The 288,358-nt window shown below is 44.0% G+C and overlaps 1 protein-coding gene and 1 pseudogene across 2 annotated transcripts; both read right to left on the bottom strand.

The window, feature by feature from the left end:
* Window positions 1-82,629: 82,629 nt before the first annotated feature.
* wdr18 (WD repeat domain 18) lies at window positions 82,630-278,105 on the bottom strand. Of its 2 annotated transcripts, XM_078198090.1 has the most exons (10): window positions 277,862-278,105; window positions 269,663-269,773; window positions 266,944-267,077; window positions 251,269-251,410; window positions 195,620-195,763; window positions 156,967-157,031; window positions 151,403-151,527; window positions 114,878-115,044; window positions 85,844-85,912; window positions 82,630-84,125 (listed from the first exon to the last, which is right to left on the bottom strand). In XM_078198090.1, the coding sequence occupies exons 1-10, from the start codon at window positions 278,072-278,074 to the stop codon at window positions 83,997-83,999; spliced, it is 1,299 nt and encodes a 432-aa protein (XP_078054216.1). In that variant the 5' UTR covers window positions 278,075-278,105; the 3' UTR covers window positions 82,630-83,996. The 2 variants fall into 2 exon arrangements, with proteins under 2 accessions (XP_078054216.1, XP_078054217.1); XM_078198091.1 differs by lacking the exons at window positions 82,630-84,125; window positions 85,844-85,912; window positions 114,878-115,044 and adding an exon at window positions 149,520-150,344 and having other exon boundaries at window positions 277,862-278,092.
* Window positions 252,924-253,604, bottom strand: LOC144479368 (succinate dehydrogenase cytochrome b560 subunit, mitochondrial-like; annotated as a pseudogene).
* Window positions 278,106-288,358: the final 10,253 nt, after the last annotated feature.

Below are 288,358 nucleotides of genomic sequence, written 5' to 3'. Positions count from 1 at the left end.
ATACATATACACAGCAAAGGGTACAGGCAAAGAGCTAGCTTCACCTCTCAGTCTTAACATATCTCTGGCCAACATCACATTGACCCTAGCTCTGGGTCACGTGCCTTCTTACATCACAGGGCAGGTTGTATTTACTCAGTCCCACATTAACCCTGTATATACCAGACCCTTACACTTTAATAGGGAGATGAGTCCTTTAGAAAAATAAACAACAAGAAGCTTCTGGAATCTAGCTTAGTTGTCTAAAAAAAGGGCGGCATGGACAAGTTGGGCCGAAGGGCCTGTTTCCATATTGTAAGCCTCAATGTCTCTATCTGCTGGCAATGGAGTTCTTAATCAAAATCCAACAACTGATAGGTCGTGTCCAACTTCACTTTACTTTCCCCTGACCAGAAAAGTGTCTAACCTACTCTGTGCTCTGTTAATGAGCTCTGTGAACTGAACTCCACTGAGTGCTGTGGTGTCACTGTCCAGCCGGGCGAGCTCTCTGGTTACCAGTGCAAAGCGTCTTTCAGGGTTTTTATGGTCACTTGAATCTCCATTGGGAGCAGGCAGTGCTATCCCTGGAGAAGGCTGTGTGATCACTCAGAGTGCTGCTGGATGATGTTATTGTCTCAGGACAGCAGTCAGTGAGTCACACCACTGAGCTGCTTTGGAGTTGCGGCCAGCGGTACCACCCTGTACCTGCTGCTTTTTGCCTCCATTCACTGTCGGACTTTCCTTCCCACCAGTTTGTTTAAGGTGAAAATCAGTTTGGGCAGACTAATCACACCCTTTATCTCACCACAGTGTCTCAGGAGGCTGAGACAGCAGCAACCACTAAGCTGTCAGTGCTATATTGGAGTGTCCTTCTCCTAACTTTAGCGCAAGAGCATGCCCACAAGGCAGAGGATGATTTGTCCAAGGCAACAGGGAAGAAACTGACAAGGGTGCATCTCCACAGCTTCCTGGCACTGTCTATCTGTATATCATTAAGGTTAATATCGGATAGCTCCCCCCTCCCCAGTTCTCCTGCATTCTCTTTCCCCCACTCCCTCTCGCATAGCTCCTCAGGCTCAACAGTGTTGGATCTTCCTGGCATTTGTCAGACTGACGATACGAGGGAGTGGGTGGAAAGAGGAGCTGTGGAACCATGGACGTTTTTATCACTAATCCTGACACTTTACAGCAACGAAGCCATTACCTACCCTGAGTCAGGAAGAGTCATAAGAACATAAGAAATAGGAGGTGGAGTAGGCCATCTGGCCCTTTGAGCCTGCCCCGCCATTCAACAAGATCATGGCTGATCTGAAGCGAATCAGTTCCACTTACCCGCCTGCTCCCCATAACCCCTAATTCCCTTATCGATCAGAAAACTATCTACCCGTGATTTAAACATATTCAATGAGGAAGCCTCCACCACTTCAATGGGCAGAGAATTCCAGAGATTCACTACCCTCTGAGAGAAGAAGTTCCCCCCTCAACTCTGTTCTGAACCGGCCCCCCCTTATTTTGAGGCTGTGCCCTCTAGTTCTGGTTTCCCTTCTAAGTGGAAAGAATCTCTCCACCTCTACCCTATCCAGCCCCTTCATTATCTTATATGTCTCTATAAGATCACCCCCTCATCCTTCTAAACTCCAACGAGTACAGAACCAATCTGTTTAATCTCTCCTCATAAGCTACACCCCTCATCTCCGGTATCAACCTGGTGAACCTTCTCTGCACTCCCTCCAAGGCCAATATATCCTTTCGCAAATAAGGGGACCAAAACTGCACACAGTACTCCAGTTGCGGCCTCACCAGTGCCTTGTACAGTTGCAGCAAGACCTCCCTGCTTTTATATTCTATCCCACTCACGATAAAGGCCAACATTCCATTCGCCTTCTTGATCACCAGCTGCACCTGCAGACTGAGTTTGTGCGATTCGTGCACAAGGACCCCCAGGTCCCTCTGCACAGTCGCACGATGTAATTTTTCTCCATTTAAATAATATTCCAATTTACTATTATTTCTTCCAAAGTGGATAACCTCACATTTGCTAACGTTATATTCCATCTGCCAGATCCTCGCCCACTCGCTCAGCCTATCCAAATCTCTCTGCAGACTTTCGCTTTCCCACTCACCTTCGTGTCATCAGCAAATTTGAATACCCTACATTCAGTCCCCTCCTCCAGATCATCTATGTAAATGGTAAACAATTGAGGCCCCAGCACCGATCCCTGCGGCACGCCACTGGTCACCAACTGCCAACCAGAAAAGCACCCATTTATCCCAACTCTCTGCTTCCTGTTAGATAGCCAATCCCCAATCCACGCCAACACCTTACCCCTAACTCCGTGTACCCCAATCTTCTGCAGCAACCTTTTGTGAGGCACCTTATCGAACGCCTTCTGGAAATCTAAAAACACCACTAGTGACATCTTCATAAAAGTCCAGTAGATTAGTCAAACACGACTTTCCCTTCATGAATCCATGCTGCGTCTGCTTGATCGAACCATTCTTATTCAGGTGCCCTGTTATTTCCTCTTTAATAATGGACTCTAGCATCTTCCCAACTACGGACGTTAAGCTAACCGGCCTGTAGTTTCCCGCCTTTTGTCTACTTCCTTTTTTAAACAGCGGCGTAACAGTAGCTGTTTTCCAGTCAGCCGGCACTACCCCAGAGTCCAGTGAATTTTGATAAATTACTACTAACGCATCTGCTATTACCTCAGCCATTTCTTTCAGTACCCTGGGATGCATTCCATCCGGGCCCGGGGACTTGTCTACCTTCAGTCCCAAGCACCACCTCCTTAGTAACAGTAATTGTATTAAGGACCTCCCCTCCCACCAACTCTCGATCACTAATATTCGGCAAACTATTTGTTCTTCCACCGTGAAGACCGACACAAAGAACTTATTTAAAGTCTCAGCCATTTCCTCGTTTTCCACTATTGAATCCCCCCTCTCATCTTCCAAGAGTCATAGGAACTCTCAACATTGGGAGTCAGACCAGGGGAGTGTGTTAGGGGGAATCAGACCAGAAGAAGTGAGTGGAGGGAATGGACTTCCAGGAGGGGGAGGCGGGGGGTGAGTGGGTGTTTGAATAGTGGGGGAGGGGGTGGACCACGAGGGGAGGCTGGAATCAGACCTGGGGGGGTGGGGGGAGCAATCGGACCCGGAGGAGGTTGGGGTTGGAATTGGACCAGAATCGGACTGGGGGGAGGGCAAGCAAACCTGGAGAAGAGGGGTGAATCAGATGGGGGTGATGGTGGGCTGGGGGTTCGGGGGTGGGGAGGTGTCCCCTGGGGGGGTTTGGGGGTATCAGACGGTTCCTATACAGGACTCAGTCTGGGTGTTTCAAATGGTTACTCTGAAGTTAGATATGCTTTTGTTTCCTTCTAACTCTTTCAGAGTAACCACCAGGGTAAAACTGGCAGAACCATCCGAAGTTAACGGTTTAAAAAGTTAATGTTTATTTATTAGTGTCACAAGTAAGGCTTACATTAACACTACAATGAAGTTACTGTGAAATTCCCCTAGTCGCCACAGCCTGGCACCTGTTCAGGTCAATACACCTAACCAGCACATCATTCAGACTGTGGGAGGAAACCGGAGCACCTGGAGGAAACCCACGCAGACAACGTGCAAACTCCGCACAGACAATGATCCAAGCCGGGAATCGAACCCAGGTCCCTGGTGCTGTGAAGCAGCATTGCTAACCACTGTACTACCTTGCTGCCCTCACTGTAGAATGGTTCCCAGCCCAGTGCAATTGTCCAGGGGCAGTTAGACCTTCAATTGCTGGGTGAGCGCTTACATGGGAACTTCTGAGAGGGATTCCCCAGTGCATCTTTGGAGTACCTTTCAAATGCAGCATTGGGGGGTCAGGAAGCTCTTGACTCTGTTTCTCCCTCCACAGGTGCTGCCAGACCTGCTGAGTTGATTCAGCATTTTCTGCTTTTATTTCATCTCCTGACCTGCTAAACATTTCCAGCATTTTCTTCTGTCTTTACATCAACAAGTTTGTCATTCATTGGTGGATATCAGAAATACATCTATTTATTTAGTAACCCTATTTACAGTGCCCCCTTCAATGTTTCCTCTGCTAACTTGTTCCGCAGCTCGGTTCCCCTTGGGTTAATGAATGTTCCCCGGCTTCTTTTCTGACTCTCATTTTTCACATGAATCCTCCTACTGACTGATTATTACAGTATGTGTGATTGGGCCTCAGACTGACTCTCTGCTGGGTCATTTCTCTGTCTCTCATGAGATCCATCAAACCATCGGCAATTCCCTGCACACAACAGAGACACATCCCACCCCCACACAGTTTCTCCTCGCAAATAGGTTTTTACAAACAGAGTCTGGGCGACCAGCTGCTGGCAAGATGATTTTATATCAGCCCTGTGTTGTTTATCGATGAGATTCACCTTCTCCCTGAAATGAACATGTTTTTCTTTTCAGTTTCTTTTTCTCATCCTTACTGCAAACCCTCTCTCTCCCACTGCAGGAATTGAGTACACAGACTGCAACTAAGCTTCTCCATATATACTTGCACAGTTCGATAATAAAAGGACAAAGAAAATTACAGCACAGGAACAGGCCCTTCGACCCTCCAAGCCTGCACCGACCATGCTGCCCGACTGAACTAAAACCCCCTACCCTTCTGGGGACCATATCCCTCTATTCCCATCCTATTCATATATTTGTCCAGATGCCCCTTAAAAGTCACAATCATATCTGCTTCCACTACCTCCCCCGGCAGCGCGTTCCAGGCATCCACCACCCTCTGTGTAAAAACCTTGCTTCGTACATCTCCTTTAAACCTTGCCCCTCGCACCTTAAATCGATGCCCCCTAGTAATTGACTCTTCCACCCTAGGAAAAAGCTTCTGACTATCCACTCTGTCCATGCCTCTCATAAACATGTAGACTTCTATCAGGTCTCCCCTCAACCTCTGTCGTTCCAGTGAGGCCAAACAAAGGTCCTCCAACCTCTTCTCATAGCTAATGCCCTCCATATCAGGCAAATCAGTCATCTCATGCTTTTCTGCTCACTGTGTAATTGAAACCCTTTTTAAAATATATTGCCAGCGTTTATTTGTGAAATAATGGCTAATGCTTAAAGTATTACTATGAGGAACACAGCTTCTCATGTCGCCTTTCCTGTCTGTGGAATCTCTCCCAGTCCAAAGATGTGCGGGTTAGGTGGATTGGCCATGGTAAATGTGCAAGGTTACAGGGATAGAACAAGGGTGCGGGCCTGGGTAAGATGCCCTTTCGGAGAGTTGGTGCAGACTCAATGGGCCAAATGGCCTCTGTTTGCACTGTAGGGATTCTATGGGTCTAGGTCCTATTGTTCTATGGTTCGTATTATTGAGAGAAGCTCTGCCCTCATTTGCAGCAAGTAGAATTACCAGGTTGTTGGAACATATATTCAAGGTCAAGGAAAGGACATTGACTTCTTGCTTTGCAGCTCGACACAAAGGCTTCCAGCACTGACCAACAATCACTTTCATGAGCTAATCCCATCTGTTCTTGTGAATAAACCTGTCCCTGCACCTCATTATTATCCCAATTAATTTATTGCTAAATCCATATACCTGTAATTGCACAACAAGTCTTGTTTGCAGCACATTCTTCCTACAGTTGTCACATTTACTTCCCGTTACACTTTCCCACTCACATTTTGTTACGAAGACCCTAAAACATTTTCTGACTCGATGTGAGCAATGTTCGGGGAGGTTTGCGAGTTGGTTATTAAATCTTTATTAATGTGGCACTCCTTGTCAATTGGAGCACAGATTACAGGCAAAACAGGCAAAATGAGTTAATAGGACGCTCAAATCAGCTGTGCAGGTTGAGGCTGTGGTTAAGAAGGCGTATGGTGTACTGGCCTTCATCAATTGAGGAATTGAGTTTAGGAGTCATGAGGTAATGTTGCAGCTATATAAGACCCTGGTCAGACCACACTTGGAGTACTGTGCTCAGTTCTGGTCGCCTCATTACAGGAAGGATGTGGAAGCCATAGAAAGGGTACAGAGGAGATTTACAAGGATGTTGCCTGGGTTGGGGGGCATGCCTTATGAGGATAGGTTGAGTGAGCTCGGCCTTTTCTCCTTGGAGGAACGAAGGATGAGGGGTGACCTGATGGAGGTGTATAAGATGTTGAGAGGTATTGATCGAGTGGACAGTCAGAGGCTTTTTCCTAGGGCTGAAATGGTTGCCACAAGAGGACACAGGTTTAAGGTGCTGGGGAGTAGGTACAGAGGAAATGTCAGGGGTAAGTTTTTCACTCAGAGGGTGGTGGGCACGTGGAATGGGCTGCCAGCAACGGTGGTGGAGGCAGATTCGATAGAGTCTTTTAAGAGACTTTTAGATAAGTACATGGAACTTAGTAAGATAGAGGGTTATAGGTAAGCCTAGTAATTGCTAAGGTAGGGACATGTTCGGCACAACTTTGTGGGCTGAAGGGCTGTAATGTGCTGTAGTTTTTCTATGTTTCTAAAACTTTATATCACAACTAAAAAAAGGCATATAAAATAAAGGCTGTCATTTGGAAAGCACATTTCTCCCAACAAATCAAAATATCTCGATTAACAGGAAGAATCAAAATGCCTGTAAGCCTGATTAACCTTATCAAAACAAATTAGTTAAGAGAAAGAAATCCCCCATTATAACCCACTTCCTGACCTTCTCACATGTGTTTACTCAATAGTAATTAGACTTGTCATTTTAACATCACAGCAGAATAATACAAACACATTCCATGGTACATCACTATTCCTTCAAAAACAACACATCGCCCGACTTACTTTTGGCAATTCCGTAACTGACCCAAATATTAAAAAGCTTTGCATCTCTTACGCGCATCCATCAAATTTTGGAAGTTAAATTTAGAAATGTCACGCACAAATGACAAATAATCTTAAAGAAAGTGATTGGTATTCATTGACAGGGAGCTGAAATTTACAAGGAGCTGCAATTAATTTGAATGTCATGGCCCTTGTTGAGCATGCACAGCAGAGATACCAGAGATGAGGGACTTCAGTTGTGTGGAAAGACTCCCAAGGGAGGCAAAACAAAACATCAAGAAATAAAAATGATGGTGATATGGTTGAGGAAGAATTTTACACCATATTTAACCTGATCTGGTTGCGCATGATGCCGATACCTGGCTTGAAATGGAAATGTGTTTCATTGCCAACACATCCCTTACCTTGATGAGCAGGAGTTCCAAGCACTGTGACAGGCTGAATGATTGGTAATGTGTGACATTGCTATAATACAGAACAGCTGTGAACCTCCCACTCACAGACTCTTGGCCGATGGGGGACCATCAGCATTTAACACAACTGTGGTTTGATTCTTGTATTAGCAACAATTTGCATTTTAAAGTAGAGGCAGATTTTCAAGATCACGGAGAATTGTTAAGGAGAAAAATGAGACTTGCGTGATCTTGAAACCCTTATTTGTACTGAAAAGTTGCCTTGGTTGCAATGAGGCTGCCTCATTTATTTGTAATATAAATGATAGACGTAGCACCCATTTCCTGTCCAAAACACTGATCTGTCACACTCCAAGTGTCACATTCTATTCATTGTCTTATATTTCAAAGCAAAATGTAAAGGAACAGAGGAGTCTCAGGGAACAGAAAACACCAGACCCAAAACATCTGAAGCCTTGAAACTGACATCATCACAAACTACTTCACATCAGTTATCTCCTTAATACAAAAATAAAATACCACAGGTTCTGGAAATCTGGAATAAAAACAGATTTTCAAGTTTGATGACTTTTTCACCAGAACTGGGAGAAGTTTGAGAAAAGTTTAAGCAAGACGAGGAAAGGATGAATGGAAAGCGGGAACAAAAGAAAGGCCTGCGATAAGTTGGGAATGATGTGGAGATGCCGGCGTTGGACTGGGGTAAACACAGTAAGAAGTCTCACAACACCAGGTTAAAGTCCAACAGGTTTATTTGGTAGCACAAGCCACTAGCTTTTGGAGTGCTGCCCCTGATGAAGGGGCAGCGCTCTGAAAGCTAGTGGCTTGTGCAACCAAATAAACCTGTTGGACTTTAACCTGGTGTTGTGAGACTTCTTACTGTACTATAAGGTGGAAAAGCAGGAGGGATTTAAAATGACAAAAGGAATGTTAGCACAAGACAAAAGGTGATGTAAATGGAGCGTATAGAGAATTAAAATTTGGGTCTAGAGGGAGTAAAATTGGGAAAAGCAGTATCATTACCAACTGCTGCTGTCCCAAAAAAATAGTAAGAAGTCTCACAACACCAGGTACCTGGTGTTGTGAGACTTCTTACTGTGTTCACCCCAGTCCAAAGCCGGCATCTCCACACCAAAAAAATAGGGCAGAGATTTTGACTGGAGTTTGTTGAACTCATTGTTGAGCCTGTAAATTGGCTCAGAATAAAGAACAGAGAAAATTACAGCACAGGAACAGGCCCTTTGGCCCTCCAAGCCTGCACCGACCAACTGAATTAAAAACCCCTACCTTTCCAGGGACCATATCCCTCTATTCCCATCCTTTTCATGTATTTGTCCAGATGCCCCGTAAAAGTCACTATTGTATCTGCTTCCACCACCTCCCCCGGCGCGGGTTTCAGGCACCCACTACCCTCTGTGTAAAAAACTTGCCTCGTACATCGCCTTTAAATCTTGCCCCTTGCACCTTAAACCTATGCCCCCTAGTAATTGACTCTTCCACCCTGGGAAAAAGCTTCTGACTATCCACTCTGTCCATGCCCCTCTGTGGTGAACCATCGTTGGTTCCCACTAGATAGTACTGAGCCAGGGTCTGGCCAGTACTACAAGTATGTATATATGTTGCTGTTGGGGTTAGGGATGGGTTGTTCTACTTGTTGCTGTTGGGGTTAGGGTTGGCTGTTACACCTGTATTATAGTTATTATGGTACATCCCAGTCGGGCTCCGCCTCCTGGGAGAGGTATAAAGGTCACTGCTCTGTCTGGGACCCCTCAGTCTGGGATCGTGTACTATAGATGGTAGCTTCGTTGTAACAGTAAATAAAAGCCTTTATTTCCTGAGCATCTCAAGCCTCGTGTGTGATAACGCGCATCAATTTTATTTACTGTTAAGTAAACTCTCGTCGTTAAAAAAAAAGAAAACGATACAGAGAGTATGGAGCAGATGTTAAAACCTGAACGTCTTACACTGGATCCACGTGCGGTGGGCGCCTCTAACACCTTCGACCACTGGTTGAAATGTTTTGAGGACTACCTGGCAGCCTCCGCAGCGGTCACCACAGACGATGACAGACTCCGGGTCCTCCACGCGAGGGTAAGCGACACCGTATACCTCGCGATCCGTGCGGCCACCGACTACACAAGGGCCCTCGAGCTTCTTAAGAAGCGTTACATTAAACCGCCAAACGAAATGCATGCTCGATACCTCTTAGCCACTCGACGACGGCAGCCCAGCAAAATGACGGAAGAATACGCGAACGAGCTCCTACAGCTAGCCAGGGGCTGTAACTGCAAAGCAGTGTCGGCAGACCAGAATATGAACGACCTCGCTCGAGATGCGTTTGTGGCGGGAATCGGATCATCTTATATCCGACTCAGACTGCTGGAGCAAGGTAATCTTGACCTCACTAAGTCGATAGAACTAGCAGATACGTTGGAGATGGCCTCCAAAAGCCTAGTATTGTATCCTGAAGACCACATGGAGACAACGTGGCAGGAGCAGTCGCTGATCCCTCCTCGTCCCTCGGGTTCGAAAAACTGCGTGATGGCGTGCCCACACTCGGGCCTGACGACGGCAACAGCTCCGGGCGGCCCGCGGTATTACTTCTGTGGGGGAGCGAAGCATACTCGGCAACGGTGTCCCGCTAAAGCTGTGTTGTGCTCCGCCTGCGGTAAGAAGGGGCACTATTCGAAAGTATGCCGATCTAAACTTACTTCCAGGAACAGCAGTGCAGCCTGCGACTCCCCGGAGCCCAGTTCTTCGTCGTCGGCATCGTCGAGGGTTTTGTCCACGTGCGAGGCCAGGACGACGCCATTACAGTCGATGGAGTCGGAGATGCATGACCACCAGGGGTCGCTGATTTTGGCGCCATCACCCACGTGCGACCTAAGGGAGCGGCCATGTTGGTCGGCACCGACCGCGAACGACCAGCAGGGGTCATCTTCGTCTATCTCAGCTGCCTGCAGTGGCGCTCACGAACCAACGGTGGCGTCGATCATCCTGGACCAGGCCAAGCCTCACAGACTCGACAAGTCAATGATGGACATTCAGGTAAACAACCACTTGATTTATTGTCTGTTTGACAGTGGGAGCACTGAGAGTTTTATTCACCCAGACGCTGTGAAGCGGTGTGGCCTCCAGATCCAACCTGTCAAACAGAAATTTCTATGGCATCAAGGTCCCGGTCTGTCACTGTGCTAGGGAGTTGCGTAGTGAATTTAACGGTGCAAGGCACGGTTTACGAGCGCTTCAAGCTCCTGGTGTTGCCGCACCTTTGCGCGCCAATATTCCTCGGACTAAATTTCATGGTCCACTTGAAGAGTGTAACCCTACAGTATGGTGGGCCACTCCCTCCGCTTTCAGTGGGAGAACAGCAGCTTCCAAATTGCCCAATGTGCCCCGCCTGTAGCCTCTCGACGCTGAAGATTACCACACCCTCCCTGTTCCAGAATCTTGTGCCAGGCTGCAAGCCCATCACGACTAAGAGTAGGCGTTACAGCGCTGAGGATCGGATCTTCATTCGATCTGAAGTTCAGCGGCTCCTCAAGGAAAGGATCATACAATCTAGCGCTAGTACATGGAGAGCGCAGGTCGTGGTGGTCAAGAGTGGGAACAAACCCCGGATGGTCATTGACTATAGTCAGACCATTAATAGATACACGCAGCTGGATGCGTATCCCCTCCCGCGCATATCTGACATGGTCAACCAGATTGCGCAGTACCGGGTGTTCTCCACCATAGACCTCAAGTCTGCCTACCACCAACTCCCCATTCGCCCAGAGGACCGACAATACACGGCTTTTGAGGCGGATGGTCGCTTGTATAACTTTCTCAGGGTTCCTTTTGGTGTCACCAATGGGGTCTCGGTCTTCCAGCGTGCTATGGACCGAATGGTGGACCAGAACGGGCTGCGGGCTACCTTCCCGTACCTGGATAATGTCACCATCTGCGGCCATGACCAGCAGGACCACGACACAAATCTCCTTAAGTTCCTACGCACTGCATCTCGCCTGAATCTGACCTACAACAGGGAGAAGTGTGTATTTTGTACGCGCCGTTTAGCCATCCTCGGATACGTGGTGGAAAACGGGGTCATTGGCCCTGATCCAGATCGTATGCGTCCCCTCTTTGAACTTCCCCTGCCCACTAGTGCAAAAGCACTGAGAAGATGCTTAGGCTTCTTCTCTTACTATGCACACTGGGTTCCCAATTACGCGGACAAAGCCCGTCCGCTCATCAAGTCCACCTCTTTTCCCCTAACACCAGAGGCTCGATTGGCCTTTGATAAACTAAAAGCCGACATCGCGAAAGCCACGATGCACGCTGTTGATGAGTCCATCCCCTTTCAGGTGGAGAGCGATGCATCTGATTTCGCCCTGGCCACCACACTTAACCAGGCGGGCAGGCCCGTCGCCTTTTTTCCCCGCACCCTCCAAGGCCACTCGTCCCTTCGAAAGACTGAGTGTCGACTTTAAGTGCCCCCTTCCGTCAACAGATCGGAATGTGTACTTCCTCAACATCATTGATGAGTACTCGAGATTCCCTTTTGTTATTCCCTGCTCTGATACATCCGCTGCCACGGTTATCAAGGCATTTTGTGATCTTTTCACCCTGTTCGGGTACCCCTGCTACATTCACAGCGATAGGGGCTCGTCGTTCATGAGCGATGACTTGAGGCAATACCTGCTCTCATACGGGATTGCCTCTAGTAGAACCACGAGCTACAACCCTAGGGGTAACAGACAGGTGGAACGTGAGAATGCTACAGTCTGGAAGGCTGTCTTACTGGCGTTGAAGTCAAAAAGCCTTCCAGTCTCCCGTTGGCAAGAGGTGCTCCCTGATGCGCTCCATTCCATACGCTCACTCCTGTGTACGGCAACAAATGCTACTCCCCATGAGAGGATGTTTTCATTCCCTCGGAAGTCTTCCTCTGGGACCTCATTACCGTCTTGGTTGACATACTCAGGACCTGTCCTCCTGCGGCGACATGTAAGGGCCCGCAAGTCCGACCCGTTGGTCGAACAGGTCCATCTCCTCCACGCCAACCCTCAGTATGCCTATGTGGCATACCCTGACGGGCGAGAGGACACGGTCTCGATCCGAGACCTGGCGCCAGCAGGGGACGTAGAAACCCCTGTCGCTCCCAAACCCCCTGTTAGAAACCCCCCAACTATTGTTTCCCCTCCTGACATGGCGCGGGCAGCATCGGGACCATTACTTAACCCGTTTACTCCTGTGTACAGCTTGCCTGAGTCCAGGGGATGGTCGCCACTTCAGGGCGTGTCGGAACTCAACGGATTATCATCACCTCGGGGTCAACCGGCCCGTGAGACTGTGGAGTAACCGTTGGACATCGCCTTGGGGAGAACGCCACCGCGAGTGCCTACTCCGGTGTCATCACCGGTGTTGAGGAGGTCACAACGACGGTGCGGTCCCCCTGACCGTCTGAACTTATAGACTGATGACAAACTATTCTGTTTTTTTTGTACCCCGCCGGCCTTTGTCTTCAAAGGAGGGGTGAATGTGGTGAACCATCGTTGGTTCCCACTAGATAGTACTGAGCCAGGGTCTGGCCAGTACTACAAGTATGTATATATGTTGCTGTTGGGGTTAGGGATGGGTTGTTCTACTTGTTGCTGTTGGGGTTAGGGTTGGGTTGTTACACCTGTATTATAGTTATTATGGTACATCCCAGTCGGGCTCCGCCTCCTGGGAGAGGTATAAAGGTCACTGCTCTGTCTGGGACCCCTCAGTCTGGGATCGTGTACTATAGATGGTAGCTTCGTTGTAACAGTAAATAAAAGCCTTTATTTCCTGAGCATCTCAAGCCTCGTGTGTGATAACGCGCATCACCCTCATAATCTTGTAGACTTCTATCAGGTCGCCCCTCAACCTCCGTCGTTCCAATGAGAACAAACCAAGGGGGCAATTCTCCCAAAAAAGTTCTAAGTGCTCAGTTCGCAGGAAAGCAGGTGTAAATCACGATTGTTTTTTCAGTGGGAGTTCACACTTGAATCTCCCACACTCTGTACAATGCAGAGGTCACAATCGTGAATATCATTAAATGTTTGGGGGGGTGGGGCCTATTCACGCCGGAGTCTGACAGTTCTGGAACTCTGCAAATGCGCAGTGGCCCCAAACTGTCAGCCTCCTGTTTGCTGGCCAGCTCGATCTCTGGTCAGACCGGGACCCTCTCAGTGTTGCCCCTCCACCCCCCATCCCCACGTGGCCTAATCATGGCCTCCACGACCATTCAGAGTGGCATACTGGCACAGGGGGTGGCACGGTGGCGCAGTGGTTAGCACTGCTGCCTCATAGTGCCAGGGGCCCAGGTTCGATTCCCCGGCTTGGGTCTCTGTCTGTGTGGAGTTTGCACATTTTCCCTGTGCCTGTGTGGGTCTCCTCTGGGTGCTCCGGTTTCCTCCCACAGTCCGAAAGACGTGCTGGCTGGGCGTATTGGCCGTGCTAAATTCTCCCTCAGTGTATCCAAACAGGCGCCGGAGTGTGGCGACTAGGGGATTTTCACAGTAACTTCATTGCAGTGTTAATGTAAGCCTACTTGTGGTTAATAAAGAAACTTTAACTTTAACATTCCGTGGCCAACCCTGACCCTTCTCACCCCCAACCCCAATTCTGGAGAGCCCCAATCTCCAGCCCCTCTTCCCAGCAGTGACAATCCACCCCATCCCCCAACCCCGGCAGAACCTCCTCAGGAGGCAGACCCCCCCCGCTCCGGGACTCCCCCCGGCAGACCACCCCTCCCTCCCCAGCCCAGCCCGATCGCTGGCCTCTCTCCAGCCCGATCGATCCGAATGCTGAGTGGCAGGTGGGACCCCCCCCCCACCCCAGCAATCGCCCCACCCCTAAGCCTCTCCCCTTGGCACTGCCCGCTGCCGGTGGGCAGTACCAAGATGCCCCCTGGGCATGGACGCTTTGCCCTTTAGACAGTGCCAGGGGGCACAGGCTGGCATTGCCAAGGTGCCCATGCCCAGGGAGCACAACCCCCTTGCTGCTCGACCCTCTGGGAGGCCCCGATTGCCCCCCCTTCACTCCAGCAGAGTCTCCCACTAGTTCCCCGAAAGTGGGGAGCTAGTCTGAACCCCGCTGGAGTGACTTTGTACTGGTGGGGTGGGAGATGCTCTCGGGTCTGGGGAATTCAGTCCCGGGCCCGATAATGACATTTAAATTACATTAAAATAAGATTAAAATAACTTACCTGCTGGTCCAGCGGAGTCACGACTGCGCCAGATATCCGTCGCTGGGAGATGTGCATGCATCGGGAACGCATGCGCAAATCCCACAAATCAGCACACACGCGATTCTCCCAGCCGGAAGCACCAAAAAAGTAGCACATCGGGATGGGAAAATCTCCCCCCCCCAGATTTCTCCAACCTCTCTTCATAGCTAATGCCCTCCATACCAGGCAACATCCTGGTAAATCTTTTCTGTACCCTCTCCAAAGTCTCCACATCCTTCTGGTAGTGTGGCGACCAGAATTGAACACGATATTCCAAGTGCGGCCTAACTAAGGTTCTATAAAGTTGCAACATGACTTGCCAATCTTTCAACTCAGTGCCCCGGCCGATAAAGGCAAGCATGGCGTATGCCTTCGTGGCTACCTTCTCCACCTGCATTGCCACTTTCAGTGACCTGAGTACCTGTACCCCCAGATCCCTCTGCCTATCAATACTCTTAAAGGTTCTGCCATTTACTGTATAGATTGAAATATGATGTGCACTCCTTCGAGTTGACTTTTGAGTTTCATTGGAACTATTGGGGCGGCACGGTAGCACAGTGGTTAGCACTGCTGCTTCACAGCTCCAGGGACCTGGGTTCGATTCCCGGCTTGGGTCACTGTCTGTGTGGAGTTTGCACATTCTCCCCATGTCTGCGTGGGTTTCCTCCGGGTGCTCCGGTTTCCTCCCACTGTCCAAAGATGTGCGGGTTAGACTGATTGGCCATGCTAAAATTGCCCCTTAGTGTCCTGAGATGCATAGGTTAAAGGGATTAGCGGGTAAATGTGTAGGGATATGGGGGTAGGGCCTGGGTGGGATTGTGGTCGGTGCAGACTCGATGGGCCAAATGGCCTCTTTCTGCACTGTAGGGTTTCTATGATTCTATGATATACAGGAGACTGAGGGCAGGGAGACTGTGACCAAACCAATATTCTCCTTCCGTCCATTTCCTAGCATTCCAAAGGGACCTTTCCATCTGTGGCAGACTGGTCCAGTCTTCAATCTCAATGCCCTTCAATGCAACCTCAAATGCAAACACAGGAGGTGTGACACAAATCCTTTTACCTTTTTCCACTGCCCAGAAGCCCAAACACTCCCTCCAGGTGAAAGAGTGTTCTTTTTGTATTTCCTCCAGTTTAGAATATTGTATTTTTTGCTCATGTCACAGTCTTTTTTACACAGAGGATACTAAATGCAGATTGTTCTGCTCAGTCCACAACCATGACTGTCAGCTTGACTATTCTAATGAAATACGCTGCTGCTCAGGAAGCAGAACCACATTTTTCAATTCCACACTCTACTGTCTTCTGCACTCAGCAATGAGTTGAACAATTCCAGATCATAACCTCCACCCCATTTTAATTTGTGTCTCCAATGAAGCTGCCTGACCTGCAGAATATTTCCAACATTTTGTCTGTTTTTAGTCTCTTAACATTTTCCTAAAGCACAAAGTGATTAACATAAGCAATATTTACAGATCGAGACAACATTTTAAACCTAGATTAAATCATCAAGCTATGAAGTTTAAGTGAAACGCATGCAATTGGTCCGTCTGCTAAATGCAAACATTTGCTTTGCGAGGCCAGCTCCGTGGGTGGCTGTTTGCTTTTCCTAAGTGTACACCCATCTCAGAAATCTGTCCAGCATCCTGAATTCTTGTTGTTCCTAAAGCTCCTACCCCCAGTGTATTCCAGTGTTCGCCCTCAACAAGAATAGCCAGTGCCACAGTAGCGGGTGGCTGTTCACCCATTGTCCATTGCAGCCTGGTTTCTATCGACCAACATCTCCCACTTTACTTGCTCCAGCTCAGCAGGAAATCAGCAAAACCTATAAATATAAATGATATGAAACACCCCCTTGTAAATTGAAGATTGACATATTTCAATATGTGATGTAATCTCTTCATATTGAGTTATTTTCAAGGCCTTGTCTGTTTATTTCTAAAGTGTTAAAATTGCACATTATATATCTTTTTATAAACAGTTTAATTGAATTAATTTCAATTTGTTTATAATCTTTACCTACAATTTACAAGACCAACTTGCATTTATGTTGTGTGAGGCGATGTAATAAAATGACCCAAGGCACTTCTCCAGAACATAATCGGACAGAAATTGACAGAGTCAAAGAAGGAGCCATGAGGATTAAAAGTTCAGTCAAAGAGGTAGGTATTATGGAGGGTCAAAGGAGGAGAGGAGCTGGTGAGATTTAGGAAAGATATTCCACAGATTAAGTCCTACTTGGCTGAAGGCACAAATGTCAAACAGATTGGGGGATGTACAAGAAACAAGAGTTTAATTTTTATTCCAAATTTTTAATCAATGTTCACATAACCCCAAAGAGTAGGAGAATAAAAATAAACATGTTCACTGTCAATCTAGTCTTTGAATTCAGGCCTGACACAATGAAGTGGTGTCACCCTATCATTCAGCCCCTGAGAGGTGCTGTCTCCAACTTTACTGCACATAAATGCTGCATTTTGCATCATCCAATTTATTGTGAACAATACACTGGAAGAGCACTCATTGAGCATAAAATTCTTGCAGAATAGAATACCTACAGTGCAGAAGGAGACCATTTGACTCATTAAGCCTGCACCGACAACAATCACATTCACGCCCTATCCCCATAACCTCAAGTATTTACTCTGCTAATTTCCCCTGACACTAAGGAGCAATTTAGCATGGCCAATCCACCTAATCTGCACATTTTTGGATTGTGGGTGGGAACCGGAGCACCCGGAGGAAACCCCGCAGACACGGGGAGAACATGCAAACTCCACATAGACCGTGACCCAAGGCCGGAATTGAACCCGGGTCCCTGGCGCTGTGAGGCAGCAGTGCTAACCACTGTGTCACCGTGCTGCCCACACATAGCACGTACCTGCCACACCCCAACAAATGGAGGGGTGTTTATGTCACGACTGTTAAACGACCTACAAGTTCTTCTACCACTTGACCCTATTGTCCGTGGGAAGTTTGTGAAGGTGCGAGAAGAATAGACACATGCGAAAAAAGACATAGAGACCTTTAAGAGTTTTGATTTTAAAAAAGGTATCCTCATTTTGATGCATCTCATGCTCCGAGTGCCAAATGCATGATTGAGCGGCCCCGAGCTTTTCCTTGACCGTAACATTTCTTCACAAAAGGGCAGAAGAGTAAAATGTGTAGATCTATTGCAATTCACTGAAACTGTTTGATGGGAAGACTCTGCAGTCAAGATAAAGATGTAGACAGTGCTGTTCCATTGCATTCAGCTGAAGTAATAAAGAATGAAGTTTCAATTCTTTGTCAATTATACTATCATTTTAAACTCAGGTCTGACCGTGTAAAGCGATCTTACCATGTACACCATCTCTACAACATCTTGAACTTTGACAAATAGAAAGCATGCTGTCTCTAGATAAACAATCAAACCTCATACAAGATCTTTAAAATGTTTACTGTTCCTTATGGCCACTCTTTAGAAAGAAACACTCCATAAAAATGCCAGGTGTGAAATTTTCAAATTTTATTTTAGCTGGCAGTTTCAACTTGCATTTAAGAGAATTGAAAAAAAACCAAATTAGATTAAAGGAGGATATAGATGGAGTGGTCAGCTGGGCTGATCAGTGGCAAATGGAATTCAATCTGGATAAGTATGAGGTGATGTGCTTGGGCAGGACAAACAAGGCAAGGGAATACATAATAAATAGCAGGACCCTGGGAAGCACCGAGAACCAGAGGGATCTTGGTGTGGAGGTACATCGGTCCCTTGAGGTAGCAGGACAGGTGAATTAAGTGATTGAGAAGGTATATGATTTACTTGCCTTTATTAGCCAAGGCTTTGGGTGCGATCTTACCTGCCATTCATGCCACCCTCTCGCTGCAGCGAGGTGGGAGAATTTGGCATCCAGCCAAATTTCCATTCACTGCAGTGGGATGGGAAAATCCCACTGGTGTGAATGGCCATAACATTCCAGCCATAGAGTTTAAGAGCAGGGAGGTTATGCAGGAATCATATAAAATGTTGGTTAGGCCACAGCTGGAGTATTGTGTATAGTTCTGGAATCCACATTATAGGAGAGATGTGATAGCGTTGGAAAGGATGCAGGGGAAATTTACCAGGATGTTGCCTGGCTGGAGAGTTTTAGTTATGAAGAGTGATTGGATAGACTGGAGTTATTTTCCTTGGAGCAGAGGATACTGAGGGGGACATGATTGAGATGTACAGGATTATGAGGGGCATGGATAGAGTAGACAAGAAGAAACTTTTCCCCTTGGTGGAGGGATCAATTACCATGGGCACAGATTTAAGATAAAGGGGCAGGAGGTTTAGAGGGGATGTGAGGAAAACTTTTCACCCAGAGGCTGCTGGGAGTCTGGAACTCTCTGCCTGAAAGGGTGGTGGAGGCAGAGACCCTCATAACATTTAAGAAGTATTTAGATGTGCACTTGCGATGCCACTGCAACCAATGGGCCAATTGCTGGAAAATGTGATTACAATAGTGAGGTGGTTTGTCTTTGACCGACGCAGACGCGATGGGCTAAAGGGTCTTTTTCTGTGCTGTATACCCTAATGACTCTGATTCTAAGTAATTTCAGCCGGGCAGCAATTGCAATGTTACAAGTGGCCTGAGATTTGGATGAAGGATCTGAGTCACGATTCCGAAATCTGATGACTAATCCTGCCGAGAGGTGTGTATGTGAGAATTGAAAGGTAAAGATAAGGCCGCCATTGTCTCAGATGACCATAGGCTGGTCTCTCCTTTGAGGGGGAGAGCTGTCTAGTGGCGATTTAACCTGGGGATCACCACACCTCAGGCGAGGAGCAAGGTTGAGAAGGCGGGGGAAGCATAGGCAGCTGGTTAGTGATACAGAGCGACGTCAGCAGTGCGGGTTCAATTCCCGTACCGGCTGAAAGAGAATAAGATTGTAGCAGGGTCAGTACAAAAGTATCAGGCACCTTCAGCCTTGTGTCGCACCCACCCCCTCACAATGAACTTACAGAAATGAATATTGTGCATTCGTGTCATTTATAATGACAGCCATCAAAAAGGAGAGTATTATGATACTGAAGATACATTCTTATTGTTGTACCCTTCTCACAGATTGTGTACAAGAAGGAATGTAAATTATAAGGTGTAGTATGGCCCACACAATGTAATATTTTGTGATCCAGCAACCACTGCCTATGTGATAACCCCCAGAACGTGCATAGAGAATCACTGATTGACCTCCCTGTCGGACTCGTAGAATACGAGCTCCCTGGGGATTGGTAATTACCAGGTGGAGCTCGTATACTGAGCCCTGTATAAAGCAGGCCCCTGAGTGGGTCCAGTGTCCCAGTTGGGACCTGTTCATGTTCACCACAGCCTTGTGGCTTTCCTTTACTTTATTTTGTGCAATAAAACACTGCTCCTTTACAGTTGACTCCTGGAGTTATTGTAGCTAGATGATTTTATGAGCAATTTACACAATCAATACACATTACGATAGAATGGGCTATATTAAATAACATCCTTTGGTATTATTTACTGGGCTGCAGTTTTGGAATAGTCATGTGGATATGCACATTTGTAAAGCTGAAACTGAATGAGGAATGTAATAACACTTTGGGAAAAATTGCAATCTGGAAATCTATGTCTGGATATATCAGTAAACAAACAGGCTTCAGGAGTGGGAAGGTCTAGATTCTGTACCCGCCATTCCCACTGCTGAAACCTGTTTGCTTACTTCTGTAGTTTCATGAATAGTTCATTCGGTTGTTTGTTCCCCCCTGCACCACCACTCTCCCCCAACCTAACCTCCCCCCAAACCCACCACCACCCTCCCCCCAACCCCCGCCACTGCCCTCCCCCCAAATATTGCGACCACCAAATGGCACTGAACTTGCATTGGAAGTCAACTATGGCCCTCCTCTGATAGAACCATCACTGCCTCCGTTGCAGCCTGGTGGCACAGTGGGTTAGCACTGCTGCCCCACAGTGCCAGGGATCCGGGTTCAATTCCCAGCTTGGGTCACTGTCGGTGCGGAGTTTGCATGTTCTCCCCATGTCTGCGTGGGTTTCCTCCGGGCGCTCGGGTTTCCTCCTACAGTCGGAAAGACGTGCTAGTTAGGAGCACTGGCCATGCTAAATTCTCCCTCAGTGTACCCTAACAGGGCCGGAGTGTGGTGACTGGGGGATTTTCACAGCAACTTCATTGCAGTGTTAATGTAAGCCTAAATGTGACTAATAAATAAACTTTAAACTTTAAAAATGAGGGCCTGCCAGTTTAGTGAAGCAGCAAGAGATTGTCAATGTCTATGAAACCTGCATCCCAGCTAAAATTGGGGAAAGATCCTATTGAAAGCAGGGCCTAGGGGATAGGGGATACACACAGTACAAAATACCAGGGTCCTTGGGCTAGGAGGGCTTGTTGTTGAGTTCATTCAGCTCGAACAACCAGAGGCAGAGCTGCTGACCTGAAAGACTGGCTTTAAAAAAACGAGAACCGTCTACTCGACAATTCCAATATTTTTTTAAAGCCAGTCTTTCAGAGCCGTTTCACGGAGGTGCTGTGCTGCTGCTTCCCACCTTTGGACAGGTTTGTGGTTTTGAGTTTTTTTTTAAGCCAGTCAACCACAAAGCTGCCCAAAGGTTGAATTGACAACAGCACATTATTAGAGAAGGAGCAGGAGCAGAAAGACAGAACTGTTCCTCCAGAGACAGACTCTGCTTCCCCCACTCGTGCACTGGCCTCCAAAACCCTTCCAATAACTTTCAGTGAATATAGGCCTGCAACTACCTGGCTCCCCAGCTTGGATTTGGGTGGTACCCCAAACATACGCTGGGAAATCAGTCTCCAAGAGTCCCAGGTAAGGGTTTATGTGGAGATTGTCCAGAAGTAGTGATTCCCCCTGGACAATCGCTCTGCGCTGGGAACCATCTGACAAAGTGATTTAAATCACCAACCTGAGACATCCCCCCAGGCTGATCTGACCCCCAGACCCACTTCAACCCCAAACATAATGCAACACAACCCAACCCACAAGACAAGACGTGACGCCCTCAAATCAACCCCCCAGACCAGGCCCCCCCCCCCGACCTGACCATCACCTGATGTTTGACCCTCCCATCGTCCCCCATGTCTAACCCCTCCCACTCCAAACCTATGTCTGACCTCCTCACATGTTCAACCCCTCCATGTTTGGCATCTCAGGCGGGATTTTACAGCCTCGTTTGACCCAAATCCAAAAATTCCCACCTTCCCATTGTCTGCCCCTCACCTGCTCCAACTCCCGAGGTAGGCGGGGCAGGAAAATTCCAGCATCCATGTCAGACCCTGCCCAAATCTCATCTGGATCTGTCCTGACCCCCACACAACCTCACCCTCTCCTGACCTCACCCCCTCCCGATCTCACCTCCCCTTCCTGACCTCACCCTCTCCTGACCTCAGCCCTTCCAATCTCACCTCCCCTTCCCGACCTCACCCCTTCCCGATCTCATCTCCCCTTCCCGACCTCACCCTCTCCTGACCGCACCCCTTCCCGATCTCACCTCCCCTTCCCGACCTCACCCTCTCCTGACCTCACCCCTTCCCGATCTCACCTCCCCTTCCCGACCTCACCCTCTCCTGACCTCACCCCTTCCCGATCTCACCTCCCCTTCCCAATCTCACCCTCTCCTGATTTCACTCGACCTGATCCATGCCTCAACCCCCACAAACCCCACCCCATTCAATATGACACACCCGACCTGTCCTGAGCCAAACGCCCCACCTAGTCCCTCACCTGACCTGACCCTGACCCCCTCCAACCTAGACTGACTCAAAGTGACCCCCAATCAGCTGACTCTCTGACCTGACCCGAACCCACCCCCCCAGCTTGACTTGACTTCCCCAACCCGTACTGACCCTTCCATATCTCATCAAGCTGGACCCACCCTGACCCAACCCAGCACCCCTTCCATATTCAACCCCTCCCACTCCCCCACAACCAAATCCCATCCACTTCCCTTAAGCACTTATCTTCTCCCTGGCCTATTATTTTCCATGGGACTTTTACACTCATCTGCTTTATGGCAGCTAGCGCAGTAAAAAGGAGGCCTTTCCTCTTTAGCTCGGCACCGGAGCCAGGGACTTTGTTTTATTCATTCATAGGATATGGGTGTCACTGGCTGGCCAGCATTTATTGCCCATCCCTAGTTGCCCTTAGTGAGAATCAACCACATTGCTGTGGCTCTGGCGACACAAGTAGGCCAGACCAGGTAAAGACGGCAGATTTCCTTCCTTAAAGGACATTAGTGAACCAGATGGATTTTTCTGAAAATCAACAATGGTTTCATGGCCATCGGTAGATTCGTAATTCCAGATATTTTTTATTGAGTTCCAATTCCACCATCTGCCATGGCAGAATTCGAACTCGAGTCCCCAGAACATTAGCTGAGTTTCTGGATTAATAGTCTAGCCATAACACCACTCAGCCATCACCTCCCCTCACTGCGCTGCCTGAATACCAACCAAACTGAGTCAGGAATGTCGGGCGAGACAGACACTGAAGAAACTTAGTGCCGGTAAGCGGATACAGAGAAGCAATCCAACACTGATTGTCACTCTGAGGCAGTTACAGCCCATTGGTGTTACAACTGCAGCTGATGTTAATGCTGTGCAAGCTAAGTCTCCGACTGAAATCTCTCTTCGCTGATCATAAACAGGACGGGAAGCTACTGAACACAAAAGCACAGGATTCCAGTAATAACTTCTAAAAACTTGAAGAATTAAAATGCTTATTAAAAGAAACTCAAACACACAAGATAAAATATACACAATTAGAGGTAAATTGTACAAAACAGCCCCATAAATGCTTTATTAAAGGTACACAGTAAAACTGTCTTTTTTGACAATAGTGCTTTTAGATTCTTATCCCTCTAGGAAATATTACCCAAATCAAGAAATTGCTTTCACTTTAAACAGAAGTACAATCCAGGACTTCTCAGAATGAATCCATGCTGATGTGGTTTCCAAAGGGAGATTAAAAATAAACTTTTTTCTCAGGACAAATATTCTCCTGGCCTAACATTGAGTTGCTTTCTTCAATTAAAAGGCTTTCAGCACACTCCAAAATACAGGAGTTCACTTTCAATGGAGCTTCTCTCCGTGGCTACAAACTACAGCTGAAAACTCATTTTCATAAATACCCTTTTCACCCCTTTCATCCGAGTTGTCCATTGTCTTTAAACATCCCTTTGAAAACTCAGGTTCCCAAATATCAAAACCTTTCATGTTCCTATTTTTCCTCTATTTTGGGGTCAATAACATTTAAAATGCCTACCCCCGTATACTCAACTAATCTCCTGTAAAATGCAAATGTTTTTTGTTACCTTTGAAATTCAACAGCCAGAAATCAATCCTAAAACTTATCCCCAAATGCAAATTTCAGATCTACTATGTTTCCTTATAAATTAAGACTAGTCATAAGGCCTCATTACAAAATGCAAGAAGGTTCCACCATTAGTCCCTCATGCCTTAGATTTTACAGACAATCTGACTCCAACAATCTCACCTTTAGTTAATCCTGAACACACAACCACAGCTTTACCCTCACCTATGCAGAATAAATAAATAAAAATATAAAATATACACATTTCATGGCAGTAAACTTTTTTCAACATCATTTACGCCAGGATCTATGCACTCAATTCATGGAAACAAAGGAATGAAGGATGAACTGAGAAGAGGATATGCATTTAGCGATGGTAAGGCTAGGAGAGAGGTAGAGGTGGAAGGGGATGGGTGTGGAGAGAGAGTGAGGGTGAGAGAGAGAGAGGATTGGAAATAAAGCCTCCTTTGCCTATAATCACATCAGCCATGGTGAACTAGAGTTGGATGAAGGTTAGTATGGAAATGTGTGCAGGGAAAAAAGGCAACGATTACTTGGGCTCTCAGATTGTGCAGATATCCTTCAGGGGAAGGGTAGTTAAAACATTTGGAATTGAGATTAGCTTGTTTAAGGTTTCAGTGGAACAGGAAATCAGATAAATAATTGAGTTTTTAAACTTAAAAATTCATTAAAGTAAAAGACTTATGGGAGCAGCGTCAGGGGAAATCCGCAGTTGGGTATTTCTTTGGCATAAGCTATTGCTTGTACACCTATTACAAATCTTTAATGTTTTCAATAGCATCAAATTTGCTGACCTGAAAGGTTAAGAGTTGGTACTTTGCTCTTTTTATGAAGAAAACTAGTATGGCAGGGGGGTGGGGATCAAACTATTAGGTCTATAAGTGTGGTGGCTGGGGACGAGCTTGGGGCTGGGACAAGGCTGGCAAAGAAGAAGAGCACTCTGGGGGAGGACGACCTCACTGAGCCTGGGGGTCTGGAGTGCTTATACTTCAATGCAAGGAGCGTAGCAGGTAAAACAGACGAACTTGGGGCCTTAATGCGCACGAGGAATTTGGATGTGGTTGCGGTGACAGAGACTTGGTTGAAAGAGGGACAGGACTGGCAGCTGAATATTCCAGGGTACAAGTGTTTTAGGCGAGACAGAGGAGGGGCCAAAAGAGGTGGGGGAGTAGCGGTATTGGTTGGAGAGCATATTACAGCGGTGCAGAGGGAGGACAATTCGGAGGAGTCGTGTAGCGAGTCACTCTGGGTGGAGCTTAGAAACAGGAAAGGCGCAGTCACTATGTTGGGGGTGTACTACAGGCCCCCCAACAGCCCAAGGGAAGTGGAAGAATGGATATGTCAGGAGATACTGGATAGGTGCAGGAAATATAGGGTTGTTGTAGTGGGAGACTTCAATTTCCCTGGTATAGACTGGAAATCGCTGAGGGCAGGGACTCTGGATGGGGAGGAATTTGTAAAATGTGTACAGGAGGAACAATATGTGGACAGCCCAACTAGAGAGGGGGCTATACTGGACCTGGTACTGGGGAATGAGCCCGGTCAGGTCTTCAAAGTTTTGGTTGGGGAACATGTGGCAAATAGTGACCACAATTCTGTTAGCTTTAGGATAGTGATGGAAAAGGATGAGTGGTGTCCCAAGGGTAAGGTGTTGGATTGGGGGAAGGCTAACTTTATTGGGATCAGGCAGAAATTGGCAGCTCTTGATTGGGAGAGGCTGTTTGAGGGTAAATCCACATCTGGTATGTGGCAGTCTTTTAAGGAACGGTTGTTAGGGCTACAGGACAAGCATGTGCCTGTAAAAAAGAAGGATAGGAAGGGTAGGATTAGAGAACCGTGGATAACCAGGGAAATTGAGGGACTGGTCAAAAGGAAAAGAGAGGCATATGTTAGGTCCAAGCAGCTAAAAACGGAGGGAACTCTGGAGGAGTACAATGAAAGTAGGAAAGTACTCAAACGGGGAATTAGAAGAGCAAAAAGGGGTCACGAAATGTTCTTGGCAGACAGGATTAAGGAGAATCCCAAGGCATTTTATTCATACGTTAGGAACAAAAGGGTTGTTAGGGAAAAAATCGGACCTCTCAGGGACAAAAGTGGGGACTTATGCTTGGAGCCCAAAGAAGTAGGGGAGATCCTAAATGAATACTTTGCGTCGGTATTCACAAAGGAGAGGGATGTGTTGACTGGGAGTGTCTCTGAGGGGAGTGTTGAACCGTTGGAGAAAATCTCCATTACAAAGGAGGAAGTGTTAGGTTTGTTAGAGAATATAAAGACTGACAAATCCCCAGGGCCTGATGGAATCTATCCAAGGCTGCTCAGGGAGACGAGAGGTGAAATCGTTGGGCCTCTGACGCAAATCTTTGTCTCGTCACTGGACACAGGTGAGGTCCCAGAGGATTGGAGGATAGCCAATGTGGTCCCGTTATTTAAGAAGGGTAGGAAGGATAACCCGGGTAATTATAGGCCGGTGAGCTTGACGTCCGTGGTGGGGAAGTTGTTGGAGAAGATTCTTAGAGATAGGATGTATGCGCATTTAGAAAGGAATAAACTCATTAACGATAGTCAACATGGTTTTGTGAGAGGGAGGTCATGCCTCACTAACCTGGTGGTGTTTTTTGAAGAAGTGACCAAAATGGTTGACGAAGGAAGGGCCGTGGATGTTGTCTATATGGACTTTAGTAAAGCGTTTGACAAAGTCCCTCATGGTAGGCTAGTGAAAAAGGTTGGATCCCATGGGATAAAGGGGGAGGTGGCTAGATGGGTGGAGAACTGGCTTGGTCATAGAAGACAGAGGGTGGTAGTGGAAGGGTCTTTTTCCGGCTGGAGGCCTGTGACTAGTGGTGTTCCGCAGGGCTCTGTATTGGGACCTCTGCTGTTTGTGATTTATATAAATGATCTGGAAGAAGGAGTAACTGGGGTGATCAGTAAGTTTGCCGACGACACAAAACTGGCAGGACTTGCAGATAGTGAGGAACATTGTCAGAGGCTACAGAAGGATATAGATAGGCTGGAAATTTGGGCAAGGAAATGGCAGATGGAGTTCAATCCTGATAAATGCGAAGTGATGCATTTTGGTGGGAATAATGTAGGGAGGAGCTACACGATAAATGGAAGAACGATAAAGGGTGTAGATACGCAGAGGGACCTGGGTGTGCAAGTCCACAGATCTTTGAAGGTGACGTCACAGGTGGAGAAGGTGGTGAAGAAGGCATATGGCATGCTTGCCTTTATAGGACGGGGCATAGAGTATAAGAGTTGGGGTCTGATGTTGCAGATGTATAGAACGTTGGTTCGGCCGCATTTGGAATACTGCGTCCAGTTCTGGTCGCCACACTACCAGAAGGACGTGGAGGCTTTGGAGAGAGTACAGAGGAGGTTTACCAGGATGTTGCCTGGTATGGAGGGGCTTGGTTATGAGGAGAGATTGGGGAAACTGGGGTTGTTCTCCTTGGAAAGACGGAGGATGAGGGGAGACTTAATAGAGGTGTATAAAATTATGAAAGGCATAGATAGGGTGAACGGTGGGAAGCTTTTCCCCGGGTCGGTGGTGACGTTCACGAGGGGTCATAGGTTCAAGGTGAAGGGGGGGAGGTTTAACACAGATATCAGAAGGACATATTTCACACAGAGGGTCGTGGGGGCCTGGAATGTGTTGCCGGGCAAGGTGGTGGAGGCGGACACACTGGGAACGTTTAAGACTTATCTAGACAGCTATATGAACGGAGTGGGAATGGAGGGATACAAAAGAGTGGTCTAGTTTGGACCAGGGAGCGGCGCGGGCTAATTGTTCCTTGTTTCTCGTTTCAAGGCTTCATTCTATGATCATCTTGCTGGTGCCAGTACAGAGCGAGACTGCGGATAGTTGGGAACCTGTCTCGGGGGCAGGGAATTCATATGGTGTTCGTGGAAGTGGAAATGACTAGGGTTGGGAAGCATTTTCCGATCAGGGCCATTGTGATCTCCTGGACTCGTTTCGATCGCCTCAGGGAGTCGGAGAGGAATTTCCCAGATTTTTTTTCCCCATATTGGCCCTGGGGTTTTCACTCTGGGTTTTCGCCTCTCCCTGGAGATCACATGGTCTGGAATGGGGGGGTGGGGGTGAGTTAATAGGTTGTGATGAACAAAGCATCGTAGCTGTGAGGGACAGCTCGGTGGATAGGATATTGGTATGTAGATAGGCTGGAAAATTGGGCGGGGATCCTGGATTCAGGATTCAATCCTGGACCGGGGAGCGGCGCGGGCTTGGAGGGCCGAAGGGCCTGTTCCTGTGCTGTATTGTTCTTTGTTCTTTGTTTGTTCTTTGTTTATGTAACAAAACAAAAACATTCTTCATCTGTACACAATAGATACATTTAATAACTGTTTGCCATTCCCAATAGCCTCTTTTTTTAAGTTGTGAAATTTTAACCTGGAATTCTTTCCCAGCTCCTAACATTTACCAAAGCCTCTGCTCTACAATGTTAGAATGATCATTTATTCGGGGAAGTAATGCGCACTGCAGCAGCAAAAGGAATATTGTTGCATTAATAATGATATTCGTTAGAAAGGACCAATGCTTTTAATTGGTGTATTTTTAATCCTTTTGGTTTTTCTGACAAGCTATTGCGAACATTATTGAATGGGAGATAGAGTTGTTTCATAGAACTTTGTGTCAACAAAAAATCCACGCAGACTGACGTAAAAACAGAAAGTGTTGGAAAAACTGAGGAGGACAGGTAGAATCCGTGGACAGCTAATAGGCAGAATTCTCTATTTCATATACCCCAAGTGTGGTGGCGGGCTGTTCAGTTTGCACCGTTCCTGCTGGCCGGAATGATGTGAACTCACATCCGTGCTTGGAGCCTCATTAATTATGCAGGAGTGAGTATCTATCTGAATCACCTGGAGTTGATTTGTCTACCCACCATCAGCTGCGGGTTCATAGGTCCTGGCACCATATTTAAACGCCAATCCAACACAGTCATATCACTCTCTCCAGCACACTGTGGGGCGGCACGGTGGCGCAGTGGTTAGCACTGCTGCCTCACAGCGCCAGGGACCCGGGTTCGACTCTCGGCTTGGGACACTGTCTGTGCGGAGTCTGCACATTCTCCCCGTGTCTGCGTGGGTTTCCTCTGGGTGCTCTGGTTTCCTCCCACAGTCCAAAAGACATACTGGTTAGGTGCATTGGCAAAGATAAATTCTCCCTCCATGTACCCGAACAGGCGCTGGAGTGTGGTGTCTCAGGGATTTTCACACTAACTTCATTGCTGTGTTAATGTAAGCTTACTTGTGACACTAATAAATAAACCAAACTAAACCTGTCGCCAAGAGACTGTTCAAGATGGCATCCAGCCAGAAGCAAAAGGCTACCTCCCTCAAGAAGAAGACAGCTTCCCGCTTCAGCCACCAGGCCCTGGATTGGAGGAGTCTGGGTGCAGAAGCATACCCACGGGATGGCTCCAGTAAACACCTGAACATCACCTCCCTGACTTGAGAGGCCATCATCCAGGAGGTCAGCAAGGCTGGCAACTACACCAGAAGCTTAACACAGTGCAGGAAGGGACAAATGATCATCCACTCTGCCAGTTTAAATCATCCTTCAACCCCCTCCAATATCAAACTCTCATCATGGCATCGTGCACTCAAATGGCTAATCTCTTCATGGATCTTACGCATCCATTAGCGGGGAACACCCATACTCCCACTGATACTTTCCCATCACCACTATCCCATTTGTCATGTTGTTCACACTCCATCCTGTGGCCCTTCAGCGGAGAGCTCCCCACACACACAGGAGACATCCATTCCAACCAACCTCGGGCATGTCAACACTTTGAGCAAATTCAAGGAGGCTGCAATCAGGCTTGCTGGGAACAGGGATCCCTCCTGTGGGGAAGGGGAGATTGGGCTCTGGGTAAGATGCACTTTTGGAGATTCGGTGCAGACTCGATGGGCCAAATGGCCTCCTACTGCACTGTAGGGATTCTATGGTTGGCAGATTGAGCGTTTTAGCTGGTCACTGGTGAGCAAAGCTCAGATCAAATCCTAGTGAGTCATGAGGTCAGAAGGCACAAATGTGGATTCAGGAATTGTTCTTTCAGCGATGGTTCAGCTATCCCCTGGGATGACAGGAATTGGCTTGGAGAGTTACAGGAGATATTTCCAAATGACCTCACTTAACTCCTTCTGGAACCTGACAGCAATTAAAGTATCACTGGCATGTCCCCCACATCGCCCTCTTTCATGGCAGCAGCACACGTACTCTCCCTCATCAGGCCCTGGGCTTCCTGCACCTCCTCACCTTCAACTTCCAATGAGCCTTCATCCTCCTACAGTTCCCCCTCTGGCTGGGCCTCACTTCTCTGCAAACTAAGAACATGCAGGGGGAAGCCCTATCTGCTGTGTATTCCAGAGAGCCACCTGAGCACTCCAGGCATCTGTACTGCACCTTCAGAAGCCCTATGGTCTGCTGTATAGGGAGCGCGTGGAGCTGTGGGCAGCATTTCACCTCTCCTTGGCTCGAGGTTGAGGGCAACGCACCAATGTCATCAGCCAGTGTTAACCCCCCCAGAAACCACCCCTGCAGATGTTCTGACCCCATGGAACCTCAGGCACCTGGGAGCGACTGAAGATGTATGCGTCATGTCAACCCCCAGGATAATATGCACACATGTGCAGGATGTGCTTGGGATGGTCACACATGATTTGCACGTTGATGGAATGGGAGCCCTTGTGGTTTATAAATATTAGGAGCTTCTACCAAGCAGCCAGTTTAGCCATAACTACACCCTGCACTCTTGGGAAGTCTGAGATGATGGAAAAGCTAGTAAATCGTTAAGCATGGCTATCTTCATCCAGAACAAATCTGACGCAATTAAGGGCATCAGTCACTTCTTTTATGCTGTGATGTTTTGTGGACTGAGAGATGCCACACTGGTTTCCTGCTGATCCTTGGAAAGACTCAGAGGCAAGGAAATTGAGCACTGCCATCTTCATGGGGAAAGCCTCCAACCCCACGTGGCATCAGGTCTTTCATGAAGAATGTGGTGTAAGTGATGCATGAGGTCTCTGACCAATCGCAGGCTTGTCCAGCACTGCCTCTCCCTCATTCATAAATAGGAGAATTTCTGACGATAAGCTGTGGCTGTGGCCAGTCGTTTCCACTGTTTGGGTCTCTCTTCCTCACCCTCCTGTTGATGCTCAGGTTCCCCTCAGCCATGTCCCCGGGTAGTGCCTCCTGCTGGAGCCTGCACGCGCTGACGTCTCTCCTACCTTCCCCTCCTTTGCCTCCTCCATTGAATGAGGACTCTCGCATTGAGTCCAGGATTTATTGCCATTTTGCCTTCTCTCGGAAAGTAAACAACGAAGATAACAATGGTTAAAGGGGCAGAAAGGAAAGCTGTGATTGAGAGACCTCTGGGAGATGTGCGGCTCCACAGTTTTGGGAGCCTTGATTGCATTGTGACTGATGCCACCTTACCCCTGAGACACTAGCTCACACATAGAGGTGAGCAACATTTCATTTCAGAGATGTGACAGCTGGAGTGCTCTGGGGAGGTGATAAGATGTGAATGAAATGAATTCTTGCCCTGGATCCTTCTTGGAAGTGTTGAGTTTCCTTTTCCAAACCGAGTCTCTGGGGTGAACATGACTGACGTGGAAAGTGGCCTGTATAGGTGATAAGATGTGAATGAAATGATACAGGCAAAGTCGCTCTGCACACCATCCTTTGAAGTGGCATATCAATGACCTTTCAGTTGTTCATGGCCAATAAGTGGTCAGTGATGAATGGGATTAATTGTCAACCTGTCCCTGCCCTTCATTGAGGGATGGGCGAAACGATCCAGCTGTGTCCCTTCACTTTCCAAGGCTGCATTCTGACCACATATTCGGCCGATGTTGAGACTTTGATGTGAGACTCCCTTACATTTGTTTTTGCACAATGCCATTGGTCTGGGACTTCAAGATGGTGCTGCTACCGAGTTCCACCCGTTGTCCATCACCGTCCCTCGCTTTGTGCCTCTGATTTACCTGCAACCTCATAATGCACAGGGAGTACAATCTCTCCATTATTCTCCAGCCTCCCGCAATAACACTGGATCCCAACATTATGTTGGTGACATTCTGGCTCTCCTCCACTAACCCATCACTTGTGAAACACCAATGTCCCAAATGGACCTCTGCCCACCCTATCTGGAGGCCAGATGTATGGGTAACATACAGAGGTGAATACCACCCCCCCCCCCCCCCCTCACCATTCCCTTGTATTATATCTTCCCTATCTACAGGCTGCATGTACCCCCTGTGACCTTCACTATTCCCTCTGCAGCCCAGTACAGAGCCCGTCAAGTCCAGGGTCATCGGCTGTAGCACAGCCCTGCACACCAAGCTGTACATTATGAAGCATATAACTCTTGCAGCTGGTGCTCACTGTGCTCTCAATGATTGCTCCCACTGCCTGGCCACTGCCCTTCAGCATTGTCTCCTTTCTCAGACTTTAGACTGGATATAGCCCCCGGATTGCCTGTAATCTCTTCCCATTTCACTGGAAGAATCTCTGAACCCTGTGACTCCTCTCTGCAAGCCCTACAACTAAAATGGGAACCTTGACATAGTTTCCCTTTCCAAAATGGGCCAAGGACAACGGTGACCCTCCCAAACCACAGAACCCCAGCTTCTGAATGCTGTTGTGAACCATCCCTAATGTGCCATGCGAATGAGCACCCCCTCCTCCCAGTGCCTCCCCCCCGCCCCACCGACATTCTGCAGTCCACCCTTCTAGTAAATGATGTGGGATCCCTTTGACCCCCCCAGTGTTTTGTGTATCTTTGTCGGGGTCCAGCTTCTCTCTCCCGATCTTCCCTCTGCCACTCCATTGTTCACCATCCTCCTCCACCTCCCTGTCCCTATGCCTTCCATCGCGCCCCCTTTCCCTCTCCCCTGCCCTTGCACAGCCCACTTCCCCATTGCCCCTTTGTGCTTGTCAACCCCACCCTCACCTCACACAAACTTCGGTCAGTTGAAGTGGAGAGTGCATGAGCCCCGCTGCACAGTGCTGTCCCTGCAGTCACAAAGCAGCAAACCCCTGCAGCCCATAACCCAGGACACAGCACCGGCCACAGTCGGTGCAAGAGTCCCACAGCACAGATCATAAAGGTAAGCTCGGCAAGGAACTGGAGGGCAGCAATAGGGCCTGGGTGGGATTGTGGATGGTGCAGATTCAATGAAAACAACCCGGGATCCTGATCTCGGAGCTTAGAGAGGAGCAACAGCCAGGGCAGCATGGTGGCACAGTGGTTAGCAGGGACCCAGGTTCGATTCCTGCCTTGGATCACTGTGTGGAGTTTGTACGTTCTCCCCCTATCTACGTGGGCTTCCTCCAGATGCTCCAGTTTCCTCTGACAGTCCAAAGATGTGCTGGTTAGGTGCGTTGGCCATGCTAAATTGCCCCTTAGTGTCAGGGGGACTAGCTAGGGTAAATGTATGGGGATGCAGCCTGGGTGGGATTGTAGTCGGTGCAGACTCGATGGGCCGAATGGCCTCCTTCTGCACTGTAGGGATTCTATGATTCTATGAGAAGAAGCACCCAGAGCTCGGAGCTCAGAAAGGAAGATGATATCCGTATTGAGTGACTGAAACCTGGCCAGCTCCCTCACCAGTGCGGGTAATACCTAGGTTTCAGTAGTGAGTCTGAACATCTCTGTACTGTATTCTCAGAAATCGTTATTAAGTTAACTCTTCTGAAGCAAGTCAAGTTGTACTAAATTTCGGTGTCTTTATTGTGTCTACGTGAGCCGATCAGGCTGGGTCTTGGTCAACACCGCATCGGGAGAATTGCAACGTGATTTTATTCCAGTGAGTTTCTGACTTTTTAGCTTCCGCTAGATTCTCTGTTCCTGTTCGCCGGGTGGGATTGGAGAATTCTACTCAATGTTTCAAGTTCAGTATGACTCTTCCTTGGAACTGCAGAATTCTGAAGAAGAGTGATATTGGACTCAAAATGTTAACTGTTTCTCTCCACGGATGCTGGTAGCTGAGCTTTTCCAGCACTTTCTGATTTTATTTCCTCCCTGCTGCTTACTGGTCTTCCCTCGACTGCTGAAAGGCGGAAGATGCTTATTTTGATTGAGGGGTGTTTTAATCACCAGTTTAATAAGCTCTGTGTGTGTGAACAGGTTATGATGCATGAACAGATCTGCAGGCGTGAGCGTATTGCTGAGGGATTTCTAACAAAGCTCTCATATTATCTTCCCTTGAACTTGTGAAGACCTGTTGTACACAATCTGTTGAGGGAAAATGATGAGATAATGAAACTGTGCATTCAATGCTCATGTTAATTATTGCTCCAACCTCCTCCAAGACGAGGGCTGAGATTTTCCAGAGGTGTCACAGCGGGACCCACCCCAGGGGGTGTGGTGGGTCAGCCAGATGCCCATTGAGTTTTAGCATGACCATATAAGCCTGGCAGTGCTCAGGGACAGAAAATCCCAGCCCAGGTTAACGCTCTCCCAATCTTGCCGCTTCTCCAGAGGCAGAGGGTGGGATTTTCCAGCCGCGCTTGCCCCAAGACCAAAGCCAGCCTCCCATCCATTGACTCTGTCTACGCTTCCCGCTGCCTCGGCAAAGTAGCCAGCATAATTAAGGACCCCACGCACACCGGACATTCTCTCTTCCACCTTCTTCCATCAGGAAAAAGATACAAAAGTCTGAGGTCATGTACCAACTGACTCAAGGACAGCTTCTTCCCTGCTGCCATCTCCCCAGACTTTTGAATGGACTTACCTTGCATTAAGTTGACCTTTCTCTACACCCTAGCTGTGACTGTCACACTACACTCTGCACCCTCTCCTTTCCTTCTCTATGTTTTGTCCGTACAGCGTGCAAGAAACAATACTTTTCACTCTATGTTTCTACATGTGACAATAATAAATCAAATCAAATCAAATTAAAGACCAGAAAATCCTGCCCAAAACAGACATTTACACGGTCCTGTCCCGCCCGCTACGATTCCCGTGGCAACCGGGATGGGAAAATTCCACCCTGAAGCTATGATTGGAGGAGCAGCAAGGGTGGGGGAGGGGGGAACCTGTGACTGGAGGAGCAATTATTCTGGCCATTCCCATTGTTTACCCTGCGGGAGGTCTTTCAGGGAGACTGATTGTGACAATATCCATGGATAAGCGGCAGAAACTAAAAGAACAGGAGGGCATTTCCACTGGCAACGAGGCCGGAGCAGGCCCAAGGAGACTGTCACTCAACCTCGAGCCAGGCCGGACCCAACTATCATCCACATCCGCAAACTCAGCCACTGCCAGGACACTGGAAATTCGCCTATAGCGATACTGAGCTATGTTGAGCGAGGTGAGTGAGTGCTGTGTTTCTGTGAATGGGCAGGAAGAAGGGAGCTGAGGCAGTAGAAAATAAATGGGACCGTCATCCCTTCTCTTCCCCTCTCTCTTTCCCTTCGATTTCTGCAGCGTGGGGATGGTCTTTCCATTCTATACAAAACAACTCGCTGAAATATGGACAACAAAACAAAAACAGAAAATGCTGGAAAATCTGTGGAGAGACGACAGAGCCATTTTATTTCAGCTTCCAGCATCCACAGTATTTAGCCTTTATCCACAAAAAACAAAACCTGAAAGGTTTTCCTGCATTCTGTATTGCAAGTGGATTGCACTGCGTTGGCTTCTTGACAGAATGTGGAGATGCCGGCGTTGGACTGGGGTAAACACAATAAGAAGTTTAACAACACCAGGTTAAAGTCCAACAGGTTTATTTGGTAGCAAAAGCCACACAAGCTTTCGGAGCTCTAAGCCCCTTCTTCAGGTGAGTGGGAATTCTGTTCACAAACAGAGCATATAAAGACACAGACTTAATTTACATGAATAATGGTTGGAATGCAAATACTTACAACTAATCAAGTCTTTAAGAAACAAAACAATGTGAGTGGAGAGAGCATCAAGACAGGCTAAAAAGATGTGTATTGTCTCCAGACAAGACAGCCAGTGAAACTCTGTGGGGGTTACAAATAGTGTGCCATGAACCCAATATCCCGGTTGAGGCCGTCCTTGTGTGTGCGGAACTTGGCTATCAGTTTCTGCTCAGCGACTCTGCGCCGTCGTGTGTCGCGAAGGCCGCCTTGGAGAACGCTTACCCAAATATCAGAGGCCGAATGCCCGTGACCGCTGAAGTGCTCCCCAACAGGAAGAGAACAGTCTTGCCTGGTGATTGTTGAGCGGTGTTCATTCATCCGTTGTCGCAGCGTCTGCATAGTTTCCCCAATGTACCATGCCTCGGGACATCCTTTCCTGCAGCGTATCAGGTAGACAACGTTGGCCGAGTTGCAAGAGTATGTACCGTGTACCTGGTGAATGGTGTTCTCACGTGAGATGATGGCATCTGTGTTGATAATCCGGCACGTCTTGCAGAGGTTGCTGTGGCAGGGTTGTGTGGTGTCATGGTCACTGTTCTCCTGAAGGCTGGGTAGTTTGCTGCGGACAATGGTCTGTTTGAGGTTGTGCGGTTGTTTGAAGGCAAGAAGTGGGGGTGTGGGGATGGCCTTGGCGAGATGTTCGTCTTCATCAATGACATGTTGAAGGCTCCTGAGGAGATTCTTGACAGAAGCCAGAGGGTGGTTGTAGAGAGTTGTGTTTCAAACTGGAGGCCTGTGACCAGTGGTGTGCCTCAGGGATCAGTGCTGGGTCCACTGTTATTTGGCATTTATATCAATGATTTGGATGAGAATATAGGAGGCGTGGTTAGTAAGTTTGCAGATGACACTAAGATTGGTGGCATAGTGGACAGTGAAGAAAGTTATCTCCAATTGCAACGGGATCTTGATCAATTGGGCCAGTGGGCTGACGAACGGCAGATGGAGTTTAATTTAGACAAATGCGAGGTGATGGATTTTGGTAGATCGAACCAGGGCAGGACTTACTCAGTTCATGGTAGGGCATTGGGGAGAGTTACAGAACAAAGAGATCTAGGGGTACATGTTCATAGCTCCTTGAAAGTGGAGTCACAGGTAGACAGAGTGGTGAAGAAGGCATTCGGCACGCTTGGTTTCATCGGTCAGAACATTGAATACAGGAGTTGGAATGTCTTGTTAAAGTTGTACAAAACATTGGTAAGGCCACACTTGGAATACTGTGTGCAATTCTGGTCACCCTATTATAGAAAGGATATTATTAAACTAGAAAGAGTGCAGAAAAGATTTACAAGGATGCTACTGGGACTTGATGGATTGAGTTATAAGGAAAGGCTGGATAGACCGGGACTTTTTTCTCTGGAGCATAGGAGACTGAGGGTGAACTTATAGAGGTCTATAAAATAATGAGGGGCACAGGTCAGCTAGATAGTCAATATCTTTTCCCAAAGGTAGGGGAGTCTAAAACTAGAGGGCATAGGTTTAAGGTGAGAGGGGAGAGATACAAAAGTGTCCAGAGGGGCAATTTTTTCACACAGAGGGTGGTGAGTGTCTGGAACAAGCTGCCAGAGGTAGTAGTAGAGGCGGGTACAATTCTGTCTTTTAAAAAGCATTTAGATAGTTACATGGGTACGATGAGTATAGAAGGATATGGGCCAAAGGTGGGCAATTGGGATTAGCTTAGGGGTTTCAAAAAAAAGGGCGGCATGGACAAGTTGGGCCAAAGGGTCTGTTTCCATGCTGTAAACCATGCTGACTCTATGACTCTAAGTATTGAATCTTTCCCCCAAATATGAATTTACTCTCACTGTGTACATAAGGTGCAATGTGCAGAACTCATAGAATCCCTACAGTGCAGAAGAGGTCATTCAGCCCATCGAGTCTGCACCAGTTCACTGATAGAGTCTCTTGCACAGTGGTTAGCACTGCTGCCTTACAGCGCCAGGGACCCAGGTTCAATTCCCACCTTGGGTCACTGTGTGCGGAGACTGCACGCCCTCCCAGTGTCTGTGTGGGTTTCCTCCATGTGTTCCGGTTTTCTCCCACAGTCCAAAAGATGTGCTGGTTAGATGCAGAGGCCATGCTAAATTCTCCCTCAGTGTGCTTGAACAGGCACCGGAGTGTGAAAACTAGCGGATTTTCACTGTAACTTAATTGCAATGTTAATGTAAGCCTACTTGTGATACTAATAAATAAACTTACCTAGGCCCTCTCCCCTATCCCTGTAATCCCACATTTTTTACCATGTCTAATCTACCTAACCTACCCATCAACGGACACTAAGGGGCAATTTAGCACGGCCAATCCACCTAACCTACATATCTTTGGACTGTGGGAGGAAAGCAGAGCACCTGGAGGAAACCCACGCAGACATGGGGAGAACGTGCAAACTCCGCACAGTCACCCAAGGCTGGAATCAAATCCGGGTCCCTGTCGCTGTGAGGCAGCAGTGCTAACCATTGTGCCACCGTGATGCCATGTCAACAAAGCAGTCATCTGCATCATGTTATAAATAAATAATGGAATATTTTTCTGTCAAATTAACAATTTTGCCGGATGCTCTGAAATTAAGACTTGTACCCTCTGATTTATTTAATAGTCACGTTGGAATCACCAGCAGGACACACGCAAACAGACACTGCATTATATCATTGCTGCTGCTAATATAAATGACCCATTGCTGCATATATAGATGATAATATTTCTAACCAGATGTCAACAATAGAAGTTATTATTTCACAGTCCTTTCTGTGATTTTATTCAGGTGAATCTTGAAATATCAAGCACAATTGAAAATGAGGGTTAAGGGGCAAGGAGGGGGTTAAGGAACCCAGAAACAGGATTCATGTCATCCTTGCTTGACTGAAAGAAGTGTTTGCAAAGCACTGCTGAGGGTTTTTTTGGCTTTTATGTGCACCTGACTACCAGAAGTATTGATTGAAATATTTTCTCTCACTATATTCTTCTTCTGGTGACAGAGATTAAGCAGAAACTGTGGAAAGTACTAACTGGCTGGACTTTACAAAGTTTGCTGTTGTGGCTGGGGAGATTTGAGGAGTTTTGTCAGCGTGAGAACAGCTTGGGAAATGATCTGCACTGCTGCTTAACATCACCAGCCTTACGTGGGAACAACAAGAAGTTTGGCACCAAGCAAATAAAAGCCGTCAGTTCTCAGGAGGCAACCATCCTGAGTGGCATTTGAGCATGTTGACACCTTGCAAGCCCAACTCATGTTGTGTCATGTGAGCTACATGAAGGAAGATGATGGACCTCCTGATGAAAGGAGGTGGACCTTCTAGGAGCTCCTGCATTATTAGTCCCATGACAACACCAAGCAATTGCTTCCCCTTCTGCAAAGGCATAAAAAGGAAGAGAGAGTAGCTGGAGTAAATGTTTGTCCTTTAGATGCAGAGACAGGAGAAATAAATTTAAAGTTTATTTATTAGTGACACAAGTAGGCTTACATTAACATTGCAATGAAGTTACTGTGAAAATCCTCTAGTTGCCACACTCCGGCATCTGTACGGGTACACTGAGGGAGAATTTAACATGGCCAATTCACCTAACCAACATGTCTTTCAGACTGTGGGAGGAAACTGGAGCACCCGGGGAAAACCCACGCAGACACGGGGAAAATGTGCAGACTCCGCACAGACAGTGACCCAAGCCGGGAATTGAGCCCGGGTCCCTGGCACTGTAAGGCAACAATGTGCCACCGTGAATTAGCATGGGGAATGAAGAAATGGCAGGGGCATTGAACAAATATTTTGTGCCTGTCTTCACAGTGGAATACAGGAATGGCGTACTAGAAATAGAGGACAAACAAGGGGCTAAAAAGATTGAGAAAATTAACATCAGCAGAGACAAAGTTCTGGAGTGTTTAGAACACAACTCCTCCACCTTTGTTAAAATGCCAGAGGTACGTGAAGCTTAAAGATACTCTCTCAGTAACAACCCTGAAATTAGCCAATCAGACATAACGGTCCCATATTGCATTAAAAAATCTGTTTCTTTAATAATGAGTCAAGCGAATAATGAGTCCTCAACCACTCAAGAGACTATTACAAATCACATCACCAATATAACATAATACGATTGCAATTTGTATGATAGAAAAGTAAAACGATGTGATCCATTTGCATTTCTTGACAAACGGAGAGTAGCAAATATTGGTGTAAGTTCCTACAATCATTTATATAGCACCTTTCATGATCGTAGGACATCCCAAAGCAGCTGATGACCTATTCTTGAAGTGTAGTCACGTTCGGTGAAACTGACAGTTCTGATTTTTTTTTAAAGCCAGTCAACCATCGGGCTGTCCGAAGGTCTCTCCCACTCTCACCTCCGTCGGGTTATTTTTGAAAGAAAAAAACCATGACCTGTCATTTAAACAGACAGCTGCTGAGAGTGGGAACTGACAGCAGAGCAGTGATTGGAGGAGCAGTCGGCATGGAAAAGGCACAGCTGCTCCTCCAATCACAGGGTCTGTCTCTCCCACATTGGACACGCGAACGCTCTTCCTTTTGTTCTGTTATTTCTTGTCATTTGCTTGTCAGGCTGGTTTGCCAGTGCCTCTGCGAGCTGCTGTCTATTCTTGTTTCCTGCGTGTAGATTGATGTGTAAAGGTTGTCTAACAATGCCCTTCATTTCATAAAAGAGAAAGAAATGAACAGGTTATAATGTGTGAGCAGATCTGTCGGTATGAACGTACTAATGAGGGCTTTCTCTTGAAGTGTTAATGTTATCTTCCCTTTCGATTGGTCAGGCCCTTTGAATGTAATCTATTGAGAAAGCCAATGAGACAAGACAAGAATGTACATTGAAGGGTGGCACGGTGGCACAGTTGTTAGCACTGCTGCCTCACAGCGCCAGGGACCCGGGTTCGATTCTGGCCTTGGGTCATTGTCTGTGCGGAGTCTGCACATTCTCCCCGTGTCTGCGTGAGTTTCCTCCGGTTTCCTCCCACAGTCTAAAGATGTGCAGGTTAGGTTGATTGGCCATGCTAAATTGCCCCTTGGTGTCAGGGGGTTAGTAGGGTAAATAAGTAGGGTTATGGGGATAGGGTTTGGGTGCGATTGTGGTCGGTGCAGACTCGATGGCCTCCTTCTGCACTGTTGGGATTCTATGATTGAGTGCTCAAGTTAGTCATTGCCCGAGCTCCACCAATCACAGGTTCCCTCCCCTCTGCTCTCACCGCTCCTCCAGAACGGAATCTGTGATTGGAGGAGCAACAAGGGTGGGATAGAGGGAACCTGTGATTGGAGGAGCTGGAGCAGTTAGTCAGGCCATTCCCCCTAGCTACCCTGCAGGAATCTTTCAGCTGCACTGAACGATTTGTGATGACACCTTCCGGGAGGCCAAGGAGCAGAAACAGAAACAGGAGGGTGTCTCCCGTGGTAGCAAGGCCAGAGCAGTTCTTTTGATTTGATTTATTATTGTCACACGTATTGGGATACAGTGAAAAGTATTGTTTCTTGCATGCTATATAGACAAAACATACCATTCATAGAGTACATAGGGGAGAGGAAAGGAGAGGGTGCAGAATGTGGTGTTACAGTCACAGTGAAATAGAGTATTGTTAGGGAGGTTATAAGAGTTAGAGTTTTAAAAGCACAGAATGAGAGTAAAAGGTAGAATTAGAGGGCACGCTGGGGACAGCACACAAGAGGTTGCCTCATTCCAGCGCCATCTTGAACTAGGCCTGGGGGAGCTGTCACTCAGTCTCACACCAGGCTGGACCCGACTGTTCCTGCAGCATGAGCCACTCCCAGAGAAATGGAACTTTCTGGTGATAGTGGGATGTGAGTAGGGAGATTAGGCAGCAGTAAATGAAAGAGACTGTGCCTTCTCTTCCACTCCTCCCTCCCTCACTCACTTTTCCCCTTCTGGAACTTTCCAGTGACGAAATGATGCAAGCTGCAGCATGGAGACTGTCTTTCTTTCCTATACAGGACAGTTAGCTGAATATATATAAAACACAAGCTACAAGGTTTTCTTACAATCTGTGTTGCAAGTACTGAATCCTTCCCCCAATATGGGCGGCGTGGTGGCACAGTGGTTAGCACTGCTGCCTCACAGCTTCGATTCCCAGCTTGGGTCATTGTCTGTGTGGAGTTTGTAGGTTCTCCTCGCGTCTGCATGGGTTTCCTCCGGGTGCTCCGGTTTCCTCCCACAGTCCAAAGATGTGCGGGTTAGGTGCATTGGCCGTGCTAAATTGACCCTTAGTGTCCCGGGATGCGTAGGTTAGAGGGATTAGCGGGGTGAATAGATGGGGTTACGGAAATAGGGCCTGGGTGGGATTGTTGTCGGTGTGGACTCAACGGGCCGAATGGCCTCCTTCTGCACTGTAGGGATTCTATGTTTTCTAATATGAATTGACTGTCATGGTGTCCACGTGGTACACTGTGCTAAACATGTTGATAAAGGCTGAGGCAATCACTGAAATCAGTGTTATGGTCTACACAGCGTTAGAAATAACTAATGGGAGATACTTTCCTGTCAAGTTAATGATTTTGCACACTGCCGTTAAAATAAAATTTGTACTCTCTGGCTTATTTAATAGTCGCAGTGGGATCACCTATAGGGCGCACACAAACCACACTGCATTATATTGTTGCTGCTCTTAACATTAATGACCCATGCTGCTTATATATTGGACAGTGTTTGCAAGCAGATGCCAACCATGGGTGTTATCATTTTCTCCTGATTGTTCCGTGAATTGATAGATGAATCTTGAAAGGTGAAAGAAATGAGATGCATGATTGAGGGAGATGGTTAAAGGAGTGGGAGTAAAGGGCCTGGAAACAGGAGAAGAAGCATCTGGGGAATGATTTATTTTCCTGTCCTTGTTGGTTGCCACTGAAACTCCCCCGCCCCCAATCCCCTGCCCTTGCCTCTGACTGCCTTTCCCCTCCGCGACCCCCATCCTATCTGACTTATCTGTGCCCAGGGATCCAGCACTGATCCTCAGGCTGAGACTTTAAGCCTTACTGGCAGCAGCCACCGCTCCGGGTGGTGTTAGTGGCAATGGAGAAGTGACGGCCTCTTAATAGCCAATAGCTTTTAGGAAGGCTTTATTGTGTGGCAGCCCCTACGTTGGCCAGTTAAATCTCCGTGAGCACTTACATAGCGTTTGGCCTCCCCCACAGATGCGACCCAATGTTCCCACCAGCTCTCCAATCGATGGGCAGTATCCCTGTAACTAGCATTAAATCCTGGCCTATGTCTTTGTAATGGCGGTTAGATGTAAACCACTTATTTTGATTTGTATCACTAGTTCATCTAGTTTGCACATTTAAATAATTTAAATATATTCTTTGCATGAACCTTACTTACTGAAGCACTATTTACAATAGACACTCTGACATTTCCTGCCCCACTTTGCATATCTTTACCCAAATCACTACATTGCTCTATTTTTTTGTATTCATTCATGGGACTTGGGCATCGCTGAGCAACTATTGCCCATCCCCAGTTGCCCTTGTTCAGAGGACAGTTGAGAGTCAACCACATTGTGTCAACTTCTCCCTTCAGATTTCTAAATCTCCCTCATCCGACCCCACTCTCACCCTCTTTTAGCTCAATGCCTCATCCACAGCCCTAGTTACGTCATTTGCCAGGACACTGATCCCAGGCCAGTTATAATGGAGCAGATCCCACGCTACAACTCCCCTTTTACCGAAAACTGGTCTACTCATGACTTGAAACCCCTTCTTCCAACAACGCTTGTTGAACTGTGCATTCAATTTCCAATATTTCGAGTCAGGACGTTGGAGGGGAGCTTGGGAGGTCCTTCTAGGTGCTACAAGGCTGTGGGTTTGGGAAGTACTGTTAAAGCAGCCCTGTAAATTGCTTTGTCACATTTGTAGATAGTAAACACTGCAGGCACATTACATCAGAGGTGTAGAGAATGAATGTTTAAGGTGATGAATGGTATGTTGAAAATATTCCAAATATATTTTAAAAATCAGTAGAACATATTTGATAAAAGCAAAATATCGCAGATGCTGGAATCTGAAACAAAAACAGAAAATGCTGGAAAATCTCAGCGGGTCTGACAGCATCTGTGGAGAGAGAATAGAGCCAACGTTTCGAGTCTGGATGGCCCTTCATTAGAGGACGAAGGGTTATCCAGACTCGAAACGTTGGCTCTATTCTCTCTCCACAGAACATATTTGATGTTTGATAAAAAAAAGTATTCAATGAATTTGTGGATTGGTCAGGTCATGAGCAAGAAAAGGTAATGTTAATGTTTTAATTGTGACCCTTGGCCAGGGCTAGACGTGTCACATTCTGGGCAGTTCAAGGTTTGGGTTGTTTGTGTCATAAGTTTCATTGCTTTAAAATGCCCTGCAGCTGTCTAAGACACCACCCAGAATCTGGATGGCAGTGAGGGATTTCTGAGGATTAATTCTAGTATTTGGATGTTTCAGGACAGTAAGGGTTAATGTGGGACTGGAGAAATAGTACCGTCCACATTATGATGCAGAGTGTCACATGAGAGTGTAGTGGTGAGCCTGGTAGGAGTTGGCATGAAGGTGGCATCGAGTAAGGACTGTATCCTGTATATATTTATTTGTTATTAATAACCAATTATTTATCAACCCTTCAAACCTCTAGACTGCTTCATGAGATAACACATGCAGCACAGTGGCACAGTGATGAGCACTGCTGCTTCACAGCGCCAGGGACCTAGGTTCAATTCCAGCCTTGCGTGACTGTACGAAGTTTGCATGTTCTCCCCGTGTGTGCGTTAGTTTCCCCCGGGTGTTCAGTTTTCCTCCCACAGTCCAAAGATGTGTATGTCAGGTGGATTGGCCATGCTAAATTGCCCCTTAGTGTCCCAAGAACTGTAGGGTAGCGGGATTAACGGAATAAATGCGTGGGGTTATGGGTACAAGGAAGGGGTGGGCTTCGGTAAGATGGAGATTCAATGTAGCCCTGATGGGCTGAATGGCCTCCTTCTATGGTATTCTATGATTCTATGAATATACAACCTTACAACATTATCCTGCAGCTTTCATTCATTCTCATTATTTCAAAAACAGTAAGAAGTCTCACAACACCAAGTTAAAGTCCAATAGGTTTATTTGGAATCACGAGCTTTTGGAGCGCTGCTCCTTCATCAGGTGAGTTGGGAGGTGGATTCACAAACACGGCAAAGACACAATTGCAAGATAATTACAGATTGGAATGTGAAGAATGGTTGGAATGTGAGTTTTTACAGGTACAAACAGTGTGAGTGGAGAGAGGGATAATCACAGGTTAAAGAGGTGTGACTTGTCTCAAGCCAGGACAGTTAGTAGGATTTTGCAAACCCAGGCAGTATGGTGGGGGTTAAATGTAGTGCCATGAACCCAAGATCCCGGTTGAGGCCGTCCTCATGCGTGCGGAACTTGGCTATCAGTTTCTGCTCGGCGATTCTGTGTTGTCATGCGTCTTGAAGGCCGCCTTGGAGAACGCTTACCCGAAGATCGGAGGCTGAATGCACCTTGACTGCTGAAGTGTTCCCCGGCAGGAAAAGAACACTTTTGCCTGGCAATTGTTGTGCAGTGTCCATTCATCTGTTGCCACAGCATTTGCATGGTCTCGCCAATGTACCACGCCTCGGGACATCCTTTCCTGCAGCGTATCAGGTAGACAACGTTAGCTGAGTTGCATGAGTATGTATCGTGTACCTGGTGGATGGTGTTCTCACGTGTGATGGTGGTATCCATGTCGATGATCCGGCATGTCTTGCAGAGGTTGCCGTGACAGGGTTGTATGGTGTCATGGTCGCTGTTCTCCTGAAGGCTGAGTAGTTTGCTGCGAACAATGGTCTGTTTGAGATTGTGCGGTTGTTTGAAGGCAAGAAGTGGGGGCGTGGGGATGGCTTTGGCGAGATGTTCGTCTTCATCGATGACATGTTGAGGCTCCGAAGAAGATGTCATAGTTTCTCCGCTCCGGGGAAGTACTGGGCGACAAAGGGTACTCTGTCGGTCGTGTCCATGTTTGTCTTCTGAGGAGGTCGGTGCGGTTTTTCGCTGTGGCGCGTCAGAACTATCGATCAATGAGTTGAGCACCATATCCTGTTCTTACGAGGGCGTCTTTCAGCATCTGTAGGTGTCTGTTGCATTCCTCCTCATCACCCAGTCCAACACTGGCATCTCCACATCATTTCAAATTCTGTGAAACACTCAGCAAGTCAGGAAGCATCTGTGGAGAGAAGCAAATTGCATTTGTAGAGCAATTTGAACAGAAGTAAACATCCCAATGCACTTCACAATAAAGAGCAAAATAAACTCCACTGATATGCTTTATTAAGGCATTCATAGTGATGCTGAAAAGATATTGCTTCTGTAATTGGTATTAAATGTTTAATTTGATTAACATCAATTATTGATCACAACAGCATTTTCATTTAAAGTATTTTTTGTTTGTAAGCGGAATGCTTCCACTCTTTCTCCATATTCCCTGGTGAAATTAAGTACACTCAGCCTCCTTCTGCACTGTAGGATTTCTATGATTGTCAATTTAACTTACGTAATGCCTTTCAAAAGAGCAAAATGTCCCAAAGTATTCACTGTGACAGACCAGCAACTTATATTTATATAGTGCCTTTAACATTATAAACTGTCCCAAGGCTCTTTGTTATAAAACAAAATATGACATTGAGCCAAGTAAGGAGATGGTAGGTCAGATCCGAGAGTCTGGATGTATTTTAACTGAACGCTGATGGATATCACAAAATACTGGTGGAAATAAAAGAACAGAATTTTTTCTGAATTGAATGTATTTTTGAGTTAAGTGGATATTCAATGCATTTCTGATAGTCAATAAAAGTTCAGATGAAAACTGTAAAGTCTCAGGATGCAGTGATGAGATGGAACATCATGAATAGCAGCTTATCAGTGGAATTAGGTGGGTCTCTCCTCCTGATCTGTCCAGCGGTGGAGACTCAGCTTCTTTTCACCAGGAACCAGAAAATTGGAAGAGTTGCCAAATGTGTGTGTGTGTGTGTGTGAGTGTGTGTGTGCGATTATGTGTGTGTGCGATTATGTATGTGTGTGTGATTAAGTATGTGTGTGTGATTAAGTATGTGTGTGTGCGTGTGTATGTGATTATGTATATGTGTGTGATTATGTATGTGTGTGTGATTATGTGTGTGCGTATGTATCTGTATATGTGTATGTGTGTGTATAAATATATATGTGTGTGTAAGTATATGTGCATGATTATGTATGTGTATGTATCTGTATGTTTGTGTCTGTGTATGTATCTGTATGTTTATGGCTGTGTATGTATCTGTATGTTTGTGTCTGTGTATGTATGTGTATTTATATGTGTGTGTCTGTCTCTGTGTGTCTGTATGTGTGTGATTATGTATGTATTTGTGTGTATGCATATGTGTGTATATATATATATATATATATATCTATATATGTGTGTGTGTGTGTGAGAGTGAGTGTGAGAGTGTGTGTGTGAGAGTGTGTGTGTGAATGTGAGTGTGAGTGTGAGCTCATGGCTGGGGGCTAGTACCTGTCAGGCACACATTGTGCTCCTCTCAAAGCAGTTTGTCTGCATTGCACCCCAGCTGACACTCAGCACTCACCTGAGGCTCCAGGTGGCTATTTGCACGCAACAGTGGCCACACCTGGGAAAACCGCCTCAGGGTAGCCAAAGCCTTCGGTGAGACAGGGCTTGTCCACCTGAGAGTGTGAAATCTGTTCCTGGTGGACTGTGCTGAGGAAAATATTAGCAGGTTCAACGGGCCAGATGCAGAATCAGCAACATGTTGTGGAACACGAAGAGCAGGACAAGGCACTGACAATACCCTGGGCATCCACTGTGCCCTGTTCTATCTCCAGCCGTCTAGACTCTCTGTCCTGGTCATCCACTACACCCTGTTCTACCTTCAGTCACCTAAATTCTCTGTCCTGGTCATCCACCTATGCCTTGTTCTACCTCCAGCCATCTAGACTCCGTCCTGGTCATCCATTGTGCCCTGTTCTATCCCCAGATGTCTAGATTCTGTCCTGGTCATCCATTGTGTCCTGCTCTACCTCCAGACACAAGCCCCTAAAATACTTGCAGCCGGTCCCCACAACACAGGGAGTGGAGTGAAAATGGTCATGTGTTACTGATCTCATTGCGGATTGACCATATCCATGTTTCAAGATGGCGCTGGACTGTGGTGACTCTTTGCGAGCTATGTATGGAATGATTTGTATGGATAACACCCAAAACAATACTTTTCACTGTATCTCGGTATATGTGACAATGATAAACCAAATCAAACCAAATTAAAATGCTGTCTGGACTCTGTCCTGCCACTGGATACAGGTGGACATGTTGAGAGTGAGGCTGACAGTGCACAACTCTCCCTCACTTACATCTCATTCATGCCCAAGTCATCTTCATAAACTTGTCATCCAAAACACAAGTCCTGTGGCGGTGGATGAGTGACGGAGCAGCCGGTGTGATTCACTGGGTGCCGTGGTCACAGACTATAGGGTGGTCTTTCACTGAACCGAAACAGCGGTGAAGCCCGACAGCCGCATGAGTGACTGAGCAGTTCTTGTCAGGACCACACTGCTCACCTCCATTGTCTGAAGGGGGGACTGGAAAAGGTGCCCCAAACGTTGCCTGCTTCACCAAAACCTGACCAGCTCCCCGTGGCTGGCAGGCACGACATTAGTGGTAGTTATATCAAGAAGAGAATGAAAGCAAATGTGACACATCTCATCTTTGGTGGGTGGAATGTGCTCACTCTCATGGACAAAGCCCAAACTGATAGACCAGAACAGAGAACTGCTCAGTGGGCAGTGAGTTAGCCGAATACAGACATTGCCGCAGTCGGCAAAATAAGCCTGGCAGAGAAAGGTCAGTTCAGGGAAAAAGGGGCAGGATACACTTTCTTCTGGAGTGGTTGAGCCAAACAGGACCGGTACGAGGCTTCATAGTCAGAAATGAACTGGTGAACAAGCTGGCCAACCTTCCAAAGGGTCTAAACGACTGCCTCATGTCACCCAAGATCCCACTGGCAGGCAAGAAGCAAGTTATCATCATAACGCCACACGCACCCGCAAAGTGACCAATCCTGAAATCATCTCGGAGAAATTCGATGAAGATTTCCGCTCACTGTCTGTGGTGACATCAAAGTCAAACAAGTTGATCATACTTGATGACTTTAACGCCAAAGTCGGCACAGATTACCAAACCTGGAGAGGTGTTGTCAGCAAAAACAGATTGGGAAAGGCAACAGCAATGGTCATCTGCTCCTGCAATGTTGTGCTGACCATGAGCTTCTTCTCGCAGCTCCCAAACCAAAATAAGACGTCCTGGAAGTACCCTCACTCTGAGCACTGGCACCTCATCGACTACCTCATTGTCGGCGAATGACAGACAGGATGTAAGGGTGACTAAGGTGTTGCATTGGCTGCCGGGATGACCACAGACTTATCTGAAATGTCTCTGAATGTTGAGCCAAAGCGACACCCTCCAGGGAAGGAGATCCCCAAGTTCCTGAAAATCTCAAGGCTGAAGATCGACTACATCCAGCAGCAGCTCAGTGATGATCTGGAGAAGAGGCTAAATGACCTTCTGACCCTCTGAGACAGCATTGAGGGAATGTGGACTTTCCTATGGGATACTGTGTACACCACAGCTTTGAGATACTCAGTCCCATCGAGCGCAAACACCAGGACTGGTTTGATGACAATGATGCTGAGATTGAGCACCTCCTTGAAGAAAAATACAAATTACACAGAGGGCACCTAAATGACAGCCAAAAAAAACTGTTTATAACAACGTCCTCAGCACTGCCCAACACAGACTCCACGAGTTGCTGGACAAGCGACTGAGTCAAGATGTGGATGAAATACAAGCCGATGCTGACAAAACTGACATGACGCATTTCTACAAATCTGTTAGGATGGTCTATGGTCCTCAAGCAACCAACTCCTCTCAGCTACTCAGTGCTGCTGGGACCAAGCTGCTCACGGAAAGACCTCAGATCCTGGAGAGATGAGCCGAGAATTTCAATAAAATCCTCAACAGTTCATCCCACATCAGTAACAAAGCTGCAAATAGGCTGCCCCATGTCAACACCAACCCTGCCCCATGTCAACACCAACCCTGCCCCATGTCAACACCAACCCTGCCCCAAGTCAACACCAACCCTGCTCCATGTCAACACCAACCCTGCTCCATGACAACACCAACCCTGCCCCATGTCAACACCAACCCTGCCCCAAGTCAACACCAACCCTGCTCCATGTCAACACCAACCCTGCTCCATGTCAACACCAACCCTGCCCCATGTCAACACCAACCCTGCTCCATGTCAACACCAACCCTGCCCCAAGTCAACACCAACCCTGCTCCATGTCAACACCAGTCCTGGCCCAAGTCAACACCAACCCTGCCCCAAGTCAACACCAACCCTGCCCCAAGTCAACACCAACCCTGCCCAAGGTCAGCACCAACCCTGCCCCATGTCAACACCAACCCTGCCCCAGGTCAACACCAACCCTGCCCCATGTCAACACCAACCCGGCCCCATGTCAACACCACCCTGCCCCATGTCCACACCAACCCTGCCCCAGGTCAACATCAACCCTGCCCCAGGTCAACACCAACCCTGCCCCAGGTCAACACCAACCCTGCCCCATGTCCACATCAACCCTGCCCCAGGTCAACATCAACCCTGCCCCATGTCAACACCAACCCTGCCCCAGGTCAGCACCAGCCCCACCACATGTCCACACCAACCCTGCCCCATGTCAACACCAACCCTGCCCCATGTCCACACCAACCCTGCCCCAGGTCAACACCAAAACTGCCCCATGTCCACACCAACCCTGCCCCAGGTCAACACCAACGCTGCCCCATGTCCACACCAACCCTGCCCCAGGTCAACACCAACCCTGCCCCAGGTCAACACCAACCTTGCCCCATGTCCACACCATCCCTGCCCCATGTCAACACCAACCCTGCCCCAGGTTAACACCAATGCTGCCCCAGGTCAACACCAACGCTGCCCCAGGTCAACACTAACCTTGCCCCATGTCAGAACCAGTCCTGCCCCATTCCACACCAACCCTGCCCCATGTCCACAACAACCCTGCCCCAGGTCAACACCAACCCTGCCCCATGTCAACACCAACCCTGCCCCATGTCCACACAATCGCTGCCCCATGTCCACACCAACCCTGCCCCATGTCCACACCAACCCTGCCCCATGTCAACACCAATGCTGCCCCAGGTCAACACCAACGCTGCCCCAGGTCAACACCAACCCTGCCCCATGTCAACACCAACTCTGCGACATGTCCACACCAACCCTGCCCCATTCCCACACCAACCGTGTCCCATGTCCACAACACCCCTGCCCCATGTCAACACCAACCCTGCCCCATGTCAACACCAACCCTGCCCCAAGTCAACACTAACCCTGCCCCAAGTCAACACCAACCCTGCCCCAAGTCAACACCAACCCTGCCCAAGGTCGACACCAACCCTGCCCCAGGTCAGCACCAGCCCCACCACATGTCCACACCAACTCTGCCCCATGTCAACACCAACCCTGCCCCATGTCCACACCAACCCTGCCCCAGGTCAACACCAAAACTGCCCCATGTCCACACCAACCCTGCCCCAGGTCAACACCAACCCTGCCCCAGGTCAGCACCATCCCTGCCCCATGTCAACACCAACCCTGCCCCAGGTTAACACCAATGCTGCCCCAGGTCAACACCAACGCTGCCCCAGGTCAACACCAACCCTGCCCCATGTCAGAACCAGTCCTGCCCCATTCCACACCAACCCTGCCCCATGTCCACAACAACCCTGCCCCAGGTCAACACCAACCCTGCCCCATGTCCACACAATCGCTGCCCCATGTCCACACCAACCCTGCCCCATGTCCACACCAACCCTGCCCCATGTCAACATCAACACTGCCCCAGGTCAACACCAACCCTGCCCCATGTCCACACCAACCCTGCCCCATGTCCACACCAACCCTGCCCCATGTCAACACCAACCCTGCCCCGTGTCAACACCAACCCTGCCCCATGTCAACACCAACCTTGCCCCATGTCAACACCAACCCTGCCCCATGTCACACCAACTCTGCCCCATGTCAACACCAACCTTGCCCCATGTCAACACCAACCCTGCCCCATGTCAACACCAACCCTGCCCCATGTCACACCAACCCTGCCCCATGTCAACACCGACCCTGCCCCATGTCAACATCAACCTTGCCCCATGTCAACACCAACCCTGCCCCATGTCAACACCAACTCTGACCCATGTCCACACTAACCCTGCCCCATGTTCACACGAACCCTGCCCCATGTCAAAACCAGTCCTGCCCCATTCCACACCAACTCTGCCCTATGTCCACACCAACCCTGCCGCAGGTCAACACCAACCCTGCCCCATGTCAACACCAACCCTGCCCCATGTCAACACCAACCCTGCCCCATGTCAAAACCAGTCCTGCGCCAGGTCAACACCAACCCTGCCCCATGTCACACCAACCCTGCCCCAGGTCAACACCAACCCTGCCCCATGTCAACACCAACCCTGCCCCATGTCAACACCAACCCTGCCCCATGTCAAAACCAGTGCTGCGCCAGGTCAACACCAACCCTGCCCCATGTCACACCAACCCAGCCCCATGTCAACACCAACACAGTCCCATGTCCACACCAACCCTGCCCCATGTCAACACCAACCCTGCCCCATATCCACACAAACATTGCCCAATGTCCACACCAACCCTGCCCCATGTCCACACCAACCCTGCCCCAGGTCAACACCAGCCCTGCCCCATGTCCACACCAACCTTGCCCCAGGTCAACGCCAGCCCTGCTCCATGTCCACACCAGCCCTGCCCCATGTCCACACCAACCCTGCCCCATATCAATACCAGTCTTGCCTCAGGTCAACACAAACCCTGCCCAATGTCCACACCAACCCTGCCCCATGTCCACACCAACCCTGTCCCATGTCAACACCAACCCTGCCCCATGACAACACCAATCCTGCCCCATGTCAACACCAACACTGCCCCATGTCAACACCAACCTTGCCCCATGTCAACACCAACCCTGCCCCATGTCAACACCAACCCTGCCCCATGTTAACACCAACCCTGCCCCAGGTCAACACCAACCCTGCCCCATGATCACACGAACCCTGCCCCATGTCAAAACCAGTCCTGCCCCATTCCACACCAACTCTGCCCCATGTCCACACCAACCCTGCCCGAGGTCAACACAAACCCTGCCCCATGTCAACACCAACCCCGTCCCATGTCAACACCAACCCTGCCCCATGTCAACACCAACCCTGCCCCATGTCAAAACCAGTCCTGCGCCAGGTCAACACCAACCCTGCCCCATGTCACACCAACCCTGCCCCATGTCCACACCAACCTTGCCCAATGTCCACACCAACCCTGCCCCATGTCCACACCAACCCTGCCCCAGGTAAACACCAGCCCTGCCCCATGTCCACACCAGCCCTGCCCCATGTCCACACCAACCCTGCCCCAGGTCAACGCCAGCCCTGCTCCATGTCCACACCAGCCCTACCCCATGTCCACACCTACCCTGCCCCATGTCCACACCAACCCTGTCCCATGTCAACACCAACCCTGCCCCATGTCAACACCAACCTTGCCCCATGTCAACACCAACCTTGCCCCATGTCAACACCAACCCTGCCCCATGTCAGCACCAACTCTGCCCCATGTCCACACCAACCATGCCCCATGTCAATACCAACCCTGCCCCATGTCCACACCAACCTTGCGCAATGTCCACACCAACCCTGCCCCATGTCCACACCAACCCTGCCCCAGGTCAACGCTAGCCCTGCTCAATGTCCACACCAGCCCTGCCCCATGTCCACACCAACCCTGCCCCATATCAATACCAGTCTTGCCTCAGGTCAACACAAACCCTGCCCAATGTCAACACCAATCCTGCCCCATGTCAACACCAACCCTACCCCATGTCAACACCAACCTTGCCCCATGTCAACACCAACACTGCACCATGTCAACACCAACCCTGCCTCATGTTAACAACAACTCTGCCCCATGTCCACACTAACGCTGCCCCAGGTCAACACCAACCCTGCCCCATGTTCACACGAATCCTGACCCATGTCAAAACCAGTCCTGCCCCATTCCACACCAACTCTGCCCCATGTCCACACCAACCCTGCCCCATGTCAAAACCAGTCCTGCGCCAGGTCAACACCAACCCTGCCCCATGTCACACCAACCCTGCCCCATGTCCACACCAACCTTGCCCAATGTCCACACCAACCCTGCCCCATGTCCACACCAACCCTGCCCCAGGTAAACACCAGCCCTGCCCCATGTCCACACCAGCCCTGCCGCATGTCCACACCAACCCTGCCCCAGGTCAACGCCAGCCCTGCTCCATGTCCACACCAGCCCTACCCCATGTCCACACCAACCCTGCCCCAAGTCCACACCAACCCTGTCCCATGTCAACACCAACCCTGCCCCATGTCAACACCAATCCTGCCCCATGTCAACACCAACCCTGCCCCATGTCAACACCAACCTTGCCCCATGTCAACACCAACCTTGCCCCATGTCAACACCAACACTGCCCCATGTCAACACCAACTCTGCCCCATGTCCACACAAACCATGCCCCATGTCAATACCAACCCTGCCCCATGTCCACACCAACCTTGTCCAATGTCCACACCAACCCTGCCCCATGTCCACACCAACCCTGCCCCAGGTCAACGCCAGCCCTGCTCAATGTCCACACCAGCCCTGCCCCATGTCCACACCAACCCTGCCCCATATCAATACCAGTCTTGCCTCAGGTCAACACAAACCCTACCCCATGTCAACACCAACCTTGCCCCATGTCAACACCAACCCTGCCCCATGTCAACACCAACCCTGCCTCATGTTAACACCAACTCTGCCCCATGTCCACACTAACGCTGCCCCAGGTCAACACCAACCCTGCCCCATGTCAACACCAACCCTGCCCCATTCCACACCAACCTTGCCCCATGTCAACACCAACCCTGCCCCATGTCAACACCAACCCTGCCTCATGTTAACACCAACTCTGCCCCATGTCCACACTAACGCTGCCCCAGGTCAACACCAACTCTGCCCCATGTCCACACCAACCCTGCCCCATGTCCACACCAACCTTGCCCCAGGTCAACGCCAGCCCTGCTCCATGTCCACACCAGCCCTGCCCCATGTCCACACCAACCCTGCCCCATATCAATACCAGTCTTGCCTCAGGTCAACACAAACCCTGCCCAATGTCCACACCAACCCTGTCCCATGTCAACACCAACCCTGCCCCATGTCAACACCAATCCTGCCCCATGTCAACACCAACACTGCCCCATGTCAACACCAACCTTGCCCCATGTCCACACCAACCCTGCCCCATATCAATACCAACCTTGCCCCATGTCAACACCAACCCTGCCCCATGTCAACACCAACCCTGCCCCATGTTAACACCAACCCTGCCCCAGGTCAACACCAACCCTGCCCCATGATCACACGAACCCTGCCCCATGTCAAAACCAGTCCTGCCCCATTCCACACCAACTCTGCCCCATGTCCACACCAACCCTGCCCTAGGTCAACACCAACCCTGCCCCATGTCAACACCAACCCCGTCCCATGTCAACACCAACCCTGCCCCATGTCAACACCAACCCTGCCCCATGTCAAAACCAGTCCTGCGCCAGGTCAACACCAACCCTGCCCCATGTCACACCAACCCAGCCCCATGTCAACACCAACACAGTCCCATGTCCACACCAACCCTGCCCCATGTCAACACCAACCCTGCCCCATATCCACACCAACATTGCCCAATGTCCACACCAACCCTGCCCCATGTCCACACCAACCCTGCCCCAGGTCAACACCAGCCCTGCCCCATGTCCACACCAACCTTGCCCCAGGTCAACGCCAGCCCTGCTCCATGTCCACACCAGCCCTGCCCCATGTCCACACCAACCGTGCCCCATATCAATACCAGTGTTGCCTCAGGTCAACACAAACCCTGCCCAATGTCCACACCAACCCTGCCCCATGTCCACACCAACCCTGTCCCATGTCAACACCAACCCTGCCCCATGTCAACACCAATCCTGCCCCATGTCAACACCAACACTGCCCCATGTCAACACCAACCTTGCCCCATGTCAACACCAACCCTGCCCCATGTCAACACCAACCCTGCCCCATGTTAACACCAACCCTGCCCCAGGTCAACACCAACCCTGCCCCATGATCACACGAACCCTGCCCCATGTCAAAATCAGTCCTGCCCCATTCCACACCAACTCTGCCCCATGTCCACACCAACCCTGCCCTAGGTCAACACAAACCCTGCCCCATGTCAACACCAACCCCGTCCCATGTCAACACCAACCCTGCCCCATGTCAACACCAACCCTGCCCCATGTCAAAACCAGTCCTGCGCCAGGTCAACACCAACCCTGCCCCATGTCCACACCAACCTTGCCCAATGTCCACACCAACCCTGCCCCATGTCCACACCAACCCTGCCCCAGGTAAACACCAGCCCTGCCCCATGTCCACACCAGCCCTGCCCCATGTCCACACCAACCCTGCCCCAGGTCAATGCCAGCCCTGCTCCATGTCCACACCAGCCCTACCCCATGTCCACACCAACCCTGTCCCACGTCAACACCAACCCTGCCCCATGTCAACACCAATCCTGCCCCATGTCAACACCAACCCTGCCCCATGTCAACACCAACCTTGCCCCATGTCAACACCAACCTTGCCCCATGTCAACACCAACCCTGCCCCATGTCAACACCAACTCTGCCCCATGTCCACACCAACCATGCCCCATGTCAATACCAACCCTGCCCCATGTCCACACCAACCTTGCCCAATGTCCACACCAACCCTGCCCCATGTCCACACCAACCCTGCCCCAGGTCAACGCCAGCCCTGCTCAATGTCCACACCAGCCCTGCCCCATGTCCACACCAACCCTGCCCCATATCAATACCAGTCTTGCCTCAGGTCAACACAAACCCTGCCCAATGTCCACACCAACCCTGCCCCATGTCCACACCAACCCTGTCCCATGTCAACACCAATCCTGCCCCATGTCAACACCAACCCTACCCCATGTCAACACCAACCTTGCCCCATGTCAACACCAACACTGCCCCATGTCAACACCAACCCTGCCTCATGTTAACACCAACTCTGCCCCATGTCCACACTAACGCTGCCCCAGGTCAACACCAACCCTGCCCCATGTTCACACGAATCCTGACCCATGTCAAAACCAGTCCTGCCCCATTCCACACCAACTCTGCCCCATGTCCACACCAACCCTGCCCCATGTCAACACCAACCCTGCCCCATGTCAAAACCAGTCCTGCGCCAGGTCAACACCAACCCTGCCCCATGTCACACCAACCCTGCCCCATGTCCACACCAACCTTGCCCAATGTCCACACCAACCCTGCCCCATGTCCACACCAACCCTGCCCCAGGTAAACACCAGCCCTGCCCCATGTCCACACCAGCCCTGCCCCATGTCCACACCAACCCTGCCCCAGGTCAACGCCAGCCCTGCTCCATGTCCACACCAGCCCTACCCCAGGTCCACACCAACCCTGTCCCAAGTCCACACCAACCCTGTCCCATGTCAACACCAACCCTGCCCCATGTCAACACCAATCCTGCCCCATGTCAACACCAACCCTGCCCCATGTCAACACCAACCGTGCCCCATGTCAACACCAACCTTGCCCCATGTCAACACCAACCCTGCCCCATGTCAACACCAACTCTGCCCCATGTCCACACCAACCATGCCCCATGTCAATACCAACCCTGCCCCATGTCCACACCAACCTTGTCCAATGTCCACACCAACCCTGCCCCATGTCCACACCAACCCTGCCCCAGGTCAACGCCAGCCCTGCTCAATGTCCACACCAGCCCTGCCCCATGTCCACACCAACCCTGCCCCATATCAATACCAACCTTGCCCCATGTCAACACCAACCCTGCCCCATGTCAACACCAACCCTGCCCCATGTTAACACCAACCCTGCCCCAGGTCAACACCAACCCTGCCCCATGATCACACGAACCCTGCCCCATGTCAAAACCAGTCCTGCCCCATTCCACACCAACTCTGCCCCATGTCCACACCAACCCTGCCCTAGGTCAACACCAACCCTGCCCCATGTCAACACCAACCCCGTCCCATGTCAACACCAACCCTGCCCCATGTCAACACCAACCCTGCCCCATGTCAAAACCAGTCCTGCGCCAGGTCAACACCAACCCTGCCCCATGTCACACCAACCCAGCCCCATGTCAACACCAACACAGTCCCATGTCCACACCAACCCTGCCCCATGTCAACACCAACCCTGCCCCATATCCACACCAACATTGCCCAATGTCCACACCAACCCTGCCCCATGTCCACACCAACCCTGCCCCAGGTCAACACCAGCCCTGCCCCATGTCCACACCAACCTTGCCCCAGGTCAACGCCAGCCCTGCTCCATGTCCACACCAGCCCTGCCCCATGTCCACACCAACCGTGCCCCATATCAATACCAGTGTTGCCTCAGGTCAACACAAACCCTGCCCAATGTCCACACCAACCCTGCCCCATGTCCACACCAACCCTGTCCCATGTCAACACCAACCCTGCCCCATGTCAACACCAATCCTGCCCCATGTCAACACCAACACTGCCCCATGTCAACACCAACCTTGCCCCATGTCAACACCAACCCTGCCCCATGTCAACACCAACCCTGCCCCATGTTAACACCAACCCTGCCCCAGGTCAACACCAACCCTGCCCCATGATCACACGAACCCTGCCCCATGTCAAAATCAGTCCTGCCCCATTCCACACCAACTCTGCCCCATGTCCACACCAACCCTGCCCTAGGTCAACACAAACCCTGCCCCATGTCAACACCAACCCCGTCCCATGTCAACACCAACCCTGCCCCATGTCAACACCAACCCTGCCCCATGTCAAAACCAGTCCTGCGCCAGGTCAACACCAACCCTGCCCCATGTCACACCAACCCTGCCCCATGTCCACACCAACCTTGCCCAATGTCCACACCAACCCTGCCCCATGTCCACACCAACCCTGCCCCAGGTAAACACCAGCCCTGCCCCATGTCCACACCAGCCCTGCCCCATGTCCACACCAACCCTGCCCCAGGTCAATGCCAGCCCTGCTCCATGTCCACACCAGCCCTACCCCATGTCCACACCAACCCTGTCCCACGTCAACACCAACCCTGCCCCATGTCAACACCAATCCTGCCCCATGTCAACACCAACCCTGCCCCATGTCAACACCAACCTTGCCCCATGTCAACACCAACCTTGCCCCATGTCAACACCAACCCTGCCCCATGTCAACACCAACTCTGCCCCATGTCCACACCAACCATGCCCCATGTCAATACCAACCCTGCCCCATGTCCACACCAACCTTGCCCAATGTCCACACCAACCCTGCCCCATGTCCACACCAACCCTGCCCCAGGTCAACGCCAGCCCTGCTCAATGTCCACACCAGCCCTGCCCCATGTCCACACCAACCCTGCCCCATATCAATACCAGTCTTGCCTCAGGTCAACACAAACCCTGCCCAATGTCCACACCAACCCTGCCCCATGTCCACACCAACCCTGTCCCATGTCAACACCAATCCTGCCCCATGTCAACACCAACCCTACCCCATGTCAACACCAACCTTGCCCCATGTCAACACCAACACTGCCCCATGTCAACACCAACCCTGCCTCATGTTAACACCAACTCTGCCCCATGTCCACACTAACGCTGCCCCAGGTCAACACCAACCCTGCCCCATGTTCACACGAATCCTGACCCATGTCAAAACCAGTCCTGCCCCATTCCACACCAACTCTGCCCCATGTCCACACCAACCCTGCCCCATGTCAACACCAACCCTGCCCCATGTCAAAGCCAGTCCTGCGCCAGGTCAACACCAACCCTGCCCCATGTCACACCAACCCTGCCCCATGTCCACACCAACCTTGCCCAATGTCCACACCAACCCTGCCCCATGTCCACACCAACCCTGCCCCAGGTAAACACCAGCCCTGCCCCATGTCCACACCAGCCCTGCCCCATGTCCACACCAACCCTGCCCCAGGTCAACGCCAGCCCTGCTCCATGTCCACACCAGCCCTACCCCATGTCCACACCAACCCTGCCCCAAGTCCACACCAACCCTGTCCCATGTCAACACCAACCCTGCCCCATGTCAACACCAATCCTGCCCCATGTCAACACCAACCCTGCCCCATGTCAACACCAACCGTGCCCCATGTCAACACCAACCTTGCCCCATGTCAACACCAACCCTGCCCCATGTCAACACCAACTCTGCCCCATGTCCACACCAACCATGCCCCATGTCAATACCAACCCTGCCCCATGTCCACACCAACCTTGTCCAATGTCCACACCAACCCTGCCCCATGTCCACACCAACCCTGCCCCAGGTCAACGCCAGCCCTGCTCAATGTCCACACCAGCCCTGCCCCATGTCCACACCAACCCTGCCCCATATCAATACCAGTCTTGCCTCAGGTCAACACAAACCCTACCCCATGTCAACACCAACCTTGCCCCATGTCAACACCAACCCTGCCCCATGTCAACACCAACCCTGCCTCATGTTAACACCAACTCTGCCCCATGTCCACACTAACGCTGCCCCAGGTCAACACCAACCCTGCCCCATGTCAACACCAACTCTGCCCCATTCCACACCAACCTTGCCCCATGTCAACACCAACCCTGCCCCATGTCAACACCAACCCTGCCTCATGTTAACACCAACTCTGCCCCATGTCCACACTAATGCTGCCCCAGGTCAACACCAACCCTGCCCCATGTCCACACCAACCCTGCCCCATGTCCACACCAACCCTGCCCCATATCAATACCAGTCTTGCCTCAGGTCAACACAAACCCTGCCCAATGTCCACACCAACCCTGCCCCATGTCCACACCAACCCTGTCCCATGTCCACAACAACCCTGCCCCATGTCAACACCAACCCTGCCCCATGTTAACACCAACCCTGCCCCATGTCAACACCAACTCTGCTCCATGTCCACACTAATGCTGCCCCAGGTCAACACTAACCCTGCCCCATGTTCACACGAACCCTGCCCCATGTCAAAACCAGTCCTGCCCCATTCCACACCAACCCTGCCCTAGGTCAACACCAACCCTGCCCCATGTCAACACCAACCCCGTCCCATGTCAACACCAGCCCTGCCCCATGTCAAAACCAGTCCTGCGCCAGGTCAACACCAACCGTGCCCCATGTCCACACCAACCCTGCCCCAGGTCAACACCAACCCTGCCCCATTTCCACACCAACCCTGCAACAGGTCAACTCCAACCTTGCCCCATTTCCACACCAACCCTGCCCCATGTCAACACCAACCCTGTCCCGTTTCCACACCAACTCTACCCCAGGTCAACACCAACCCTTCCCCATGTCCACACCAACCCTGCCCAGGTCAACCCAGCCCTGCCCCATGTCCATGCCAACCTTGCCTCAGGTGAACACCAACCCTGCCCCATGTCCATGCTAACCCTTCCCCATGTCAACACCAGCCCTGCTCCAGACACTCCGCCCACACTCCCAGAAACAAGTGGCAAAACCCCTGGAGCCAATCAAATTCCAATGGAGATCTATAAATCCAGTGGATCCCAGCTGCTCAGGTAGCTCAGCCAGCTCTTCCAGTACACATAGGAGCAAGGGGTCCTTCCACAAGACATTAAGGATGCATTCATTGTTCACATCTGCAATGTAAAGGCAACCACCAGTCCTGTGACAATCACTGAGGAATATCTCTCCTGTCTATTGCTGGAAAGATCCTCGACAGAATCGTTCTAAAGTGGCTCACGTTAAATCTTGAGCAGGGTCTACTCCCGGAGAGTCAGTGTGGTTTCAGAAAAGGAGAGGAACCATTGACATAAGTTTGCTGCTCAGTAACTGCAGGAGAAACGCCAAGAACAAAATGCTGAACAATACATCATCTTTGTCGACCTAAGCAAAGCCTTTGATCAGCCGTGAAGGGCTCTGGAAGATTATGAGCAAGTTTGGGTGTGCAGACAAATTTATTCAGATGGTTTGACAGTTCCACAAAGGCATGCAGGCCCGCGTCCTTATTGACAATGAGATTTAGCCCACTTCCCTGTCACCAATGGAGTGAACACAGTAAGAAGTTTAACAACACCAGGTTAAAGTCCAACAGGTTTATTTGGTAGCAAAAGCCACACAAGCTTTCGGAGCTCTAAGCCCCTTCTTCAGGTGAGTGGGAAGAAGGGGCTTAGAGCTCCGAAAGCTTGTGTGGCTTTTGCTACCAAATAAGCCTGTTGGACTTTAACCTGGTGTTGTTAAACTTCTTACTGTGCTTACCCCAGTCCAACGCCGGCATCTCCACATCATGACTACCAATGGAGTGAAACAGGTTGCATACCAGCACCAGCCCTCTTCAGTATCCTGTTCCTAGCTATGCTTACTGATGCCTTCCAGGATGATGATCCGGGCATAGACATCAGTTACTGAATAGACAGCGAGCTTTGCAATCTGTGACACCTCCAGGCCAACACCAAGGTCCTCATTGATAAACTGCACGACTTTCTATTTGCTGATAACAATGGACTAAATGCTGGAAGTGAGGGAGGCACACAGCACGTTATGGGCCTATTCTCCACATCCTCTGATAACTTCAGCCTCACCATCAGCACAAAGAAGGCAAACGTCATGTTCCAACCTGCCCCAGGAAAGCTCTATCAACAGCTGACAGTGAGGGTAACCAACCAGAAGCTGACTGCTGTGGACAAGTTCACCGACCTCGGCAGCACCATCTCACCCAGTCTTCATATTGATGATGTGACCAGTGCCAGAATTGCCAAGCCAGTGCGTCCTTCAGAAGACTTCACTGTTCAGTTTGGGAACATAGACTGGTGAGCCTCGAACCAATCTCACGGTCTACCGAGCAGTCAACCTCTCCATTCTTCTCTGCGTGACTGAGGCCTGGGTGGTCGACCAGTCATGATGTGGAGATGCCGGCGTTGGACTGGGGTAAACACAGTAAGAAGTCTCACAACACCAGGTTAAAGTCCAACAGGTTTATTTGGTAGCACGAGCCACTAGCTTTCAGAGCACTGCTCCTTCATCAGGTAAGTGGGAGTTCTGTTCATAAACAGGGCATATAAAGACACAAACTCAATTTACAAAATAATGCTTGGAATGCAAGTCTTTACAGGTAATCAAGTCTTAAAGGTACAGACAATGTGAGTGGAGAGAGCATTAAGCACAGGTTAAAGAGATGTGTATTGTCTCAAGCCAGGACAGTTAGTGAGATTTTGCAAGCCCAGGCAAGTCGTGGGGGTTACAGATAGTGTGACATGAACCCAAGATCTCGGTTGAGGCCGTCCTCATGTGTGCGGAACTTGGCTATCAGTCTCTGCTCAGTGACTCTGCGCTGTCGTGTGTTGTGAAGGCCGCCTTGGAGAACGCTTACCCGAAGATCAGAGGCCGAATGCCCGTGACCGCTGAAGTGTTCCCCAACAGGAAGAGAACACTCTTGCCTGGTGATTGTCAAGCGGTGTTCATTCATCCATTGTCGTAGCGTCTGCATGGTCTCCCGCAGGCTCGAACAAGACCTCTTCACCGCACAGGACCTTCAACCGATGCTATACACTAGATACATCGATGACATTTTCTTCCTTTGGACTCAAGGTGAACAATCACTGAAACAACTATATGATGACATCAACAAGTTCCATCCCACCACCAGACTCACCATAGACTACTCTCCGGAATCGGTTGCATTCTTGGACACACGCATCTCCATTAAGGACGGTCACCTCAGCACTTTATTATACCGCAAGCCCACGGATAACCTCACGATGCTCCACTTCTCCAGCTTCCACCCTAAACACGTTAAAGAAGCCATCCCCTACGGACAAGCCCTCCGTATACACAGGATCTGCTCAGATGAGGAGGATCGTAACAGACACCTCCAGACGCTGAAAGATGCCCTCATAAGAACAGGATATAGTGCTCAACACATCGGTCGACAGTTAGGGCGGCACGGTAGCACAGTGGTTAGCACTGCTGCTTCACAGCTCCAGGGTCCCGGGTTCGATTCCCGGCTCGGGTCACTGTCTGTGTGGAGTTTGCACATTCTCCTCGTGTCTGCGTGGGTTTCCTCCGGGCGCTCCGGTTTCCTCCCACAGTCCAAAGATGTGCGGGTTAGGTTGATTGGCCAGGTTAAAAAAAAAATTGCCCCTTAGGGTCCTGGGATGCGTAGGTTAGAGGGATTAGCGGGTAAATATGTGGGGGTAGGGCCTGGGTGGGATTGTGGTCGGTGCAGACTCGATGGGCCGAATGGCCTCCTTCTGCACTGTAGGGTTTCTATGGTTCTATAGTTCCGACATGCCACATCGAAAAACCGCACCAACCTCCTCAGAAAACAAACATGGGACACGACAGAGTACCCTTCGTTGTCCAATACTTCCCTGGAGCGGAGAAGCTACGACATCTTCTCTGAAGCCTTCAACATGTCATTGGTGAAGACGAACATCTCGCCAAGGCCATCCCCACACCCCCACTTCTTGCCTTCAAACAACCGCACAACCTCAAACAGACCATTGTCCACAGCAAACTACCCAGCCTTCAGGAGAACAGTGACCATGACACCACACAACCCTGCCACAGCAACCTCTGCCGGATCATCGACACGGATGCCATCATCTCATGTGAGAACACCATCCACCAGGTACACGGTACATACTCTTGCAACAGGGCCAACGTTGTCAACCTGATACGCTGCAGGGAAGGATGTCCCGAGGCATGGTACATTGGGGAGACCATGCAGACGCTACGACAACGGATGAATGAACACCACTCGACAATCATCAGGCAAAGTGTTCTCTTCCTGTTGGGGAACACTTCAGCGGTCACGGGCATTCGGCCTCTGATCTTCGGGTAAGCATTCTCCAAGGCGGCCTTCACGACACATGACAACGCAGAGTCGCTGAGCAGAGACTGATAGCCAAGTTCCGCACACATGAGGACGGCCTCAACCGAGATCTTGGGTTCATGTCACACTATCTGTAACCCCCACGACTTGCCTGGACTTGCAAAATCTCACTAACTGTCCTGGCTGGAGACAATACACATCTCTTTAACCTGTGCTTAACGCTCTCTCCACTCACATTGTCTGTACCTTTAAGACTTGATTACCTGTAAAGACTCGCATTCCAAGCATTATTTTGTAAATTGAGTTTGTGTCTTTATATGCCCTGTTTGTGAACAGATCTCCCACTCACCTGACGAAGGAGCAGCGCTCCGAAGGCTCGTGGCTTTTGCTATCAAATAAACCTGTTGGACTTTAACCTGGTGTTGTGAGACTTCTTACTGTGGTTGACCAGTGACAGGCAAAGAAAGTCAATCGCTTCCACTGCTGATGCCTCTGCAAGCTCTTCAACATCAAGTGGCAAGACAAAGTCCCAGACACAGAGGTCCCCGGGAGAAACCGCAACACCTTCACAACGTTACAACGAAAACTGCCTTGATGGGCTGGACATATCATCAAACTGTCTGACAACCAGCTCCCTAAACCAATTTTGGACGGTGAACCACAGAATGGACCACGCTCCCGTGACAGCCAGAAGAAACGCTTCAAGGATACCCTGAAAGCCCCCCTCAAGGACTTTAAAATTGATGCTGCATCATGGGAGACCGTTGCCCAGCATTGCTCAGCCTGAAGGAGTGAGATTGCCAAAGGCACGTCAGCAAATGGAGGACAACAGAGAGTATCAGCTCAAAACAAGCATAAGACACATAAAAACCATGAGAACAGTACCTCCAACTACCCACCAGTCTCATTGCCCTGTCCTCACTGCACTAGAACCTTTTGTGCTCAGATGGGACTCATCAGTCACCTTCACACCCACACAGCCCAACACCTGGATAACAAATGAAGATGGGCTTCTTCAATATTGAATGATGACCAACTATGTGTGTATGTGTGTGTGTGTGTGTGTGTGTATGTATATGTATGTGTGTGTGCATCCACATGCACACACGCATATGTGGCAGTCAGATGAACTTTAGATGTGATGCCCTTCATGATTGAATAACACTCACCATCTATAGAATCCCTACAGGGCAGAAGGAGGCCAATCGGCCCATCAAGTCTGCAACAACAACAATCCCCACCCAGGCCCTATCCCCATAACCTTACGTATTTACCCTGTTAATATCCCTGACACTAAGGGTCAATTTATCATGGCCAATCCACCTAACCCGCACATTTTTGGACTGTGGGAGGAAACCGGAGGACCCGGAGGAAACCCACGCAGACACGGGGAGAACGTGCAGACTCTGCACTGACAGTGACCCAAGCTGGGAATTAAACCTGAGTCCCTGGCGCTGTGAAGCAGCAGTGCTAACCACTGTGTCACCGTGCTGCCCCTTGATCCATGAAGAACAATCGCTTGGTAGCTGTTGCCTGTATAGAAACACATCCCAAGGGTCAGCACCTTCAGGAGGGAAAGAGAGAAAATACTTTATAAACTCACAGCTTTACATGGTGTTCAGGTACAAGGGCATCCCTTTCAAGATAAATCACAGTCATTAAACTACTTCAAATCACCCCTGCCACTTGAGAATTCAGTTTAAGGTTGGCTGTGTTTATATATTCAAAGTACATCAGGATTGCAAAAGCTGACATTGATATTTCACGGGCTTACTGGGAATCATTATACAATTGTAAACTCAATGACTTTATAAACAATAATTACTGACTATCCTTTGCATGACAAATAGCAACGTGCAGCCTCCAGAATCTTATTGTTCAGACATGGATGGTCCCAGAAGAATTTCAACAAAACACTTCCAATGCATGATGCATTACCTATTAAAAAGACAAAAGGGTTTTAATATTTTATTCACAATTCCAATAGTTGCTAATGTTGCTAGGCTGCTTTGGGAAGCTGTGTTAAATCCACTGGGCTCTAAATATTTAATCAAACTAAACTAATTTTTAATTTAAAAAGACTAATGATTGCAGATTTGCCCTATTAGCCTTTAGAATAAGTGATATTTCAGGAATTTCCTTAAAGGTGTTTCTGTTACAATGTCGCCATTGAATCTTGTGTGAGGTGTAATCCCCACTTAAGCACACTGTGAGGGGACCAAGAATGTATTTTTATTATCATCATAGAAGTCAAAGAAACCTGACAGTGCAGAAGGAGGCCATTCGGCCCATCGAGTCTGCACCAACAACAATCCTACCCAAGGCCTATTCCCGTAACCCCACACATTTACCCTGCTAATCCCCCTGACACTAGGGTCAATTTAGTGTGGCCAATCCACCTAACCTACACATCTTTGGACTGTGGGAGGAAACAGGAACACCAGGAGGAAACATACGCAGGCACGGGGAGAACGTGCAAACTCCACACAGACAGTGACCCAAACCTGGATCCCTGATGCTGTGAGGCAGCAGTGCTAACCACTGTGCCACCATGCTGCCCCATATGCTCATTGCTATCTCTAAAATATTTGAAACTGGAGGAAGACCTTAAAATGTTTGAATGCGTGTGTGTGTCTGTGTCCCACGATCAAAAGGAACTGCCTGACATTATCGGAGAAACTCACACCTCGTTATCTGTGAAGAGCCACTAACGACACATTACGGGCTGCACTGACCAAATTCAAAGAGAGCTATACAAAGGCCATCTGCAGTCCATTACCCAGGTTAGCCAACCAGAGTTTATTCATCTGCTAGGACAAAGGGCACAGCAACCTTTCTCACAATGCTTACCGGTTACGACATTTAGCAATCTCAAGGACTCAGACGGGGTTACACATCCCTTGTCAAAGCCAAAGCAGAGAGATGGGAGTCATGTGACACGGACTCCAGCTTGTGGAAGCAGTAATCCTGCCCTGCTGTATTGCAAAGTCAATCTGTGATTTTACCATCTAACTAGCAACAGCACGGGCAAAGAGCTGTGGCTGAGGTTGAACACCTGGCCCCATTTACATTGGAAACTCTGTACCATCACCTGATTTATCACTGCATGCCTATCTCAATTTGTGAAGTCAACACCATTGGAACAGTGAATTATCCAGCATTGGTTTTTAGCCCATCCACCTCCAGGAAGGAATACCTCATTGAACTTTGATTCTGGAACCCACTTGAAAAAATACTTATTTTCTTAGTGGTTCCCACACTGTAAACCATAGAATCCTACACTGCAGAAGGTGGCCATTCAGCCCATTGAGTCTGCACCGACCACAATCCCACCCAAGCCCTAACCCCATAACCCCATACAGTTATCCTAGCTAGTCTCCCTAACATTAAGAGGCAACTTTGTAAGGCCAATCCCCCGAAACTGCACATTTTTGGACTGTGGGAGGAAACCGGAGCACCCAGAGGAAACCCATGCAGAGACAGGGAGAACGTGCAAACTCAACACAGACAGTGACCCAACCTGGGAATTGAACCTGGGCCCTTGGGTCTGTGAGACAGCAATGCTAACCACTGTGCCGCCCCTATCTTTCTTATCCCTAGTCCTCTTTTACCGTATGAATGCAAAGGAAGCAACATTGTGACTCCCTTCTGCTTTTTGCGTGGGTGCAAATAAATTTCCAGCTCATCCTATCTTGATTTTGGCATGGAGACATTAATAGAACATTGGATTGCACCAAAACTGAGGGGTTGAGAAAGACGCCACTGCTAATAAAGGGGGAAGCAAATCAAAAAAACACCCTTCTGTTTACAGATGAGTGGTGAGAGGAGAAATTAGGTGTTGTTTAAATTAACCCCCCCTCCTCCTTTTGTCTGTAACAGCATATGTCCTGATGCACATCTTGCAAGTTATCATAGTAGAAATGGAAGCAATCCTGAGAAAATTAGTGCAAGGCTTTACATATATTGTAAATCTATCCGATTTCTTTGTCATTTTGGACTTGCACTGCTGTTCCTGATGGGACCAAAGTTGAACTCCATAAGACTCAGTATTACTCAATAGGCATATGTTGAAAGAACCCATATAGTATAAGAGTCCAGGTGAACCTTTAATAATGTTAACTCCCAATGCATCTTGAGGTGGCACAGTGGTTAGCACTGCGGCCTCACAGCGCCAGGGACCCAGGTTCAATTCTGGCCTTGGGCCACTGTCTGTGTGGAGTCTGCACATTCTCCCTGTGTCTGCGTGTGTTTCCTCCGGGTGCTCCGGTTTCCTCCCACACTCCAAAGATATGCGGGTTAGGTTGATTGGCCATGCTAAATTGTTCCTTAGTGTCAGGGGGATTAGCAGGGTAAATATGTGGGGTTATAGAGATAGGGTCTGGGTGGGATTGTGGTCGGTGCAGACTCGATGGGCCAAATGGCCTCATTCTGCACGGTAGGGATTCTATGATTCTAAACGTTGGATCAAGTCCATCACAATTTTGCTATAAAAATCATTTTGAATTATAATGCTTCCAAAGTGGATCAGCACTCAGTCACATTTCTGGTTCCTTCGCAATAACTCCTTGTTCGAGTCTCTGCAAAGTCATTACTCAGCCACGGTGCTGAGCAAAGCCTACAGCTGCCTGCTATCCAGCTATACCCAATGCTGGGCTCTAAATCACACAGTGTCCAACACACTGCCTGAAAATAGAAAGCTAAGCAAACTCTTAACACTCTCCTAACCAACCTCTGCCCAAGACTTCAATATTGCTCTACTATGGATGGGATCTTCGCCCTTGGGGTTGGTAGAGGAAATCAGGAAAATTATCGCTCAGCTCAAATACCTTGGGAGAAAATGCCTGGAAAGGCAGGACTTGCATTGTGGGCAGGGGGTGGTTTGGGGAGAGCGCGGATGCAGTCTGCAGTCAGGCTAACCGACCCTGCAAAGAGTTTGAGGGCAGCCACAGGGGTTGCCTGGTGCTGAGGTGGGCTGTTTAAGAGGCCCACTTGGCTACTATGGGACTTCATGTAGTTATAATGAAGAAAGGCCCTCTAGCGCTCACCCCTCCCTAACTCCATACACTTGACATGCCCCATCGTGACACCTCATGTCCCCCACCCACCCTCTTAGTGGGTGGATATGGGGGTAGGGCCTGGGTGGGATTGTGGTCGGTGCAGACTCGATGGGCCGAATGGCCTCTTTCTGTACTGTAGGGTTTCTATGATTGATTCTATGATTCTCTATATGTCTCTCATTCCCCCGATGCCAAGCTACGGCACTTCCGTGCTCATTCATTCACTATAGAACCAATGAACCCGAGTGACAATTGGATGTGTAAAGAAGATTTAAAAAGGCATTCATTGCTAACTTCCTACTTAGAATTAATTTTTACTACAGGCCAATAAAGGTGTCAATCATCCAGACCCTTTAAAGTAGCAATAGCCTGGGGCTCAACTGTTTCAGGACTCTAATAGATTTCTGGGCTCTCAGCGAAGTATAGCTTGATTGACAGCTTGGCTATCTGATCTCTTCTGTCTCTTCTCTTATCCTCCAAGGCACCAACATTCACTTTAGATACTCTCTTCCCTTTTATATACTTACTATCCTTTTTATATTTTGTGCTAGTTTTCATAATTTCTTTTGCTCTTTTTATTGGCCTGTAATAAAAAAGTTACTTTAATAAAGTGTAAAATTATCAATGAATAACTGCTTTTTAAAAATGCTTTATTTACACATCTTATTGTCACTATAGGATTCATTGGTTCCATAGCGTGTAGAGTTGGTGAATGGGTATGGAGATGCCGTAGCTCTGCAAGGGGGCATGTGGAGCACCTTTTGAACTTATCTTTCAATGGTTCCCTCATGCAGACTATGATTCATAATATCGGAGGTGTACCACTCTGTAAAAGTTGCTGAGGATGACCTCTCTAGTTTATCAATGCTTCTCTTAGTTTTTCTTCTCTTGATCCTTCTGTGGACTAATTAATGATCTAGATACAGCACCTGAAATTCAATGAGTGTCTCACGCTGTTTCAGAGAGAGGAGATGTGCAATAAGCAGTGTTAGGGGAGATAATTGAAGCATGGTCAAACAGAGAGGCTTAGAACCTTCCAACCCATGAGATGAGAGCATTATCCGTCAAACAAAGCTGACACTTGGAAAAACATATTAACTCGAGTACTTCAACTTTCTAAAGAACACGAATGTGTCACATAAACACTGGGTAAGGAGAAAGAATAGAAATTACAACTTCACTATTGACACCTCCAGAGCAATTCTTTTTTCTAAATTGTGTTTGAAACAAACAGTTTGGGGTGTAGTGTGCAGGAGAGGGATAAATAGATCATACAGATGTGCACAGTTTCATTTCTGAGATGTCCTGGTGACTCATTTGTTAAGTTGTCAAGTCGTTTTTTTACCATTGAACCAAACAGAGACTCAGAGCCCCAGATTCTACCCCTGGATTCTGGGGGAAGAAGGGGTTTGGTGGGGCCACTCCACTTAGCCTCCTCTCTTACATTAATGTGAGGAGCCACAGCCATGGCCCGTACTCTTGACCAGGGTCCAGTGATTCCTGCTAGAAATCAAAGTGTCTTTATTATAAAAACAGAAAATGCTGGAAAGTCTCCGAGGTCTGGCAGCATTGGTGGAGAGAAGCAGAGTTAATGTTGAGTCCATGCAAATTTTCTTCCCAGCTGAAGATGGGTGGAAAGTTGATGGATTGTAACGTTGGAGAGAGGAGTGGAGTAGATGAAGCAGAGTAGAAGGTCAGGGATAGGTGAGAGCTAAGGAGAGATTGACAAAGATGCTATGGACACAAGGTAAATGGAGTCTTAATGATAGTGTTAAAAACAAAAGAAGGTGCTATCAATGGCATAAATGTAAGCTAGCAGAATGTGTTAATAGTAGAACAAGGTTTAGCACCCTGTAAAAGCAAAGCACATTACAGATAGACATGTGGGTGAGCGGCTTGGGAAAAAATATATACATCAAAATGGAGGAGGGAGTTCATGATGTGAAGTTGTTGAACTCAATGTCTGCAAAGTGCCTAATTGGAAGACGAGGTATTGTTCCTTCAGTTTACATTGGGCTGCATTAGAATGTTGCAGCAGGCCAAGGATGGAGGTATTGGACATGGCCGCAAGATGGATATGCAGACCGAGAAAAGGTGTTCCATAAAGCGGTCAATCGGCCTGCATTTCGTCTCCCCAATGTCGAGGAGAGCGCAATGTGAGCAGTGAATACAATGGATTAAATTGAAGGAGGTACAAGTGAAACCCTACTTCACCTGAAAGGAGCATTTGGGGCATTCGAGAGTGAGGATGGAGGGGGTAAAAGGGCAGGTGTTGCACCTTCTGCGATATGTGGGAAAGTGCTATGGGAAGGGGATACTGTATTGGGGATGATGGAGGGGAGAACAGTTTTTGGTGGTGGCTTCATACTGGATTTGGTGGAAATGGCGGAGGATGGCTCTTTGAATGTGGAGTGGGGTGGGGTGAAAAGTGAAGAATAGGGCAACCTTCCCCTGCCATGGTTCTGCAAAGGAGGGGACGTGGTGAGGGCAGAGGTGCGGGGGATAGATCAAAGTCAGTTAGGGGCTCTGTCAACCCAAAATAGGGGTGGGGTGCGGGAGTGGGGGGCGGGGGACCTCAGTTAAGGAAAAGGTAAGACATGTCAGAAGCAGGGAAATTTCAAAGTAACTTCATTGCAGTGTTAATGTAAGCCTACTTGTGACACTAATAAATAAATAAGTCACATGGGAAATCCAACGGTGAGGATTCAGACGCTATTTACTGACATCCAGCATGTACCTCGCATCACACTGTTAGCCACATGACTGACAACTGACGCATTGAAAAACATTACCCTCTCTGCTGGCTCACTAGAATGGACTGTACCAGAGGATGACCAGCTCTGAATAAAACTGGAGGCTGGGATTCAAAAGTTGCTTCATTGTTTGAGAAGTGAACATTTCGATTAGATTCCCACATTCAGCCACTCAACATTATGCTGATTCACATTAGTAATAAACTGTATCTATAATGTATGAGGCATTTTACGTAAGTGATTACCTGTGATTATCACACTTTAACACATGTGCAACAGGTGGAAGATTGCCTCTTGAAATGACTGAACAGAATGTCCTGACAATGTGTTTCACTTTATATCGAGGAGAATTGCCATTACTGTCCATTGTCAGTGTGCATTACCAAGGTTAGCTGAGATGGAGTCCTTGACAGTCCTGAACAGAATACTGATCTCGGTGTCAAATAAACTGCTTTTCCTTTACTCAGTAGCCCAAGGGATATTAGCGATTCGCTATTTATATGAAATTGCTTTATATTCATGACTAATTCCAAAAGTACTGCAGTTCTCATAATTTATTGAATGCCTTGTTTACTCCAGCCTTTGTGGAGCACATGAATAATGCATTTTAGTGATTTTTTCTCTACCTTCCATCTTCCAAAGATGCTGACTTTTGATCAGCAACAGTTGCACAGTCACTGCTGCTGTCTAATTCCTCAACAGATGACCGTTCTTCATTCACCAGCTTTCATAATGAGCACCAACAGGCTGTTCTTCCACGAGCACATCGCCCAATCTTATCCTCACCCGGCAACAAGGATACCTCGACTACAGCTCCTCACACCCCACTTCCAGTAAGGACTCCATCCCATTCTCCCAGTTCCTCCGCCTCTGTCACATCTGTTTCAAAGATGTTCCCTTCCACAAAGTAAAAAGTTTATTTATTAGTCACAAGTAAGGCTCACATTAACACTGCAATGAAGTTACTGTGAAAATCCCCTAGTCGCCACATTCTGGCACCTGTTTGGGTACACCGAGGGAGGATTTAGCATGGCCAATGCACCTAATCAACACATCGTTCAGACTGTGGGAGGAAATCAGAGTACCTGGAGGAAACCCAAGCAGACATGGGGAGAACGTGCAAGCTCCACACAGACAGTGACCCAACCCGGGTCCCTGGCGCTGTGAAGCAGCGATGCTAACCACTGTGCCACCAACTTGCCAGGTGATGTGTATGTGTGTGCACGTGCGCATGTGAAAACCAGAAAGTAGCAAGAGACTTGCAGCTTCTGAAACGACCGGAATGTTTTGGAAACTTACACAAAAGCTAAAATGTGTTTGTGAGAGGAGATGCTCTAACAATGCCTCAGGCTCCTGGTGTCCTTGAAGTGAATGTTGCAGAAAAGGCGAGGAGGTTTGAGCAAGCCTGGAAACGTTATTCCTTCGCAATGAAGCTTGATCAAGAGCCACAACAAGTGCAATGGTGGAAGGAAGTGTGTGAAGTCCACTCCATGTCGATGGGTTAGGTCCACATGGAGACAGAGATAAGATAGAACCAAATTTCTACAGTACTGCCAACCTTGTAAGAACATTCCTTTCTGAGAGATATGAATTTAACAAGAGGAAGCAGGATGCTGGTGAAACGTATGACCATTATTGTCCAGCGCCGTGAAAATACGCTGAATGTTACAAATTCTATAACATCAGAAGAGATACTCAACACCTGATGTGTGTTTGGAATGGCAGATCCAAGGATGCAAGCAAGACTATTTTGAGACTAATCTAACCTTGTCGAAGGATTATAAAAATTTGTCACACGGCGATGATGCAACCCAAAATCATCAGGGATTTGAAGGGACAAAATGTGACTTCTGATACTAAGAAACCCCAAGGCATGACACGACGCAAGCTTTGATTCAACACTGAACAATTCCCAAAGGCTTGTGAATGTAGGGAGAGGCACGAGTTCCACAAGACAGCTTTGTTTGAACTTAGGAATGGTATGGAACAAGAGAGGAAATATAACCATTATGCAGCAAAATGCCATTAAAAAGAAGATTGTCTGCACACAAACAGAGTTAGAGCAATAGGCAGGAAACCAAAATAAATCTTGGTCATCAATTAGGTTTGTCCTATTGGTTTGGATGATTTGGAACGTATCACACATAAGCTGGAGTCAGACATGAGATTTCAAATGGACATGATTGTACAATGTAAAATAAATGAGCTGCAGGTGTACCAAAAGGCAACAAGAGGTTTTAACAAAGAAATCATAGAAACCCTACAGCACAGAAAGAGGCCATTCGGCCCATCGAGTCTGCACCGACCACAATCCCACCCAGGCCCTACCCCCATATCCCTACATATTTACCCACTAATCCCTCTAACCTACGCATCTCAGGATACTAAGGGCAATTTTGAGCATGGCCAATCAACCTAACCCGCACATCTTTGGACTGTGGGAGGAAACCGGAGCACCCGGAGGAAACCCACGCAGACACGAGGAGAATGTGCAAACTCCACACAGACAGTGACCCAAGCCGGGAATCAAACTTAGGTCCATGGAGCTGTGAAGCAGCAGTGCTAACCACTGTGCTACCGTGCCGCCCAAAGATGGAAACCATGGTGGGACTCAGAGAATAAAGACAAATTCTGATCCAACATGGTGGCTAGAAATGTAAGGGGAACTGTAAACTCGTTGATAGTATAACTATATGTCCCTTGCTGCATAGAAAGGCCTGACTTAGAGACAAACGTTCTTGTACTTAATATTAATGACAGAGTCATTAGAACACCATCCACTGGACTAATGACATACATGATTATTGACTACAAGCCACTAGCCAAGAAGTGTCCAATACTGGAATAACCTCTGGTGTTCACATAATATGTTAATGATTTGGAAGAGGGAACTGAATATATTATCTCCAAATTTGCAGATGATACAAAGTTGGGTGGGAGGGTGAGCTGTGAGGAGGATGCAGAGATGCTTCAGTGTGATTTGGATAGGCTGAGTGTATGGTCATACGCAAGGCAGATGCAGTATAATGTGGATAAATGTGAGGTTATCCACTTTGGTAGCAATAATAGGAAGACAGATTATTACTTGAATGGGTGCAAATTGAGAAAGGTGGCTACTCAGCGAGACATTGGTGCCCTCGTGCATTAGTCACTGAAAGTAAGCATGCAGGTACAGCAGGCTGTAAAGAAGGCAAATGGTATATTGGCCTTCATAGCGAGAGGGTTTGAGTATAGGAATAGAGATGTTTTGCTGCAATTGTATACGGTGTTAGTGAGGCCACACCTGGAGTACTATGTGCAGTTTTGGTGTCCTTATCTGAGGAAGGATGTTCTTGCTATCGAGGGAGTACAGTGAAGGTTTACCGGGCTGATTCCTGGGATGGTAGGGCTGTCATATGAGGAGAGACTAAGTCGATTAGGATTGTATTCACTGGAGTTTAGAAGAGTGAGAGGGGATCTCATAGAAACTTACAAAATTCTAACAGGATTAGACAGGGTAGATTCAGAAAGAATATTCCCGATGGTGGGGGGCATCCAGAATTAGGGGACATAGTTTGAGGATAAGGGGTAAACCTTTTAGAACTGAGGTGAGGAGAAAGTCCTTCACCCAGAGGGTGGTGAATGTGTGGAATTCACTACCACAGAAAGTAGTTGAGGCCAAAATGTGTGATTTCAAGAAGGAATTAGGTATAGTTCTTGGGGCTAAAGGGATCAAGGGATATGGGGGGGGGGGGGGGGGGGGGGGGAGGGATCAGGATATTGAATTTGATGATCAGCCATGATCAAAATGAATAGCGGAACAGGCTCGAAGGGCCAAATGGTCTACTCCTGCTTCTAGCTTCTATGTTTCTCTGCAAGTGTGACAAGGTGAGGAAGAACCAAATCACTCGAAAACTGAGTTGATCCAGTCCAATATGTTCAGTGTCATATACCACCAGCTTTAGGGGATGAGCTGAAGGAAAGCCTGCGTGGTCTGATGATCGCTCCCGTAACGACATTGAACCTAATGAATCAGTTCAATTCTACTTCTACCCAAGAAGAATGGCAAGAAAACATCTGTTTAGATTTTAAAGATTTAAACAAGTTGTCAAACGATATTATCCATTACCAGTGATTGAAGATGAAGCCAATATGGTGCTGAAGTCCTAGTATCTAGAATGGAGACAACAGTCATAGCCTGCAGCATTCCACAAACTCGCTTCGACAATACCTACCAAACACCTGGCCTCTACTACCTGGAAGAACAAGGGCTGAAGACACATGTGAAACTACCACCTGCAACTTACTCTCCAAATCATGCACTGTCTTGGAAATATATCAGCATTTGTTCACCATCCCAGGGTCAAAATCCTGAATCTCTCCCTAGCAGCACTGTGGGTGTACTTACACCACATGGACTGCAGCGGTTCAAGAAGGTGTCTCACCACCAGCTTTCTCAAGAGCAATTAGACACAAACGCTGGTATTTCCAGTAACACCCACATAAAAGAACAAAACACCCTTTAGAACAATACCACTGCTAGTGTATGCTATTTACACCATGCTTGTTGAAACCATGTGATTCAAACTGGAGTAATATAACTATTTATAGAACATGTTGGTAAAGATAACATGTGTAAGATGGGTATGGAGGGATATGGGTCAAACACGGGCAATTGGGACTCGCTTAGTAGTTAAAAAATAGGTGTCATGGACAAGTTGGGCCGAAGGGCCTGTTTCTATGTTGTAAACCTCTATGACTTTATGAACTGATACAAAATATATCCTACTATAAGATGAAGTCACTCCAAGATACCTTAATAGGCAAAACCGTTTCCGGAGTAGATCCAAGCCTTATAAGACTGGGAAAGTCCCCAATTTGGGTCTTGGCTTTGTTTTGAGCTTGCCGATCTTAATCATAACAGCAAAAGGGATGCTAAAAGGTAACTGCCCATTATTTTATACAAATAGTCCCAAGTATGTTCAGGTCTTGCCCCCACAACACTTGCAAATGCAATCTTCATTGTTGCATTGGTCCCAGTAACTCCAGTACCTGGAGCTGGAAGAAGAGTTAACAAGGTACCCGGCCACTGAAACACTGTCGTTTCACTTATCCTCACCCAAGACTTTGATGTAGTTTCCAGCAGAGGTCACTGGAGAGTGATATGAACCCTCGAACCTGCTCCAGCAATAAGATTTTGATTTGATTTTTGATTTATTATTGTCACCTGTATTAACATAGTGAAAAATATTGTTTCTTGCGCGCTATACAAAGCATACCGTTCATAGAGAAGGAAATGAGAGAGTGCAGAATGTAGTGTTACAGTTATAGCTAGAGTGTAGAGAAAGATCAACTTAATGCAAGGTAGGTCCATTCAAAAGTCTGACAGCAGCAGGGAAGAAGCTGTCTTGAGTCGGTTGGTACGTCACCTCAGACTTTTGTATCTTTTTCCCGACATGAGGTGGAAGAGAGAATGTCCGGGGTGCGTGGGGTCCTTAATTATGCTGGCTGCTTTGCCAAGATAAAGGAGAGTGTAGACAGAGTCAATGGTTGGGAGGCTGGTTTGCATAATGGATTGGGCTACATTCATGACCTTTTGTAGTTCCTTGCGGTCTTCGGCAGAGCAGGAGCCATCCCAAGCTGTGATACAACCAGAAAGAATGCTTTCAATGGTACATCTGTAAAAGTTAGTTATCTTAGATTTGATTACCTCAGATTTGAGATTACTGTCAGGTCATGGCTGATCTGATAATAACCTCAAATCTGCATCCTGCCGACCGGATAACCTATCACCCGCTTGCTTACCAATAATCTATCCACCCGTGCCTTAAAAATATTCAACAAATCTGCTTCCATTGCCTTTTTAGGAAGAGTTCTAAACACTCACGATCCTCTGAGTGAAAACGTTTCACCACATCTCCATTTTAAATGGGTAAACCCTTATTTTTAAATAGTGACCCCTAGTTCGAGAATCTCCCGCAAGAGGAAATATCCTTTCCACATCCACCCTGTCAAGATTCCTCAGGATCTTATGTTTCAAATTAAGAGTTGGTTTCTGCTTCTCAACTGTGAGGTGCTGATGGCAATTGCCGTGCTTCATGTGCATCCCTGATTTTAATTGCTCTACCAAAAGCAACTGTACCATCAGTACCACCTGCCTAGGCCCAAAGCTCTGGCTTCCTCCCTAAACCTCAACACTGGACGGCACAATGGTTAGCACTGCTGCCTCAGAGCTCCAGAGACCTGGGTTGAATTCCGGCCTTGAATGACTATCTGTGTGGAGTTTGCATGTTCTCCCAATGTCTGCTTGGGTTTCCTCGGGGTGCTCCAGTTTCCTCCCACAGTCCAAAGGTGTGCAGGCTAAGTGGATTGGCCGTGCTAAATTGCCCCTTAGTGTCCCAAGATGTATAGGGATTAGCAGGGTAGATATGTGGAGTTAGGGGGATAGGGCCTGGGTAAGATGCTCTTTTGGAGGATCAATGGGTCAAATGGCCTCTTCTGCGCTGTAGGGATTCTATGATGATTTCACCTCAATGCCCTCTAAAATGCTTAAACCTATGTCTTTTTGTCATCAGTCCTTGTATATCCTTATGTAGCTTAGTATCAAATTCTGTTTGATAATTACACCTGTGAAGCATCTTTGAACATTTTACCACATTAACGGTACTACATAAATGCGGGTTGTTGTTGCTACCCAAACTATTGACTGCCTGAGACACAGACAGGGGTGGAATCATCTGTTCACAGCGTCACTGCAAAGATTGGAGGAATTTATTTTGTCTCAGCTGCCACGATAGTTGTGCTGCCTTTTCTCCCTTCCGCATCCTCCCCTCTATACACTTTAATACATTTACCCATTACATATGCCAGTTAAGGTTTCTTTAACAGAACAAATTCCTTCTAGGACAGGATAGAGAATGAGACTTTGATGTGTTTCTTGATAAATTGAACATGCATTCACCTCTCATTCAATCATTTTGACTGCTTGCTTCCAGACCTAATTTAACAAAGAAGATGGTTTTCTTTGATTAACTGTTAGCTTTTCCCTTGCCTTTGGAAGGATCGAGAATTACTACCTGCGCTGATGCTGCCTCTCCATATTGCAGCAATGCATAGTCTCTCTATCAGGACATGTGTCTGTTAAATCAGGAGTGAAGAGCCAGCCAAGGCAGGTAACCCCGGATTATATTTGACAGGCAGAGACAGGAAACAAAGTTTCAATGTGAACTGAATTCCATCCATTACGACAAATGCATTTGTATAAAAGTCAATTCAGTGTCAAAACAGAAAAGGCTAGAAAGTATACAACAATAGATAATTCTGAAAATGGGCTTCAAGTGTTAGCCTTCCTCCCCTGGTGAGAAAATGCAGCCCCTGTATTAGATAAGGCTCTGATCAGAAGGAAAGTGGAACACACTTTTTAAGCCATTTATTTTCTTCCTTGGAAGCAGAGGTATGATTTGTTTATTAATCACAAGTAAGCTTACATTAACATTGCAATGAAGTTACTGTGAAAATCCCTTAGTCACCACACTCCGGCGTCTGTTCGGGTACATTGAGGAGAATTTTGCACCCTAACCAGCACGTCTTCGAATTGTGGGAGGAAACCGGAGCACCCAGAGGAAACCCACAGACACAGGGAGAACGTGCAACTTCACACAGTCAGTGACCCCAAGCCAGGAATCGAACCCGGGTCCCTACCACTGTGATGCAGCAGTGCTGACCACTGTGCTGCCCCATCTGAAGACATTCCTCCTAAAATCATTAACAATTTATCATCTGTGAATTTTCTAAGGCGCCTAAAGAGACACAAAGCACAGCCAGAAAAAGAAATAGGGTGTTGTGAGAAATTTCCATTAAATCAGTCACTGCATTCTGAAAGGTTACAGTTAACACTGGATGTTTGAAATCACCTGTCAGTGTGTTCAGCTCCACACCTAAATATTATCCTTCAAGCTTCTTTACCTTTGCTCTGCCTCACAATTCCAATAGAAATTAATCTGGGGGCTGCTTTACACAAACTGAAAAACATACTTTGGATGTCATTTGTCCTTTTCTCCCTCTGGAGATCCCGGCCTATTTATAACTGCAGCCACCACAGCTGACACACACACACACACAGATCTGCTTCACAGGTATGTTAAAAGTAGAATTGCTACGGTGGTAAATTGAATCCGACTGGGCCATTGGTCATGGGAGATGGCTCGGAGAAAATACTTTCCTCTTTCAGTAGGAAGGTATAAATTATCATTTATATTACAAAAAGTGAGACACCCACTCGAAACAAATTCTTGCAACGACTCCAGCGCACTGTATCTGTGCCTCCGATTGACAATTATTCAATTAATACCCAAATGGCCCACAGCATGGGGTTATCTAGAAGATTGCGTTTTGATGAACAGTCAAAATAAAAATTCAATCAGTAAGTTCAGTTCAGTCTTCATGGGTTTATAATCAATTATATAATCTGTATTATAAAGAGCTACTTATCAATCACCCAGAGAAATTCTGGAGGTTGATTTAAAAACATTAGATGATTTGCTATGCTCATGAAGATTGAGAAATAGGACAGGTGCTTTTTTTTTGTGCCCATTATTGGCATCATGTCCTCCCAGGTTAGACATAGTAGCACAAACCGGATGCAGGTTAGAACTCAAGAGTAGAGCAAGTGGGAGAATGGTTATCATTTCCCTTTTTTGCATACTCTAGGTGCCAATTGGTTCCACATTACAAATGTTTCTTTGCAGTGGACTTGTGTCCATTAGTAACTGCATTCACCACCAGTGAGGCTCGTATGAGGAGCGGTTATTTTTTCCCTGGTATTGTCTGCATCAAATTGCAAGCCTTGAGGTACCATTCTCACTCCCAAAAACCCGCAGGTTTTTTCTATTAGTGTCTGCTCTCATTTCTGATGAAAAGTTATCGACCTGAAACGTAAATTGCTTCTCTCTACAAATGCTGCCAGATCGGCAGGGCATTTCCAGCAGTTTCAATTTTTAATTTCCGTTCTCATTTACTTTGCTGCTGCAATTCTGTTCCCCGCTGATGGTATCAATGTTGGCTTTCTGTGGAGCAGTTACCACCTTATGTTGGATATACATAGCAGATGGATTAAAAGTTTGTATTCTGGATGTAATCCCACAGTATTTCATTTAGAGCGTCGAATGGTTCCCATTTCCTGTCACTCTGAAGATGCTGCCTTGTTGCTGAGGTTCTGTTTCCCAGGTACCAGAAGAAAGAGATCTTCCCCACTGTGATCGCAGACTGTTATTAGTAGGCCCTTCAATTGTGGAGAATTACTGTCCTCCAGAAACATCCCAGAGCCTTATTTGCTGCATCAATAATTGTTCAAACAATTTAATCCTTGAGAACTGTGATTGCTCCCCAATTACTTTCTGTTCAGGGTCTGTCGACTACATTGTTCATATCATTTATACTTTTTGTTATCTATACCTACAAGCATTAGCTTGTCTATCTAGATTTAAATACATCCGAGCCAAATAGTTGGCCCAAGTTTCTGCAAGGGTAATCAGTCTTCCTTTCTGCTTGTTACACGTCCACAAATCAGCAAATCTAATGCCATCGCTGTCCATCTCAAATCACTAATTTGTAACTATCTTGGGAGCCATAACACATCCCCGTAAAGTGCCACTGATTACTTTCCCTCAGCCAAAGTATTTCCCACTTACCCCTAACTCTGCCTTTAGTTGCTGAATCACTTTTTAATCTTTTCAGTAAATTTGTTAACTATTCTTCTATTTGCCTTATAAGAAAGGCTTTGTTAAATGTTATTTGAAATTTGGTTAACTGCGCTTGTTCTTGACTTATTTACCTTTGTAGTTAGAGAATTTTTAAACAAAGGTTTCCCCTCATAATATTGAACTTATAAACTTTGTGTAGGTTCAGCTGCTACTCTACAATAGGAAGAATGAAACAAATCCCAGCAGTAAAACATCACTTGAAGATTGTAGTCAGCATTAGCGCAAGATTAATCTGATGCTGAATTATATTTAAAATAACTGCATAGTTGAACGTCCGCAGCATTTGTGGCTCATTTTCAAAAAGTTTATTTAAAAATGTCAGATATTCCAGATATGTACAAGATTCTCAAGAAACAAAATGACTGAACTCAAATACGAGGCACAGAGTAGATTGCAAACATTGTGATGGGAGCAGAGATTCTAAATGCTTCTGTCAATCAAACCACACAGTCAGATTAGCATAAATAGCAACAAAAGCACTAGCCATTCCAAGTGTGCGAACTGTGTTACATGATCGGTTACTCCAGTAACTGCAGAGATACAGCAATTCCAATTTTGTCTTAGTTGATGATCACATTCTGGAATGCCCCAAATGGAATGTGGGTCCGTGCCTGTGATTTTTCCGACACAGAGCTCCTGACTTCAATGCAACACTGTGGAAAGTTGTCAAGTAACAGGCAACATCCCCACAGGAAGAGGGGAGCCAGGATTCCTTGTAAACTCTTAAATTCTATATGAATTTCAGGATAACTACACTTGCTTAACAGTATTATTGTTTGGTCAGAGATCAGAGGGTTGACCTGCAGTTGTGGTGATATTCCACACCTGGGTACCACCACCCTAGGTGACAAAATGAGTGCATGAAAAAGACAGCAAATGTGAGTTGTGCTTCAAATACAAAGCTTAGGCTTTCAGGTTCAATCAGAACTTCACAATCTGCACAGAATTGGAAACTATTACGTTTGTATTTGAACGTCCCAGCCTTCTGTCTATGAGGCCTCGTGTATGTACCACAGAGCTTAAGGCCAGAGGTGAGGTTTAAAGCCATGTTTCCTTTAGTTTGCCTACACAAGATACTCACACAACAGATCTTAACCCCAATGTGGTGACAGGAGAACAATCTTTTCCATATCTTATAGTTCACAAAGTTCAAACAGGACAAACTGATGAAGAGGATTTAGAAGCATAAAAGGATTCAAGGGGCCACATGTGGAATAAACATGTAGGGCAGTAATGCACTTACAAACAGATTCGCAAAATACAAACCATACAAAAGGTAAAAGGAATATTGTCCCCCAATCCCAAAATTGAGTGAATTGGGAAAATTTATACTGGGACCGTGACTAGTGTAGAGGATAGAATGAACATAGTTAACAGGCCAACAAGGGCAGTATAAAAGGAGATCGAGAATCATCTGACTTAAGTGGTCCTGACTCTGCGAGTGGGAAGACACCCAGGGCACAAACACCCCCGACCTCTGAATTCAGCCAAATACTTCAAATTAAACAGACTCCTAAATGGGGCCACAACTGGAAGTACTCAAGGGTACCAGTTCATTTTACCAAGTCTATGGATGTCTGTATTGATACCAATAAAAACCTGACGCTGGATGCTGCATAATTTGCAGCATTTTCTCGCCCCATCTCTGCTACTTATGTCTGTTTGGTCAGAACTTGCACTGAAAAATCATACAAGTCTCTATTGATCTTTTTCAGAGTTTTCACTTCATCTTCCAGCTCAGCCACTCTCATTTTTGTGTTCTCTCCATCTCCCAGCATATGCTGCAAAGGAAAAGAAAAATGTATCTGAACAATGCATTACAAACTTTGCCATATTTTTATATTAATGGTAAATGTTTAAATGGGTCATTTGAAAATATAATATTGACTAAAATCACAAAGATGGAAATCAAATCAAATTGAATCAGGCAAGTGTCAAAACCAGGCTGATCTTTTGCATTTACCTTGCAGACTTTGCACCCAAAACAATCTCACAACATTTAAGAAGCATTTAGATGAGCACTTGAAACGCCATAGCATATAAGGTTATGGACCAAGTGCTGGAAAATAGGATTAGAATAGATAGATATTTGATGGCCAGCACAGACACGATGGGCTGAAGGGCCTCTTTTTATGCTGTAAAATTCTATTACATTAATCTAGTATTTCTCCTTAAAGATGCTGACAGACTTGCTGTTAATTTCCAGAATGCTGCTTTTGTTGCATGAGAAACTATTCTTCAGTCAGTAGAAAAATATTGGAAAAAAATTGGTCTCCATGTGGGATATAATGGCTGTCGAGAGAGCTTTTGACTCAATGGACTCTGCCAAGCAACTTATATTCAGAAACCTATGGGAAGGATATCAGCAGTGTTTTACAAGCTTGGTGGAGAAGGGAAGGCCAAGGAATAGGAGGTGTTCCACAGTTGAAATCCTAGATGTCAGTTAGATGAAGCTTGATCTCAACGCATCAAACAAAGGTGAAAGGAATAACGTCCCCCGATTCCAAAATTGAGTGATTCTGGAAAATTTATACTGGGACTGTCACTAGTATGAGGTTAGAATGAGCATAGTTAACAGGTCAACATAGTGTGGATATAGGAAGGATGACTATTGTGTGGGACACATTATTTAGAGCTAAAAAAGCAATAATATAATTAAAAATTTTCAATGCTTTCGCTAAGATGGAGAGACAAAAAACACAGATGGGAAGAGCAATGTTGGTGGAGAAAAGTATCAAATTACCAGAGAAACAGTTAATGTTTCAAGTCCAATATTACTCCCAAAGAGTCACATTGGACTCAAAATGTTAACTCTGTTTCCCTCTTCACAGATGCTACCAGACATACTGAGGTTTTCCAGCACTTTATTCTTCTAGTGACAGAGGGATGCTGGAAAAGTCATCAAAGTGTAGAGTTTTGCATGCATGATGTGCCTTCACTGAAAGGTTCCACCCCCCCCCCCCCCACAAGTTATTCTTGTATTGTTCAACTGATGACACACTTTCTTGCTCATCCAATAATTCACTAATCAGATATTTTGGTTCAAGAAATATATTTTCATATGGTAAGTTTGATATTCCTCACGGTGAGAGGAAATGCAATGCCTTCTTATTTCAGAGACCCATGATCAGCAACAAGCTCTCCCAGGTTACGTGTGGCACCTTCCACATTACCCATCAAGCACATCATAGGTTCGTTGAAACTCCCAGATGAAGAATGGAGCTCCCTTTCCGCTCCAGTAATAAACCTTAGGCTTAACCTCAGAATGGTGCCGACTGCAACACATGATATTTTTCCATTGCCATGTAAACCATTGTGTGTTTATCAGTGAGATTGTCCGTCAATGCTGAATTAGAGCCTGTGGGCCAACGTCTAGTACGAAGCGGATTGAAACTGAAAAAACTCATTTCAAAAATAATCTTTGGAATCAACAGAGGAAAAATCTGGCAGAGAGTTTAAACTGCACGTGACAAAGAACCTATTATAAAACTAAACCAACCTTATCTGCAGCAGTGCACATAACAGAATACAACTCCTCAGCTTTTTCCAGGTAACTTTCCTGAGCCTCCTGTTGAAAAAGAGAGGAAAAGAAAATCAACATTGAATTTTAAGTGATTTACACTCTAATTGTGAGGAGAATTACTCCAAGGAGCTGTTGCAAGATGCATTATACTCAGCAGAAAATGCCCAGATCACTGAACAGGCTATAAATTACAGTCAGACATGGACATCTTGCTGAACAATGTTTGGATGCTGGTGACGTGATTGTTTGCTGCTTGGAAACAATCTTTAACACCTTAAGATGCATCTTGAAGCTGATGGGGTGAGAGATGAGCTCCTTCAAGTGGTTTCACAAATTTCTGCTCAAGTTGAATCTCACTGTGATCACTCTGGTTATGTTGTTACTCCAGCAAGAATCGGCACCCCAGTCAGTACTGTACCCCTGCAAAAGTGTGCACAGTAAGCTATACTGGAAGCTCCAGAGTTTTGAACGCTTTTTGGGAAAGAATAAATAAATTACAATTAGAGATGACACAATGAATTTTGATTTCAACACAAGAGGAGGAAAGAGACAGCGACATTTGGAGTTAAAGAGGAACAAGAGGAGAAAGCTGAGAGAAGCAATGGCCACAGTAATATTGATTGAACAGAAAAAAAGGGAAGTTTGTGACAGGTTGGAACAGAGAGAAAAGTATGAGCCTCCGTAGAGACCAGTAATCTTTAAAGATTTCTGAACTTTCAGCTATTAGCTGAAAGAATGACCTGGCATTTTAAAGCTTTTATTGTAACAAATGACTAAAAAAAACTATTGGCTGAACACTATTCTTTTTGTAAGCAATTATGCCATAGCTACAGAAAGTGTTCCCCAAGTATATTTATCACCTATGGCAGACACTGCAGAATTACAGTCCTTTTAGCAAACAGTCCACATCTGCTCCCAGCTTCCTGCATCCTTGCAAGTAACCACCTTCAGGCACATTCCTTAGTTTTCGGAGAGTTTGTTAAATCCTCCACCAGCAGTAATCCTGATCCAATGATTCTTCTTCCCCATGTCAAAATAAATCTCCCAGAATCATCTGAAGGCTGCAGGACCTGTGTTTTCAACTAGAGACTTGGCTTTGTCTTGCATCCGGCTGTGATAGCTCGCAAAATTAAGTGGCCCTTTTTCCTGCTGACTCCACAGAACTATGCTGTCTGTCGGTGAAGTTCTCTGATCTCAAAAACGGCTTCCTCTGCCCTCTTTCCCAAGGCAACAGAAATGTGTTGTATCTAGGTGGAAATGCTAATTAGTTATTCTTGACTTCAACTGCCTTTTATTTTAGTAAATAGATTGTCTAAGCACCACTGTTAACAGCCCAATACCAACACCTTTGTGGGACTTTGGGAGACTCGGGGTCTAATCTTGGTAAACCCAGAGCATGGTGTCATTGCCTCCAAGCACAAATACCTTGCCCCCCTCCCAGCAAGACAATCTAAGTGTTCCTTTGATTTCAAATAATCAAACTTATATCAAGCCTTATAATAATAAGACTTACTGTTGGGGAAGACTGTAAAACATGTCACATGTTCACCCTATGTTTAAACCTACAGTCCCAAAATATAATAACCTAAATAAACCTCATCAGGTTTCTGACCAGACTGTCATGCAGGGTACCTATAATGCAAAGAGAGAAATGGGGACAGGGAAGCAATCCGATTAGAGTGGGAATGTATAAACGTGAATTTGAGTTCATTAATCTCATAGGAATGCAATTTTATGAAACTGCATTGAACGTTAATAAACTTCAGCATTGATTGCTTTTAATTTTGAAACAACCTCCTGAGGGCTTTGGATCCATTCAATATTCACAGTAAACGTTAACTCTCTCTCAGTAAGCAATCCTTTAATGTTTTTCCCCAATTTACTCCCCTCTCCTGAAGGGACTGGGGTGTGCGGGGAAGCTTGGCTATTTTTTGTAGATAGCTATGGGGCATGTTTCAATCGAGTCTCATCTTGTCTGAAATACATTTTCTAGCAAGGTGTCACTAGATAACAATCATGGAACATCCTGACTGCTATTTTAACTCCTAGCCCAGTGGCCTTGTAGTTCGGTGAACTTGGATCCTACTGCTCAGATGGTTTAGTGCCACATTTAGCAATGTATTGACTCAAGAGGCAACCCTTTAGTAATAGCAATCAGCCCTATGGTTTTTCCATAAACTGTCTCCGACGCTTAAATTTCTTGGTGAGAACTGAACACAGTGCTCAAGATGTAATCTGACCACAACACTGCAAAGTTTAATTATAACTTTTTTGGCTTTCACCCTATTATTGCGCCTGTACATAACTCAGCATTCTGCTTTAATGATGGTTACACTGTGGTGATTGGATGTTTTGACTTAAAGGCACCATATCCCTAAGAGCACGAGAAAGAGCAAGACTGAGAGCAGAGCCAGGAGGGTAAAAGAGCGCGAGGAACAGGGAGATTGAGAGTGGAACTGGGAGATAAAGGAGTGGGGGGTGGCGGCAGCACTGTTGTCAGTATTCAGTGGACAACAGGATTTGGAGAAAATCAAGTGTGACATCATATGGAACTAGATAAGTGTTTGGCTGGTGAGTATCTTACTTGTTTAGCTTATTTTCTGTGTGGAGTTGTGTGTGTGGAGTTTGCACATTCTCCTAGTGTCTGCGTGGGTTTCCTCCGGGTGCTCCGGTTTCCTTCCACAGTCCAGAGATGTGTGGGTTAGGTTGATTGGCCATGCTAAAAATTGCCCTTAGCGTCCTGAGATGGGTAGGTTAGAGGGATTAGTGGGTAAATATGTAGGAATATGGGGGTAGGGCCTGGGTGGGATTGTGGTCGGTGCAGACTCGATGGGCCGAATGGCCTCTTTCTGTACTGTAGGGTTTCTATTTCATTTCTATTTATCTTTTAATACTGTACAACTTATTGGTAACTGTAAGGATGTTTTCATAATAAGATTGATTTAAATTAACTAGTGTTTAAACTATAAGAAATAAAATAAGATCCCGAGAATATATTTAATATCCTTTAATCTAGAGGAAGTAAAGGGAGTAGTGCAAGTCATGGCAGGGCAACTCGGCCATGTTGGAAGCTCCTCTTGGGAGATGTGGAAAGTCAGGGACACTTCCATTGTTCATGGCAACCATGTGTGCAGGAAGTGCCTCCCGCTGCAGGAAGTGCCTCCCGCTGCAGGAAGTGCCTCCCGCTGCAGGAAGTGCCTCCCGCTGCAGATACTCCAATTCCGTGTTTCAGAGCTGGAGTTGTGGCTGGGGTCACTGTGGAACATCCACAAGGCTGAGCACCTTGTGGATAGCACATAAAGTGAGGTAGTCACACCACAGCTAAAGCATCTGCAGATAAAGAGTGCACAGACAGAAAGGGAATGGGTGACTGCCACTCAGAGCAAAAGCACTAGACAGGGTTTGCAAGATCCCCATGGGTCTATCACCTTCTCCAACAGATTATCCATTTTGGATACTGTTGGGGGAAGATGCTTTCTCAGGGGAATGCAGCAAAAGCCAAATCCATGACACCCTTAGAGGCTTAGCCGCACAGGGGGAGGGGGAGTGGTAGGGGATCTATCATATGGGGAACAGATAGATGTTTCTGTGGATGCAGACTTGACAACTAGATTGTATGTTGCTTCCTTGGTGCCAGGGTCAAGGATGTCTCTGAGCAGCTGCAGGACATTCTGAAGCGGGAAGGTGAACAGCCAGAGGTCGTGGTCCATATCAGTACCGATGACATTGGTAAAAAGAGATGAGGTCCTGCAATATAGGGTGCTAGGAAATAAATCCAAAAGCAGAACTTCTAAGGCAGCAATCTCAGAATTATTTCCAATGCCACATATTAGCAAGATCAGGAATAGGAGAATAGCTTAGATGAATGCAAGGCTGGAGAGATGGTGTAGGAAGGAGAGATTTAGATTCCTGAAGCACCGGGACGGATTCTGGGTAGGATGGAATCTGTACAAGCTGGACAGTTTGTATCCCAGCAGGACCTGGCCCAATATCTTCACAGGGATATTCACTAGTACAGTGGGGGAAGGTTTAAACTAGAGTGGCAGGGGGATGGGAACCTGAGTGGGTAGACACAAGAGAGGGAAACAAAGAAAGGGAGGATAGAAAAGCAGAAAGCAAAAATGGATGGCAAAGGAAACAAGGGCTAGCTGCGAATAGTGCAATAGTACAAAAAATGTGTAAAAATGTTAAAAAGACAAATCTAAAGGCACTGTATCTGAATGCGTGGAGAATTCACAATAAGGTAGATGAATTAACAGCAAAAATAGGTGTAAATGAATATGAATGCAATTACAAAAACATAGCTGCAGGGTGACCAAGGCTGGAGACTGAATATCCAAGGGTATTCGATGCTTAGGAAGGACAGGTGAAAAGGAAAAAGGAGGCGAGGTGGTGTTAAGGTCGAAATTAATGCAACAGTGAGAGAGGATATTGGCTCAAAAAATCTAGATGTAAATCAGTCTAGGTGGAGCTAAGAAGCAACAAGGGATGGAAAACATGGGTGGGAGTTGTCTCGAGGCCTCCAAATTGTAGTGATAATGTAAGGGAAGGCATTAAACAGGAAATTAGAGCTGCATGTAACAAGGGTTTTACAGTAATCCTGGGAGATTTTAATCTGCATATAAAATTGGCAAACCGAATTAGCAATAATAGTGTGGCGGATGAATTCCTGGAGTGAGCACCACATTTTCTTTTTAGACCAGTACGTTGAGGAACCGACTAGAGAGCAGGCTATCCTACATTTAACATTGTGCAATGATAAGGGGTTCATTAATAATCTTGTTGAGGGGGTCCCTTAGGGAAGAGTGACCATGATATGGTCAGGAGGTTCTGTGGAACAAAGAGCTTGGCGTGTTAATCCATAGGTCTCTGAAGTGGAAGGGCATGTTAGTAAGGTGGTGAAAAAGGCATATGGGACATACATTACAAAAGGCATATGAGGCATACATTACAAAGTAAGAAGTCTCACAACACCAGGTTAAAGTCCAACAGGTTTATTTGGTAGCAAATACCATAAGCTTTCGGAGCACTGCTCCTTCGTCAGATGGAGTGGAAATCTTTTTCCACTGCATCTGACGAAGGAGCAGTGCTCCGAATAAACCTGTTGGACTTTAACCTGGTGTTGTGAGACTTCTTACTGTGCTTACCCCAGTCCAACGCCGGCATCTCCACATCATACATTACAAAAGCAGGGAAGTCATGCTGGAGTTGTATAGTACTTTGGTGAGGCCACTGCTAGAGTACCCTGGCTAATCCACCTAATTTACCCATTGTTTGACACTAATAGGCAATTTAGCATGACCAAATCACCTAACCTGCACATCTTTGGACAGGAGGAAACTGGAGCACCCAGAGAAAACCCATGCAGACATGAGAATGTGCAAACTCCACACAGTCACCAAGACTGGAATCAAACCCGGGTACCTGGCATTGTGAGGCCACAGTGCAAACCACTGTGGCACCCTGAAGAGAAAGAGGATTTGAGTACTAAGCGAGGATGTCTTACAGCAGCTGTACAGGGCCTTGGTGAGACCACACCCGGAGTATTGCGTGACGTTTTGGTCTCCTTGCCTAATGATTGCTGTATGAGGAGCACCTGGGTCAACTAGGCCTGTATTCACTGCAGTTTAGAGGAATAAGAGGGGATCTCATTGAAACATAAAAATTTGACAGGGTTGGACAGGCTGGATGCAGGGATAATGTTTCCGCTGGCTGGGGGTGGATTCTTGAATAAGGGGTCACAGTCTGAGGACACGGGGGCAGGCCATGAAAAACTGAGATTAGGAGGAATTTATTCAGAGGATGGAGAACCTGTGGAACTCTCTACCAGAGAGGGCTGTATCATTGAATCTATTTACGAAAGAAATAGATAAATTTCTAGAATTAAAGACAACAAGATCAGCAGGATGAGTATGGCGTTGAGATAGAGGATCAGCCATGGTCATATTGAATGGTGGAGCAGGCTCGAAGGGCCAAATGGCCTGCTCCTGATCCTATTTTCTACATTTCTATGTCATTTAAATTCATGCACTTTTTTCCTCCTACATGAAGCACTTTGTCTGTGATGAATTTCGCTTCCAATACATTTTGTAGTCCCTAAACTGCAATAAGTTTCTGAATCCAAGTGATTTAGGTAAACTAGAAATAGTAGGAATTCCCTCTTCACATTGTCCCAGATATAACTCGTCTGAAACCAGCTATTTTCTAACATTCAACCAATATGTTATCCATTCCTAAATGTATACAGTGAGTCCCACTATTTTGAGCGTAACTAAAATTCCCTTTTTGTGAACTTTTCTCAGAATTGTAGCCACATCCCTGCAAGGAGTTAAGCATTTCACTTGAAATGCAATTTGCTCAAAACATATTAATGAGATTGGTCAGGCCAGATTTTCCCTTTCTGAACTCATGCTCAAGCTTTTTGTTAGGTTATTACTGTAGTTAATAATTACATTATTTTAGACTTGAAAGAAGATTAATGGATCTGGACTTCATTGCATCTACTTCATCATTAGTCTGTTTCTAATCAACTGGAACTTCTCCAGTGACTCCATAGAACAATTGTTAGGGCCTCACAGATCTCTCCCCTCATCTCTCTCAAGAGTCTCGATGATAAATACCCATCATTCCTGGGGATTTATGTAAATATATTAAAATTGCACTGAACCTTAAAAGGGAAACATATGGATAAAAGCAGAAACAGGATTAAAGATACCATGATGGGAAAAAGAGCAGTGGGTAGGTGAAAAGATTAGGAGTCTACAAAGGAAATTCAAAGTAGGTTGATGGATGAAAAAAAAAGAACCAGTAAAAACTTTTATAAGCTAATAAAAATATAAAAGGACATTTAAAGGGTGGCACCACTCAGGGATGTAAAATAAATTTAGTCATGCGGATGAACTAACGGATGTGGCACAGATCTATTAAACAAACATTTTAGGGGAGAATTTACATGAGGTTTCACCACAGTAATTTTGGTGGAATCGTGGAAAACCTGAAGGAACACCTGATTTCAGCCATTTACAGGCATTCCTCCAACAAAGAACCCCTTCACAACCCCCAGGTCACTGTTTATAATCGATGGTGGATGAGAGAATGTAACTGCATGAAAGAAAGATATGGAACAATTGTCAGCTGCAGACAAACAAAAGTCTATAATCTGTGATAAAATTATGAGTTAGTTTGTATGAGTTTGTTAATGGCCAGTTGTGCTTGGCAAATTTAATAGTTGTTTTTCAAGCAACCAACCAAGTGGACAAAAGAGAATGCAATAAATGCAGTGTATATCAAGCGCCAGATGTTCCATAATGTGCCTTACAGAAAGCTTTCTTAAAAAGGTTCAAGTGTCTGGTAAGAGAAAAGGGTGGAGCATGGATAGATAGTTAATGGACAGGAAATAATGGATGAAGTTAATCAGTGTTGCCTGGAATGCGGAATGCTGCCAAAGCAACCTCAGAGACCGATGTTAGACTCACTTCCATATCTGGTATATACAAATGAGTTAAGAACGCAAGAACAAGAAACGAGAAATCCCCTACTTTACGTCATCAGCAAATTTCATGATGTGCCAAAATCCAAAAAAGGGATATTCTGAGTTGACAGGGTAGATGCTGAAAGGTTACTTCCTCTGGCTGAAGAGTCTGTAACTAGGGGTCATAGTCTCAGGATAAAGAGTTGGCCATTTAGGACAGAGATGTGGAGAAATTTCTTCACTGGAGGGTTGGAATTCTCATTCCCAAACAATAGAAGTAGGCCATTCAAACTCTCGAGCATCCTCTTCCATTCAACAAGCTCATGGCTGATGTTCTACTTCAATTCCAAATTCCCACCATATTCACTTTTCCACTGATTTCGTAGTGTTGAAAAATATATCAACCTCAAGTTAAAAGATATTCAATGACCACTGATTCCATATTGTCCAAAAATATGTGAATTTGAGTTAAAATATACTCAATGACATAGCCTTCTGGAGGTAGAGAGTTCCAAAGAATCACAACACTCTACTAAGACATTTCTCATCCGTCCTAAATAGCCAACCCTTTATCCTTAGACTGTGAACCTGGGGCCGCAACTTCCGGGCTCCCCAACTTTGGATTTAGAGCTACTCAAAAGATGCACTGGTGAATCCCTCTTAGAACTTCCCAGATAAGCATTTGCATGGCAACTGTCCAGAAGTACTAACTTCCCCTGGACAGCTGTGCTGCACTGCTCTGGGAAACATCTGACAAAGCGATTTAAATCACTAACTTCCGCCTGGATTACACTAATAGTTACTCAGAAAAAGTTAGAAAAAATAAAACCTCTTCTAGCTTCTGCATAACTATTTTAAATACCCAGATCCCTGCACACCCCCTCTCCCAAACATCCCCATTGACCCTCCCTCCCCCACATCCCCAGTTGGGCTTACCTCACCCTTCTCTGGTACTTCCCACCTTTGACCCACTGTCCCACCTCTGATCCGCCCCAACTTCCGCTCCGCCTCCGACCGACCCACCCCCAAACGACCCACCCCCGACCCTCTCAACCACCCAATTCCCATACACTTAACTCCCAAAGAAACTGTCAATTTCACTGGGTCCTTTAAAATGATCCGCTTTATGGCAGCTAGTTCAGTAAAAAAAAAGGCGAGGCTGTTTTGGATCTAACATAGCTGGACTACACTGGCCCTGCAGAGACATTTTCAATGCAGGCCCCAAGCAGCTCCGGAGGTTTCAGCACAGCTTTACTTGTTTTGGATTTTGGCACATCAGCAAATTTGCTGACAACACAAAAGGTAGGTGGTTTGGCACATAGTAGCAAATCTCAGGAGAACACAGGAAGAAAAATGGTGATTCAAAGATCATCGGAATATAACTTTTAGTTGAGGGGTTGAAGTTTTTAAAAATAAGATAATGGACGCACCAGGTTTTGGAAGTTGGTAAACAGATTTGAAGTGAATGCAATTCAAAGGGTGGCAATGTATTTATTCAATAAGGTCAGAGCTGCAAGTAAGAATGGGTGACCTGAATTTGAAGTTTTTAATGGAGCAAATAACCCTGCTAAGATTCCATTTGTCTTAAATTATATGTTATTCATATGGGTTCCCAGATCAAAGGACAGGTTTATAGCTGGAGGTACCTATTTGAAATTTCTATCTGGGACATCCCAGGGATGCCACATAGCCATGGGATAGACTGCAGGGAAGCAGCATTTGTGTGTTTGGTTTATCTGTATTTTCTTACAGAAACTGCCAGACCCAGGCAGTTATGGTCTGGAAATATCTTTGAGAAGTAGAGAGAAAACCTGCTCACAACTGTAGACCAAACAAAAAGTACATTCAGAAATCAGGGGTATTTCTGAGTTGGAACCACTAAGCATGAGTGCGGTGACGCCAGGGGTGAGCTGGAGTATCCACAATCGTGAGGTGCTTAAGGAGTTAGAGGGTTGCTCAGCTGGATGTTATTGGGAAGTCCCAAGAAACCTCATACTTCTGAGAGTAGCAGGACACTCAAAGGTAGGGTTCTGAAGACTGTGGAGGAACAGAGATCTTGGGGTCCATATCCACAGATCTCTAAAGGTTGCCACTCAAGTGGATAGAGCTGTGAAGAAGTGTGTTAGCTTTTATTAACAGGGGGTTGGAGTTTAAGAGCCGTGGGGTTAAGCTGCAACTGTACAGGACCTTGGTGAGACCACATTTGGAATATTGTGTGCAGTTCTGGTCACCTCACTATAAGAAGGATGGAAAGAGTGCAGAGGAGATTTACCAGGATGCTGCCTGGTTTGGAGGGTAGGTCTTATGAGGAAAGGTTGAGGGAGCTAGGGCTGTTCTCTCTGGAGCGGAGGAGGCTGAGGGGAGACTTAATAGAGGTTTATAAAATGATGAAGGGGATAGATAGAGTGAACGTTCAAAGACTATTTCCTTGGGTGGATGGGGCTATAACAAGGGGGCATAACTATAGGGTTCGTGGTGGGAGATATAGGAAGGATATCAGAGGTAGGTTCTTTACGCAGAGAGTGGTTGGGGTGTGGAATGGACTGCCTGCAGTGATAGTGGAGTCAGACACTTTAGGAACATTTAAGCGGTTATTGGATAGGCACATGGAGCACACCAAGATGATAGGGAGTGGGATAGCTTGATCTTGGTTTCAGATAAAGCTCGGCACAACATTGTGGGCCGAAGGGCCTGTTCTGTGCTGTACTGTTCTATGTTCTATGACACAGAGGAGAACTATGGCACACCTTAGCTTGGTTCCATGAGAAGTAAAAGATCCTTCAAGATTCTGTAATGTATAGGGAAAATAAAATAGAACCGGGATTGCCCTGGTGAAACTTTTGGGCTTAAAGGACAAGGGTTTATGAAATACAGCATTGTTAGTTGCGCTTGCTTTGCTTAATTCTTATACACCAAATTCTTTTGTTTGAACTATGAATTTTTGTTGCATAATTTGTTCAGTTGATAACTGAGTGTTTGAATTTATTTTTAAAAGTTAATGGTCTCTCTCAAGATCATAACAATATAACTCCTTGAAGGGAGATAGTGATTTTTAAAAAGGCAAACAGCATTTTGAAATTCACATGTATAAGAATACAGTATAACTGCAACAATATTCCCTTATTCTACAAGACGACGGCTAGACAAAAATTACAGTATTGTATAAATTTTTTTGGTATCCAATTAAAGAAAGAAAATTACAGCCAGTGAATGTACAGCGTAAATGCAGCAGAATGATGCTAAGAATGGGAAACTATAATTCTGAGGAGAGACTGGGGCAATTTCCAATAGAGCAGAGAAGGCCAAGAGAAGGTATAATGAGTATCCTCAATCTCACGAAAGCTTGAGAGAGTGAATAGGGAATAGACCATTTCCTCTTGTTGGAAAGCAACTGACAAAGGGAATCAATTTGAAATTGTCACGGGGAATGATGTTAGCAGAAATGTCTTTACTTAAGATTGTTGGAGCATGGAATGCTTTGTAACAAAGGGTGGTTGAGGCAGAGGTATTGCGCCATTTTAAGAGAAACTGGATAAACGTTTGAAGGGAAAAGGAAATATAAGGTTTTGGGAAAAAGGAAAGCAATGGGAATTAGTTGTGGATTTCTCGAACACATAACTGACACAAACATGATGGACTGAACTGTCTCCTGCTGCACTGTAAAGCTTGAAGAATTTATTTATTTTGAGCATTCCATCTAATTTATACTGAAGTTGTTCGTTAAACAAAGGTTATAGATGTCTTCCCTAGTGGACGTTTGGAGGAATTAATCATTCGTTCTATTTCATGTCTATCCTTAGTTTCAGCTTCATCTGAATTTTGTTTTGTGGTTCTCTCCTCTTTAACTGCTCCTTCAGTGCAGTAACAGTAAGGGAGAATGTCTTCTCTTACCTGGTCCACTGACCACCCTTTTAACTTGTTTCTAAACCTTCCTGCATCCCCAATGATCCTCCAAACCTTTGTCCAACAGGGTTTTATAGAGTTTGTTTTTTCCTACTTTGCCTCTGATTAATTTGTTACATATGTTGACACCTTTAAAGATGTTCCATTTGTCCTCTTACTGGACAAGAGGACATGCTGAACACATTCCCAATTAATTTATCCAAGATGTTCCCTACTTTCTTTGATGTTATTCTTTTTAAATTATCTATCTGGTTCCTGGACATTGGTATTTGAATCACGGGTCATGTTAAAATTGATCATCTGTCACTGTTAGCCTCCAAAGATGCTAAGACTTACAATTCTTTTATTTTTTCTGGGTCATCACTTTCATCAAGTCAAGATTTGCACTGCCTCATTTAGCTTCCCAGACAAGTTGGGCCATGAAGCAGTCCAGTTTGGGCTCGGGCCTACCCGGGCAACTCCAATTTATATTTGACTGCCTGAAGGCTCCACTGAAATAGCCTTTCACTCAATTGAAAATAATACCCTAATGTTATTTGTATTTTTTCTACTCAGTCACCAGTTTATTGCCAGTAGTCAAGAGGGAGTCATATTCAAATTCAAGAACTATTTACATTTCGCACTTCTGGCTTGGGGGAGAAATAGAAAGCTATCGCACTGCTGCATGGTTGGAACTGACGCATATTTTGGGGTAGAATACTGGGGGCTTTACAGTACAATGACTGAACTAATAGTGAGATTGAATCATGCGATCAGGTGCTTCATTCCGCTGCATTACCATTCCTCATCTTAATGGGTAACTTACGTTTAATTCATTGAACTTCCCTGGCCAGAGGGGAAGAAAGCACATATTGACCAATCTGTTACAAATATATAGCCCTAACTGACCAACATACACTCTTACAGTGCAGCTATGAGCTGGAAGCATGTTATTGTTGAATTTGATTTTACACTTTAGCTTTGCAGTCATTCTCACTTGCAAGTCAGATCTGCAGCTCAGCATGTAATCTAGGCTGACACATTAGTACAGCAATGATGCAGGTGTTATCTTTTGGATGAAAAATTAAACCCATCTGCGTGTTCAGATGAACAATAAAGAAACGTCGTACAATTCGAAGAGGAGCAGAGAGTTCTCCTAATGTCTTGGACAACGTAAACCCTTCAACTAACATCACCAAAGAAAGTAATTTATCTCAAAGGCTGTTTATGGGACCTTGCTGGGTCAAATAGTTTGTTGACGGAATAGTGCTTCAAAAGTAATTAATTGGCTGTAAAGTAGTTAGGGGTGTCAGATAAAGTATGAATTCAAAATAGCAGGGAGCCCCATCAAAACAGGACCTGGATCAGCTGCTGACTGAACGGAGGCAGGCAGCCAATTATCACATTTCAGAGAAAGTATTAACTCCTCTCAAGCAGAAACCCAAGATAACAGAGGGGAACAAAACACAAGGTCGATCTCCTGCTCCTGAGCCCTGTTGGAAAATGCCTATGCACTGTGCTTGGGTAAGAAATAGACCAGGTTTGACTTGATGCCATCCAGAAATGCATTGCCTGTTGATGTTCACTTTCTTGCTCACAGAGCCCAACATGGAAGGAGGACCAGTGCCCGTGGGTTAAATGATTCAGTGCAGCAAAAGTAAAATTTAGTTATTAGTCACAAGTAAGGCTTACATTAACGCTGCAATGAAGTTATTGTGAAATTCCCCTAGTCGCCACAGTCCAACACCTGTTCAGGTCAATGCACCTACCCAGCACGTCTTTCAGACTATGGAAGGAAACCAGAGCACCCGGAGGAAACCCACACAGACACGGGGAGAACGTGCAAGCTCCACACAGACAGTGACCCAAGCTGGGAATCAAACCCTGGTCCCTGGCACTGTGAAGCAGCAGTGCTAACCACTGTGCCACCGTGGACAAAATTAAAAGGAGACTGTATTTTTCAAGCATAGGATGAGACATGGGATTGGTTTGGGGTGGGAGGGGGAAGAGTTGCAAATGTCATCACAAGCTTAACAAATGATGAAAAATAGGTTCAAAACAGGTTGCAGCCCAAATCCTCCTGCACCCAGAAAAGTACATCCAGCTCAAAATTGGAGCAGTAAAGGGCTCTGGGCAATAAGAGCAGTGTTTGTTTGTTTATTGGCCATCCTCCTGATTTACATAAAATGGTTGGGATCTTAGAAGAATCTTAGAAACCCTACAGCACAGAAAGAGGCCATTCGGCCCATCGAGTCTGCACCGACCACAATCCCACCCAGGCCCTACCCCCATATCCCTACATATTTACCCACTAATCCCTCTAACCAATGCATCTCAGGACACTAAGGGGTCATTTTTAGCATGGCCAATCAACCTAACCTGCACATCTTTGGACTGTGGGAGGAAACCAGAGCACCTGGAGGAAACCCACGCAGACACGAGGAGAATGTGCAAACTCCACACAGACAGTGATCCAAGCCGGGAATCGAACCCAGGTCCCTGGAGCTGTGAAGCAGCAGTGCTAACCACTGTGCTACCGTGCCGCCCTTAATTACTATAACTCTCCCTGCCCTCCAAATATGTACAGATTGTGGTGAAGCTGAAAGACAATTGACTTACTTACCCTACTGATCACTAACTACCATGTAGCAGTGTTTTTATGTTACCTGTCTGATGAGTGCTAGTTTACAACCTATGATGTAGAACTGTTCTGATAGTGGATGTCTAATGAATTAGATGTCCCTAGAGCCATTAATTAAATGGTGAAACGCTGCAGGGCAAACACAATGAAATGCTTTTCAAATCAATGTTGCAAGATGTACCAGTGCAGGATGTTAATCTTTTAAACCCTGCTCAGATTAACTGCCTGGTCAGCGTGTGCTTTTCTTTCACATTCTTCCTAGTGATTGGATCAGGTTTTATAGTTGTAGTGATGGTGAAAACTGTCAGTATTTGCACTCATTACCCTGAGAAAATGACAGCAACTTCTCACGTCCACACAAGCACAGTTAAACATGGCAAACCAGTAGGTGCAGTGAGTGATTCTCCATTCTAAAGGGGCATGCTCTTGGAAGAAAGTTATGGACAATGATCTCAGAAATAGCCTACATTTCCACTTTTTACACTATAGTCTGGATGTGGAAGTCTCTGAAAATGTTGAGCATTGTTGAATGAGATGTTACTGGGCATTTAATGGTGTCCTAATTAATAGTAGCAGCAAAACAATCTCTCTGGCCTTGAAAACCAAGCTGCATATTTGTGGAATGTCAAATTTCTCTGTTATGATTATATAACATTTCATGCGTTTTAAAATATGTCCATATCAGCTTCTGCCTTGTGATAACCTGAGGCAGATTTGCGTTTGTTTGCAACAAACCAGCTCCTGCCTCAAGTTATCACACCCACATTATACACCCCAATCATTAATTTGCTTTCTGTACAATTTATAAAGAGTGATAAAATCTGTTCAATGCTTCCTGTTTCGCTGTCTGCGGGAATTCTTCAATACGACTTGCTGCTTAGTCTGTTTGATGGCACCATTGTTACTGGACACTTGGAAATCTTGTGTAATTAGCAACAGAATTAAATTAACGCCAGGAAAGGTAAAACCCAGACATGGGCAGCTTTCTTCAAGGTCAGCATTGAGTACAATCACTTGACAGTGGAGTGTAAAATCTGGGCCATTTGATTCTAGGTCCCCTGCCATCAGGATCTCATACTAGTGGTCACTTTCATGTGTGAGTCCATTCATTGTTGGCAAAAATATATGATTGTAGATGACATTGGACAGAATCCCATTACTGCTTTCACTCAATGCCTGCATGCATGCCTTTCCCAGCTGATCACTAATGATAAGGAACTGGACTTCTGGCTGCTTTTCCCACTCCATTGTCTGGATGCTGAGGCCATTTGTAACATTGCTATTGTTTCCCCAGTTGAAACTGAGAGAGAATGGAAGCTGTGATTTTGCTGGTTTATATTCTAAATTTTTCCAGATCCCACTAAGGCACTTTGGAGTCAAGAGCAACATTTTCTTTGCCAAATATGGTCAATGCCAATGCAATGCTGCTGTGTTCCAAGGACAAGATGACAGCTTACTAAAACAATCTATCAGTATGTGATGCCGTAGTTATTTACATAGTACCCTTAACAACATTAGGGTATCCCCGAGCAATTCATAGTCAATTAGATAGTTCTGAGGTGTAGGGAAATGTAAAGTCAGCATGCTGATGAACTGTGCCAGTTAAATATTTAAATTGACAACAAAAAAAGTGGGTGAATATTAAATTAATCCCAATATTATCAAAATGTCTGCTGTGAAGAGGAGTCAGATAGTTAGAAATAGAATTAATGTCAGAAAACAACACTATTCCAAGTCCCTTTTTTCACAGGATCACAACAGTGGAACTCTTTAACTTCACCATTCTTCCTTTCCTCCTAAATTTGGAAGCTTTAAAAAAATGTTGATGACAAGGAACTACAACTCCCCGATTTACCTCACCCACTCTTTCTCAGCTATGGTGATGTTCTGCACTATGGACATCAGTCATTTAACTAAGATTATTAATAACAAACTTACATACATATCAAACCAAACCATTCCAAGCCACTTCACAGGAACAATTATCAAACAGAATTTGACACCTAGCTACATAAAGAAATAGGGCAGTTGAGCAAAGTGTTAGTCAAGAGGTAGGCTTTTAAATGCAACTTTCTCTATTAGTAGAGAAATGGTGCTGGGAAAATTGATGGCATTGAAGGTGGATAAATCCCCAGGGTCTGATAATCTACATCCCAGAGTACTTAAGGAAAGGGCTGTAGAAATAGTGGATGCATTGATGGTCATCTTCCAGGATTCTGTAGACTCTGGAACAATCCCTGCAGATTGGCGGGCAGCTAATGTCACTCCAATTTTCAAAAAGGGAGGTAGAGAGAAAAAAGGGAATTATAGATCAGTAAGCTTAACATTGGTAGTGGGGAAAATTCTCAAATCTATTATCAAGGATTTTACAGCAGGGCATTTAGAAACCAGTAGTGGGATCAGACAGTCAGCATGGATTTATGAAGGGGAAATCATGATTGACAAATCTGTTGGAATTCTTTGAAGTTGCAACTAGTAGAGTTGACAAGGGGGAGCCAGTCGATGTGATATATTTGGACTTTCAGAAAGCATTTGACAAAGTCCCGCATAAGAGATTATCATGCAAGATTAAAGCGCATGGGATTGGGGTAGGTGTATAGAGACGGACAGAAAACTAGTTGGCAGAGAGAAGCAAAGAAATTGGCAGGCAGTAACTAGTGGGGTGCCACAGGGATTGGTGCTGGAACCCCAGCTATTCACAATATATATTAACGATTTGGATGAGGGAACAAAATGTAACATCTCGAAGTTTGCAGATGATACCAAGTTGGGTGGGAGGGTGAACTATGACAAGGATGCAGAGATCCTTCAGAATGATCTGGACAGATTAAGTGAGTGGGCAAATCAATGGCAGATGCAGTATAATTTGGACAAATGTGAGGTTATTCACTTTGGAAACAAAAACAAGGCGGCGGATTACTACCTGAATGGCTGCAAATTGGGACAGGGGAGTGTGCAGCAGGACCTGGGTGTCCTTGTGCACCAGTCACTGAAGGTAAGCATGCAGGTGCAGCAGGCGGTAAAGAAGGCAAATGGCATGTTGGCCTTCGTTGCGAGATGTTGAGTACAGGAGCAGGGATGTGTTGCTGCAATTATACAGGGCCTTGGTGAGGCCACACCTAGAGTATTGTGTGCAGTTTTGGTCTCCCTTTTCTGAGGAAGGGTGTTCTTGCTCTCGAGGGAGTGCAGCAAAGGTTTACCAGGCTGATTCCGGGGATGGCAGGACTGAAGTATAAGGAGAGATTAATGGGTTCGGATTATTTTCGTTGGTGTTCAGATGAACAAGGGAGGATCTCCAGAGACTTATAAAATTCTAACAGGACTAGGCAGGGTAGATGCAAGGAGGATGTTCCTGATGGTGGGGGAGTCCAGAACCACAGGTCACAGTCTGAGGATTCAGAGTAGACCATTAAGGATGGAGTTGAGAAGACATTTCTTCACCGAAGAGTGGTGAGCGTGTGGAATTCATTACCACAGGAAGTAGTTGATGCCAAAACATTGAATTTATTCAAGAGGTGGCTAGATATAGCACTTGGGGCGAATGGGATCAAAGCTTATGGGGAAAAAGCAGGATGAGGCTATTGAGTTGGACGATCAGCCATGATCGTGATGAATGGCAGAGCAGGCTCAAAGGGCCAAATGGCCTCCTCCTGCTCCTATCTTCTATGTTTCTGTTTCTATGTTTTAAGGGAGAGGAAAAGTAGAGAGGTGGAAAGGTTTAGGGGGGGAATTCCAGAGCTTAGGGCAGTGACAGGTGAAGGCAGATCGCCAACAATAGCATAATGAAAATGTAGAAAATAACAATGGGCCAGAATTAAAGGGGTGCAAAGATCTTGGATGTCTGTAAGGTTGTTGGGGGATGCAGAGATGGGGACAGACAAGGCCATGAAGCATTTGAACACAAGGACAAGAATTTTAAAATCAAGTTATTGCTTAACCACAAGCCACTATAGACCAGGGATGTGGGGTGGAGAGATCTTGGTACAGCAAGGATACAGACAGCAAAGTTTTGCATGAATTCAATTTTATAGAGCGTTAAAGATGGAAAGTCAGCTAGGAGAATGCTGGAATTGTTAAGTTTAGAAATAAGGAGGCATGGTTGATGATTTCAGCAGTGGATGAGCTCAGACAGTGACAGAGATGGGCAATATATGGAAGTAGGTGATCTTGGAGATGGCAAGGATGTGAAATTAGAAGGAATATATTGATTTGAGATCTGTAAATAATAATAAGGCACAAATGGCCACTTACAGACCATACTTAAGCTTCACTTTCCTTCAGAAACAAAACGAGCTACATAAACAGAACCTGAGTCAGCGAGAAAAAACTGAATTAAATTTAAGTCTAAATCCAAGCTTTTACTTTCATTAATCAAGGATATTCTTTTCTTTTGTTTAAGATCCAATTTTTTTCATGTAGCCATAATAAATGTCACAGAGAAAGTAAATCAGCAAACTTCAGTTAACCCGATTAAGCAGAAATACGTTCTGGAAGCCTATCATTGTATGAACAAGTTGACAAAAAAATTCAAACAGGATTCTAATGGTAAACATTCAAAAATGCAAGTCATTGCAGCATTTCCATCAACAGCTATTGTGGCTCTAAGAGGACAAAATATAACTAATGTTCCAACTGTGTTATTCTGGGAATTGGCAAGACTGACACCAGTGATTGTTGGAGAATTAATGCAGTATCAGCATCTCGAGGTGGTGCCTGGCACATTTAGCGACATTCTGAAAACCTGCGTGTATTAGAGACATGGACAAGAAAATTGTGAAATGGTTGAAGCCTTCAGTAGTATAAAACTTGTAAGCAGTAGGATTGCACCCACCCCGCTTTCAACTTGAAACCTTGAGGGATTTATCACCCCGCAGGAGGTGGCCCACCACTGGGCAGCGACCGAATCTCTGGTCCTGCTGTTAGTGATGGGGCTTCTCATTAAATGCACCCTTTACTACCCTGAAACATGGAGTGGGAGTGCACTCAGTGGGACTGGTCATTCCACCAGCGCGAACGGCCAAAAAATTCCAGCCCGTGTGTATTTTAATATATTTTTTAAAGTTCTGTTCACTTGTGTTTGGAGCATGGTTTGTTGGCACATCCAGTGCCAATGATTGAGGAAGGGAATTTTAAATCCAAATGCCAGGGGCTAGTGCGCCAATACAGGTCATCGAGGGCAAGGATGAAGGGGAAGTGGGACATGATGTTGGCTGTGGAGGTTTGAATTATTTGGCAAAGAGGGCACTGGGGAAATTAAGTCTGCAGGTGGCAATGCTACAAATGGATTTTGGGGAGAGTGGGACTTTGGTAAGGCACAAAGGATCAACACTGTGAAAGTGGAGGAAGTGGTTTTGATGAAGAATAGAAATTTGGATAGGACTTTAAGGATGTGCAACGTGGTTCAGTTTAAGCAAGCAGTCTGGAAAACAGGGAAGGTGCTGGCGCTGCAGGTGTGGGGAAAAATCAGTAGTGTTTGAAGACCATCGCTAAGCACCGCAATGCTCAGTTGGTGGTGGTTCTGGCTCATCAACAAATTACAGTAAGAAGTCTCACACCAACAGGTTTATTTGGTAGCTTTCGGAGCGCTGCTCCTTCGTCAGGTAAGTGGGAGTTCTGTTCACAAACAGGGCATATAAAGACAGGGCCTGATTTTACCAAAACTCGGCGCCCGTTTTTACCGCAAAATCGCGGTAAAGTTGGGCGTCGGGCCTATACCGCAATCTGCACCCGATTCAGAGCAGATCGCGGCTTTACTGACACCTGATTCGGGCGCAGGTCCGGCGCTTTTAACGACCTGGTAAATAAAAGTCTGAAGTCGTCGCTGCAGCTGCCGAAGAGCGGGCTCAGAGCCTGCAATGGCTCTCTGACACAGGTCAGCCTCTGGTCGGGGGGGGGGGGGGGGGGGGGGGGAGAGATCCGCTGCCAGTCTGCGGCCGATCGGTGGGGAGGGAGGGGGAAGGGGGTTCCGCCGCCACTCTGCAGGTGATCCCTCCTCCCCACCGGAGGAATGAATCCCTCCTGCCAGAGTGGATGTGCGGCCATGCCATCCCACAAAACCTTCAGGATGAAGCGATTCCTCGCTAAGAAGATGAAGCAGAACCGGCCAATTCCACAGTGGATCCACATGAAAACCGGCTACAAGATCAGTACAAGTCCAAGAGGAGACACTGGAGAAGGACCAAGCTGGGCCTGTAAAGTGATACACCATCACTGGTACACTACCAGCCACAGCCATCTCTCCCGCTCTCTTGCCCCTGCAGGGAAGAGTAATCTGTGGCTGGTAGTGTGGCTGGGGAGGAGGGATCGCCTGCAGAGTGGTGGCGGACCCCCCTGCCCCCTCCCTCCCTCCCCACCGATCGGCTGCAGACTGGCAGCGGAACACCCCCCGACCAGAGGATGATCTGGGTCCCGCCCCCTTCCTCCTCCCCCTCCCCAACCCGACCAGAGGATGATCGTCAGAGAGCCGTTCTCTCCGCTTTCTGCTATTTTTCTCTTTCGCGCCTGGGCGCACTCTGTCAGATTTATTTCAAACTGCGCATGCACTGTTCAGAGCTGCGATCGGTCCGCCAGCGCTAAGCCCCACCCACAGCGTGAATCGGACCGGAGCCTGCAAAATGCGTACGGGCGCGCTGGAAAGAGGATTCCAGGCTCGGATCTATTTGACGCCCAGATTCGGCACTTAAGACTCAAAATGGTAAAATCAGGCCCACAAACTCAATTTACAAAATAATGGTTGGAATGCGAGTCTTTACAGGTAATCAAGTCTTAAAGGTACAGACAATGTGAGTGGAGAGAGGGTTAAACACAGGTTAAAGAGATGTGTATTGTCTCCAGACAACACAGTTAGTGAGATTTTGCAAGCCAATATGCCAACATCTTCATGCACAGGTTTGAACGAGACCTCTTCACCACACAGGACCTTCAACCGATGCTATACGCTAGATACATCGATGACATTTTCTTCCTCTGGACTCATGGTGAACAATCACTGAAACAACTATATGATGACATCAACAAGTTCCATCCCACCATCTGACTCACCATGGATTACTCTCCGGAATCGGTTGCATTCTTGGACACACTCATCTCCATCAAGGACGGTCACCTCAGCACTTCACTGTACCGCAAGCCCACGGATAACCTCACGGTGCTTCACTTCTCCAGCTTCCACCCTAAACACGTTAAAGAAGCCATCCCCTATGGACAAGCTCTCCGTATACACAGGATCTGCTCAGATGAGGAGAATCGCAACAGACACCTCCAGACGCTGAAAGATGCCCTCATGAGAACAGGATATGGCGCTCAACTCATCAATCAACAGTTCCAACGCGCCACAGTGAAAAACCGCACCGACCTCCTCAGAAGACAAATACGGGACACGGCGGACAGAGTACCCTTCGTCGTCCAGTATTTCCCCAGAGCGGAGAAGCTACGACATCTTCTCCAGAGCCTTCAACATGTCATTGATGAAGACGAACATCTCGCCAAGGCCATCCCCACACCTCCACTTCTTGCCTTCAAACAACCGCACAACCTCATACAGACTATTGTCCACAGCAAACTACCCAGCCTTCAGGAGAACAGTGACCACGACACCACACAACCCTGCCACAGCAACCTCTGCAAGACGTGCCAGATCATCGACACGGATGCCATTATCTCACTTGAGAACACCATCCAGCATGTACACGGTACATACTCTTGCAACTCGGCCAACGTTGTCTACCTGATACGCTGCAGGAAAGGATGTCCCGAGGCATGGTACATTGGGGAGACCATGCAGATGCTACGACAATGGATGAATGAACACCGCTCGACAATCACCAGGCAAGAGTCTTCTCTTCCTGTTGGGGAACACTTCAGCGGTCACGGGCATTCGGCCTCTGATCTTCGAGTAAGCGTTCTCCAAGGTGGCCTTCACGACACACGACAACGCAGAGTTGCTGAGCAGAAACTGATAGCCAAATTCCGCACATGAGGACGGCCTCAACCGGGATCTTGGGTTCATGTCACACTCTCTGTAACCCCCACGACTTGCCTGGGCTTGCAAAATCTCACTAACTGTCCTGTCTGGAGACAATACACATCTCTTTAACCTGTGCTTAACGCTCTCTCCACTCACATTGTCTGTACCTTCAAGACTTGATTACCTGTAAAGACTCGCATTCCAACCATTATTTTGTAAATTGAGTTTGTATCTTTATGTGCCCGGTTTGTGAACAGAACTCCCACTTACCTGACGGAGGAGCAGCGCTCCGAAAGCTAGTGGCTTTTGCTACCAAATAAACCTGTTGGACTTTAACCTGGTGTTCTTACTGTGTTTACCCCAGTCCAACACCAGCATCTCCACATCATCGACAAATTGACAGCAATTAAAAAGCCTGATACCAGAGATTGTTGAGGGAAATGGTACAGGGATACAGCTGTGCATCGCCAGCATATTCCCTCTGCATTGTAACCACTCTCTGATTCAATACAAATGGCAGCTGACCGTACTCCAATAGATGATGGAAAAAGCAGCTGGTGCGTGATACATCCTTGAGGAATTCCACAAGTGAGAGTGTTGGGGTGCGAGAAGTTATTGCTGTATGTGCACTGAGAATTCACTAGCAGCTCCATGGAACTATTGTGGCACAGGTGGCAGAAGCGAACATGGTGTGATCACCCATGTTGAGAGCCATTGTAATGTTGAGGAGGGCAAGGAGGATTAAGTTTATCATGCCGCAGGCAAATTGGGAGCAAGTGGACCTGAAGCGTGCCAACAGCTCGAGATAATTAATAATAAGAGTTGAACCTGAATTACCACAACATTATTGAGTTCTACTTTCATGTGATTTTTTAAAAATTCTGTAAAAGTTTAGCAGCTCAAATATCCTTGTGGTTATTCAAAATACTTTTCGTATGACATGGGGTCACCATAATACAGGTTGATGACCCTTCATATCAAATATCATTGTTTTTTGGATATGGTGGGTGGTTTTACAGCCAAATGGATATCTTTCCTGTTGCTAACCCTCCCTATTTATCCAGGCTGGAGGCCACGCCCATACAGGCTGGCTTGCCTGCACCAGCGTTTGGATTTTCATACTACTTTTCTCTTTTTATAATACATATACTCATGGGGTAGCTACTTTGAATATATAATACATATAAGTTTATAAGTTTGAGCATTGTGTGTCTCAGGAGTCCTGTGCTCAGTTGAAGATATTCCACCAAGGCCACAGTACAAATTGTTAGATTAGATTCGAAAATGCTGCAGCAGATCTATCCAGTTTCAGGTGACTTCCTCGTAGAAAAGCAAAACAATTTAAAAAGAAAAGCGCAATGCCTGGGTTGAAATGCAACAGTCAGTAAATATCATACCGTATCCCTCAGGAGTGTCTGAAACAACATCAACAAGGTATATTGATATCGAGCTTTTAACCGAGTAAAATGTCCCTAAAAGGCTTCACAGGAGATTATCCAAACAAAATTTGACACACCAGGAGGTATTAGGACAGATCACCAAAAGATTTGGCAGAGAAAGACTTTAAGGAGCATCTAAAGAGAGGAAGGAGAGGTGGAGAACTTTACAGAGGGGGTTTCAGAACTTAAGCTAAAGGCATCAAGCGTGGAATGATTAAAATCGGGGTGCCCTTGAGGAACGCTGATATTAACAATGCAATGAAGTTACTGTGAAAATCCCCTAGTCGCCACACTCCAGCGCCTGATCAGGTACACCGAGGGAGAATTTAGCACAGCCAATGCATCTAACCAGCAAGCCTTTCAGACTGTGGGAGGAAACTGGAGCACCCGGAGGAAACCTACGCAGACACGGGGGAGAAAGTGCAAACTCCACACAGTCACCCAAGCTGGGAATCGAACCCGGGTCTCTGGCGCTGTGAGGCAGCAGTGCTAACCACTGTGCCACCCTGCCGCAGTGTTAATGTAACCCTACTTGTGACACTAATAAATAAACTTGGGTGCAAAGTATGATGTAGATCACAGAATTTTGGATGACATCAAGTTCATGGAGGATGGAAGATAGGTGGCTGGCCATAGGTGCATGGGGATAATCAAGTCTAGAAGCATCAACGGTATGCATGGGGTTTCAGCAGCAGATGAGCTGAGACTGGGACAGAATTGGACTCTGCTATGGCTGTGGAAGTAGGCAGTCTTAGTAATGTTTTGGAAATGTGTTTGAAAGCTCATCTCAAGGTTCAATACATTATCAAAGTTGTGAGCAATCCCAGACTGTTGCTAGGGTTGGGAAAGACTATCATGGTTTTCAGTTTCCCTATTATTTAAATGGAGGAAATATCTGGAAGTTAGACAAGCAACCAGAGAATTTAGACACAGTGGAGCGGTCGAAAGTGGTGGTGAGAGGTGCTGGCAGTGTTCATGTGGAACCAGATGCTGTCCAGAAGCAGAATGTAGGGAGTGACGCCATCACAGGCGACTGCAGTTCCACCCAGCTAGACAATGGATAACAGATATTGGAAGACTTGAGTTTTTAAAAAAAAATTGTTCATAGGATGCGGGTGTCACTGGCTGGGCCAGCATTTGTCTATCCCTAAGGGTGGCCATCCAGGGTGGCAATCTCTGGGCTGCTCCCAATGCCTCATGCCAGTGAGGCTAAGAATAGGGAGTTAGTACAATTGAATGCTTGGCTAAAGGACTGGTCCAGGAGGGAGGGCTTCATTTTCCTAGATCAATGGGAAGTTTTCAGGAGAGGATGGCACCTGTACAAGAAGGACGGGTCACAACTAAGTTGGAAGGGCACGAATATCCTGGCTGGGAGCTTTGCTAGTGCAGTTCGGGGGGGTTTAAACTAGTATGGCAGGGGGGTGGGGATCAAAATATTAGGTCTACAAGTGTAGAGGCTGGGGACGAGCTTGGGGCTGGGACAAGGCTGGCAAAGAAGAAGAGCACTCTGGGGGAGGATGACCTCACTGGGCCTGGAGGTCTGGAGTGCTTATACTTCAATGCAAGGAGCGTAGCAGGTAAGACAGATGAACTTAGGGCCTTAATGCTCACGAGGAATTTGGATGTGGTTGCGGTGACAGAGACTTGGTTGAAAGAGGGACAGGACTGGCAGCTGAATATTCCCGGGTACAAGTGTTTTAGGCGAGACAGAGGAGGGGCCAAAAGAGGTGGGGGAGTAGCAGTATTAGTTGGAGAGCATATTACAGCGGTGCAGAGGGAGGACAATTCAGAGGGGTCATGTAACGAGTCACTCTGGGTGGAGCTTAAAAACAGGAAGGGCGCAGTCACTATGTTGGGGGTGTACTACAGGCCCCCCAACAGCCCAAGTGAAGTGGAAGAACGGATATGTCAGGAGATACTGGATAGGTGCAGGAAAAATAGGGTTGTTGTAGTGGGAGACTTCAATTTCCCTGGTATAGACTGGAAATCGCTGAGAGCAGGGACTCTGAATGGGGAGGAATTTGTAAAATGCGTACAGGAGGGTTCTTTGGAACAATATGTAGATAGCCCGACTAGAGAGGGGGCTATACTGGACCTCGTACTGGGGAATGAGCCCGGTCAGGTCTTCAAAGTTTCAGTAGGGGAACATGTGGCAAATAGTGACCACAATTCTGTTAGCTTTAGGATAGTGATGGAAAAGGATGAGTGGTGTCCCACGGGTAAGGTGTTGGATTGGGGGAAGGCTAACTTTAGTGGGATTAGGCAGAAATTGGCAGCTCTTGATTGGGAGAGGCTGTTTGAGGGTAAATCCACATCTGGCATGTGGGAGTCTTTTAAGGAACAGTTGTTAGGGCTACAGGACAGGCATATGCCTGTTAATAAGGATAGGAAGGGTAGGATTCGAGAACCGTGGATAACCAGGGAAATTGAGGGACTGGTCAAAAAGAAAAGAGAGGCGTATGGTAGGTCCAGGCAGCTAAAAACGGAGAGAGCTCTGGAGGAGTACAAAGAAAGTAGGAAAGAACTCAAACGGGGAATTAGAAGAGCAAAAAGGGGTCACGAAATGTTCTTGGCAGACAGGATTAAGGAGAATCCCAAGGCATCTTATTCATACGTTAGGAACAAAAAGGTTGTCAGGGAAAAAAATCGGACCTCTCAGGGACAAAAGTGGGGAATTATGCTTGGAGCCCAAAGTAGGGGAGATCCTAAATGAATACTTTGCGTCGGTATTCACAAAGGAGAGGGGTGTGTTGACTGGGAGTGTCTCGGAGGGGAGTGTTGAACCGTTGGAGAAAATCTCCATTACAAAGGAGGAAGTGTTCGGCTTGTTAGAAAATTTAAAGACTGACAAATCCCCAGGGCCTGATGGAATCTATCCAAGGCTGCTCAGGGAGACGAGAGATGAAATCGCTGGGCCTCTGACGCAAATCTTTGTCTCATCACTGGACGCAGGTGAGGTCCCAGAGGATTGGAGGATAGCTAATGTGGTCCCGTTATTTAAGAAGGGTAGGAAGGATAACCCGGGTAATTATAGGCTGGTGAGCTTGACGTCCGTGGTGGGGAAGTTGTTGGAGAAGATTCTCAGAGATAGGGTGTATGCGCATTTAGAAAGGAATAAACTCATTAACGATAGTCAGCATGGTTTTGTGAGAGGGAGGTCATGCCTCACTAACCTGGTGGAGGTTTTTGAAGAAGTGACCAAAATGGTTGACGAGGGAAGTGCCGTGGATGTCGTCTATATGGACTTTAGTAAAGCGTTTGACAAAGTCCCTCATGGTAGGCTGGTGAAAAAGGTTGGATCTCATGGGATAAAGGGGGAGGTGGCTAGATGGGTGGAGAACTGGCTTGGTCACAGAAGACAGAGGATGGTAGTGGAAGGGTCTTTTTCCGGCTGGAGGCCTGTGACTCGTGGTGTTCCGCAGGGCTCTGTATTGGGACCTCTGCTGTTTGTGATTTATATAAACGATCTGGAAGAAGGTGTAACTGGGGTGATCAGTAAGTTTGCGGACGACACAAAACTGGCAGGACTTGCAGATAGTGAGGAGCATTGTCAGAAGCTACAGAAGGATATAGATAGGCTGGAAATTTGGGCAAAGAAATGGCAGATGGAGTTCAATCCTGATAAATGCGAAGTGATGCATTTTGGTAGAAATAATGTAGGGAGGAGCTATATGATAAATGGCAGAACCATAAAGGGTGTAGATATGCAGAGGGACCTGGGTGTGCAAGTCCACAGATCCTTGAAAGTGACGTCACAGGTGGAGAAGGTGGTGAAGAAGGCATATGGCATGCTTGCCTTTATAGGACGGGGCATAGAGTATAAAAGTTGGGGTCTGATGTTGCAGATGTATAGAACGTTGGTTCGGCCGCATCTGGAATACTGCGTCCAGTTCTGGTCGCCACACTACCAGAAGGACGTGGAGGCTTTGGAGAGAGTACAGTTTACCAGGATGTTACCTGGTATGGAGGGGCTTAGTTATGAGGAGAGATTGGGTAAACTGGAGTTGTTCTCCCTGGAAAGACGGAGGATGAGGGGAGACTTAATAGAGGTGTATAAAATTATGAAAGGCATAGATAGGGTGAACGGTGGGAAGCTTTTCCCCAGGTCGGTGGTGATGTTCACGAGGGGTCATAGGTTCAAGGTGAAGGGGAGGAGGTTTAACACAGATATCAGACGGACATATTTTACACAGAGGGTGGTGGGGGCCTGGAATGCGCTGCCAGGCAAGGTGGTGGAGGCGGACACACTGGGAAAGTTTAAGACTCATCTAGACAGCCATATGAACGGTGTGGGAATGGAGGGATACAAACGAATGGTCTAGTTTGGACCAGGGAGCGGCGCAGGCTTGGAGGGCCGAAGGGCCTGTTCCTGTGCTGTATTGTTCTTTGTTCTAATTGCACTTGAATTTGCTGGGCAATTTGAGAAGGCATTTAAGAGTTAACCACATTGCTATGGGTCCGGACCAAGCAAATTCCCTTCCCCAAGGGGGATCAGATTTTACGACAATCGACAATGGTTTCATTTCAAGATCAAACTTTTAATTCCAGATTATTGCATTCTGATCTCGCACCACCACTTTCGACCGCTCCACTGTGTCTAAATTCTCTGGTTGCTTGTCTAAGTTCCAGATATTTCCTCCAATTAAATAATAGAGAAACTGAAAACCATGATCGTCTTTCCCATCTGCCGTGGTGGGATTCGAACAAGGATACCCAGAGCATTACCTGGGGTCGATGGATTACTAGTCCAGTGCCAATACCACTACTCCGCAACCTTTCGGCCAACAAATGGCAAGTAACATTCACTCCACACAAGTGCCAGGCAAAGACCATCATCAATAAGAGAGAATCTAATCGTTGCTCCTTGGCATAATTATCATTGAATCCCCGACTATCAACATCCCGGGGGTTGATAAGAAACTTAACTGGACGAGTCATATAAAATGTGGCTACAAGAGCAGATCAGGGGCTAAGAATCTTGTGTCGAACAACTCAACTCTGGACTCCCCAAAACTTGTTCACAATCTACAAGGCATAAGTCAGGAGTGTAACAGAATACCCTCCACTTACCTGGATAAGCGCAACTCCAACAACATTCAAGAGGCTTGACAGCATCCAGGATAAAGCAGTCCACTTGATTGGCACCCCATCCACAAACATTCACTCCCTCCACCATCAGAGTACAGTGTCAGCAGTGTGTACCATCTGCAAGATGCACTGCAGGAATTCACCAAACTTCCTTAAACAGCACCTGCCAAACCTACAACCACTACCATCTAGGAAGGAAGATTGCAGCAGAAATATGCGAGCATCACAACCTGGAAGTTCCACTCCAAGTCATTCACCATTGACTTGGAAATGTACCGCGTTGTTTCACTGTCGCTGGGTCAAAATCCTGGAACACTCTCCCTAACAGCACTGTAAGTGTACCTCTCTATTGCCTTCTCAAAGGCAATTAGAGATGGGCAATAAATGCTGGTCTTGCCAGCGATGCCCACATTCCTTTAATGAATAACAAAAAGAGGAGGATGGTGTGGTCATCAGAAAGGTTCAGAAAGACCTTTGTGGTAATTGATGAGACTTCAAAAGGCATTATGGAGTAAAATCCTACCTTCTTGTTGTGCTGAAGACGTAGAGTGATAACACCTCCCTCTTCGTTCTCAGTGATTTCAGAGGTCTGTACATGTCTGCTAAACTTTGGGAGACTTACACTGGGCCTGCTGTCAGGGTTGAACATGTTGGTCGATGCAACCGTCAGAAAGGCATTTGTCACTGGCCCTAGGGATAAATATGGGAGCATTATTAACGTGGACAGTACTTAACATGAAAACCTATTAATTATTTAACACGGCTTTAATTCAAACCAGTAGCTATAGTCAAGCATCATTAATATTTCGCAAAAAATGTCCATTCTTACAAAATACGGTCAGAAGACACCTAAATTCTCTAACTTTTGCCTTCTTATTGCAGGATATAAATTTAATTTTGCGTTCTTTTAAAAGCAGAATCGTATTAATGCTGAAGAATGGAACAATGAGGGATAGTAAATGGAAAATGGATATTGATACTGGGAAATAAAACACTTTCCCATTACAGGTGCCCAGTGCCCAGGTCAGTTTCAATCGAGGAAGGGAGAGAGAGCACAACAGACATACAGAAACACAAACACCAAGACATTTTTTTTTAAGTTAACAAAGATGGAAATGTCCCTGATTGCAGCTCCCTTACTGTGGTCTCCAATATTGACAATGTGTTACCAAACTGATGGTGGTTCAATGCATTAAACTATAATCTGACTTTCCTTCCCTTCAACTCAATTTGGGGAATTGCCACCTGTGGTTGCGGCTTTCTGTTACCTCACCTATGTAAGAAGTTTAACAACACCAGGTTAAAGTCCAACAGGTTTATTTGGTAGCAAAAGCCACACAAGCTTTCGGAGCTCTAAGCCCCTTCTTCAGGTGAAGAAGGGGCTTAGAGCTCCGAAAGCTTGTGTGGCTTTTGCTACCAAATAAACCTGTTGGACTTTAACCTGGTGTTGTTAAACTTCTTACTGTGTTTACCCCAGTCCAACGCCGGCATCTCCACATCATGACCTCACCTATGGTCAGTCATCAATTATAAACTCATACAATATATATCTGCAGGTTACCTGACATTGGGGCATTATTGGCCCAGTCCTATCCTCACCTGTCATCCAGCCACACTGTACTTCCAGCTGTGACCTCACTTGGGAGACAGGTATGGAGAAAAAAAAAATCAGAACCCCGGATTCCCGGGCGGCACGGTAGTACAGTGGTTAGCACTGCTGCTTCACAGCTCCAGGGACCTGGGTTCGATTCCCGGCTTGGGTCACTGTCTGTGTGGAGTTTGCACATTCTCCTCGTGTCTGCGTGGGTTTCCTCCGGGTGCTCTGGTTTCCTCCCACAGTCCAAAGATGTGCGGGTTAGGTTGATTGGCCATGCTAAAATTGCCCTTAGCGTCCTGAGATGGGTAGGTTAGAGGGATTAGCAGGTAAAATATGGAGGGATATGGGGGTAGGGCCTGGGTGGGATTGTGGTCGGTGCAGACTCGATGGGCCGAATGGCCTCTTTCTGTACTGTAGGGTTTCTATGATTTCTATGATTATTTTTCAACTGCTCAGCCAAGTTTTGGGGTCAATGCTGCCTTCCTACTGCTCTCCAATTCAGCATAGATTGGGCAATAAAACTGGAAACTTTTAATCCATTATGCCATGGGAACTGCTATTTAATATGATTTTGAAAAGGACTACAGATATTTTCACCAGAGTTCTTTGGATCTTCTCAGCGAAGGCAAAGATCATCAGAGTGCTGCTGTGGTTGAAAATTCCCTCGAGTTGATGCTGTTTTACACATTCCTACCTGGATCTTTCAGGCCCTGCTTCCATAGAAATGTGCAGTGCAGCATCCAAGGAGGAACTCTGTCAAAGCGCAGTAGAATCAGGGGAAGAAAGGGCACACCCCTTTTACAGCACTAGCTGCCGGGTGGTAAGTTTAAAGATTCAGTTTGAATGTCAGTGAACAAATGCTAGTGGTAGATAAATGAGTAGGTGGGCGAGGCAGCCAGGCACCGGGAAGGGGGGGGGGGGGGCGGTGAGGTGACAGGCAGGTGAAGGGTTAGTCAGTTCTGGGAAGAGTCAGTGGTTGAGGCAGTCAGGTCAAGTTGGGTTGAGTGGGTAGTTGGGTCAGGTCCGAGGGGTAGTCAGTAAGGCAAAGGGTCAGGGGATTAGTTGGGGGTTAGTCGGGTAGGGTCAGGGGTGATGGGGGGAGGTCATAGGGATGATTGAGAGGGGTCAGTTATGGAATTACCCAGATGTGAGACTAGGTTTTAATCTGTCTCAAATGTCCTAGGCAACTATCCAGGTAAGTACAATGGGACTGTCTGAAGTCCCCGGCTCTAACTCAGAGTTGGAGACATTTGCAGAATGCTCTGGGGAGCAGGGAAGCTTCCCATCAAAAGTTGACATCTCCTGGGTAATTCCCACAGAAGTTGGCACGTCAGGCCATAGGGTTCCAATCTTTAGTCATATGTCCAGCAGTTGTACATCCAGTCTCTGACAATTCGAAGTCCAGTAGATTTGGACCTTAATATTTCATCAAAGTATCACTTACCAGTTCAAAATAAATTCACACCTTTGTAGGACATTACTTTCTTTAAACTCTTTCTGTTCCGTTTATTACCCAGTCTTAAACATAATCTTTCTATGGCAAACAGAGAAATAACCTGAGTTTTAGAAAAACTACAAATATACATCAGTCGGTATCGGAAAGAGATATTGGCTTTATGTCCTTGGTGGAAATTGTCTCTTCCCATTTCTGCTGCTTAAGTTTTCTGTGTTAATTATGAAAGGACCAAAATGCTTGGTCAAATTCAATTATTGATGAAAGTCAGGTGTAACACTTTCAGTTTTATACATAAAATGCAGTCTCTAAAGCTCAGTGTTAAATAAATGAGTTTGCAGCCTTAACACTTTAATTTTTAATGACCTGGAAAATGCATTGCCATCTGTAGCTTCATTTCCACTTCTGTTAGTTTTCTCTTTTCCTCTGAACGTGCTGACACTTTCTGGGGTATAGTTCCAATGGCTTTCCTTTGCTAGCTCATCCTTGTGACCACGAATCTAGGATAGTAACCCCCAACTGATAACCATGTGGGACATTCCTCCAATGCCCGATCCTGCCTTCAGCAGACATACACAAACACATGCTTTCCCAGAGGATGTCACTGGGCACCAATCCAGAACAAATTTCCTGACTAGTTTTGAAACATCCTTAACCCAGAGGCAGCAAGGCATCACCACTGCAGCTGAGATGCTGACTAACAGCATAGGCCTCGGGCATCAAGTCCACATTTCCCATGACTTAATTTAATAACCTGTTATACAGATGCACTCATTCAACTTTAGTATTAATCTAACATGATGGCCCGTTAGCAAGAAACGGGTCAAAATGACACAGGGTAACTATAAATTCAGAGTCCTCCTCCAAAGCATAAGGAACCTATATGTGAAGCTGGTGTCAGAGATACTAATATGACATGGATCTACCGATTCTATCAGAAGCAATACACACAGAATCAGTCCAATGGCTACCTGTGTTTAATTACCCAATTAAAAATAAACTCAAGGCAATTAAAACTAGAGAGTCAATAAAGGATGCTTAAACATACAAGTTTTCTACTCTCGAATTGCATTGGCGTATTAGATGTTAACGTTATTTAAGTGGAAATCACCAATGAGTGCCACTGAGGTCCGGAGTGGGTGGGGGGGGGGGGGGGGCGCCAGGCCACCAAGGTCTGGGAGGGGGCTGGGTGGCAGGCCACTGAGGCTGGGGGGTTGGGGGGGAGGGGGAGGGGGAGGGGGGGGTGAGGTGCAGGCCACCAAGGTGGTGGTGGGGGGGCCGAGGCCCGGGGGTTAGGCCATCGAGGTCCTGGAGGGTGGAGTTGGGGTCAGGACACTGAGGTCCGGGGAGGTGGGGAGGAGCAGCCCGCCCACCAAGGTCCGAAAGGTGGGGCCACCGAGGTCCGGGGGGTGGGGGGGGAGGGCGCAGGCCACCGAGGTCCAGGGAAGGGGCAGTCTCCAGAGGTTTTCATTCTTCTAAACTTTTTTCTGGGTAACAGCACATGGAACTATCTGGGGTTTGCAATTTAAAAGCACTGCAGGATCTCTCCAAGGCTCCTTATATAATATCTTTCTAACCCACAACTGCTATCATCTTGAAGTGGAGATGCCGGCGTTGGACTGGGGTAAACACAGTAAGAAGTTTAACAACACCAGGTTAAAGTCCAACAGGTTTATTTGGTAGCAAATGCCACACAAGCTTTCGAGGCTCTGAGCCCCTTCTTCAGGTGAGTGGGAATTCTGTTCACAAACAGAACTTATAAAGACACAGACTCAATTTACATGAATAATGGTTGGAATGCGAATACTTACAACTAATCCAGTCTTTAAGAAACAAAACAATGGGAGTGGAGAGAGCATCAAGACAGGCTAAAAAGATGTGTATTGTCTCCAGACAAGACAGCCAGTGAAACTCTGCAGGTCCACGCAACTGTGGGAGTTACAAATAGTGTGACATAAACCCAATATCCCGGTTGAGGCCGTCCTTGTGTGTGCGGAACTTGGCTATCAGTTTCTGCTCAGCGACTCTGCGCTGTCGTGTGTCGCGAAGGCGGCCTTCGCGACACACGACAGCGCAGAGTCGCTGAGCAGAAACTGATAGCCAAGTTCCGCACACACAAGGACGGCCTCAACCGGGATATTGGGTTTATGTCACACTATTTGTAACTCCCACAGTTGCGTGGACCTGCAGAGTTTCACTGGCTGTCTTGTCTGGAGACAATACACATCTTTTTAGCCTGTCTTGATGCTCTCTCCACTCCCATTGTTTTGTTTCTTAAAGACTGGATTAGTTGTAAGTATTCGCATTCCAACCATTATTCATGTAAATTGAGTCTGTGTCTTTATAAGTTCTGTTTGTGAACAGAATTCCCACTCACCTGAAGAAGGGGCTCAGAGCCTCGAAAGCTTGTGTGGCTTTTGCTACCAAATAAACCTGTTGGACTTTAACCTGGTGTTGTTAAACTTCTTATCATCTTGAAGGACAGGGGCAGCAGACACATGGGAACACCACTACCTGATGTTCCACTCCAAACCACTCACCAACCTGCCTTGGAAATGTATCACCGTTCCATCAATGTCACTGGGTCAAAATCCTTGAACCACCTACCCAACAATAAGAAGTCTCACAACACCAGGTTGAAGTCCAATAGGTTTATTTAGAATAATGAGTTTTCAGAGCGCTGCTCCATCATCAGGTGAGTGGAAAGGTAGGTTTCATAAACATGGCATATATAGACAAAGATACAATTAATGATTGGATAATGGTTGGAATGCGAGTCTACATAACAGCCCTGTGGATGCACCTACAACACATGGACTGCAGCAGTTCAAGAAAGCACCATCTTCTCCAGTGCAATTAGAGATGGGCAATAAATGAATTTTTGAAAAGTGATTATACTTGGTGCTTAAAATCCAATCTTTAAATGTAGATCTTATCTGAATGCTGTCAGTGGAAAACTGGCCAAAATAACCCAACGCATGTTTGATACCTCATGGGAACATCAAAAGGATTTGTAAATGATTCTATGGTTGTGCCTATCCACTGCATGCTGTGTCAGTGAAAAGCTCCAATTTGCAACAAAACTTGTGAAAATAAACCCAAACATTTACTTATATTAATATTAAATTCAAATCTCAAGAAATTTACTGGAAGACGATAAATGTTTGGAGTCATCTGTCATGAGATCAGTGGAAACAAGACCAATTTGATCCTACAATAGGGGAGTTAGGATGTTAAAAGCTAGGCTTCAATGGGACAGTTAGGGTATTAAAGATGGGCTTTGGTGAAGAAGGGGTGGAGCAGGCAAAGAGAAATAGGGTACCAAACAGATGAAATTCAGTGGTGATTTTTTTTGTTCGTTACTTTTCTCATGTTCAGAGGGGCCACAAACTGCAGCAGAATCAACAGTAAAAATAAAGTAAGAAAAGTCAAAGGAGAAAAAATTAGTTGGAGGTAAGAGAATGATTGACTTGACAGTGAATACTAAAGGTCATCGATTACTTGCTCAAAGACTTGCTCAAAGACACTCGGGACCAATCCTGTCTTCACCCAGCATAAGAACTAGGAGCAGGAGTAGGCCATCTGGCCCCTTGAGCCTGCTCTGCCATTCAATAAGATCATGACTGATCTTTTCGTGGGCTCAGCTCCACTTACCCGCCCGCTCACCATAACCCTTAATTCCTTCAAAGAGCGGGGCTAAATAGGTGTTTTTCTGGTTGGCGATCAGTGACTAGTGGTGTGCCGCAGGGATCAGTGTTGGGACTGCAATTGTTTATGATTTACATAGATGATTTGGAGTTGGGGACCAAGTGTAGTGTGTCAAATTCGCGGATGAGTGGCAGAGCAAAGTGTGCAGAGGATGCTGAAAGTCTGCAAAGGGATATAGAGTGTCTAAGTGAGTGGGCAAGGATCTGGTAGATGGAGTACAATGTTGGTAAATGTGAGGTCATCCATTTTGGTAGGAATAACAGCAAAATGGGCTATAAATTAAATGGTAAAAAATTGCAGCATGCTGCTGTGCAGAGGGACCTGGGTGTCCTTGTGCATGAATCACAAAGTTGGTTTGCAGGTGCAGCAAGTAATTAAGACGACAAATGGAACTTTGTCCTTCATTGCTAGAGGGATGGAGTTTAAAAACAGCTAGGTTATGTTGCAGCTGTATAAGGTGCTGGTGAGGCCACACCTGGAGAACTGTGTACAGTTTTGGTCTCCTCACTTGAAAAAGGATATACTGGCACAGGAGGGGGTACAGAGGAGATTCACTAGGTTGATTCCAGAGTTGAGAAGTTTGGCTTATGAGGAAAGACTGAGTAGATTGGGGCTATACTCATTGAAATTCAGAAGAATGAGGGGAGATCTTATAGAAACATATATTATGAAGGGAATAGATGAGATACATCTATGATGTGCTGCCAGTAGGTGCTGGTGGTTAATGGTCAGGAGTGGAAATCATGGATAATGAAGTTCCCAAGGGTTCTGGGCCAACCATTTGGTGTAAAATTCCACCCCTGCTGAAATCTCAGCATAGACCATGGATGGATCTGTAGGGATCAGGTACTCATTGCTTTACCAGATGAACCAAGGCTATATCCTTGCTTTTTAGTCTGATAAAGGTATCAGCCAATTCATGATTTTGTCTCTCACTTTCTGCATCACACATCTGGTACATTCCAAGTGCACGAGTGGCTAACTCCACAACATATGGAGCTCTCCAGCCAAACAGTGCGACGTTTAGGGTTTTTTTTGTCAATTCTAATAATGCTGCTTTGATTTCTTCAAGCACTCTCTTTATGGAGCATGAAATATCAAATCTTCAGGCTGCTCCTTCTAAAACAGAAGAATCTGAATCGATTAGCTGATCTTAGCAGGGGCTGTGGTCGGGATGTTAAGATTGGTCTTCACATACTGGGCAAAGATTATGGTAACCACAACTTCTGATCCTGATTGGAAACTGCAGTATATGTTGATGCCAAGTTAAAACAGGTTTGGCTTCAGTCGTGATGACTCTTTCCCAGAGAGAATGATGGATATTCACTTGGAAGAGGATGTGCTCATGGAGCCAATATAGTGAAGAAAATGGGGGGAAAAAACTGGCAAAATAAAATTCTCTTTCCTGTTACTGGATAAGATAAAAAATTCATTTTGAGAGGTGTATACTAACGTATTCCTAAAAATGTTTGTGGAAAGGTGCTAACATCACCAGTTCATATTCGGGGGTGTTAACCATTAAACTGCAGAAGATGGAGCTCAAAGAGTTAAGGTCTCTTTTCCAGCTGGGAATGGAGGGTGTGGGTGTGAGGAGAAATTACATTGAATATACAGCTCAGCAACAGATCATTTGACCCAATCAGACCATGCAAGCATTTATGCTCCACAAGAGCTTCCCATCCTTTCTTGTCCAATGATCAGTGTAAACCTCTGCTCCCCATATTCCAACTGCCCTCCACCCCACAACACAATTTGGTGTCACCCGCAAACTTAAAATTGTGCTTTTGTTTCCAAAATTTGAATAATTTATTCAAACCAAACCAGACTGACCATGAAATATGACTTTGCCTTCTGATAATTAATTCTCCCTTGCGAGCCATCCAAGCCTCATTGTGTTGGGTCAGCCCTATTCACCTGGAAAACAAGAGTTACTTGCCAAGGACCTTCACCAGACTGACATCTCCAGACAAGGATGGCGTTGGCGTCAAGCCCACAATTTCTTGTTGAGAGGCGCAATAACAGAGCTGGGAACATTTCCTGGGTACGTTTTACTGAGAGAAGGTGAGGGTAAGGCCAGTTTACCTTAAGAGAGATGATCAAACACCAAGTAAGCCGTGGTCTGATTCAGTAAAGATTCAAAGGAAGTGGCAAATAGCCCTCAAAGTAACAGCAAGGCATGCACTGACATTGATTTATTGTAAGGAACTGAAGTTAAAAGGTTATTTTTGTTACAACTGCTCCTCTGTAGTTTAACTAACTAATGGCTGAAACAACATTTTTGATTCACATCTGACTGCAATGTAAACAATGTTGTCTAAGGTGTATAGATAGATACATGGTGTGGAGAAGTGTAAATTTATAGCAATGTGGGACTGTCATTGTGCCAAGTCATGTTACCCTGTAATGGGATACTGGATAGTACAGATGAACTCCTGATTAGACTTGCTTTTGGAGCTAAATTATTTAATATATTCAAAGCTTAGACAGACAGCTTTTTGAACTACAGAGGATTTGATTTAATTTATTGTTGTCACGAATATTAGTAAACAGTGAAAAGTATTGTTTCTTGCGTGCTATACAGACAAAGCATACCATTTATAAAGATGGAAATGAGAGAGTGCAGAATGTAGTGTTACAGTCATAGCTAGGGTGTAGAGAAAGATCAACTTAGTGCAAGGGAGATCCATTCAAAAGTCTGATGGCAGCAGGGAAGAAGCTGTTCATTGTTAGAGAGTATAAAAGAGTTAGAATTAAGTTTTAGAAGCATAGAATGAGAGTAAAAGATAGAATTAGACGGTATGCTGAGCACTGCTGGCAAGAAGTCGCCTCGCTCCAGCGTCATCGTGAGAAGAAAAAAATAGTCAAGGGATTGGGGGAAAAGGCAGGAAAGTGGAATTGACAACATCATCAGATTAGCTATGATCTTACTGAACGGTAAGGATGGAGGGGAAGTATGGCCTATGCCTGCTCCTTGTTCTTATGTCTTTATGAAAGGTCTGCCTATAGGAAAGACTATCAAATATTTTTAAAACCCTGAAATTTGTTACACCAACACCAACTCCTGTGCTAATCACAGGATCCCTACAGTGCAGAAGGAGGCCATTCAGCCTATCAGCCTGCACCAACAACTAGCCCACTCAGGTCTTATCTCTGTAACCCCCATGTATTTATTCCAGTATTCCCCCTGACACTTATGGACAATTTAGCATGGCCAATCCACCTAACCTGCACATCTTTGGGATGTGGGAGGAAACCAGGGCACCCGGAGGAAACCCACGCAGACACGGGGAGAATGTGCAAACTCCACCCAGGCAGTCACCCGAGGCTGGAATTGAACCCAGGCCCTTGGCACTGTGAGACAGCAGTGCTGTGCCTTCAAAGATATTTAGAAATATTAATTGCATTGAAACATCTCACCGCAATAATTACATTCAGCAAGGTCAGTGAGAAACGTATTGGAATTTCTGCCGATTATTTTCTCAGTGCTCCCAAATTTCATACCTCTCCAAAAGGCATTTCCTCCCTCACGATACCACTGCCTTGCTGTAGACTGCTGACTTTGATTAATGGATTGTTATTCATAAATGAGTTTGGACAATAAGCTATTCATTGAGCGCCAACATTCACTCGATCAACCAATCGGGGGCTGCAGTGTACCATTCAGTAGCAACAGCTCCAAGAGATTTGCCCTTTCCTAATCCAAAGGACGGATGGTGAGCAGAGGTATCCAATACAGACCAGGAACTAAATCAAACGTCTTACTGGATCCTATGTTTCAGAGGCAGAGTCAGTAGGATGACAGATTGGCATTTTTGTCAGGATTTCTTTACTGTTCTAAATAAGACTGCTAATTGAGCCATCATTTTAGGGATGACATGTCCTGTGCCCAAGCAAAATGAAACTGTAATGAGGAGTTTAACCAGCCACAGTCCTTATTTAACTTTCAATGAAAGCATCAAATGCATTTAGGATTCTGTCTTTTTAAAGTTAATGGCCTGGAGACACTATCAAAAGTTGGCAGCAGGCAGGTAAGGATTGGCGATGCAAGATGCAGTCTGCAAATTTAGAAGACTATTCTCATCTCTTTCAACCCTCAAAAGTATAGGATTCAAACAGATGAGAAAACATTCTGCTTCAAGGGAAGCAAACTCAAGTGGATGAAGCTAATCCCATAAGCATACAGTTCTCCTTTTAACTGTTCCCAGCTATCATTGGGCGCCCTTATCTTCACAGTTAAAGAACATTCAGTTTTTGGACAGCAGTGCATGTAGATTGCTTTCTTGCTTGTTTATCTTTAAAGCAGGGAGCTGATCTCCAACAACATGAAGCCTAATCGGACAACAAAGGAATAAAAGAACAAAATACTGTGGATGCTGGAAATCTGGAGTGAAGACAAAAATGCTGGAAATACTAAGCAGGTTTAGCAGCATTTGTGGAAAGAGAAACAAAGTTAACATTTAAAGTTGAAGACCTTTCATCACAAGTGGGAGAATTTAGAAATGTAATAGGTTTTAAAACAGGTGAAATGGGAAAAAGAACACAAGGTAATAGCTGTGATAAGAATGGGGACAGGTCTCTAATCTGTGCAGGGCCAAAGGGGATGATAATGGGACAAGAAAGGAAACAATAAAGGATGTGTCCAGAGAAGGTGTGAATTGCAGGAATATAAACAGCTGCCATCCAAAGGCATAAACAACGGCAAGACCGAAATGTACAAAGGAAACAAAATGGGGACAGAAATTACTGGCTGAAATTGTTGAACTCAATGTTCAGAAGGCATCTAATCGAAAGGAGGTGCTGTTTCTCGAGCTTACGTTAAGCTTCAGCCTTCAATCTATTCAATGATCCATCCTCGATTGCTCTCAGTAAACTAGCAATCCTCTGACAAAAATAAATTCTGGGGCACTGGGTTTAAATTCCAGCACCGCAGCTGGTAAAATTTGAATTCAGTAAAAATCTGGAATAATTTTGACAATTGAAGATGATTTTTTGGTCGTTGATTTTATGGAACACTGGAGGTCGGGGACATACAAGTCACCATAAGGGCAAGGTGGAGAATTGAAATGACAGGTGATGCGCTACTCAAACACGAGGCCTGAAGCTCAGTAAATGAAAGGCTTTTATTTACTGTAATGAAGCTGCCAGAACTTATATACACTATCCCAGACTGAAGGGGTCCCGGCCAGAGCAGGGACTCTTATACCTCTCCCAGGAGGCGGAGCCCGACTGGGATGTGCCACAACACTACAGTACAAAGGTGTAACAACCCCACCCTAACCCCAACAGCAACAATAGCACAACCCAACAGTAACATACGTACATCCTTGTAGTACTGGCCAGCCCCTGGCTCAGTACTATCCAGTGGGAACCAACGATGGTTCACCACAACAGGCGACTTGCAGCATGGAGTCAATCCATAGACATAACAGAGATTATGCAAGGCAGTCACACTCTGCGTTTAGAGTTTGGGGCCTTGGACAGTGAGAAGAGGGAGAGAGAAAGGCAGGTGTTGCATCTCTTGGACATGCAAGGAAAGGTGTTGTGGGAAGGGCAAGTTCAAGACTCCTCCCAAGTGAAACTGCAATTTACATATACTTTTAATTTAGTACACTGTACTCACCGTTTAAAATGTGATCTGCTCTACACTAGGGACAACACGACATTTAGCAATTTCAGTCCATTATCTGTGTCCCCATTTTCTTTGTAATTTTCAGTCTTAGCCGCGCCTTTCCTCTCACTTTTGCTTCAGGACTGCAATTATTCACACAAACTCTACACACGTCTTGCATTTCTTTTCTTGCTCCATTACCATTCCTTTTGGCCTTGCAGTATGAAACTTTTTGTCGTTTAATCCTTCCGGTCTTCCACCCTATGACAGACCTTCCCTTTTCTTCTGTTTCTCATGTTTCCCACCTTCCCTCATTTCACCTGCTTAAAATCTATCACATTTCTAACTTCTCACAGTTCTGATCAATGATCATTGACCTGAAACGTTAACTCTGTTTCTCTCTCCACAGGCGCTGCCAAACATGCTGAGTAGTCCCAGTCTTTATAGCAAAGGAATAAAACCAGCTGAGTTATCAAGATGAAAGAGCTGTAGACTCATATTTTCCTGATCCTTTCTTGAATATACAAGTGTGGACACTGGGCTAACGCAGATTGTATCTGATCCAATGGTCAAACACTCTGCTGCCAACCGCTTTAGATAAAATAGCAGAAATTTGGGCATGGCACCAGAAGGTTTGTGGTAGAACCCATATCATGTATGAGAGTCAGAACATTCAGAAAAGGATTTAATTAAAGAACAGAATTTGACTTATTCATTTGCTGTGAATCATTGGTCCTGTTTTCATATTGAAGGAGGACCTTGTTCTTTTTTTCTTTCCCCTCCTTAGATCTTATCGTTTTGTTCCATGTTTTTCTTGCCATCCTTTACTGTTGCTGGAATCAGAATGAATAAGGGCTTTTAAGAGTGAAATTTGGATCACTGTTGAAAGTTCCCTTTCATTACCTATGATGCAGCAGAATATTATGCAGGTTTTGGTTTTTCATTTAATTCGTCAAGAATATTCTCCCCAGCTTAATTTTTTAATTTTTCTGCTCCAAAACATTTACTTCCAAGTGATTCATACATTGAACATGCTAAGTATGAATCGTATCTGTACTGCCAGTTTAAGGAGCCTTCCAAACCTAATGACACTTTAAGGATCAGGCACAGCCTCTTGCGGGACACCACCTGGTACGCAGCAGAACGCCTTAAGCTTCAATCCCCAAAGTCATTGTCTCCTGGTCTAATTCTTATCCTCTGCTGGGGTTTAAAGATAATTTTTTCTCAGATTCCTCCTCACTAATTTGCCATATCTTTTTTGTCAGCCTCTCTGTGGAGAATGTGTGGCTGCTGGCAGGTAGCAACTGTCTAATCATGATGCTTCAGGCATGACAATGGTGGGGACTGGATGGTTTTTTGCTGTCATATTCATATGATCATTTTAAGTTAGCCCATCATCAATATTCTAGACACAAACCTTTGCTGGACTAAAAGCTAACTCCCAAACCACCCCCGCCACTGCCCACCACCATCACTTCCTATTAGCTCTGCTGAACAAAGTGATGAATTGGGACCTATGACAGTCCTGACGTGACATAACCCCATATTCACTGTAACTAATTTGGTGACTTGCAGTGTAGAGAGGTGCATGCAAGAAACTCCAGTCCTTTTCACCCAGTCAGACTTTACATTTTGCAGTTGAACCTTAATGATCAGTCAATAGAAACAGCTTCCTTGTGGTGACACATTAGCCATTTGAAAACTTAACAAGATGCTTGCTACCCTTCCTTTTTTTGTCTGATGCTGACTCTCACTGAGGAGCAGACTATTCTCTGGTGCCTCGTCAAATGGCATTCTTCATGTATGAGCCTAGACGCAGTGTTGGCAGGATATTCCATTGTAGGAATATCAAGTTGGGTATAGAATCCCTACAGTGCAGAAGGAGGCCATTTGTGCAGCGACCCCAATCCCACCCAGGCCCTATTCCCGTAACGCCACATATTTACCCTGCTAATCCCCTTACACTAGGGTCAATTTAGCATAATCAATCAACATAACCCGCACATCTTTGGACTGTAGGAGGAAACCGGAGCACCCGGAGGGAACCCATCCTGACACAGGGAGAATGTGCAAACTCCACACAGACAGTGACCTGAGGTTGGAATTGAATCCGGGTCCCTGGCGCTGTGAGGTAGCACTGCTAACCACTGTGCCACCCTTTCCTGGAACTTCTTTCCCAGCAATGCTATGGTGTACCTGCGGCAGATGGAGTGCAGCGATTCAAGAAGGGTACATTTTGGTCCACTCAAACTCAGCACCACTGAGGTCAACAGTGGTGTCCCAACTGCTTTTCTGGTTGTAATCACCCAACTCAATATAGTCCAGGAATTGCATTTATACTGTGCCCTTAACACAGACATAATCAGACAAAAATGAGTGCACAGTCCAAGGAGGAGATTGTAAGGAGAGTGATCAAAAGCTTTATTAAAGAGATGGGTTTTTAAAAAAATTCTAAAGCAGGAAAGGGATGTTGAGATGCATTGAGATTTAGGCAGGGAAATCCACACAGGAGGCCTTGAAGACTGAAGGCACAGGGAATGGGTTCCACAAGACGCTGGGCTCACAGGGTTGCAGGACTGGAGGGGGTTACAACGTTAGGGAGGGGCAAGGCATAAAAGGAGTCAGATCTTCTTAAATTGGTAGATTTGAGAGATTGGGAGCCAATGTAGGTCAGCAGTGACAGGAATCACGGGTGAGTAAGATTTGACCTAGGATAGGATATAGGCAACAGACCTAAAAACACATGGAGTACAAGAGGCCGGCCAGTAGAGCACTGGAATAGCTGAATCTGGTGGTTACAAAGGCAAGGATGAGTGTTTCAACAGCACATGGACTGAGGTTTGAATGGAGGAAGTTGATGTCGGAGAGATGGAAGTAAACTGTCTTTGTGAGGGAGAGGTTTTGGGTTAGAAGCTCAGTTCAGGTTTGAATGGAGACTCAGGTTGCGAACAATTTGACTCAATCCCAGACCAGTCAAGGAAGGAAATGGAATTACCAACAAGGTACAATGTTTGTGGGTGGGGCTTAATGTGGCATCTTCAATCTAAAGGAACTTGCAGCTCATCCAAGACTGAATATTGAACACAGAGACTGATAGCACTGAAAAAGTGGAAGAATCAACAGGACTATTTTTGTACAAGTAAACTTGGAAAAATCAGTACAAGTTTCATATAACATGGAAAATAGAGTGAACACAAAGCAGTCCACTTGATAAACTTAAGCATTCACTTCCTCCATCACTGACACAGTGACTCGGTGAGTTACTATATACAAAATGCACTGCAGAAACTCACCAAGGCTCCTTCAGAACCTTCTAAACCCAGAACATTTAGCATCTAAAAGAGCAAGGGCAGCAATGCATGGGAACACCACCACCTGTATGTTCCCCTCCAGACTACACGCCATCCTGACTTGAAACTATATCATTCCTTCCCTGTCATGGGATTACAATCCTGGAACTTCTTTCCCAGCAGTGCTATGGTGTACCTACGGCAGATGGAGTGCAGTGAATCAAGAAGACAGTACACCACCATCTTCTCCAGGACAATTAAGGATGGACAACAAATTCTGGCCATGCCAGGGATGCCCACACCCCATGAAAGATTAAAATTACTTATGTCGTACAAGCTACACAAATAACAGAGTGGAAATGCGAATTTCTCTACAGTATTTCATTAATAAGATAACTTGGGGAGATGAGGTGTCAGTTCTGTTTTACTGCTATGTGCTGGGAAACTGCTTGAAATCTGGAATCAAAATCAGTAGCAACTGGCTGATTACAAATGATGATTTGGCCCCAGGAGGTGTTTAGGTCACTTATCAACTTTTCTCGTTTTGTTTCAAATGTCAAGTGCCACTCGGGATTCTATCAACTGTAAATTGAGCTTAAATAGCTGTGAAACTTGCATAAAGCTGGTACAAGGGCAAATCTAAGACTTTCCAGAACTATAAAGAGGATGAAACCGACTAAATTAATGCACAATGACATTTCCCCAAAATAACTTTCTGAAGGGAATCTAGCTCCTTGTGGTCATCAGTTCAATGCTGCTTATCTCTTTCCAATACTCCTAAAGACACTGATCCTTGTTAGGGTTCGGGTCCTGCAGAACCTCGTTGCCCTCAAAAAAAAATTTTCTCATGTCGCACTTCGGTTAATCAGTTTCATAAACAATTCTTTAAATTTTGAACTTTTTCCAGCTTATTTAAGTGGGCACTTGTCAAGTGTGAGATTGGGTGCCAATGGGTGTCAAAGGCTTAATAATTTTGCTGTTACTTGATTTAGCAGGAATAAACATTAGAATGCCCCAGTTCTAATTCTCTGGATGTGTGCGCGGAAGCCATGTGGCAAGTGGTTGAAATGAGCAGCATGTTAAAGTCAGGGCTCATTTTCAACAGAGTAAAATAATTGAGGACTCAAGGCCCCCTCCAGAATTTAGAGCAGATAGTCGAGGATGATACTTTAGTACTGTGGAGGAAGAAGATGTACTGTTTAGGCCATTGTCTTTCAGATGATCTTGTCTACCTGATCAGCTGAATGATCCAGGCTCCATTCAAAGACTATGGGAGTTTGCCTGGTATTCTGGCCAACATTTATTCCTCACAGAACACCATCAGAACTGCTCATCTGGTGACTTAAAGCACTGTTGCTTGTGCTTTGCTGTGTGCAAATTACCTACAATTGTACGCAGTCCCAAAGTAATTAATGGACTGCAAATGCTTTGGGATGACCCGAGGAACTAAAGTATACATTAATGCAAGTTTTTTTTTACTGTAATAGCAAACTACATTGAAACAGAAAAAAATATATACAGAGAGTAATGCATTATATTTGGAATGAATTTGGTGCATATTAAACCAGTCGCCCGAACTCAATCCTGACTGCTCTGGAATCATAGATTGTGAAGTCAATATAGAAGTTCCTGCACAAACAGAATGCTGTTTGCACTCTTCAAATAGACTGTGCCATTCTGTGAATTTGCTGTCACATTCTATTCTGTTACAATGATACGCAACAGCTCAGTGTGGTGAGCTTAGTAGCATCTCTCAGCACCTTGTCAGAACGATGGAATGCCTGACACCAAATGCATTACTAGAAAATGTAATCTCTCGTGTCAGAATAAATAATCCCTCTACATAATATACCACAACCGACAGGCTATTTATATTCCTTGCTCCTAAGGGTGAAAGGATGAGGAGCTTGAGAATCCAGGCATTTCTCATAAGGGACAAATCCTCAGAATTGGAACCAGTACATTCTAAATGTCTACTGGTAAGCCTGAGTTCCGATGCAGAAGTCTGGTGAGCTAGTACTGCAGATGCATTTTTTACTCATGCAATGTCAAGAACCAAAACTAAGTTTTGCTCTTGTAATCCTCCACAGTGATTTGATTTGATTTATTATTGTCACGTATTAACATAGTGAAAAGTATTGTTTCTTGCGTGCCATACAAAGCATACCGTTCATAGAGAAGGAAACGAGAGAATGCAGCATGTGTTACAGTCATAGCTAGGGTGTAGCGAAAGATCAACTTAATGCAGGTAAGTCCAGTCAAAAGTCTGACAGCAGAGGGAAGAAGCTGTTCTTGAGTCGGTTGGTACGTGACCTCAGATTTTTATATTTTTTTCCCGAAGGAAGAAGGTGGAAGAATGTCCAGGGTGCGTGGGGTCCTTAACTATGCTGGCTGCAATGCCGAGGCAGCAGGAAGTGTAGACAGAGTCAATGGATGGGAGGCTGGTTTGCGTGATGGACTGGGCTACATTCACAACCTTTTGTAGCAGGACAAGTTGTTGGTGATCTGGATACCTAAAAATGTGAAGCTCTCGACCCTTTCTACTTCATCCCCGTTGATGTAGACAGGGGCATGTTTTCCTTTACTCTTCCTGAAGTCGATGACAATCTCCATCGTTTTGTTGACACTGAGGGAGAGATTATTTTTGCCACACCAGTTCACCAGATTCTCTATCTCATTCCTGTACTCTGTCTCGCATTGTTTGAGATCCGACCCACTACGGTGGTGTCGTCAGCAAACTTGAAAATCGAATTGGAGGGGAATTTGGCCACACAGTCATAAGTGTATAAGGAGTATAGTAGGGGGCTGAGAGCACAGCCTTGAGGGGCACCAGTGTTGAGGGTGATTGTGGAGGTGTTGTTGTTGCCTATCCTTACTGATTGTGGTCTGTGAGTTAGGAAGTTCAAGATCCAAGTTGTAAAGAGAGGTGCTGAGGCCCAGGTCACGGAGTTTAGAGATGAGTTTTGTGGGAATAAGGGTGTTGAAGGCTGAGCTATAGTCAATAAATAGGAGTATGACATAGGGTGTCCTTGTTATCTAGGTGTTCCAGGGTTGAGTGCAGGGCCAGGGAGATGGCATCTGCTGTGGACCTGTTGCAGCAATAGGCAATCTGTAGTGGATCCAGGTAGTCCGGGAGGCTGGAATTGATTTGTGCCATGACTAGCCTTTTGAAGCACTTCATAATGATGGATGTCAGAGCCACCGGCTGATAGTCATTAAGGCACGCTGCTTGGTCTTTCTTAGGTACCGGGGTGATGGTCATCTTCCTGAAGCAGATAAGACCTCAGATTATAGACCTCAGTAAACCTCAGCAGGCCTCAGTAAATTCCTGAATTTAGCTTAGGTGCTCAAATGATAGAAGGGTAAAGAAGAACTGGGGTGCAAATTGGAGGCATACTTCAAATTGTTATCCTGCTAAAAATGTAAAGTTTTAATTCTCAGGACCTTAGATGAGGGCAAAATGAACCACTGTGGGAGGCCAGACTGAGGGGATAACCTAGGAATTTATGGTAATTGTGTTAGGGAAATTAGAAAATATACATTTTAAAAGTAGCTTTATTGACATGTATACTCAGCAGCAATAGGACCATGCTAAATATTACTTTTAACTGAGATCTATTAGGCAGTACAGACATATCACTACAAACCCAACAGTGACTGACTGGCAGAATGGCACGTCTTTCATGGCATCTCTGGAATTTGGAGCACAATGGCGATATTTAGCTCCTAAATGGCTCACTCCTACAATCCTTTCTTTAGGTAGGTAAATATAGGTAATTATAGTTACTTATAAACTACATCTCTGAACATAATGGCTCAGGTTTTACAATGAACAGCAAATGAATGGCGCTCACCATAGAAAGTATCCTTTCTGGTTGTATCACAGCTTGGTATGGCTCCTGCTCTGCCCAAGACCGCAAGAAACTACAAAGGGTCATGAACGAAGCCCAATCCATCACTCAAACCAGCCTCCCACACCCATTGACACTGTGTACTCTTTCTGCTGCCTCAGAATGGCAGCCAGCATAATCAAGGACCCCACGCACCCCGACATACTCTCTTCCACCTTCTCCGATTGGGAAAAAGATACAAAGTCTGAGGACACGTACCAACCGACTCGAGGGCAGTTTCTTCCCTGCTGCCATCAGACTTTTGATGAGGCCTCGCATTAAGTTTATCTTTCGCTACACCCTAGCTATGACTGTAACACTACATTCTTCACTCTTTCCTTTTCTTCTCTATGTACGGTATGCTTTGTCTGTATAGCACGCAAGGAACAATACTTTTCACTGTATACCAATACATGTGACAAGGATAAATCAAATCAAGGGTGTTAAGCTAATTAGCCTGTAGTTTCCTGCTTTCTGTCTTCTTGAATAGAGGAGTTACATTTGCTATTTTCCAAGGCTCTGTTGAGCCTTTCCAGAATCTATAGAATTTTGGAACAATGCATTCAATGCATCTATCATTTCCACAGTCACTTCTTTTATGATGAGGTTCATCAGGATTTGTCACTCTTTAGTTCTAATAATTTTATCAGTACCCCTTTCCCTGGTAGTTGTTCCATCCTCCATTTTATGATTTATAAGTATTTCTGGGGTGTTATTTGTGTCTTCTACAGTGAAGACAGACACAAAATATCTGTTCACACTCCTGCCATTTCCTTATTTCCCATTATTAATTCCCCTGGCTTACTCTCTAGAGAACTCATGCTCACTTTAGTTATTCTTTTCCTTTTTAAATACTTGCTGAAACTCTTACCCTTTGTTTTTATATTTTTAGTTAGTTCTCCCTCGTACTATAATCGGTCCCTCACTACTTTCCTTTTTAAGTCATTCTTTAAATTCTAACCAATCTTTTGATCTACCCTACAAATAATCTTTGCAGAATTGCACACTTTTTCTTTCAATTTGATGCTATCATGAACTTCTTTAGTTAACCACGGATGGTGCATCCTTCTCCCAGAGTCCTTCTTTCTCACTGGAATTCATCTTTCCCAAGTATTATATCTCCTTAAATGTCTGCCACTGTATCTTTGTTGTCCCACCCTTAAACCTAATTTTCCAGTTCACTTTAGCCAGCTGTGTCTTCATATCCTTGTAATTGCTTTTAGCACCATTCCTACCTTCATCATCACCATTTATATTCTCTTTGTCTTTTTGTTTATTCCATTCCTATCTATTACAGCACCCCCACCACCCTACCCTCACAATATCAATCTTGTCCAATTTTCCTTGTCTTCAGCTTTGATGGAGGGTCATCCAGACTTGAAACGTTGGCTCTATTCTCTCTCCACAGACGCTGCCAGACTTGCTGAGATTTTCCAGCATTTTCTGTTATTGCGACCTTTTCCGAGCTTCCTGTCCTTCTGAAATGTTAAATAAAGAACAAGAACAAAGAACAGTACAGCACAGGAAACAGGCCCTTCGGCCCTCCAAGCCTGTGCCGCTCCTTGGTCCAACTAGACCAATACTCTTGAATATCCAGGTCCCAGCATTGGACATCTTGCCGCCATGTTTCTGTTAGCACCATCAGGTCATGCACATTTTGAGCTGACAATTCATCTGTTTTTGTTACAAATGCTGCAGAACCTTCAGTTCTAACTCTGATCCATGGGAAACTCCACTATACACCTTCCTCCAGTCCAAAGGAAACACTTACGCTATTTTTTGTTTCCTGTGACTCAGTCAATTTAGTACCTAATTTGCTACTGTCCTTTTTGTTCGTAAGCTCTAATTTTGTTCACAAGTCTGTTGTGTGGCACTTTATCAAGTACCTTTTGGAACCTAAGAAATTATTCTTGCTTCTGGTTTAAAAATTCGAGCAGGAAAAAGCATGACTACAAACAGAACACATCACGAGAAATGTAACTTCTCAGGAATGGTTTAAGTGCACAAAAACTTTACTGGAACTGCTAACTTACTCAAAAAAAAATTACAGTAAACGTAGACCAAATGCTAAGATTCTACATATTGGTATGGTTGCCTTTGATGGATGAGGTAGAGACTGAAGACAGAAACTGGTCAAACTGTAATTGGGTAAAACTGGATAAACAGTGGGAGGTCATAATTTTTTAAAAAGGTTTAATACAGAGCTAGTATATACCCTAAGGGACAATCATATCCCTTGCAAAATAAAACCAGATTTAATTTACTTGCCATCTCATAACTGAGCATAATCTTGATATATAAAATATAATTCATAGATTTAACCAAGTACTTCCTCTGCCTGCAGAAATGGCAAAAATACCCAAACATTATAGCAAATTTTTCAACATATTTGCAAGCTTCTTGAACACGAGTACTAGAAAAGCACTATGTTTAAATGTTTTTTATCAAATTTCCCTGCTGTGCAGCAGATATAAACTCTCACCCATGTAGGAAAGAAAGGAACAGAGGTGCAATAGCTTACATATTTGCCTCTAATTCATTTCAAAAGAGAAAGTGGGTCCTGAGCAGCTGTGGGAAGACATCGGGAACAGGGAGGAGGTGAATGCATTTCAATTAAATGACCAGATTCTTTACGGTCGGAAGTGAGGAAGTGGATAGGTTTTAAAGTATAGGGCTAAAATTGCTGAAAGATTTACCATAGGCATTGGAATTTGGAGGCAAGGAGGGGGTACGGGCTTGACAGAATGGGTAAGAGGCCAGCAACAAGTGTTTCTGAAGAGTGTGGCTTTGGACATAATGCTGGAAGCCACTCATAGCATTACAGAAATTTACAGCACAGGAGGCCATTTGGTTTATCATGCGCATGTCAGCCCACAAGTAGCCATCCTACCTCATCCCACTTTCCAGTACTTTGTCAGTTGCCTTGTAGATTACACCATTTCAAGTGTCTATCCAAGCATTTTTCTGTATGTTAATAGGGTTTCAGCCCCTACAACCCTTTCAGGTAGTGAGTTCCACATCCCCACCACATTATAGGTGAAAAAAATTCCCATCAACTCCCCTCTAAACCTCCATTCTGAAATCTATGCTTCTGGTTATGGATTCCTCAACCAAGAGGAATATTAGTTGGGGCCGAGATGAGATCAGCCATGATCGTATTGAATGATGGAACAGGCTCAAGGGGATAAATTGCCTACTCCTGCTCCTAGTTCTTATACTTTTTATGTGACCTTACTAGTGTTTTAGGAAGGTAAACCTCCCAACTCAGCTAATAAAGGCAAGTATCCTGTATGCCTTTCATGTCCACCTTATCTATCTGTCCAGCACCATCAGAAATCTGTGGCTATGCACACCAAAGTCTCTCTGCTCTTCTACATTATACAGTAAATGGTAGGTTGCTGACAAGTTTCTTGTCTTGTCAGCTTTCCCCAAGTGTATTACCTCACAATCCTCCAGATTAAACTCAATTTGTCACTGATCCTTCCTTTTAACCAGACCATTGATATATTTATGCAGTCTATAGCTTTCTTCATTTTTAAGCAGTAGGAGAATTTTTGTATCGGCTGCAAATTTCTTGATCATACCACTGACATTCAAATATAAATCATTGATATATATATCACAAAAAGCAAGGGACTGAGTACTAAGCCCTTTGGAATCCCAGTGGAAACAACCTTCCAGTCACAAAAATACCCATTGATCAAATTCCTTTTTCTTCCTGCCTCTGAGCCAATTTTGGATTCATCTTGTCACTTTGCCCAAGATCTCACAAGCTTTTATAAGAACATAAGAACTTAAGAAATAGGAGCAGGAGTAGGCCATCTAGCCCCTCGAGCCTGCCCCGCCATTCAATAAGATCATGGCTGATCTGAAGTGGATCAGTTCCACTTACCCACCTGATCCCCATAACCCCTAATTCCCTTACCGATCAGGAATCCATCTATCCGTGATTTAAACATATTCAATGAGGTAGCCTCCACCACTTCAGTGGGCAGAGAATTCCAGAGATTCACCACCCTGAGAGAAGAAGTTCCTCCTCAACTCTGTCCTAAACTGACCCCCCCTTTATTTTGAGGCTGTGCCCTCTAGTCCTAGCTTCCTTTCTAAGTGGAAAGAATCTCTCCACCTCTACCCTTTCCAGCCCCTTCATTATCTTATAGGTCTCTATAAGATCCCCCCTCAGCCTTCTAAATTCCAACGAATACAAACCCAATCTGCTCAGTCTCTCCTCATAGTCAACACCCCTCATCTCTGGTATCAACCTGGTGAACCTTCTCTGCACTCCCTCCAAGGCCAATATATCCTTCCGCAAATAAGGGGACCAATACTGCACACAGTATTCCAGCTGCGGCCTCACCAATGCCCTGTACAGATGCAGCAAGACATCTCTGCTTTTACATTCTATCCCCCTTGCGATATAGACCAACATCCCATTTGTCTTCTTGATCACCTGTTGCACCTGCAGACTGGGTTTTTGCATCTCATGCACAAGGACCCCCAGGTCCCTCTGCATAGCAGAGTTCCTTTCATAACCAGTCTGCAATGTGAGACTGACTTTAACAAAAGTCTTATCAAAGTCCATATAGACTTTATCATATATAGTACCCTCATCATTGATATTAGTTAGAGATAACCCTCCCTTAACAAATCCTTTCCGTCTTTAATAACAAAGATATAGCCTGTCCCTCAGAATATTTTCCAATAATTTTCCCACCACCCAAGTTCCGCTGACTGGCCTGTAATTATTCAGTAATTACTTTCCTTTTTTGCCTTTTTAAACCATGGTATAACATTTGCTATTCTCTAGTCCTCTGGCATCACACTATCATCAGACAGGATTAGAAAAAAAATGGCTGAAGCCATCACTATTTCTTTTCTTGCTTACCATAACCGTATCTAGGGGTTTATCCACTTTCAAAATGTTAAACCCCTTAATACTCCCTCTGTGAGATAAGTTCATTTAATATTTGCACTCCTTCTGATGGCAATGTCTGTAATGTCTCTCCCCTTTGTGAAAATGGATGCAAAGTATTCTTTAAAAGCCATACCAATGCCCTCCGCCTAAACACACAGGTTTCTCTCAATTGCCCTACTCTTTGGTTATCCTCTTGTTCTTTATGCATTTATAAAATGTCCTTGATTGCAGAGATAAGATGAACTGATGTCATGAAGGAATTTATAGATAGGAATGAGGCCGAGAAATCCAATATACCGGGGTATAAGGAGCCCCTGAAGGGTCCTAAGGCCTAGTGTGGGATAGAATATAGCCAGTAGAGTTTGGATGGGTTATAGTTTGTGGAAGCTGGAGCTCAAAAGAACCACATGGAAAGCTTCAGGAAAATCTTGTCTAGAAGTCCAGCAACGATAGAAGTTTTGCTTCTGTGGGCCTAAGAAGGGTAAAGATTGCCATTGCTGTACAGCTGGAAGCACGTGGTCTTACTGATGGATCTGATAATCACATATATATGCGTGGCACACACACAGGCCCCTACTTTAAGGGGCCGAGCTCGGCTTGTCTTTACATTAAGCTACTGCCTCTGGCTCCTGACCCTTGGCCTTATGCTGGCAGTAACATTGAAGATAAACTTGTTGGATTCTCTGGGGCTGAGACCCCTAACGGCTTTAGTGCAAAACAAAATCAGCTTAACTGTCCCTTGGTTTAGGTGATGACCTTTACTTCCGTACTTGGAGGCTGATTAGGAGCTGATAAGGAGAATGCAACTTTAATTCTAAAGTTTAAATATCTTAAAAGTAGAGTTCTGGTACCCCATCAATTTGCTGAACCATTATATATTTCCTCGGAGTCTGAAATGGTAAACTTTGTGTTTTCAGTCTCTTCCCAATTTCTTGGGGGAATGTAGATGATGTTCTTCCCTTTCAACTCTTACACTTTTGGTTTCAACATTTTAGTAAGTGAGAAATGTCTTATGCTGGTACTTAGGCCCAGCAAGTGAGGTTCCTGTGAAATCACAACATTGCCTGTCCTTCAGTTTTATTTGTATTAATGTAATGTAGAAAGAGATAATACAACATGCATAGGCCCCACAGCATAAAGTTAATCATAATTTTGCATTAATTGCAATCTCACTTACATCACAGGATGGCTGGTGTGGGAAGTGAAGAAAATAGTACACTGGCTCAGTAGGGATGTTTGTCCAGGGTTAGTCTCAGGCAGGTTGCAAAGGTAATATAGAATGAGCTTTATCATGTATCGGGCCTATGATGAACATGAAATGAGTGTTTTTGGTGGGACATTGGGAAGGGAGCTTTACTACAACCAAATTGCACCTGTCCTGTGAGGTTCAATGAATATATAGGATGCTTGAAATGGGGAAATGTTTTATTCCCAGTACTCACATCCCTCATTTTGATGAATAGGACGTTAACAAAAAATGAACATTGCATAACTGTCACAAATAATTTATACTTAAGCTGCTACAATTAATGTGAAAATTAGAATGAGGAACCCCAAAGGTTATTTCAATGAATTACACCAACGCAAGTTTCTCCTTGGATGATTCATTCTGTTCAATAGCTTGCCAACAATCACTGCACAAGCTCACATATGAAGAGCTGTCTCGTGGATAATGTATCAGCAACTGACTGGGGCCCCAGGAACTGCACCCTGGTGGGAAACTGAACCTACTGGAAAGGTGGAGAGAAAACTGGGAAGGAAGGAAATTAAGGTTCAAATGAAGGAAATTAACTGTGAGTATGCACAGCAAACGTGGCTAAACCCTCTGTCATAAGTGTCACAAGGAAAACTGCTGCTAATGCCATCGGGTAAGCTTGGCAGGTTCATTAAGGACAGTGGTGTGAGTGTGATACAAGGACAAATGAGTGAATAGAGTAAAAATGTTGCAACTTTTCCAAGAATCAGCAAGGAAACACATTTTCTTTAATCCTTTCAAAGCTACGGTCACAAAATGAATATTGTTCCCCAAATAGAACAACAGTTCCAACGTGCTCATTCTAATCTAAATCTAATATAATAAATCAAACTAATGTGTTTAAAATGCAGTGTCTAAGCACCCTATTTGGTTCTGACAGACTAAGTACTGAATCAGAATGTATTTTTTTCCCACTTTGGATAGATAATTGTTCCAAGTCACAAGCAGCATATCTCCCGGTTGGTACTGAAGGTGCAACAGCAAAGGCAGAAGATGCAGGTATGAAAAATTATAGAAATGGTACATCTGTAGAATACAAGCAGAGATAGATGAACATGATAAATGCCAGACGTATGAAATAGTCATTCTCATTGTTACTGTTCTCTTAGAAGAAATTCTATTGAAATACATAAACCTTTAAGAGCAGCTAGTTGACTATCAGAAGCCATTTTAGGGTTGCGTTTTTCAATCTTCATGATGGGACTAATCAATCACATCTGGAGACAGATCTGCCTTTTATGAACAACAAGGATCACATTAAAATGAACGCCATACTTCAAAGTGAATACAGAAGTAGGCCAGTGGAGCCACCCATCCAGGCTTAAGGCCTCCAAGGTCAGTAAAGATTGACACGGAACATTGAAAGAACAAAAGATTCCGACATTGATGGATGAACTGCGGCGTCAGAACAGAAACAACATAAAAGTGTTGAATGAATTTTAATTAAAACATTAGACCACCACTGGAACAGTCAACATTTTCAATTTGGGTCTCTCTCGGTTTTTAGTGGCATTTGGTGAAGACCCTGAAGATTGATTTGCAAGACATTCCAGATCTGCAGCTACCATTCTGGCAAATTTTCTTTTGATCTCTTTTTTCCTTTCGTTTACACCATTGCAAAGTTATTGAATAATTACTCTTTATATTCTTGCAGAGTTTAGAAACCAGATTAATTTAAGTTATTCCATGGCATCAGTTATTAATGTAATTCTGTGACTTCAGGCACCTAATACGATAGACTTTACATATCAAGAATTGTTACCACAGGAGAAGATACCTGTTTTATCTCACCTCACCCATTAATTAGACAAAAGAAAAACTCACACACTCGTTACGACCACTGATCAGTGTGTGGATTATATAGAAAAGGAAGGAAGCAAAGCGGGCAAGTCCTGCATTTTATACAATTCCTTTTCATATCCTGATGGCATCCCAAATGTTCAGAAGTCAATTAGAATTTTTTTTGTGTAGTCACACTTGTTTTGAAGGCAAATGTGGCAACCAGTTTGCAAGGCCCTCCAATTACAATGAGATAAATGCCAAGTTATTCTGATTTTTTGTATTGTTCATAGAATCCTACAGTGCAGAAGTAGGCCATTCAGCCCATTGAGCCGGCACCGACAACAATCCCACCCAGGCCCTATCCCCACAACCCCATGTATTTCCCTTGCTAGTTCCCCTGACACTAAGGGGCAATTTAGCATGGCCAATCAATCTAACCTGCATATCTTTGGACTGTGGGAGGAAGCCGGAGCACCCAGAGGAAACCCAGCAGGCACTCCACACAGAGCTGGGTCCCTGACGCTGTGAGGCAGCAGTGCTAGCCACTGTGCCGCCCATTCATTGTTTAAGGATAAATAAAAGATAAACAGAAAAACTCCCATTACCTTCAACAAATAGTGCCATGGGATCTTTCAAGTGAAAGGATGGCACAACTTGGATTTAACATCTCACCCAAAAGACCGCACTTCCAATAACGCAGCACTCCCACAGTGTCACATTGATGTGTTAGTCTCGATTATCTGATCCAGTTCCTGGAGCGTCTTCAGGTCAATTATTTTGCTAATAGGTTCATCAATCCTACATTTAGTATGGAAATTGGATTTGCATGGTAATTCATTGAAGACCATGTATTTTATAAAAACTGAACTTAACCCATGTATGATAAACACAGCGCCACACTGCCGCGATAGCTCTCTCCAACAACAAAGCAGAATTATATTTCTGCTGAAATGACTGATCTCAGTTGGAGCAATAGCTGCAATCAACTTCAGTACCTTTGGACAAGAGTGACAGGGAAAAGATGAGCAAGCCAGAGTAGCTACTCGCCATCCAAAAACTCCTGCTGTGAAATAGGTGTTTTGAAATTGCCAATCCTCACTGTCTAGACATGGACAATGAGTAGCTGCTGCTTGTGGCAGGTAGCGCAGAATATCTGGTGTCTGGAAATTAGACCACAAAAAAGGAAAGAAAAATATACCGTATGCCATCCCACCTAAATAAGAATACGACTGGAACATTTCTTTTGTTTAATTGCATAATTCAAGCAACAGATAAAACAGTTTTACTTCAAGAATCAGTTTGAATAGGAAAATAAAAAAATCCTAGTCTTAACCAAAATATGTTACGAATAAGTTCATATTCTGCAGGGCATCAGTTACTCGAGAATACTACAATGAAAATAATTACTCTCCAAACACTGGATCTTTGGAGTTTGTTTTATATGAAGATAATAAGCCATAAATTAAATGCAGTGTTAAGATTTTACAATTGTAATTCATGCTTTGACGACATCAAAGCAGTTTAGCCTCAGTTTATTTGCAACTACAATAATAATGCTTCTTGAAGCCATTGTTATATAACCAGGTCATAAATGGAGAGATTAATGGAGCACATTACAAGGTCACCTTATATGACTGGGGTGCACTGCAGTTGCTGACATGAACTAGTTTATGATCAGAGATTTTTTTCCTGTTAATGCAGAGTGAAGGGTAATGGAAATTAATGGCGGGATCAATGCATGGATCAGACCTGTTCTGTGGCAGAACTTCAGAACTTTCTGCAATTACCAGAATGTCACCATAACATTTCCACACAGCAACATTGGTTTATTTGGCTTCAATTAAATGGAAACTGTAGTTTGGGTGACCCTCTGAGAAGATCCTGCTAATGTTTACCGATTTGCCAGGGCAATCTTGTCTGTAGCCAGTACGATTCAATAAACGTCGTCACAAAACGCAAAAGAATTGTTAATCCCAGACTTTAGAATGGAAGACAGGCTGTGCTGTGAGAAAGCAGAGGTTATGTGAGTTCAGAGGCAATATCTATCTAGATTTGGTGAGTAGAGGTTAACTGAGATTTTATGTAACCCCTCTGGCATTTCTAAACTAAATATTTTAACCAGCATTTACTAATAGTGCGATCTTCGCAACACAGAGTACACAAGTAACATACAGATAGTCACATAAGTTTCTAATCTAGTCTGGAATATATATAGTTACATTTCATAACTTCAAGGTTGGGCTGTTTGTCCAGGCATAGGTGAATAGTCTACGTGCAGAAACAAAACTATTTTGCTGTCCCAATTACCTGATGGCCCCGCATGTTAACTTTCTGTGATTCATGTACAAGGTCACTCGCGTTCCACTAAATGTCAACATTTCCTGGTGTCTCACCACTTCAGAAATATTCTGCTTTTTCGTTTTTCCGACCAAAATGTATAATTACACACTTCGCGTGATTAGACACAATCAGCCATGTTCTATCCTCTTCATCCAACTGTACCCCTCTGCACGCTCTTTGTGCCATTCTCACTGTTTACCTTGTCACCTAATTTTGTATCATCTGCAACTGGATACATTACGCTCAGTCTCCTCGTGTAAGTCTTTAGCACTGACAGGAGACAACTGAAGCCTAAGTACTGATCCTTGTGAACTCACTAGCTAAAATCCGAGAACCCAAAAATGTCCCACATTTCTATTCTGTTAATCGGTAAAATAACAAATCCTCAATCCATACAAATATATTACCCCAATCCCGTGAGTCTTAGTTTTGAGTAATAACCTCGTATGGCATTTTCACAAGTGCTTTTGAAAATCTATAAGAAATAGAAAGAGTAGGCTATTCAGCCCTGGAGCCTGCTTCTCCATTCAATAAAATCATGGCTGATCTGATTTTGGCTTAACACCTCTTTCCTGCCTCCTCCCTATAACCAACCCTTGCTTTCTTGGTCAATCAAAAATATGTCTATAAAAATCCAATAACTTTTACTACACCTGTGCTTTAATGTCGCTTGGGGTTGCTTCTGAGGTAGAACAGTAGCTTTCTGTTCAAATCAGGCTTTCACACACTGCTTGCTGGGAGTATAACAGCGATTTCTGTTGTTGACTGATAGCTTATTAAAAAGTTCTCCTGCGCAGGTTTCAGTATCTCCTTAAATATGTTTTTCCCATTTGATCTCTCCCTTATCTGAACTACTTTCTTTAGAATTGCACTCTCCCAGACTTAAATATCTTCATCCCTCTATTTTAGTTTTGAGTTTAAAGTAAACTCCCTTCATCCACCTTCCCTGTGACACCTCTCCTTGCAGCTCTTCCTTTGAATTCTTGACAACCTATTTATGTTCTGTACCCATTACTAAATTGCTTTAAGTAAATATCTGTTTACAGTGTTGTGAGGCTCATTAACATATGACACTAACACTAGCTAATACTGGTTAGATTTACAGTCACTCTGTTCTTGCCTTAATTACCTTATTTACATATTCCCACAGTTTAAATCTGTATGACCAGAACATAACCAGAAAGTATACCAACTTCTTGGATTTCCCTGATAGTTTCATGACAATGTTCATAACAGAACAAGAGTCAGTACTCTTTGAAAGCAAATAATAAGGACAAGTTACAGGCTTGGGGGGTTGGGAAGCATTGGGGGGGGGGGGGCGGTTGGGAAAATAGTACATCAAAATAGAAGACAGAGTTCATGATCTGAAGTTAAATCAAGTTCAGAGGCTGTAAAGTGCCTAATCAGAAGATGAAATGCTATTCCTACAGTTTGCTTTGGGCTTCACTGGAATGTTGTAGCAGCTCAAGGACAGAAAAGTGGGCATGAGAGCAAGATGGTAAATTGAAATAGCAAGCGACAGGAAGGTTGGGGTCAGGCTTGTGGACTGAGCGAAGGTGTTCTATCGTTAGCACTCCTTTTTTCTCATGTCCATAACATCTTTAATAAATCTCTCCTGAGCTCCCACCTATCCCTGACTTTGTATTTTGCTCGACCTGCCCCACTCACTCTTCAACAGTATCAAACCCATCACATTGCAACCTCTCTTCAACTCTGTAGAGCCAGATGGACTCAAAGCATTAACACTGTTTTTCTCTTCACAGATGTTGCCAAATGTGCTGAGCTTTTTGCAGCATTTTCCTGTTATTATTTTCAAGATTTTGCTTTTTCATTTGGGCCCTAACTTCTCAAAATTTCTCAGCAAGGCATCATTTCCAGATCTACCTATATTGTTGGTTTCTACATGGACCAGGACAACTGAATCCTCCCCTTTCCAGTCCCAAGTGCTTTAAAGCCACAAAGAGATGCCTTTGACCCAGACAACACAATCATTGCAACTCCCAATCATAGCCACAGAAAACAGTATCGATTCCCTTGACGGTAATGTCCTCTATCACAACAACATTCCTTTTCACACCCCCTACTTGAATGGCCTCCTGCAGCATGGAGTATAGTCAGTTTTCCCATCTACCTTGCAATGCGCGATCTCATCTGTGCAGGTAGCAAATACTTCAGACCTGCTGGTCAAAGTCAAGAAAAGATATTTCCTGGATTTCTATACCTGCCTGACTCTGGCCACTGAACAACATAACCTAAGGGGTGTGACTGCTGCCTGGAACGAAGTGTCCAGGTATCTCCCTTCCTGCCTAATGCATTGAAACATCTGGAGCTTGGCTTCCAGCTCAACAGCTGAGCTAAAGTTCTTCTAGTTGCAGACACTTGTATGGTTATCTGGGACAGCAATGCACTTCACAAACTCTCATGCTGCAGTTTAAACATATTATCTGTCCTGCATTGTTATCTAACAATATGTACTTGTTTCTTAAATCAATGCTTTTATTGAATCAATTATTTTTATTTTATTAATTAGTATGGTTTATCTAGTTTAAGCTATTAATTTAGTAAAGTAATAACAAGCCATGTTTTCCCAGCTAAAAGAAAAAAGACAAATATTCAAAAACAGAGGAGGTGGGAGGAATTAGAAAGTGACATGCCGTTTCCCCCTCTGCACCAAATTGCCGATTTTAGCAATGTTAAAGAAGCAATCTGTTAGGACCACCACACCTATTGAAAACGCCCGTAAAATCTTTAACGGGATGTACTGAGGTAACTCGAGGGTTGATACACACGCACGCACCATTCCCCCATAAAATCTGCCTTAAATATGCAGAACGGCACTTCCCCACAGCTCCCTGTGGCAAGGAGTTCCAAAGACTCTCAACCGTCAGAAGAAATTCCTGTCTTAAATTGGCGTCACTTTATTCTGAGACTATGACCTCTGGTCCTAGACTCTCCCATGAGGGGAAACATCTTCTCAGCATTTACCCTGTCAAGCCCCTTAAGAATCCTATTTGTGTCAATGAGATCACCTCTCATTCTTCTAAATTCCAATGAGTGGAGTCCCAGCCTGTTACAATCCCTCCATAACCTCAACTCAAATATAATAGGATTGCCTTTTTGAAAGCGAGGCAGTAGACCAAAATGTTCCTGAGCCTAATATTTTCTTCTATATAATGTGACAGTGTGTTGAACAGAAAGTACTCTCCTTTGTATTGCTTCCCCTGTTGGACACAACTAGTTTTATTCAACTCTATCTGAATTCAGAGTCAATCTGGGCATAGGTGATCATGGGATGGGGAGATTGTGAGCATGCAAGGTGGGGTTTACATGGTTATACAGTTGAGACAGGAGGAAAATGCTTGTTCCACCTGGCCCACAAGCAGTTTTGTGAGGAGACTCACCTGGCGGATCCAGCCCTCCTTACCTCCTCTTGCCTCCTGGATTTCCCAGACAACATGAACTTACGAATTGAAATGCTCTTAAGACAAAGGCATGCAGCCTCCTTAAAAGGTTCCAATAACTGACCCACCTCTTCACCTGTAATGGTCACCTGCCTCTTGTCCTGCCTCTGTTTGAGTGGGTGGGTTTGAGGTGGATTGGGATCTTGCTTTAGATTTTTTTTCCATTTTAACCTCCTAAATGAACCAAAGACACCCATTTTTGGAGGGTAAAATTACCCCCCATATCTTTCTCCAATAGGTGTTCTATGCAGCCCTGAATACAAGGCAGTGTTCAGTGACAGTCAGCTCTGCAGGATTTTGCAGCATCCCTCTGGGCTCCTCGCAATTGCTTCCCAGCTTAGTAATGTTTTAGTCCATTTGCAAACTTTATTGATCCAAAGCAGATTTTCCTTATTAAAAATATATGTTGAAGCCACAGTGTATTATAGCAACTTTGCATTGCTCCATAAATTTATTGGTGATGGTGAGGAGCTTACATAACATTACCAATAAAGTCAATTCATTTCAAAAGTCCAAAAATGAGAAAACAGATCAAATACTTTATTTCCCAAAAGACTGCAACATTTGATTGTTAAAATCTGCAGAGATAGAACTGTACACTCTGGAAAGGGACTCCATGCTGTATTCTCCCTTTCCCTTGTTGAATTTCTGATTCTGAATGGGATTTATTTCATGGATATTTATCAGGTACTGATTCCTTACCCAAGTGACTAGACAGAGAATATTTAGGTTATTCAACTATGCACAGCATTGAAGTCTAGCATGAACCAGCTCTCAGGTACTGCTCACACACAGTCACTTTCAACAGAGGTCACATTATAGTGACCAGAAACAAAAATGTTACTGAATCCCTCCGCCCTCCCCAGCAGTTCATTAAACTAGGGATGCCTAGGCAACTAAAGCACCATCATCACTACCTCAATGAGCTAAATGAGCAGTGACCTTGGATGGAACCTGGGACTTTCCTGATCTGACTGATACAATTCCATGCCAAGCTCATTTACACTTCAAATTATCACAACAGAATTTGTTTCCATGAAGTATTTGAAGCAAGCACCCACGGAGCTGTGAGAGCGCTCCAGATTATCAGGGAAAACAAAATAGAAATGAAATCTCAGGTGAATAATGGTAGTCGAACATCAGAGTTAAGGAAGACAGGATCAGTAAAGACGACTTGAGAGAATTTAGAAAATGGTTAAGCCAACATGTGCGGAGCTGCTCTCTCTTCCCAATAAGAAATAATAAAAAGTACACTACTTATCCATCCTTCAAACTTTCAAAAGTCTCAACCTTTCGTTTCGCCTCCCCTGCCAGAGTCTGTCTCTTGCTTAACAAGTTCAACCTCCTCAGGATGACTTGTTACTCAGTGGCATGCCCCTGCCAGTAACTGGGTCTCCTCTACAATAATATCCAATTGGGAACAGGAAGGCCAGTGATGCAACGCAGCCTTTCCGGGCTGTTGGTGTCACATCTACCACTTTTAGCTGTTTTGCATTCTCCACGTAACCTGGGTTATTATTCCTGCACACTTAAATCGTCTTGCACAATGCATTCAGGTATAGGGTGCACAATGCATCAAAAACAGACCAACCAGACAAAACAAATCAGATGCATTGCTTTCGATACCCAAAAAAGTTTTTAAAAATTTACATTCCTGATGTATTCCCAATGTATACGTGAACAAACTTAACTGACAGCATGAAAATTTGAATTAGGATAAAAATATCAATTTAGTAATTAGCACTATATGATTATAGCTCCTTAAGGTTGCTTTGTAAAAAGTCAAATCCTAGGAAGAGCAATCAGCTGTAAAATACAATCTCATAAGCTTTGTTAAATATCAAATAATTGAACAAAATCATCCCTGGAAAACAAGAGTCCCTTGAAGGGGCATATTTAATCATTCAGCCATCAGAAATACTGATTAATTTAATACATTCCACAAATTACATTGCTCCAGACCTTCCCACTGCTATCGCTGAAATTACATTTCCCCATTTTATCAGTTAAGAAGCCAATAAAGCTATTGGTGATAAGGAAAGAACTGTCACCTGGAAGCTAATCATTTTGTCAAAATTTAATTTTATATCACATCTTTTAAGACACAAATAATCTACATAAAACAATACCCTTGGGAACAAAAGGGGAGTTAGAAAAAGTACAAGCAGGTCTGTTTTACAGCTGGTCAGTTTTTCTCTCTCATGAGGGTGCTGACTCTGACAGGCAATGGGTTGTGTGTGCTTCAGCCGCCTTCTTCAAGTACCATTCTTCCCCCAAAAGCCAAGAAAGTAACTGGCAGCTATTAACTGTAAACAACTAGCCAAGTCCAGCCCGACCCTCATTCAACGTTTATATGGAGACACATTTCAGCAAGAGGCCACTTGATTCTAGTCAGGAACAGTAACTGTCTGGTTATTCTCTCATTAGTTCTCAAGTGAATGCCAGATCTCCCTAATGGAGATCAACTAAATTAGCTGAGACCATGCACTGCATCTCTCTGACTTATGCCTACACAGCTTGTCAAAACTAGCTGTCAAACTATAGCATTCTCCATTTGTGTCCTTCGATGTCAAAATTGTACTTCACTCATGGGTCGATTTGTCTTTCTCAATTTCACAAATGATAGTCTGGAAAATGCCATTATCCCACTGGTGTAAAAGGGATACCACATTGAGGGTACTTTTTGTGATCCTGTGTCAAAGTAAAAATAATCCAGTGGAGGTGTAAGGAGTGAGAAATAACAGGTCATCACCAAGCAGCAGAGACAAGAGCTAAAAACAAGAATCCAACATAAAGAGGAGCAGGCTTTATGACAATAAATGCTTTTGGACATTCCTGGCTTTCATTTGTAAAACCATTGGAGGGAAGTAACAATGATGCGTCACATCAGAGAATAGCATCTCCATTTAGGGTTAGTGGCACCAGTTAAAGGAGCGCTAAGAGTTGCCTCTGTGCTAACTGTTTGAAATTAATGGTACAGAATTATGCCACACCACATAATGAAGCAGCGCATTAAAGAACGCTCAGTAGAATCATAGAATCCCACAGTGCAGAAGGAGGCCATTTGGCCCATCGAGTCCGCACCGACCACAATCCCACCCAGGCCCCATCCCCATAACCCAATGGAGTGAGAAGGTTTTCACGCAAAGAGTGGTGGGTTGAAGTTACCAAAAGAACACAATTTTAATCATGAACGCACCTTTGTGCAGCAATCACCGCATGATGATCAGGATTAAGAACCATGACTGATATTATTTCCTTCCCTTCAAAACTTTGGTCGTGGAAGCCTGTGCTCCCCTGGTGTTCAACTAGTTTACTAAGACATTTAGCCAATTCCATTTCCAGAGAGTACACACAAAAATGCAACAACTCAGCATGATCCAAACCATTAGACATTTATTCTGCAGCTGAATGGCAGTTAAAAACGCAGGACATGTCATCTGGGATTATGTAGCAATTGGTTCACCCATAAATGATTAGTGCTGCCCTGTTTATCCGAAATAAGACATGAGATTTGGTGAAATGAACTGAACATTGAAAGCAGGAATAAATGGGAGCATTTCATACTTGGCCCAGATTTATTTGTTTGGCAACAGTTAAGATTCTACTCAACAGAAGTGAGGACAATGGAATTACACAAATAGAGTGTTGGAACAAGCTCCCCTGCAAAAATAATACCACTCAATAAGTGTATCTGAAGCTCTCAAATGTCCCCAAGCACCTCTGTGTAACAGACATTCTAGCCTTACCTTTATGATTAATTGTTCGCAGGCACTGCTTGCTTTGAACATCCCACAGTCTCACTGTCTCATCATGTGATCCTGAAATGAGCAAAGTGCCATCCATGGAGACCGACAAACAAGTCACCTGATTTCTAAAAAAAAAACAAAGTTCCCAGTTTAAGTTCAACAGCGAGTAACTACAGGATTCAAATAATTCCCCCCCCCCCCCATCACTATTTTCCCTCCTCTCCTGCCCTTGACACATAAGAGGGCATGTAGGGAGGGGGGGGGGGGGCAGTAGAGGAGACAGAAGGCAAGAAATAAACATGGAAGTAAATTTGTAACCCACTATCCCGATGTAGAAGTGGTGCTACATTTTGACCACCAAATACAGAAACCACATGAACTGATTTGAATGGGAAGGAAAAATGAACAAAGCCAGTTTCCCATGCAAGTGGCAAACTGAAAGCCTGTTCCTGAGTTAGAATCATAGAATCACTGCAGCGCACAAGGAGACCATTCGGCCCACTGAGTCTGCACCAACAAAGCATCTTACCCAGGCCTAATTCCCATAACCCCTCATATTTACCCCACTGATCCCCCTAACCTATACATCTTAGGACACTAAAGAGCAATTTAGCATGGCCTACCCACGTAATCTGCACATCGTTGGATATAGAAGGAAACCAGAACACCTGGAAGAAACCCACACAGACATGGGGAGAATGTGCAAACTCCACATCCAGAATCGAACCTGGGTCCCTGGAGCTGTGAAGTAATGGTGCTAACCAATGAAAGAGGGGACAGAGAGAAGAGAAGGGGGAAGAGAGAAGTGCAGCACAGGAACAGGCCCTTTGGCCTTCCAAGCCTGTGCTGATTGTGATGCACTAACTAAACTAAAAAAAAACCATCTGCCCTTACTCGGTCCATATCCCTCTATTCCCCCCTATTCATGTACCCATCCAGGTGCCTCTTAAATGTTACTAATGTGCCTGTTTCCACAACCTCCTCTGGCAGTGCGTTCCAGGCACCCACCACTCTTTGCGTGAAACATTTCCCCTGTATATCCCCCTTAAACTTTCCCCTCTCACCTTGAACCTGTGCCCCCTTGTAATTGACACTTCCACCATTGGAAAAAGCTGCTGACTATCCACCCTGTCTAATAATTTTGTCGACCTCTATCAGGCTCCCATCAGCCTCTGCCTTTCCAGTGAAAATAGTCCTAGTTTATTCAAACTCCCCTCATAGTCAACACCCTCGAGACAAGGCAACATCCTGGTAAACCTTCTTTGCAATCTCTCCAAAGCTTCCACGTCCTTCTGATAGTGTGGCGACCAGAACTGCACGCAATACTCCAAACGCAGCCTAACCAAGATTTTATATAGCTGCAAAACGATTTCCCAACTCTTGTACTCAATGCCCCAGCTGATGAAGGCAAGCATGCCTTACGCTTTCACCTGTGTTGCCACTTTTAGGGAGCTGTGGACCTGCACACCCAGATCCCTCTGTCTGTTAATGTTACGAAGGGTTCTGCCATTTACAGTATAATTCACACCTAAATTTGATCCTCCAAAAATGCATCACCTCGCATTTGTCCGGATTAAGATTCTATCATCTAAGCGGCGGGCGGGCAGCGCTCGGTGGCGGGGGGGGGGGGGAGCAAGGTCAAAGAGGAAGGGACAGAGAAAGTGCCATAGAGTGAGATTTTTAAGTGAGTTGGAGGCCCTGGTTACTGGAGGAGATGTAGAAATTTGGATCCTATTTCAACTGCTGCATCTTTAGAAAGTCAATTTTACCTGGTTCAAAGTTAGCATGTTCAACCATAAGATCACAAGATATAGGAGTAGAATTATCCCATTTGGCATATCGAGTCTGCTCCACCATTCAATCATTGCTGATAAGTCTCTCAATCCCACTCTTCTGCCTTTCCCCCATAACTTTTGATGCCCTTATTAATCAAGAACCTATCTGTCTTAAACACACTTAATGACCTGGCCCCCACAGCCTTCTGTGGCAATGAATTCCATTCCCTGCAGCTGAAAGAAATTGCTCCTCATCCCAATGCTCAATGCCCTTTTGAAAAAATAATTTTACACCAAAACAGGCTAGAATATATATTAGCATTTCACTTGGCAAGCCTGTAGCATTTTAGCAGTGACAGTTAATGGGAAGAACTACAAGACTGATGTGTTATGTATGATATTCCTGCACAGTGGTGTAGATAATGAGCAAGTAACATGAAATTGCACCTGAAGTCCTATTTAAATGTCAGAGTCATAACTTGGGACAGTGCATTTGGGTCAGTTACCAGAGGGCTGATTAAAGATGCTGGCCTCCTGAATGCAGTGAAGCTATTGCACTTTACGAAAAAAGGTTAACAAGCTGATCTCAATTAAATAAGTTTAGAAGATTGAGAGGTGATCTGATTGAAACTTGTCAGAGTCCGAGAGCTTGACAGGGTAGATGCCGAGAGGGTGTTTCCCCTCATGGGGAAATCTCGAACTAGAACATAGAACAGTTTAGCACAGAACAGGCCCTTCGGCCCACGATGTTGTGCCGAGCTTTATCTGAAACCAAGATCAAGCTATCCCACTCCCTATCATCCTGGTGTGCTCCATGTGCCTATCCAATAACCGCTTAAATGTTCCTAAAGTGTCTGACTCCACTATCACTGCAGGCAGTCCATTCCACACCCCAACCACTCTCTGCGTAAAGAACCTACCTCTGATATCCTTCCTATATCTCCCACCATGAACCCTATAGTTATGCCTCCTTGTAATAGCTCCATCCACCCGAGGAAATAGTCTTTGAACGTTCACTCTATCTATCCCCTTCATCATTTTATAAACCTCTATTAAGTCTCCCCTCAGCCTCCTCCGCTCCAGAGAGAACAGCCCTAGCTCCCTCAACCTTTCCTCATAAGACCTACCCTCCAAACCAGGCAGCATCCTGGTAAATCTCCTCTGCACTCTTTCCAGCGCTTCCACATCCTTCTTATAGTGAGGTGACCAGAGGTGACTAGGGTACAAAAGTTTCAAAAGAACAGGTCTCCCATTCAAGATGGAGACGAGGGTGAATTTCTTCTCAGTTGTCAGTCTTTGAATTCTCATCCGCAAAGAGCATGGAGGCGAGACCACTGAATGTATTCAAGGCTGAGTTATACAGATTTTTGAGTGGCAAGGGAGTCAAGGTTTTGGGGGGTTTGGCAGGCAGGAAAATGAAGTTAAGGACAATCAGATTAACTGTGATTTTATTGAATGGAAGAACAAGCTCAAGAGGCCAAATGGTTTACTCTTGCTCTTATATTTGTATTTTTACATCAACATTACAAGTGCCAGTCTGGCTCAGTAGTTTGCACCAACCCTGAATCAGGAAGTTTTGGGTTAGAGCCCCATTTCAGAACTTGAGCATAATTTCGGGTGATACGCTCGTGTAGCAATGCCAGAGATTCTGTCCACCACGAGATATTAAACCAAGGCCTGTCTGCCTTCTCTGATGTTCCTGGTGGATGTTACATGGCAACAATTCAATAGTACTAACAAGTTCACTCAATGTTATAGTCAACAATCCTCCTCAATTAACATCAAAAACACATTACCGTCAATCATCTATTACTGTGTGCAAAAAGCATGGTGTTTCCCTAATGGAATATTTTGTAGCACTTCAAAGTAATTCAATAAATCTGAGGGGATGTGATCAGATGGCATGCAAATTCAAACTTTAGCTCTTGCGCCATAAGACCAGCACTGAGAAAAGGTCCCTTTTCTCTGGGTCTCCCTAGTTGCCACTGGTGTTAATAGGCAGTAAACACACTACTGCATCATCACGCACAATGTGATTACTGTTGTACTCAATGCTTTATGCACAACTCAAAACAGGACAGCAGCCTATGCCTGAACTTCTCTTTTTTCACTGCTTTGATTCACCATTTAAAAGCAAATTTGGGAGTACTGCACCACGCATGAAGAAAAATGGTACAAGACCCATTTGGGTCGGACCCTGGCACCTATGAACTGCACAAAAGAGAGGATCAGTGTATTCAGTTAGAGACAGAATTGGGTGATGGGGCAGGAAACAAAAGAATAACAAAACTATGCAAGCTAATGCTGCTTCATATCAAATGCTGTTCTGTACTCCAGAGGAACTTGTTAAATGTAGAATGTATTCTCACTATAGTGAAGATTCATGATCAGCACCAGCAATATAATAAAGCAAGGCGTCAGAGGGCAACTAGAGGGGTAGAGACAGGAGACTAGACAATTAGTCACACCTCCTAACAACGATTAAAGTAGATACATTTTCAGAGTTTTGTATCACTTCCCAGCTGGAGAGGGGGTTGGGCAACAATTTGTCGGAGGTGCAGTTTAATTCCAGATGTGAAAACGCTTTATAAAGGCTACTTTCCAGAACATTCTGTAGGTTGTAAGGCAGCAAATGTATTCTCTTAGTACCTCGGCAGTTTGCAAACTCGAGTTGAAAATAAAAATGTCAACTTGTCAAAGGGTACTTTTGCTGCAGGCTATCCCGTGAGAAAATGTAGAAAAATGGACAACACCCATGCTGTGATTCCAATTCCCACACTTCAAAATGCAACAATGGGTAAACAACAATTTATAATTTTTACACCAGGCTTTGTTCTTTTAAAAACATTAGTGGAGTCTGGTTATCAGGACATGTCGGAATTCAAGTAGAATTTTCAATCCAATAATGGATGAACTAACTTTTTCCCTCCCTACATTTCCATTTGCTGTCCTATTGAAATAAATAATCTGTACCATTCATGTTTTAGTACTGGACAGCAGGTCAGTGAAATCACACTCTGTCAAGAGAAATATAGTTGAAGTGCATAGGAATTTTCAGTTTTGTTTTTGCTCAGTCCTACATATCACTGCAACACATTCCTAACTATTTATGTATCTCTGATGACAGTGGAGAGCGGTTATCAGTATTCTGAAGTGTTTTTATTTTCCCCAAATTTCATAGCATTTTTCTCCCAAGACTGAAGAGGAAAGGAAATGACCTGGAGCCTGATGCATTGCGATTGAAGAGGGATGAATAGTTTTTATATAAAAAAGGTTTGACAGAAAAAAGGGACCTTCTTCCGCTTTTAGCAATAACTGTAATAAATTCAATGTTGCAATGCCCAGATGGAGGAGAAAAATTATTAGGCCAATGTAGCCCAGTCCATCACGCAAACCAGCCTCCCATCCATTGACTCTGTCTACACTTCCCGCTGCCTCGGAAAAGCAGTAAGCATAATCAAAGACCCTGTGCACGTCAGACATACTCTCTTCCACCGGGAAAAAGACACAAAAGTCTGAGATTGCGTACCATGCGACTCAAGAACAGCTACAATCAGACTTTTGACGGGACCTACCTTTTATATTAAGTTGATCTTTCTCTACACCCTACCTGTGACTGTAACACTACATTCTGCACCCTCTCCTTTCCTTCTCCCCTATGTACTCTATGAACAGCTTTGTCTGTATAGTGTGCAAGAAACAATACTTTTCGTTGTATACCAATACATGCGGCAATAATAAATCAAATACTGGTATCTGATGATAAACAATTAATAAACATCGTTTTACCGATGTCCCTTGAAAATCTGACCGCCACCTTTGTCCGTCTGAAAGCTCTTCTCTCTTTGATCAGGCTGAAAATGAGCACAATTCATTGTTAGTGTATCAGTCCAGGCATTAGCCAAACATTTAAGTTATGAACTTACATGTAACAGAAATTAAACTAATGCTGCTTTAAAAAGGCATTCACAACTGCTGTGATGACCATCAATCTAAATACAGGGGAATGCAAATAATCCCAAACAGTCTTACACACTCGTTCACCCCCACCACACCCTACCCCTACACCCCCAAGACCATTAAGAGGAGTACCAGTGAGGTCTGAAACCACCCTGTTTTCCCTGTTGTGGTAAGAAGAGAAGGGGAAAGCTGCATGCCCACAATTAGGAGAGCACACCTTTTACACCAGAATCTAAAGATTAGGGATAACTGAAGCAAGGATGCATTGTGCTGACTGCAATGTTCAATCAGTTATTCTGGAATGTGTAGGTCAGAGGGATTAGCATGGTAAATGTGTGGGGTTGTGGGGATAGGATGGGATTGTTGTCGGTGCAGACTCGATGGACCAAATGGCCTCCTTCGGCACTGTAGGGTTTCTATGATTCGAGTTCCTCCTCATCTCAGTTTTAAATCTACCACCTCTCAACCTATACCTGTGACCTGTTATTCGAGTTTGCCCCATAAGGGGACATTTGATTTACATTTACTCTATCAATCCCTTTTAGAATTTTATATACCTTGATCAGATCCCTTCTCATCCTTCTAAACTCCAGCAAGTATAAGCTCAAACTGCTTAATCTCTCCTCATACGCCAAGCCTTTCATCCCCGGAATCAATCTAGCGAACCCTCCTCTGAACGGCCTCCAGTGCCACCACATCCTTCCTTAAATAAGGAGGCCAAAACTGGACACAATACTTCAGATGTGGTCTCACCAACACCTTACACAATTGCAACAACACTTCTCTACTTTTATACCCCCATTTGCCTTTTTTATTACATGCTGCATCTGGATACCGACTTTCTGTGATTCATGAACAAAGACACCTAGATCCCTCTGCCTAGATGCATTTTGAATCTGCTTTTCATTTAGATAATAATTTGCCTATTTTTTTGACCAAAATCGATAACCTCTCACTTATCCACATTAAACTCCATCTGCCAAATTTTGGCCCATTCTCCCAGCCTACCAATATCCATCGGTAGAATCTTTATATCCTCATCACAGCCTGCTTTCCCCAGTCTCCATTTCCAGGTTTTTTCTCCTCGCCCCACTATTTCAAAGGCTGATCAACACATTGCACTTGCAGGATCTGTTTGCTTTTGTGTCCCCATAGGCTGTGTCCATCTATTAATTCTGGGGAACTGCTAGTTCCAGTCACACCATATCAGCGCTGTCACCAAGATTATTGTACTCCAAGGAAAAATCACTAAAACCAAAAACAGCTTAATGATCCAAGATACTTTAATTCATTCCATATTGTTCGAAAATAGCACTGCCATCATTGGTAACAGATCTGTACCCTCCAGGAGTTCAGCTCCAGCTTTAAATCTTCCTTTCACACAGAGCTCAAATTTGAAAGGCAGAATCTTCAATTGAATTTTCACAGTTCAAACAAGATCTAGTACAAAAATTTCACACATTTGTAATTACAACTTATTGAAATATTTGTGACAGCAATGAAGATTGGCACCGACAGCACTAATCCCCTAGCATTTCACTATTAGTTCTACAGTTGGTGTGGGCACCTACTAGTTTTGGGGGAGTAAATGACAGAGCTAAATAGCTGCAGAGATCAAAAATTAATCATCGCAAAGCACAATCCCTACACTCTGGCAACAATGAATGGTTAAACTTTCTGACTTCAAAGTTATAGCCAAAATACAACACTGATCAGAATGGGAGCCAGCTCAGTGCTGAGCACAGCAGCCCCTGTCTGAGCAAAATATAAAACAATCAGTCTGCTTTGTTTTAATCTTCTTTAATCCGTCTTGCACCACTCCATCTTTACTTCAGCATTTCAATGTATCCAACTTTGATCTCTTGATCAATTTGATCATCTGTCATCCTATGCATTTAACAGGCCCCATTCATCTGACTATCATGTATTTGCCTTCTCAGCTCTTTGGTTAATCCTTCAACGGTGGTTGTCTTAGAATAGAGAATAGAATAAGGGAATAGTTGTAATTCATCATCAAGGTAGTTATGTCACATTAACACTTCAGCAATTACCACCCCAGACCCGCGCTCTCCCGGCAGGTACACCACCCCCAAACCCGCGCTCTCCTGGCACACCACCCCAGACCCGCGCTCGCCCGGCACGCCACACCAGACCCTCGCTCGCCCGGCACGCCACCCCAGACCCGCACGCTCGCCCGGCACACCACCCCAGACCCGCGCTCGCCCGGCACACCACCCCAGACCCACGCTCGCCTGGCACACCACCCCCAAACCCATACTATCCCAGCACACTCAGAGCCCGATTATCCATCCATAAACTCTCAAGCAGAAAATTGTCCATGGTCTGCATCCAGAGTGAAATTGAGAGGAAATCAAATTTAATTATATTTGAGGTGATTGGCAAAGTACCAAAAAATAGTCCCAAGGAAAATCTTTGTTATGCAACAAATCGTTGGGAGCTGGAAGAGGATGATGGAGGCAGATTCAATCAAAAGGGAATTACATTAACACCTGAAGAGAATAGAAATTGCAAAGCAGAGAAGAAAAGGGCTGGGGAATGGGACTGGTTTCTTGTAGAGAGTTGACATGGTTGAATGACTGTCTTCTGCAGTGTATCTCTTCTATGATTCTTTTGTGTTTCTTGTAACTTTCCTCGTCTCTGAACTATAAACAGTCTGTCACCACATCGCCTCCTCCCTGCATTCTCATAACATTGAAATCAACATTACTATATCATTCGGTGCTCTAACCAATTCTTTCCTCGGGCTCAAAAATATAAAACTTACCATCTCCTCCAGTCTACTCTTCCTCCTACAATTGAAAGTTTTTCAAAACAGCAAGATAAGAGACAACTAAATGATTTACTACTAAATGATGCACCAGTTACCTTGACCCTCGACCCTCGGTTTTAAAAATGGGCTCTTGGGCTGCCATTTATAATTATGGACTGCTATATATACTTATCTCAGCTCAATATTTAAGCATTAAACCTTTGTCATTGAATTGCCATTTTTCCTTTGCTATTCCACTGATGCCGGACGTTGAATAGTATAGGTTTATCGAGCATGACATCAATATTTCTCTGCAAGGCACTGCAGTCACACTTCAGGAGGGAAACCACCAGCAAGCTTGAAGTATGTGGATTAGAGTCTTAAATGGGCCTACTCCATCAGGGTCAAAGCTCCAAATTACCCTCCTGTTCTATTTGAATTTACACTCAATTAATTTCAATAACCCCATAATTTCTGATTAATTCCACCCGGTGCTATTCCTTTAATCCATACCCAATATGGAAAGCTGCCAAAAAGCCCTGGTTGAATTACCTACCAGATACTGCATTCCTGTGAACGAATGCAATTAGAATCATAGAATCCCTACAGTGCAGGAGACGGCCATTCGGCCCATCGAGTCTGCACTGACAACAATCCCACCCAGGCCCTATCCCCGCAACTCTATGTATTTACCTTGCTGATTCCCCCTGACACTAAGGTGCAATTTAGCATGGCCAATCAACCTAACCTTCCCTCTTTGGACTGTAGAAGGAAGCCGGATAAAAGAAACCTAGAAACCGAATTTTCTAGGGTAAATAGGTTAATCATTCAAGCATCCCATCAAATCTTACATTCATAATATTTAAGAGGAACTGTCTTTAAACTTTAAGCTCCTGCTTTACTGGTCACAGGAGGAAGCTGTAGTGTGGCCTTTCTTCCTATGGTATAATATTTTTTGCTTATCCTTTTCCATCACCATTATGTACAAACATCCCTTAGCCTAATTATTTTTCTTTTCAAATAGAAATGTTCCAAGATCAAATTAGCTCATTTCAGTAGGGGTGGGGGAATTATTCGCAGTGTTCCCAAGCTAAGATAGGGCAAATAAAAGCAGCAATCATCATCCAATGATTCTAGCCACAAATTATTGTATTGGTGTTGGGCAAGGACAAAAAGAGAGCAACGTGATGCTTCTATGTATCCTACTATTATTCATTACTTAAGCTTATACATAAAACAATGACTACTCGTAACTTGGAGTGGGAAGCAAAGAATAAAACTGCACCCAGGCAATAACAGGTAACTTCAGAAGAAGGGGAGGGGATACTGGGGAATAAAGTTATCAGAGTTTCTAACACTGGAACGATACAACATTGACTTATTAATATTTTGGATCTTAAAGCAATCCTTAAACTAAACAGATATAAATAACAATGACGTATTATCTCCTATAGTCTGAGAATCCTACTTGAAGGAACAATCTTCAAATGTTCACATGACCTTTGCAGCGGCAGTTTTGGCTCCTGTGTCTTACCATACTCATCACTTAAGCCAATTTCACAATGTTTGGATCTCTGCTACATCAACTCTATTGCTCCTAGCAGGGTGGTCCATAAACAGCAGTTTAGATTGCATTAAATAACTGCTTTCAGCTCAGCAATGATCGTCAAGTATATGCAGTAAAATGCTGCGAAAACCTTACAACCAGTGTACTCTGTAATTTTCATTTCCTTCTATTTTAACAAAAGCCCTGAAATCAAATTTGTACAAAGCTTCAAAATCTTTTAATTTAATATGGCCTTCAAATATTTTTAATAATGGGTGTGATAGGATGGAACTTATACACAGGATTCCTAAGGCAATTAAGTTGATCAACTGTTTATTAAGAATATTAAAATTAAAATACGATTGTTAAACAATTTTTAAAAAATTCATTCACAGGATGTGGGTGTCGCCGGCTGGGTCAGCATTTATTGCCCATCACTAATTGCCCTTGCAGGCCATTTCAGAGGGCATTTAAGAGTCAACCACATTGTTGTGGATCTGGAGATCATATGTAGGCCAGATCAGGTAAGGATGACAGATTTATTTCCCTAAAGGACATTAACGAACCAGATAGGTTTTTTCGACAATCGACAGTGGTTTCATAAGTCATCACTAAGACTTTTAATTCCAGATTTTTATTTCACCATCTTCTGTGGTGGGACTTCAACCTGGGTCCCCAGAGTGTTACCCAGGTCTCTGGATTACTAGTCTAGGGACAATAGAATCATAGAATCCCTACAGTACAAAAGGCGACCATTCGGCCCACTGAGCCTGCACCAACAACAATCCCACCCAGGCCCTATCCCCGTAACCCCATGTATTTACCCTGCTAATCTCCCTGACATGAAGGGACAATTTAGCATGGCAATCAACCTAACCCTTTGGAGTGTGGGAGGAAACTGGAGCATCTGGAGGAAACCCACGCAGGCACAGGGAGAACATGCAAACTCTACACACAGTCACCAAAGACTGGAACTGAACCCTGGGTCCTTGGTGCTGTGATGCAGCAGTGCTAACCACTGTGTCACCCTAATATATTGGCATGGATTGAGAATTGGTTAGCAGACAGGAAATTAAGAATCATAGAATCACAGAATCACTACAGAACTACACCACCCTCAAAGGAATGAACTGTGGAATGCAGCTTGCTCCTATTATGCATAAATACTGTTACGGCATTTTGCCTTGAAAAGGAAGGACCACTCAAGCAAGACACTGGTTTTTACAAGGGACTACTTCACAAGTTTTAATTTTCTCAGTCACTTGAGAAACTATATATTTAGATGAAACATCAAACTCTGCCCAATTATAAAGTGTATCATAATCAGATGCAGCGAGTGCCTCTGCGTAATTTTGTGACTGACATCACAATATTCAGATGTATCTAGGTGTGACAGAAGATCACGAAGGCTGAATATCTATGCTCAGAAAGCCTAAAAACAGAAAGAATGTTGAATAATGCAATCTAGAGATGACAGAAAGCAGCACACATATACTGCCCATTAGTGCTCTTGCCTTCACTCCTCACCAACATTGGACAATTCTAATTTAGAATAAAGAATGCGTGAAAAAAAAAGCAATAAATAATAAACATTGCTCAGATGAGTACACAGCTGAAATCTACAGAAACTAGCTTACAGAGCAATCCGTCGTGTCAAAATTATGCAAAATGTAAACAGTTTCTTTGTAACTTTCCCCAGTAAAGTTGGGTTTCGATGGTGAGCCACAATAAATGGTACCTGTGCTTGGTGGTGGCCGGGAGGAGAGTAGGAGGGAAAAGAAAGTAAAGTGGGAACAGAAGCAAAAGACTGGTGAAATATTTTATGCAGTCTTCCAACTTGCTATTTGTTTTCCTGAATGCAATGATAATATCAAATGCAAGAATGACACAACATACTAGATGTTTTTAAATGACATTTAGGACTAGATTTAAATGTAATTGAGGTCTACTAGCTTCAATGCAGCACTGAGAAAAAGGCAACCATAATAATGTCACATATGGTGCTGCATAAGATAGTTCGGAGGCTACCCTCTTTTATGATGGGTCCGTCATACCATCTAAAACCCAATACGTTATTCATAGAATCATAGAAACCCTACAGTACAGAAAGAGGACATTCGGCCCATCGAGTCTGCACCGACCACAATCCCACCCAGGCCCTACCCCCATATCCCTACATATTTACCCGCTAATCCCTCTAATCTACGCATCCCAGGACACTAAGGGGCAATTTTAGCATGGCCAATCAACCTAGCCCACACATCTTTGGACTGTGGGAGGAAACCGGAGCACCCGGAGGAAACCCACGCAGACACGAGGAGAACGTGCAAAGTCCACACAGACAGTGACCCAAGCAGAAGAAGAATCATCTTCTTTCATCTTCTTCTACGAAGAAAGAGCAATGTTTAAACTTGTCAGTCCCTTTAAAGCCACAATGCCTTATTGCTGAATAAAACAAAAGCCCACTGTCAACTATCGTTTCAACTATATGGAGAAGGGAAATCTTCTGATTGGAAGTGGCTTGTAAATCTTTGACTGCAGGTTAGAAGAAACTAATCCGAAATAACTCTCACCTACATTTTGGCAGAAACCTATAAATTTCTCAAGAATGATATGAAAAAGAAAGGCAGTTTTGAAATTCTTCTGACAATGTGAAGGGTAGTGTCTCAAGTGAGACACAAAACATAAATATATACTGGGCAATTGTTGTGGCATTGCACATCAGGAGTCATCTAAGTCTCATCTTCAGGTAGCCTAGGGGTTTAGGTTAGGTAATCAATGGGCCAGTTCTTACAGACAGAAATAATGCATTCTCTCTGTATTTTTGTATTTCCGTAACAAATTCCTATGTCCATATTTAAAACAAGGTGCTTAAGTAAAATTGTCATACCACATTTATATCCAACTGCATGTGTCCTGTTGCAGAGAGCCACAAACGTCAGGGAGATTGCAATTTAATATGCTGAGTAATCCGACTTTAGCCATGGTGGCTGGCCATAGAGAAGCTGCAATTAGACTTGGATTTTTAATTTTATATTTCTTCCCATTTACAGCCCCACTATTATATGGTGCACCTTCTTCAAGCTCCCCCTTGGCCACCTTAGTTAGATCACTAGAGGTGTGGCTTTACAGAAAGAAAGAAAAATTCAACTGTTGACAACTCAGACATCAGGGTACCACTGTAGGGTTCATCCCACTTTAACGTCCAAGCATTTTAAGTAGATCAAAGGGCAAGCACTTCAATTGTGTAGTTCTAACTTTACCCCAGAAACTATTCATTGTCCCTCTGCTTAATACATACAGAATATCAGATAAGAAACAGGTTATAACTGGCAAGGTATACAAATGTAATACAATGCTCATAAAACACAAAAAGCCCAACAACTCCTGACTGTCAAACTATGGTTCAAGCTACTATTAAATACATTGCTCCTCAGCCCAAGGGACCTTAGACCAATTGCAGGATCTCTACAACTGACCCGGGTTTGTGTGTGACAATTCTGAAAACCAATTACCCTTTGAAAGATTCTCCTAAACAGTCCTTAAAGAACTCTAAATGCACACACACAGTGTGCACATCTTTTCATTGGGGGACTCAGGCAAAGGTCAGTGTTAGGAACCAGGTCAGAAACACCAAGGTATATTATGAAGTTAGCCTAGACACTGACATTTTTGAGTTTGGCATTTGGGTGAGCGCAAGGTGTTTCACTCCAGGTATGATTCAATTGACCCACCAGAAAGCTTTTATTAAAACCAGCTTTATTTAAGAACACAGTTAGAATACAACAAAAAGAATTAACATAACTTTTACCAATTAAAATAGTTACATGACAAAGTATAATTCTTAACAACTATCCATCTCTGTAGTTCCAATGTAAGCAGTATCCTCATGGACCCCTCTTCAGAATCAGCACAAAACAGATATGCTCACATGAATGCTTTCTAACTTTTTAACCAGTCTGGACAGATACAGAAAAAGCACCTGGCCTCTGACTCTCATACAGCAACCTCCAGAGGAAGATCCACCCCCAAACAGCAGCGTCTCTGAAAGAGATTCATTTCCTGGCAGATCCCAGTCTCAAAATCCAGAGGGAAAAAGAGGCAGAGAAAGTGACCTCATTCTAAAGATCCCAAGCAGCAAGTTGAGCTCGATTTCTGTTCGAGTCTAGTTCCATCCAGTCATATGACCTTACTTGTCAATCAATCTAATCAAACCCTAATCTGAAAAACCCCAGGAGAAAACACTAAAATAACAACCCTACATTCGTCCAGATTAAAACAAATATTGGAGCAAGTAAGTCAATTATGCTGCTGCAGTAACAACAGACTTTGTGTATACAGACAAAACAGCACTGATAATAAAACAAACTGATAAAACAGATCCTTCACAAGAAACATGACCCAAATACATTTCTTAAAAGCAGTGTCATCACAGTCAGCAGGGGAAAGGCTTAGGGATTTGTAATGTATACGGGGCACTGCTGCAGTTTAACCAGTTGATCAGAAAAATAGAATGAAAGAAATACATAGGTAAAAGGAGGCCAACATAAGGCAGCGACAGTAGTTAGCACTGCTGCCTCACAGCACCAGGGACTCAGGTTCAATTCCGGCCTTTGTTGACTGCGTGGAGTTTGTACATTCTTCCCATGTCTGTATGGGTTTCCTTCCACAGTCCAAAGATGTGCAGGTTAGGTGGATTAGCCATGCTAAATTGCCCCTTAGTGTCCCAAGTTGTGTAAGTTAGGTGGATTAGCCATTGTAAATATGAGGGGGTTATGGGGATAGGATGGAGGGGAGGGCCTGGGTGGGATGCTCTTTTGGAGAGTCAGTGCAAACTCAATGGGCCGGACGGCCGCTTTCTGCACTGTAGGGATTCTATAAATGCAGGCATGCTTCTTAAGGATAATATCCTAATCGGCTGCATCTGATGCCACACCTGCAGAGGGCATACTCCCCTTGCACATGCAGTTAGAGTGCCTGTGATGTCAATGTTTGCATCAGAGATGAAGCAGATCAAGCAAAGGAAGAAAACATACAAGACTATTCTCGCCCTGTTCTGCCGCTTTCCACTCTCTTTGCCCCTACTATTATCTGCTTCCAATGTTGTCCAGTTCCCTTCACTGTTCTCTCCCACTTTCCACTTCTTCCTCCTGCCCCACTTGTCTGCCTTTCTATGCCACTTTCTCCTGTTTTCTGCCTCTCTCTTCATTGCAGTCTCCCGCTTGCCTTCCGTCTCCATTGTCTGTTTCCCTTTGCTGCTCGCTCCCACGTCCCACTCTCTTCCTCCCACCTTCTGTTGTCCATGTCCCTTCACTGCTCCCTCCCACTTTTCCCTGATCCTTTTGCACTTCTCCCCACTCTTTTCCATGTTCCTTCCCCTCTCCTGCTTCCTACATCCCCCCTTCTCTTTGCTGCTTCTACCCATCCTGGCCTCCACCTCCCTACATGAGACGCGGCAGAACAGAGGGTAGTAAGCAGGCGGGCATTACAAAGAGGTTTTGGGAAGCTGGCGTGCCATAGTATCAGCAGCAGTAGAAACCTCACGTGCCGGTGAACAGAGTGGGAGCCAGGTCTCTATTCTCCTAATTACAATCAATCAAGAACTGCAGCAAGCTGATGGAAGCCATTGAAAAAATATAAATTAGAAACTATTTTTCTTATGAAGTTAATAGTTTGGTCATGGGATAATAATTTGATTTAAAACACAAAAACGATTGACACACACATCACAAACTTTCTGATTCCACTATAACTAACTATGGTTCAAATGTTCAAGAAAAATAGATTGAAATTTTTATTATGCATTATATCGCATTACAACTAGTAACAAAACTATCTGAAGAGCAGGCAATGTCCAGCAACACAAGATATACTAAGGCAGGATTTTGAATTACACATACATAAATGTTATTTCAAGTTCCACAGGGAATGCATGGTACAACAAGAACACAGAAATTACAAGATTTTAAACTGAAAATTGCCAACAAGGCAGAAGAGGCATTTTTTTTTCATCCCTTCCTCCACCCCGCCACCCAACCCCAACAGTTTGTTTTCCTTTCATAAAATTACAAACTGGTTTGGTACAATGATTTCATTCCAAAAACCATGTTGAGATTTAAAATCCCAAAATGGAGTAGTAATCGCATTTTTTCGTCAGTGAATATAAATACAAGAGGACCATGCAGCTTGAGGGTTCTCAAAGTGCACAACCTGAACATATACTTTAAGAAACAAGAAACTCTCATTACAGCAACAAATAGTATTGACCAAATTCTCCTTTTTTACTCACAACAGCAATCTCCGAGGCACCAGGGAGTGCTTAATAGCAGTGTAGAGGGAGTTTTATTCTGTATCTAGCCTGTGCTTATCATGACCCAGGAGTGCTAGGTAAATGGACGTAGATGGAGCTTTATTCCATATCTGATCTATTGACATAACACATTAATTTTTCCCAAAGGTTTAAATCATGCTGCACTTTATTTCTATTTGAGGTTATAATAAAACTTTGGGGTTTCAAATTCTCAGAGACTATTCCGCTTAGTGGACTAAAGTTACTTCAATGAATAATGAATTTCAAACTAGTCAATGTCAACGAAGGAAGTGCCACCCTCTGTGACAGATTTCTGCAGACTGTGTTACAATTTGACAGGAAGCTGACAACGACCTCAGATTCTCATTCAACTCTCCTGAGGATGTTGACTCATCAAGCTATTATTTCAAACTGCAGCCACCAACTAGGTGTGGGGTCCAGCAGCTAACTCTGCTCACTCGGCTCACATGAATGACTGGTGTGTGAATCTTTACTGGAATGTTTACTGGGTTTTGTTAATCAATCTTTGTCATCTCAAGCTGATACGAATTCAGGAAACACCATTTCCTCCTGTTTCAACTGGATCTAATTCACATTCCCCACTGCTGGGTCCATTCTGTGCATTTCATGTGCTAAGTTTACTGCACAGAACAACACTGATATAAATCAATGCTAAACTCTCCATGACCAAATAGTAAAAACAAATCAAAATCTGACAACAATCTTTATTCAACTATTTTAAACCAACTTGGATCCAAAAGAGTTTGGTTGGTGTGGCAGTATTAAGCTGGGTGATCACTTCATACCAAATATCATAAGAGTATATGATGGGTCAGCTCACCAAGAGGAAGGTGAATGCGCATATCTGGGAAGGGAAAGGGTTCCAACTCCATTCAGGAATACAGTCTGGTTAAATGAGGGAAAGTTGCATATCATCAGCCTCACACTCTCAGTCCAGTGGCAAGACAAGATACAGAAACTTCACCTGGGCATTAAAGCTTGCCGTCAAGATAGAGACTTGACACAAAATACTTCAGATATGCTGTTTCTTTCTTGCCACTTATATATTTTTCAATAAGTTCCCTTTATCTGCTTCTTCATAGCTGGGTAGAGTACAGTTTTGAAATTAAGACAATTAAGTTGGGATTGGGAACAGGGGTTGGGAACTACTGGATTAAGTCTGGCCCAGTGCAGCAACAACTTGCATTCATGTAGCATCTTTAACATTGCAAAATGTCCTGAGACATTAATCTGGGATGTTATCAAATAAAATTAGACAACAAGCAATGTATGCAAACATTTGGACAGATGACCAAAACTTTGATCAAAGAGGTAGGATTTAAGGAGCAGTGAGGTTCAGAGGAAAGGTTTGGGAAGAGTTGCCAGAATTAAGAGCCTAGACAGCTAAAAGCAGAGATCTTAGAGGATTATAAGGTTGGAGAAAGTCGAGATGAGAAAGGGCCAATATAATGTAGAAAGTGGGTCGTGGTAAATAAGGGGTTAGTTACTTTGCATTCTTTAAAAATCAATAACAAAATGGTCACTCAGGGCTAGAGGAGGGAAGAGTACAGGTCACTATGTCCATCACCTGCCTGCCTTCCCATCTATTACGTATTTCTTTTATCCTCTCCTAACCATTCATCTAACACCAGGAACTGAGTTGGGAATTCAAGTAAGAGCAACTTGGATTGGCTTAGAAGTTGCGAAAAAGTTAATCACATTTGCCCTAAGAATGCGAATGTTGGAGAATGTCAAAATCAAATTTAAAAGACAAGCTATGTATACTTCATAATATATAGTTTATAAGAAACTAGTTTGTATGAAATGGTGCTGATATTGTATAAATAATCCTTATATGAAATTCCATTGAGTATTGGTGTACAAAATTCATTTGTTTGAACTTGTACTGCATCACAATATAAATCCTATGGTACAAATTATACAGTGGAACATTACCGCACAAACATGTGAAATTACAGCCCATTTTAACTGAAGCAAAATCTCAATTAAATAGGGGTTCACATCTATTAATATAACAAATCATTTCACACAGTTTCTATTGTGTTATTTCCAGTTGAAAGCTGAAACTTCAAGGTCCAGATTAGGACAATACTAAAGTTGCAAAGAAAAGATGAGGTAAATCAGTCCTGAGGAGGTGACATCAAGCTTTTGTTTTGAAAACTGACTGCAATGCTTCCCAAACTATTTTGCAATGTGACCTTAACACTTGAAAATGAATGTAACCCTACACACCAGCAAAACAGCAATAAAACAGTATAGCAGCATTCAGTATATAATTTTTAAAGTTTGCATAAATATGAAAATCTGTGTTTTTAAAGTACTTTGTAAAAATATCATTTTATGCACTCATGTAGGTTTTAGCCAAGCTTGCCATATTTCCCAGTGACAGAAATCCTAGAAGTTCCTCTCGCTACCGGACACACCTTTTCTCAACCACCACATACATACCTGTTCCTCATCCCAACCCCCTCCACACTGAAACACACAAATCCTGCTTCACAACCCCTTCCATCCTACCCATACACACTGTCCATCCTTTCCCCTCTCTGGGTATCGTTGCTGGTGAAGCAGAGTTGCTAGTCTGGGGTAAGGGTCCTTTACAAGCAGACAGGAGCAGAAAGATAGCAACGTTTGAAGTTGCCACTCACCTTCCCGGCTCAGCAATGTAACGGGTCCAGTTTTTCCTGTACCCAGTCGGTTTCTAACTGCACCAAGTCAGCGCACAAACATCCCAGACTCACTAGAACTTGACACTAACAGTGTTTTCTGAAGTTAATCGGCACTTTCAGTTCAGCATCTGCCCCGTGCTGTTTGACAGAATTGATTCATTGGGTCCAGGGCTGTCCCATCAGTGCCTCCAGATTAAGTGGTCTCCTTTCCACAGCCACCGTTGCTTCTCAGAAGAGGGAGTGCTCGCAACCCTATCAGGGATCATGACCCACAGTTTGTGAACCACTAGCTACAGTGAGAAGGAAGATGGGAATGAGAGGGTTGGAGTTCATGATGTTACACCATTTTAAGTTTTGAATAAAGCCCGAGTCAGGCCAGGAGATGGTGATTTGGTTCATCAAGTTTACCCTTCACTGTAAATGCTATGTAAGGAATTCTCCTGAACCGCCACATTGTATGCAGGGAAAAATGATGACTGTTCCATTTCTATCTTTCTGCATTTTCAAAAGTGTCCTTTCATAATGGGTCTCATGTGAGTGAATATTATGGGCTTTTTAGGGATCAACATACTTTGACTTAATTAGTTTTACTGTCATGCATAATTGAAAGAAGATTAGCAGCTGATGAATTCCTTGCAAGACTGTCTTCTTGTTGCTGGCAGAACGTAACTGAATGAAGTACATCAGTAACTCACATCAAGAACCTTATTTGTTTTCTGTTGCCAACCTTACAGCTCCAAGATCACAACAACCCATAAAAATGACATGGATACAATATCTGAGTGGTTACGATACTGGACGCAAAGTTTGCGAATCAAATCCCACCATTGCAAATTGTGAAATCTAATTTAATAATCTGATAGTTTGTAAACCAGTGCCAGAAAGAAGGACCAAATTGATGATCACTATAAAAACACAAATGTCCTTCAGGGAAGAGTATCTGCCACATTTACCCAGTCCATTTAATAGCCTCAGAACAACTAAGAACAGGCAATAAATGTTGCATTGCTAATGTTTCCCACATCCTGTGAACAAACTTTGCTTGTACTGCATCTATTACAAATTTCCTTTTTATTTTAATGTTCGTGTTCATTTAAATAAAACAAAGGTGAATGCATTTGAATTGATTTATGCCTCCAGAATAATGAGCCAAATGACATATTTGTGTGTGTATAATTCTACCAGGTGAGACATTGCCTTCAAACCACCTTATTCATTAGGACTCCCTTCATCCTCCACCACTTCAGGTGACTGAGCAGGTTACTTGTCACCAGAACTTGCCTAAAGCTGGTCACAAATTACTGTACATGAACAATCGGATTTTTCTACTCCTGCTCCAGCTCAATCTTAGATTGTGAGATAAATTGAAATGAAGATCATTGAACACACCTTACTTTGTCCATTAAGGAAGCCCTTACCGTTCTTTAATCAATCATTATACCCAACTATTTCTTAAATGGGTCCGTGGCTTTTATCTCCACCATCTAAGGAAGTCCAAGAAGCACTTCTATATTTCATTCTTAAGGCTAACCATTTGCCCTTGATCCTACAGTCACTGTTGATTTACCTCCAGCATCAGAAAATCTGCACCTATCTTTATCAAGGTTAATGCTCTGCCCACCATTCATAATAAGTACAGTCCTTTCACTACAATATGGATTAGCCTGATGCAACCTGTAAACAGTTCATAATACAATTACCATACGACTTCCATAATGCCTGAAGCAATAGCCTTTTGTAATTCCATTTAGTCGAATTTGGAGCAAAAAATTCAACTTTTATGTTGCCGCTTGGTCATGTTGATTTTTCATGTCATTGAATACAACTCCCATGAGTGCAATTTACTTACCTATTGGTGTAAGCTCAAATATATCTGTTAAAACTCACACCTCAGCAGGCCTGTGCAAAATTTTCTGATTTGTGGACTTTAAACTATTTTAGGTGGGAGACTCCACACAGTCCTGAGTGATCTCTCTGGGTATTGACACACACTCTGGGAGACCCACTGCAAAAACAGATAGATTCCTGGAGATGCACATCGTAATTTCTAAACAATTCCGGCGAGCCAAAATAGAATAATAACTGTAGAAAATATTTAATAGCACACAGCAATCAAAATACTCTGGTATTCAACAAATACAGAATTACACAGAACTATGATTTGGGACCCATTATAGTCAGATAAAGAATTGTACTGCACTTTCCAGGCATCATGCAAAATCCAATTTCAATGCAGTGCAGGCAAACAACCTTTTGTATTGTCAATGCACACTGGTGTCAGGGCAGGAAGCTTCCTGCAGCAGTGAATCCCAAACCAGCAGACAACAATTATCAGAACATCCAATAAACTGAAGGCAAAACCAAACTTATTTTTCAAGTATCAAAGGAACAGGGTCATCCATCAGGGAACAAACACAAAGATAGAGGCCCACTGGCACCATTTAAACTGTGACTGCACTGCTATCAATGCCAGTTCACTTCCCACCAACGGAGGAAGTTGCTGATAGGGCCGCATAGACTGGATGCATGGATGATGTTCCCTGGCTGGGCAGTCTGGAACAAGTAATCACAGTATCAGGATATGGGATAGGCCATTCAGAACTGAGATGAGGAGAAATGTCTTCACTCAGGGAGGTGGTGAAACTGTGAAATACTCTACCACAAAAGGCTATGGAGACTAATCACTGAATACATTTGAGAAAGTAGGTAAATTTCTAGAATTAAAGACAAAAAGGGTATGGGGACATCATGAGAACGTAGCATTGAGATAGAGGATCAGCTATGCTCATACTGAATGATGGAACAGACTTAAGAGGCTGAATGGCCTACTCCTGCCTCTGTTTTCTATGTTTACACCAATGGATTTTCATTTAAAGTTGATTAATTAGTGTCACAAGTAGGTTTACATTAACACTGCAATGAAGTTACTGTGAAAATCCCCATGCCGCCACATTCTGGCGTCTGTTCGAGTACACTAAGGGAGAATTTAGCATGGCCAATGCACCTAACTAGCATGTCTTTCGGACTGTGGGAGGAAACCGGAGCACCCAGAGGAAACCCACACAGGCATGGGGAGAATGTGCAGACTCCACACAGACAGTAACCCAGCCAGGAATTGAACCCAGGTCCCTGGCGCTGTGAGGCAGCAGTTGTAACCACTGTGCTACCGTGCCACTCATATTGTGCTCTTTAATATTTCTTTGGTTCCTAAATCACTGAGGATGGAGATGTTTATGAAGCCTTTTCCTCCAGTTAATTGTCCATTACCATTCACAGCTGGATGTGGCAGGAAGGCAGAGCTTTGATCTGATCCATTGGTTATGAAATTGTTTTGCTCTGTTTAACACATGCTGTTTTTGCTCTTAGCCTGCACTGTAGATGCAACTTCACCAGGTGGGCATCTCATTTCTAGGTATGCCTGGAGCTGCTCTCGACATACTCTTTTGCACTCACGAACCAGGGTTAATATTCTGACTTGACAGTAATGGAGGTAACAGTGAGGGATATGCCAGGCCACGGAGTTAGATTATGGTTATGTACAATTCTGTTGCTGCTGATAGCCCACAGCGCCTCATGGATGTCCAGTTTTGAGCCACTAGATTTGTTCTGAATCCATCCCATTTAGTATGATAGTAGTGTCACACAGTTGGAGAGTATCTTCAGTGTGAAGATGGGACTTCGTCTCCACAAGGACTAGAGGGTGATTATTCCTACCAAGACAGTCAAAGATTAAGCATCGGTGACAGATGGATTGACAAAGACGGGATCAAGCAGGTTTTCCCCTCTTTGGTTCTCTTAGCACCTGCTGCAGACCCAGTCTGGAAGATAATTCTTCAGGCCTTGAACAGTTTAGATGGTGATGGATGTTGAAGTCCCCCACCCAGTGTACATTTTGTACCCTTGATAATCTCAATGCCTCTGGTGTTTAACATGGAGGACTGATATATCAGCTGAAGGAGTACGGTAAGTAGTAATCTGCAGGAGGTTTCCTAGCCAATGTTTGACCTGATGCCATGCGACGATATGGGGTCTACAGTCAATGTCTGTCCTGCCGGTGGGACAGCACATATCCAGGAGTGCAGATAATGAAAGATGCTGGTACATTGGCTTTAAGGTGCAATTTGGTCAGTATAACGGTGTCCAGCGTTTGCTTGAGTTGTTACTGGTATAGCTCTTCCAATTTTGGTACAAGACTTCAGATGTCAATGAAAACCTTCCAAGGTCAACTGGACAAGGTATGCCTTTGTCGTTTCCGCTGCCTCGGTCAATGTAAAGTTTTATTCTTATTCTTCTTTCCTGAAGAGGTTCAATACAACTGAGTGGATTGTTAGACCATTTCAGAGAGCAATTAAGAGTCAACCAGGTTGCTGTTGGTCAGGAGTCTCACGTGAGACAGACTGGTAAGGACAGATTTCCTTCCCAAAAGAACATTAATTAACCAGATGAATTTTTTGACCATTAGTTTCATTGCAAAATTACTGAGACTAACTTGCATTTAAGTTTTATTAATTAATTGAATTTAAATTCTACCAGCTGCCATGCTCTCCAGAGCATTAGTCCTTTGAATTGCATATCCAGCAAAACTACCACTCCGTTACTATTCATAGAGTGGAGGTGAAGACACACTGGGAAAGAATGAGGTGAAATAAGAAATGTGCGATCAGTCCCTATTTCAACAATGAGAATTCCACAGTGATTATTTTGAAAGATGTCCAATTTACTTTGCCGGCTATGTAAAAAGAAATCTTTGTTAATCGTGTGTCACACAACCTCAGATAAAGGGTCTTGTTTGCAAATGATTTGTTATTTATTCTTCAGATACTAATACAGAAGTTAAATTGGTAGGGTGTCAAGCCAATGAGCTAATGATGGATGCTTAGCAAGTTAATCAGACTGGTTTAGCCCTCCTATCTGGCTTAGATTATGGTTTAAATGAAGAACCTATAAAAGGTGATAAATCAAACACACGGGAGCTCACGACTCATTTTAGTTCAGCTGGCAGCATATATAAACTAATTAACTGCATAAATAATTATCAATGCCATTATGATTTTAATTTTCTCCTAATTAACATATTTCCAATATTGTTTCTGTGATGCCTCTAAAAAAAGTAAACTTAGTTGCGAGCTTCAGACAAGAGGTGGGATTTTCCGGCCGCGCTTGCCCTGAAACTGGAAAATCCCGCCCGAGGTCAACGGACCTTTCCGTGGTCCGCCCCTCACCTGCTCCAATTCCCGTGGCAGGGGGAATGGGAAAGTTCGCCCCAAGAATTTTAAATTCTCAGTTTTAGAATGATGGGTGAAGGGTGAAGGGTGAACAGGTAGGGGGCGGAGACACAACTTGCAAACTATTTAAGTAAATTCAATGGGGGGGGGGGGGGGGGGTGATCATCAACAACAATATTTACATTTATGTGGTGTCTAATGAAGTAAAATCTCCCAAGGCACATTATTAAAGTTTGGCACAAAGCCACATAAAACGAGGGCAAGCGACCAGAAGCTTTGTCAAAGAGATGATTTTAAGAAGAGATTAAAGAAGGGAGGGAGAGAGGAAGACGGAGGCTGAAGGAGGGAAATCTGGAGCTTAACGTTGGAGGGCCGAAGGGCCTGTTTCCTGTGCTGTACTGTCCAGATAACTGAAGGCATGGTCGCCAAAAGTGAAACGATGAATAATAAATAAGGAACCAAATTGGAAGAGTATAGACAGTTTGGAGGGTTGCGGAACCAGGAGAGGTTACAGAGATGCAAGAGGCACGATGTTGCTCAACTGGGAGCCAATGTGGCCCCACAATCAAGAACAAAAATGATTGTTATTCCTTTTTCCCCTTTCAAACCCAATCAATACTGAGATCCCACTTAATGCACTTCAAAAATTACTTCTGACCCAACAAATGCCTTTAAAAAGAACAGATTTGGGAATTGCTTCAATTGTATACAGCAACAATGTGTCTTTATATAATGGCTTTAACACAGAGAAATAGCCCCAAGACATTTTACAGAATTACAGTGACACAAAAATGGAAACTGGAGCAAACAAGAACATATCTCGGAGGGTTAGTAAAGTTTCCAGACCATGTACTGGAACAGAGAGTATAGAAGGTGGCAGGAATCTAACCTCAGGCAGAGCAAAAAAGATGACAAGTATGAGAAGGGTGATGGTCAATGCAGGACTGAGGGTGCTGTACCTAAATGAGCGCAGTATACGGAACAAGGTGAATGAGCTTGTTGCGCACATTGAAATTGGCCGGTACGATGTTGTAGGCATCACAGAGATGTGGCTGCAAGGGGGTCAGGGCTGGGATCTAAATATCCAAGGATGTGTATCCTAGCAAAAAGACAGATGGACAAGGGGGGGGCGGGGTTGAATTGTTAGTAAGGAATGAAGTTAAATCGATAGCAAGTGATATAGGATCATCTCTGTGGATAGAGTTGAGGAATCACAAAAGGTAAAAAGACCCTGATGGGAGTTATGTACAGGCCCCCTAGCAGCAGTCAGGATGCAGGGCAGAAAATAAATCAGAGATAGAAAAGGCATATATAAAAAAGCCAATATTATAATAATCATGGGGGACTTCAATACGCAGGTGGGCTGGGAAAACAGGTAAGTAGTGGATCCCAAGAAAAGGAACTTGTGAAATGTCTAAGAGATGTTTTTTTGGAGCAACTTGTGAAAGGGCCTACTAGGGAACAGGTAATTCTGGATTTGGTGATGTGTAATGACTTGATTAGGGAACTCAAGGTGAAGGAACCCTTAGGGAGCAGTGACCACAGTATGATAGAATTTACCCTGCAGTTTGAGAGGAAGAAGCTGGAATCAGATGTAATGGTATATCAATTAAATAAAGGTAACTACAAAGACATGAGGGAGGAGCTGGCCAGAGTTGATTGGAAAGGGAACCTAGCAAGGAAGACAGTGGAAGAGCAATGGCAGGAGAATTTGAGAGTTGTTCGGGAGGCACAACAGAAATTCATCCCAAGGAGGAAGAAACATGCTAAGGGGAGGACGAGGCTGATGAGGGAAGTCAAGGACAGCATAACAGCAAAAGAAAAAGCATACAAAGTGACAAGGATTAGTGGGAAGCCAGAAGATTGGGAAGCCTTTAAAAGCAAGCAGAGGACAACTAAAAAAGCAATAAGGGGGTGGGAGAAGATGAAACACGAGTGTAAGCTAGCTAGTAATATAAAAGAAGATAAGAGTTTTTTTCAATATATAAAAGGTAAGAGGCAAAAACAGACATTGGACCCACTGGAAAATGAGGTTGAAGAAGCAATATTAGGAAACAAAGCAATGGCAGAGGAACTGAATAGTTACTTTGCATCAGTCTTCACGGTGGAAGACACCAGTGGGATGCCAGAGCTCCAGGAGAGTCCGGGGACACAGGTGAGTGTGGTGGCCATCACTAAGGAGAAGGTTGTGGGGAAACTGAAAGGTCTGAAGGTGGATAAATCACCTGGACTGGATGGAAATACCCCAGGGTTCTAGAAGAGGTAGCTGAGGAAATTGTGGAGGCATTGGTGGTGATTTTCAGGAATCACTGGAGGCAGGGAGGGTACCAGAGGACTGGAAAGTAGTGCATGTAACACCACTGTTTAAGAAGGGAGGGAGGCAGCAGACGGGAAATTGTAGGCCGGTTAGCCTGACTTCGGTCATTGGCAAGATTTTAGAGTCCATCATTAAAGATGAGTTCGCAGAGTACTTGGAAGTGCATGATAAAGTAGGACTGAGTCAGCACGGCTTTGTCAAGGGGAGGTCATGTCTGACAAATCTGTTAGAGTTCTTTGAGGTAACAAGGACGTTAGATAAAGGAGAACCAGTGGACGTGATTTATTTAGATTTCCAGAAGGCCCTTGACAAAGTGCCGCATTAGAGACTGTTAAATAAGTTGTGCCAATGGTGTTAAGGGCAAGATCCTGGTATGGATAGAGGATTGGCTGATTGGCAGAAAGCAGAGTGTGGTGATAAAGGAGTCTTTTTCAGGATGGCAGCCGGTGACTAGTGGTGTGCCTCGGGTCAGTGCTGGGACCACAACTTTTCACAATATACATTAATGATTTGGAGCAAGGAACTGAAAGCACTGTTGCTAAGTTTGCAGATGATACAAAGATACGTAGAGGGACAGGTAGTACTGAGGAAGCAGGAGGGCTGGAGAAGGACTTGGACAGGTTAGGAAAATAGGCAAAGAAGTGACAGATGGAATACAATATGGAAAAGTGAGAGGTTATGCACTTTGGAAGGAGGAATGGAAGCATACACTATTTTATAAATGAGAAAATGCTTAGGAAATCAGAAACACAAAGGGACTTGGAGGTCATTGTTCAAGATTCTCTTAAGCTTAACGTGCAGGTTCAGTCGACAGTTAGTAAGGCAAATGCAATGTTAGCATTCATGTCGAGAGAGCTAGAATACAAGAGCAGGGATGTACTTCTGAGGCTGTATAAGGCTCTGGTCAGACCCCATTTGGAATATTGCGAGCAGTTTTGGGCCCCGTGTCTAAGGAAGGATGTGCTGGCCTTGGAAAGGGTCCAGAGGAGGTTCACATGAATGATCCCTGGAATGAAGAGCTTGTCGTATGAGGAACGATTGAGGATTCTGGGTCTGTACTCGTTGGGAGTTTAGAAGGATGAGGGGGGATCTTATTGAAACTTACAGGATATTGCAAGGCCTGGATAGAGTGGACGTGGAGAGGATGTTTCCACTAGTAGGAAAAACTGGAACCAGAGGGCAGAACCTCAGGCTAAAGGAGCGATCCTTTAAAACAGAGATGAGGAGGAATTTCTTCAGCCAGAGAGTGGTGAATCTGTGGAACTCTTTGCCGCAGAAGGCTATGCAGGCCAGGTCATTGAGTGTCTTTAAGACAGAAATAGATAGATTCTTGATTAATAAGGGGGTCAGAGGTTATGGGGAAAAGGCAGGAGAATGATGATGAGAAAAATATCAGCTATGATTGAATGGCGGAGCAGACTTGATGGGCCGAGTGGCCTAATTCTGCTCCTATGTCTTATGATTAATAAAAGTTTGATAGGAGATGTGTTTTGAGGAGAGGGAAGTAGAGAGACAGAGAGGGGAAGGGGAAAAAAATCCAGAACACAGACCCAGGTTACAAAGGGCAAGCTGAGTTGAGATAGAAATTTGAAATAATTGAGGATAAGGAGTCATTTCAGTGCAGAGGATGAGGGAAGAAAGTAAGTAAATTATCTCTGGGTCTGTAAAGGGACAGTAAGATTGAGAATATTAAAGTTGCTGAGAGTGGTGGAACAAGGTTAAAGTTTATTTATTAGTCACAAGTAAGGCTTACATTAACACTGCAATGAAGTTACAGTGAAATTCCCCAGTCGCCACACTCCGGCAACTGTTCGGGTCAATGCATCTAACCAGCACGTCTTTCAGAATGTGGGAGGAAACGCGAGCACCCGGGAGGAAACCCACGCAGACATGGAGAGAACGTGCAAACTCCACACAGACAATGACCCAAGCCGGGAATCGAACCCAGGTCCCCGGCGCTGTGAGGCAGCAGTGCTAACCACTGTACTATCCAGGTGCTTGTAAGAGAATGGACCAGTAGAATGGAAACTAAGGTGCAATTAGTGATGGGGTCCTAAATGATCATATGAAAATATGATAGAATGTACAGCAGGAGGTGAAGGTTCAATAAGGGACAAAATGTCACCATCTATAAAGGGAAAAATACACGAGAAGAGTGTAAGAGGAAACCATGGGAAGCAGAAAAAAAGACATGGAAGTAGGGCGGCACGGTAGCACAGTGGTTAGCACTGCTGCTTCACAGCTCCAGGGTCCCGGGTTCGATTCCCGGCTCGGGTCACTGTCTGTGTGGAGTTTGCACATTCTCCTCGTGTTTGCGTGGGTTTCCTCCGGGTGCTCCGGTTTCCTCCCACAGTCCAAAGATGTGCGGGTTAGGTTGATTGGCCAGGTTAAAAATTGCCCCTTAGAGTCCTGAGATGCGTAGGTTAGAGGGATTAGCGGGTAAATATGTGGGGGTAGGACCTGGGTGGGATTGTGGTCGGTGCAGACTCGATGGGCCGAATGGCCTCCTTCTGCACTGTAGGGTTTCTATGATAATGGAGTAGTGTCTGGAACAGAGGGTAAAATGGGATCATGAATGGGCAGAGGTCATTCAGACTACAAAGGCTTGGCAAAGATTGGAGAGATATGTCAGTGTTTAATATCAAAAAGTGTCCAAAGGTAAATTCAACAGTATGCAACATTGAAGTCATAGCAATAGAAGAACATTTTGTACATACAAAGTCTATTAGGTTTAACAACCTAATTCTTTTCAATTCAAAAACAAAGTATTGAAGTTGCTGGAAGTCTGAAATAGAGCGAGAAAATGCTAGAAATACTCAGCAAGTCATGCAGCATCTTTAGCGAGCAATGGAATTGACATTTCAGGTCAATGATCTTTCACTGGGATCTGACTATAATCCTCAATGCTACTCTTCCCAAAACATATTGAGTTGCCTCTTAATCTTATTTATATTGTCTGCTTCAATGTCCTTTGCTGGTAACCAATTACACAAGTCAATTATCCATTGCTTTAAGAAAGACTTCTGTCTGCTCTCTGACTTCATTTCTTACTCCTAATCTTATCTATAATCTACACCCCCAGACTTCAAGTTCATATCACTCTCCTGCTCTTATTTATTTAACTAAAGGTCGACTGTACTCAAGTCTGGCATTTGCATCAGAAGATAAAGTTAAATGAGGAGAAAACCTGAAGGATGATAGTTCTCCAGTGTTTCAGTGGTAAAGTTACTGTGATATTGACCAGAAGATATTGACTTTCAATTCCTGGTCTCTGTTGAATTGGCTTTTGTAAGAATTCTTGCTCCTTACCATGCCATCAGCTGAAAGTCTGGGGCCTTGTTTGGAAAAACACGAGTTTTCAACTTTTAAGGGAGATGACTGGGAGGGAGCTTATTCAGGTTAAATAAGATATTAAAATAGTATTGAAAAGAAGTATCCAATAACTTACATTAACAAAACTGTGACCAAAACAAGCTGCATTTCATAGCATCACAGTGTCCCAAGGAACGTGATCAAATAACCAGCAGGCAAATTAAAGACAGAGATCAGGTTATTCACACCAAGAATGCATGTAATGAATTCCAGAGGTAAAATAAATCTGGAATCATTTGAGAAACAGCTGGATGCACTAATGGAGGAACTGGAGAGTCTTTCGGAATAAATAAAATTAGGTTGTCAAATAGCCTTTCTCAGCTTGTGATATCAGTAATACAAAATAAGAACATAGCATTAGTCTATCAAATCTAAACCAGACCAGAGAGCTTTGCTCCAGCAAGTTTCAAAACAAACAAGCAAACAAGTTAACAAGTTAACAAGTCATTTAAATCTTACCAGGCTTCAGAATCTGTAGGAAGTCTGACTCTTGCTTTCCCCTGACAATTTTTCCTGATTTTGCTATGTTATTATGACCAGAATGGGAGGAGTGCGCAAATTATCTAGCCCCACTACTAAACAGGTCGTACCTTTAGTTTAAAAGTTTAATTTATTCACCAAAATTATATGCCAATTGTTTGCCTTCACTACTGGTACCCAGAACAAAAGATAATTTAACAAAGCTTCTTTCAATAAATTCAGAATGACTGATTTATTAGAAAACAAAACTTTTTAACAATTTGCAAGAACTGGTTAATAATTGTAATTTGGAAGTTTAATTATCTACCTCTTGATTTGATTTATTATTGATTTATTATTGTCGCATGTTTTAACACAGTGAAAAGTATTGTTTCTTGCGCGTTATAGAGACAAAGCGTACCGTTCATAGACGAAGAAACGAGACAGTGCAGATTGTAGTGTTACAGACATAGCTGGGGTGTAGAGAACTTAATGCAAGGTAAGTCCATTCAAAGTCTGACAGCAGCAGGGAAGAAGCTGTTTTTGAGTCGGTTGATACGTGACCTCAGACTTTTGTACCTTTTTCCCGATGGAAGAAAGTGGGAGAGAGAATGTCGGGGTGCGTGGGGTCCTTAATTATGCTGGCTGCTTTGCCGAGGCAGTGGGAAGTGTAGACAGAGTCAATGGATGGGAGGCTGGTTTGCATGATGTATTGGGTTACATTCACAATCTTTTGTAGTTCCTTGCGGTCTTGAGCAGAGCAGGAGCCATACCAAGCTGTGATACAACCAGAAAGAATGCTTTCTATGGTGCATCTGTAAAAGCTGGAGGGAGTCATAGCTAACATGCCAAATTTCCTTAGTCTTCTGAGAAAGTAGAGACATTGGTGGGTTTTCTTAACTATAGTGTCAGCATGGGGGGGGACCAAGACAGGTTGTTGGCGATCTGGACACCTAAAACCTTGAAGCTCTCGACCTTTTCTACTTCGTCCCCGTTGATGTAGACAGGGGCATGTTCTCCTTTACGCTTCCTGAAGTCGATGACAATCTCCTTCAGTTTGTTGTCATTGAGGGAGAGATTATTGTTGCCGCACCAGTTCACCAGATTCTCCATCACACACAGACTCAGACAAACAAAGGGCACAAAAGTAGTCTCCGCAGAGTTCGGCAGTTTGGATAGATACTTCACAAGGATAAAGTTTACAGAAATTCGACGTTGTCGATCTGGAGCTCCCTCGTATGAAGACCCAGCCCCAGTAAAGGTCTGGAGATTCTTGCCAATAGAACTTTGGCATAGAGGATAATATAGAGCTGTATGGAATTCTTCACGTCTCAGCTTTTCAGGTTTCCAAATGCAGACGAGTTACACAGACAAGGGTTCTCTGGCTACAGGTTAATTACCACACACACAACCTCAGGCAAGGCAAGGAGAAAGAGAGTCAATTAACCTTTCTTCTTAGCTTATTCCTCAGAGACTGAGTTCAAAAGCAACAGGTTCAAAACTTAAAGCTTGTCTCTGTCATGTGATTTCCACTAAGTCACTAACTATCCTTTGCCTCTTTTCAATTTTTCTCTCCCCCCCCCCCCCCCAAAGAGATTACACTTCAAGACAACTAAACAGCCTTTCCGTGCTGGTCAGGTGATTTCTTTGAAACGGCATTGTTGTTCCCAGTCCAAAAGGAGAACATATGACCTTCTAGTTAAAAAAAAACATGTGCCCAAACAATGCAATGTCCTTCTTAATTTTAAAAGAAAAATCCATTTTTTGAAGATATGGTTTTCTTAATATCGTTAATGCACAAATTCATATGTCCTTTCAAATTACAAAACATACGAAAAAGTGAAATATTTGAGATGAGGTAAGTTATGCTTAAAAGTTTAATCAGCAACCTTACTTAGTTGCTTCTGCTCTATTTCTCAAGCAGCAAAGTTTTGGTCTTGAAATTGTTTTCTGAAACTTGGACTTTGCACTCCCATTAGCACACTTCAGAAGAAAATCAAAGTGGACAGCAAGGGCTGTACTTTACAATTCATACTTTACTAATGAGTAATTCAGCAATCACAAATTCAAATCCTACTACAGAATATAACAGTTTGAGAATTTGAGTTTAATTCTTTAAAAATCTATAAATAAGCAGTAAAAAGTGACCATGAAGCTGTCTGTTGGTTGCATTCAACTGGTTCATCATATCCACCTGAGAAGGTACATTAAGTCTAATATTTCAATCCCACACCTCATCCAAAGGCAACACTTCCAACAGACCTGATCCCACAACCTTCAGAGATAAGAGTACTGTTACTGAGCTCCTGATTTTGTACAGCCAAGGTGGCTCCTTAACAATATGGCCCCAAGTGTGCTGCCTTCCCCACCATTCCATTCTTGCCTTGGCTTTAGAGAAAGTCAATTTCCCTTGGGTCCCAACCAGCAAGCAGCATCATGTATCTGATTGGTAACTGTAGTTCTCATATGAACATATGTGCATACAAACATATGAATTAGGAGCAGAAGTAGGCCAATCAGCTCCGCCATTCAATAAGATCACGGTTTATATGACTACAACCTTTGTGGCTTCAACTCCACTTTCCTGCCTACATCGGATAGTCTTTGACTGACTCCCTTGTTAATCAAGAATCCATCTACACCTACCTTAAGAATATTCAATGACCCTGCTTCCACCACTCTCTGGGGAAGACAGTTCCACAAGACTTACCACTCTCAGAGAAAGAAATTCTCCTCATTTCCGCTTTAAATGGGAGACCCCTTATTTTTTTTAAAGGCGTTCCCCAATTCTAGTCTTCCCCACAAGGGAAATCCTTTTAGCATCCACCCTGTTAAGCCCCCACAGAATCTTATATTTTTCTGCAAGATTGTCTCTCATCTTCTAAACTTCAATGGACACAGGCCCAGCTTGTCCAAATTTTCCTCGCAAGATAAGCCCCCATCTTATGAATCAGCCGAGTGAAATTAGATTGGAGACCGACAGTTAAAGCTAGCCTCAGGATGATATCTTCAAACACACATTTCAGCCCCATCGTCCATTCATGTGTGTTTTCAGTGTTTCAAAATTTTCCCTGATCAATGCAAACTTTTATGTTTAATTTGGGATTAGCTGCATCTCAGATTTCTTCATTTAAATTTGTGTTCATTTTTTGCAAAGACTTTTTGAAAATATTTCAACAAATCTGTTTTTGTTCTTAATTTCAATGACATGTTAATGTGTGATAGGTTAAACTTAGAAGCTTTAATTTCTGGTTTTACTGAAAAGCATTTTTTTTTTTTAATGGTCTTACTTTTGTGCAGTGGACTTGTACTGCGGGAACTAGATAAGGCTGTCTAATATTCATTTCACTTTGGACCACATAGCCTGCAGAGAAGTGCTTTAAGCCACCAGTCTGGGCTACACTCCAATGGTGGCTCCAGAAGTGAAAGAACAGCGCTGAAAGCCACACCATTGTTGATAAACAACTCCAAAATCCAACTTAGTTAAACAATGGGGAGTTCCCCAATTCTTGGCCAGCAAACTCATGAAAATGTGCCAGTAAAAGACAATTGGTGAGTTATAGTTGTTCTGTGCACATGTCCACCTACTTTAAATTAAGTAGCTTGTTTCCATCGGCAGCATTTGAAATAATGCAAAGCTGGCTTTGCAAAGAGTTCTAATGCAGAGTGAAAATATGTCAGTTTTACATTGATTGTAACCTAAGCACATAACTATCTCATGCACTTACTGCCTCACTATGATTTAATGTGAAAGTAAATCGAGGAAAACATCAGACTGCATTGCAGATTATTTCCTGAACCCAACAGGGATACTGACAGATTTTTAAAAACCAGAAGCAAATCTAGCAAAGAATCTGCTTCAGGGAAATGAGCAGAACAAAATAGTGAATCTGCATCCAAGCAACAGCCTAATGAAGGCACGGATGTGAATTAAATTCCGAAAGCAACTGGTATGAAATTTGACAAGAGCACCTCAAATTGAAATTCCTCAGGCAGCCAGAGATGAAAACTTGTAGATTTGATGCCTGATCAAAGTTAGCTCAGGGTGACTGTGCAAAGGTCTCAAAAGGGGGCTCAACATCCTTGAAGCCCCTCGACCTACTCCACTATTTAATGATCATGGCTGATCTCTCATCCTCAACTCCACTTATCTGCCTGTTCACCAGAGCCCTTCAAACCCTTATAACTCAGTCTGTGTTGGTACTAACGAGCCACTCTTGGTAATGGACAATGAAGCCCCCTACCCAGAATACATTCTGCGCCTTTGCCACCCTCAGTACTCCCTCCAAGTAGTGTTCAACATGGAGGAGTACTGATTCATTAACTGAGGGGGAACTGTACGTGGTAATCAGCAGGAGGTTTCCTTGTCCATGTTTGACCTGGTGCCATGAGACTTCATGGGGTCCAGAGTCAAGGTTGTGGACTCCCAGGGCAACTCTCTCCTGACTGGATACCACTGTGCCAGGGTAGCGATCACCCTGTTTTTATTTTGCATATTGAAAAGTGTGTTTGTGCTTTTGGAAACTCAATGGCTTAACAGATAAACAGATGTGCTAGTTAGCCTTAATACGGTCTCTACCTTCCTTTGAGACCTTTCTCATTTGGATCTTCTAGGTCTACTGCAAAAAGTCTTCAATGAGTCAATGTGGTTAACTCTTAAATGCCCTCTGAAATAGCTTAGCAAACCACTCAGCTGTATTTAACTACTACAAAGAAAACAAAGGGACGAAACTGGATCTACCACTTGGCATTGACCTAGGCACTGGAAATTACAAAGGCAAACCCAGCCCTTACTACCATCTGGGGGGCTTGTGCAAAAATTTAGAGAGCTGTCTCAGACTAGACAAGCAACAGCCCAACACAGAGATACTCACGCAATCATACCTCAAAGATAATGTCCAAGACACCACCATCACTATTCCAGAGTATGTCCTGTCTCACCAACAGGACAGGCCCAGCAGAGATGGTGGTACAGTGGTATCCAGTCAGGAGAGAGTTGCCCTGGGAGTCCACAACCTTGACTCTGGACCCCATGAAGTCTCATGGCACCAGGTCAAACTTGGACAAGGAAACCTCCTGCTGATTACCACGTACAGTTCCCCCTCAGTTGATGAATCAGTACTCCTCCATGTTGAACACTACTTGGAGGGAGTACTGAGGGTGGCAAAGGCGCAGAACGTATTCTGGGTAGGGGGCTTCATTGTCCATTACCAAGAGTGGCTTGTTAGTACCAACACAGACCGAGTTATAAGGGTTTGAAGGGCTATGGTGAACAGGCAGATAAGTGGAGTTGAGGATGAGAGATCAGCCATGATCATATTAAATAGCAGAGTAGGTTCGAGGGGCTAAATTAAGAACGCCTGCTCCTAGTCCTCATGATTCTTATGATTCTACAGAAAATCGAGAGCATGAAAAGTGTAGGGGTGAAATGAAAAAGGAAATTAGGAAAGCAAACAGAGGGCATGAAAGAAATATTGGCAAGTAAAAATCAGGACAAACCCAAAGATATATTTTATAAATATGTATAGAACAACAGGATAACTAATGAAAGAGTGAGTCTTATTACGGACCATAAGGGTAAACAGTGTGTGGAGGTGGAGGACGTTATATGGTTCTTAATGGATACTTTCCATCTTGATTTACAAAACAGAGGGACAATAAAGACATTGCAATCAGGGTGAAAAGTGAGAATTATTTGGAATTAGCATAGTGAGACAGGAAGTATCAAGGGGTTTAACATCTTTGAAATTGGATAATTCATCAAGTCTGGCTGTTATGAGAAACAAGAGAAGAAAGAGAGACTCTGACCATCATTTTCCAACCCTCAGGTATAGTGTCAGAGGACTGGAGAACATCTAATGCTGTTCCATTGTTTAAAAAGGGATAGACAGAGTAAATATGGGTCAGTCAGCCTAAGTTCGATGCTGAAAAACTATCGGTAAAAATTCTATGGGCCAGGATAAATCATTATTTAGAAATACACCGTTCAAAGATAGTCAGCACTGATTTGTTAAGCAAAGGTCATGACTGACTGATTAAAGTTTTTGAGAAGGCAACAAGCAGGGTTAATGAGGGTAATGCATTTGATGTAGTCTATGTGGAATTTGATAAGGCTTTTGATAAGGTCCCACAGTGCAAGATGAGGTAATACATGCCAAAATATACAATTCTAAAGGGAGATTAGGAACAGAGACCTGGGGATACATGTGCACAAGTTGTTAAAGGTGACAAGGCAGGTTCAGAAAATGGTTAAGACATTTGGGATCTTGGGCTTTATAACAGCACAAAACATAAAAGCAAGGACGTTACAAACAAGATTTGTAACACTTTGTTTCAGCCTCACCTGGAATAGCATTCTAGACACTACACTTTAGGAAGGATGTGAGGATGTTGAAAAGGTGCAGAACAAAATGACAACAATGGTTCCAGGGATGAGGGACCGCAGTTACACGAATAGATCAGAGATGCTGAAGGGGCGGACACGGTAGAACAGTGGTTAGCACGGCTACCTCACACGCCAGGGACCCGGGTTCAATTCCAGCCTCAAGTCACTGTCTGTGTGGAGTTTGCACATTCTCCCCGTGTCTGCATGGGTTTCCCCCAGGTGCTCCGATTTCCTCCCACAGTCCAAAGATATGTGGGTTAGGTTGATTGGCCATGCTAAAGTGACCCTAGTGTCAGGGGGATTGGCAGGGTGAATATGTGGGGTTACAGGAAGTGGGCCTGGGTGGGATTGTGGTCGGTGCAGACTCGATGGGCTGAATGGCCTCCTTCTGCTCTGCAGGGATTCTATGAAGGTAGGACTGTTTTCCTTAGAGAAGATTGAGGGGAGATATGATAAAGATGTTCAAAATCATGAGATCTAGATCGAGTATAAACTGTTGACATTGGTGGAAGGTTTGAGAACCCAGATTTAAAATCACTGTCAAAAGAATCTAAGGTGACAACGGAAATAAATTTGCTGGGCTCCATGGGAGTGCAGCCAGATAAATTGTTCTTGTACAGAGGTGGCACAGCTTGACAGGTCAAATAGCCTCCTTCTGTAACCATTCTGTGATTCTATAAAATGTTTCAAACCGTTATTTTCCTACCAGATTCAATATAGTGCAGACTTTTCACTGCTAGAAGAACTCTCTACATAAGAAACACGATACGAAAACATGCAATCTTAACATTTATGCAGCATGATTAAAATATATTAATTAATCAAAGTGCTTATATTTTCATTGAAAGGTGCAATTAAAAAGATTGTATGAGCACTCTATCAGCATTTCTGACCCACTTCAGTACTTGAGCACTTAATCTGCACAGGCAGTCTAGCGGAGAATGGAGGAATGTTCCGATCTTCGGTGGTCACTCACTAAAGAGCATGGTTCTCTACCTAAGAAACTCTGTCACTGGTCATGGGTTCTGTGGGTCCTTAGATGGCTGAGGGGCCCAATCCTACAGCCATATCTCTGACCACATACTTGGTAGGTGTTTCCAGGAGGTGGAATTGGTCCTTGGACTCTAGATCGCTGGCTTTCTCAGGCTGTGTGTCGAGACCTACTCTTGCTGTTGGGTGTTCTTGAAGAGCTGTGTCCCTTCAATCAGGAGATTCCTCCAGGTATGTTTCTTCTGAGCAAAGGTCTCCCATGCATTGACATCTATGTATAATTTCTGGAAGTAAGTTTTTAGCTTGTCTTTGAAGCACTTCCTTTTTCATCCTCTTGTTCAAGTGCCTTCCTTGAGCTAGGTGAAGATGATTTGCTTTGACAGTTGGGAATCTGGCATCCTAATTATTTACCCAGCCTAGGGAAGTTGGTTTTGGATGATCATGGCCTCGATGCTGGTGCTCTTGGCTTTTTCAAGGATGCTGATGTTAGTACGTCTGTCCTCCCAGCTGATGCTGAGAATCTGTCTCAGACAGCGTCGATGATACCTCTCCAGGGTCTTGAGATGGCATTTGTATATAGTCCAGGTTTCTGAGCCATATAGAAGAGTTCGGAGGACAACGGTCTTGTATATGAGGAACTTAGTATCAGCACAGGTGTTGCGGTCATTGAAGACTCGTATCGTTAGGCTGAAGGCTGAATTAGCGGATTGGATACGATGTTGGATCTCCATGTCAATGTCAGCCTTGATGACAGGTGGCTCCCTGGGTAGGTGAATTGTCCCACATTTGGGAGGGTTACCATAAGACATAGGTTTAGAATTAGGCCACTCGACCCATTGAGTCTGCTCTGCCATTCAATCATGGCTGATATTTTTCTCATCCCCATTCTCCTGCCTTTTCCCCATAACCCCTGATCCCCTTATTAATCAAGAACCCATCTGTCTCTGCCTTAAAGACACTCAAGGATCTGGCCTCCACAGCCTTCTGCGGCAAAGAGTTCCACAGATCCACCACTCTCTGGCTGAAGAAATTCCTCCTCATCTCTGTTTTAAAGGATTGTCCCATGAGGTTGTGCCCTCTGGTTCTAGTTTTTCCTACTGGTGGAAACATTCTCTCCACATCCACTCTATCCAGGCCTCGCAGTATCCTGGAAGTTTCAATAAGATCCCTCCTCATCCTTCCAAACTCCAACGAATACAGACCCAGAGTCCTCAACCGTTCCTCATATGATAAGCTCTTCATTCCAGGGATCATTCTTGTGAAGCTCCTCTGGAGCTCCATTGATCTTGATGGAGGGAGAAATTGGATCTTGCCTGGGGGGGGTTGGTAAAGGACTTGAGTCTTCTTGAGGTCGAGACCGGTTCTACGATATGCTTCCGCGAAGGTGGCAAGCACGGCCTGGGGATTCTCTTCTGAGAGAGTGGAGATGGTGTTGTTATCTGCATACTGAAGTTCCACAAGTGACGTCAGGAATGCTGCCTTGCTGTGGTGTGAGCATTGCGTTGATCCCAAGAGTGATGCTGTCGGGAGGTCACCTGGCAAGGTCACTTCTGACGGTAAAGTCAGAGGGGAGGAACCAGGCAAAGCACAATCCAAAACAAGTCCTCAACAGCAGATCAGGCGGAAGGTACCCGTATAATGTCAATGTTCCAATGTCAGAGGTGCGATCCTTCAGATGGGACACAGAACTGCTGATGTGGACAGGAAAGGTGCTGTCAATATTTAAGGAGCAGGAAGTTCTGTGTTCAATACTACTGAAAACAGATCAACTGGTAATTTTGTTTCAGTTGCTGCATGTTGAGTATTGTTGGCACAGAATTGCTGCAGTTTGCTTTCATGCCAACAGACACTGTACCAAAGTAATTCATTGTGTGAAGTGTTTTGAAATATTAACACAGCATGATCAGCAGATACAGAAGAGTGTTTTCTCCCCCCATGTACCTTTCTTCACTTCTCGCGCAGAATAAATTTCAGACCATTCTGTTTCTTTTTCTCTTAATCACATCAATGTACAGTTGATTGCTTTTCAAAAGGCAATATTTGCATGTTCCAACAAATAGAAATAGTAACTCTAATGCCTGCCTAAAGCCATGTCACAGTATTGAGGCTTCCAGTTAGAAGCTCTTTATACACCTGAAGAAATTTCTTTTCATGTGTATCTGAAATTGAAACACATCCTGAAGAGATTTGTTGATCAAAATTACCTGCCAGGTTGGATTATACTAATTTGCACTTGATCTACCAATTTATCTTCACAATTTTGATCTCTTGTACATTAGTAAACGAACTTGGGCTATCAACAAAGGGGTATCTTTTACAATCTGCATGCTTCTCTGCTCTGTTTCGCTCTGATGCCATGTGTACAGTTTGACAGGTAACCACACTGAGAAGAGAAATAGATCATTCATCCAAACATTTAAAGCAGCAGTTGCAGTGGGTGGCTGGCAGTGAGCGGCTGGCAGTGAGCAAGGTTAAAAGTGGCAGATTTATCAAGTCTTAAATCTTGAGCCTCGATGGATGACAATGTTCCTGGTTCTGCAAGACCTTCCCCATTTACAACAGAAAATAGACTGAACTTAACAGTCGCATTTGAATTTCTTCTTTAAGAAATGCCCTAATTCAAATTTACAAAGTAATGCTGGACAACTGTCCATAGCTTAGAAATCAAGGACCAGCACAAAATATATAATCTGACATTAAGCATACAAGTCTTCTTGTATCTTGTCAAGGGTGTGCAACTGCAATCAAGTGTCCTTTCTACCCCATCTTCTTTAGGTTAAACATATGTACAAGCTTTTCCTGCCATCTCCTACACAAGAAACAAGCATTTTATTACGCACAAAATATCAATTTGATCACAAATGATTAAGTTGCAATGGGAAGAGTATGGAGCACAGCTGTCCAGAAGTCTGAATATACAATAAACTGATGCTCCACAAAATGATTTTACTTATCTTCAAGACTTGTGTAATTGCAGTGACAATCAATGGATTCAATTACTCAACTCCTTGGTGACTCAATGAATAATTGCACTGCCCATAATAGAACTTACTCAAACAGGCCAGAACGAACCAGAGTAATTCCCAATTTGTGCAGTTAGGTGATCCCAGTCGAGGAGCACAGCCATTCCAATTGCCCTCACTCCACCCAAGTTTGGGAAATGATTTGGAGAGAATAAAATCTGGAGTTCTTGCTCTTAATCAGCATCCAGCAATTATTGAAATTTACATATCATTCAGTTTATGCCAGTGTCCATGCTCCACACAAGCACATCCCCCCCATCCTACTTCACCTAACCCAATCAGTATATCTGCTATTCCTTTCTGCCTTAGTGTTTATCTAGATTCCCCTTTAATGCCACCTCAACTGCTCCTAGTGCAGCAAATTCCTCATTATAACCGTTCCCTGAGTAAAGCAGCTTCTCTTGCATTCCTTTTTGATTGGCTAATGACAACATTATATTTATGGCCCTGGTTTTAGACTCCTCGCAAGTGGAAACATCTTGGCTTTTAGAGTCAGAGTTTTACAGCACAGAAAGAGACCCTTCAGCCCATCATGTCTGCATTGACCATCAACTGCCAATCTATCCTAATCCCATTTTCCAGCACTTGATCTATTGCACTGTATGCTATGGTGCTTCATGTGCTCATCTAAATGCTTCTTAAATGTTGCGAGGGTTCCAGCTATTACCTCCCTTTCAGGCAGCGAGTTTCAGATTCCCACCACCCACTGGGTGAAAAATTCTTCTTCAAATCCCCTCTAAATCTCCTGTCCCTTACCTTAAATCTATGCCTCCTGGTTACCGACCCCTCTACTATGGGGAAAAGTTTCTTCCTATCTACCTTATCTATGTCCCTCATAATTTTGTACAGCTTGGTCTCCCCAAACGGAAAAAAGGTTTGGGGTGGGGGCCTATGATCCACATACCCTATAAAAAGCTGGTGTTGTCCAAGTTCACACACAAAGGATGGCCACTTGGGTGAGATATTCATGTCCCTTGCAAACCTATGGTACAGCTACAGTGGTGAAAAAAATCTGACCAAAACTATCATAGACCTCTAAACTGCAATTCTCACACATTTAAGATCTTTGTATTGATGGCAAAATATGACAAAATATCTGCTGTAGTCACTAATGGTCACCTCAGACATCTGGACAAATAAGAGACTTTATAAGATAATTATGTTTTAAATGTCTCTAAATTTAGAATAAGGCATAATGTCCTGGAAAGGGGAATGATAGTCATGCTGAAATCTTGCCAGAGACATGCCTATGTGACGTGGTTGACACGGGGACAGAGGCTCAGGTTAAAAGAGAATGAAAGTAAGGTGCAAGTTTTAACAGTTGGAGACAAAGGGGGAGGCAGCTGGTTTTGCTGTGCACAGATCTCAAGATCTGTTGGGGAAGATGTCTAGCCAAGGAAAAGGACTGTTTTTGTGTAAACCACAAGAGTAATGGTGAAACAGATTTTGTTTGAAGAATTTGTTAGAGATCATAGAATCATACAGTGAAGAAGCCCTTCGGCCCATCGAGTCTGCACCAACACGGGAGAAACAACTGACCTCCCACCTAATCCCACTTGCCAGCACATGGCCCATAGCCTAGAATGTTATGATGTGCCATGTGCTCATCTAGGTATTTTTTAAAGGATGTGAGGCAACCCACCTCTACCAACCTCCCAGGTAGTGCATTCCAGACCGTCACCACCCTCTGGGTAAAAAGGTTTTCCTCACATCCCCTCTAAACCTCCTGTCCCTCGTATTGAATTTGTGTCCCCTTGTGACTGACCCTTCAACTAAGGGGAACAGCTGCTCCTTATCCACTCTGTCCATGTCCCTCATAATCTTGTACACTTTGATCAGGTTGCCCCTCAGTTTTCTCTGCTCCAATGAAAACAACCCAAGCCTACCCAACCGCTCATAACTTAAATGTTTCATCCCAGGCAGCATCCTGGTGAATCTCCTCTGCACCCCCTCCAGTGCAATCACATCTTTCCGATAATGTGGCGACCAGAACTGCACACAGTACACCAGCTGTGGCCTCACCAAAGTTCTATACAACTCCAACATGAATTCCCTGCTTTTGTAATCTATGCCTCGATTGATAAAGGCAAGTGTCCCATATGCCTTTTTCACCACCCTACTAAGATGCCCTTCTGCCTTCAGAGATCTGTGGATAAACACGCCAAGGTCCCTTTGTTCCACAGAACTTCATATTGTCCTACTGTTCATTGGGTAATTCCTTGTCAAATTGCTTCTTCCAAAGTGCATCACCTCATACTTTCCAGGGTAAAATTCTATCTGCCAATTATCTGCCCATTTGACCATTCTGTCTATATCTTCTTGTAGCCCAAGACACTCCGTCTCACTGTTAACCATTCGGTCGATCTTTGTGTCATCTGCAAACTTACTAATTCTAACCCCCACATAGTCATCAATGTAGTTTATGTAAATGAGAATTAATAGAGGACTCAGCACAGATTCCTGTGGTACGCCAGTGGACACTGGTTTCCAGTCACTAAAGCAGCCTTCTGTCATCACCCTCTGTCTCCTACAACTGAGCCAATTTTGAATCCATTTATTTATTTGTGCTACAAATTCAACACAAAAATAAAAACTGCCTTTAAATTTTCATTCTGCACAAATTCTCCTTTATGGTTTGTTCCAGTCCTGAACATCAAGCTGTGCAACCAGCAAGTTCACCCAGCGGTCACATGTTAAATCCGTGTCATTGCTCAGTTCTGAGTTAACTGATTCCAGTCAGGACATTGATTGGAATGTTCCAAAACTTAGTCTAAGACAACAACCAGACAGAGTCTGCAATCCAGATTGCTGTCCAGTGGCCTCTGCTGGAGTGTGTGTGTGTGTGTGCATATGTTTGTGTACATGCACATGTGCATACATATGCAAATAAGGATTCAAGCGGCATTGTATGGAGGGGGATTTTCTGGCCTTCCGTTAGCATGTTTTTCGCAGCAGATGGCACGCACCATTTGCCAGTTGCATGATCTTCAGGTCCCGCTGCGTCAATGGGATTTTCTATTGACTGCGCCCCATACTGCCAGGAAACACACAGCTGGGATGCACCATCAACAGGACCAGAAGATCCCGCCGGCATGAACAACCAGAAAATTCCGGCCTATATGTCAATTGTAGAGACGAGGCTTTCAGAGATAAAGACTAAGGAGTCACCAGATAAGACCCTGCTATTTGAAGTCCAGTCCATTATGCTTAGAAGATTATGTGAAAGAATTTTCCTTAAAGGACACTGGAAGATTTACCCTGAAGGTGCAAGGAGAAGACATTCTGTTGATGCTGGGAGGAACTTGGAACTTTATATACAACACTACACTTCTGCTATGAAAGTTGTTAAAGACTTTTGGGTTCCAGCATGTAACAAGTAAATAGGTCCCACTCACCTCAATAAACAGGTTAACCTGAAATATGGATCCATCGTTTCCTCCACAGAACAGATAATATTCACAAGGATCGAGGGTCACAGACATGATTCCAACATCAAACAACACAGACATCAGGAGTTCCCCGCAGGATAGTTCCCAAAGCTTCGTCGGTCAGTGAGGAGGTGGAGGAAGAGAAACAAAGACAAGATTAATGGAATAATTTGGTATCAATGTTTCCAATGATCCGAGAATAAGGGAAATAGAAAAGATGGAGAGGGGAAGATCTAATCCTCAACCAAAGAACTAGATTACTGGATTGTTACAATAAACAGCTGGAAATCAGCTAGAATTTCTCAAAACAACTAAAGCAGAAATATCATATTGCATTCATATTCTGGAATGATCTTCAGATTTGATCCTGCAGCATTACTTCAGAGCTTGGCTGTTTTTTATAATGCACTAAATTCAACAGCAGTATATTCATGCTTGCAAACTCTCACTCTTAATCGCTTCTGGCCTAAAAGTGACGTCACAGGTGGATAGGGTCGTAAAGAGTGCCTTTGGTACATTGGCCTTTATAAATCGAAGTATCGAGTATAAAAGTTGGAGTGTTATGGTAAGGTTATAATAAGGCATTGGTGAGGCCGAATTTGGAGTATTGTGTACAGTTTTGGTCACCTAGTTACAGGGAGGATGTAAATAAGGTTGAAAGAGTGCAGAGAAGGTTCACAAGGATGTTGCCGGGACTTGAGAAGCTGAGTTACAGAGAGAGATTGAATAGGTTGGGACTTTATTCCCTGGAGTGTAGAAGATTGAGGGGAGATTTGATAGAGGTGTATAAGATTTTGATGGGTATAGATAGAGTGAATGCAAGCAGGCTTTTTCCACTGAGGCTAGGGGAGAAAAAAGCAGAGGGCATGGGTTGAGGGTGAAAGGAGAAAAGTTTAAAGGGAATATTAGGGGGGGCTTCTTCACGCAGAGAGTGGTGGGAGTGTGGAATGAGCTGCCGGATAAAGTGATAAATGCGGGGTCACTTTTAACATTTAAGAAAAACTTGGACGGGTTCATGGATGAGAGGGGTGTGGAGGGATATGGTCCAAGTGCAGGTCAGTGGGACTAGGCAAAAAAATGGTTCGGCACAGACAAGAAGGGCCAAAAGGCCTGTTTCTGAGCTGTAATTTTCTATGGTTCTATGCATTTTTCAGTAGTTGGGATATCCCATGTAGACTGGGGAACACGCAATTGTTTTTTTGCCCTGTACAAGTTGAAGCAAAAGTCAGAAAATATAGCTGCTTCCAAAAACATTTGTACCTCAAGGTAATAGCACTCCTTCTGTTGGGCCTTGGGCCCACTGGAGGTAGGTGCTACTCATTTACGACGCTGCATGACTGTTATTAGAAATGTATTTTCAGTAAAAACAACATTGCTTAAAACTATCGGCAGGGAAGCCTACACCTGTAGGAACAGGGTGAGACCATTCAGCCCACCAGTCTGTTCCCCCATTCAAGCAGAACATGGCTGGTCTATGTTTTAATTACATGTACCCTACTTTGCTCTGTTACCCCTACCGAACAACATTTTGTTGATCTCAGCCTTGAAAATTTCAATTAACCCAGCATCCTCAGACCTTCAGGAAGGAAGTGTTTCAGTTTCGCCACCATGTGTAAGTATATGCAAACCAAGTATCAGCAAAGCGTCCTCACAATTTATGTGCATCTTCATTGTACTCCTTGCATGGTCAATACTCCTTTTCTGCAGTGCAGTGTCCAAAATCAAATCAAGTACTCCAGATGAGGTCTGACCAATGTTCTGTGCAACTCTGTACTCTAGCCCCTCGGGATAAAGGTCAATTATTCTTTTTGATAACTTTACTTCTTCTGTAGTAGCTTTCAGTAATTTGAGTGCATGGATACCTAAATCTCTCTGCAACTTTACCACTCTGAGAATTTCACCACTTAGAATATATTCCGATTTGTCATTCTTGAATCCAAAGTGAAATACTTCACAATTCCCCATTTGAACTTCATCTGTCAAAGTTTTGCCTATTTAATTTGCTGATATCCCTTTGCAATATCCTGTTCCCATCTGCACAATTTATTGTGCTAACTGTCATCTAGAAACCTGGAAATATAATCCGCCATTCCTTCAACCAAGTCATCAATATGAGGCTCCAGGTCAGATCCATGGGGAGCAGCATAAGTCACACTGTGCTAAGAGTACATTTCCTTTGTCTCTACTCTGTCTGCTATCTTCCAAACCTTGCTAACTCTCTTTGATCAGTATGACCAAGTGCCCAATCATACTTTCCCTGATACTGGTAACCTCCTCAGACTGATGCTAATCTGACAGGTCTCTAGCTTCCTGGTTCCTTCCTCCCAGTCTGAAAACTCCTCCCTACCCAGTCCTCCTCTCTCCTTGTATTCCTCTTATTCCCCGATACACCTCTCTTCTCATTCTCCCCTTCTATTCTTCTACCTTGATGTTTTCCCACTCTTCCCTTTTCCTTTTCCTCGTATCATTCCCCTTACTATCTGCACCTGGTTATCCTCACCCTTAAACCCTACTGGATCTAAATATCGTGCATGGTCTAGACTGTCTTATACGTTACAACAGGAGATTAACTATAGTAATTTTTAAAAGCAAAGTGGATAAAATATTTGAAAGAGTTTAAAAAGCATATGGGAAATAGAATTGGTAGTAAGTCGATGTCACTTTCAGAGAGCTAGGTGAAATGTAATGGTCTGAATGGCCTCCATCTCGGAGGTAAAATTTTATATTTGTATTGAGTTTTCCTTGCGTTACTGTCCACTGGAATCCTTTAGAAATGAAAATTATCTTCTCAAATAATCTTTCATTTATCTAATTCAACATTTCAGTTTTGGTAATACAATAATTAATGACAAACAGCATAAAAATGATTATATATCGACACCAATGATCCCAGCTTATAGTGTAAATGCCAATTTCCATAACATTTTTAATAGACAAATACCAAAATATTAATTTGGTGATTGACAGAACACATCAAGTGTCTAAGCTCTCTGTGGGACGGACAAAATTAATAGCAACATCCCATGGCCAAATGATTGCTTTACCAAAGTGCTTTTATATTCTATGAGTTACAGTGATAGCTTCCAAGATCAGGAAAGTTCTGCTTCAGTTCCACTCCCCAAAAGCTGAAGCACTAAATCACTTGCCAGTGGCAGGATTTGGACATTCCTCCTCTCCTGTAAAACCAGCAGCCTCAATCTATTATCTTGTATCTTTAGATGACAGGGTTTTTTGCCATTGGCAAGAACACCGCGGACAATGATTTGATATGCCTTTAGCCAGAATGGCAAAATTCCTCTTTTGCTCCTTCTAAGTCTCACTAGCGTCAAAGTTAAACAGGGCAAATCAACAGCATCAGGGATGTCATGTGGACATGGGCAGGTGGACATCTCCATCACCCTGCACAGCCAGCATTGTACTTTGACCAAGTGTAGTTACATTATACGGGCAGTGTCTCAAAACCAGCAAATTCAGGACTGAGGCCTTGTCGGATTTCAGACTTTGCCAGATTGGGTTGTGGGCAGTTTGAGTCAAGCCTGGTTGGGTGTGGTCAAGGGCGACTTGGAACACAGGAACGGACTGGGACTCGAGCAGAAGAGGGTAACCAGTTAGGTTCCACACCATGCCAATGCAGCGTCCAGCTGAAATGTCCAGACAAGTTTTTTTAAATTTTACTATACATTTTAAAATGTCCGATTTTCAGCCAACACCTTTATTTGGACAACCACATTTCAGAAACTACTGCATTTACATCTGCTATTTTGGAGTACCCATTCTTATCTGAAACTGTTGCAATCCACTGCATTAATGAACACATTCCGCAACACAAATTGGAGCAATATGGCACAAATGGGTGTACCTCAACAATATTGAAAGGGATATTTGGTGCTTTTTCGTTTGGATTCCTTACGGAACATTTGAGAAAAAAGATCCACAAAAATGACACAGGACAGCTCAGTAGAGAAAAGGTAAGCCTGCAGTAAATTAAAATAGCTGAAAAAGGGGCTTAGGAGAGCTAGGAGGGGACATGTAAAGTCCTTGGCGGGTCAGATCAAGGAAAACCCCAAGGCTTTTTACTCTTATGTGAGGAATAAAAGAATGACCAGGGTGAGGTTAGGGCCGGTCAAGGACAGTAGTGGGAACTTGTGTATGGAGTCAGTAGAGATAGGAGAGGTGATGAATGAATACTTTTCTTCAGTGTTCACCAAGGAGAGGGGCCATGTTTTTGAGGAAGAGAAGGTGTTACAGGCTAATAGGCTGGAGGAAATAGATGTTCGGAGGGAGGATGTCCTGGCAGTTTTGAATAAACTGAAGGTCGATAAGTCCCCTGGGCCTGATGAAATATATACTAGGATTCTTTGGGAGGCAAGGGATGAATTGCAGAGCCTTTGGCTTTGATCTTTGGGTCCTCGCTGTCCACGGGGATGGTGCCAGAGGACTGGAGAATGGCAAATGTTGTTCCTCTGTTTAAGAAAGGGAATAGAAATGACTCTGGTAATTATAGACCGGTTAGTCTTACTTCGGTGGTTGGTAAATTGATGGAAAAGGTCCTTAGAGATGGGATTTACGACCATTTAGAAAGATGCGGATTAATCCAGGATAGTCAGCACGGATTCGTGAAGGGCAAGCCGTGCCTCACAAATTTGATAGAATTTTTTAAGGAGGTAACTAAGTGTGTTGATGAAGGTAGGGCAGTTGATGTCATATACATGGATTTTAGTAAGGCGTTTGATAAGGTCCCCCATGGTCGGCTTATGATGAAAGCGAGGAGGTGTGGGATAGAGAGAAAGTTGGCCGATTGGATAGGTAACTGGCTGTCTGATCGAAGACAGAGGGTGGTGGTGGATGGAAAATTTTCGGATTGGAGGCAGGTTGCTAGCGGAGTGCCACAGGGATCAGTGCTGGGTCCTCTGCTCTTTGTGATTTTTATTAATGACTTAGAGGAGGGGGCTGAAGGGTGGATCAGTAAATTTGCTGATGACACCAAGATTGGTGGAGTAGTGGATGAGGTGGAGGGCTGTTGTAGGCTGCAAAGAGACATAGATAGAATGCAAAGCTGGGCTGAAAAATGGCAAATGGAGTTTAACCCTGACAAATGTGAGGTGATTCATTTTGGTAGGACTAATTTAAATGTGGATTACAGGGTCAAAGGTAGGGTTCTGAAGACTGTGGAGGAACAGAGAGATCTTGAGGTCCATATCCACAGACCTCTAAAGGTTGCCACTCAAGTGGATAGAGCTGTGAAGAAGGCCTATAGTGTGTTAGCTTTTATGAACAGGGGGTTGGAGTTTAAGAGCTGTGGGGTTATGCTGCAACTGTACAGGACCTTGGTGAGACCACATTTGGAATATTGTGTGCAGTTCTGGTCACCTCACTATAAGAAGGATGTGGAAGCGCTGGAAAGAGTGCAGAGGAGATTTAACAGGATGCTGCCTGGTTTGGAGGGTAGGTCTTATGAGGAAAGGTTGAGGGAGCTAGGGCTGTTCTCTCTGGAGCGGAGGAGGCTGAGGGGAGACTTAATAGAGGTTTATAAAATGATGAAGGGGATAGATAGAGTGAACGTTCAAAGACTATTTCCTCGGGTGGATGGAGCTATTACAAGGGGGCATAACTATAGGGTTCGTGGTGGGAGATATAGGAAGGATATCAGAGGTAGGTTCTTTACGCAGAGAGTGGTTGGGGTGTGGAATGGACTGCCTGCAGTGATAGTGGAGTCAGACACTTTAGGAACATTTAAGCGGTTATTGGATAGGCACATGGAGCACACCAGGATGATAAGGAGTGGGATAGCTTGATCTTGGTTTCAGATAAAGCTCGGCACAACATCGTGGGCCGAAGGACCTGTTCTATGCTGTACTGTGTTCTATGTCTATGTTCAGTAAATTAAGTTTGGAGCCAGGATCCGGGTTAAATGTAAATTTTAGAATAGGCCACCAAATTCAGATTGATATAAATTTCACTAATAGTAATCTAAACTTGCAGCTTTGCATCAAACTGCAACACAGCTTATGAAACGTCGCGTTGCAGAAGATAAAGAAACTGACAATCGGCCACAAGCTACATGGTGTTCTTAAATTAAGTCCCCTGTGATTTTGCACATCGTGTCTCTTATCAATAGCATGTCAAAGATTTATTTTAATTTTTCCTGTATTATCTATAATATTATCAAGAATTAATCTGAAGTGTGATGAAACAACTCACCATTTTTTAATTATACATTTTTTTGCCAAGATTATAACAATGATTTGTCCACCCCACAAGCAGGTTGCAGCAATTTGAAACAGCAACAGTAATTAGTCTCACCTCTATCCCATGATACTCTGTTTAGATTATTTCCTGCAGGAAGCCCTTGAGCATTAGTTTTAAAAGGGTAGGCCTGGTAATCAGCTAAAGGTCACAACCACGTTTCAATCCCCAGACTACCACCTAAAGAAAAGTATGGGAGTGCATTTTTTTTTTAAAAAAACTTTTCTTCTCTTTCCCAGTCTCTCTGGGCATGCAGCACCTTATGGGAAGGTGATTATTCCGGACTAGAGCTTGTGACCAGATAATTTCTCCACCACTGATTCAGTATTACACTGTGAAAAATAGATTAAGGAATTAAAAATGACCAATGCAGATCACGTAGGGAGAAAGAGCAAAGGGTTGACTGGAATGAATACAGGAGCACGCACAAACAAGTTAAACAGATAATTAGAGGACACAAAAAACACTAGCCACTATTTCCTTTCATCTTTTTCTCCCCTTTTTAACGCGCTGTGGCACATTTCCTTCATTAAAGATGGAAGTCTCTGTTGAAAATAGAAGTCTGTATTGAACCATTAACCAAACACAAATATTAAATCAGCTTCATATTTAATGGGGAAGAGGAGGAAAAAAACATGAGGAGAAAGTTGAGAAAGAAAAAGAAAAAGTGGAGAGGCTAAAGGAAGACATTGCATTCACACTGTGGCTTGCATGATTTCAGAACAAAGCACTTTACTGCCAATTAAGTATTCTGAAATGTAATCACTGGTGTAATGTGGGTAATGTGCAGCCAATTTACACACAATAAGATCCTGCATTGAAAATAATGACCAGATAATCTGTTTTAGTAATTTTGATTGAAAGTTAAATATTGACTAGGATACCAGGATGAACTCCCATGTTCTTCTTAAAAATGCCATGGGATCATTTATATTCACACATGAGGGAAGAAGGAGCTTTGGTTTAATGCGTCATCTGAAATATAACATCCTTGGCAGTGCAGCACACACAGAGTACAGCACTGGGATGTCTGCACTCAAGTCTCTGAAGCAGTTTCCTCTCCACTGGACTATGAGTCAGATGCGGGACTGAAATGCCACCTACAGCCACATGTCACTCAGTGATACCCCCACACTTTTCAACAGACTGGCAATACTCAGTATATCGCACACGAACATAAAAATGTATAAGAATAATGTTATACCATGTAAAGCAATGCATTATTTTTCTCATTAAAGTTACAAAATCTAACTGCTGTTTCGTGACCCTCAGTTGAGATCACACCAGGTCAATTAAGAGGTTGCAGACATTCTAGCTAAAATATTTTATATTCCCAGGAAGGTTTTTGTTTCTGGAAGGAGGGCATGACAAGTTTACAGAAGCAGTGTAGCATTAAGCACTATATTATTAAAGGATCACAAAAACAATCATAATTTTAAATGGAAACTAAATTACATTTTCACATCCTGGACCCAATTATCCTCATGACCTCTAACCCCACCTTATTTAAAGATAATTCTTGGTCTTGATGCCCCACATTTAATGCCACAGGGGACTGACTAATGTACACTAATTCAGGGACAGGATAAATCATTTATCAGAATGTAAGTGCAGGGTACCTAAAATACACTTTCAAAGAAAAGTCTCAAGATGGGCTGTGAACAAGAGGCCGAAAAGACACACGAAGACATACACATCTTAAGGAAATGAGTGAGCTATTATGAAGACCAGTAGTCTTACCATGGTCCCAAAAGTATAGAATATAAAATATTGGCAGAACTAAAAGTTAATTATAATGGCAGAACAGGAAATTGTTTATTAACATGCTAAGAAATCCCTGTGGAAAATAATCATGCAAATTATTATTTTCATTGTTCAAAATAAAATCTTGCAATGCCAGAGTCATCAATTATTGAGATACAATTCTAGAATCAAAAACAGAAAAACACTACAAATTATTTTTGAGATCTAAGTTTGCATAGGACAAAGCATGTATAAAATTGTGCAAGTGCTGTGATTGGAGACATTTGAATTGCATGCTGCCATATTTATTTGAAACAGTTCCCAAAATATCAACTTGGTTCAGTTTCCAGACTCTGTCTCTGAGCTTGAAGTCTGAGAGAGTCCACTTCTGTGTTTGAACACGTGACCCAAGGTCACATTCCAGTGCATCTTTGAGAAGATCACCAGAGAAAACATTACGTTGGTTAAGTTCATGTGTTAATGAGACAATTCGAATCAGGAGGTTCTCCCAGTTTCCTGAACATCCCTCCCTGAACCAACATCAAGATCATACATCGCACTGTTGTAGGTGGGAATTTGGAAGTGCAACATGTCTGCTATATTTTCACATATTACATGAATGCTATGAGACATTTTGACAAGTCATACAAGATAAGCCAATGGTCAGTTAAAATACCTGTACGAGTTAGTGCCAAATTGGCATTGCAGCTGGAATACAGTATAGCCAGTTTAGATTTGAGACACCAAAATTTCTAACCTGCTGGCTTCATAGTCAAATTAATAACTACAGGATACTGAACAAACACTTCAGTCGTTATTTTTAAGGCAGAGCTAGATAGATTCTTAAGCAAGGGGGTGAAAAATTAGTGGAGTTAAGTGAGAATATGGAATTGAGGTTATAACAACATCAGCCATGATCTTATTGAATGGTGGAACAGGCTCAGGGTGCCAAATAGCCTGCTCCTGCTCCATGAACATAATGGAATTTTTGAAGGTTTGTGGCTTTTTGAATCTTTTTAGAGTTCTAAAATAATCCTTTCGCCCTATTCAACCTACACTAAAATCAGAATAACTTGCATTCCTAAAGACTAATTAATCAAAGAAATTACATCAACAAATTTGGCTGCTAATGTACTGTTAGCTGCCTCAAGTATGAAAGGTTATCTGTTCAGGGAATCACTGTTTAATTTATGCCACCGAGCGAAATTATTAATTCTATTCCTCACTGTAGGGTACAAGTGTTAGAAAGCAACTTGGCATTAATACAAAAGACTGCCATTTTTAGTCAGCCCTCAGAATTCCCTCCAGTGTTGCTGGGGAAAAGAACTTCTGTCTAAAACCTTGGGATCATTCAGCTAAAAGGGATTTCAGGGTCACAGTGCACATCAGGTTTGACGCACACATTCTCAAATACAAGATCGAAAAGCCACAGAGCAGCCACACTGCAATGAAGATTAGACAGAACTGGTATTTCTTGTGTAAGGCTGTCAATCATGGAGCTACTTGCGGCATGCATTGATAATGTTCTCTTTCTCCAAAAGAGATAAAATCGCATTGTACGCTAAAAGTGGTAAACTTCCACAGGATGTGGAGATGCCGGCGTTGGACTGGGGTAAACACAGTAAGAAGTCTAACAACACCAGGTTAAAGTCCAACAGGTTTATTTGGTCGCAAAATCCACTAGCTTTCGGAACAGGCAGTTCCTTCGTCAGAACTCCCACCCACCTGACGAAAGAACAGCCTGTTCCGAAAGCTAGTGGATTTTGCGACCAAATAAACCTGTTGGACTTTACCCTGGTGTTGTTAGACTTCTTACTGAACTTCCACAGGGGCAGGGAGCAATTCAAAGTGTTTAGATGTTTGTTCACTTTCAATGAACTTCAAATTCAATATAATTTTTCAAAACTATAAAACAAATTACGCATTCTGAACATTTTAGTTTGAGTGAAATAAAATTATGCACACTAAGAATCAATTATGTTTTCTTATTTACATAAATAATATACTTTCAATAGCAGCAAGATTGTGGAACTCGCTTCCATAGACAGTGGCTGAAGAGAATGGAATAAAGTTTTTTGAAGTTTATTTATTAGTGTCACAAGTAGGCTTACATTAACATGAAAATGAGGTTACTGTGAAAATCCCCTCGTCGCCACACTCCGGCGTCTGTTCGGGTACACCGAGGGAGAACTTAGCATGGCCAATGCATCTAACCAGCACGTCTTTTGAACTGTGGGAGGAAACCCACGCAGACACGGGGAAAACATGCAGATTCTACACAGACAATGACCCAAGCCAGGAATAGAACCCTGGTCCCTGGCACTGAGACATCATTGCTAACCACCATGCCACCCCTAGAGTGGAATAGATGCATTTAAGTGGAAGTCAGACGAGCATTTCAGGGAGATGGTTATGATGATAAATAAGGAAAATTGGGAGGGGCTCACATGGAGCATAAACACTGGCATGGACCAGTTGATATTCATCTACAGCATGCTTGTACAACATGCAGGTCATTACCCAGCCCACTGCCAATCTGGGGGTGGGATAGTGAGATAGTAACCTATAAAATTCTAACAGGACAAGGCAGGATAGATGTAGGAAGGATGTTCCCAATGGTGGGGGAGTCCAGAACCAGGGGTCATAGTCAAAGAATACGGGGTAAACCTTTTAAGACTGAGATGAGGAGAAATTGCTCCACTCAGAGAGTGGTGAGCCTGAGGAATTTGCTACCACAAAAAGCAGTCAAGGCCAAAATATTGCATGCTTTTGAGGAGTTAGATATAGCTCTTGGTCAAAGGGAATCAAAGGATATGGGGCGGGGGGGGAGGCAGGATCAGCTTTTGAACTGGATGATCAGCGATGATCATAATGAATAGTAGAGCAGGCCCGAGGAGCCGAATGGCCTACTCCTATTTTCTATGTTTCACTCAAATAGTTATCTTAATTAATTACTCGTTACTTTTAAATATTAATTTATTGCTGACATTGCTTTATTTTTGATCAGAAAGTTGTTTCCTTTCTTCACATCTCAATATTTTATTGAAGTTCATGTTTAATGTTGTGCCAAACTGTGTTTCAAAATTTGCTCAACAGCCCCTTGTGTGGAAAAAATTTGAAATGTGGCCCTTCGCACGAAAAGGTTAGACAACAAGCCTGATTTACAACCTCTTCCCAAGTACTCATATTTTTACATGTAAACATGAAACAGTGGGTCTAGCAGAAGTAACGAATCACAGTGGCATCTGATTTTGCCCTCTCCTACTATTCATTGTTGCTTTTTCAACAAGGGTCAAGTTATAGCTGGAAAGAATTCTGATGAAAGGCCACAAGACCTGAAACATCAACTCTGTTTCTGTTTCTCTCTCCACCGACGCTGCTAGACCTGCTAAGTATTTCCAGCAATTTTTGTTACCATGTCACTGAATTGAGTCCTTTCCGGCAGTCTATGCTGACTGGGAAGAGAACTGTCTGGAATACTTAATAGGTAGAGTCAACATGGTTCTATGAAAGGGAAATTGTGTTTGACAAAGTTCTTTGAGGCTGAAACAAGCAGAGTGGATGAGGGGGGATCCTGTAGATGCCGTGTATTTGGATTTCCAAGATGCATTCAATAAGGGTCTCACATAAAAGGACACTCATTACATGAGATAAAAGTTTATGATGTTGGGAGTGATATATTAGCGAGGACAGTAGATTAGCTAACAAATAGGAAACAGAGTCGGGATAAATAGGTCATTTTTAACTTGGCAAACTGTAACTAGGAGTATCACAGGGCTTAGTGCAGGTGACTCAACCATTTAAGATCTATATTAATGACTTGGAGAGACTGACTATATTCTAGTCAAATTTTCTGCGGATACAAAAATAGGTAGGACAGCAATTTGTGAGGAGGATACAAGGAGACTGCAGAATAATATAGATAGGTTAAATAGTCGGGCAAAAATTTGTCAGATGTCAAATATAATGTTGGAGGTTGTACACTTCAACAGGAACAATAGACGAGCAGAATATTGTTTTAACAGGGTGAACTGTCCACAAAAAGCAGGACAAAACCCACCCAATTACTGCCCCATCAGTCTACTCTTGATCACCAGCAAAGTGATCAAAGGGATCTTCAACAGAGCTATCAAGCGGCACTTATGCAGTAATAATCTGTTCACTGACACTCAATTTGGCTTCCATCAGGGCCACTAATGCCTGATCACATTAGAGTCCTGGTCCAAACATGAAACAAAAAACTGAGGTGATGCGAGAGTGACTGCCCTTGACATCAAGGCGCATATGACCATGTAGCATCAAGGAGCTCAAGCAAAACTGAAGTCAATGTGAATCAAGGGGAAACTCTCCACTGATGGGAGTCATACTCAGCACAAAGGAAGACGTTTGCAAGTGTTGGAAATCAATCATCTCAGTCCCAGGACATCACTGCAGGAACGCCTCAGGGTGGTGTCCTAGGCCCAGACATCTTCAACTGCTTAAGCAATGACCTTCCCTCCATCATAAGGTCAGAAGTGGGGATGTTCGCTGATGATTGCACCACGTTCGGTACTATTCACAACTCCTCAGATACTGAAGCATTCTGTGCTCTTATGCAGAAAAACCTGCATAATAGTCAGGCTTGAGAAGAAGGGACAAATATCATCGATGCCACACAAGTACCAGGCAATGACTATGTCAAACAGGAGAGAATCTATTAGTCTCACCAAAAATTCAATGGCATTATTATCACTAAATCCTCTGCTATCAACATTCTAGGTGTTACCATTGCTCGGAAACTGAGCTGGATCATATAAATCTTGTGGCTACATGAGGTCAGAACCTGGGAATTCTGCGGTGAGTAACTCACCTCCTGACTCCCAAAAGCCTGTTTACCATCTACAAATCACAAGTCAGGAGTGGAATCACACTTGACTGGCACCCCATCCACCATCTTAAATATTCACTCCCGCTATTATTGATGCTGTGGCAAAAGCATGTACCATCTACAAGACTGTCTGCTTTGACAGCTCCTTCCAAACTTGCAACCTCTACAAATAGAAGAAGAACAAGGGCAGATGCCCAAGGACGCTACCACCTGCAAGTTCCCCTCAAGCCTCACGATATCCTGACTTGGAGCTATATCACTTTCACTGTTGCAGAGTTAAAATCCTAGAATCCCCCTTCCAAGCAGCATGGTGGGTGCGCCTACACCACATAGACTGCAGTGGTTCAAGGTGGCAGCTTACCAACACCTTTGCATGGGCAATTAGGAATGGGTAATAAATGGTGGCCTAGTCAGCAATGCCCACGAAAGAATAAATTTTGAAAAGGTTTGTGGAATGCTACGGGAGGGTGTCTTTGTATATGCATCACAAAAGTTGCCATGCAGAAACAGCAAGTAATTAGGAAGGCAAATGGAGTGCTGCCTTTACTTGCAAGGAGTATAAGAATAGGGAAGTCTTACAACAACTGTTCAGCGCATTGGTGAGACCACACCTAGAGTATTGTGTGCAATATCAGTCGCCTTACCTAAGTAAGTACATATTTGAATTGAAAGTGGTTTAGAGAAGGTTCACTAGGTTAATTCCTGGGATGAAGAGGTTGTCTTATAAGAAATGTGAAACAGGTTTGACCTTTAATCATTGGAGTATGTGCTGCCTGAGAGTGTGGCGGAGGCAGGTTAAATCAAGGCATTCAAAGGGGAATTAGGTGGTTATCGGAAAAAGAAGAATGTTTAGGGTTACAGAGAAAAGATTGAGAAATGGCACTGGATGAATTGCTCATTTGGAGAGTTGGTGGCGACACGGTGTGTCGAATGGCCTCCTTCTGTGATTCTATGAATTTAGAAAAATTAGAGGTGATATTACTGAAAAATATAAGATTGTGAGGGGGTTTAACAGGGTGAACGCTAAGGGGGTTTAAGAGTGTGGACGCTGAGTACGTTTCCCTCCTATGGGAATCTAGAACCCTGGGGCATAGCTAAAAATAAAAGGATCTCTAATTTAAGACTGAGCTGAGGAGAAATTTCTTCTGAGGGTTGTTGGTCTTTGGAACTCTCTTTCACAGAGCAGTGGAGGCTGGGCCATTGAATATATTCAAGGCTGAGTTAGACAGATTTTTGCTCAATAGGGAGTCAAGGGCTTGTGGAAGGGGGGCAGGCAGGAAAGTGGAGTCAGTCACAATCAGATCTGTCATGATCTTATTCAATGATGCAGCAGGTTCAAGGAACTAAGTGGCCTATTCCTGCTCCTATTTTCTTTTGTGGTGCTAGTTGCCCATTGTAAACTCATACCGAACATAAATTTAGCTTCAATAATTTGTTTTTCTAAATAATTCTAAATAATTCTGCGTATAACTCAGAAGTGCTGTGAATTCATGAAATGAAAAAAAAAAATCACATTCTAAGTTGAACTAGCTGACAAATATTTTGCAATGGAAACATTTAAATAGAAACACTGGTGTTTATATATGTAAGAAGTCCAACAGGTTTATTTGGTAGCAAATACCATAAGCTTTCGGAGCGCTGCCCCTTTGTCAGATGGAGTGGAAATGTGCTCGATTGTCCATCACACTGCACTGCAATGTGACTCGCTGTATGACTGCGGTCATGTAGGCAAAGGCGGGAAGTTTGGGGGTCAGGCAAGAAGATGGAGTTTGGCCACAATCACATCAGCCAAAATTTTGCTGAAAGGCAGAGGAGATCAAGGGACCAAATGATTTATTACTCCTCCAGTATCAGCCATTTTACAAAAGAACAAAATTCAGCAACCAGCTGTGAGCTGTTGATCTTTTCTAGTGGTGTTAGTTGAGGGAAGACGGTTGATCAAGACTGGGGCAGAACTCCTCACTCCTTTTTGGAATGTGCAATCAATTCTTTAACATCTACCTGATAAAGCAGATGAGCCTTCAGTTTAATATCTCATTCAAAATTACATGTATGGACAGTGTCAAATGGACTCCCGGGTGATATTTGATAAGGTTCAGTACAAGGACTTGCAGGTTATGAACAGAACTGGTTGGGAGGCAGGAGAAAAGGAATATATTTTGGTGATGGGATGAAATGGTCTGAACTTTTAACCAGGAGGTAATCAGGATAACCAGGATAGCCACTCCGAATATTTAGCTACTGTAATAGAGAAGGATAACGTAATTGGTGGTAGAGCTACTTTCCAAATTAGTCTGGGTTATCCTAGTTTTTCCTGACCCCAGGTGCATGGAACAGATTGTATTCAAGGATGTGTGCTTTGTGCACATACTTAATAATCTTAAAGTATTCCGAGCCTCTATTCATCTGAAAAATTTTCTTCCCCTATTTATCTATGAAAGATATTTCTTTAAGTTGTTATGCCCATGAAGTTTGACAATTTGTTTCTATACTTCATGGCACGATGTCAGCAGCTGGAAAAAGGGGAAGGTAGAGATGCCTCAAATCTGAGCTAGTAAATTCTTGCATGTAAATGAGGTTTAAATTGCTGAATTGGACTGCATTCTAGGATTGACACCACCTGGGAAAGAGTTTCCCGGGTAGAGAAACCAATAAATTAATCCTTGCTACTAGCATTCGGGCGATCTTTAAATCAGCACAGATTGCTGAGATGCAACAGTTCTATGCATAAACACCAATGTCTTTTGGGCTACTGCTCCCATCATAGTCAGGACTCATACCACTACTACATACTTTCAGTGTGGACAGTGCTTGCTCTTAAGATTGAGTTTAGGAGAAATTTCTTCTCTGAGCGTCATTAGCCTTTGGAATTCTCTTTCACAGATCGATGGAAGTTTCAGTGTTTGCTCTTAACAGTGACTTAACTACAGACCATAAGGACTGTTTCATTTCCTCTTAGTAAGAAGTCTAACAACACCAAGTTAAAGTCTAACCGGTTTATTTGGTAGCAAACGCCACTAGCTTTCCGGGTGCTGCTCTTTTGTCAGGTGAGTGGGAGATCTGCTCTCAAACAGCAAACAGGGCATTGGACTTTAACCTGTTGTTAGACTCCTTACTGTGTTTACCCCAGTCCAACGCCAGCATCTCCCCATCATTTCCTCTCAGACAGCAGGTGCTGGTGATGTAGGATGGATGAACCAGAACTACTGGGAATATGGAAGATGAAAATTGGAGCTTGGAGTGATGATCCTCTTATCAGTTCACAATCAGTGGAGCGGTTTTCACCCCTGATCTCTATCTTCTACCACATTCGTGGACTGTGGAACCTTCATAACTTTGCCAAATATTCAGTGTTTTCCTCACTATCTGCTGTAACCATTTACCTATCTAATCATCTCATGTCCTCCACCAGATTCTTCTTGTGTCTGCTGTTCCCCTCCACCAGTTCAGAGACTTCTCCTTGTGTCTGCTATTCCAGCTTTTAAGTTGTTTCCCATAATACCTTCCAGTTCTTACAAAACATGAAGCACGAGCCCTGTTACGCATTCTACACATGCTGCTTCTTTCCAGTGTTTTTCTCTCTGTGCGATTTTGGAACCATCCAAAAGGATACCTCACCTCATAATCTTATATGAATGTGCGTGAGGTGGCAGGAAGCTACTGGTTTCGGTAAATTAAAGCAGGATCTGACACACACTATGAACAATTAACAGGTCTTCATTTTAAAACTGGTGAGAATCTTATTAAAACAGTTAACAAACTGAATAAAATCTCCAATAGAATGCTGTTCGAATATTACAAGACTCATTCAGGAATAATTAAATAAATCCTTATAGAATATAGTCACTCCCAAATAATACATGAGGCACCTGTTGGAAGTATGAACTTTCTTCTGATGCTTCCTCCTGGAACACTTTGAGCTGGTCTCTCTTTTTCTCTTTAGATGGTGATTTTCTGAAGACATGTATGTTAAACTGCAGGATTCTATACGAGAGCCTCGCCTCTCCCTCCTTCCGACTAAAAAGGTGGTAAGCTTACTCTCTCAGTTATTCCCCCCCTTGTCCGGGTTCATCTCCTGGAATTACCTCACAGTACTCCTGCAATCTGAGTGGCTTGAGGCTGTCAAACTTCACATTTGAATTTCATTGACCCGGTGTCCCAGCGTGCTTGCTTTAAACGTATTGGTTCAAATCAAAAGCCTGTTTTGCCATGTTGGAACACTGGCTGTTGCAAACCTGCTGCTGTGCTTTAAAAAATCCACAGAACTTTGATGCTTTTTAAAGAGACAATGCTATATGATTTCTTCTTTTGGTTTCAGTATTTCTTTTCAATATTTACATTTGTCAAACACCACATTTTTAACCTTATATATGCAACTTCATAACAGCAGCATTTTTGATTTAGGTTTCTAGCATCTGCGGTATTTTACAATACTCCATCATTCAATAGGCATGAGTTTTATAATAGTGAAATGTTTGTATACAGCTTCATCAAAGAATAGCTACATTTCTCAATATAATTGTCAGCCCTAAGATGCTGAACACTTGTAACTAAAATCTGGCAAGTGGGCGATGGCACGTTGGCACAGTGGTTGTGCTGTCTCACAGCGCCAGGGACCCGGGTTCAATTCCCGGCTTGGGTCACTGCCTGCGTGGGGTCTGCACGTTCTCCCAGTCTGCTTGCGTTTCCTCCGGGTGCTCCAGTTTCCTCCCACAGTCTGAAAGACATGCTGGTTTCTCCCTCAGTGTATCCAAACAGGCGCCGGAATGCAGCAACTAGGGGTTTTCACAGCAACTTAATTGCAGTGTTAATGTAAACCTACTTGTGACACTAGTAAATAAACTTAAACTTAGCTGAGTTCTATACCATCAATTCAGTTAAGTTCATGCCCAATTGTTATTACTAATATAGAGAATATTATTGTAAAATATTAATAAAGTTTTTTAAACAAATAATAGAGTCATAGAGGTTTACAGCATGGAAACAGGCCCTTCGACCCAACTTGTCCATGCTGCCCTTAATTTTTTTTAAAACCCCTAAACTAGCCCCAGTTGCCTGCATTTGGCCCAAATCCCTCCATACCCATCATACCCATGTAACTTTCTAAATGCTTTTTAAGAGATAAAATTGTACCCGCCTCTACTACTACCTCTGGCAGTTTGTTCCAGATACTCACCACCCTCTGTGTGAAAAAATTGCCCCTCTAGACACTTTTGTATCTCTCCCCTCTCACCTTAAACCTATGCCCTCTAGTTTTAGACTCCCCTATTTTTGGGAAAAGATATTGACTATCTAGCTGATCTGTGCCCCTCATTATTTTATAGACCTCTATAAGGTCACCCCTCAGCCTCCTATGCTCCAGAGAAAAAAGTCCCAGTCTATTCAGCCTCTCCTTATAACTCAATCCATCAAGTCCCGGTAGCATCCCAGTAAATCTTTTCTGCGCTCTTTCTAGTTTAATAATATCCTTTCTATAATAGGGTGACCAGAATTGCACACAGTATTCCAAGTGTGGCCTTACCAATGTCTTGTACAACTTCAACAAGACGTCCCAACTCCTGTATTCAATATTCTGACCGATGAAACCAAGCATGCCGAATGCCTTCTTCACCACTCTGTCCACCTGTCACTCCACTTTCAAGGAGCTATGAACATGTACCCCTAGATCTCTTTGTTCTGTAATTCTCCCCAACGCCCTACCATGAACTGAGTAAGTCCTGCCCTGGTTCAATCTACCAAAATGCATTACCTCGCATTTGTCTAAATTAAACTCCATCTGCCATTCGTCAGCCTACTGGCCCAATTGATCAAGATCCTGCTGCAATTGGAGATAACCGTCTTCACTGTCCACCATGCCACCAATCTTGGTGTCATCTGCAAACTTACTAACCATGCCCCCTATATTCTTATCCAAATCATTAATATAAATGACAAATAACAGTGGGCCCAGTACTGATCCCCGAGGCACACTGCTGTTCACAGGCCTCCAGTTTGAAAAACAACTCTCTACAGCCACCCTCTGGCTTCTGTCAAGAAGCTAATTTTGTATCCATTTAGATACCTCACCCTGGATCCCGTGAGATTTAACTTTATGCAACAACCTACCATGCGGTACCTTGTCAAAGGCCTTGCTAAAGTCCATGTAGACAACATCAACTGCACTGCCCTCATCTACCTTCTTGGTTACCCCTTCAAAAAACTCAATCAAATTTGTGAGACATGATTTTCCACTCACAAAGCCGTGCTGATTGTCCCTAATCAGTCCTTGCATCTCTAAATGCCTGTAGATCCTGTCTCTCAAAATACCTTCCAACAATTTACCCACCACAGATGTGAGGCTCACTGGCCTGTAGTTCCCAGGCTTTTCCCTGCAGCCCTTTTTAAACAAAGGCACAACATTTGCCACTCTGCAATCTTCTGACACCTCACCCATACACAAGAGGAAGGGTAAATGTTTGAGCATGGCAAGATCAGCAACAATTAATTTGGTCAAATCTGCACAACATTTGAAAAATGGATGCACTGCACACCAATTAGACTGGGTGGCTACAATTATGAATTCATCTCTTAAACTGGTCTGGCAGTTAAAAGCTGAAATTGAGTTGATGATTCAATTTAATTAAAAGATTGTGTTGAAAGCTTATTCCAAAGGGTTTTTTTATTACATAATGGTGCAAAATGATTAATCAGCCAAGAAGCTTTCTGTAGACCAGTTGCTAACTCTGAACCACTAAAATAAAGTAAGCACACATGGGAACAACTGGCTGAGATTGTGATAGAAGACTGCACTGAGAAAGTGAGATAGTGTGCTCAAGAGGATCTGCAAATGCAACAAACTAGTTTGATGTAATTAATAAAAGGTCTTTTTTTTAAAACAAAGCAAGTTGCTGAATTAGATAATCTCAGTCAAATTCACACTTGGGGCCCTACATGTGCTCAGGCAAGCCTCTCTTACCTCCACACTTGACTGCCCCAGTGAACATCTGACCAGCCTGCCACAAAACTAAGCTCATGTAAAACTCTGCTGCCCATATTCTAATTTGCACCAAATCCTGCTCACCTTCCATCCCTGTGCTCGCTGGCTCCATCAGCTCTCATCAATGCCCCAAAATTGAAATTCTTATCATGTTCAAATCCCTCAATTGTCTTGATTCTCTTTATTTAAGTAAGCTCCTCCAGCCCTACAACTTTCCAAAAACTGAAGTCTTCCTCCAACTCTGACCTTGTACATTCCTCACTCCCTTTGACTCAACAGTGGCTCCACTATTGCGGTTTGAACCGCTGAAATTCCCTCATGGAACAGGTTCATTTCTATCCCTTTAGCGCCTTTCAGATGTTCCTTAAAGCATATCTTCTTACCTATCCTATTGTCTACTTCTTTGGTTTCATGTCAACTTTAACTGATCATGCCCTTGTGAAGCACCTTTCCGTGTTTCACTACAATAAAGGCACCATATAAATGTAAGTTGCTATTGTTGGTGGTGGTCTGAGGTAAAAGGAGAGTGGGAATAGAGACTGTAATTCTGTTGGTATCGAATTGCACTCTCTGGAACTATACATATGGATTGAGGGTTGAGGTAATTTTATAGATTGATTTTAGGGAAAGCGAGAAAATACATGAGAGATAGAAGCAGAAGTGGCGACATGGTGGCACAGTGGTTAGCACTGTTACCTCACAGCGCCAGGGACCCGGGTTCAATTCCTGGCTTGGGTCACTGTCTGTGTGGAGTTTGTACGTTCTCCGTGTCTGCGTGGGTTTCCTCAGGTGCTCTGGTTTCCACCCACAGTCCAAAAGACGTGCTGGTTAGGATGCATTGACCATGCTAAGTTCTCCCACAGTGTACCCGAACAGGCGCTGGAGTGTGGCGACGAGGGGATTTTCACAGTAACCTCATTGCAGTATTAATGTAAGCCTACTTGTGATTAATAAATAAACTTTAAAAGTATATGGTGAAAGGATTAGTTGAACTCATATGGAAGAAGTCTTGTTTGGAACATAGACCTGTTGGATCAACAGGCCTGCCTCTGCACTGTAAATCTCTATGGAATTAGAGTCATAGAGGTTTACAGCATGGAAACAGGCCCTTCAGCCCAACTTGTCCATGCTGCCTTTTTTTTAAAAAAAACCCTATGCTAGTCACAATTGCCTGCATTTGGCCCATATCCCTCTATACCCATCATACCCATGTAGCTGTCTAAATGCTTCTTAAAAGACAAAATTGCATCCGCCTCTACTACTACCTCTGGCAGCTTGTTCCAGACACTCACCACTCTGTGAATAAATTGCCCCTCTGGACACTTTTGTATCTCTCCCCTCTCACCTTAAACCTATGCCCTTTAGTTTTAGACTCCCCTACCTTTGCGGAGTTCTGTGCAGACAAACTATCAGTGGACACAGTGCATAAATTTAAACAAGTAAATGGCAAATTCAGGAACTAGCTCAGGGGAAATATCCCTCATATAAACAGTGACTAACATATAAAATCAACTTTGTGGTAATGCATTGGGGACAATTCTCTTATCAGTTCACAGACCATCAGATGGTGTGTTGGGGGGGCTGGAGGGTCTTTCTGGATGCACAAGAGAAGATGGGTAAAATGGTCTTCCCTAGTCTTACCTTTCTTGGGATGATTAGGTAGAATAGCAAACCTTAGTTAATTCATCCTCACCTCCTCCTCTCAACAAAACACATTCTTTTTCAGCACTCCCGAGCCATTAGCAAAGCATGAGAAGCAATGCAGAAATTTCTCCATTCTTTGAATATATAATCGGATGCTGAATTCCCTTTTCAGAATAACACCCAGGATGAATATCAGTTGAATGGTAATGTTGCAAAATTTCAAAAGGTAGCAATTAAATTATTTCCTTTTTGTGAGGAAAAGTTTCCATTTTGAACCACAGCCATTCTGACATCGATAAATATTACATACGGAGTAAACAACATGACGAAAACTGGCACCTTAACAGGAATTCAAAATTAAGCAGGAAGAAACTTGTAAATAGTCTTGAGAATCTTCCAGATTAATCACCTGCATTCATTTTCATTCCAAATTCTGCAGTTGGTATGTATACACACACCCCCTCCCAAATATCACAAAAGTGTTACACAGTGCAGGAGGCCATTTGGCCCATTGTGTCTGCACCAGCTCTCCAAACGAGCATCATGATTTGGTGCCGTTCCCCTGCCTTTTCCCCTTATCCCTGTACACCATTTATATTCAAGTAATCATCTAATGCCCTCCTAAATGCCTTGATTGAACCTGCCTCCACCACACTTCCAGGTAATGCATTCCCGATCAGAACCACTCGCTGTGTGTTTGTTGCATCAAATTTGCAATATACGTGAGAACTGGCCTATCAAGTTTCAAACCATAAAGTACCTTCAGCTTCAATATACTTACACAAAACAATGCACCCCAACTTCTTGCTGTTTGAATTTTAAACCCAGGATTATTTACCCTGTAATAAAAAAATATCATGGATGCTGGTAATCTGAAATAAAAACAAAAAGTGCTGCATCCAATTCCCTTGCATCTCATTTACACTGCTAACTTGATGGTCAAATATGGGTAGACATGCCTATATCAAATATCTCGAGTAGGAAATGCCAAACTGATTAATACTGCCAAACTGATTCCAAAAAATTGAACACTTCTGACAGCAGTTCCCTGCAAATCTACATAGATCAGGGCTGGAATTCTCTAGTCCTGCCTGCCACGGGAATTGGGGTTGGGGGGGGGGGGGAAACCATGCTAAATTCCATTAACCTCGGGTGGCATTCTCCAGTTTTGAGGCAAGCACGGCCGCAGAATCCCACTCCGGGTATTGATAATAACACTCCAGTTGCAGTTTATCTACCACTGTGACCACAGCTGTGAGAAGAGTACCTTACAAAATTCATCATCAATGAAATCCAAATGGGACAAATTGTCAGAGCGAAGAGATCATGAGGAGCTCACCAAAAGCTTGGTCAACTTGCATTAAGGCTTTACCACAATTCTGCATTGATGAGATGTTGCAATTTTGGTCTCAACCAAATACCGTTCACAGAACGGAATTCCCCATTGGCCTCGGGCGAGATTTTACGAGCCACACCCAAGCGAGGTCGTAAAATACCGGCCTGTATCTGCATCAGTATCTGATGAAATTTGTAAATGAATGGGAATATAGGTCTAAGCTTTTAACCATAAAACTAAATCTGAGAATACCGGAAATATGAAAAACAGAAACTGTCAGGCCACACGTTCTGCAACAGTGCTGAATGGTGATTATTCATTGTTTAAACATCAAATGATCAGTTTCCACTCTTTCATGCAGTAATAACAGCACAATGAAGACAGAATGGGTTAAAACCGCAGAAATATTCAGGAAACTTTAAACGCAAATCTGAATTAGGCCCAAATGATTGTGTTTTCAGCAAATATTATGCTAGTTCAGGATTCAACCTCCCCCACCAACAAAGCTAACCATGCCTCCAGTTTGAAGTTGAGAGATTCTGCCATTGCAACAAATGGGGCTCTGGTAGGTACTTCCCAAGATAGTCGGAATCTCAATTGATAAGCTATGTGAATGCACTAAGATTTTAAAAATATTACATGTGGCAACCATCCCCTAGTGATCCCTTAAGTGCAATACTGATCCTCTAACAGATAAATTGCGTAATAGGTGTGGGGATGCTCTTCATATTTCGCTTATCCCTGCACAGGTACATTTTAAAAGCTTTTTTATATCAAAAAATAATGTATTAAGGAACTGCCAAGTGTATACCAATAAAACTATTCAATTGCACAGTATAGATTTTTAAAAAGTTATTTTCAGTAATGTTTCAAAGCAGAGGTTACTCACTGTTGGAGGGCACCCTTCAGAATAATGCTCATTTTTAGTGAATCATTTGATAGAGATTAGGAAAAGCAACTCTGGTTCATTTTCACTCTAATTCAGGAGAACCAAGGCCAATCAATATATCGCTACTGACACCCTGAAAGACAACAAGCCTGGAAGCTACCTGTTCGGTATAGCTTAGTTGCTGCGTCTTCACAAAAGTCGATGCTTAAATCTACAAGATAATCTAATAAAACCATAAAGACATAGGAGCAGAATTAGGCCACTCAGCCCATCGAGTCTGCTCCACCATTCAATCATGGCTGATATTTCTCTCATCCCCATTCTCCTGCCTTTTCTCTATAACCCCTGATCCCCTTATTAATCAAGAACCCATCTATCTCTGTCTTAAAGACACTCAATGACCTGGCCTCCACAGCCTTCTGCAGCAAAGGGTTCCACAGATTCACCACTGAAGAAATTCCTCCTCACCTGTTTTAAAGGATCGTCCCTTTAGCCTGAGGTTGTGCCCTCCGGTTCTAGTCTTTCCTACTAGTGGAAACACCCTCTCCACTTCCACTCTATCCAGGCCTCGCAGTATCCTTCAAGTTTCAATAAGATCCCCCCTCATCCTTCGAAACTCCAATGAGTACAGATCCAGAGTCCTCAACCCTTCGTAATACGATAGGTGAAAATTCACTAACTGCTCAGATAAATTGTGCAAAAGATCAGTGCAATTGATATTTTAAACTCCATCCTAATTGGATCAGGAAGAATCAAAACGAAGACTGAAAGTGCTAGTGTAGCACCAATCATTAGTGCTGTGTCAGACTGCTTCTTTTAATCTTATAAATTGCGTTGTTACATTGCAATTATGGGGATTAAGAAATAAAGACAGAAAATGTTATTTAGATCACAGTCTACTGCCAAAAGGATTTATAATACCCTAGCTACAATCTTAAATAGACGATTAATTGACATTCGAACTATGTGAATGCACTGCCATTAAAAAAAAAATTGGTATTGCAACCTATTCAAACCATTCCTGGAGTGATCACTCAAGTCCCATAATGATCCTCCAGAAGATAAGGTTCTTCATATAGCTATAGTTAAGACAGCCCACCAACGCCTCTACTTTCTCAGGAGGTGAAAGAAATTCAGCATATCTGATACAACTCTCACCAATATTTATGGATGCACCAAAGAAAGCATTCTTTCCGGATGTATCACAGCTTGGTATGGCTCCTGCTCTGACCAAGACAGCAAGAAACTACAATGGGTTGTGAACGTAGCCCAGTCTATCATGCAAACCAACCTACCATCCATTGACTCTGTCTACACTTCCCGCTGCCTCGGAAAAGCAGCCAGCATAATCAAGGAACCCAAGCACCCCGGATATACTCTTTTCCACCTTCTTACGTCGGGAAAAAGATACAAAAGTCTGAGATCACGTACCAACCGACTCGAGAACACCTTCTTCCCTAATGCCATCAGACTTTTGAATGAAACTACCACATTAAACTGATCTTTCTCTACACCCTAGCTATGACTAACACTATATTCTGAACCCTCTCCTTTCCTTCTCCCCATGTACTCTGTGAACAGTATGCTTTGTCTGTATAGTGTGCAAGAGACAATATTTTTCCACTGTATCCCAATACGTGTGACAATAATAAATCAAACTATTTACTTTGGTGGAACCTCAAATGATGTTCCACCTGTACATAACAGTTCACTGGGAGAGTACCACATCAATACAAAAGCAAAATACTGTGGATACTGAAAATAAAAACAAAAAATGCTGGAAATACTCAGCAGGTCCAGCAGCATCTATGGAGAGAGAAACAGTTAATGATTCTGGTTTGTGACTCTGATGGAAGAAGAGTTTAAATTGGAGGCTTCTTGAATAATTATGGTATTATGGCCATCCCCGTGTAGAGTACTGTACTGCATTCCATTCTGGTCATTGAGATCGAAGGAAAAAAAAAATCAAGGCCTTAGAAATTATGCAAATGAGGGCCTAAGTATTGACCCTTAGTATCAGAAGACTGAATCATGAGGAACGATTAGAAACATTTGGGCCTCCTCAACTGCCATGCCTTTGATATCTTTAGACTCAATTATTCCATGTTTTCCTAGCCAGGTCCACTTAATGTATCAATAAACTGGAGTTCATCCAAAACTTTATTTCCCTTATCCGAATTCCCACCAAATGTGGAGAAAACTGAGGAGCAACCTGATTGAGGCATACAAGATTATGAGAGGCATGGACAGAGTGAATAAGGAGCAACTATTCCCCTTAGTTGAAGGGTCAGTCATGAGGGGATATAGGTTCAAGATCAGGAGCAGGAGGTTTAGAGGGGATGTGAGGAAAAACCTTTTTACTCAGAGGGTGGTGACGCTCTGGAATGCGCTGCCTTGGGAGGGTGGTGGAGCTGGGTTGCCTCACATCCTTGAAAAGTATCTGGATGAGCACTTGGCACATCATAACATTCAGTGTTATGGGCCAAGTGCTGGCAGATAGGATTAGGTGGGAGTTTAGGTGTTTCTAATGTGTCGGTGCGGACTCGATGGACCGAAGGGCCTCTCCTGCACTGTATGATTCTGTGTGTGATGTTCACACATTACCACTGTGCTCACTGACCTAACTTGGCACTTGATCTGGCAAAGCCATAATTTTTAATTCTTCTCCCTGTTTTGATAATTATGCCATGATATCCACCCTGGTCCCCCATGTCTGTAAGCTGTTCCAGCCCCACAACCCTTGGAACTCAATGCTCGCCTTTAATTCTGGTTTCGTGCATATTCTGTATTTCTTTCATGCCATCATTCACTACTGTGCCATCAGCTACCATGGTGCCAAGATCTGGAAATCCTTCCTTAAAGTTCTATGATGCTCCACTTTTCTCCCTTCCTTTAATACATTCCATAAAACCTACCCCTTTGATTACCTGACCGAATATCTCAATTGGCTTGGTGGCAAATTTTGTTTGATAACTGCTATTCTCAAGTGCATTGGAGCATTTTACTATGTTAGAGGCACTAAATGAATCCAAGTAGTTGCTGCCGTTGAAACAAGGCGAGTGAAAGACAACCTTTGAGGTACCAAGAGGTCAAAATTTGCCTGGAGTGATATTGCAAAATAGGTGATATCATACAGGCTGCCCACTATATTCCTTACTCTTTATTCTGTTCAACTGACTTCAACAGAACTGAATACCAAGAGGAACAAGCAGCTCATGCAACACCGCTCCATTGAGTCCAGGTCAAATTTTGCAACCTAAATGTTCAACAGGTTTATTTGGTAGCATGAACTTTCAGAGAATCACCTCGTCTTCAGGTGAGTGAAGAGTTCAGTTCACAAACAGGGCATATATAGACACAAAACTCAATTACAAGATAATGGTTGGAATGCGAGTCTTAACAGGTAATCAAGTCTTTACAGATGCAGACAATGTGAGTGGAGAGAGAGTTAAGCACAGGTTAAAGAGGTGTGAATTGTCTCCAGCCAGGACAGTTAGTGAGATTTTGCAAATCCAGGCAAGTCGTGGGGGTTACAGATAGTGTGACATGGACCCAAGCTCGTGCTACCAGATAAACCTGTTGGACTTTAACCTGGTGTTGTGAGACTACTTACTGTGCTACCCCAGTCCAACGCAGGCAACTCCACATCAACCTAAATGTCCTTAGAGCACTGTTTCAAGAGCACAGAAACTGAAATGTTCCACTGGTTCATCTAGCCTGTCCAATATTGTTTGGGGACTGTACGCATCATGATACAGACACTAATAACTGCAATACAAGACGGCATAGGCTTAAAATAGTAAAGGTCAAGTGCAACCTAACACCCTGGAAGCACAAGGAGTGGTTGATATATGGAATGATCATTTTGGGTGGTCTACTGGAAACAAAGAATAACTTCATCATTCAAGAATTCACAAATGTACATGTTTGCTGAATGAATTAGCTAAAGAGGTCGAAGGTCTCTTGTGTATCTGTGAAACTCCTGTACAAGCATATAAGTGAGAGAATTTTGAAATATGCCAAATCACCCACACACTTGTCTTTTACTTCTGGGATCTGCAAAATCAAAATCTCGCTGTCTGGCTCCCCATTGAAATGCACTGAATAGCATAAAGTTGTGGTACCTGCACAGTAGATAAAAATTGAACTCATCCCAAAGGTTTCCTTACACATTTCAGTCCAAGTCTTCCTTTAGCAAAGTGATTAATTATTAATTACAGCCAGTAACCTCACTGGCACCAAAATTTAACCAGTGAAGTCTCATTCCTTCAGGTTTTAATTGCTGTTGGAGATTATAAAAAGAAAAACATTTACTTTCTACCTCTTTTTTCCTCAATGCCATTTTTCTATCCTTTTCCTTTTGTCCCCAATATGGCCTTGAATTCAATCATTCTAATTTTAGTTTCCCGCTCAGTTCTGGTAATTTCATTAGCCTCCAATTCAATGGTTAAAGAGAGCCTCAATTGCTTGCCCTGTCGACTCAGATCCCAGATGTCCGGGTTCCTTAGCTGCAATGCTATCATCTCACACATCCAGCAACTTGCCATGCAAAAAAACCCTAAAACTTAAACTTACAAGGACAAGTCAAATGAATGACAGGTACTATTAGATGCAAGTTATGGGCCAATGTGTGCAATGGGAAATTAAAATTTTCATACTATAACAGTGGGTGCTCAAATGAGAAAAGACTGAGGCGTTTTGTTGAAACAATGTAGAGGAGGCTTTATGCTGCATCTAACCTTGTATTATCTGATCTGGCAAAGCATTATGTTGACCTAGGTGCTTTCTCAGGAAGAGAAAATGTTCCATTCCACTATGTTATTAGCCCTCACCTCAATAACCACTAAATCCACAACTGAAACTAGAACAGATATAAAAGATTTTTATGACGCATCACCATTAAACTTTAGGCACTAAATGATCTGATTTCAAATGCTTCTGCACATTTCTACCTTGGCGTTTTAAACCACTCAACATTGCTAATGGAGACAGAGAGAAAAATGTGCGCTGATTTTGAACCAGATAAGGTCATTCAGTACAGTGGAAGTACTAATAAATGCAAAACTGGTTTGGCAAGGAACAATGTGCATGGATCAGCATTTCTGTAAATTGCTTATATTAAAGAAAGAGCCAATTTGTAATATTTGTACCCTGGGCCATTTCTGCAATCACTCATCCTCATGACTGAACCAAACACTTCATTACATGAATTACAATCTTTCACAATAATTTGTCAGTGCATGAATGACTGACATGCTTGGCAAACAAATTCTATGTACTTTAAAATGAACACTAAAATATTGTTCCATGGAGCATTTCCTGTTTAATTTGTAGTGATTGTTATCTGCTAATTCTTCTAATCTGAAAATAGCAAAATGGGAGTTATTGGTTAACTGAAATTCCATATTTCAACCAGTTATATAATTAGCACAGCTCAATAACCCCTTGGATTTGAAAGAAAATCATGTTAAATGATTGGTTTCTGTCAGGAACTCTTTCAGAGTGATGCCCTCAGGCTGTAAATAATCATTTAACTTTTACATAAAACAATTCTAAGACAGAAAAAAAAAAATCAATATTGAATGTTTTCTTCTCAATTTCATTCAACGCTTTCTGGAGTCAGATTGCTCACACTGAGTTAGATCACCTTCATAAATTTTGGAAGCTACTGATCTTCAGCTTTTCAACATTGTAAAAGATATCAAGGCTCATTTCCTTCACACTTTATAAGCTGCAATAACAATATGAAGAGTAAGAAACCCTATGAACAATTAACTTCTGCTTTACATATGTATCTTTGGGAAATAGGTTAAAAAGTAGGGTCACTAGGGTGGCCATCTCTGGGCTGCTCCCAATGCCTCGTGCCAGTGAGGCTAAGAATAGGGAGTTGGTACAAATGAATGCCTGGCTAAAGGACTGGTCCAGGAGGGAGGGCTTCATTTTCATAGATCAATGGGAAGGTTTCAGGAGAGGACAGCACCTGTACAAGAGGGAGGGGTCACAACTAAGTTGGAAGGGCACAAATATCCTGGCTGGGAGTTTTGCTAGTGCAGTTCGGGGGGGTTTAAACTAGTATGGCAGGGGGGTGGGGATCAAAATATTAGGTCTACAAGTGTGGAGGCTGGGGACGAGCTTGGGGCTGGGACAAGGCTGGCAAAGAAGAAGAGCACTCTGGGGGAGGACGACCTCACTGGGCCTGGAGGTCTGGAGTGCTTATACTTCAATGCAAGGAGCGTAGCAGGTAAGACAGACGAACTTGGGGCCTTAATGCGCATGAGGAATTTGGATGTGGTTGCGGTGACAGAGACTTGGTTGAAAGAGGGACAGGACTGGCAGCTGAATATTCCAGGGTACAAGTGTTTTAGGCGAGACAGAGGAGGGGCCAAAAGAGGTGGGGGAGTAGCGGCATTAGTTGGAGAGCATATTACAGCGGTGCAGAGGGAGGACAATTCAGAGGGGTCGTGTAACGAGTCACTCTGGGTGGAGCTTAGAAACAGGAAAGGCGCAGTCACTATGTTGGGGGTGTACTACAGGCCCCCCAACAGCCCAAGGGAAGTGGAAGAATGGATATGTCAGGAGATACTGGATAGGTGCAGGAAAAATAGGGTTGTTGTAGTGGGAGACTTCAATTTCCCTGGTATAGACTGGAAATCGCTGAGGGCAGGGACTCTGGATGGGGAGGAATTTGTAAAATGTGTACAGGAGGGTTCGTTGGAACAATATGTAGACAGCCCGACTAGAGAGGGGGCTATACTGGACCTGGTACTGGGGAATGAGCCCGGTCAGGTCTTCAAAGTTTTGGTAGGGGAACATGTGGCAAATAGTGACCACAATTCTGTTAGCTTTAGGATAGTGATGGAAAAGGATGAGTGGTGTCCCAAGGGTAAGGTGTTGGATTGGGGGAAGGCTAACTTTAGTGGGATCAGGCAGAAATTGGCAGCTCTTGATTGGGAGAGGCTGTTTGAGGGTAAATCCACATCTGGTATGTGGCAGTCTTTTAAGGAACAGTTGTTAGGGCTACAGGACAAGCATGTGCCTGTAAAAAAGGATAGGAAGGGTAGGATTAGAGAACCGTGGATAACCAGGGAAATTGAGGGACTGGTCAAAAAGAAAAGAGAGGCGTATGTTAGGTCCAAGCAGCTAAAAACGGAGGGAGCTCTGGAGGAGTACAAAGAAAGTAGGAAAGTACTCAAACGGGGAATTAGAAGAGCAAAAAGGGGAAACGAAATGCTCTTGGCAGACAGGATTAAGGAGAATCCCAAGGCATTTTATTCATACGTTAGGAACAAAAGGGTTGTTAGGGAAAAAATCGGACCTCTCAGGGACAAAAGTGGGGACTTATGCTTGGAGCCCAAAGAAGTAGGGGAGATCCTAAATGAATACTTTGCGTCGGTATTCACAAAGGAGAGGGATGTGTTGACTGGGAGTGTCTCGGAGGGGAGTGTTGAACCGTTGGAGAAAATCTCCATTACAAAGGAGGAAGTGTTCGGTTTGTTAGAGAATATAAAGACTGACAAATCCCCAGGGCCTGATGGAATCTATCCAAGGCTGCTCAGGGAGACGAAAGGTGAAATCGTTGGGCCTCTGATGCAAATCTTTGTCTCGTCACTGGACGCAGGTGAGGTCCCAGAGGATTGGAGGATAGCTAATGTGGTCCCGTTATTTAAGAAGGGTAGGAAGGATAACCCGGGTAATTATAGGCCGGTGAGCTTGACATCCGTGGTGGGGAAGTTGTTGGAGAAGATTCTTAGAGATAGGATGTATGCGCATTTAGAAAGGAATAAACTCATTAACGATAGTCAGCATGGTTTTGTGAGAGGGAGGTCATGCCTCACTAACCTGGTGGTGTTTTTTGAAGAAGTGACCAGAATGGTTGACGAAGGAAGGGCCGTGGATGTTGTCTATATGGACTTTAGTAAAGCGTTTGACAAAGTCCCTCATGGTAGGCTAGTGAAAAAGGTTGGATCTCATGGGATAAAGGGGGAGGTGGCTAGATGGGTGCAGAACTGGCTTGGTCATAGAAGACAGAGGGTGGTAGTGGAAGGGTCTTTTTCCGGCTGGAGGCCTGTGACTAGTGGTGTTCCGCAGGGCTCTGTATTGGGACCTCTGCTGTTTGTGATTTATATAAATGATCTGGAAGAAGGAGTAACTGGGGTGATCAGTAAGTTTGCGGACGACACAAAACTGGCAGGACTTGCAGATAGTGAGGAACATTGTCAGAGGCTACAGAAGGATATAGATAGGCTGGAAATTTGGGCAAAGAAATGGCAGATGGAGTTCAATCCTGATAAATGCGAAGTGATGCATTTTGGTGGGAATAATGTAGGGAGGAGCTACACGATAAATGGAAGAACCATAAAGGGTGTAGAGACGCAGAGGGACCTGGGTGTGCAAGTCCACAGATCTTTGAAGGTGACGTCACAGGTGGAGAAGGTGGTGAAGAAGGCATATGGCATGCTTGCCTTTATAGGACGGGGCATAGAGTATAAAAGTTGGGGTCTGATGTTGCAGATGTATAGAACATTGGTTCGGCCGCATTTGGAATACTGCGTCCAGTTCTGGTCGCCACACTACCAGAAGGACGTGGAGGCTTTGGAGAGAGTACAGAGGAGGTTTACCAGGATGTTGCCTGGTATGGAGGGGCTTGGTTATGAGGAGAGATTGGGGAAACTGGGGTTGTTCTCCTTGGAAAGACGGAGGATGAGGGGAGACTTAATAGAGGTGTATAAAATTATGAAAGGCATAGATAGGGTGAACGGTGGGAGGCTTTTCCCCGGGTCGGTGGTGACGTTCACGAGGGGTCATAGGTTCAAGGTGAAGGGGGGGAGGTTTAACACAGATATCAGAAGGACATATTTTACACAGAGGGTCGTGGGGGCCTGGAATGTGTTGCCGGGCAAGGTGGTGGAGGCAGACACACTGGGAACGTTTAAGACTTATCTAGACAGCTATATGAACGGAGTGGGAATGGAGGGATACAAAAGAGTGGTCTAGTTTGGACCAGGGAGCGGCGCGGGCTAATTGTTCTTTGTTTCTCGTTTCAAGGCTTCATTCTATGATCATCTTGCTGGTGCCAGTACAGAGCGAGACTGCGGATAGTTGGGAACCTGTCTCGGGGGCAGGGAATTCAGATGGTGTTCGTAAAGCAGAAGTGGAAATGAATAGGGTTGGGAAGCATTTTCTGATCAGGGCCAGTGTGATCTCCTGGACTCGTTTCGATCGCCACAGGGGGTCGGAGAGGAATTTCCCAGATTTTTTTTTCCCCATATTGGCCCTGGGGTTTTCACTCTGGGTTTTCGCCTCTCCCTGGAGATCACATGGTCTGGAATGGGGGGGGTGGGGGTGAGTTAATAGGTTGTGATGAACAAAGCATCGTAGCTGTGAGGGACAGCTCGGTGGATAGGATATTAGGATGTCGATAGGCTGGAAAATTGGGCAGGGATCCTGGATTCAGGATTCAATCCTAGACCGGGGAGCGGCGCGGGCTTGGAGGGCCGAAGGGCCTGTTCCTGTGCTGTATTGTTCTTTGTTGTCAGAAGATGGCTACTATACATAAAGAAATTAGAGCTAGATTAGCAATGGCATTTTCCAAACATAAAGAACTGATCAGCATAGGAATGAGCAGAGGTTTTAGGAAAAGAATGATCAAGGCTGTGATTTGAAATTGGGAAGCTCCTATAACCAACTGAAGAGGAAAGCGCAGGCCCGCATAGCTAGAAGAAATGAGCAGATAACTTTATCTGAGGCAAATCGCTACAACTACGCACACGGTGGTTAGCACTGCTGCCTCACAGCACCATGGACCCAGGTCCGATTCCGGACTTGGGTCACCGTCTGCGCGGAGTCTGCACATTCTCCCCATGCCTGTGTGGGTTTCCTCCGGGTGCTCCGGTTTCCTCCCACAATCCGAAAGTCTTGCTGGTTAGGTACATTGGCCATGATAAATTCTCCCTCAGTGTCCCCGAACAGGCGCCAGAGTGTGGTGACTAGGGAATTTTCACAGTAACTTCATTGCAGTGTTAACATAAGCCTATTTGTGATACTAATAAATTAAAAAGCAGCAATTAACTTACCCTAATTAATCATTGGCTGGATTTAAATGAGGATACAGAAATTGCAAGTTGGTGGGAGTGAATTACTAAACTACACAAACTTACTCACTGGCTTTGAAAAGTGGCATGGGATCTTTTATTTCTCTTTAAGAGAGATGTTGCACCTCCGGCAATTTAGTACACCCTTAGTACTGTTCATGTTAGCTGAAATTAGATACTCAAGTCTACAGTGTGGAGTTTAAGCCACAGTCTATTGACTCAGAAGCAGTCTGAGGGCCCAGGTTAATAATCTAGAAAACCATGAACCTTTGTTTCTTCCTGTGAGAACTCTGGGAACCTATACCACTGAACCAATGTCCATAAAGCAAGGTTTTCGGTAAGAAATAGAAACTAAAACCAAATGTAATTTTAGTGAGATATAAAGGGAACCAATCTAGATAAATTGGGGGAAAAAAATCCTCAGACAATCAAGGATAACAAAGAAAAGATAGTGGGTTAAAGTGTAAACCAGACACATCCTTTTAGAAAAGGAACGTAGCAAAAGGTTTATTTCCTTCCATGAATGAAGAAATTCAAATTAAAAGGAGACTTTAAAAAGATATATGAGAAACCAAGGGCTGTAAATAAAAGAAAGCCAAACTATAGAAAATATAGAGGATCAGCAAGTAAGGGTGGGGCTGCTAATAGAGGAAAAAGACTATCTTATTGATAACTAAGAATAACAAATATACTAAACAAGTACTTAGTCTCAGTTTTCACAGAAGAGTTCAGTTATGAGAATAAAACTGTCAAAGAGGATAGAGTAACTAAGATAACTGTAAAATAGCACCAAAGAAATGCTGAAAAAAGACATTGGAACATGATGTCATGGATCCTTAAAAAATGGGAAGTTAGAAAGTAAATAACAGAGGCTCTGACCACAATTGATCAAACACCCTTGGATACAGAAGCAATGTCAATTGCTTGGAAGCTTGTCAATACAACATTGCTGATCTGCAAGGGAGAAAGAAATAAACTAGGTAAATAAAGACTAGGCCACCCAGCACAGTAGCACCTGGCACGGTAGCACAGTGGTTAGCACTGCTGCTTCATAGCTCCAGCGACCTGGGTTCGATTCCCGGCTTGGGTCATTGTCTGTGTGGAGTTTGCACATTCTCCCTGTGTCTGCGTGGGTTTCCTCCGGGTGCTCCGGTTTCCTCCCTCAGTCCAAAGATGTGCGGGCTAGGTTGATTGGCCATTCTAAATTGCCCCTTAGTGTCCCGGGATGCATAGGTTAGAGGGATTAGTGGGTAAATATGTAGGGATATGGGGATAGGGCCTGGGTGGGATTGTGGTTGGTGCAGACTCGATGGGCCAAATGGCCCCTTTCTGCACTGTAGGATTCTATGATTCTAAAGTTTCATAATGGGTTAGCACCAAAAAGCAAGTACAGAAAAAAAAATAATGCTCACCTAGAACAGATTAGCTTCATTAAGGCAGTTTGTATCCATTTGCAAAAGGGAAGTCATGTTCTACAAGTATAAGGGTTCTTGGAGGAGATAACAATGTGTAGATAAAAGAAGTTCAGTTAATGTTATGTATATGGATTACCAAAGGGCATCTGATGAAGTGTTCCACTGGAAGCTGGTTGATAAAATTAACATGTGATAATTAAGGTAAATTATGGAAGCACAAATAAGAAGTTGATGGCAAGACTAAGTCTATAAAAATATTGCTAGTGCCACAGCCAGAATATTGAGTTCACTTTTGGGCACTTTAGAAAAAAATACCGTGGCCATGAAAAAGTGGAGAAGAGATCTAATATGATCGACTGTTTCAGAGGCTTCAATTAATAAATAAAGAGAGACTACAGAACTTGAGGTTCTTTTCATTAGAAGTGAGAGAGTTACAAGAAAATCTATCAAATTGTTCCAAAATATGAAAAGTTTGATACGGTAAACAGGGAAAAAATTATTTTCACCAGCCACTGAATCAGATCGAGGACCCATATGTTTCCTGAGGGATATGAAGTTTTAAAGTATGGCGAAAAGGTAGAAGAATGAGATAAACGCCTTATTAAAAGCAGGTACAATACAGGCTAGATAGGTCAGGTGACTTCTGTGCTGTAAAATTCTATGATTCAATGAAACAGGTTTGTACTCAACAAGCCAAATGTTCACAAAAATGCTACAGCCAGAGGGAGAGAAATGACTTTCATCCAATCAATTTGAGCTAGATACGACCTCAAATCCCAGAGGGGATCACACACTCTCTAATCTATTATAGCACAAGCCAAACCGACAGCAAAAGAACAAGAATCTGAAAGGACTCAAACCTGCAGCAAGAAGCAGAGTTTTTACTTCCTTGGTTTCTACTCCAAATTTAAAATGACAATTATTTGCAGATGAAACACGTGAAACTATGTTCTCTAATTGTGCATTTTATAATATAAAATGTTTGCCACAAAAATATTTTTGAAACTGTTGCACTCTCACCTAATGACTCTTAGCCAAAGTGGAGCAAGCTCGAAGGGCCAAATGGTTTACTCCGACGAGGGGTCATCCAGACTCGAAATGTTGGCACTATTCTCTCTCCACAGATGCTGTCAGACCCACAGAGATTTTCCAGCATTTTCAGTTTTTGTTTCATATTCCAACATCCACAGTAATTTTCTTTTATCTTAATGCTATCCAAGTCTTGCTGAATGCAGACAGGGACTACTTCATTATCTAAGTAAATACAAATGGAACTGAACGCTGTGCAATCATCATCAAGCATTCCCAGTTCTGACCTTATGGAGAGAAGGCAACTGCAGATGACTGAGCCAACGACACTACCCCTGAGGAATTCCTGTAGCAGTGTTCATGAACTGACATTATTGGCCTCCAATAATTACAACCATCATTCTCTGTGCTAGTGACTTTAAATCAGTGGAGGATTTTCCCCCGATTTCTGTTGATGTTAATTTTACTAGAGCTCCTTTATGCCACACTTAGTCAAAGGCTGAGTGAGTGGGCGAGGATCTGGCAGATGGAATATAACGTTGGCAAATGCGAGGTTATTCACTTTGGAGGAAATAATAGCAAATTGGATTATCAGAATGGAAAAAAATTACAACATGCTACTGTGCAAAGGAACCTGGGGGTCCTTGTGCATGAGACGCAAAAACCCAGTCTGCAGGTGCAACAGGTGATCAAGGCGGCAAATGGGATGTTGGCCTATATCGCAAGGGAGATAGAATATAAAAGCAGAGATGTCTTGCTGCATCTGTACAGGGCATTGGTGAGGCCGCAGCTGGAATACTGTGTGCAGTATTGGTCCCCTTATTTGCGGAAGGATATATTGGCCTTGGAGGGAGTGCAGAGAAGGTTCACCAGGTTGATACCAGAGATGAGGGGTGTTGATTATGAGGAGAGACTGAGCAGATTGGGTTTGTACTCGTTGGAATTTAGAAGGCTGAGGGGGGATCTTATAGAGACCTATAAGATAATGAAGGGGCTGGATAGGGTAGAGGTGGAGAGATTCTTTCCACTTAGAAAGGAAGCTAGAACTAGAGGGCACAGTCTCAAAATAAAGGGGGGTCAGTTTAGGACACAGTTGAGGAGGAACTTCTTCTCTCAGAGGGTGGTGAATCTCTGGAATTCTCTGTCCACTGAAGTGGTGGAGGCTACCTCGTTGAATATGTTTAAATCACGGATAGATGGATTCCTGATCAGTAAGGGAATTAGGGGTTTATGGGGATCAGGCGGGTAAGTGAAACTGATCCACTTCAGATCAGCCAGGCTCGAGGGGCTAGATGGACTACTCCTGGTCCTATTTCTTATGTTTTTATAAAAACTGTCTTCATTACAAATGTCACCTCACCTCTGAATTCCACTATGTTTGAAAGGCTTAAATAGGGTCTGGTGCCAAATGATCCTGGCTGAAACTCAAACTGATCATTGGTGAACAAAGTATCGATAAGTGCCACTTGATCGCATGCCGACAAAATCTTCCATCACTTGGATGATTACGAATAGATTGAAGGGGCAGCAATTGGGTTAGATTTGGCCCCTTTTTTTGTGGACAGGACGTACCATGGCAATTTTCCACTTTGAACTGAAATCCTTGCAACTGTAAATCAGCAAGGAGCCAATGTCTTGCAAAATGAAAAATTGATTTGAAACGAAGTTCAAGGTGAAAAGATTATTTATATTCTTGAACGATTAATCAACAATCATATACCTGCTGTCTTTACTTCATGCCACCCAGTTGGAGCTTACACATATTTTACAAAGTAAAATTATTTGGAATCAACAATAGTCATTTATTTTTACAAAAACAATAAATGGCAAATAAGGCAGCATGGTTATTTCACATTTAATTCTGAATTACTGTTTATGGATTATGCAATTCTTCAGCAGCCTGGAGCTGTTGACAGTATGCTCCGGCCAATTATCAATATAAAATGAAATATTGTCCTCAGAATGTTATTTTCCTGACTCTCAATAATGAGAGCAGCAAATGAAAGCTATTATTGATTGCATAATGCAAGTGGATCATGCAGCTCCGAATTACAGCTTAAAGATTCATATGAAGCGACCTACCTTAAGTGCATCAGAGTTATAATATCCATTATGAATGATGGTGCCAGCAGACACATTGAGCTCTGATTTATTGAAAACTTCTCTACATTTTGGACAATGGTGGAGATCATTGCATGGCACTGACTGACTGACTCTTCTCTGTCCTGAAGCAATATCTATCCTTATCAAACCTGAGATAACCATTATATTAACATATTGAAGCTTTTAATGTGAATAGCTATTTAAAAACAAAAATCACCTTTATAGATCCACATTTAGCAATGAAGGTATGCTTATTGAATGCTTTTGTGTTCCATTTGTGCAATGCGATTTTAAAGAAATTAACTGTGCATTGTCAACTTCTGACATTTTTCTAGATAAACACGGTTATCTTCAATAGGAAGGCTCAGTACAATAGCAGGATTCTTTGTTTATTAGAAAGGAGGTTTGGTTCAGCTAAATTCCCTTGTGGTTTTGACATCCTTGTTTGTGTCTGTCAGCTCTGGACTAATAGCTATTTAGTCTGGGGCTGGTTTTCAATGTTGGCAAAGAGTTGAAAATGTGAGCATGACTGCTTTTGCTTGATCTCATCTCTGGATGCTTCGCGCCACTACATTCAGCAATTCTTTTCATCCTACTTGGTTTACCCACTGTGTGGGATGCAAGAACTAGCTGAAGTAAACTTTAGTATATAACAAATATTTTACATTGCTCACTCACATAGGCACTGGAGGTTTCTTCAACCAGTTCCTGCAGATGCCAAGCTAAAGAGATGAATAACCGCAATCTACCTGGATGAACTGGTTATGGCAAGTATGAGGAGTCACGATGTGGAGATATCCACTCCATCTGACGAAGGAGCAGCACTCTGAAAGCTAATGGCATTTGCTACCAAATAAACCTGTTGGACTTTAACCTGGTGTTGTTAAAACTCTTAAGTATGAGGAGGCCAGGGGATTATCCTTTTTTTTCAGGAATGCAATGATACTGCAGCACAGAGACCTCGGATTATCTGAATGTGAAATTACTTTGGAGAGTCAGATTAGTAGCTAAAATTGGTTTCAGCCAATTTGGTGCCAAGTGACATTTCCAGAACTCCATAAAATGAAATGGAATATCAAACAAAGTTTAACTGCATCTTTTTAAAATAACCATAGTATCATACAGCAATTTTCTAAGTGAATTGGCTCTTTTACCTTCAACTGTAAAGTCCCTAGTATTATCATACCACAATATAATAGGTGACCAGTTAGCATCAAAGTTCCTGACTTCTATGAAGCTGTCCAAGGCACCAACTTGCACTTCACTGCAACAGTGACTCTGGGACACAAGGGTGGTTGGCAATCCTTTGTAAAACATTTCACTGGAATAGTACCAGGTGTGAGCAGAAAATGGAAACAGATCAGCACAGAAGAATAATATTAGTCACTGCACTGAATCTCCGATCACCAGATGTGGCCAGCTGAAAGCTCTGTTCCTCAGAATCACAAAGCACTTCGATCCGTTGCTTCTTTGCCGGTTCTCTGCAAGAGGTATCTAATTAGTCCAACTCCCTTGCTTTTTCTCAATAGTTCTGCACTTTTTCCTTCACATATTTATCCAATTCCTTTTGGACAGTAATGATTGAATCTGCTTCCACCAACCTTTCAGGCAGTGCATTCCAAATTGTAATTAACTGCATAAAAACAAATCCTCATCCTCTCTCCGAAACACCTCTCACTCTTTTGCCAATTATTTTAAATCAGTATCCTCTGATCACAGATCCTCCAGGGCTGGAACCTACTTCTCCTTACTTACTCTATCAAAATACTTCATTATGACCTGTTAAATCTTCCTTTAATCTTCTCAGCTAATCCCAATTTCTGTAGTCTCCCCACACAACTGACGCTCCCCATCCTTAGTATCATTCATGTAAATTTCCTCTGCACCCTCTCCAAGGCCTTAACATCATTATCCATAAAGGGTGAACTGGACCAATACACCCGCTGAGCCGTGACTAAGATCACAGCAAGTGGAGCTAGGAACAAGCAGCAGAATGGATAGCAAGCTGGCTACAAAACAGAAATCTGACAGCGGGGGTTAAGGGCAGCTATTTGTGCAGGCAAAATGAGGAGAAGTGACATGTCAGAGTAATTAGCTCTGCTATCATTGTCCACAATTCACACAAATGATTTGAACTCTGGAATCAAAAGTCCAAATCTAATTTTGTGGATAACACTAAATTGATGTGGGCAAGGCCCATAGTTAATACTGAGAAACAAGTGACAAAAATTACTAAACTTGCAGAAATGGCATTTAATTGGCAAATACATTTCAATGTAGAAATGAAAGAAGTCCACAAGCTGTTATGATAACAAGAGTTTAAATGGGGTAGAGAAGCAAAGGAATCTAGGGGTACAGAAATCACAATAAGTACGTATGAAGGTTAATAAGGCCATTAAAAACCCAAGCACTATCTCAAGGGATAGAAAAAAAAGCAGAGGAGTCATGTTATCCATGCTTTATAACTTTATTATATTATATTGTGCTTTGCACAAATCTGGTCTTGATATTATAAAAAGGCTGTCACGGTCTAGATGGTGCAAAAAAGATTCATGTGGATATCTGAAATGAAGGGATAGATTATAAAATGATGGGGTAAAAGAGAAGAGATGATGGAAATCTTTAAGATTATAGAAGAGTTGATAGATATAGACAATGCAATAGTAGCAGCAATGGGAGCGGGGGGTGCAGAGTGCATGTGCATAGATGAAAGTGGCAGGACATAGCGTAACTGTGGTCAACAAACCTTGGGATCTTGGACTTCATAGAGGCACCAAGTACAAAAGCAGGGCTGTTATGCTGAACTTGTATAAAACTCTGGTAGGCCACAACAGGAGCACTGCCACCAGTTCTGGTTACCACACTTCAGGAAGGATGTGAAAGTTGTTGAGGAGGAGGCAGATGGGGTTATAATATGGGTAAATCATTTCACTTTAATAGGAATAGAAGAGCAGAATCTTTTGAAAAAGACAAAATTATTCAATGTTATGTTCAGAGAGATCTTCATACAAATAACACAAAGTAGCTATAGATACAGCAAGCAATTAGGAAGGGAAATTGCATATTGACCTAAAAAGAGGACAAGGGGACTGGAGTATAAGAATCAGGAAATCTTGCTACAGTTGTATAGAATTTTGTTGAGATCACACCTTGTACGCTGCGTGTGCCTTTAGTCTCCTAATCGAAAGTAGGATATATAATCTTGAAGGGAAGATAGTGCAGCGAGTGCTCATTAGATTAATTTCTGTGTTAAGAGCTGTCCTACAAGGAGACAGAGTAGAATGGGCCTTTACTCTGAGTTTAGAAGACTAAAAGGTGATCTCACAGAAACATGCAAGATTCTGTAATTCAGTTTCCTCTGGTGGGAAATTTAAGAACTAGGAGTCATAGTTTCAGGATAAGGGGAAAATCACTTTACATTGAGATGAGGAGGAATTTCTTTGGAATTCTCTAACGCAGCGGGATGTGAATGCTCAATCATCAAATACATTCAAGGTTGAGATTGATAAGATTTTTGAATGCTAGGGAATTGGGAGATATGGAATCAGGCAGGAAATTGGAATCATGATCAAAAATAAGCCATGACCTTACTGAATGGTAGATTAGGTCTGAGGGGGCATTTGGTCTACTCCTGCTCCTATTTCTACAAGGCAACTAGCATTTAAAAAAATCATTCTCAGCATGTGGGTGTCACTGGCGACGTCAGCAACTATTTCCCATGCCTTATCTCCCTCGAGATGATGGTGGTGAACCTATTTTTTGAACGACTGCAAGGAATGGTACAACGGAGTGGCTTGTTTGGTCATTTCAGAAGGCAGTTAAGAGTCAACCACATTGGTGTGATCATATATAGGCCTGACTGTGTAAGGAAGGGAGGCTTCATTACCTAAAGGACAAGTGAAACAGATGAGTTTTTACAACAATCCGGTAGCTTCATGGTCACCATTACTGATACCAGATTAATTTAATTAACTGAATTTAAATACCACAGCTACCATGGTGGTATTTCAACTCATGCTTCCTGGCCCCTGGATTACTTGTGCAGTAATGTATCCACAATGCTACCCATAGCTTAGGCACATTTAAGGGAGGCAAGATAAGCATGAGGAAGAATAGAAGGGTATGCTAATAGATTTAGATGAAGGCAGGTGGGAGGAGGCTCTTGTGGAACCTGTTTATGTGTTGTAAACTTTCCATAATTCTATGTAACCACTGATTTATAAAGGCTTACTAAAACTTTGCATTTGTAACCTATAAAGGTCCTGAAAGCCAAGTATCTCATTTAAAAAGCAGTCTTATCAACTTGCCCTACCACCTTTGAATATATAATCTCTAATTACTCAACACTGCCAATCAAGCTTTATGCAATCTGTGATTTTGTAAATCTAATATTTCTCATTAAGCTTCCCATGTCTTCTGAATTCTGAAGTCATATTTAAGGAATCAAAGGTCAACTGTTAATTCTGGTTACAGAAAATAAAATCCTGTCAAAAGATTCATTTAATTCTTGTTCTGGTCTGCATCAATTTGCTGACCTCAGTCAGGGCAAAAACAGCAGATATATTACATCTACCCTCAGTAGCTCAGCTCAGGAGGAAGAAATGGTTTTCACTGCCGATCACTTTTCTGCATGGTGCTCAGTACACGCGCACAACCCTTAGCTGAGGACAGGTTCAAGTTCCATCATGTGTCATGGATAAATAGCCCAACACTTGCAGCTTGCATTTGCTCAGCACCTTTAATGTAGAAACTTTAAAATTTATTCTTTCATGGGATATGGGTGTCGCTGGCAAGGTCACTATTTGCTGCCAATCCTAAATGTCCTTGAACTGAGTGGCTTGCGAGCAATTTCAGGAGCATTTACGAGTCAACCACATTGCTGTCAGTCTGGACTCAAATGTAGACCAGACCTGGTTAGATGGCAGATTTCCTTCCCTAAAGAGCATTAGTGAACCAGAAAGGGTATTACAACAACTCCATGATAATTTCATGGTAACCTTTATTGAGACTAGCTTTAAATTTCAGATTTACTAATTGAATTCAAACTCCACCAGCTGCTATTGTAGAACTTGAATCCATGTCCCCAGAGCATTAGCCTAGGCCTCTGGATGACTAGTCCAGTAACCTGACTACTATATCACCATCTCCCCCCCAAATGTTGCAAAACATCTCAGAGATGCAATTAAACAAAAATGAACAGAGACAAAGAAGGAGCTATGAGCAGGGGTTACAAAGAGCGAGTCAGAAGTTTAGGAAAATAATTCCAGGGAACAGGGCTTTTTAGGCTGAAGGCCCGACACCAATAAGAGTGAAGAGAGTCCACAGCCAATGGATACAAAGTTCTCAATTGGTTATAGGGACGAAGGAGATTAGAGAGAGTTATTGGAAGAGATTGATGTGGTACACCATGTTGAAAGTTGTCAAGGAGTCGAAAAGAATGAGAAGGCGTGGTGTACAAAAGTTACAAATATCGAGGATGTAATTGCTGATCTTGATTAAGGTCATTTCAGTACTGTAATGGGGTGTCACAACACCAGGTTAAAGTCCAACAGGTTTATTTGATAGCACGGGCTTTCGGAGTGTTGTCCCTTCACCAGGTGAGTGAAGAGTTCGGTTCACAAACAGTGCATATATAGACACAGGACTATATATAGACATAGGTCTATATATCCCGTTTGTGAACTGAACTCTTCACTCACCTGATGAAGGGGCAACGCTCCGAAAGCTCGTGCTACCAAATAAACCTGTTGGACTTTAACCTGGTGTTGTGAGGCTACTTCCTGCGCCTACCCCAGTCCAACGCCGGCAACTCCACGTAATGGGGTGAAAACTTAATGGGAAATATTCAAACAACAATTGCAGAAAAACTGGGAGGTGCTACTTGCTTGTATGAAGAGATTTTCTCCCAACATTTCAAAAATTGTTATACTCAACAAAAGCTGCAATATATAAAAACTTTAATCAATGGAACAAACAATAAAAAGGAACAAAATGTGCCTCTGGCAGGATGAAGAAATTGCCAAGGGGTAGAAACAATACACAATGTGCCAGAAAGGATCAGAAGCAAAGGAGATGTTGTGCATGTTGGCTCCGGTGTCACTGTTCATCAGCTGAGAGGAGCTGGAATTAAACTGGTATGGGTTGCGTGGTGCTTAATCTCTGAGCCAAACATCAGGATTAACCCCAATTTTCAAAGTTAGAATCTGACCCTCAAGTATGGATCATCTATCCATACTTGGGGGTCAAATTCTAAAAGTGGGCACTGCACAGCTTTAAACACTATTACTCAAACAATAAATCTAAATTCTAGCCCCTTGACCAGGTTGGTAAGTGCAAATTATATTTTAAAAGCTGGCACCAATCTTAAAATTCCCTGGATAATACTTTTTCCTGAGCTCCAGTATAATAAAGATTGTAATCAATTTCACCGGACTACCTAAGTTCCACATCAGTAAAACTGAATCCCAAACTAGGCCGGCAATGTTTTATTTACAATCTAATATGTAGGCAGCACTTCGTGTGATAAGAGAACAGGAAATCTCAGCTCTGACTCTCGCTTTGCTAGAGTATAAAAATTGGCAAGTCACATTGCAGCTGTATAGAACTTTTGTTAGGCCACATTTGGAATATTCCAATAGTTCCAGTCACCATGCTACCAGAAGGATGTGCAGACTTCGGAGAGGATGCAGAAAAGGTTTACCAGGATATTGTCTGGTTTGGAGGGTTATTAGCTTTGAGGAGAGATTAGACAAACTTGGGTTAGTTTTCACTTGAACATCAGAGGCTGAGGGGCGACCTGATAGAAGCTTACAAAATTATGAGACATGGATAAAATGGGATAGTCGGGAGTCATTTTCTCAAGGTAGAAATGTCAATTACTTGGGGACACAGGTTTAAGGTAAAAGGGGGGATGTTTAAAGGAGATGTGATAGGCAAGTTTTTTTTTTACACAGAGGATTGTAAGTGCCTTGAATGCACTGCCAGAGAATTGAGACCAGAAGTAGATCAGTCACGATCTTGATGAATGGCAGAGCAGGTTAAAAAAGGTTGAACAGTCTACTCCTGCTCCTATGTCCTTATTTTAGTTTCTTAAATGAAAGGCTCTGGGGGAAGAGTAACATGGCGGCACGGTAGCACAGTGGTTAGCACTGCTGCTTCACAGCTCCAGGGTCCCGGGTTCGATTCCCGGCTCGGGTCACTGTCTGTGTGGAGTTTGCACATTCTCCTCGTGTCTGCGTGGGTTTCCTCCGGGTGCTCCGGTTTCCTCCCACAGTCCAAAGATGTGCGGGTTAGGTTGATTGGCCACGCTAAAATTGCCCCTTAGTGTCCTGGGATGCGTAGGTTAGTGGGTGGATATGTGGGGGTGGGGCCTGGGTGGGATTGTGGTCGGTGCAGACTCGATGGGCCGAATGGCCTCCTTCTGCACTGTAGGGTTTCTATGTTTCTATGTTTCTATGAAGGAAGCTGTGGTTTGGGCCTTCATTGATCAAATTTTAATGGCTCCAAAGGTGCAACTGAAGCAAATGATCATGTGGCAAACTTCAGCAGAAATCTGGCAGTTTTTAAAAATTCTTTCATGAGATGCAAGCAATGCTGGCAAGACCAGCATTTATTGTCAATCCTGAATTACCCTTCAGAATGTGAAAACAGACAGCTTTCAGTGTGGGAACCTTTTCAGAATCTCAAAGGCCCAGATTTGTCCAGAGCTGAGACAAAATAGCTGAGTACCAAGGCTACCACGTTTCTCTTGTTTTAGTCTATTCAAAAAAAATAGAGAGGTAAATTATTAGGTTAATTGCATAAAGGATTCCATGAGGACGGAAATTGTAGAAATATTATGTGTTGCATTGACTGTCATGATGGTACCTAGAGCAAAACTAGAGATTAGTTACATGAAGATCACACTTCTGTCCAGGATGCAATGGTGGTGTTGTTATACTTTGATTCTACGACTACAGCATTAGTATGTGTCCAGTCATGGGATCTGGACATTGCTGGCAAGGCCAGTATTTACTGTCCATCTTTAATTCCTTGAGGAAGGTGGTGGTGAGCTGCCTTCTTCAACTACTGTAGTCCATGTGCAGTTGGAACAGCCACAGTGCTGTTAGGAGCCAAGCGACAGTGATGAAATGGTGATATTTTTCCAAGTCAATGTAGTGTGTGGCTTGGAGGGGAACCTCCAAGTGGTGGTGTAACCCAAGAATCTGTTGCCCTTGCCCTTCTCGCTGACAACAGTTGTGAATTTGGTGAGTTCCTGCAATGTATTTTGTAGACTGTGCACACTGCTATTACTGTGTGTCAGTAGTGGAGAAAGTGAATGTCTGGGGATAGGGTACCAATAGGATTCTTTGCCCTGGATGGTGTCGAGCTTCTTGACTGTTGTTGGTGCTGCACTCATCCCAGGCAAGTGGAGAGTATTCAGGAACTCACATTCCTGTCTTGTGCCTTTTAGATGGTAGACAGGCTTGAGGAGTCAGGTGGCGAGTTACTCGCCACAGGATTCCTGGCCTCTGACCTACTCTTGTAACCACAGTATTCATATGGCTAGTCCAGTTCAGTTCCGCATGAATGGCAACTGCAGGGTGTTAATAGTGGGGGATTCAACGATGGAAATGCCATTGAATGTCATGGGGTGATGATTAGATCTTCTCTTGTTGGAGATCATTGCCTGGCACTTATGTGACGTAAATGTTACTTCCAATTAGCCCAACCTGGATATTGTCCAGGTCTGAGTGCATTTGGACACGGACTGCTTCAATATCTAAGGCATCACAAATGGTGCTAAACATTGTATCCCCATTTCTGATCTTATTATGGAAGGGAGGCCATTGGTGAAGCACCTGAAGATGGTTGGGCCCAGGACACTACCCGGAGGGACTCCTGCAGTGGTGTTCTGGAACTGAGATGACTGACTTGCAACAGCCACCACCATCTTCCTTTGTGCCAGGTAGGACTCAAACTAACAAAGTGTTTTCCTCCAGATTCCAATTGACTCCAGTTTTGCGAGGGTTCTTTGATGCCATACTTGGTCAAATGCTGCATTTATATCAAGGACGCACTCAGCTCACTTCTTGAGTCTAGCTCTTTTGTCCATGTTTGAACCAAGGCTGTAATGAGGGGCTGAGTGACCTTGGTGGAACCCAAACTGAACATCATTGAGCAGGTTATTGCTAAGCAACTGCTGCTTCAGAGCACTGGTGATGAAACCTTCCATCACTTTACTGATGACAGAGAGCAGACTGATAGAACAGTAATTAGCTGGGTTAGATTTATCCTGCTTTTTGGGTTGGATGTGTCCTTCCCTTTGTGTATAGGATGTACCTGGACAATTTTCCACATTGCCACGTAGATACCAGTGTTGTAGATATATGACACAAAGGTTGGTGAATTTGCAGATAGCAATGAGGACCATTAGAGAATACAGCAGGATATAGATCGGTTGCAGGCTTGGGCGGAGAGATGGCAGATGGAGTTTAATCCGGACAAATGTGAGGTAATGCATTTTGGAAGGTCTAATAAAGATAGGAAATATACAGTAAATGGCAGAACCCTTAAGAGTATTGATAGGCAGAGGGATCTGGGTGTACAGGTACACAGGTCACTGAAAGTGGCAACGCAGGTGGAGAAGGTAGTCAAGAAGACATATGGCATGCTTGCCTTCATCGGCCAGGGCATTGAGTTTAAAAATTGACAAGTTCATGTTGCAGCTTTATAGAACCTTAGTTAGACTGCACTTGGAATATAGTGTTTAATTCTGGTCGCCACACTACCAGAAGGATGTGCAGGCTTTGGGGAGGGTACAGAAAAGATTTACCAGGATGTTGCCTGGCATGGAGGGCATCAGTTATGAGGAGAGGTTGAAGAAACTAGGTTTGGTCTCACTGGAACAACGGAGGTTGAGGGGCGACCTGATTGAACTCTACAAGATTATGAAGAGCATGGACAGAGTGGATAGTCAGAAGCTTTTTCCCAGGGTAGAAGAGTCAATTACTAGGGGGCATAGGTTTAAGGTGTGAGGGGCAAGGTTTAAAGGAGATGTAGGAGAAATCATAGAAATCATAGAAACCCTACAGTACAGAAAGAGGCCATTCGGCCCATCGAGTCTGCACCGACCACAATCCCACCCAGGCCCTACCCCCATATCCCTACATATTTACCCACTAATCCCTCTAACCTACACATCTCAGGACACTAAGGGCAATTTTTAGCATGGCCAATCAACCTAACCCGCACATCTTTGGACTGTGGGAGGAAACCGAAGCACCCGGAGGAAACCCACGCAGACACGAGGAGAATGTGCAAACTCCACACAGACAGTGACCCAAGCCGGGAATCGAACCCAGGTCCCTGGAGCTGTGAAGCAGCAGTGCTAACCACTGTGCTACCGTGCCGCCCAACTTTTTTTTTTACACAGAGGGTGGTGGGTGCCGGGAACTCGCTGCTGGGGGAGGTAACGGAAGCAGATACCATAGTGAGTTTTAAGGGGCATTTGGATAAATACATGAATAGAATAGGAATAAAGGAATATGGTCCCCGAAAGGGTAGGGGGTTTTAGTTAAGTCGGACAGCCTGGTCGGTGCAGGCTTGGAGGGCTAAAGGGCTGTAATTTTCTTTGCTCGTGTACTGAAACAGCTTGGTTAGATGCACTGCAAGTTCTGGATGCTCTCTCCACTCCCATTGTTTTGTTTCTTAAAGACTGGATTAGTTGTAAGTATTCGCATTCCAACCATTATTCATGTAAATTGAGTCTGTGTCTTTATAAGTTCTGTTTGTGAACAGAATTCCCACTCACCTGAAGAAGGGGCTTAGAGCCTCGAAAGCTTGTGTGGCTTTTGCTACCAAATAAACCTGTTGGACTTTAACCTGGTGTTGTTAAACTTCTTACTGTGTTCTGGAGTACACAGGGCGATTCTCCCAGCCCGCTTTTGCAGCACAACGGGCCAGGGCACTTGAGCAGAAGCCGTTTCATGGGCTCCCCGCTGAGCGCCACAGCCTCCACGCATCTCCGGCAGCCAAATTTCCGGTGCCATCTGCTCCGCGCCAATTTCTGGCATGGAGGTGCATAATTTATTCAAATCAGCATCATTATGTATTTTAAATCTCATTAGTGGGCCCGGGACTGAAATCTCCGGGCCCGCTGGCACCTGTCCCTTCTCCCTTCCAGGAATGGTTCACTTCAGCGGGGCTTATAGCTCCCCACGTGCGGGGAGCTGGACTGGTCCAGACATGTTCGGGGGGGGGGGGGGGGGGGGGGATTGTACGGCCAACGATGCAGGACCGTGGAGTTGGCCTGCGATCAGGAGGTCAGCAGTGCAGGGCCACCACGCATGGGCCGATCTAGGCGGTGGCAGATCGGTACATGCGCAGTGGCCTGCTCACTGCTATGCTGCCGGCCTCTCCAGTGGGAATAGACCCCACCCACTGATTGTCAGCATGATTCATGCTGAGGCACTCTGCAGTGCAGTGTGTGGGAGGTTTGTTTTGAAAATCCCGCTGAAAAAACTAGCGGGATTTACTCCAGTTTTTACGTGAATTCGACACTTAGAATTTTTGGGGGAGAATCGACCCCCCCCCCCAAGTCTTCAGTATTATTACCAGAATATTGTCCTTTGCTTTGTATCCAATGCCTTCAAACATTTCTTGATATCACGTGGAGAGAACAGAATTGGCTGAAGCCTTACATCTGTAATGCAGGGAACCTCCGGAGGAGGAGGTCGAGATGGATTATCTATTTATACTGAATAAAATATAACCACTGTCACCAATAAGGATCATCACTTTGAATCATTTTGGAACTTGAAAATAAAACGTTTAAAAGATGTATTGACTTTGAAATCCTGAATTCAAACAACTCTTACAATTTTATAGTGCAGTAATTCTCTAACTCCAACCTAGGAATCAACTTGGCTACAGTCAGTACCACATGTACTGAAGAGCACCTTTCCTTTTAATTTCAACAAGAATTTAGGCACTATTAAACACAAGATAAAAGCAAAGAGGCTAGAAGTCCCTGGTCCAATCCACAGTCTGTATTGTGTTAAGTCCAAAGATGTGCGGGTTAGGTTGATTGGCCAGGTTAAAAATTGCCCCTTAGAGTCCTGAGATGCGTACATTAGCGGGTAAAATATGTGGGGGTAGGGCCTGGGTGGGATTGTGGTCGGTGCAGACTCGATGGGCCGAATGGCCTCCTTCTGCACTGTAGGGTTTCTATGATTTCTATGAGATTAATTTCCTTCAGAACAATAACTAGAATGCTACGATCATCTCAGAATCCTACGAGTTGGGAGCGTGATGGAGAGAAATCAGTTCAGCTACTTGCCCTTTGTCACTACCCAATAGCATCTGGAAGAAGTACACGTGGGCACACGGTCAGGATAGGAATAGGCTGAGTCAAGATGCCTACACTGGTCAAATGGCCAAACACCATTCAGTTTCTAGGCTCCCATTTGAAAATGGCCACTTGGGAGATGTGCCTTCTATTAAACATACAAATAATCCCCTAGTCTTTGGAGAGTGAGAGAGGAGGAGGGGGCATTGGGGGGGGAAAAAAATATACAAAAACCATCTGCCCTTGTACGAACTAAGCAATGTAATTTTTGTTTGTGGTGTAGCATAACAAACTTAGAAATGACCGGGACTTGATGTTTAAATGAGTTCTTTTTTTAAAAAAATCACAATAAATGGGTTTCAAATGTCAGTACTTTTCCCTTACGTTGACTCTCTTACACACAAGATGAGTACATCTGTTCTAAAATCCAATTGCTACATCTTCAAATCAACAAAATGTACAAAATAATCAGGATAACTATACCCTGCATTATGAGTTGCAGAGTGCTACAACTCAGGTTTGTAGGTAATCTGCACAAATGATTCTGAATTTGTATAGCTGGCTTGGCAGCCAACTTTGTAAAACCTTTGGAACACTGTCAAATTAATAGCTTTTAAAACCTATATATTCTAAGTGTGGCAGTGTGATTAAATGCATTACAGGCTGAAGAGCGAATAGAATTGTTAGCAATGCTACAGCTGCATTAGAAAAATTTATGCTCACCTCACTGAAGTGTGGTATCTTCAATTATTAGTTTCGTGCATACTCAATGTGACTCTAAAATCATCCTTAAATAAGTTATTGCACTACTTCAATATCATTCTTCAGATTTCTGTAAAAGACGTTCATACAACGGTTTCAGCACATCACCAGGGGTATGAGATGCACTGGTGAGCACAAGCTATCAATTCAAACTGAGCAAAAGCCAATGATACAAGATTGAGTGAGTTTGGCAAGATAGATCTTAGTGAATGGCTGAGAAGGTTCAAGGAGCCATGGGGCCTACCCCTGCTCCTATTTCTGATGTTAAAAAGCACCCACATAGCTCAGTCAATTGCATTCATTCCAGAAATTGAATATTATGAATTCAAACTCCATTCCAAAACCTGAACACATTATCTAGGTTGATGCTTCAGTACAGTATTCAGAAAGTTGGTGATATCTGAAAATGTTACATAGTGTCTCTGTAAACTTGTATTCCATCCTTTCACAATGGCATTTCCAGGATCAAAGACAGAACCAGTTAAAGAAAAACAGCATCTGATAGCAATACATTATACAAGACTAGTACATGCACTCCCAAGAACAAGTCTACAAGGGGAATATGACCAGTTGGCTTTTGATTGCCGATTAGCAGTAACAGTAAAACTATTAGCCTTGGTCCAACCAGGAGCACTTCTTGACTGATATTTACATAGCTGTTAGTCTAAATTTGTCCGATTGTCAGCTCGACATGTTGATAGAGTCACGGTCAGGACACCAAACCCCACACACAACACCCCAACCCCCCAGAGGGTTCAGGGTACATAGAACAGTACAGCACAGTACAGGCCCTTCGGCCCACGATGTTATGCCGAACCTTTTCAAGATCAAGCTATCCCACTCCCTATCATTCTAGTGTGCTCCATATGCCTATCCAATAACAATACAAGTTAAGGTTTTACATGTGTTCAGAGTCCAAAATCGGAAGTCAACTGGAATGTCCCTTTAGAGGAAAAGGTTGACGGATTGCAAAATGATCTGACTTTCCAGAACAAGACTTCCACAGTGGGAGAAGGCACGTAGAATGAGTTAATCTGGAAGCATGAATTCCAAGGTTCCAGCAGTTTTTGATGAGAGCCAGAGATCTTTCTGCTGCCAGCGGCTTGATGGTAGACAGCACAGACCGATGTTTGGCATTCTGTTTGTGTCGGAGGTTAAAACCGTAACTGCCGGAGTTCAGTTCCACAGGAACTGAACAACAGTGCAACTTGTGGGGCAGGGAGAGCTCATGTGACACATATCCCAACATCACTGCTTGATGCGAGACAAAGGCTGGAATCCTGGTGTGTTTAATTAGAGTTAGGATTCCTTTTGTTCTTGGAGACACTGGTTTGGGCTGTTAAACGAGGCTCTCCTGTTGAAACCATTGTATTTGATGTGTACAAATTTAGAAATTGCATTTCTGACTCCAAAATTGAAATCATTAATATAACCTGGGTTTTTTTTGTCTTTGTGGAGCCTCAATTCTCAGTTTATGCCACTCTGAATAGCTACTTTTTATCCATACTCTCAACTTAATTTTTCAGGTAATTAGCTATCCAGTCTCAGCATGCCCTGACCTTATTCATTAGTCTATCTGGCAACACTTCATAGACATTTTTGGAAAGCTAGATACATTACATCTACTACATTATTCCTATCTACTCTGTTACCTTTTCAAAGGGCATAATGGGATTAGTCAAGCAAGAAGGTTTCTTATGAAAGCCCTTTTGAATATTCATTATCGCACATTTGGTCTCGAGTTTCTTTTATTTTCTCCTCTGGTAGGGATTCTGTTGTTTTTTAATCTAATGATGTTAAACTGAATATTGTTCACTAGGCATGGTCTATCTCCTTTCTTAAATATAGGCGCAAAGTTATCCATTGGTTCTCTGGCACGGTATCTTTTAATAAATGTAATGGTACATCTGCTATATCTTCCCTAGTTTCTATTAAAATACACGCTGCAGTCAACGCAATTCAGTCAAAGGGTTTTATCCTCCGAGTTTCATTAACTTGGTTAATATTTCTTCTATTTTTGTGTTTGAAACACAGTTATATGATTTATAATCTCATTTTATGTCATGACCATCTGGTCCATCAACCTGATAGTCATTTGGTAAAACAGAATTTGAGTTTTGCTGATAAAGAGAGACACTTTTAGCCAAAACCTTTCACCTTGTACTCATTAGGACATTCGCAAGAATACAATGCAAGGAAATCAGCACATTTATACAGAGTGAGAAGACAGTGCTGATTTGTTGGCAAATGGACTCTGATTGGTCGAGGTGAAGAATGCATTAGCTAATGGTGACTGATAATTAACTGCCAAGCATTGATTGAAATTTAAACAAGGCAGCTTGACTGTTTGGTCAAGGCACTGCCCTGAGGGATGAACTGGTATATGGCTGTCGCTTATTTTGGTGAGATGAAAAAGGTGCAACATGTGTACATGTTCTTTCTGTCTGCAAAGAACAGGGCCCTGTGTATTATATGTAGCTTCCAGTACACCCAATGAGCCACACTGCGAGCCCAACTGACAAATTGGTTGTCGGCATTATTAGCACACACTGAGGATTATTTAGCAAATGTTGTCCAGTTGTGGAATCACATCTCACGTTGGACTCTATTTTGAGTTTTGCAAGCACAGGCTGGTTGGGTACGGTCTGCATCTTACCCACTGTGAACAGAGGACATGCTGTTTGATACAATCCACAAATGATCTACATACCTAGCATCACACTGGCACTGCAATTCATATACCACATTACTGGCCATCCTTCATGTCTCACAAATGCATAAATGTTTAGTTTTTGTTTTCTTTTTTGTCCATTTTGGCAGTGTCTGCTCCTGGGCCAGCAGCCGATTGGGATTTGTGATTGGTAGCCTGTGGACATTTCATTAGTTCTTCTGAAGCTATCAGGGCAAAGACAAAGACTCCATGGGATTTAAATAATCAACCACACACCAGTTTCAGTAAAACTGCACTCTTTCAGGTTCCTTGTTGTAAGTATTAATGAAGGGTCATTGTTTATTTTTGTATTAGAGGAGGAATAGCAATGTTTTAACAACTACTGTCAAAGAACAAAGAACAAAGAACAGTACAGGAAACAGGCCCTTCGGCCCTCCAAGCCTGTGCCGCTCCTTGGTCCAACTAGACCAATCGTTTGTATCCCTCCATTCCCAGGCTGCTCATGTGACTATCCAGGTAAGTCTTAAACGATGTCAGCGTGTCTGCCTCCACCACCCTACTTGGCAGCGCATTCCAGGCCCCCACCACCCTCTGTGTAAAAAACGTCCCTCTGATGTCTGAGTTATACTTCGCCCCTCTCAGCTTGAGCCCGTGACCCCTCGTGATCGTCACCTCCGACCTGGGAAAAAGCTTCCCACTGTTCACCCTATCTATACCCTTCATAATCTTGTATACCTCTATTAGATCTCCCCTCATTCTCCGTCTTTCCAAGGAGAACAACCCCAGTCTACCCAATCTCTCCTCATAGCTAAGACTCTACCCAATCTCTCCTCATAGCTAAGACACTGCTTTTTGATGCCGCATATACTATTAATATGTACTGTACTTCAAAGTGCAAGCTCTGTCTTGATAAGAGCATTTTTTATACATATTTATAAAATTTTGCAGCTCACAGGAGGACTTGAACATGTCCAATCATTTAAATATGATGACAAAGATTTCTTTTCAACATACGCATTCACTACACCACCAGTTAACAACGTATAAAGGCATACTCTGGTTCATATGGACTGAAGTTCAATTTGCCTTTGCAGCTGAGTAAAAGCCTAAAAAGTTTTGATTCTTTAGACTTTAAATCATGGGAACTTGTATTCTTAAGGACACCAAGGCTGTATTTCAAAGAAAGCAGGAAATCTTCACTGTATTGATCAATATTCTCTACTTCAATTAACACCATCGCAAAAAAAACACCATTCTGCAACATTTTGCTGTACGCAAAACAAGTGTTGCATTTGTTTACACTATAACAATGATAGCTAAAAATGTAATTCATGCATATTTTGGGATGTCTTGAGGCACATGAAAAGGTTCCATATAACTACAGCTCAATGTTCAATGATCTGCTGTCTCTGAAACAAAGCCTATGTTGGTATTCTATTTCAGTTGAAAATTTTATTTAACCAGTTTCAGCTGAAGGAACATAGTCAGGTCTAAGCTTTAAAGAGAAGAAACTCACTTTAACAGTTTGATCAAGAGACGCTGTCGCAACCCGAGATAGAGGACCTCCAACTCCACAGTGTATGTCCGTCACTGGCAAAGTATGGCGAGACCAGACATATCGAGGTTCAGGTAGACGGGAAAAATTGACCTGTAAGACACTAATGGAAAAAAGTCAACGTTTCACTAGCTTGTTCCATTCTACATGACAACTGAAGTCATATAAAAGCCCCCAATACCACAATACATCAGTACAAGCAGCACAAGAGGGCACACATTCAGGTGAGAGTGTAGTAAGTTTAGAGAAGACAAAGATTTACTTACTGTTACAGAGAGGAGGGGGCTTAATTTAAACAACCCTGAATTCTTGTCTTGCCATCCATCCAGAAACAGAAAGGGGTTTTGATTTACATCCTCCTTTTTAGGTGGTGGCATATTTCCCAACCTTTCAGTTTTGGTGCATTGCCATTTTTCTATCAATAATCCCACAGCAAACTCAAGATAGGATGGACTTAAATGGTTAGCTTATATGAACACTCTCAAAGCACGGGAGGAGGGTCACCTCCCATGCATTCATTAAAAGAACAACATAATAAAAATTACAGGACAAATATCACAGATTAATTTCTGTTTCACGTGGGTACCCGAGTCCAGCATCAAAGGTCCAATGAGGTGTTCCTTCATGGAATTTGGCAGGTGAAAATCGATGCTGTATAATTCATTTTGCTAGCGGTGTTGATTTCACACAATGAGATAGGCACAGAGATGAATCAGTCTCGTAGGTGATGGTACAGAGGTTCTGGCCTGGCAGAGCTGTTTTTCTATGCTGCTGCTACTTAGATGGTGAAAAGGCAGACTGAGTTTGCAGTACAACAAGGCAATATAACTGGCTTCATCAGCTCGAGGTTCATATCAAATGACTTCCACTGCTTCACAGTGTCTTTGACAAAAGGTGTGTATCTCTTGCTTGGGCTCCCAAGATGTTAAATGTTTGAACCATTAAGTCTTGAAGAGATTGTTATGGGGTCCTTTGTCCGAGCAGACGAGTTGGTTAGCCTGCCTTATTAAATGCAGATGACCTTTGTATAGTTCTATTTGAATTTGGCCTCTGCAGCCTACAGGAAGATCGCTCATATCTCTTCAGATCGCAAGGTGCGAGTTTCTTCAAAACTGCCAGATAGCACTTTTTGCTCAGGAGTCACAGACAGACATAGATTCAGCCATCTTAAAAGGTCTTTACCCAGCTTTTAAAATTTTAGAAATAGCCACAAAGATGTCTATATCTATTTTGTAAATAAACATAGAGGTGAGATCTTAGTCCCCTTACACTTAGACCGAGAATGTTCATTAGCTTTATCGGGTTTGTCAGAGAAATAGTTGTATTTGTGTGTGCTTTTCAAAACATCTAGACTTGATTATTCAAAGTGCACCTGGCTTCTCTCCCACCTTCCATCCTCTGTTACCCGTGTCTTAACTCACACCAAGTCCCATTCCCCATCACCTCTGTGCTTGCTGAACTATATTAGCTTCCAGCCTAGTTTTATTTTAAAGAGTTCTAGAGTTTATATTTCAAGCCAACATACAAAGTCAGAGATTCCTTGCACCTCCACCCGCTCTATGTTCATCCCTCAACCAGCTTCCCCAAAAGCCCCGGCATATGGCAGCTAGCCCAGCTTAGGTGGCGATAGTGAGTGCCAAGACCAGGTATCCCAACTTGCGGCGATTTCAGAGCATTTCCCGAATCCCAGGCCAGGTGCAGGTAAGTGAATGGGAAGCTTTCTTTCATTAATTCGTGTGGGACATGGGCGTCGCTGGCTGGCCAGCATTTACTGCCCATCCCTAGTTTCCCTTGGAGGGCAGTTGAGCATTAGCAACATTGCTGTGGCTCTGGAGTCACATGTAGGCCAGACCAGTTAAGGACGGCAGATTTCCTTCCCTTAAGGACATTAGTAAACCAGATAGGTGTTTCCAACAATCAATAGTGGTTTCATGGTCATGAGTAGATTCTTAATTCCAGATATTTTTTATTGAATTCAACTGCCATTATCTGCTGTGGTGGGATTCGAAATCAGGTCCTCAGAACATAAGCTGACACTGAATTTGCCAGTGTAAATCAGAGCGTAAAGCAGCTCCAAACTCCAGAGCAGATTCATGTAAAGGGTGAATTCACTGGAAAGGAGGAAATTGGCAACCGTGACAAGAGATCCCTATGCTTAATGCGACACTAGTGCCACAATGCAGCACAGACATCACCATCGGTAACAACCAACCGCAGATGGCCAGATGTGGTGACAGTGGTCATTTTAACCTTTCATTCTTCTCCCAGAACCAATCCATCTCCTCCTTGGCAGTGATTTACAGTCCATTGCGTACCAAGGGAGCAAGTGGATTCCGCAAATAATGCCAGCCGGGTGTCCTTAGCAGCAGCACCATCTTTGATCGTTCCTTTAGCAATGCCTTCATTTTAAAATTACAACTCTGGTTTTCAAATTCCTCCATGATCTCAACCCTCTTTTTTTTAATAAATCTCATCCAACCCCAAACCCTCAGATATCTGCACGCCTTTCATTCCCATCTCTAGTACATCTCTGATTTTAATTGCTGAAGTATTGGTGGCTGCTGTGAGCATATATTAGGTTCTGTTGATAGATGTTAAATACCTAGTAGTTTAAGGTAATAAGGTAAACAGGTGTTGAGGATTGATTAGTTAATTATACTCAGATGTGTTTATAAAGAGTCTAATTTGCATACTCAAGAGTATAAAGAAGAGTCCGCCAGCACTGTGGACATTGTGTTAAGAGTGGAGTAGTAAGCTCTGTGGTGAGCAATAAACCATCTCCACCAAAGCATCCGAGTCTTTAGTGTCTTCTTTATAACCAGACTTGGGAGTTTCCTCAGACAGCTATGCCTTCAGCTGCCTCAGTCCCAAGCTTTGCAATACCCTCCCCTACACCTCTCTACCTTGCTTTCTCCATTAAGACACCCTCTAAAACTCCTTAAAAGCTCTTTCACCGAGCTTTTGGTCATCTGACCTAATATGCACATGTGACTTGGTGTCATACCTTGTTTTATAATGCCTTGAGATGTTTCATTATGTTAAATGCATGATATAAATACAAGTTGTTTCTATGACCACAGGATATCACAAAGTTCATTACAATCAATAAGTACCTCTGAAGTGTTGCAATGTAGGAAGCACAGCTCCCACAAACAGTAACGTGATAATGACCAGACAATCTGTTTTGGTGATGTTGATTTCTGGCCAAGACACCGGGGATAATTCCCCAGCACTTGTTTGAAATTGTGCCATAGAATCATCATCATCCTAAGAGGGCAGACAGGGCCTCAGTTTAACAACACATCCTAAAGACAGCACCTCTGGCTGTGCAGCACTCCCTCATTACTTGGGAGTGTCAGCTGGATTTTTGTGCTCAAGTCCCTTAAGTGGGACACAATCTTCTGACTCAGAGACTGGAGTGTTACCAACTGAACCATGACTGACACTTAAGGTTAAGGCTGAGATCATAGAATCCCTACAGAACAGAAGGCCATTCGGCCAGTCGAGTTGGCACCGACAATAATCCTATCCCAGGCCCTATCCTCACAACCTCACACATTTACCCCGCTAATCCCCCTCACCTACACATCCCAGGACACTAAGGGGCAATTTAGCATGGCCAATCCACCTAACCTGCACCTCTTTGGACTTTGGGAGGAAACCCACGCAGACACGGGGAGAAGGTGCAAACTCCACACAGATAGTGACCCAAACTGAGAATCAAACCCAGGTCCCTGGAGCTGTGAGGCAACAGTACTAACCACTGAAATCCCACTGAATCTTACGATACCAACAACACAATCTTCAGACTTCTGCCGCTGTTGTGCTTTAGAGCTCATCAAAAGTCCTGACCATTGCACGGGCACAGTAATTGCCCAGGAAGATTAAATTCTGATAGGCTGATTTGCACTGCTGGAATGCCACAAGTACGTCCCCGGGACACCGCGAGAACCTCCCCAGCACTGAGCTGAGGATTGGAAACTTGGGCTAAACGCGTGACACCTACTCCAGTTTAACCACTGGTGAAACTCTGTGATTAACAGCTTAACCCAACCCACCATCCCCATATATACCCCCCAACCCGACCACACACACCCACTGACCCAACTACTCATCCCACAAAACACATATTACCACATATCCCACTTCATTGAAACCCTTAAGACTCATTAAAAACTTGCCTAAACGCAGCAGTCAATGTTGTAAAAAAGGGTACATCCCCTGCACTGCTGCTCTTCATCATTATTCTCCATGGTTGGCAGTGCTGAAGTATCGCTGCTGCAGCCAAGACAGGACGATCTGGCTGCAAGCATGCAAAAAGATAGGATCATTGTTATCTTGAAAGTCAATGACAATAGCCTCAGCATTGTCACTGACCAGAAGATCAGGGTCATTTAAATCATTCAGTAATCAGCTTCTGCAATGGAGAGGTATTTGGCTTGAGATTTTGGAAGAATGGGGTCAAGTGAGTGGTGGGATCTTCTTCATACAAAGTGATATGATGTTTAACCTTATAGAAATTTCTATATAAATGCTGATAAAGCTCCTTCACACCCTCCTCTAATCTAATTTGAAGCTGGAGCAAATTGAGGAGTGCAAAAGGCAAGTCTGGAGAAGAGGAGTCAAGCTATGCAGCAATAATCATCACCTTGTGCCATTATGAACTCAGCAATTGGTAGCGTGCAGGCTCTCAGCAGCAAGAGCTCAGCATTCCATATAATTAGAACACAAAAAACCTCAAAAGGCAACCTATGTTATTCAAATTCCATAGGAATTGTTATGCTCACAAATGTTAATGAAATTTTTTTAAAAACAAATCATGATGATAACAATGCATTACTTTTAACGGAGATTTACCACAGGCCTGCCAACTGGATTCAAATGAAAAGTTTACTATCAGCCCATCGATGCTGGCAATTATAGTACTGCAGTATATTTCAATTTGCCCTATTAAACCAGTCAGGCACTATAATGCTGAAAAAAATCATCTGACAGTTTCTGAAACAAGATGCCAAAGCAGAGACAGTTCATTAGCAGTGCAACTTAGTGAATTCTGACAAATGTTATGGGCTGCTAGTTCAAAATACCCATCAGAATCTAGACCCAAATCCCTTAAAAAGAGAACTCAATGCCAAACAGTCAAACCATTCCCAAAAAAGACACTAAATGAACAACAAGCCGTAATTTAATTTAGAAGAAAGATTTCAGGTTTATCTTTTCCATTCCCTTATCAATCTTGCATACTTCTATAGAGTCACCTCGAGCACCACCGCAGACCAAGCCCGAAAGGACATAGCTGCTAGACTGAGATTGCACAGTCCTTGTGGAGGGAGACAAGTCCAGTCTTCACATTGAGGATACTCTCCATCGTGTTGAGTGGCACTATCACCATGCAAAATGGAATAGATTTCGAACATATCTAGCAACTCAAGTCAGGACATCCATGAGGCACTGTGGGCCATCAGCAGCAGCAGAATTGTACTCGATCACAATCTGCAACCTCATGGCCCAGCATATCCCCCACTCTACTGCCAAGCCAAGAGATCAACCCTGGTTCAATGGAAAGTGCAGGAGGGCATGTCAGGAGCAACACTAGGCATATCTAAAAATGAGGCATCAATCTGGTTAAGCTACAACACAGGACTACTTGTGTGCCAAACGGCCTAAGCAGCAAGTAAACAATTCCATAACCAGCCAATCAGATCTAAATTCTGAAGTTCTGCCACATCCAGCAGTGAATGGTGGTGACAGTTAAGTAACTCACTGGAGGAGGAGGCTCCACAAATATCCCCAATCTCAATGATGAAGGAACCCAGGACATCAGTGCAAAAGATAAGGCTGAAACATTTGCCACAATCTTCAGCCAGAAGTACCAAGTGAATGATCCATCTCAGCGTTCTCCGGAGGTCCCCAGCATCACAGATCAGTCTTCAGCCAATTCAATTCACTCCACATATCAAGAAACGGCTGCAGGCACTGGATACTGCAAAGGCTATGGACCCTGACAATATTCCAGCAATAGTCCTGAAGACTTGTGCTCCGGATCTTGCCATGCGTCCAAGCCAAGCTGTTCCAGTACAGCCACTGTAGCTATAACAATGCTATCTACCTGGCAATGTGGAAACTTGCCATGGTGTGTCCTGTACACAAGAAACAGGACAATTCTAACCTAGCCAATTACCACCCTATCAGTCTACTCTTGATCATCAGCAAGGTCATGAAAGGGGTCATCAACAACGCGATCAACGGCATTTACTCAGCCGAACCTGCTTACGAACACGCTGTTTGGGTTCCGCCAGTATCATTCAACTCCTGACCTCATTACAGCCTTGGTTCAAACATGCACAAAGGAGCTGAACACCAGAGGTGAGAGTGACTGTCCTTGACATCAAGGCAACAAGTTTGGCATCAAGGGCGTCTAGCAAAAATGGGAATTAGAGGGAAAACTCTCCGCTGGCTGTCGTCATACCTGGCACAATGGAAGATTGCTCTGGTAATTGGGGATCAATCATACTCCAGGACATCACTGCAGGAGTTCCTCAGGGTATTGTCTTAGGCCCAACCACCTTTAGTTGCTTCATCAATGACCTCCTTCCATAAGGTCAGAAGTGGGGATGTTTGTTGATGACTACACAACGTTCAGCACCATTTGCGACACCACAGATACTGAAACAGTTCATGTCCAAATGCAGCAAGACTGGGACAATATCCAGCCTTGGGCTTACAAGTGGCAAGTAACATTTGCACCCCACATATGCCAGGCAATGATCATCTTCGACAAGGGAGGATCTAACCACAATCCCTTGATATTCAATGGCACTAACATCGCTGAATTCCCCCACTATCAATATCCTGAGGATTACTATAGACCAGAAACTGAACTGGACTAGCCATATAAATACCGTGGCTACCAGAGTTGGTCAAAGGCTGGAGAGTAAGCGAGTAACTCACCTCCTTACCCCCCCAAAACCTGTCTACCAGCTACAAGACACAAGTCAGGAATACTTTGAATTTGCCTGCATGACTGCAGCTCCATCAACACTCCAACACGGAAGCAGCTCCAGGACAAAGCAGCCCGCTTGATCGCTACTCCTTCCATAAATATTCACTCCCTCCATCACTGATGAACAGTGACAGTCCTGTGTACCATCTACAAGATACATTGCAGAAACTCATCAAGGTTCCTTAGGCAACACCTTCAAACTCATGGCCACTACAATCAAGAAGGACAAAGCAGCAGGTACCTGGGAACACCACCACATGGAGGTTCCCCTCCAAGTCACTCACCATCCTGACTTGGAAATATATCGCCATCCCTTCGATGTCGCTTGGTCAAAATCCTGGAACTCCCTCTGTAACAGCACTGAGAATGTGCCTACACCTCAGAAACTGCAGCAGTTCAAGGCAGCTCACCGCCAACTTTTAAATGGCAAGTAGGGATAGGCAATAAATGCTGACCTGGCCAGCGACGCCAGATCCCGTAAAAAGGAATAAAAAAAGGACAGATAGAAAAGATTATTACAAAGTCATAAGGGATACTTTCTTGTATTTGCTGAGGCACAGAATACAAGGGCAGGGAGGTTATGCTAGAACTGTATAAAAACAACAGTCCAGCGTACAATTTTGGTCACATTACAGGAAGGATGCAATTCTACTAGAGAGCGAGTTTTATGAGGATGTAACCTTGGATGGGTAAATTTAGCAATGAGAAAGGATTGGGTAGGTTGTTTCTTTGAAACAGAAAAGGTTGACGGGAGATTTGATTGAATCATATCAGAGAATCCCTACAGTGCAAAAGGAAGCCATTCAGTCCATTGAGTCTGCACCAACCACAATCCCACCCAGGCCCTATCCCCATAACCCTACACATTTACCCTGAACACTAAGGAGACAATTTAGCATGGCCCATTCACCTAACCCACACATCTTTGGACTGTGGGAGGAAACCGGAGCACCCAAGGGAAACCCACACAGACACGGGAGAATGTGCAAACTCCACACAGACGGTGACCCGCCGAGGCAGGAATCTATGCACCTTGAGGTGCATAAAATTATGAGGGACCTTAACATAACCATTAACCCTTTATTAATGAGACAGCAATGTTAACAATGATATAAGCATGACATCAGGGTCAGGTGACCAAGAGGCTCCAAGAGAGCAAAACACTGCGTCCATGGAACCTTGTACTTAATCAAGTCTTGTAAATGGTATAAGTAAAGAGTTTCTGGAAAAACTACATACCAACAACTATCTCAAATCACTCATCAAATAAGAGAAGCTTCACTGAAACAGACAGGAAGGACCTATGTACCTTAGCAATGAGGTTACTAGGGTACAGCTTTAAAGTAATTGATAGGAGGATTAGAAGGAAGTAGGGAAATATTCTCACCCAGATGGCGGTGGGGTCAGGAACATACTGCCTGAAAGGGTTGGGGAAGCAGAAATCCTCGTTGTTCTCAAACAGTACTTGAATATGCCCTTCAAGTGCTGTAAGCAGCAAGACTATGGGCCAGGAGCCAGAAAGTGGGATGAGGTTGAATAGCTTTTTTTTTTTGGCTGGCACAGATTCAGGGAGCTGTTAGACTGTAAAGAATGCAACCTTTGATCGGAGGTGAGGGGGAATCCAACTCAATTGGGGAAATCCGAATAAAAGTTAACTTTAGACAGTTTAGCAGTGGAAAATGTAATAATCGGATTTAGCTTCACAAAATAAGCACTGAATGGAAAATGGTTTCACTCCCAATTACCGTACTCCCTCACACCAGGCAAGGCCACTAACATTAAAAATAAACCATCTAAGGAAACAATACATTGGAACCCTTTTAATATTTCATGTTGAGAGCAGTGTATCTTTCTTTCCAAACCCTCCCCCACATCACCGCTTCCTCAACAGGGCTACAGCTCAGGCAGAACATCAATCATATTTGTGATAATTATGTCTAATTACAAATAATGAATTACACTAAGAGAATCTTCAGCCTCCAATCTTAAGGCAGATTAACAAATTACCCATCGGTTTTAAAGTAGTTCATTCAACCCGGCAGTGTAAAAAAATCCAAACTTTATTTTTAAATGCGATTACTGGAAACCACCCAGAGGTGGGAAGTTGACTAATTTTCTCTTCCCTAATTCAGGAGCAGAAATGCCATATGTAGCAGCAATCACTGCTCTTGCTAAACTGTGAAGTTGTACGAACTAAGGAATAGCATGACGGGAAAATTGGTCAGCTATTTGGAACAATATAAGCAAGGCTGACTCCGCATAACTTAAGGCTGTATGAGTAAATAAAACAAGATAAGGTCAGGGATGAAGGAGTCACCAATCTTTTCTGTTCCATCAAAGGACAAGGTAAGGGTATGAATGTTGAGACAAAGAGTTCTAGGAGGTCAGCAAGTTATGACATGATTAATGACATTGCTTATGATTCTATTACTAATCAAATTCCTGAATATGCTCTGGTCACGCAAACTGATAATGATTATGTATAAATACTGAACTGATTCTTTGTGTAATTGCAGACTTGAGGAGGAATTAGCGAGTTGTACCGACTGCTCTCTGAACTCAAGTTTTCAGCCAAAACTGCATGCAGTCTTTCGTAAATAAAGCCTTGTTATTTTGTCGGAACGAACTTTGTTGAGTTTTTCTATCGAAGTCAAGAAGCAGGAAAGTTTCCACTTCAACATTTGGCGCTGCGAAGCAGAAACCAATACCCTGAGTGAATTCCGTGAGGGACTGAAGACATGATCGAGCCACGAGCCGGGGGGGGGAAGAGAGACGGACGCCGGCACAAGGTAAGATTCGCCTTGGTCTCTCTCTCTCTTGGATCGGTGCTACGACTCCTCGTCTCTGACGGAGGACACAAACAGGTGACGGTATTCGAATCTAAATTGGACTGTGAGTAGAGTAGAGTATTTAGGGTCAGGGACCCGATAGAGTATTTAGGGTCAGGGACCCAATTGTGGCTAGCCTAAGGTCAGGGACCCGTTGATCTCGTTTTACATCCGAATCAGGGTTACACAGGCTTAGTTTGGGTCAGGGACCCTGTGATTTGAATAGTTTGGGTCAGGGACCCTGTGATTTGAAAAGTTTGGGTCAGGGACCCTGTGATTTGATTAGTCAGGGACCCTGTGATTTGACTTTGGTACCAGGAATTATTTTTCTTAACATTTTTTGCCACGGGCACAGTATACTGACGTTATGGAACAGAGTTTAGACAAAAGAAAGGGCAATTCTCCTTTGCTGTTTATGTGTTCTGAGTCCCCTGCTCAGGAACGTAATTTACGTCGATTAAGTGCCACAGTAAACAGTAAATTGGGTAATGATATTTGGCCACTAGGCGGCACATGGAACTTGGAAATTTGCACAGCAGCAGAAAAAGCTGTTTGGACAAAAGAATGCAGGTTCCAAGTGGAAAACTTTAATTTCAAAATGGAAAAAAGAATCGACTAGGCGCCACGAACAATCGCTATTAATGAGTTGGAGGAATAACACCTATAAAAAAGGGATTGATGAATGTGTGGATGGGAAATCGAAAGATTGGGAAACATGTGCGGGTTAGGTTGATTGATTAGGTCCAAAGATGTGCGGGTTAGGTTGATTGGCCATGCTAAAATTGCCCCTTAGTGCCCTGGGATGCGTAGGTTAGAGGGATTAGTGGGTAAAATATGTAGGGATATGAGAATAGGGCCTGGGTGGGATTGTGGTCGGTGCAGACTCGATGGGCCGAATGGCCTCTTTCTGTACTGTAGGGTTTCTATGTTATTAAAATTGGAATGTGAACTTAGGGATAAGAAATCATCGGGTGATAGACAGGCTGGGCTAGCCCATCAGATTAAACAACAGGAGGATCCTCCCAGTTGCTCTGGCATGCCGCTGTTTCCCTATTCAGGCGATACGGAGGAAGAGGAAGAGTTGACCCCTAGAAACGCTCTTTGGGTTAAAAATCCAGATCAAAGCAGCCTTGGTAGGAAGCCACGAGTATGCTTTGCACCTCAAGCAGCCTGAGGATAGAATCTGGTATGTTCCTAATTATGATCAGCGATTTTCATGTTTTTCTACATGGGGAAATGTTGGGGGGACACTGTAAATATTGCAATACTTCCCAGGAAACCCAATTCTAAAACTAACGGTAAGCTATACAAAGGAAAACTGCAGAAGGATTATTGATGACAACAAATATGACTCAAGATGCCATGCCAATGGGAAGAATAGGGAGATCACTTATTATTTGGAATGTGAGCGTCTAGGGAGGGTGAAGGGACAAAGGGGTCATGGAGTACAAATACACCACTCCAAGTGCACCACAGGTTATCAAGGGCATTTAGAAAAGCAAACCCAAGCAATGGGCTTTATTTTCAGAAAGATCAAATTGAAAAGGAGGGAAGTTATGTTACACATGTATCGAACTGTAGTTAGACCACACTTGAAAATACTGTGTGCAGTTCTGGTCGCCATTTTATAAAAATGATATGAAGGCACTGGAGAGTAAGCAGGAAAGCATGAACAGGCCATGTTCCTATTCTCTTGAATGAGGGTCAAGGGTGACCTAATGGAGATCTTTAAAATTATGAAAGGGTTTGATAGAGTGGGCACAGAGAAAGTGCTTCCTGTTGTCGGAAGAGCATAACTAACGGCTGTCAATACAAGACAGTGACTAAAAATTCAAAGGGAATTCAGAAAAATTCTTTGACCAAAGAGTGATGTGACTGTGAAACTCAAGACCACAGGGAATGCTTGAAGTGAATGGTATGGGTGCATTTAAGGGGAGGTTAGTCAAGCATATTAGGGAGAAAGGAATAGATGTTTATGGTGATAGGTCAAGATGAGGAAAGAAAGGAGGGGACTCGAGCACAGCAAAAACGTGACTGGTTGGATCGAGTGGCCTGTTTCCACATCTTATACCTTTACATCAGCACATGTTATGCCCAATCACATATTCAACACCCTTTTGGAAGGCCTGGAATCCACTCAGGAGCAAAAGCTTGGAAAGCTACAAATGTCAATTATTAACTGCCTATCATGATACAGGATCAAGGGTGTTCTGTGTGTTCAAAATCCAAAAAGTAAAGTGTAACAAGATTATAACAGAATCTTAGTGTAGAAGAGGCCCTTCAGCCCATAAAGTCTGCACCGACAAGCAAGAACTCCGTAACCTAACTATCTAATCCCATTTACTGGCACTTGGCCCATAGCCTTGAATGTTATGACATGCCAAGTGCTCATCCAGGTATTTTTTAAAGGATATGAGGCAACCCACCTCCACCACTTTCCCAGGTAGTGCATTCCAGACCATCACAGCCCTCTGGGCAAAGAGGTTTTTCCTCACATCCTCCCCTAAACCGCCTGCCCTTCACCTTGAACTTGTGTCCTCTCATCACTGACTCTTCAACTAAGTAGAACAGCTGCTCCCTCTCCACCATGTCCATGCCCCTCATAATCTTGCACACCTCAATCAGGTTGCCCCTCAGTCTTCTCTGCTCCAGTGAAGACAAACCAAGTCTATCCAACTTCTCTTCATAACTTAAATGTTCCATTCAAGGCAGCATCCTGGTGAATCTCCTCTGCACCCACTCCATCCTTCCTATAATGTGGTGAACTGCATACAGTACTCTAGCTGTGGCCTCACCAAAGTTCTTTACAACTTCAACATGACTTCCCTGCTTTTGTAATCTATGCCTCAATTAATTTTTCACCACCCTACTAACATGCCCTTCCGCCTTCAGATCTATGGACAAACTCACCAAGGCCCTTTTGTTCCTAAGAATTTCCTAGTGTCATGCTGTTCATTAAATTATTCCTTCCAAAGTGCATTGCCTCACATTTTTCAGGGTTAAATTCCATCTGTTACTTATCTGCCCATTTGACCATCCCGTCTATATTTTCCTGTAGCCCAAGACATTCAATCTCATTGATCAACCAGTCTTTCTGTCATCCGCAAACGTATTAATCCTGCCCCCCAAATAGTCATCTATGTCATTCATATAGATAACAAATAATGGGGGACCCAGCACAGATCTCTGTGGTACAGCACTGGACACTGGTTTCCAGTCACTAAAGCAGCCTTCTGTCATCACCTTCTGTCTCCTACAACTAAGCCGATTTTGATTCCACCTCATCAAATCACCTTGTGTCCCAGATGCATTTGCTTTCTTTACAAGTACCCTATGTGGGACATTATCAAAGGCTTTGCTGAAATCCATTTGGACTACATCAACTACACTATCCTCATCTACACAGCTGGTCACCTCCTCACAAAATTCAAGCAAATTAGTTAGGCATGACCTCCCTCTGACAAAGTGGTCTCTCTGATTAAACCTTGCCTGTCCACATGGAGATATATTCCCTCCTTCAAAGTTTTCTCCAATAGTTTCCCTGCCACTGACGTGAAACTCACTGGTCTGTAATTCCCTGGCTTACCTCTACAACCCTTCTTAAATAGTGGAACAACGTTAGCTGTTCTCCAATCCATGACCAGAGAAGAATTACAAATTTGGGTCAGAGCCCCTGCAATTTCCTCCTTTGCCTCCCACAGCAGGCTGGGACACAATTCATTTTATCCACTTTTAAGCCTGCCAACATCTCCAATACCATGTCAATTTGCTCAAGAACCTTGCAGTCTTTCTCCCCGAGTTCCACACCTTCATCCTCATTCTCTTGGGTGAAGACGGATGTGAAGTATTGGTTCAACACTCTACCAATGTCTTCTGGCTCTACCATAGATTGCCCCCTTGGTCCTTAACGGACCCTACTCTTTCGCTGATTATCGAGTTCCCATTGATATGCTTACAGACCACCCTATTTTAACCAGCCAGAACTTTCTCATATCCCCTCTTTGCTCTCCTAATTGTCTCCTAACACTCCACCCTGCATTTTCTGCACTCCACTAATGCCTCTGCTGACCTACTCCCCTTGTACCTACTAAAAACCTCTCGTTTCTTTCTCATATCTTGAGTATCTCTGGTCGTTCATGGTTCTCCGGGCTTGTTACTCTCTCCTATCACCCTAGAGAGAACATGTTGGTCCTGCATCATGCCCATTTCTTTTTTGAACGCATCCCCACTGCTTTTCTATAAATTCTCCTACAAGTAGCGGTTTCTAGTCTACCTTGGCCAAATCCTGCCTTATTTTGCTAAAATCTGCTCTCCCCCAATCCAAAACATTGTTTTGCAACTTGCTTTTTTTTTGTCCATAACCAGCTTAAATTGTACCATCACGATCGCTAAAATGCTCCCCCTTAAAAGATGCTGTCTCTCTCTGCTGGAGTTAATTCATTCAAAAGAAAGAAGTCATGGGATAGAATTTTCCCGTCCCGCCCGCCACGGGAATCGTAGCTGGCAGGGGCAGACCATGCACAGGTCCGTTGACCTCGGCGGGAATTTCCGGCCTTGGGGCGAGTGTGGCCGGAAAATCCTGCCCATGGTGTTGAAAGCTGTCAGTTCAGGTGCTCCATTCACCTCACAACTCCAAAGAGCCACAACATTCATCCCAGCTACTGCCCAAATAATACAGCAAATTTGCCACAAACATCTGTTGAGAAGCTTGGAAGAAGCGTCACAGAGTGGCAATGTTGTTGATGTGTAGTCTGAACAGTTAGAGGATAGCCCATATCGAGTCACAATCCTACAAATTTAAATAATATGCGTGGACAGGGAGGATTGTTAGCATTGTTAACTATACAAAATTATTTTATTTATCTTATAATTGTGTGATTCCAGTGTTTTACATTGTAGTTGTCATTGTGCAGCCCATAGCACTCCACCATCAGGACCTGAGGGGCCCATGAAGAAAAATAATATTCCACTCTCACAGGTAGCATACGAGGACATCACTTGTGATTTCCCATCCTGTTAACTTTAGTGGAAGACCTAACAAGGGAAGCTGCCCCAGACAAATTATAACTTCATCTATATAGCATCTGTATGTGGTAAAGCATCCTAAGGTGCTCCATAGGAGCATTATCAAACAAAATCTGATACAAAATTACAAATGATCAGAGTCAAAGAGGGAGATTTATCGAGGGGGTTGGGGAGATTATTCTAGGGCATCAGTAGCTGGAGGAAACACTGGTGGACTGATTAAAATTGGGGATGTGCAAGAGGTCAGAATTGGAGGAGTGCAGATATCTTGGAAGGTTGTAGGGCTGGAAAAGATTAGAGATAGAGAGGGGCAAGGCCAGGGAGATAGTTACAAAAACGAGGACGAAAATTTTAAAACCAAGGAGTCACTGTAAGTCAGCAAGTGAGCGTTGGGACGGTGGATGCGCAGGATTGGTGCAAGAGTTTTAGATGATCTCAAATTTGCCATCAAAATGGAAGATGGGAGGCAGGTCAGGGATATGTTAAAAATAAGCAAGTCTAGGAGTTACAAAAAAGCATGGACTTAGATTTTCAACTCAAATAGAAGATAATAAAGTTTGTTTTTAAATATGTCCACCTCCATTGGTCAAATAACTTGAAATTGAATGCCTAAGCAACTATTGCTTAGGTTTCTCAATAGGCCTGTTACACTACAGCTGTGGGACAGAGTCATAACAGCAAAGAGGTATGGGTACCTGCTGCATTAGGTAGCAGCCAAACTGCAGCTTCAACTCACTGACGTCAAACACCCTTAAAAGCATCTTCTATTTAATCCATTACCTGCACAAACTCCAAACCAGCACGAGATTATCCTTCCCTCCTGAGATGAAGTGGCTGCTGTCATCAGTGAAGCAAATGCATGTCAGGTCCTGGTAATGCCTATTTAACGTGAGCAGGAGATTTCCAGTAGATACCTGAAAACAACAAAGCAAAACATTAGCACCATAAATCTTTTACACTATTCACAATGGTGCTTGTTCAAAAGGGGTGGCACGGTGGTTAGCACTACTGCCTCACAGCACAGCGCCAGCGGCCTGGGTTCAATTCCCAGCTTGGGTCACTGTCTGTGTGGAGTTTGCACCTTCTCCCTGTGTCTGCGTGGGTTTCCTCCGGGTGCTCCAGTTTCCTCCCAGAGTCCAAAGGTGTACAGGTTAGGTGCATTGGCCATGCTAAATTCTCCTTCAGTGTATCCAAACAGGCGCCAGAATGTGGCAACTAGGGGATTTTCACAGTAACTTCATTACAGTATGAATGTAAGCCTCCATGTGACTAATAAATAAACTTTAAAATGTAGTGTGGACACAAGATATATATTTCCTGGGCCCTAGGCACAATTTTGTCATAAAGCTATAAAATCAAAACAGTCCAGATTATCATTTCCATATATTTCCTACATAAGAACATAGCATCCGATTACTGCTCCATTGACACTTTCTACCCCCTCTCCAATGATTCACCCGCAACCTAATTTACATTGTCCATAATCGCAAATCCAAATACTTCAATTTCTTACTATGCCGCAACAAAATATTTTTATTCTGTATTCACTTAAATTAATTTGAACAAAGAAAGCCTCCAGCGAAATTAACATGTGAGAATATTAATGTGTGTGGAGCTCATCTTCTGCCAATTCTTTGCAAATTAAAAACCAACCTCGCATCAAATAAAGCATGCAATTCAATAACAGGAAAGCATACGTGTGGTGCTTTTTACTCACACTGAGCAATAATGTCTCAGAAATAAGCTGCTCGTCATCCTCTCGCAAAAAGGATCCAAATTTTCCAACAGACCACTGGCCAGCTCTAACTGAACAGCTCACCAAGTATAGGTTTTCAGTTTATTAGCAAAGTGGAAGCCAGTACAGGATTCTATACCTGAACTTCATTCCTGCCCAGAATGAAACATTCACCATCTTCCCCAGTCTCCGACTTGTGCTGAGTGAGGGGAGCAGGAAAACTGACGTGCGCAGCAGCTCTCATTAAAAACATTAAGAGAATACAAGAGGATTTTTCTTTGGAATCCAAATAGACTAGGGATGCTGAAGACAAAATGAAGGGCCAGATAAGCCTTGGATGATTTGGAAGTGAGGGCAAGGTCAGCTCTGAAATATAGCTGGTGGTGCTGAAGTGAGAGGGGGCTTGGCAGCATGCTTACAACGACACAGTGGCGAGGGCGAAATGCATTAAGTGGCGAAAATCGTTATTTGCAGACCATTAAATTTCATACAGATTTCCAACATCGTGGGTGGATTCAAAGTAGGATTTAAACAAAAAAACCATGTGAATTGAATTGGAGCTGGAGGTTGGTGCTGGGAAAGGAGATGTGCCTGTACCCACAAGGGCCTTAGAAAAAACATGATCAAAAATAAGGGACAAAGAGAGCAATGAGAGGGATCAAAGGGCCAAACGGAAAACATGTTGAAAACAGGAACAGAATTTCTCCAAGGTAGGCAACCTGGAAGAGAATTTGTACTAAAGTAAGCAACACAAACAAAAAGGTGAAAAGTTATTTACTTGAGTCAGACACTTTAGGAACATTTAAGCGGTTATTGGATAGGCACATGGAGCACACCAGGATGATAGGAAGTGGGATAGCTTGATCTTGGTTTCAGATAAAGTTCGGCACAACATCGTGGGCCGAAGGGCCTGTTCTGTGCTGTACTGTTCTATGTTCATAGCAGACGCTGGAAATCTGCTATGAACATATATGCTTCCTGACTTACTGAATGTTTCTACCATTTTTTTCTTTAGATTCCCAACATCTTTTTTTCATTTTGTTAATTCTGGTTTCAGCTATACTAGTGTTACCTCAACTAACAATCTTAAACTTCACTGCATTTAACTATCACAGCCGTAAAACAAAAAAAATTAAACCCAATTGAGAATGTGAAGTGGGATTTTTTTTCTGACTCGCTGTGCGTAGAGTGCCACATTGTGGTTATTTTAAGAACTGCTTCCAGTTACAGAACATGGCAATTTCAACTTAATTTAACACCAATAACCAACTAACTTTTGTGAATTCTCGAGCAAAGTGATCACTGATGCACTTCAAAAGCAAAACCAGCAGCCAATATTTAACTCGAAATGTTTCCATGACTATTTAATAACCTTTGTCATTCATGTTAACTGGAACTGACAATTTAGAAATGAGACACTGGCTGGGGTTTTCCAGCCCTGCTGTGGCAGGACCCAGAGCAGGGGGATGCAGTGGGCCAACCAAAGGTCCATTGACTTTTGGTAGGACTGGAAGATCCCAGCAATGGGTGGGGCCAGAAAATCCCAGACATCTTTTTCTTAACTGTTTAGCCTGGGGAAAGTTCAATTTGAGGTCTCAAAACCTTTACAGAATTGGACACAAAAACTCTACAAATTAAGTCTGAAGCTGCTGTGTGTGTTTTTGTCTAAATCCCGATTCTGCATAATGATGTGAAGTCAGCAATTACTACATTGAAACCCTACAATTTCAGTGCTCAATAGTAAACAGGCACTTTAACATTTACCTCCCACAAGTAGATGCTCTCTCCAATCCCAGCAGCAACGTGGAGCCCATTAGGCGATGCAGCAAGACAGGTCACAACCCCAGGACAGATAATCTTCTGTTGCAGTTGATCCTAAATAACGAGAAGGTAAAGGTGCTCAATCGCAGCATAATTTCCAATTATACTCCACTGAAACAAGACTCAACTGTTGTTCATTGTTCAAAGTTTATTTACTAGTGTCACAAGTAGGCTTACATTAACACAGCAAAGTTACTGTGAAAATCCCCTAGTCGCCACACTCCGGCACCTGTTCGGGTACAGAGGGAGAATTTAGCACGGCCAATGCACCTAACCAGCACGTCTTTCGTACTGTGGGAGGAAATCGGAGCACCCGGAGGAGACCCACGCAGACACAAAGAGGACATGCAGACTCTGCACAGACAGTGGCCAGGAATTGAACCCGGGTCCCTGGCGCTGTGAAAAAGCAGTGCCACCCATGGTACTACTGTTAACTGTTACCAATACATTAACTACCATAAATGAACAGTTTTGATGCATGTTGAAATTACAATCAACAGGTACAAGCACAGAATCTTACTCCTAACCAAGGACTGCCATCGGCGTTCAACCAGAACACACTCAGTTGTAAATACATTTCAAACATTGGTGCAATTTTTCCACAGGATAATGTATGAATTTTAAGAAGTAAATTTGAGACTCTGCACTCCCAAATCTAGACTTCTCCTCAGAGGATACAGAGTAGGATAAGGCAAAAGAAAAAGCTGAAGTCAGATGTCAAAAGTTCAGGGAAAACCTAGGCAAGTATGCAAAACTGCAGGGGTGACATTAGAATGGAAATTAGAAAAGCAATGAAAAATTCTGGCAAGTAACAGCAAGGAAAATCCAACAATATTTTATAAATGCATCGAGGGCAGGAGGATAAATAAAGAATAGGGTCAATTATAAACCAAATAAGGTAATTTATGCATGGAGACAGAAGGTGTGGGCATAGCTCTTAGTGAATACCTAGTTTCTGTAAAAGAGGGGAATATAGCAGACACAGTAGTTAAGAGCGAGTGTGAAAAATTGGATGAAGTAAATGATGTGAGGAAGGAAACATTAAGTTGTTTCACATTGTTAAAAGTGGAGAAAGCAACAGGCCCAGATGAAATCTAACCCAGGCTAAGGGAAGGGAAAAAAATAACGGAAGCTCCTCAGGGAACCGGAGGACTACTAACGTTGTCGTATTGTTTTAAAAAAAAAAGGAAAGGATATATATTGAGTAATTACAGACCCAGTCAGCCTAACCACAGTGTGGACAAATTATTGAAAACAATTCTGAGAAGCAATATAAATTGCCATTTACAAAGACACCAAGGACAGTCAATATGAATTTGTCAAGGGAAGATTATGTCTGACTAACTTGATTAATTTTTTTGGAGGATGTAACAAGAAGAGTGGATAAGGGTAGCACATTTGATGGCATCTGCATGAATTCCAGCAAGGTTTTTGGGCCAACGTGGAAGGTTGGTCAGAAAATTAAAAGCCCATGTGATCCAAAGGAATATCGAGTCCAAAATTGGCGCAATGATAGGAAAAAAAGTACTATGGTTGATGGGTGTCTTCATAACTGGAAGGCTGTTCAGAAGGGGGTTTTGCAGGCTTCAGTACTGGATCCCTGCTTGTTCCTCAGTATACGTCAATGATTTAAATTTATGCGTGTGAGGCATGGTTAAGAGGTCTGCAGATGATATGAGAATTGAAATGATATGAAAGTCTGCAGTCTGGATGGTATTCCACTGAGGTCTTCAAAGTTGGTGGGCTTTTGCTCCTATCAAGGCTCCAAGCACTCATCCTACAGACATGGGAAGAAAAAGAATTGCAAGGAATGTGCGAACACAACACAGAGTGGCATGGTGGCACAGTGGTTAGCACAGCTGCCTCAGTGCTAGGGACCCAGGTTCGATTCCCAGCTTGGATCACTGCTTGTGTGGAGTTTGCACGTTTTCCCCGTGTCTGCATGAGTTTCCTCTTGGTGCTCCGGCTTCCTCCCAAAGTCCAAGAGACGTGCTCATTAGGTCCACTGGCCATGCTAAATCCGCCCTCAGTGTGCCCGAACAGGCGCCGGAGTGTGGCGACTAGAGGATTTTCACAGTAACTTCATTGCAGTGTTAATGTAAACCTACTTGTGACACTAATAAATAAACTTTTAAAAACTTTAAACTGTAACTGTCTTCAAGAAGGGAGAAAAATCATGCTGTGGATACTGTTACGGCATTTTCCTTAATAAAAACAGAAGTGCTGGAAAAACCCAGCAGGTCTGGCAGCATCTGTGGGAAGAGAAACAGAGCTGTTGTTTCAAATGCAGTATGTTTCTTTTGAAGAAAATGAGTCATACTGGACTTGAAATGTTAATTCTAGAGTATAAGAGCAGAAGCTTTATGCTACAACTGTTATCTATTGCACGAGAGCAATTTTATTTTGTGGTTTAACTCCAACATAATAAGAAGGATTCTGTCAATACTCTTGGGTGCATAAAAGGATTCCATGGCTGCAAAGCTTTGAGAAACCCTGCCCTAGGATTACATTCTGGGTAAGATTTTCCACAATGCAATCATAGTTAGGAGTAAAGACAGGATATTCTTGAGCTGTTTCATTTATAACAGAGAAAGCTGAAGAGAGATTTAATGGAGGTCTATTAAATTATGAATGGCGTAGAGAGAGATAGTGCAAAGGAAGGACCCATTTCCATTGGCAGAAAGGCCAATAACCAGGGGGCTTAGATTTAAAGTAATCAGTTGAAGAATTAGCGGGGAGTTGAGGAGTACATTTTTCACCCAGACGGTGGTGAGGGATTGCCTGAAAGGGTGGTGGAGGCAGAAGCCCTCAGCACATTTGAAAAATACTTTGGCATGTATGGGAAGTGCTGTAATCTACAGGGCTGCAGAGAAAGAACTGGAAGGTGGAATTTGGTTGGTTTGTTCCTTTCCAACCTTCAAAGACACAATAGACCAACTGGCCATCTTCTGGGCAGCACGATGGAACAGTGGTTAGCACTGCTGCCTCACAGCGCCAGGGTCCTGGGTTCAATTCCTGGCTTGGGTCACTGTCTGTGTGGAATCTGCACATTCTCCCTGTGTCTGTGTGGGTTTCCTCCGGGTGCCCCAGTTTCTCCCACAGTCCGAAAGACCTGCTGGTTACTTGCATTGGCTATGCTAAATTCTCCCTCAGTGTCCCCGAACGAGCGTCGGCGTGTGGCGACGAGGGGATTTTCACAGTAACTTCATTGCAGTGTTAATGTAAACCTACTTGTGACACTAATAAATAAATATAGCCAGATGACCATCCATTATTCATTCTCAAATATCATTGGATAGATTTTAAATATTTGCTTTGTTGAAATCAAATGAGAGACAGTAGCAGTTCCAGGTGTGCTTTCAGGAGCAACACCTGGAGTTCACCATCACGAGGAGCTAGCCGATACTGTACCCAGTGACAACATGAACCCTCAAAACATTGAAATCCATTCACTATAGGTCACTTCCAACATGAAACATCAACCCATGATTTGGTTTCTCGTGCTGAATTTGGTTAATTACTTTGTGCTATGGTGGGGAGGCTTTCAGCAACATAGAAACTGTACACATGCAATTTCTTACATTTGTAAACATAGCCTTAAAAACAATGAAACTCATGCACCAGGATTGGTAGTTCCTATCCAAATGTTACTGTCCAGCCTGTGACAATAACATTAGCTGTCATATGAGTGCCATCAACAATAAACATTGTGTACCTAGGGATAAACATGTACAATCAGGCTGAACAGATGGAATGCTCCTGACTCCCTTTTCGGAGCATCCAGCAACTGTAGGGAAATATACCAAAGGAAACAGCTCCTTTGGAACTTGACCTGTGCATGTGCTCTCTTTCAAGTGGGCTACTAAAAGGGACAGCAGCTCAGGTTTTTCAGATAATGTCATTTAACGTCAGCTCTCCTTTAGCCATCTTCATAATATAAATGAGATAATCAACTAATAACGCTAAGCAAATTAGATGCTGGTGACCTTTCAAATGCAGCCCCCACAGAATAAACATGCTGCACACCAATTCCAAAGCCACATGATACCTATTTACCTTTCGGAATGATTACTAACTGAACTTAGATTATATCACCACTTACATTACACTGCTGTCAACAATATCCCAAGCTTGGTTGTGTAGAAGACACTGGGGATGTTTTAATAGACTGCTTATTGTTCACCAGAGTTTACTTCTTTCTCTACTCTTAACACAATCTCCGCAGTGCTGACTGACTCTTCTTTATATACACATTTGAATATAATTAACTAATCAATATCCAACACCTGTTCACCCCACTACCTTCAATCACTGGGTATTTAACATCCGTCAACAGAAGATGCCCCTCTTTTCTTTAAATTGATATATAGACAAAATTATTCGTAAGAAAAATACAAATTGAAAATACATGTTACATTATACAGTCAATCTAACATACTCCATATTCCCCGTCTTGAAAAAAAAAGATTACAACTTGAACATTTCCATGTTCCCAGGCTTCCTTATAACACAAGGTTCTTGAGGATACTCAACAATTTCTTTGCACAAGCAGATCTTTTGGTGAAACAATCTGACTTGTGCTGATCCATTTTATTTTTGGAACCTCCTTCCATTCCAACATCTCTCATATTAGCAAGAGCAATCCATAGAATCCTATAGTGCAGAGGGAGGTCATTCGGCTCATCGAGTCTGCATTGACCACAATCCCATCCAGCCCCCATCCCCATAACCTCATGCATTTACCCTAGCTAGTTCCCCTGACACTAAGGGGCAATTTAGCATGGCCCATCCACCTAACCTGCACATCTTTGGACTGTGGGAGGAAACCGGAGCACCCGGAGGAAACCCACACAGATGCAGGGAGAACGTGCAAACTCCACATAGACAGTGACCCGAGGCTGGAATCGAACCCGGGTCCCTGGCACTGAGAGGCAGCAGTGCTAACCACTGTGCCACCGTGCTGCCCCTGGTGCAATCCTCAAAGTGTTTTATGTAACATTATGTCAAATGGACATAGTCCCAAAGCGGTTATCTACATAGCATTCTATAGGCACGTTTTTCCCGGTTGCCCCTTAAATAGGAGTTTGTTTAAAACAGTCGATAAATAATAACCATATCTGTCACTTCTAGCAGTGTAAGTGTCTCTGCAGCTAAGAAGCCTTTCGCAACTTCTTTTGTTTTCTGTGATTCCCAAGCTAGTGACAACATTTATTGTTTCTTCCTACTAAAAATATGATAAATCCTATTGTACTCAAATAACCATTGGGAGGTTAGTGTGTGAGGCATCACTACATAGAAACATAGAAACTAGAAGCAGCAGTAGACCATTCGGCCCTTCAAGCCTGCTCCGCCATTCATTTTGATCATGGCTGATCATCGAATTCAATATCCTGATCCCCCTTCCCTTTATCCCCAAGAGTTATATCTAATTTTTTCTTGAAATCAGACGTTTTAGCCTCAACTACTTTCTGTGGTAGTGAATTCCACACATTCACCACGCTTTGCATGAATAAATTTCTTCTCACCTCAGTTCTAAAAGGTTTATCCCTTATCTTCAAACTATGACCCCGAGTTCTGGACTCCCCCACCATTGAGAACATTCTTTCTGAATCTACCCTGTCTAAACCTGTTAGACTTTTATAAGTTTCTATGAGATCCCCTCTCACTCTTCTAAACTCCAGTGACTATAATCCCAATCAATTTAGTCTGTCCTCATACGCCAGACCTGCCATCCCAGGAATCAGTCTGGTAAACCTTCGCTCTATAGCAAGGACATCTTCCTTAGATAAGGAAACCAAAACTGGACACAATACTCCAGGTGTGGCCTCATCAACAACCTATACAATTGCAGCAAAACATTTCTATTCCTGTACTCAAATCCTCTCGCTGTGAAGGCCAACATACCATTCTTTACTGCCTGCTGTACCTGAGCACTTACTTTCAGTGACTGATGCACGAGGACACCAAGGTCTCGCTGAGTATTCATTCTCTCAATTTACACCCATTCAAGTAATAATCTGTCTTCCTATTATTGCTACCAAAGTGGATACCCTCACATTTATCCACATTATACTGCATCTGCCATGCATATGCCCACACACAGTCTGTCCAAATCACACTGAAGCATCTCTGCATCCTCCTCTCAGTTCACATTCCCACCCAACTTTGTATCATCTGCAAATCATTAATATATGTGAACAGTTGGGGGGTCCCAGCACTGATCCCTGCAGAACCCCACTAGTCACTGCCTGCCGATCAGAAAAAGACTCATTTATGGCCAACTCTTTGCTTCCTATCTGTTAATCAGCTTTCTATCCATCTCAAAACATTAGCTGCAATCCCATGTGCAATCTGTTATGTGAGACCTTGTTGAAAACAACTAATTCCATCCCTTCTGGGTCACCCGGGTCGGGAAATCTGAGTGTACACTTTTCTAAATTTTAACTTCTTCAGTGTCGTATTTGCTTTTAGCAATCCACCAACAGTAGCATATTTCAGAATAGTGCTCAATTCTAATACATCATTGCAAGCATCTGGTATAGTTTGTGTGCATAACCAGCTTAATTGCCTAATTAAACTCTCAATCAATCTGCTTCTTCCTTGGTTGTACAGTCTTCCTTTTGAGAGGACCTGGCCCAATTTATCGGGATCCTATTGACATTCTGTTGGCAAGATTGTTGAGATAAGGTACTTCCCAACCTAGTCTGCCTAATGTCTAATCCCATATACTTAAATGTTCCAGAAGACCAACTTCCAAATTTTGAATTCCATTATAATTTTGCCTATCACATATCAGCAATACTGAAATTATATACTTTGGTTTGGGGAATCTGGGCACAAAGTTACCATACAGGTAAAGCATGCATAAAGGAAAGCGAATAATATTTCACCCTTTATCACAAAGGGACTGGAAACAAGAGTAAACTAGTCTTACTGAATTTATATTGCACCTTGGTGCAACCACATCTGGGGTACTACGCATACTTTTAGTCGCTTTACTCAAGGAAGGATATACTTGCTTAAAGGGATTGCAACAAAGATTTACCAGACTGATTCGAGTATATAAGAATTGTCCTATGAGGAGAGGTTGAGTAGACTAGGCCTAGTTTCTGAAGTTTAGAACAATGAGGTGATCTCATTGAAATATCAGATTTCGAGAGCTTGACAGGGTAGATACTGAGACCAATTTCCCTGGCTAAAGACCTCTTTTTAGGGCAAACCAAATAAACAAACTCAGATTAAGTCAGGACAAAGCAAAAGGGGCAGCTCCCCAAAAGGAGGGGGGAACAGCCCGAACAAAAATCAAAGTAGAAAGGAAACTTAAAAACATCAAATTAAAATGTGATTGTCAGGGTCAATAATGCACCCCAACCCCTGCGGTGCCCAACGGGCACAGAAGGCGTCAACCGTGCCCGTGGACACCGCATGCTCCCTCTCCAGGGACACCTGGCTGCGAACGTAGCCGCGGTAGAGGGGCAGACAGTCAGGATGGACGGCCCCCTCGATTGCCCGCTGCCTGGACCGGTAACCTAGGGCACAGGGTCACAATCAGAAAGAGATCAACCATTTAGGGCTGAGATGAGGAAAAATACATCTTCACCCAAACTCTTTGCAATTCGCCATGTCAGAGGGCTATGGCTGCTCAGTTATTGGTTATATACAAGACAGAAAATGCAAAATACTGTAGATGCTGGAATCTGAAACAAAAACAGAAAAATGCTGGAAAACCTCAGCAGGTCTGACAGCATCTGTGGAGAGCAGAGCCAACGTTTCGAGTCTAGATGATTCTTCGTCAGAGTTGATGAATTTTTAGATAATACGAGAATACACGGATATGGGGGTATGTGGGAAGGTGTAAATGAGTTAAAAGATTGGCCATGACAATCAGAGTAGGCTCAAGGCAAATGGCATACTACTGCTCCTAATTTTATGCAACTTCAGATAACTTTGCAAAACTGCGGGTGCTCCTGACTGGACCAGGTGTGTGTGGTGTCGGATGGAGTCTGGCTGGTCAGATCCGCAAGATGTCTCTGCGTACACTTAACCAGATCTCACGACAAGTTTCTGGATGGGAGGAGTACCGAGTCCTCCGAATCTCCAGCTGGGAGACAGCTCGTGTCCCCATCGCCGCCGGTCACTCACCTTCCTCTGCAGTTCCCACACGCTGATATAGTTCTTGCCGAGCTGCGCTCCCAGGAGGTACTCGCCAGCCAACATGCACAGGCCGCGAGCCGAGGTGTTACCGCCTCGGTAGCTGGTGAGGGTGGTCCCCGAGCGCGGCTCCCACACGTTGCAGTTCCACAGAGAGCCCCCGGCATCGCAGCTCAGCACTACCTCCAGTGCAGGCGCCGCCATCTTGCGAGGCTTCCCACAATTCCCGCCGACAACGAGCAGCGCGGCAAGAGGGGCCCAATAGTCACCATGGCAACAGCCTGGCCTGGATGGGGGTTAGAATCACACTGAAAACTCATCACAACACATGGAACTGTGCTTATTCTTCAGTAAGATATAACAAAACAGGTTATTTTTAAACAAAATTAGCAAAATAAATAACATTTTAATCAGAATTAGCTTTTTGAGCTACTCTCACCTTGAAAAGGATGATTTTGATTTGATTTATTATTATCACATGAATTAGTATACAGTGAAAAGTATTGTTTCTTGTGCACTATACAGATAAAACATACCATTCATAGAGAAGGAAAGGAGAGGGTGCAGAATGTACTGTTACAGTCATAGCGAGGGTGTGGAGAAAGATCAACTTAACACAAGGTAGGTCCATTCAAAAGTCTGATGGCAGCAGGGAAGAAGCTGTTCTTGAGTCGGTTGGTACGTGACCTCAGACTTTTGTATCTTTCCTGACAGAAGAAGGTGGAAGAGAGAATGTCCGGGGTGCGTGGGGTGCTTGATTATGCTGGCTGCTTTTCCACGGCAGCAGGAGGTGTAGACAAGAGTCAATGGATGGGAGGCTGGTTTGTGTGATGGACTGGGCCTTGTTCATGACCCTTTGTAGTTTCTTGTGGTTTTGGACAGAGCAGGAGCCATACCAATCTGTGATAGAATGCTTTCTATGGTGCATCTGTAAAAATTGATATGAGTCGTAGTGGACATGCCAAATTTCCATAGCCTTCTGAGAAGGCGGAGGCCTTGGGCTTTCTTATCTATTGCATCGGCGTGGAGCGTACAGGACAGATTGTTGGTGATCTAGACACTTACAAACTTGAAGCTCTCAACCATCTCCACTTCATCACTTTTAATATAGACAGGGGCATGTCCTCCACTACGCTTCCTGAAGTCAGTGACTACCTCCTTCATTTTGCTAACATTGAGGGAGAGATTGTCATCGCACCAGTTCACCAGACTGACAAGAGAGGTATAAAAATGTTTTAAAGTGTTATAGAAAACATTACTTCAAATACACTATGGCAGTAGATACTGGGCAAAATAAAACTGATGTTTAGCTTTCTTATATTGGTATGAATTTGGGTAGAATGGTGGCACAGTGGTTAGCACTGCTGCCTCACACTGCCAGGGACCTGGGTTCAATTCCTGGCTTGGGTCACTGTCTGTGGAGTCAGCACGTTCTCCACGTGTCTGCGTGGGTTTCCTCCGGGTGCTCCAGTTTCTTCCCACAGTCCAAAGGACATGCTGATTAGGTGCATTGGCCATGTTAAATTCTCCCTCAGTGTACCCGAACAGATGCTGGAGTGTGGCGGCTAGGGGATTTCACGGTAACTTCTTAGCAGTGTTAATGTAAGCCTACTTGTGACACTAATAAATAAACATATTGACTTCCAGGTAGAGTAGTAGATGTGAAAACTCATGAATATTTTGTGAAAAGGTTGGGGGTTGTAACGGGGGACCATTGACGATAAAGGGAAGGAGTTCAGATGGACCAAATGGACTTCCTCATCCACATATATAGCCAGAGCAACCAGTAGCCAAGACCTGGGTGAGATAGTAACATACTGATAATGTCACTGGACTAGTAATCTAGAGGCCCAGGCTAATGCTCAGTGGTTTAAATCCCACCATGGCAGCTGGTAGAATTTAAATTCAGTTACTAAATCTGGAATGAGAAAGCTAGTGTTGGTAATAGTCACCATGAGACCACTGTTGTAAAAATGCATCTGGTTCACTACTGCCTTTAAGGGAAGGAAATCTTGTCACATTGACTTCAATGTGGTTGACTCTTAATGCTCTCTGAAATGGCCCAGCAAGCCACTCAATTGTGCTAAATTGCTACAAAGCCTACAAAAAGGAATGAAACTGGACAGATCACCCAGCATCGACCTAGGTACCAGAAACGACAATGACAACAGCAAACCAAACCTTTGAGCCTGCAAAGTCATCCTGCTGGCTTGTGCCAAAACTCAGAGAGCTGTCCCACAGATTAGTCAAGCAGCAGTCTGAGCTGATCTGTAGCGTATGATTCTGTTAATATGACTATGTCCCAGACACCATCATCACCATCCCTGGTGATGGAGAGTTGGTAAGAAGTCTCACAACACCAGGTTAAAGTCCAACAGGTTTATTTGGTAGCAAATACCATAAGCTTTCGGAGCACTGCTCCGTCATCAGATGGAGTGGAAATGTGCTCTCAAACAGTGCAAACAGACAAAATCAAGTTGCAGAATACTGATTAGAATGCGAATCCTACAACCAGCCAGGTCTTAAAGGTACAGACAATGTGGGTGGAGGGAACATTAAACACAGGTTTAACATAACTTGGCATGGGTGTGGGAGCCAAGAGTCCACAATTAGAGAGGCATATCAAGGTACACAGAATTCTGGGAGAGACAGATAGCACCAGAGTAGGAAATAGTCAGTTATTGAGTGGATTCAGATTAAGGGGGGAAAGTAATAAAGTCTAAATTAGGGTTATTGTGCATGTATGTGAATATATGGAGTGTGGTAAATAAGATTGGTAAGTTGCAGGCAAAGATAACCACATGGAAATATGATAATTTGTCTATAAAGGAGTCCTGACTTAAAGCAGGGCAGGACTGGGCATTAAATATTCCTGGATACAGGGTGTTCAGGAAAGATAGGAAAGAATGAATAGGAGGAGGTGTGGCAGTATTGATTAAGGAGAACATTGCAGTGCTGGAAAGAGAGGATGTCCCAGAGGAGTCAAGGATTGAATTCATTTGGATAGAGCCAAGGAACAAAAAGATGCAATTACATTGTGTGGTGTATTCTATAGGCCACCAACTACTGAGAACGATGTAGAGGAACAAATCTGCAAAGAAGTTACAGAGAGGTGCAAGAATTATTGAGTTATAATAGCAGACTTTAATTATCTGAATATAGATTGGGATAATAATAGTGTTTTTGGCAGATGACATAAGAGTTCCTCAAGTGTATTCAGGAGAATTCTCTACAGCAGTATCTTTCCAGTCCAACAAGACAGGAGGCATTGCTAGACATGGTTCCTGGGAATGAGATGAGCCAAATGGATAAAGTGTAATTCGGAGAACATTTACAAGACATTAATCTTTGTTTCATAAGGTTTAGGTTTGCTATGGAAAGGACAAGGAGCAATCCAGAGTAAAAATAAAAATAATTAACTGGGGGAAACTACATACTGGGATTACTACATTCTCAATGTAGTATGAATGGATCTAGCCCAGGTAAATTGGAATCAAAAGGTTGGCGGACAAAACTGTAGCTGAACAATGGGCTGCCTTTAAAGAAGAGGTAGATCAGGGACAGTCAATTTACATTCCCAAAGAGGAAGGGTAGGGTAAACAAATCCAGAGCTCCCAAGATGACAAAAGAGATAGTGTGGTGATTGTCTTTTAAGGGTCAATCTGCAGAGTGTCACATAGCCTAGGGAACCAATCAGAGAGCAGGGTGGTGTGCATGTCTTTACCAAGGAAGAAGAGGCTTCACAGGTTGTGATGTATGAGGAGGTAGTTCAGATACTTATGGGTTTAAAATTGATAAGAACAAAGAACAGTACAGCACAGGAAACAGGCCCTTCGGCCCTCCAAGCCTGTGCCGCTCATTGGTCCAACTAGACCATTCATTTGTATCCCTCCATTCCCAGACTGCTCATGTGACTATCCAGGTAAGTCTTAAACGATGCCAGCGTGTCTGCCTCCACCACCCTACTTGGCAGCGCATTCCAGGCCCCCACCACTCTGTGTAAAAAATGTCCCTCTGATATCTGAGTTATACCTCGCCCCTCTCACCTTGAGCCCGTGACCCCTCGTGATCGTCACCTCCGACCTGGGAAAAAGCTTCACCTTATCTATACCCTTCATAATTTTGTACACCTCTATTCGGTCTCCCCTCATTCTCCATCTTTCCAGGGAGAACAAGCCCAGTTTACCCAATCTCTCCTCATAGCTAAGACCCTCCATACCAGGCAACATCCTGGTAAACCTTCTCTGCACTCTCTCTAAAGCCGCCACGTCCTTCTGGTAGTGCGGCAACCAGAACTGGATGCAGTACTCCAAATGTGGCCTAACCAGCGTTCTATACAGCTGCAACATCAGACTCCAGCTTTTTTACTCTATACCCCGTCCTATAAAGGCAAGCATATCATATGCCTTCTTCACCACCTTCTCCACCTGTGCTGCCACCTTCAAGGATTTGTGGACTTGCACACCTAGGCTCTGCCATTTATTGTATAACTCCCCCCTACATTAGTTCTTCCAAAATGCATCACTTCGCATTTATCTGGATTAAATTCCATCTGCCATTTCTCCGCCCAATTTTCCAGCCTATCTATATCCTGCTGTATTGTCCGACAATGTTCATCGCTATCTGCAAGTCCAGCCATCTTCGTGTCATCCGCAAACTTGCTGATAACACCAGTTACACCTTCTTCCAAATCATGTATATATATCACAAATAGCAGAGGTCCCAGTACAGAGCCCTGCGGAACACCACTGGTCACAGACCTCCAGCCGGAAAAAGACCCATCGACTGTTATCCTCTGTCTCCTGTGGCCAAGCCAGTTTTCTACCCATCTAGCCACCTCTCCTTGTATCCCATGAGCCTTAACCTTCTTAACCAACCTGCCATGAGGGACTTTGTCAAATGCCTTACTGAAATCCATATAGACGACATCCACGGCCCTTCCTTCGTCAACCGTTTTTGTCACTTCCTCAAAAAACTCCACCAAATTTGTAAGGCACGACCTCCCTCTTACAAAACCATGCTGTCTGTAACTAATGAGATTGTTCCGTTCTAAATGCACATAAGGAGGAAGCATGGTGTCACAGTGGTTAGCACTGCTGCCTCACAGCGCCAAAGATCCAGGTTCGATTCCTGGCAGCGTCTGCACATTCTCCCTGTATCTGCCTGGGTTTCCTCCGGGTACTCCGGTTTCCTCCCACAGTTCGAAAGACTTGCTGGCTAGGTGCATTGGCCGTGCTAAATTCTCCCTCAGTGTACTTGGAACAGGCACCGGAGTGTGGCGAATAGGAGATTTTCACAGAAACTTCATTGCAGTGTTAATATAAGCCTACTTATATGACGAACATGTTGGATTTTTATGAAGATGTGACTAGGGCGGTTGATAGAGGAGAACCGGTGGATGCGGTGTTTTTGGATTTCCAAAAGGCGTTTGATAAGGTGCCCCATAAAAGGCTGCTGAAGAAGATTAGGGCACACGGAGTTGGGGGTAGTGTGTTAAAGTGGATTGGGGACTGGCTATCCGACAGGAAGCAAAGAGTCGGAATAAATGGGTGTTTTTCCGGTTGGAGGAAGGTAACTAGTGGCGTGCCGCAGGGATCGGTACTCGGGCTGCAACTATTTACCATTTATATAGATGATCTGGAGGAGGGGACGGAGTGTAGGGTAACGAAGTTTGCAGACGACACAAAGATAAGTGGAAAAGTGAATCGTGTGGAGGACGGAGAAGATCTGCAGAGAGATTTGGACAGGCTGAGTGACTGGGCGAGGATATGGCAAATGGAGTATAACGTTGATAAATGCGAGGTTATACACTTTGGAGGAAATAATAACAAATGGGATTACTATCTCAATGGAAACAAATTAAAACATGCTACCGTGCAAAGGAACCTGGGGGTCCTTGTGCATGAGACGCAAAAGCCCAGTCTGCAGGTCCAACAGGTGATCAAGAAGGCACATGGGATGTTGGCCTATATCGCGAGGGGGATAGAATATAAAAGCAGGGATGTCTTGATGCACCTGTACAGGGCATTGGTGAGGCCGCAGCTGGAATACTGTGTGCAGTATTGGTCCCCTTATGTGAGGAAGGATATATTGGCATTGGAGGGAGTGCAGAGAAGGTTCACCAGGTTGATACCGGAGATGAGGGGTTTGGATTATGAGGAGAGGCTGAGGAGATTGGGTTTGTACTCGTTGGAGTTTAGAAGGATGAGGGGGGATCTTATGGAGACTTATAAGATAATGCGGGGGCTGGATAGGGTGGAGGCGGAGAGATTCTTTCCACTTAGTAAGGAAGTTAAAACTAGAGGATACAGCCTCAAAATAAAGGGGGGTCGGTTTAAGACAGAGTTGAGGAGGAACTTCTTCTCCCAGAGGGTGGTGAATCTCTGGAATTCTCTGCCCACTGAGGTGGTGGAGGCTACCTCGCTGAATATGTTTAAAGCGCGGATGGATGGATTCCTGATCGGTAAGGGAATTAAGGGTTATGGGGATCAGGCGGGTAAGTGGTACTGATCCACGTCAGATCAGCCATGATCTTATTGAATGGCGGGGCAGGCGCGAGGGGCTAGATGGCCTACTCCTGCTCCTATTTCTTATGTTCTTATGTTCTACTTGTGACACTAATAAATAAACTAGGCTGTCTGTACTTAAAATTTGAGAAGGCACCAGGACAAGTTGAGATGTATCCCAGGATACTGAAGGAAGTGAGAGCAGAAATTGCAGAGGGACTGGCCATATATTTTCCAATCTTTCTTGGACTCATGGAGTGGTGCAGAGAACTGGAGAATTACGAATATTACACCTTTGTTCAAAAAGGTTGTAAAGATAAGTCCAGCAACTACACACTAGTCAGTTTAACCTCAGTGGTTGGGAAGCTTCCAGAAATTATAATTCGGGACAAAATTACGAGTCACTTAGGCAAATGTAAGTTAATTAAGGAAAGCCAGCATGGATTTGTTGATGGAGAGTCGCGTTTCGCTAACTTGCCTGAGTTTTTATTAAAGTCACAAAAAGAAGGTAATGCTGTTGATGTACATGGATTTCACAAAGGCTTTTGATAAAATGCCGCACGACATACGTGTGATCAAAATCATGGAATAACTGTAGCAACATGGATACAAAATTTGCTGAGTGACAGGAAACAAGATTAGTGGTTCATGGTTTGTTGGATTGGAGTAACTTTCATAGAGTTCCACAGGGATCGGTGTTAGAATCCCTGCTCTTCCTGATATATCTGATCTAGACCTTGGTGGATAGGGCACAACAGATGATACAAAACTTGGAAGTATTGTGAACTATGAGTTGGATAAGGACATAGACAGGTGGCTGTAATGGGTGAACAAGTGGCCAATGAAATTTAATAGAGAAATTTGAAGTTATTAGTTTTGGTACAAAGAATGCAGGGAGAAAATAAAATAAAAGGTACAATTCTAAAGGAGATGCAGGAACAGGGTGGTATATGTGCATAAATAAATGCAGGTGGCAGGACAAGTTGAGAGGTTGGTTAATAAAGAATATAGTATCCTAGGCTTTATCAATAAGGTAAGAGTTTTAACAACACCAGGTTAAAGTCCAACAGGTTTATTTGGTAGCAAATGCCAAATGCCATGGCATTTGCTACCAAATAAACCTGTTGGACTTTAACCTGGTGTTGTTAAAACTCTTACTGTGTTTACCCCAGTCCAACGCCGGCATCTCCACATCATGACTTTATCAATAAGGACAAAGGATATTTTAAATTTATTTAGAACACTGGTTCTGCCTCAACATTTTTGAATTCATTCATGGGATGTGGGCATTGCTGGCTGGGCCAGCATTTATTGCACATCTCCAATTGCCCTTGAACTGAATGACTTGCTAGGCCATTTCAGGGAGCATTTGAGAGTCAACTACATTGCTGTGGATCTGGAACCACATTTAGTGGCAAAATCTCACGAACTGTCCTGTCTGGAGATAATACACATCTCTTTAACCTGTGCTTAAACCCTCTCTCCACTCACATTGTCTGTACCTTTAAGACTTGATTACCTGTAAAGACTCGCAATCCAACCATTATTTTGTAAATTGACTTTGTGTCTTTATATGCCCTGTTTGTGAACAGAACTCCCACTCACCTGATGAAGGGGCGGCGCTCCGAAAGCTTGTGGCTTGTGCGACCAAATAAACCTATTGGACTTTAACCTGGTGTTGTGAGACTTCTTACTGTGCCACGTTTAGGCCAGACCAGGTAATGACAGCAGATTTCCTTCCCTAAAGGACACGAGTGAACCAGATGCATTTTTACCCATCAGATTTGAATTCCAGATTTTTTTTATTGAATGTAAATTTCATCATCTGCCATGGCAAAATTTGAGCCTGTGTCCCCAGAGCATTACCCTGGATCACCGGATTACTAGTCCAGCAACAATACCAGTATACCACCACCTCCCCCAGAGGTGTTGCACCCAGTTCTGGGCACCACACTTTAGGAAAGATGTGATGGCATTAGAGAGGGTGCAGAAGAGGCTCATGAGAACAGCTTTAGGGATGAGAAACTTCAATTATGTGGATAGATTAAAGAAGTTATGGCACGGTGGCATAATAGTTAGCACTGCTGCGCCTCACAGCTCCAGGGACCTGGGTTTGATTCCTGGCTTGCATTACCCACGATTGTCTGTGTGGGTTTCCTCCGGGTGCTCCGGTTTCCTCCCACAGTCCAAAGATGTGCGGGTTAGGTGCATTGCCAATGCTAAATTGCCCCTTAGTGTCCCAGGATGCATAAATTAGAGGGATTAGGGGGTAAATATGTGGGATTATGGGAATAGGCCCTGGGTGCGATTGTTGTCGGTGTAGACTCGATGGGCCAAATGGCCTCCTTTTTCACTGTAGGGTTTCTATGACCTCTGTGACTAACGTGGGACTGTTCTACTTGGAGAAGAGGAGGTTGAAGAGATTTGATGGAGGTATTCAAAACAATGAGGAGTCTGGCCAGGGTAGACAGGGAGAAACTGATCATTGGTGGAAGGATCAAGAACCAAAGCGTACCAATGTAAGATAATTGGCAAAAAGAAGCAATGACTACATGAGGAACTTTTTCATGAAGCACTGATCTCACTCTACGGTCATGCCCTTCCCTAATGGAGATGTGTATGAGTATGTTGTCCATATGGCATCTTACTCCTTCCATGTCTTCTAGAATATTTCTGGACCAGATGCAATTTCAAATGTGTTAAAGCAACAACAACCAAGTGGCATTATAAAAGTGTCGGCAGAGGCAACCGCCAAAATCTGCTGTTTGCATTTAATTTGGTGAATAGGGTACTTTTAGTTAGTTTGCCAAGATTCCCATCCACTGATGCCATCAGGTGAATCACACATTCCACTGATTTGTTTAGTTGAGCCAAGTTCACACAGATTCTAACTGAGCAATTTGCCTTTGGGACCATGAGCATACCAGAATATCACTTTGTCAGTATGGTTAGTGGAGAGATAACGCCCTGCTGTAGCTTGTGCTGAATTTTAGCCTTGACTTTGTCCAAGAGTGGGTGAGGAACTTTCCTTAGTGTGAAGAGGCAAATTGGTTTAGCTTCAGTTCGGAGGGTAACATGGTGTTTGGTCTTCAGTTTTCCCAAGCCTATCAATAATCTCAGAAATTCTTTAGACCATAAGGAATAGGAACAGGAGTAGGCCGTTTGGCCCCTCAAGCCTGCTGCGCCATTTAATTGGATCATGGCCGATCCGACATTCCTCACATCCACTTTCCTATCCTTTTCACATAACCCTACATTCCTTAACTGATCAAAAATCAATCTATCTCTGCCTTAATTATATACATGGACTCTTCCCCCACAGCTCTCTGTGGCAAGGAGTTCCAAAGACTCAACCTCAGAAGAAATTCCTCCTCATCTCAGTCTTAAATTGGCCCCGCTTTATTTTGAGACTATGCCCCCTCATCCTAGAGTCTTCCACAAGGAGAAACATCCCCTCAGCATTTACCTAAAGAATTTATTATTTACCCCCTAAGAATCCCACATGTTTCAATAAGATCACCTCTCATTCTTCTAAATTCCAATGGGTAGAATCCCAACCTATTTAACCTTTTCTCATAAAACAATCCCTCCATACCAGGGATCATCCTAATGAACCTTCTCTAAACTGCCTCCAATGAAATAATATATTTTCTTAAAAAGGGGACCAAAACTGCTCACAGTTCTTCAGATGTGGTCTCACCTGTACTTTGTACAGTTGCAGCAAGACTTCCCTACTCTTCGCTACTCCAACCACCTTGAAATAAGGGGCAACATTCAATTAATCTTCCTGATTACCTGCTGCACCTGTGTGCTAGCTTTCTGTGTTTTATGCACGAGTACCCCCAAGTCCCTTTGTGTTGCAGCTTTCTGCAGTTTTTCTCCAATTAAATAATACTCTGTTCTTTTGTTCTTTTTCCAAAATGAATTTCACCTTTTCCCAAATTATACTCCATCTGCCAACTTTTTGCCCACTTATGTAACT

This window comes from Mustelus asterias, chromosome 26, assembly GCF_964213995.1.
Source record: "Mustelus asterias chromosome 26, sMusAst1.hap1.1, whole genome shotgun sequence".
Classification (NCBI taxonomy): Eukaryota; Metazoa; Chordata; class Chondrichthyes; order Carcharhiniformes; family Triakidae; genus Mustelus; species Mustelus asterias.
Note: the sequence above shows the minus strand (reverse complement) of the source record. Positions and strands in the feature narration are given on the sequence as shown.

Bases quoted from the DNA above. Each gene is read 5' to 3' on its own strand.
- wdr18 (XM_078198090.1), bottom strand. From the start codon at position 278,074: ATGGCGGCGCCTGCACTGGAGGTAGTGCTGAGCTGCGATGCCGGGGGC. The intron at 151,528-156,966 runs GTAAAACGATGT...TTTTTTTTTTAG, and splicing joins CAGATTTTCAAGGGACATCG to AAATCAGGTGACTTGTTTGT. The intron at 115,045-151,402 runs GTAAGGCTAGAA...ATTTATCCCTAG, and splicing joins GCGAACAATTAATCATAAAG to GGCCAGTGACAAATGCCTTT.